At 47.5% G+C, this 281,599-nt stretch overlaps 2 protein-coding genes and 1 long non-coding RNA gene across 3 annotated transcripts; 1 reads left to right on the top strand and 2 right to left on the bottom strand.

Annotated features, from left to right (window-relative positions):
• Positions 1-80,665: 80,665 nt before the first annotated feature.
• LOC125757692 (uncharacterized) lies at positions 80,666-83,633 on the bottom strand. The gene is made up of 4 exons (XR_007415440.1): positions 83,386-83,633; positions 83,248-83,319; positions 81,194-81,258; positions 80,666-80,824 (listed from the first exon to the last, which is right to left on the bottom strand). It is a non-coding gene; the product is annotated as an uncharacterized LOC125757692 (long non-coding RNA).
• Positions 83,634-113,057: 29,424 nt separating this feature from the next.
• LOC119379633 (uncharacterized) lies at positions 113,058-270,788 on the top strand. Its single transcript, XM_049412052.1, is given in 11 exon segments — positions 113,058-113,303; positions 113,376-113,518; positions 121,236-121,288; positions 121,291-121,403; positions 121,980-122,216; positions 147,486-147,636; positions 263,530-263,746; positions 264,291-264,402; positions 264,740-264,803; positions 265,007-265,305; positions 270,479-270,788. Coding segments are annotated over 11 exon segments (1,851 nt in total). The 3' UTR covers positions 270,695-270,788.
• A 2,709-nt stretch (positions 270,789-273,497) lies between these two features.
• Positions 273,498-276,038, bottom strand: LOC119389502 (putative nuclease HARBI1). The gene is made up of 3 exons (XM_037656799.1): positions 275,741-276,038; positions 275,491-275,632; positions 273,498-275,204 (listed from the first exon to the last, which is right to left on the bottom strand). Exons 1-3 carry the CDS (start codon positions 275,999-276,001, stop codon positions 274,696-274,698), a joined length of 912 nt encoding a protein of 303 aa, XP_037512727.1. The 5' UTR covers positions 276,002-276,038; the 3' UTR covers positions 273,498-274,695.
• Positions 276,039-281,599: the final 5,561 nt, after the last annotated feature.

Raw genomic sequence — 281,599 nt, 5'->3', positions numbered from 1 at the left:
GATTGTACCCGTGACCTCACGCTAACCGTGCAGTGCAGGATTCTGTCCATGCCTCTCATTAGATAATGTACACCATTCCGCACAAAAAACAAATGGCAATTAAGTTCCTCAATGTTTGCTCCTTAACCTCCTGGGCATTCGTCGGTGAACACTGCCGGTGAGGCCACGCGACTACAACGCCGAATTGTGCTTTACGTGAACGTGGATGAAATACAGCAACGCAGTGGTGCAATAGCCACGGCTAAATAATAAACAAGAACAAAGAGATCGAACCGCTCCAGCATAATGGTCGATCTAGCGCTAGCACCCTCCACGTGTTACAGCCTATTGCCCTCTGTGAGCGGGGTCGTAAATGAACGAGCATGGAGCGAGAGCTCCATTGTTCCAGTAGGCTAAAAACAACACGCAAATTTTACGTCGTAAATTGTAGCGAATAAAAATGTAATTGAAAAATGTAATGGATTGAGAATTCTCAATAATAATATCAACTATGTACTCCGAGAACACATAGCAAATAAAAATCCTAATTCATTGTAACGAAACAAATTTTCTATGTATAAATCAATCACAAATTGCCACTGGCTAGTTTAGAATCAAGTAGCAGCAACAAAGCACCGTTCTAGAACATGGTAAATAAACCTGCAGCCCAACTGTAGTTCCCAGAATACGCTTCATGCGCATAGGGTACACGTTGTCGATATCATTCCAGATTTCATTAAGGTACTGGTGGAAAAGGTCAAGAATATTGAAACATTTCCCAACTTGCAGCACATTAACCTGTCCCAGCACTTCTAATAGCAGGAAATTAACCGTAGCGGAAGCGATGGCATCCGGATGTGGCAGTAACTCAGAGATATGACACCGAGTGGAAGAGGAAAAACATCTCATGCCGCAAATATTACACAAACAAATAAAAGCAGTAGGTAACTGGCGTAACAAATAAGCGAAGAAGACCGAACCCAAATCCGGTATCACAGCCTTCATAGCTTCTAGCGATAGACGTCATGTGTGTGGCATGGCTCAGTTCCATCCGTCAGGGGTAATAGTTGTAATAAAACTTCACTTATCAACTGATCACAAGAGACTCCATCTTGTTCTATCGAACTTCTCTTTATTGTCCTCTCCCCCCTGCCCCTTTGTCTTGTTGTCTTGTTTCGACTTTTCTCTTCTTCTAGGTGTAGGCCGCTCGGCTTGCTTCATTCCCCCCAGCATGGTTTACATCCCTTCTGGGATAATACTTGAATATATTTCCAATGGCAGCGGATTCCACAGTGTCATTAGGACCCATGTACCATATGGTCTTCTAGTGTCCTTGTTGACGTGCCGTCTTTATAACGCGAAATGGGCCCTTGTAGGCTGCGTTGAGACTAGGTCCTCTTCTCACCAGCACTAAGTCACCGACGGCGAGTTCTGGTAATGCTGTATTTTGTCGCTTGTCGAAATTTTGCTTCATTCTTTCACGGTACCTTAATACACTTTCTTTTGATCTTGCCGCTTCTTGGAGATTAATGTTCCTGTCAATGCCAAGGCTTCGTCCGCAGGCAGATATGTTGGTCGCCCAGTTGCCGCAAACAGAGAAGTACATCCCAGTCCGGTTGTGTATGAACGTTGTGGTGAGCTACTGCCGCTTCCAAACAACATTTCCAACCACCTTTAAATTCTAGATACATACTGATATACTGTTAGGGGCGAAGCTCCTTAAGGCAGCACCCGTTCGTCCCTCGTAGTCGTAGTATAGTAGTGCGTAACCATCGTAACGCTAGTACCAGATCTTGGCCTCCAGGTGGTGCCGGTGGGAGATTTTCCTGTGCGTTGTTGAACAATAAAAAATTCGCAGCGTGCGCGTTAACAAAAGCAGAATTCTTCTGTCTCGCATTCCCATTAGCAGCCATTGGCATGTTCCAGTAGGAAACGTTAGTAGAAGTCGAAGTGTAAGTTTAGCTAAAAGCCGACTTCTTCTGTCTCTCATTCCCATTAGCAGCCATTGTTTACCTCCAAGGTAGTGCCTGGTGACTTCTCCTGTGCGTGATTAACATAAAATTTTGTTCAAAACGCCGTTGATTGAAATAAACCAACGAAAGACGCCAGATGTTTTCTAAAAGCAAACGAAAGAACGCCAGATGTTTCTAAAGCAAAACGAAAAGACGCCAGCTGCTTAACGAAAGACGCCAGATGTTTGCTAAAGCAATGGTTTTCTAAACAATGAAAATTCACAGCGTACATGTAAAATTAAAGTGAGCTGCAAGTCGTCATAACTCATCGAACCTTTAGTATAAACCGCCCGATCTCACGTCGGTGATGATGTACTGGGCAGAATTCACGGAAGATTCACGGTTTACCGATGAACCTCCGCAGCTCGCCCACTCATCATCATTTACTCCGTGGATATGCTGTTTTTTAACGTCCCTGATCGCCCGCTCAGCTAACCCAATTGCGGCAGGATATAGGGCGCAGTGAACCGCAACTTGATGTTACGCTTTTCAGCCCATTCCTGCAGCCGACGACTTTGGAAGGCAGGTCCATTGTCTGAGACGATTACCTTTACGTTGTCGAACATCTTCCTACTCACAAAAAGAAATCATGCTGTTAGCGTCTTCTTTGCCCGGTATTGCTGCGATCATCCTGGTGCACTGATCAATGCACAAGAGGAAAGCTTGTGTCCTGTGAACTCCTTCAGACTTTTTCCGTAGTTCCGCACAGTCCAGATAACTTCTTCAAATGGCGTGTTAGAATATGTTGGCATAGACATTTTCTGCGTTGGTGCTTGAATTTCACTTTGTTATTCTGGCATTTGTGACAAGACGATGCATAGGTCTTTGCGTCTTGCTGCATGCGAGGCCATGTGAACCTCTTTGTCAATTTCATGTAGGTTCTTCAAAAGCCATCGTGTCCGCCTGATTCGGGGCTGTCATAATACAATTCCAGTATTTTTGGAACTAAGAAAGTATGCACGGCAACTCTTACATGTTCAGTTTGCTGCAAAACCTCAGTTCCTTCCCATATCTTCACTGCATTAACTTCTTCGTCAGGGAGCACGATCGCTAATTGCGACATTGCATCCGCGTCCTTCATGGAGGCTCCAGGGCGATGAGTTACCTCAAAGTCATATTGCTGACGTTCACCCACTCAACGGGCAATCTTTCCTTTCAATTCAGCCATCTTTATATACGTTAGGGCTTCGTGGTCTGTATAAAGCTTGAACTTCACGCCTTCCAAATATGACCGGAAGTAGCGGACGGAACGGCAAGAGCTTCTTTTTCTGTTGTCGTGTAGTTTAATTCGGTCTTGTTGAATGTATAGCTGTAGTATCCAACTACATGAGCTGTTGGTTTTGTGGTCGTGAGGAATCTCGCTGATACAAGACGGCCCCCGTTCCATAGTGAGACGCATCGGTGTTGAATTCGAAGGGCAGCGAAAAGTCTGGTAAGCACAGCACTGGATCAGAAATGCGAACTATTCTCTGTAGGCGTCGTCACATTCTTTTGTCCAACAAAAGGGAACATCCTTCTGGGTCAGTCTCGTGAGGCAGCGACTTTTCACGGCATAATCCTAGAAATACACGAAGGGAGTGTACATCGCACGGCTTTGCTATTTTTGTAATGCGAGCCACCGATTCCTCCCTTGTGTTCTTCGTTGTTCCATCTAAAACTCTGCCCAAAAAGGTGACCTTGGTTTTGAAGAACTCACGCTTTTTGAAATGAACTTTTAACCTAGCATCAGATAATGCTGCCAGGATATGAGCTAGGTGTTCTTCATGAGCTTTTTACTTTTAGAGTAAATGATGATGTCGTCTACATAGACGTTGCAAAAGCGTCTAATGTAGGGGTCCAATACTGCGTTCATCATTATCTGATACCAACTCGGCGAGTTTTTCCATCCAAAAGGAAGGTGGTTATATTCATATGCCAAATAATGTTGTAAATGCGGTGTATTGCTTGGTGTCTTCTGCAGAGGCACCTGCCAGAAGCCCTTGCACAGGTCTATGCGAGAAAAGCAGGTACAGCCTCCCGTTTCATCGACGATGGTGTCGATCCACGGCATTCGAAAGGAATCAACAGTGTCTGGCTATTTACTGCTCTGTCCGTGCACAGGCGCCAGCTACCGTCTTCCTTTGGAGCAATGGTAATAGGTGAGGCAAATGGAGCCACCGACGGGCGAATTACATTGGCATCTAACATCTTTTGAAGTTCTTCCTTTAGCCATGCTTTCTTCCTCGCGTCAGGTTATATGGGTTTTTCTTCACAACTGTTTTGTCGTGAAGCTGAAAGGGAACCTCGAAATTTGTAGTCGCCGGTGGATACCCTCCCAAGCAACCAGTTCGGGGTACAGTTGTGGAATTACACTGCTTTTGTTCGGCATCCGTAGGTGGTCCTCTTTGTGTCCCGGTTCCGCTTTGTCAGCTTCTTTATCACAGACACTTCATCGTTCCAATAAATATTCAATCTCAACCGCTTCATATCTGGACGAGAAAGGAGAAAGTCGTACCCACTGCGTCTAAAACTAGTGCAACAACTTCTGCAGTCTTAGACTGGTACGTCACTTTCAGACGTACCCACTCACAATACTCTTTCTCGCTTCCATCGTATCCACGCACAAGAACAGACCTTCCACAGAATACATCTTGATTATTAGCCTTGCTTTTCTTAAGGATAGATACAGACGCCCCACTGTCTATCAGTGCGGGTATGCGTTGTCCATTGACCTCCAGGTCTATATGCAAGAAGCTTGAAGAAGTCAAACAAACAGTCTCGTTTTGTGTCTTAGGGTCAGACTGAGAACCCTCATTTATTAGTTTTTTTCTAATATCTGCGAAATGCGTCCTTCAGTCACAGACTCCATCTCGGTGGTGTGCAACGACTCGCGGTGACTTGCCGCTTGCGAAGACTTTGGTGGCTGCGCACGAAACTCCCTGTTTCCTGACGATCCTGTCCCTTGAACATCTCGATGCGACTTTTCTCTCCTCTCCGTCCAATCAGGCCATATCTTGGAGTGATTGCCGCAATGTCTCCAGAGTTTTCGGCGCTCTAGCTTGAACCTGTCGCTGCAATTCCTGAGGTGACCGTGTATGACGAGCGTTTAACATAAGTCAGTGGAAGGTCCGGCTCTGCAAGTAGTAGCAATCGACGCTTTTCAAAGAATACTCGATCACCGGTCCAGACCTGTAGCGATAGAAATTGGCTTGATCCCATCGCTCAAGCGGGCTCCCATGGAATTATGAGATGAAGCTCTCCTTCCATGTGCTCCATGCATCACATTCATATCCTATGATACGCAACTCGTACCATTTTCGTGTGATGCCACTTAAAACGGGAGCATATGTTTCACTCGTTGTTCGTCGGTGTCCCAGCCGTTCTGTTTACAGGCGTATTCAAGAAAGTAATCCACGTACGCCTTTGGATTGCCCGACGAACTATCAAAAGGTTCACGTTTCACAAGCTCAGTAGGACGGCTGCTCTCAGGCTCAACGCCGATAAAAGAGTTTGAATAATTTCATTTTGTTGGAAAAATTGTTTCTGCTGAGCTTGAATCGCCTGCAGAACAACGGGGAGGTCTGCATGAGAAGTTGCTCCGATGCAGCTCCTCTAGTTTCGATGTCACAAGGCGGTTGAAAAGGGAGACTTTAAGGTTTATCTTCACAGACTCTTTTTCCAAGAGTTCGTCGAGTGACATAGACGCCTTCTCGAGAACTATTGGATGAGCTCACCTGTCGTCACGTCGACGGGAAGATCGACTGGCGGATCTCCAGAGCGCGTACTTCGTGAAGACCACGCTGTCTGTGGCTGGCTGAACGAAGAAGGTAACCCACATCATGGATCGTCAAAGCCGGCTGCGCCAAAATATGTAATAAAACTTCCCTTATCAACGGATCACAGAGACTCCATCTTGTTCTATCGAACTTTTTCTTTATTGTCCTCTCCCCCTGCCCCTTTGTCTTGTTGTCTTGTTTCGACTTCGTCTTCTTCTAGGTGTAGGCCATCGGCTTGCTTCAATAGTATGGTGGCAGCCAATCAATGTTGATTTCCTAGGATGTCTCGAAATGGTCAGCATGTTTCATGGTTTGGCTCCGTCTTCTCTGCGAGTTCATTACTGGCTAAACTCTCTTTCGAGTGGCGAGAGACTCCTTGTTAGCCTCGTATCAAATAACGTCAGCATAATTCCAGATTGTCTTCTCTTTTCCATCAACATATCTCCTCTTTTTGTGTTTTCTCTATCGGGGGAATTGGGGATATCAATGTTCTTTTCCTGCGAAGGTTGAGCACTGCAGTCAATTATTATAAAAATGTCACAATGTTTAAAACACAGGGCGAAATTCTAGAAAAAGGTGAATTTTGTAGCTGAGTGCTTCTTTAATTATTTTGGAACATCCAACTACTACTAATTAAGAAGAGAGAATTTCACCTGGGTCAGAGAATGTGATAAATTTTGCCTGATGTGCAAAGGCAGTTGCCTTTTTCTGCCTAAAGGCAAAAGCGAATGTACCTGTATAGTTATGTGTTTTATCTCTAACTAAGATATCGTACACTTACGCACATGCCCGAAAGTTCCGTCACTGATATTTATTGGTTTGTTATGAAACTAATTATTATAACATGGGCAGGTGAGGTACGTTAACCCTATATACGCATTGCAAGTAACCTCCATCACTATATCATTAATGCTAAGCAAGGTCTACAGCCACTTCTAAGCACCATACCTAAGCAGTAGTGCGAAGCACGAGCATATATTAGTGGCTTGGTTAACGTGCGCTATATTTTCGCCTTCCTGTACAGCAGTCTTGATGTGGCATCTGTAACGTGCGTCGTGATGTTGTAAGTAGAAAGGTGGTTTCACGCCACTTTCCTACTTCGATTCTTATCCGAGTGCTTTCTTAAAGTGCACCTGTTTTCCGCCAAGGTTATAAACATAAAAGTAGGATGGCTAGGGCTAGTTGGTAGTTGTTCATTTTGACAGAATAAGGCGCTCACAGAAACACGGCCACTGTAAAAAAGACGCGAACAACACAGACGCCGTGTTCTTTCTAGTGTCCTCTAAACGTCTTTCTTCTAGTGTCCGTGTTTGTGTGCGCGCCTGATCATGTTAGAAACATAAATTACATGGCATAATTAACTCCTAACATTGTGACACACCTATGCCGGTCAGACGTTTCTCCTCTTGTTGCAGAACCTAACGCCACTGAACCAGCGTCTTCGGCCGAAAACAGCGTAAAAAAACTTTCCTAACTAGTTTTTGTTCTCAGTAACAGTCCTTCACTGAACTACTGCGTCGAAGACGCAGTGCATTATTTTTAACGAAGTCTGGATATTTAAAGTCAATAGCTTCAATGCACTCGAGTCTTCTTCAGTAGCCTTTTGTAACAGTGCACTACCCCGGGCTTAGCTCACTGCTTGACTTATAATGTGCTTTAACTTTTAGTTGTTGCTAGGAGCCCTTGTTCTGAGCCCTCCACGTTGTTTGTTCCATATAGTAGCGCCGTTAATGAGCAGCCCACATGAATAGTCATCTCATCATTAGGGCCTAGAACCAGAGTTTGAAATTGTCCTCCCTCGGCTTTTCTTGTACGCGACAGGACTTGCCAACAGATGAGCTGGGTTCATGTTATGCGCTTTCACATCTGTTTTTTTTAGGCGTTGCTCAGAAGAAGCATTCACACTAAGACGAGGCCTAAGTGGGGGCGCTAGTGATGTAAAAAAGAAATCAGATGCTGAAGTTTTATCACCATGACTCATTACGCTCATTCACGATTTTTTTGTCTACGTACATCTTAACTTTAGCTAAATTATGAGGACAGGATAGGACGTCACAGTCTGAATCAGTCACTTTGTTTCTCATGTTTTTTTTTCGCCGGAACGCCTTATGTCACCGTGACTTCGCCTTGCACACTTAGCGTTGCGTTCAAACAAGTTTTTTTTTTGCAGCGGCATATTTTCCGGTTGCGTGAGCGTACTCTCGATCTATCGCTTGCTGGACGCTGCTCCGCTTTGTAATTTTTTTTTTCGCATTTTCATATGTGATGACTGCAAATTTAACTCCAATCAAAGTGAATTGCTTTACAGCGAAGTGCCCGTTGCTAGGCAGGTGAACGCGTATATATAGGGGTTGTTCTATCACGGTAAATGATGGGGACAGCAGAGTGGGAATTTCGAAATTTTGATTGATGAGGTGCAAAAATCTATCGCAATAAAAGTTTTTTTTTTATAGCAACCATAAAAAGAAAACGGCTGCTTTCGTGGGCTCCCACAGTTAGAAGCTTCGACGTTCAAAGAATTTTCTTTTCCTTCTTTACATTCGAGAATTTCAAGGCTACATTCATTCCGCTAAATTTGCTTTGATGCAAAGCACGTCAAACGGAAAATGCACGATGCATAACTTCGGCTAGCTACGTAGTGCCAGCAAAAGGTGGAGTTTCCGGAACCTGCGGAATGTTCACAACAGCAGCTGTGAGGGATCCCCAGCGACATTGACGAAAAAGCACTGTGGGCAATACAGTAGATGGAACGAGGCCACGTCAGGCATAGATTTTTTGTGCACACCTCTTGGGTGAATCGCGTGCCTAAGCGCTGGAGATTGTGTCATGTAATGCACTAGCTGTTCATGCTTAGTGTGTTCTTATAGGCGAATCGTAAACTATATTCATATTAAAGCCATGTATTAGACCTTGGACATGCGCACGATATAAGACACGAAGAGCACAATACTCAAACTTAGACTCGATCTAAAAGAAACAGTAAATGGGACAAAGACAATAAATTTCGCAGTTAACAAATTCCAGGTAAATTACACCACGGAATGAACACTCTAATATCGAACGACTGCGCACACTCTTATTTTTCTGCCTTGCCGGGAGGAGAGCAAGGGTTTAATATAGTGAGCAGTTTCCCGTTAACCCCGTAAGCACTGCGATTGTGAAAACTATAGATAGAGAGTGTGAAAGGTAGACAAAAGACAGGGACGTTATTGTGAAACCTAACTTGTCACAAAATGGGGTGGGGGAAGTGAACTTGGAAGAATATTGCAGAAGGCGCAATGGTGAAAAATAACACAAATTCTGCGGAGTTCATTATTACTACGTGTTTGGTTTTTTGCAATGATAACGTTGAAAAAATTATCGATGAAATTATAAGAGTCGGTCACTCCAGTTTATTTCAATATGATGCCATTAAGTTGATAACGAGCGCCGAGGTAGTGTCGTAGAGTATACTGTAATGAAATGAAGAATATTTTTAGCACAATCATTCGGTCCCTTGGCACGGGTTAGAAAAGATGCCTAACCATTCGCGAATATGTGAAGCTTTTTTCTTTAAGTGTGCAAGAAATCGTTAAGGGACAGTTGTTAGGAAACTGCACCTCCTGAGCCGGTTATCCTAGCGTTATTGCTTCGGAAATTGTAGTTACAGAAATTCAGTCCTTAACCTGTAATCCTTTAGAACTTCCCTGCCTCGGTAAAGTATATAGATCAAGTGTTCTCTGATAAAAGAATATGTAAATAGGGAACCTTTCGTATTCTCTATATTCTCACATAGCTATTGTGTATGTAAGTTTTAAATTCGACGAAATATATAGCTGCTCTCTATTCCTATAGCACCAGGAATATTAAGGCCGAAAGCCTTGTACGGCTCATGAGAAAAAATCCGGTGTACGGCGCCGGCGGCGTGAATACGAATGTTACTTAAAGTGAGTAATTTCATGAGAGAGAGAGATAAAAGCGAAGGAAAGGTAGGGAGGTTAACCAGGTTGCACCCGGTTTGCTACCCTACACGGGGGAGGGAGAATGGGAGAAAAAAGAATAGCGAGAGCAAGGAGGAAAGAAGGAACAAGTAATACGCGCACGGTGTTCACCGCACACCACACAGAGAGTCACAACCGAGAAATATTTGACATCGCTTCCTCTGCGGTTGTCTAGAAGTAGGCGTTAAAAAAGGCTTGCAAGGACTGGCTCCAAGGAATCCAGAACTTGCAGAGCACACTGAGCTGACGGAGTTGTCATTCCGTTGAGGAGAGTGCGCATCGTGGTCATGAGAGACCTCAACACAGCGAGGACTTGTAGGTTTTTGTCGTGGCAATCATCTGTGGACGATGATGTACATTGCGGGCCATTCTGCATCGGCTCTTTATGACTGCGCAGTGGTGGTAGTGAGGGCCACGCGACATCCGCCGCCGCTTTCAAAGCCTCTGCGTCTTTTCGGCTCTCCGACTGTGATGCAGTGGGCGGTGGTGGTGGCGGCAGTGGTGGTAGCTGTCGCTTCGGAGAAGTCTGACGGTCTGTCGGAGTAGGAGATCGCGTTGTCCGTCCAGATCGCGCCGCAGTAGCCTTAGACGGTCGTCGCCGTCGCGAGCGTCGTTGTCTATTTCTCACCACATCAGCGGTCTCTTTGTGCGTTGAGCCGTCCCGTACCATCTGCCTCATGACGCTCCATTCCTTTTTCACCAATGGACAGTCCCTTGATGAGGCTTCGTGTGATCCATGGCAGTTGGTACATTTCAGGACAGTTGCTCGGCAGAATTCCGCATTGTGTGGCTCTGCACAGCGGGGGCAAATCGCCACGTTCCTGCAAACTCCGCTCACATGACCCATTTTTTGACATTTACGGCACTGGAGTGGTCGTGGTGTAAATGGACGGACCACGTGACGAAAGTGTCCGACCTTCACGTGGGATGGCAATATGTCGCCTTTGAAGACAATCTTTACGCAACGCGAGTTGCCCAGACGTGAGACTAGGACTATGTTGCTATGATCACTAACTTCCTTGATGAGCATTGGAAGGTCGCCACAAGGAATGGAGATGTCGACATCGTATATGACGCCTACCACCATGTCCTTGTTAATTGGAAGGTGAGCTCGTACCTTTATACCGTCGAAGTCTGTGACCCTGGTCAGAGCAAGCAGAGATGCCTGGTGTATAACATCGATGGCCAAGACATTCTTGCGGGGGTTGACTCGAACATCCTTGATTTCGTTTGGAGCCAGAGACTCGAGTTTCCTCGAGATGGTCTGCCGATTCAGGTGTCTCAGAGTGTCCGATGGCGTAACAGGCACAAATAAGACGGTGTAGTTCGTTGAATCCACCTTCGGCTTCACAGTAGATGCGGTTGAAGCTGATGAAGCACCCATAGATCTTCGTTTTGGTTTACGACTGTAAACAGGCGTGAATCCATCGTCGGAATCGTCACTGCTCGCCGAATACAGTTCGGTGGACTCACTGTCGGCGTCGCTGAGTTCGCTGTTCCGTTTCCTCGAGGGGCCCGCCGACGGCGGAGGCATGCCTGGAGGGTGTGGAAGCCAGTCTACTTCCAGTGTAGCCGAATAAAATACCGATGGCTACGCGAGGAACATGACAAATCACCAAAAACTGTCACCCGGTAAACAAAGCGCTGTGCAAGAGGCACACTTCGTCGTCGTCCCCCGAGTAATTTCATAGTAAGGTAAAGCCTATGCTCTTACGAAATAGTAATTTAATGAGTATTTCGTAAGAGCATAGGCTTTACCTTTAATTCTCATTACCCCTAGCTAAAAGGAATGTGTTTTTTTTAGTAGTCTTGCCATGCTGTAAACGAAATATTTCACGGCATTTCTCAATGTCAAATTCCACGTATACTAAGAAAATTATGCGCTTTTGTTAACAACGAGAATCGGCGCCTGAAAGCTTTACGAGCAACAGTACGGCACGGATTTTAACATACAAGTGGTAGCTTTAGTGCTCATTAGAAAGAAACAAAAAGCCAGAATATCGCCGTGGTGGAAGCACCGACGCTTTAAGAGAAAGAATAATTTCGAACGCTAATTGCCATTCATTCATTACGTCGCTGCAATTAGGTACGCTCGATTCGATTCTTTTTGTGACAAGTGGATGGACCCACGGACAGATTTACTGCACAATTACGCTTCACAAATTCTTTACGGGACCACGCAGACTCACGGTGCAGTAATGATTTCTTAAATTTAATAATGTCGGACATCTATTAGAGAGTTTCAGAAATGGGTCCCCAAGGAGCATGGGGACCCGAGAAGATGGCGAGCCGCCAGAGCGCATGTGCGAAACCCAAGCAAATCTTGGGCTCTTGCGGTCGCGTTGACCCAAGACCCAAAAATCGAAAACTAGCGTAGGTGTCAACGCGTCTTGGGTCGCCAGCGAGACGACGCAGGTGCAGCGCGGGCCACGGCACAGTATGGCCTGCTTCTCGCCTAATTTTAATTTCGCCACGCGTGGAGGCCCGTGCGTTTGACCCAACGCAGCTTGCGTTTGACTCAATTCTCAAACTATACTGATCCTCCGAACGCAAGAGTAGCCTACCCAACGCAGCTTGGAGACCCAGTGTCTTGGGTCCCAAATTCTCAAACTCTCTAATAATTATGTTCATGCTTTCTGCACAAAACAAATGTATCCAGTTGTTCCCAACATGAAAGCTGTAGGAAGTGCGCAGCTGTGATGTGCCTGCCCTTCAGCGACGCTCGCGCTCACGGCCAAGCGCACGCTGGTGTTCCAAACGTGCAGCCTTCGGTGTCTATCATGTGAAAGGGAACCGTGATTTTGTCATGCAATGGCGCCCTCTCCCATCCACCATGCCCTCCGCTTATGGTTTCCCTCTTCCCTCTTCCTTTCCTTCCTCCTCACCTTTACTTCCGTTTGCCGCACTCATACTACACCGTGCTATACATGGCTGTGATGTATGTATCATGGTTTTGCCTACGTGACGTCACAGATGGGTGTGCCACGCTTTACCCTCTCCCAATCCTCCCTTTCCTTTCTCCTCACCCTAACATCACTCCTTCTCACCTTCACTTTCCCGCCGCTTGCTATACATGGCTATGCTATACATAGTTTTGCGTGCGCGGCGCCAAGCGACGACATGAGATGACAACGTACGGTGAAAGCATACTTCCTTTCTTCATCTTCCTCACTCTCACATCACACCTTCTCACCGTCACTTCCCTTTTCCGCCCCGTTGCTATGCATGGATTCTCTATGCATGCCTACACATAGTTTTGCCTGCGTGACGCCAAGCGACATGGGACGACACCGACAGCATACGACAGCATGACAGCACGGGCCCTTACATTGCTCCGCACTTAAGTAACAGCTACCGCATACACCTACGCATGCATCACTTGCATACCGCTTACAACAGCTACCGCATACATCACTTATGGGTAAGTAAAGATCAATTAGCGATTTCATGAACTCCAACACAACTAGAGCTCCCATGAGCGTGTAGTGTTACCATCCAATTAATTTTGTCGCTTCATCCAGCCGTACACATGGCTCCGTGGTCTTTGAAGTTATTGTTACATCATTGTATTTCAATCCGCCTTTATACACGGCAAGGCCTTCATGCACGGCTAGTTCTGTTATGGCTTTCAATTGTATTTCACTCACACATAACTACTTAGGGAACTCAGAGCCGCCTTCACATACATCATAAAAATAAGCGCTTGAAACATGACATTTGATGCTATTTTTATTAGTACTGCTGTAATACATATTTTCTAACCACCGAAAAATTTACTTATTGCTTTCTTCGTGATATCGCTGTCCAGGCATGGATTAGGTCCCGTAAAAAACTGGATGCGACGCAAAAACACTTATTAACCACCATGCAAAACTGAGTTTCAAATGCTTCCTAGCGCTTTCTGCAACCGCATTGCAGTGTTATAAATTCGTTCAACACGTTTAGAATTGCATGTTTATTATCTTCGCCTCAACCTTCATTATACATTGTTCACGACTTATCATATCACAGTCTCAATCGTAGATGACTGAAATTTCAGAACAAAAAGCGACGTGGGGCGGGTGGGGAGAGGGGGACATGGTAACAGCTTTATACTCTTGCATAGATTTTACTATTAAAATATATTCCTGCTAGTTGTGATTAACGGGTGCCTATTGTGTACAACACAGAAACTGCCACGGTTGCGCGCCATTCGTGCAGCGCCTCTTTTCAATGTCCGGGCTAATTGTTTCTCGCTACGCTGCACATTAGAGATAGGCGACCATCAGGAATTCTAAGCCTGCATAGCATCAGCACCTTGCACATAGAAAGCATATGCACGACGTGATAAGGAATGCCGTAATTAGTTGCAGTCTAGTAAGGAGCGCTTATATAAACGTTTTGGGCAGCTACGGTCAACCCAAATCTGTGTGTTTTGTTTCGTTGCCACAAATACTTCTCTCTCCGTATCTCTCCCCTATATTATTCTGTATTTCGCCTTGACTTACACATTCTCACACGCACGCTATAAAATCCCTTAGATTAAAACAAAATTCTGCAAATACTCCTCCAATTATCTGCATCAGGGGTGCAGGAATATGTATTTGTTCGCCATAGTACCTCGCTGTGTTTGTCTTTTACTTTTAACAACCTTACATAATAGCTACGCGAGCGTAAAGTGAAATAAAGAAAGCCACAACCACCGCAATGCTTGAAGTTATGAAGATCACATTTCATACTGTAAATTTTCAGAACTGTCGTTACAACCACTTTCGGTCCCGCATCTCTTTTGCGCACTTTTCTTGTGTTCTTCAATAAGGCCAGCATTGTGTTCATAATATATGGAGGTAAAATAAGTGATACCTGGTTAACCAAGCCTCTTTCTTTTACATTTTCTTCATTTTTGTAGCGTTAGCTACACTGGCCAAGGCGGAGCAGTTTCGCGTGGCAGTCTGAGAGCCGTGCTGCACATGCGCTCGGAGAAGTGACGTCACACGAAGCACAGCTGGCGCACCGCAACCGCCACCACCGCGCGCGCCTCGCTGGTCCGCGCATGCGCATTTGAGCGCACTCCGCGTCCCTTCTTCACGAAGAGGCGCAGACGCAGTGCAGCCTGGGTAACGTCGTCGGCGCGGAATGCAGCATGTCGCATCTCGCGCGGGCTGCAGCCGAGGCGCGTCGGACTATAGAGTGCTGCACGTTTGTTAGCGTAGCGTCGCTGTGCCGAGCGTGCGTTGCACGTCGACGCTACGCTGTAATATATCAGCCCCTTAAATTTGCGCGGATCAGTGGGGGGGGGTACATATATAGCGGGGATGACGAGGAGGAAAAGAAGAATGGAAGGACACGGAAGTTAACCATTTGTCAGACCGGCTGGCTGGCGTTTGGCAGTGTGGTATAGCCATGAAGACAGAGAGGGCAAATGCTGCTAAGCGGCGCAGAAAAGCGGAGAAGCTTGACAACCAAGAAAGCTAATAATCAGCTGAACCTTAGCTAACGCTGCGTATATCCTGGCATACCGGAGCTAAGCCACTGCAAACGTTTCTCTTTCGTTCCTTCACAGAATTCATCTTTGCGTTTCTGTGAGCTCGTATATTTCATGCGACAGCGGCTACATTGCCGAGTTTGACCACGTGACTTTAATGCACGCCAATAACACGATACACGAGTACTTTCACTATATTTTATCCAAGCTGCACGCCGCGGCCTAGCCAGGAGAGTGCTTCCAAGATACATTTAGTAGTAGATAATCTATGGTAGTTAATATATGTTCAGTATGTCATCAGTAGTAACGCTTCGTGTAGCACTTCCAGCTCCCCACGGATTATTACATTCTGTAGACTCTTCAATTACTTTGGCAGAAGTCATGAACGCTACCGACTTTGAACAAGTGGACAAAAAGCTATATATATATATATATATATATATATATATATATATATATATATATATATCTATATATATATATATATATATATATATATATATATATATAGGTACGTCCTCTCAACGCGTCACATAGCATTTTGGATTTTCGATGGGAAAGTGGCGAGCGCTGATTGTTCAAGAAGACGATACGCAAGCACGTCACATGGCATAGTTGTGAAACAAACAGACTCTCCAAGTGTGCAAACTGTTCTGTGAACGAGAGTACACAGTATTCTGGATATATAGCCGCAACAAAACTATGCCGTCGTTTTTACGGGGCCCTATACGTGAGCACCTCGTTCAAGAGGAACACGTGAATGGAAATTCATTACAAAAAAGCCTAACAGACACCACACCTAGCGCCTTCCTTATCGCATGAGCTTATAAAATCTGTCGTGGCAGCAACTTTATTCCCAGCTCTTGCATGCTGTTGTTCTGGATAATATTCAGCCTTGCGTAGTGTTTACGCGACAAATAATGAAGCACCTTGTATAGAGGCTCCTTAAGTACGCTCAGGAATAAGCGAGATACGCAAAGGGTTGTATCTGACGCAGCAATATGGGATAAAATCCCAACCCTCGAGCATTGAACGTAATTTGTGTAACACGAAAAAAAAATACGCATTTGCGTTGTTTTCGCGTGGTTGGGGCGTGTTTTGAAAAACAAAATTGAATGCAAATGAACAAGCAAAATTGCACGTATGACCCCATTCTGGCGTCGCGGCTACCTTAGTACCGCGAGTACTAAGTGTATCTTTCGTACACGTTATATTAGTTAAGCGTTAGATGTCACGAAGCTTTACCAGTGCGCTGTTTTCAGAAGGTAAGGATCTGTCGGATGTCTTTTCTGGTAAAGGTAACAAAAAACAGATCAGAGGTATGAGTCGCAATTTTTTGTTTAATTCATTGCGCCTTTTTTTTGTAATAGGTCGAGCTGATAAACTACATATAGCATAAGATGTTACTGGTATCAAACATGCGACTATATCATAATCATCCTTTAGCACACCGTAGAAAACAGTACGTCACATTGAACGCCCCTACAAACTTGAACACGCTACATAAAGCCAACCATACTAATCAAGCAAAATAATAATAATAATAATAATAATAATAATATCTGGGTATTACGCGCCAAAACAACGATATGATTATGAATTAATCAAGTGACATATGACCAAATGAATAATTTGAAAAAAATTGGCAGATCCCACGCCATGTGGGAATCGGCTTCATGCGAAGCAAATGTTACGAAGCAAAAGCAAATGTTTCATCCAAATGTTACGAGGTGCATCGACGTGTTTTTGTAAGCGTAGTAGTTGTGTGGTAGTAGTTGCAGCAGTGACGCCTCCGGCGACATGACGTTGCACGAGCGGCCGATGGCCGCCTCTGCTTCTGTGGCTCTAGACGCTCGTGCTCTCCTTCCCTCGCTGAAGAGTCCCACGACGACACCAATGGCATGGACTGCACAGAGGCAGACGCACATGATCTTGCGACTTTGCGGGAGTCGAATACCTCGGACGCCGGCAGTTCCACGCAGCGGGAGCTGGATGGAGACTGGAAGACAGTGCTGATTCTACGCCAGAGGAAGGCACAGGCTCGAGAACGCAAGAAAAAAAAATTACACCATCTCTCACTCAAGCGAACCATCTCCCCGCCGCTTCGCAACCTCACATGGTTCCCTTTAGCGGGAGATGGAACCACAACTGGAACCACAACTGGAACCACACTGGAACCACAACTTCCGTTAATCCGTCACGACGCCTGTATCATAGGAGAACATATGTAGTATTAGACAGCCAGCACGGCAAGCACAATTGACGTTGCACCGACATTACGCCTAGATAGGGTCTTTTTCCAAACAGTTTCAAGACGTGGCGTGGCTCTATGGTACAATACCAGACTGCCATACAGAATGCTTGGGTTAGATTCCTGCTGGGATCCTGATTTTTATTCTTTGCATTCGTCAGGTCAGCGCTAACGATGTCCGTTTTCTTTAGACTCTCCCATTTAAATTATGAATGCGTGTTCTCGCAGTTCCTGGGAAGATATAAACTGTCAGTCACCTGTGGCTCATACCCGCTTATACCGTGGCCAGTTGTATACAGGTATGTGCCACACGTGTCTGGAGGAAAGCGTTTGACGTCGTACGCGACAGGATTTTCGCGTTATTCATGTCATGACGAGACAGTCATATTCAACAAACCCTCCCACCCTCCCATGCCAATTTTGGTCTACACCAAGCTGAAGAGGCGATCACGAGAACATCCAGACGTTGGCAGCAAGATAGATAGATAGATAGATAGATAGATAGATAGATAGATAGATAGATAGATAGATAGATAGATAGATAGATAGATAGATAGATAGATAGATAGATAGATAGATAGATAGATAGATAGATAGATAGATAGATAGATAGATAGATAGATAGATAGATAGATAGATAGATAGATAGATAGATAGATAGAGAAAGCGCTCAATGTGCCTGGGGTTCGCTAAGAAATGCTTCGCATTTAATAAGGACACCTGAACGGAGTACAGCGAACATTATTAATTCACGTGGGTCAGTCACTTCTGTTTGTTTATCCTCGATTTAACACCATAGTCCCCACAGAGGCGCAATCCAGTCTGACACTAATTAAACCGGCCGCCACGGAAGCCTTGGTGGACATGCTTCTCGATCTTGATGGAAGAGTCGAAAGTCACAGAGGTGTGACTATAATGCCGTACATGACATGGGAGCTGGCGCGTACGCGTTCAGCCGAAATGGTGACGAGGTATCTTAGGCTTCACCGTTGGTCTCCCAGGCCTGGGAGCCAAATGCATGATTTCTCGTAATGCTGGCAGCTCATCGACCATCCGTTAAACCTGAATTCTGCCGTGTTGACAAGACCGCAGCGTGCGTTGACGAATTTCCCAAGCGTTAATCGACATTCTCTGCACACGAGTGTGCTTGATTGTTTGAATATGCATGCCGATTCAATATTCCGTTTTCCCTATACGACCGCACAGCTTGAATTGTGGAACTTTGTAGCTGAAACGCTCGCAAAAGTGAGCTTTCGGTTTCTAAAATATTTCCTTGGTGCGATGCGGAGCTATTATTTAGAGAAGTATTTCTCTGGAGGTTATACGTAATTTTTAATATATTACATAAATAGCAGGAGTCTAGCAACTGTGAATGAATCAAGTCAGGCAGTGCTGCAGCAGAACGTACCTACAATCTGCTGAATCCGTGGCCCCTACTTCTGGTGTTCGCATTACGAGGATGCTATGAAAAAAGTAACGTAAACAGGCGAGTAGAGACGGCCGTTTGAAGCTTTCAGAAATTTGAGGAGAGTATTTGTCAAAACTGCTTTGTAGCGGAAGCTGTGCAAGATTTAACATTGTAGTAAGCAATTATTACTAAGTATGCGATCGAAGTGCAGGCAAGGCTGGGCCTCAGTTGAGGTGGACATAACTTTCAGTTTGATCCTGCCCTAAAAGATGTAGGTGAATATTTTCTAATTAACTTTTAAAATCCTCACAGCAACAGCACTGGAAAGAATGCCGAAGCTCGCATTAACTCGCTCAAGGCTTCAAACAGCGAAGCTGGACGATTCTGAAGTCTATTCTGGTTTCTTCTAGGTTGTTCTAGCTAGGTCAAGCGAGATTGTTTCTAGATGGCTTCTCAGCGTAGAAAGGTTCGACTTAAACGACAGGAAGTCACAGACACGACACTGGCGTCCAAACTCCAGATACAGAATCTCGCACTGAAACCGAGCGTTCGCACCTCCCATAGATCTCCCGGCACGTCGTCGTTCGCGTAGGGCTTCCATCGCTATGGGGTCTTCTCGCAGCTGTCCGCTACCTGTCCCGTTCCTTAGTATTCTCTCGTTGTACGTACCGCTGAAGCACCCCGTACAGATGCTTTAGCGAAGCTTAAACGTGCGGCCGTGGTGTTTATCATTGGGTTTGTCTCGAAGGTTGATTAAAACTTTTCTCAATTACTGGTTACGTCTGTCTAGAATTCTCAATTGATGTTTGACGCCCGTCTGTTGCCTTCTTTACTTTTAGGGGAGCAGGGGTGAGTAGTGTGATTTTCCAATTTCTGGGGCACATGACGTGCATTCATGATGAAGACAGTTGTTCGTACACACTTGTACACATCAAAGTTTTGACAGCTGGCTTAAACACTTCCGCTGATAAAAATATTTTATCACTGGCGACGGACACAGTTTGGGACACCAATTGTCACTGGCGACAAAGAGGTGACTCGCGGTGACCACGGGTTCCCATAGGTTCGCGTAACCCACCAGTCGCACCACTGATATGCCTGGAGATTTGAGACAGTCTGATCGCACTGCTAATCCCATAGGTGATGCCATAGAGGTGGTGCAGTGGGAGGGGGGGTAACCCCTTTCCCTTAATCACCGAATGGGGGCGCCATGACTACCTCATCTCTACTTAGTCGTGCCCGTCTCTTCATTGCTTATATTACAGAGTTGTGGGCTATGCAGGTTTTCGAGGATAGTGGCCGTGTTCCTGCGCATCAAATTGCTTCACAGGTGACTGCAGTCACCTGACTGATAATTAGCCTCTTGAGTAACTGACCCAAAACAATATCTTTTCCTCCAACGGCCGATTGGGCATGGGGAACTATTTGCCGTCAATCGCTTTGCGATAAACTTGAGCGAAAAAGTATAAAACTTACGTTCATGAACCGACACCGTTTGCATGGCAGCAGCGTTTATGTAATCCTATTGGCCCACGGTTTCGTGCATGCATAAGGCCACGAATGTCCTACTGAGCTACCTGAAGCTGACCGGACTTCACGAGCGTCTGTGAACTACCAGCGTGAGTTCTTGTGCGTGTTATCACTTACTGTTGATCTTTTTTTCTGCCTTTTTTTGTTTTCTCTCTATCCTGTCTAGTATTACCCTTTCCCGCCACCGCGCGTTTAGGGTAACCAACCGAGCCGAAGCTTGGTTAACCTCACTGCCTTTCTCCTTCGTTTTTCTCTATCTCTTTATTGGAAGCAATATCCTCTGAATTTTATAAAACAGGAAAAAATCGGGGGGGGGGGGGGAATCTTTATTGAAGACAAGATTACACAGAAAGAAGACACTGTAAGGATTAATCACGTGCTCGAGATCTTAAGTATGAACGACGGATATATTTTCTCCGAAGACAAAGAGTTCCCGTATACTACTGCGATATCAAGCGGCGTCTATTGTTCGCTTGAAGGGAAGCCAGCGACTCCAACCAAAATTCGGGATAAGGAGACCGGAAAGAGAAAACATTCGATATAAATCTAATAACGAAGATCAACATAACGTATTGACCTGAAGACAGCACAGCAGAAGGGCCGCGTTTTTTCAGTTGGCAGATTGAGACGCGTAGACCGATCGGTGGAAGAAGCTCTCTCGGGCATGGCGTAAACGGCAGAAACCATTCTGTGACTTCCACTTTTTCTGTAACAGTGTGAGATTGGATTCGTTGCCCCAAACCATCAGTTGGAGTATGGATAGTTCTTCGTATGTTGGAAGGATGTCAGAGGAAAGCAAGACACTGCAAATAATGTGCCAGCGGACGTGCTTCGGTGCTTTTCTAGCAGTAACCTACAAAGCTCAGCCTTGTGCTGCTTTTTCTCTTTCGTTTCTTTTCATATCCGCACAATGCGTCGCTAAAATCAACTTCATTGCTTCTATTATACACGAACAGCATTGAGTAGCCCCAATCCCTCTCGCTATGCCAACACCCTCCCACCCCCTCCCCCCCACCCGCCAGTTTCCTCTTTGCCATGTTGTTGGTCAGAAAGGGCACAAGCAGACGGCTTATCTAATCAGCTGTCTACCACAACTGTCTATTACGCGTCTACTACAGGAACCTACAGGACAAACCTTCCCAGCGTGAGGTAACTATCCATACTCGAGACATTGCAGTTCACTTTTCAATACACCCCACCATTCTTGCAACTAAAAAAAGCTTGTGGCGGTGTACCTGCACTTGCACTTTATTCGGAGTATCTCGGCGATGGCGATGGCTAAAAGTTTCCTTTAGTGTCTTTGTTTTACACTTTTAGTTTCTGTGTGTTGTGTACTTATCGTTACCAAAAGTTGTACTCATTCCATGTAATACAATAATAATATCTGGGGTTTAACGTCCCAAAACCACGATATGATTATGAGAGACGCCGTAGTGGAGGGCTCCGAAAATTTCGACCACCTGGGTTCTTTAACGTGCACCTAAATCTAAGTACACGGGCCTCAAACATTTTCGCCTCCATAGAAAATGCAGCCGCCGCGGCCGGGATTCGATCCCGCGACATTCGGGTCAGCCGTCGAGCGCCATAACCACTAGACAACCGTGGCGGGGCTCATTCCATGTATACACAGGTATATGTTAGTTTGGAAAATGCTTATTTCTTTCCCCAACTTTATGCCATGTAGCAGGGACCCGTTAACACTCTCGCGTTAAAAGAATGTTTCTCATCCGCCGCCTTGACTGCAAGCCGAGTTGACTAACATTGCTAGGGTTAAATCTTCTGTACATGCAAAAATATACAATAAATGGATGGAGGATCCGCGGCTACCTTAGCTAAACTGGTTCTGCAACGTGCGCGTAATGCTGGGGTTCCGAAGTGAAATCCGACCGACAGCATGTTGTTTTGTCGTCTATTTTCATTAACGTTTAACAGAAAATAGCTACACCATTTTAAATGCACAAATATTGTCCCCCTTTACTTACGCTGTTCTCGTTGCCTGTGGTTCTTACTGAACTCTGACTAACCATTCTTAGGCCCCTCGACTAGTTCGTCTAGTCTTGTTCACAGTGCATACATATACATATATATTGAGAGAAAGAGATTAAGACAGCAATTTTTCATTAGCAGTTGGCTCGAGGTTTAGTAAACTCTGCAATATTCCCATACTCTGGAGCTTACACAATGCCTAAAAGAAAAATATGTGAGCCATAATAAAGCTTACGCAGTTTTTTTTCTCTGTAATTTCCTCAGTAACCACAGTGCCTCTCCCGAGTGCGCGTTATACACACACGCTAAATAGCCTCTCGCGAGCACGTCATACCGAATCCTTGCCGATCCGGTTAAGATAGAGAATGAAGCAGGAGGACCGTTTTCAGAATAGGCAGTACTGTCTTTGCAAACTGCTTTGTTCTCGGACGGCCGCAACCCAAAATGACTGGGTAGGTCATTGACCACACCGCTTCGCCGAATTTGCAGGCTGAGTTTTAATGCGCTCCCAGACAGCACATCAAGCGCTTCCAAGCAACTAGAGTGCGCAGCCTACTCACTTTAATGACTCTTATTTGTTATTACGTTACACGGATGTCTAAATGGGCGTTCACTGAAGAGCAGTCGTTCCAACCCGAAGCTCTTTCTAAGGAAATCACCGAACGCGCCTGTAGACGACCACCACAAATGTGTGCGATCTACGCATTTGTCGAAATGCCGAAAGTGGTAGCCGAAACTATTGCGTTATGTGCCATTCACGTTAATGCAACAAGCTTGTTTCGAGCTATTAAAAACGTCGTGATGTCGCCTTGCAGTTCCGGAAGAAGCCAGAATTGCACATATAAGATCAAGAGTAGTTGCCGAAAAAGGAGGAACAATGCCCTTAACGTTCTTCTTTGGAGCTTCCATAGAGTACTCGTATGCTTTGATAATGATTGCGGCTTGCAGTGCATGTACTTCGCTTTTAGTTCTCCGTAGTTTCTCGAGCAAAACTACGTAATGGTAGTTGGTGACACGCCTACGCAAGCATTCTTGCAAGCGGTACAAGCAGGCTGCGGATCTGGGAAAGCTAAATGTGCATCACGAAAGAAGCGTTTCTTCCTTCAGTTGGCAGGCTTTTAAATGCGAAGCATTTCTCAGCGAACCTATGCAACTTTGAGAGTATCTATCTATCTATCTATCTATCTATCTATCTATCTATCTATCTATCTATCTATCTATCTATCTATCTATCTATCTATCTATCTATCTATCATCTATCTATCTATCTATCTATCTATCTATCCTATCTATCTATCTATCTATCTATCTATCTATCTATCTATCTATCTATCTATCTCTATCTATCTATCATCTATCTATCTATCTATCTATCTATCTATCTATCTATCTATCTATCTATCCGCCTACGACTTGTGCTCTACTGGCCGTTTCGTTAATGGGATGTATACCAAAATCGGTAAGGCACAACATGACTGTATGACAAACGTAAATCACAAGTCATAACATGAAAATCATGATATGTGTGTCATATACAGCATGATCTACGTGACATGGTCTCGGGAAGCTCGCGGCATGTTCGCTAGCTTGTCCATACACCAAACACTGATATTTGCGTGACGTTACTGTATGGTGAACATAAATGACAGGTTGGTAACATGACAATCATGACATGCATGTCATGTAGGGCATGGCTTTCATCCTACACTCATAGTGCGCCCGCGGCTGTTCGCTAGCTTGACATACACCAAAACTGGTATGCGTGATGTGCTGTGTGACGAATATAAATGACAGGCAGTAACATCACAATCATGACATGCATGTTCGTAGGGCCATGATCCATATGCGGAATTTATGGTGCGCTCGCAGCCGGTTCGCTAGCTTGACATACACCAAAACTGGTATCGCGTGACGTGACTGTATGACGAACATATATGACAGGTGGTAACATGAAATTCATGATATGAGTGTCATGTAGGACATGATTTACATGTCAAAATCATGGTGAGCTTGTGGCCGGTTCGCTAGCTTGACATACATCAAAACTGGTATTGAGTGACGTGACTGTATGACGAACATATGTGACAGGTGGTAACATGAAATCTGTTATGAGTGTCATGTGGGGCATGATTTACATGCCAAACTCATGGTGAGCTTGTGACAGTTCGCTAGCTTGACATGCATCAAAAGTGGTATTGCGTGACGTGACTGTATGACGAACGTAAATGGCAGGTGGTAAGATGAAAGCATTATATGTATGTCATGTAGGGCATGATTCACATGCTAAACTCATGGTGCGCTCGTTAGCTTCACATACACTAAAACTGGTATTGCATGACGCGAGTGTATGACGAACATAAATGGCAGGTGGTAACATGACAATCATGACGTGCATGTCATGATTTACATGTCACACTCATGGTGAGCTCTTTGCCGGTTCCCTAGCTTGACATACACTGAAACTGATATTGCGCGAACCGTGACTGTATGGACGAACATAAATGACAGGTGGGATACATCAAAATCATCACATGCATGTCATGTGCGGCATGATTTACATGCCACTGTCTTGGTGCGCTTCGGGCTGTTTTTGTTGACTGGCTATATATCAAAATTGGTATAGCATGAAATCAGTGCGTGACGAATATAATTGGCAGGTTATGCATTATATGTACTAGAATATACGTTTCATTAGCATGTATATACCATATTGTAAATACCCGCATGCATGCATGTCAAAACATGCGATATATAGTGACTAGATGTCATGACATGAATTACCTTCATTTGCCTCAAAGACAAAACATTGGCGATGTTTGCAGCTCTGTTGCTGGCTGCTTCGCATTACATCGATCTCAGAGTGCGTGTTTTGTTACGGCATAATTTGTGTCAGACTGAACGTCGGTAGAGTACTATGTGCAACACCAGTACGTATCCCCAGCAAACCTATAGTCTCCATTTCCTCCTCGTAACTTTTAATTCTAGCGTGCCAACGCTGCGGATGGCACGAAATGGAAGAATTTTATTGTTTTGTCCGCAGATTAGTGGCCTGGGCTCATGTCTTCCATGTCGAGACGTCAGGCCTTGCCTCTCCGCTAGCAGACTTATTGCAGCGGCTTGCGCCTTTGCAACGAGAATTTCAGCATTCGCATCAACAAATGCTACAATTGTCTATGTTTTTCTTTAGGCCCAGTAATAAGTGAAAACGATTCCAGCGTTTAAAAAAACAGTGAGATTGCAGTTTATGCTACATTGCTTTTTTAATCGTATTTCGTTCTGTTTTCTTCTTGTTCAGGCTTTCCATTTGCTGCGTCTACCACACAGGCTCGTGCTCTGCCCGCAAGCATTTATAACCACGAAAGCTGACCACGAAACAAGCGGCGTTACGCATTTTCATCACCGAGCTTTTTTTTTTATACGTATAGCTTCAACAACGTTGCACGCTATGTATGAAACAAAGCAAAAAATTCAAGCACGATTACTTAAACAGTTTCAACGGGGCTTACGGACAAAGCACACATGTAGAAGAAAGGTAAGACTACTGCGATTCGTAAAAGACGTCACGAGGATTGCTACTTTACTTCTAATGCGAAATATATAACTATAACAAGGTTCGCAGAATCCAAAATTATAGGACGAAGCTAGCACTAAGCCGCGGAAGGCTTGAAACAGCGAAACTGGACGGTTCTGAAGACTAATCTGGTTGCTTCTAGGTTTTTCTAGGCCTTAGCTAGGTACTGCAGGTTGTTTCTAGATTGCTTCTAGGCCGTAGCTAAGCTTTATCTAGCTGATTCTAGGTTGTTTCTACGTTGATTCAAAGCGCAGAAAGGTTCGAGGTAAATCAGTCAGGCCCAGACAGGACACGGATGTCCAAACTCCAGAGATGGAACCTCACGCTGAAATCAAATGTTCGCACCTATCATAGATCTAAGGGCACGTCGCCGTTGGCGCAGGTATTCCATCGCTTCGGGGGTCTTCTCGCAGTCATCGTTACCATTCCCGTTCCCTAGTATTTTCTCTTCGTACATACTCGGGGTCTTCAGCTCGCCGCCGACGCTTCGCAGCCATTTATTAAGCTAACTGTTGCCTTTTTCCTTTTTATTGAAAGTTGTTTACAGTGGGATTTACCGGTTTCTGTGTCACATACCCTCTAAGATTATGATAGTTTTCTCATAGGCCGCACAGTGGCACATACCCGTTTGATGAAGATAGTTTTTTTCTTAATTTTGTGGACCAGTGGCGAGTAGTGGCATGTAACCAGTTTCTGTGGGTCATCGCCGTTTATGGTGACAGTTTTTTTTGGTACGGGGTGAACAAGGAGCGATTTGCTAAGCAGATTCGCTGTTAAAGGAAGTTCGGACGTGCGAGGCTCTTGTACTAATGTTTCAAATTTCGAGTGTGGCCCGGTGTTCTCACGAAGCGCTCTGACAAAGGGCGGGCCTTGGTCAGTAAAAAAAAAATTGACAATTATTCGTACGCGCCGGCTCGTCTTCTCTGTGATTATGTATACTATTTCTTGCGCTCAGTTTTGTCATTTCTTTGTAATGAGTAAAAGAAATGTCGTTGCTGGGAGTGAAAAAATATCCTGGCTTGCTACACGCATGTCCAAATTGTTCCCGATAAGAGCCCGGCATAATTAGTTTCCATTTCCCCGTGAAACAATTGAATTGCGTCTCATGGTACGGTTTGCGTTATAAGCCCGAAGGGTGGATGAATGGGTGCAAAATTTTATTGAAAGCCCTGAGGTGCGCGACGTAGCGCGCAGCTCCCTTTCCCAGGCCAAGCCCGACCGCCGCTTCGTGGGCCCTCCAGACAGCCCGTATGATCCTCAGCATCGGGGTTCTTGATAGCGGATAGCCCCTTCTCCTGATTTATTTGGTCTATGCCTCGTCACGAGGGGCAACGCCAGAACATATGGTCTAGGCTAGTGAAGTCATTGCAGTGCCTGCAAGAGCTACCGGGATATGTGTCGGGATAAATCTTATGCAATAAAGCCGGGCTGGGATACGAACCCGTCTGCAATAATCTGAGAGTCGTTGGCTGCGCTCTATTTAACTTCTTGTGAGAAATCGGAAAGTGTCTAATGCCGAGATAAAAGTGCTGCGAAATTTTGCCTTATATGGTCAGTTGATTTCTGTTCTCGACCACTGCCGGCCGGCGGGGGAGTTTTCTATAGTTATGGAAAGCGAGACCTCGCGCCTTGGAGTGGGCCGCCGCTTGAGGTTTGTGGGACCTCCCATGATTGACCCAATCTGAGCAGAGAACCACGTGAGAGTGTGGGTGGCGATGCTTTAACCGTCGAGGATGCGACAGGCTTCCTTACACACGTCGCCAACGCTGAAGGCGGGGATGTCTGCCCTGGAGTCGCTGAAGATATTGGCATGTTTGTCGTCCAGGAGGCCGAGGCAATGGCCACTTGCTCGGCCCCGACGAAGAGCTTCGTACCGAACCAGCGTTAACGGTCGAACCCCTTCGGTTGATCGACACTACTGAAAAAAGTCACAGTTTCGCCGCAAGGGCGAAGCAATGAATGGGATAGCAAGGAACTAATGCTATACGAAGTGAGGCTCGCCAATGGATACTCTCAGTTTGAACAGCGCTTCTGTTGCAAAGGCGAAGCAACGAAGGAAACTAGCGTGCTTCAAGTGTCGAGCTGTGACACTTGATAGTTCGCGCTCATCTTCTGTTTGTTCGTTTAGCGCGTCCCTGAGCTCGAGTGACATTCGTACGCCGTAACATGAGCGCGGACATCATGGTGAAAGCGTGAAACATTCCTCTACCCCTCGCCACGAGAAAACCGCGCGAGCAGACAGCGGAAGGGCAAGCTTCTCCCATGCGCAAATATAAGAAGAAGCGAGCGAGCTCGCCGACGACTTTTAAATGCGCCCGTCGGCTCCTAGCGCCACCTCGCTGGTAATGAAGAAACGCTTATTATCGCCTGCTGTCTCCGAGTCCGTCCAGCGCTAAATGGTGTGTATATAAAGCTCGCCGTTAGCTACGTCGAGGATATGCCTTTCGTGGCGTAGTGGATAGCGCCGCTCGCTTCGGAGCAAGAGGTCCCTGGTTCGATTCCGCGCTTCGGAAGCATTTTTCTGCGGGGCCTTCATATATATACATACTGTCACGTAAGTATGCTGGTGCCTGGTTCGCTCGTCGGGCTGTGCGAATGATCCCGAGGCCGATGGTTCAAACAAAACTCCCATTTCATTCCCCGAAAAACTCTACAAGCACTCCCACAACACAACACGCACACTTGAGAAACAAAGAAAAGGCATGTCTAAATGTCTCGCGTTTCGACGTCCGCTCCCGTTCGCGTGTCACTAGTCGTCGCGCTTACGTTTCCGGCGTGCCTCCGTCCGTTGCGAGTCCTCTCACGCTGGATGCCGACACGCCGTATCCATTCTCCCCAGTGGCGCAAGCATTGAAGGCACCACTGCAGCCGTTGTCCCGGTAGTTCCTCGCCGAGGCAGGTGCTCGGGCGGGAAACTGCAGCCCAGGGTCAGCGGTAGTTCCGAGACTGCTCGCCGAGGACGGTACTCGGCGGGAAACTGCAGCCCAAGGCCAACTGCAATTCCGTAATGCTCGCCGAGGCAGGTGCTCGGGCGGTAGCCTGCAGTCCCAGGGTCAGCGGTAGTTCCTGGCGCTGCTCGCCGAGTCAGGTGCTCGGGGCCGGTCGCCTGGGGCAAGACCCAGCCAGAACTTCCGCGCTGTCGGCCTCTCGACGCTGTCCCCTGGCTCTCTCGTTCTTCCTTGCGCGCGCTCTCTTCTTCCAATCTCGCCACCCCTCGCCCGCTCTTTTTCTCTTCTTTCCTTTTTCTCTTTTCACTGCAGCTTTGAAATTATTCGTTCCAAAATACCTTCTTCTCTTCTTTTCCTGACCTTGTCATTCTTGACAATGGCCCCAATATTTTGAGTTTTCGCTCCACGAAAACTTTCATCCCACCACCACCAGACACTTCACTGTACCGCACAAACACGTCACTGCAACCACGCACATCACTCCATGGCACGGCTCGGCACTTCACTTCACAGCATAACACTTTACCTCACGGCACATCACTTCAACCTCACGGCACGTCACCTCACTGCACGCCACACTTCACTTCACTGTTGCACCACTGCAATTGTACGGAGCTCACTTGCCCACTAACGCGCACATCACTATGTATCGGTGAGTCAGTTACACTTCACTGTCATCTCACAACATCAATAAAACTGTCCTACTCTCGGTATGTGTCCGTACGGATTTTCCTATTTCATCGTTCTACTCATAAAATCTGCGCCAACATTGCCCCTCCCTTTTATGTACTGGACTGAAAAACTGTACTCCTGTAAGATAAGGCTCCACCGCATGACTTTGGCGTTATTATGCTTCACCCGGTTGAGGTACTCCAGCGGCTGGTGATCCGTTTGCACCACAAACTGGGTGCCATACAAATAAATGTGAAATCGTTTCACCGCCCATATTAAAGCATAACATTCCTTCTCCACAGTAGCATAGTTTCTTTCCCGGTCATTCAGCTTCCGACTTGCGTACAAGACCGGATGCAAGATCCCATCAGCTTCCTGCAAAAGCACCGCTCCTATACACCTTTCTGATGCATCCGTTCGCAAAACAAACGTCCTACTGAGATCTGGTGCCATAAGGACCGGGGGTTCAGCCATACACCTCTTCAGTTGCTCAAATGCTTGCTCATGACATTCCAGCCAAGGTAATATGTTAGGCGCGTTCTTTTTGGTGAGATCGGTAAGGGGGCTCACTATATCCGCATAATGAGGGATAAATTCTCTATAGTACCCTGTAAGGCCCAAGAAAGACCTCAACTGCTTCTTGTTCAGTGGCCTTGGCGCACACTGTATCTTCTCAATTGTGTCAGGATGAGCTGCGACGTGTCCCATTAACAGGGTGTGTCCAAGGAAGGTAATCGCTTGAAAGCCAATTTGGCATTTGGTCGGTTTCACTGTGATCGCCGCCTATCTAAGTCTACGAAACACCTCCTGTAATGTTTTCAAAATGCTCCTGCCAAGAATCTGTGGCCACTAGGATATCGTCGATGTAATGTCCACGTTTTGAAGTCCGTGCAGTACTATTTGCATAAGCTTAGTACAAGTCTGCGGCCGCAGTTTTCCAGTCCGAAGGGCATGAATCTGAACTGAATAACCCTCGTGCACATGAAAAGGCCGTTTCCCCTCTTTTGACGCTTCATCCAAGGGTATCTGCCAGTACCCTTTAGTTAGATCCAGCTTAGAAAAATACTTCCTTCCTGCACCCTTCGCAAAGGACTGCGTCAACCCGTGGTATCGGCTCCGAGTCATCCACCAGAACCTTATTTAGACGCCGAAAGTCCACACAGACTCTGTTAGAACCCGTCAGACTTCTTACCCACCACTAGAGGTGAATTGTACGCCGATGTGGAACGCTCAATATCCCCAAGTCTAACATCTGTTTGACTTCCGTATCTATGTCTTTTCTGTACAGCTAGTGGCAGAGGATACTGTTTCACATGAACTGGCCTCTCCCGTGGTAAGTCGCATACTGCACTTGAGCAACGTAGTCTTGCCTGGGAGGTCTGAGAAGATTTCGTCGAACTCTTCTAACCGTTTTCCGCCTCTTTCTTCTGCACATCATTTAGATCGGGGTTTTATGACCACCTTCTCTCGACCCATTGTTTTGCTGGTACTGTATGTGGGTATTTCTTCTTCGTATGAATCTCCCAACTCCGTCTCTGTAACAACCATGCTTGCGACGTCCTTCTGCTTTTTCGGGTTGCCTGTCCTCGTATTTTTCAGCATGTTGACATGCAGTACCTTTCGCCTTTCTCCAATTTCAAGCTCGTAGTCGACATCAGTCACTTTCTTCTTGACCAAAAAGGTCCCTTCCAACTCATTGTGAGCTTGTTGTTGTCACTTGGTAGGAGTACCAATGCCTTGTCCCCAACCTGCAGAACCCTTTTTTTCTTCTCCTATCATAATACTTCTTATACGATGCCTGGGCCTCGGCGAGGCTCTCCCGTGCGAATGCGACATGTTTCTTCGAGCTTGTCCCGCAGTTCCAATAAATATACATACGAAGACTTTTGCTCTTCCTTCAATTCAGTGCTCGACCACACTTCCCTAAGAACCATTAATGGTCCTCTAATCGCTCTTCCATAAATCAACTCGAAAGGCGAAAAGCCAGTGCTAGCCTGCGGCACTTCTCTATATGCAAACAAGAGTGCAGGAAGGTATCGATCCCATTCCTTGGGTTTCTCCTGGCACACCTTGCGTAGCATGCTCTTGAGCGTGCCATTGAACCTTTCCACCAGGCCGTTACACATGGGGTGATAACGGTGTCGTCAGGAGGTGTCGCATAGACAGCAGTCTACAAATCTCCCTCATCAATTCCGAGGTGAAATAGGTTCCCCTATCCGTTAATATCTCTCTCGGAACCCCATACCTTGTAAACATTTCCACCAAGGGCCTCTGCTATTGTTACCGTATCCGTGGTTTTCATTGGAACCGCATCCGGGTACCGAGTAGCCACATCCCCATTGTGAGTATGTACTTATTTCCTCTGTGGATACTGGCTTCATAGGCCCAACATGTCTACTGCGACTCTTTGAAAAGGTTGCTCAATGATAGGCATAGTCTTCAAAGGTACCTTCGAAACCAAACCTTTGGTGTGGTTCTCTGACATGTGTCACACGAACGTACAAACCGTTTAATGTCGCTTTGCATACACGGCCAAAAAAATTCTTCAGCGACTCTGCTAGCCGTCTTTCTTACTCCCTGATGACCAGCCATAATAGTGTCATGTGCCAAGTCGAGGACAGCCCTTCGTAAACTCACCGGCACTGCTAACTGTCTCTTTTCTCCTCCATCCTGGGTCTTGACTATTCTGTACAGCAGCCCTGCCACCTTCTCAAACTTATGCACGGCCCGACTCCTCTTAGAATGAGTCCATTTGCCCTGAATCTCAAAACACCGTCGCAGCGTACTGTCCGCTTCCTGCATTTTCCCCATTTCTGCTGCAGTTATGTCCATGACTGCCACCGATTCGTTCTGCTTGGTGTCACCCTTTTCCTTTTCGCCCTTGTTCCTTGTGGCTCTCTCCACTGCATAGGTTGACTCTTCCCTGGTGTGCTGAACGACGCATCTCTCGTCACGTTTACCCACAACCTTAGGGGGTTGAAACTCCGTACCCTCGGCACGTGTTGCAGTAGGCAAGCTCCAGAGGGGATCCGGATCGTCGACTCTTCTGACCCCTGGCACATTACCGAGAATTACGTCGTAAAGGGGGTCTTTGACACATCGGGCTTCAATCCATCCGCAGTAATACGGCGACAAAATCAGTACCCTAGCAACTGGCATCCGCCGTACTGTTCCATCAGCCAAACGAACCTGCGTTTCGGTACCCGTGATATCCGTTTCTGGCACCATGGATTGTCTTACAATGACAATGTTGGAGCCTGTATCTCGGAGTACCGATACTTTACGTCCTTGTAACATCCCCACGACCACTGGCATATCAGCTTCGACGTCTCCCGCCTTGGAAGATGTCGTAACCGCACTTGTCTTATCCCTGTACTCCTGGTTATGTTGTTTTTCCCTGTCAGCATCAGCAGGGCTTTTGTCTGCAATCATGCAGGCCGTTTTATTTCCTGCCCTTTCACGGCAGGCTTCTGCTGTGTGCCCACGCCTTCCGCACCGGTCGCATTTCGACGATGAACTTTGAGTGCGACCCGCGACACAATTCGCTGCTCTATGCCCAGTCTTGTCACAGAGGTAGCATTTGATTGCACTCCGGGTTTGCTCTTTCTTTTCCAAAGCTCTTTCATCTTGGCATTTCCCTAAATTCCTTTGCCCTTGAGCTTCCATATAACGGTCAGCGTGTTCGGACAACTCAGCGACTGTCTTCAAGTTCCGCTCCTTCAGGAATATTGCCACTCCCTTGTGACACGATGTCAGGAATTGTTCAGCAATCATGCTATCCCTCAGGTCCTCGAATGTTCTCTCTATGTTAGCCATCTCCAACCACCGATCAAAGTAATTGAGATTCGAGCAGCGAACTGCTGTCCTGTCTCATTTTCCTGTGGTTTAGAGCTCCGGAATTTCTCTCGGAAACCCTCAGCAGTTAATCTGAAGCGCTGGAGCAGGGCCTTTTTCACCTTGTCATAATCTAGTGCGTCCGCTGCTGGCATCCGGCTAAAAACGGCCAATGCCCCTCCCGCAAGGCACATGCTCAATCCAGTCGCCCAGTCACTCCTCTGCCAACCTTGTCCTATCGCTATTCTCTCGAACCGCTCTATATAAGCGTCGAGGTCATCTCGCCTTTCGTCAAAAGGTGCGATTAACTTACGCGGACTCACTTTTGGAGGCTGGGGTACCATCTCTGACCTATCTGGTACTCCCACACTAGTGCTTGCGCGCAACTGCAGTTTTTCTCTGTGATCTCCTTTTCCAACATTAAGTTTCTATACGTGCGCTCGTCTGCAGCTTTCGCTCTCTCTTCATCTTCTTTCGCAGCCTCTCGCGCCTCTGCACGCTCTTCTCGTAATCTTTTCTGTTCCTCATGATAGAGCGACATTATGGCCTCAGCCGACAATCCCGCGGCACTACCGGCTGCCATCAAGCGTTCCAGATCCATTTCGCAGCTTCAGACAGACCTAGGCGTGTGACAAAGTTACATGGATCCTGGCAGGCTCGCCATTGTCACGTAAGTATGCTGGTGCCTGGTTCGCTCGTCGGGCTGTGCGAAATGAATCACGGAGGCCGATGGTTTCAAAACAAAAACTCCCATTTCATTCCCCGAAAAACTCTACAAGACAATCCCACAACACAAACACGCACACTTGAAGAAACAAAGAAAAGGCAATGTCTAAATGTCTCGCGTTTCGACGTCCGCTCCCGTTCGCGTGTCACTAGTCGTCGCGCTTACGTTTCCGGCGTGCCCTCCGGTCCGTTGCGAGTCCCTCTCACGCTGGATGCCGACACGCCGTATCCATTCTCCACAGTGGCGCAAGCATTGAAGGCACCACTGCAGCCGTTGTCCCGGTAGTTCCTCGCCGAGGCAGGTGCTCGGGCGGGAAACTGCAGCCCAGGGTCAGCGGTAGTTCCGAGACTGCTCGCCGAGGACGGTACTCGGGCGGGAAACTGCAGCCCAAGGCCAACTGCAATTCCGTAAGCTGCTCGCCGAGGCAGGTGCTCGGGCGGTAGCCTGCAGTCCAGGGTCAGCGGTAGTTCCTGGCGCTGCTCGCCGAGTCAGGTGCTCGGGCGGTCGCCTGGGGCAAGACCCAGCCAGAACTTCCGCAGCTGTCGGCCTCTCGAACGCTGTGTCCTGGCTCTCTCGTTCTTCCTTGCGCGCGCTCTCTTCTTCCAATCTCGCCACCCCTCGCCCGCTCTTTTTCTCTTCTTCCTTTTTCTCTTTTCACTGCAGCTTTGAAATTATTCGTTCCAAAATACCTTCTTCCTCTTCTTCTTTTCCTGACCTTGTCATTCTTGACAGAACGGTACTTGAAGCAATCAGGACGTCTGGCCTAACACTTAAACTGGAGAAGTGCAGATTCAATAAAGAAGAGCTCCTGTTTTCAGGACATGTCATCAGCAAGTCCAGAGTTCGCCCTGACTCGCAGAAGACAGCCGTCATGGCTACATTCCCGCCACCCACCGACAAGAACGCCATGCGTCCATTTCTCGGCCTGGGTGCCTATTACAGGCGTTTTGTCCAAAGCTTTGCCCGCATCGCCGAACCACTTACTAAACTGACCAAGACAGACGTCGAGTTTAAATGGGAAACGCCGCAAGAAGAAGCATTCCGAGAACCGAAAGGACGCTTGATTCTCGCACACTTCGACAAAACGCACATACACACCGCCGTAAGCTGTGTAGAAATGGGCGCCGTACTTGTGCAACGGACGGCAGGTCGAGAGAGAGTCGTTGCTGACGCTAACGTCGCTGTCAAAGGCCGAATCACATTAGTCGGCGACAGGAAAAGAGCGCCTTGCCATCATTTCGGCTACATCAAAGTTTCGCCCCTACTTATACGGCAGGCATTTCAAGGTCGTGAGTGACGACCTTGCCTTGAGTTGGCTAGCAAGCTTGAAAGACCCTTCTGGGAGTCTGAGAGTTCGAGAATTTGACGTTAGCGTCGTTTACAATTCCGGATGAGAGCACTATGACGCCAACTGCTTGTCGCGCTCGCCGGTTGGTCCACCGCCCCATGACAATCTCGACGAAGAGAGCTTTTGTGGCCGACGACTTCGCCGAACAACCGCGAAGGGACCGGGAACTGAGAAGCCTGGCAGAGTACTTGGAAGGAAAGGCCGCTGTTGTATCCAAATTATTCAGGCGAGGATTGGTTCATTTTTTATGCAAACAGACGTCCTCCTAAAGAAGGGGTTCTCTCCGGCCAGGCCAAGTGCCTTATTGTTGTACCTTCGGCACTGCGAACAGAAGTTCTGCAGGCCCAGCACGACGACCCGACGGCTGGCACCTCGGTTTTTCCCACACGCTTGCCAGGATAGAAGAAATGTGGTACTGGCCATGCATTACCGCCGACGTCGCTTGTTACGTGAATATATGCCGCGGCTGTCAGCGACGCCAGACACCGCCAACAAGGCCAGCAGGACTTCCGCAGCCCATCGAACCACCTCGCCGACCGTTCCAGCAAATCGGTCGTCGTGGCTACCGAGTAGCTCGCCCGCAAAGGCTGTTGGCAACACTAGGCGCAGAATGCACCGCAATGTTTTAGCAGCTTCGCGATTGTTCGAGCTAATTCTTTTGAAATTACACGCAGGACGCGAATAGTCAACATTATTCGAAAGATCACGACAGCACCAATGATAAAGCTCGAATCTTCGATGCCGCCTATGCCTACGCACCTCACCGCAGATCAGATTACTGACGGCCGACGCTTTGTTCGCGGCTATCAGTGTACAGCGTGCATTGCTTGTAGTGTGACTTTTCGTTTCCCGGGCACAGGTTCCCCCAAATAAAACATTTCGTCTTGAACACGTCGACTGCTGCCTACGCCAACGTCACGACCACGTGACCATAGTGTGGGCACTCTACTGCCATGCACGGTCACTTGGAATATCTAGGTAAGCAAATTATTTCTTAATGTCTTTGCACATTATATGTGTTAAAGCCATTTCCCAATCAAAAACGTTTCAAGTGTATTGTGTAGACCTTCCTACTGACCTCTGAGCTTCGCATTAGTGTCAGAACAAGTTCTCTTGCAGAGTACTCACGGGCTGAAACTCGAAAATTTTGGGCTAATTAATGCACGCGCTTCCGTTTCCAGCGTCTCCAGTTCGCGTCATACTGGCGTAATTATGACTCGAACAGTTACATCAGAGCCAACATTACCTTTCTGAGCAATTATTTCCAGCAAATGCTCATATAAGTCGTTATAGTAAAGAAAGTGATCTCGCTTTTCAATCCGTGGGTATATACTGTAGCTTCTATTTTAGTCGGCACGTGCGGTCGACCGGGAAAAATGACGAAGGCGGAAGGCGTCTTGCTATCGCTGCCGTGACTGTGAGTCATGTCTCTCGTTCGCCGTCGGGTTTGCGCCGGTCTCCGCGTCTTGTGCTCGTTAGCTTTTTTCACAGGTGCGTCGCATATAACGTCGGTGGCCATTTTCGGCCGAGGAGGCGCAACACCCCTTGTGAAGTGGTCGCCTGGCCCCTCGCGCGAGGGGTTATGCAGCGCCTGCTACCTTCCGCAGGGCACCTCAAAAAAGACGAGCAATATTGTAGGCTGCAAATTCACACAGTCGTCGCGGTTATTACGAAGCCTTGGAAATTGTGACATATTCTACAAAACCACGGCGTTAACGTCACAATAAAAATTTGCGTGTTTGTGGTGTACATCGCGGCGGAAGTTCACAAGTTTGAGATTACGCAGCGCATCAGTACTTTAACTATTATGCTGAAGCCGCTATTGCCGAGACACCTCTGTGGGTACAGGTCAATTAATTCAGGGCGGTGCCACAACCTTACCAATATAAGATACTGCCGCGAGTCTTATTTGCCGCGCGATTGTTTTAGAACATTCCGTTAAGATTGCGCGCCGCACGCGAATGTTCTAGCTTTGTCGAGAGATAAAGCCGTCACCAGGGATATCGCTGGAAAGTTCGATAGCGCCTGTATAAAAGCTGACGCGCTTGACCGCTTGTCAGTTGATCGACGGTCGAAGCTCTGGTCGCCGCTATAAGTGCATACCGTGTGTATTGCAGTAAATTGACTTTCCGTTTCCCGGCCACAAGTTCGGCCAAATAAACAGTTTCATCTTGAAAACGCCGACTGCTGTCTTCGTCGACGTCACGACCACGTGACATCTGGTGGATGTGCTGCTCGCTCATGTACCGGACGCCCCCGTCAAGTCGTGAACCCGGCCCACGTCGCGAAAAACACACCGACATCGTCAGCGACAGTCGAACCAGCCGCAGACTGAAAGTACTACCCCCCCCCCCCCCAATACGGACCCCTACCGGACAAGCCAAGGACCACGGCGACGAAGACAACAAGCACAATGACGGCCGCAGTGTCTCCTGCAGTAATAATGATGCAGCCGCCCAAGGAGCCGCTGAGATTCCGTGGTTCACCAAGTGAAGTCCCTGAGACCTGGCTGGAGACGTTTGAAAGGGTCTCGACATTTAACAACTGGAACTCCGACGACAACCTGCGGCACGTGTACTTTTACTTGGAAGACGCAGCAAGGACCTGGTACGAGAATCGAGAGTCCTCACTCCGTACCTGGGACCTCTTTCGCGCCAACTGTTTGGCGACGTTCGCGGGCGTCGTCCGAAAAGAAAGGGTCGCGGCCTTGTTTGAGACACGGGCACAACACCCGAACGAAAACCTGGCCATCTTCACGGAAGAAATGAACCGACTGTTTCGCAACGCAGACCCTGACATGATCGAGGAGAAGAAAGTCCGCTTCTTCATGCGAGGGTTCAAGCAAGAACTCTTCGCTGGGCTGATGCGTAACCCACATAAAACCGTCCAGGAATTCCTGACGGAAGCAACAGCGATCGAGGAGACGCTAGAAATGCGTACGAGACAGTAGAACCGCCGCATTCCTACCACGAACCACGGGGTACTTCACGCACTGCAATCAATGACCTGCGTGACACCATCAGAGCTATCGTGCGGGAGGAGCTGCGTAAATTGTTGCCCTCTTCCCAGCCTGAAGTGGACCCGATCGCCGACGTCGTACGCCAGGAAATCCAGCAATTTCTGGGAGCACCTGAACCAGCGCAGCCTGAGCCATAAGCAATGAGCTACGCTGCTGCAGCCCGACGCAACGCCCCCGCTCCTCGTCCACGTGAATTCGCCGCGCCGCCGCAGCAGTTCCGCTGCCAGACGCCACCGCCGCCTTCACCACCGACGCCCTACCGTCCTCCTGTCGCCCAGCGATATACCCCGCGCTACGCGCCAAGGAAGACCGACGTTTGGCGCGCCCCTGACAACAGCCCGCTCTACTACCACTGCAAGGAGGCCGGCCACACGTATCGCCGCTGCCAGTACCGCCAGATGGGGCTACGCGGATTCGCCGTCAACGCGCCGCGCTCGCAGCCAGGCGAACGGCCTCGCGGCATCGACGACTACCTCACCGGAACACATTGGCAAGAAGGACGACCTTCCCGCTTGCCGTCGCCCTGCCGCTACATGTCACCGCACCGCGGGCAGCACACTGGCCCAAACCGGGGCCGGTCGCCTAGCCCGTATCCGGGAAACTAAGGGGAGCAACCAATGGAGGTACGTTTGTTGTACAACGGTTGTTGTACGACGAAATGCCGAAGATCCTCCGCGGCCGCCGACGACGACAACGCGACGAGACCTGCAGAACACGACGCGAAGCAGGCGGAGCCCTGCCGACGAAACCTCGCGGACCGAAGAAGACCTGACGACGCCACGCGGAAGCAGCGGTGCAAACCAGCGTAGCCGTCACCCGACGCCGCTATGTAACCGCAACGCAAGACGGCGGACTAGCGACCTCGACGTACTATTCGACGGACACAACGTCACCGCTCTCGTCGGCACTGGAGCCGATCACTCGTCGTCAGTGGACCGTTTGCCACAAAGTTGAAGAATATCAGGACTGCTTGGCAAGGCCCCGAAATCCGGACCACTGGAGGCCACCTAATTACGCCGGCTGGAGTCTGCACCGCAAGTCACCATCAATAACCCGAGTTATCCTGCGAGCTTCCTTATCCTGCAGCACTGTCCAGGGACGTGATACTTGGGATGGACTTCCTAAGTGCACAAGGTGCCGTAATAGACCTGAGATCTGAGTCCATAATGCTATACCCAGAAGAAGCTCTGCCGCCCTCCACGACGCTAAGAAACCACGCCTTAAGTGTGCTCGACGAGCAGAACACCATACCACCTCTCTCCAGCGTCATTATTTCCGTCTGCACCGAAGAGCCAGCGACTTGGAAGGCGTCATCGAGGGTAACCAGCGCAGGTTGGTCAGTCAGGACGTTTGCGTCGCAAGAGGAATAGCCGAGCTTCGTGGAGGGCAGAACAAAGGTGATGCTCACGAATTTCGGCTACGAATACAAGCACGTGAACAAGGGTATGACAGTCACCTTCAGTGAAGAAATTGTGGAAGCCAGCAATGCCTTCACCCTCACAGATTTAACCGAAGCTTCCACGAAAACGCCAGGGCCGGAACCTGCTTTTGACGTGAACCCAAGTCCTCTCCAGTGCAAGCAAGAACATATCAGATCCCTGCTCCAACGATACAAGGACTGCTTCTCGTCGTCATCACGAATTCGACAAAGTCTGGTGGCGAAACACCGAATCATAACGGAGGAAAGTGCGAGGCCCCTCCGTCAGAGCCCCTACAGTTTCGACTCGACAGCACGGCGCGATGAAGAAACAAGTCGACGAGATGCTACGCGACATCAGCTGTCCAAGAGTCCGTGGGCGTCACCCGTGGTGTTAGTGAATAAGAAGGACGGGACACTGCGCTTCTGCGTTGATTATCGGCGCCTGAAGAAAATCACGAAGAAGGACGTGCACCCCCTCCCACGAATAGACGACACCCTGGATCGACATCACAGCGCGACGTACTTTTTGTCGATGGACCTCAAGACCGGCTATTGGCAGATCGAAGTAGACGAGAGAGACCGAGAAAAGACCGCTTTTATAACACCCGACGGCCTCTTTTAGTTCAAGGTCATGCCTTTCGGTCTTTGCTCGGCACCTGCGACGTTCCAGCGCGTCATGGACGCCGTGCTGGCCGGATCGAAGTGGCAGACGTGTCTTGTATTTGTACGACGTCGTAGTGTTTCCCGTGACCTTCGACGAGCATCTCCGGCGGCTTGAGGCAGTACTTCAAGCAGTCAAGACCCCTGCACTGACCCTGAAGCCAGAAAAGTACCGATTCGCGTACGACGAGCTCTTGTTTTCTGGATCAAGTGATTAGCAAGTCTGGAGTGCGCCCAGACCCGCGGAAAACAGATGCCACCGCCGACTTCGCGCCACCCACCGAGAAGAAGGCCGTGCGCCGATTTCTTGGCTTTCGCCTATTAAAGACGCTTGGTCAAAAGCTTTTCACGGATCGCCGAACCACTGACGCTTCGCACGAAGACTAACGTGGAATTCAGGTGGTAAACGGCGCAAGTGCAAGCATTTCAAGAACTTAAACGACGCCCGCAGACGCCACCCATACTTGCGCAGTTCGCCGTATGCGCTGATACGGAAATACACACCGACGCAAGCAGCGTAGGACTCGGTGCCGTCCTTGTGCAAAACACTGACGGGCTTGAAAGCATTATCAGTGATGCTAGCCGGTCACTATCCAAGGCAGAAGCCAACTATTCCACAACAGAAAAGGAATGCCTTGCTATCATCTGGGCTACGTCAAAGTTTCGCCCCTACCTCTATGGCAGGCCCTACAAAATTGTCTGTGACCATCACGCCTTATGTTGGCTAGCTAACTTGAAGGACCCTTCAGGTCGTCTCGCACGATGGAGCCTGAGGCTTCAAGAATTCGACATTACCGCCGTGTCTAAGGCCGGACCAAAATACTCTGACGCCCACTGCCTGTCTCGTGCCCCCGTCGACGCGCCGCCGCAAGACGACGACGATGACTGCTTCCTCGGAACTATAAGTGCCGACGACTTCGCCGAAAGGCAACGAGCCGACGTGGAACTGGGGGGCCTTATGGATAATAATAATAATAATATCTGGGGTTTAACGTCCCAAAACCGGGGGGCCTTATGGAGTACCTCGAGTGCAAGACCGCCGTTGTTCCGAAAGTATTCAAGCGAGGACTGCCGTCGTTTTTCATACGGAACGGCGTTCTCCTGAAGAACTTCTGGCCACTTCGAACCCACTACCTTCTTGTCGTACCCTCATCATTGCGACCAGAAGTCATCCAGGCCCTACACGACGACCCGACGGCTGGACACCTCGGTGTTTCCCGTACGCTCGCCAGAGTACAGGAAAAATACTACTGGGCACGCCTTGTTGCCGACGTCGCCCACTACGTTAAGACTTGCCGAGATTGCCAGCCACGGAAGACACCGCCGACTAGGCTAGCGGGACTTCTGCGGCCATTCGAACCACCTCACCGGCCGTTCCAGCAAATCTAGATGGATATACTGGGGCCGTTGCCGACGTCGACTTCCGGGAACAAGTGGATCGTCGTAGCAGCGGACTACCTCACCCGCTACGCCGAGACAAAGGCCTTGCTCACAGGCAGTGCCGCCGAGGTAGCCAAGTTCTTCGTGGAGAACATCGTCTTGCGTCATGGCGCCACAGAGGTCCTCATCACAGACAGAGGTACCGCCTTTACTGCGGACCTAACTCAGGCGATCTTCAAATACAGCGAGACGAGCCACCGCCGCAACACCGCCTACCACCCTCAGACCAATGGCCTCACCGATCGTTTAAATAAGACCATCGCCGACATGCTGGCCATGTTCGTCGACGTTGAGTACAAGACGTGGGACGGCTTCCTTCCGTACGTGACCTTCGCTTACAACACGGCCGTCCATGAAACAACGCAGATGACGCCGGACACGTTGGTCTACGGAAGGAGCCCGGTGACGATGCTCGACGCCATGCTACCCAACGTCACTAAGAAAATCTCGACGCCGCCGCTTGCTTACAACTTCCCGAAGAAGCTCGACAGCTCGCCCGCCTGCGCATCAAGGTCCAGCAGCACACCGACAGCCGTCGCTGCAATCTTCGACGACGCTTCGTGGAGTAGCAGCCCGGCAACCGTGTCTGGGTCTGGACGCCAATACGACGACGCGGACTGAGCGAGAGCTTCTTCGACGATACTTCCGTACAGGGTACTTTGACGTCTCGGCGCACTCGACTACGAGGTTGTCCCCGACGGCATCACGAACTCTCAGAGGCGCCAAGATCGACCCGAGGTCGTGCATGTGGTGCGCCTTAAACCGTACTATGCTCCTTAACGCACCTGACGACTGTAATGTTTGCTTGCTTCATTAGTTTTGTTTAGTATTGCATGTATTCATGTTCTGTTTTTAACCATCGGGACGATGCTTTTTCTGAGGGGGGCATTGGCGCGCGTGTTATTTTTCATGAGTTGAAGCTTCACCCACAAAGGCAGTGGGCAACGCGCTGCGCGGGACGCACCGCGATGTGTGGGAAGCTTCGCGATTGTTTTAGAACGTTCCGTTAGGATTGTGCGCCACCCGCGAATATTCCAGCTTTGTCGAGAAATAACGCCGCCACTAGCGATATCGCTGGAAAGTTCGATAGCGCCTGTATAAAAGCCGACGCGCTTGACCGCTTGTCAGTTGATCGACGGTCGACGCACTGTTCACCGCTATCAGTGCATACCGTGTGTATTGCTGTAAATTAACTTTCCGTTTCGTGGCCACAAGTTCGGCCAGATAATAGTTTCATCTTGAAAACGGCGACTGCTGTCTTCGTCGACGTCACGACCACGTGACAATACGATTGCGTCACTTTTAGGCATTTCAGGCCTGCTGCGTGAAGTCGCAGTCGTGTTCAATTGATGTTGGAGTTGATGTGAGATAGCGGAAATAGTTTTACTCTACGGTCGAGTACGTGGAACCGATGCTTCTTACGGGCGTAAGTGTTCGATGTCGCGGCAGCAAAGATAAGTGGTTATCCCGTTTTCTTACAACAAAATTGTACGGAATTACAGAAAATCTGCCTTTTCTAAGCGCCTTTAGAACAACATACGTGTGAAAACCGTAAGTTTGAGCTTTCACCTTTCACTGCAAAAGCGCAAAAATGTTGTCAGTGCACGTGTTTCTTATGGCGCTCAGTGGTGTACCTAACACCTTTTCTCTCGAATACCGTTCCTGAAAGTCGCGACGAATGCTTTATTGATACAGCGAAATGTCGTAACTGCGAACGTTCCTGTTCTTCTTTTTAATGGACGAAGATTTCTGAGAGACCGCGCTCAGTACCTATTCTGTCGATATGTGTGCAGCTAAGTACTGCGCCTACATGAATCAGCGTTTGTCCTTTCAGAAGCAACAGCGACGTTTAGTCCCCGTAGGAGACGTTTGCTCAGCGGAGCGTCTAACTGCGGGATGGCAGCCTTCTACAGGTTTTAAGGACTAGGTGCTAAGCCGTCGGTAGCAAGAAGACGATGGGAAGGGCGAACGTCATTTTCATTCGCCATTTTCATGCTTTGCTCCGTAAATAACCAACTTTAATATCATCTTTGTGGCTGTATGCCCTTTTGCAATCGATCGAATTCCGCTGGACCACGCAAGGAATAGTAAAAGCAAATAATGACGATATGTTGTTCATGCTTAAGAGTGCTTTCACTGTCCGTGTGGAGGCCAAGGCTGCTGCTTCGAGAAATGCTTTGTTGCTTCCGTGCGATCATCCGCTCAGAATACATGACGCCTTCCTAAACGTGCATGAGGGCGACTCGTGCGGTGCGCGTAAAAGTCCTCTTCAGTTCCACTTGCACAAACTCTATAGTTTCAGGACAGTGTCTAGCTCGCGCGGCTCCCAACCGACGAAACAGAGGTCCCACCGCCGGCACAATTTGCCTTCAGAAGTTCGTCTGTGTGCATGAACGGTTGCACCCCAACGTCCCTCGCTTGTGGCTAACAGTTGCGTCCTAAGCGATGTTAGACTGACGGTTAACCTCTCTCTGTTTATTATCGAGCAGACCTAATGGTTATGCCAACGCAGTTCTTGTCTGAAAGGAACAACTTTTGATCCAAAATGGTCGCAAAATCGCTTGAATGTAGGGTTCGAAAAGAGGCACTCGTCTGATTTGAGCAATCGCGTTATCACTGTGAAAAACTCTCACCTCTTTGAAAGTTTTTCATCTCTGCAGACAATAGAAGCACACTATGAAAATCGAATAGATGTACCCTCCATGAAGAAGGCACCCTTGAAAGCGTCGCTGAGGAGCACGTCTCCTGTTACCCGCTGATCTGCTCAACTCGTGAGACAGGACTGCAAGCTCAATAGGTCGCTTTTTATTTCTTCACATTGAAATATTTGCGGAGATGTCATCAGTATATTCTGCGCATTGTTTTTTTTTAGTTTCTACCAAATAAAAAAGGAACAGATCGCCAGTCTAAAAATGACACTTGAATTTATGACTAGGACACTCGTTTGCGCTGTTCTTGCTGTCCCACAATGCTTTTAAAATGAAACCAACAAATGACCACAGAGGTTTGCCTATTATGCGCCGTATTATGGGATTGTGAAATTTAGTTCTATGTTTTCTCTTTCAGCGTGACTTGGAAAGTGAGTTGAGATTTTCACACACTGTCTAGGATAATGTAAAACGCCCCAGGAATATTGTATCAACAGCGGTGACACTACCATTCCTGGCGCAGCCATTCTACACAGGCGTCGACACATGCCTGCGGCAAAGGCTCTAAAAGTCGCCCTAATTTCAGGGGTGATTAAAATGTTTTGTTACAGCCAAAGATTGCTTTTCTCAGGTTCCACCCGCGGACATTGTTGACCCGTGGGTTCTATGGGGCGACGTGAAGCAGATGGTATGCGGCAAAGAGCGCAGCGAAATCGTGCATGCACTGCCACCGGAAACTACACTGGAAAAAGTCTGGGTGCTTAGTTGGCGTGTATAGGCCTACTACGCGAATGACGTTACGTATACGGCTGCTTTATGGCGCTTGCTAGGCTTCGTTTTAGCAATAGCAAGATGCTGCGCCATCGAGAAAATCTTATGGGCGGAAAAAAAAAGAGAGCAGAAAAGGCTACTCCATATGTGAACGAAAGTAAACTTCGTTTGAGTGAAGTCTACAGTATGCTGCTTTAAAGCGACATCATGTGTTCACCTGTTTTTTTCTCAGGTCAATGTTCTTCTATGTATAAAAAGCGTCAGTTATTGTGAATAAAGTTTCGCTCAAATTTACACTTGGTTAAAATTTTTCGTTCTGTTTTGCTTCTTAGCTTTGAAATCGCGAAGCCTCAGAGCAATGCTGACAGAATTCATTTCTTACTTTTCTTGACAAAGCTCAAGTGCCGAAAGAATGTGCGTCAGAAGCCTAATTGTAGGATTTGCTAAGTGGACTCGTGCAAGGTGCTTTATGAACATTTGTCTTGCACTGTTTTCTACGGCGCTTGGGTTTGTCACTACCGAAGTTCCAGAGACAATCCAAAATGCCTTCATTCTGCTAACACTACTCACTTTTCAGCCGTGTATAACAAACAACTAACGCCGCAATCTCAATGTGAGGCCTTCTAATGCTTAGCTAAGGTGTAATAGAGATTTTTTTGTTACTTGATGCTGCATTTTCTTGCTCTATAAGATGCGCTTCTGGCCGTCAAAAAATGTTCTAAACTAAAGCGGAAAGAAGACGTTTGTTGCGGCTCGGCGGCTGCCTGGAGGTTATATATACTGATGCCCGCCATTGAACACTAATTACAAAAATCAACTTTCAGTTTTCGCCTGTGTGAACCATAGAACAGCGCAACACGAGCTTGCTAGCTGTACGCGGCACGCATCGCCGAGCTGTGCGTAGGCACGTGCCGCGAGTACAGCAGGCAGATAGTAGCCAGTTAATTATTGAAATCTTATTTCTTACTTACTAGCTGCACTGTAAACCGTATTGGGTATTTATATTACATTTAGGAAGCTGATTTTGCCCTGTCGCAGTGTATACTTCTATAGTTTGCACACGTGCAAGAAGACAAGTGAAAGATTTTTGTAATTAGCTAATTAATGCCGGCATCAGTATATATAACTTCAAAGCAACCGCCAAGCCCATACAGTACAGCAATTATTAGGCTTCTTTCAGATTTCTTTTTAGATGATGTCTGACCGTAAGAAAGGCATATCAAGGAGCACTAAAAATGAAAATTCTTTTCTTACACTTTCAGTACGCGTTAGGAAGGTTGCCAGTCACGAATGCCTAGCGTGAACGCGCACCACGCATAAAACATGCGTGCAAAAAATCGCCTCCACTCATGCTTGCAAGCGCTATGCATCCCGTGATGCATGCCATGTTGAAGTTTGCGCTCCGTCCTCTCTGCCACCTCTACCTTGTCTGTGGTTTCTATTGCGCTATTCAGTCATGTCTGCGGTTAATACGCACCAACTAGCCCAACTCACGTCTCTCATTATGCCTAAGAAGCGTGATTTTTCAGCGTGAAAGCACACCACGAAGCGTCCAAAAGTTGTCCACACTCGCGCGTACTACGTGTGAAAACATTAGTGTACTGCACGTACCACGAAGGGCTGCAACATACACCGGCGAAGTATGATTGTTGATCCGGCGATGGGCTGCTGAGCTGGATGACACGACCTCCAGCGGTGGCCCCCATTCGGTGTAGGCAGAATTTAAGAAGGCTGCTGCTAACTAGAATTCCACGTTAGACAACCCATCGATGATACAATTAGTGCTGAGTTCCTGATAAGGCGCGCCTAATTGTATGATCGGTGTTTTGCGCACGAAATTGCCGCATTTATTTTATAACGACCGCTATACAATGAAGGAAACAGCGTCTCGAGCACACATTTCGAGAGGCGCCCAGCCAGCGGACGGGAGAGTGGGGCGCAGGGAGGAGAGAGAGCGAACGGCGAGAGAAGGAGCGGCGAAGCACTGCACCCAATGCCACCTAGAAGAGCGGTGCGGAGCCGGCGCGCGCCCGCGCAAACCGCGGTGAGGAGGTGGAGCGCGCGCAGTCACGTGGGGTGTGACGTCGCTGCGCCGTTGCTACAGACGCTCCTCTCCTTTCCTCGCGCCGTTGCTATGGGACGGCGGATTCAGGGTCCCTTATAAAGTGCATTCGCACTTAAAAACAGCACCGCTGCACTGACTCTGTCAGTGTAACAGTCAGTGCAGCACCGTGAACGTGTTCTAACCAGACGCTCACACAGTTACCCTATATACACACCGTGTGGAGTTCAGTTACTCTAGCCATCCGTGTTAAGTGATGCCTACGTTGTGCCGCTGAGCTCTAGCTTGCGTTTTCCGACAAGGCACGGCGGTCTCATTTCGTGGAGGAGATGTGTAAAAACCACTCGAGTACGTTTATATGTATTGCATACGTCCAGGTGCTTCCATTCAATCCGGAGTCCGCCACAATAATGCCACACACTCTAAACAAAGGGTCTGTTTGGGGCATCTTCCTGTCATTCAACAATAATTGCCATCTGGCTTGCTTGTGTCTCCTTTCTCGAACCTCTACGCGGGCTACTGAATTACCGTGTCACGCAGACAGTGCGCACGCCGTTCGGGACCGAGGAGCACGCGAGGTGAATGACCATTTTCGTTGCATTAGACGACTCCCGTCACTGGAATGAACTTTCACATGCAGGTGGCTGCGCTAAGTGTTTGCTCTAAAACTCGTAGCGACGGTGGACCTACTGATCTGCCATTGACACACACAACCATTCGCTCGAAATCTCGCATCACGCAACAAATGTGGCACACGACGCGCCAGGTAACACGGTGAGTCATAGGGAACCCAAAGAAAAATGCAAATTTGGCGAACTAGCTTAGCGAAAAATATTGTTGGCCGCCCCACTCTAAGTGAATGCGGGGGAAGTGCAATGCACGCCCTGTCCCCTGTGTTTATCTCTTCGCAGCATTTTTTCGCGCCGCACCTCGGGATCGGCTCGACACCCGCGTTTCGCTTGTGTTGATGTCACCTGCGGATTTTGCTTACATTGTTGCCGTTTGGCTGTCGTGCCCTGTTTTACTATAGTAGGGCTGAGCTATTGAAGTGGTCGTGCTTCCGATGCTCGCTTAGCCCCGACGGCGGGATCGGCACTTCGTCGGCATTGCCCTTCTCGGGCGAGCCTCCTCAGCGGCCTCCATGGCGGGAAAGATCCTCCGGTGCCTTCCTATCATAAAACTAAGGACATTCTGTCGTAAGGGGCAGACAACTGGGTTGTGAATCTGTTTTTTTTTCTATAGTAGGTTTGATTTATTCGAAGCAGACAAGGCATCAGGCCAACATGAAAAAGATGTTTTTTTTTTTCTTTTTTGTCTAGCCTACTGGCACACATGCCACTGCCCCGTTGAAAAAGGGACGCTCATAGCATCCACCCATCCATCCGATGGATGGATGCTATGAGTGTCCCCTGTATATAGGGGCAATGACATGTGCGCCACCAGGCTCGAGAAAAAGAAAGGGAAAAATTTCGGCACATCCCACGCATTGTGGGAACCGGTTTCATGCGAAGCAGTCAGCGAGTACTTCTATGCTGTATTTTATGGCTTTCGGCCAAGCGTTACGAGGTGGATTGGCGTGTTTTTGTAAGTGTGGTACTTGTGTGCACATCGTGGGCTCACGAGGCACGTCGAGAACACAGGCGTTTAAAGGGTTACTTATGGTGCGACGCAATGTCAGCCCTCACGTTAGAGTACATACATTAGTATTATCGAAACTAAGTGCACTTTAAGGTGCAATCATGAGAATATCACACGTAACTTCCGTTAATGTATTCTACCGGGATTTAGCAATGAAATAGCTTGCTGAATGATAGGAATACAAAGGTAATGTTTATTAGACTGCTATAAAAGCGGAGCCAACACTGGAACCACAGACGTTAATCTGATATGACGCCTGCATCGTAGGAGTACATATCTAGAGTTTATTGCTTTCTTCTAAAATTAGATAGCCAGCACCACAACCACAATTGACGTTGTACCGATTTTACGCCTGTATAGGCTGTTTTTTTCATACTAGTTTATAGACCTGGCGTGGCTCTGTGTTAGAACACCTGATTGCCATGCAGAATGCTTGGGTTCCATTCTTACTGGGATCATAGTTCTTATTCTTTCCATTCGTCGGGCCACCGCTGCCGATGTCGGTTTTTCCTAAGGCTCTCTCATTTGAATTAGCAATGTTTGTTCTCGCCGATCCTGGGTAAATATGAACTGTCAATCACCTGTGGCGCATACCCGTACACCGCGGCCCGTGGCAAACGGGTATGTGCCACACGCGTCTGGAGGAAAGGGTTTGACGACGTACGCGACAGGATTTTCACGTTATTCATGTCATGATCCCACAGTCATATTCGTCAAATCATCTTACCCCCCCATGCCAATTTTGGTCTACACCAACCTAAGGAGAGGATCATGAGAGCACGCAGACGTAGGCGGCTAGATAGATAGATAGAGAGATAGATAGATACAAACGCTCAAAGTGCCAAAGGTTCGCTAAGAAACGCTTCGCATTTAAAACACCTTTTTCTAAGTTGGGCTAATGTCTTGTCTACTTCGACTAAATCGATCTTACTTTAGAAAAAAAAAATTCACGTCCGGTTCCCTGCCCTTACGGCAGAATGTGCTTATTTTAACCGCTATCTATTTTCGTCCTTTCTCTACACTTTTTTCCGCCAATACTCTAACCGTTTCTTACTTATTTATATCGCAGACGCGTTCAGCTTTCCATTGTTGGCCCTAAAACCCAAGGCTTCATGTAGGCTTGTGACAAACATATGCCCGGGTGCATATCTCTACATTCAGTCAGGACCTGCTCCGTCGATTCATTAGCTTCACACAGACAGCATGCACATTTTTCTTGTTTACTGAATTTCGGTTTATAAGTACGCGTCCTAAGGCAACCCGATCTTGCTTCAAACAGCAAAGCGCTTCCCCTTAAATTGTCATAAAATGCATTCCTCCTTACTTCGTTTTTGCCCTTTCGGTAGTTACTCAGAGCTGTTCTTTTTTCTCCATCGCTGCCATCCAATAAATCCGCTCCGCCGTTCCGACTTTTCGATTAACGCTCTTTGTTGCCATATCGCTTACACTGCCAGCCGTATACTTACTGGTGAGTCTCCTAATTCTTTTTCACCACTGTGACTCCACGCACCTCCTATTTAAATACCGTAACGCCTTCTCTGCCCATCTACTCTCTTTGATATTCCTTAGCTTCTCATCGAACCTCATATTGCTTGGAACTACCTTCGCCTCAAACCTTGTCTACCCATTTGGCTCATTATAGCCTTATTTGTCGTTATCCCGTGAGCGCCCAGCGCGAGGCGTCCCATAGTCCTTTGATATACATCCATTCCCGATTGCACCTCTGAATTCATGCATACCATTGAGTTCCCAAAAGTAAGTCTCGGAACCGTTACACCTTTTCACAGGCCTCGAAGCACCTTGTACCTATTGCACCCATCACAACGCTCTGTGCTTCATTACTGCAGCATTCCTCTTTCCTTTTGCTGCCGAGGCTTTTACCTGTACTTCCATTTATCTATCACTCTCATTTACCCATACTCCGAGGTACTTATATTCGCTTACACTCGGTACTTCTTAGCCGTGTATTGACAGCGCCTGATCACAGGGATCGTTGAATACCATCAATCCACACATCGTTACACTAAATCATATTCCAAGAGCTTCACCTTCCCTTCCGCTGTCCGCAAATAAGACAATATCGTCAGCATAAAATAAACCTCGAAGCTGCTGTTAAATTATTACACCGGCCTGTTTGTGTGGCAGACCGACGTCCCTACCTTCCAGCGATTTTCCATCCTAACCATGTACAGCATGAATAACAGCGGGGACAAAGCACATCCCTACCTCAGCCTCTTGCTAATGTTAACGTTCTCCTTGCATACTTATTCATTCCCATTATACGCGAACTATATTTTTGGTAAATCTCCCTCAAAAGCTGTATACAGTCGTCGCCTCTGTCCACTTCTTTCAATATATCCTACGTACAAGGGCCTGCAGATTCGAGTTCTCCCGCAGTATCGCTATGTTCTGCCCACGTTTCGATTTATAATTGTACTGCCTGCATCGCCAACCTGCATAGTGCCGGTGTAATAGTTAGCGGTCTACACAAGCTAATGTTACCCTTTTTTTCCTTGCCTTAATACAGTAAGTTCATTATACTTTTTCGCCAACTGTCCGGTGTTTTTCTGTCATGTAAGCATTTTTCTACGGCTTTCAACAGTGCTTCTTTAGTGTTATGTCCTAGTTCGTTAATGAGGCTGACAGGAACCAATCTAAACCCGGGACAGTGCGCTTTAGAATTTTCCTTCAGCATTCTTCCAGGTGAAATTCCGAAGTACTAGATCTTCCTCTTCATATCTGAAGTGTTTAGCGCAGAATTATCAAGACGGGACAACAAGGGAGAACACGTACTCAGGCGCTAACTTTCAACAAATGATTTATTTGAATCCGGATCACACATATTTATACACTTAAGAACCAAAATTCACGCATGCGCAGGTACAGCGTCGTCGATGAAAAGCAGTTCTTTGTTAGTCAAGGATACTGACGGGGTACTAACACAGTCTTTGCCAAGCCTATGAATAGTTGCTGATTCGATGATTAAACGAGTAGTTTCGTCAAGGTGCCTACGGACAATGAAACACTTATCAAAAAGCGGAACGTAATCACACGCCCTGCAGTGTGTTGATAAGCAGCCATCCAGTGGCGTACCAACTCGTTCGCCAGTGGGGGGGCTGGCGTCGCTCACTCTGTCTGCCATATATATATATATATATATATATATATATATATATATATATATATATATATAAAGAAAACACACGTCGAAAACCAGAATGGTTGCTTTACGTTTCGGCCGTCGGACCGGCCTTCGTCAGAATCATGAAAGCCCAGTTCCAATCATGAAATATCACCCTAATGTTTAAGATATCAAACATCGCCTCAAATAGCCTCAAATCAAACATATGTCTTATAGAGACGTTTATTAGCGAGCACTCGGCGACGATACACGACTGCGACAGTCAAGGCGGGGTGCCGACTCTGAGCGCGAGGAGCGTGCTGTCCGAGAAGAGCGGAAGAGGACGACCCACTTGTAAGCGCTCGAGAGGGCGACCCATTACAGGCTTCCAACGCTTCGCTACAATTACCCCGGGTACGAAAAGGGAGCCGCCTGGCGACTTACCGCTTGTCACTATGAGCGGGTCATGGTAGGGTTTCAGGCGCTCCACGTTGACAATGTCGCGCCCTCGACGGCGCATGTCCGAAGATGGTTCAAGGGGTTCGATCACGTAGTTGACCGGGGACGTGCGTTCGACGACACGGTAGGGGCCGTCGTATTTCGGCAGTAGTTTTGAAGAGAGGCCAGGCGCAGTGGTAGGGACCGAGAGCCATACGAGTGCTCCAGGGAGGAACGTGGGCGCAGAAGTGGTGGTGTCATCGCGAATGCTCTTCTGCCGCTCTTGGTCATGCGTAGTAAATGTCTTGGCAAGCTCCCGACACTCCTCAGCAAGTCTTGCTGTGGCAGAAATAGGCGCACACTCAGACGGGTCCGGCTTGTATGGAAGGATTGTGTCGATTGTGTGCGACGGGTGCCTGCCGTACAATAAGAAAAAGGGCGAGAAACCAGTAGTGCTCTGCGGGGCAGTATTATAGGCGTAGGTGACGAAAGGCAGAATGGCATCCCAATTTGTGTGATCGGCGGCGACGTACATCGAGAGCATGTCGCCGAGCGTGCGGTTAAAGCGTTCGGTGAGGCCATTCGTCTGCGGGTGGTAAGCAGTAGTTTTCCGGTGAACAACGTTGCACTCTTTGAGAATGGCTTCCACGACTTCGGACAAGAAGACACGACCTCGATCGCTGAGCAGCTCCTGGGGTGGACCGTGGCGCAGCATGAATCGGTGCAGCAGGAAGGAGGCAACATCGCGCGCTGTAGCCGCTGGGAGGGCGGCAGTTTCGGCGTGTCGCGTAAGGTGGTCAACAGCGACGATGGCCCAGCGGTTACCAGCCGACGTTAGAGGAAGTGGTCCATACAAATCGATGCCAACGCGCCCAAACGGCCGCTCAGGGCAAGGTAGAGGTTGCAGACCTGCCGGCGACAGGTGCGTTGAAGTTTTGCGGCGCTGACAATCGATGCAGGAGCGAACGAACTTCTGCACGTAGCGGTACGTCCCTCGCCAAAAGTACCGTTGGCGAATGCGGTGGTAGGTTTTCGATACACCAGAGTGTGCACACTGCGGATCAGAGTGGAACGACTCGCATATGTCAGAACGCAGACTGTGGGGTATTACGAGTAGCCACTGGCGGCCGTCGCCGTAATTGCGTCGGTGGAGGAGGTCGTCGCGAACGGCGAAATGGTGCGCTTGACGACGCAACGCGCGAGTGGATGGTGTCGCCGATGGATCAGTCAGTGATCCTTGCGCTGTTCAGTGGCGATGGTGTGAATGTCGATAGACGAAACGGCATTGTGAGACACTGAGCTGGAAGTATTGTCGTCAGGCAAGGGGGAGCGCGAGAGTGCGTCGGCGTCAGCATGCTGGCGTCCGTTGCGGTACAGCACGCGGATATCGTAGTCCTCTGGCGAAGTGCCCAGCGGGCGAGGCGGCCTGAGGGATCCTTCAATGACGACAACCAGCATAGTGCATGATGGTCGGTGATGACATCAAATGGGCGACCATACAAATAAGGTCGGAATTTCGTAAGGGCCCAGATGATCGCCAGGCATTCCTTTTCGGTGACGGTGTAATTGGTCTCGGCTTTAGTAAGCGTACGACTTGCATATGCCACGACATATTCAGGGAACCCTGGTTTGCGCTGCGCAAGGACAGCGCCAAGGCCAACACCGCTAGCGTCTGTGTGTACCTCTGTACGGGCCGCAGGGTCGTAGTGGCGTAGTATGGGAGGCGACGTCAACAAACGACGGAGCTTTGCGAAAGCGTCGTCGCACTCTGACGACCATGAATGGAGGGGCCCGTTACTTCCGAGAAGCTTCGTCAGTGGCGATATGATAGTCGCGAAATTTCGAATGAAGCGCCGAAAGTAGGAACACAGTCCTACGAAACTGCGCAGTTCTTTGACGGACGCAGGTTTGGGGAACTCGGTCACGGCCCGAAGCTTGGCTGGATCAGGAAGAATTCCGTCCTTGGACACGACGTAGCCGAGGATTGTCAGCTGCCGTGCTGCAAATCGGAACTTCTTTAGATTCAGTTGCAGACCGGCGTCGCTCAAACGCGTCAAAACATGCCGTAGGCGTTGAAGATGCGTGGAGAAGTCCGGAGCAAACACGACGACGTCGTCGAGGTAGCACAAGCACGTGTGCCATTTCAGGTTGCGCAGAACGGTATCCATCACGGTGGCGGGCGCATTACACAGCGGGCGCATTACACAGCCCAAACGGCATGACGTTGAATTCGTACAGGCCGTCGGGCGTGACAAAGGCGGTCTTCGGTCGAGCGTCATCAGCCATAGGTACTTGCCAGTACCCTGAGCGCAAATCGAGAGATGAAAAGAATTCGGCGCCTTGCAGGCTGTCAATCGCGTCGTCTATTCGCGGCAGTGGATACACGTCCTTACGAGTGATCTTGTTGAGTCGTCTGTAGTCCACACAGAACCGCACAGAACCGTCCTTCTTCGCAACAAGAACGACAGGAGACGCCCAGGGGCTGTTAGAGGGTCGAATGACATCACGTCGAAGCATGTCGTCGACTTGCTCGGTGATTACACGGCGTTCGGCGGGAGATACGCGATATGGACGTGGCCGCAGTGGCAGGTGGTCGCCAGTGTCGATGCCATGCGTAACGGCCGACGTGCGGTCGAGAGAAGTTTGAGCGACATCGAAAGAAGGGCGAAATTCTTCCAACAGGTCCAGAAGTTGGGAACGCTGGACCTGCGTAAGGTTGTCAGCTATGGAGGAACCAACTATGTCAGCGTGTGATGAACCAGACGTCGAAACAGCACTGAGCGTACTCGAACTTCGGCCGTGCGAATCATCGGGCTCGTCCATAACTTGTGCGTCTTCGAGGGGTTCTACGCTGCCCAGACATTCCCCTCGCACCAATGTAACACTGTACGGGGAGGGGTTGATTACAAAAATAGAGGTGCTGCCCTGGGTGACTTGAACGGTCGCGAAAGGCACCAGCAAGCCTTTCCTCGTGCAAACACGGTCATATGGCGAGAGGAGGGCAGCGGTGTCGGATAGGCTGGCGCAGTAGACTGAAACCGCCGTTGACGAGTTTGCAGGCACTTTTATGTCGTCTTTGACGAGTACCTTGCTCGCAGCCGATGGACTGTCTGCCGGCGTCAAAGTAGAGAATAGTGAGAGCTCTATTTCGGCGGGTGTGCAATGAATTACGGCGTCATGGCGGGAGAGAAAATCCCATCCGAGGATGACGTCGTGAGAGCATGCAGGAATTATGATCAATTCGACGGCGTACATAGCGTCCTTAATCATGGCGCGGGCTGTGCATACCGCTGTAGGGTGAATGCTTTGGGCGCTGGCTGTACGGAGGGAGAGCCCGGAAAGTGGCGTCGTCACTTTTCGCAGTATTCGGCTAAGCTTTGCGTCCATAACGGATACGGCGGCTCCAGTGTCGATAAGGGCAGATGCACGAACACCGTCCATAAACACGTCTATCACGTTCGATGGGCTTTGCTGAGGGCTTTCGCAGTTCGACAGCATCGCAGCCCTTGCCTCGTGGACTGCGACGACTAGTTTTCCTGGTCTCGTGGGACCCGACGTGGCCGCATCGGTGACAGCGAGCGGCGTCGTGGTGACGGTGAACGGCGGGTAGATGGAGCGGGGCGAGACGTCGGCGACAGAGGCGCAGGTGGGTCGTAATATGGGCGGTTCGCCGGGCTGGTGGCAGGCGACGCGACTCTAGGCGGCTGCACGCGATTGCAATAGCGCGCCACGTGGCCGGCGTAACCGCATGCGAAGCATATGGGGCGGTTGTCAGGTGTGCGCCATCGGTTCGCTGGGGCAGGGCCCGCCCATGGTGCAGGACGGGATTGACGGGGCAGCAACTGATAGGACTGGACGGTGGGCTACAGTCGTGGCCTGTGCGTGACGTCGGCGCAGGTTACCGGTACATCCGCTTCGAAAGAGTGAGGTCGAGCGGAGGCTTCGGCGTAAATGTGTGGGGCAGCCGTAGGGATTGCTGGGGGCGTTCTTGCGACCACTTGGGCGTAACTCAAGGGTGCAGGAGCCGTGTGGTGCTGGTGGTACTCGGGCATGACCTCTGCGATTATTTGCTCAATTGCTCGACGGAGCGGAGGCAGAAGTGTGGTCGACGGCTGTTGAACGTACTGCGGGCGAGCAAAGTCCAGCAGAGAGAATTGGCGCGCGATTTCCTCGCGCACGAATGTCTTCATCTCTGCGAGCAACGCGGAGTGGTCGAATATGGTCGACAAGCCAGCGAGCTCGGCGTCGCGTGATGGAGAGCGACGGGTCATCGATCGCTGCCGGTGCAGTTCCTCATAGCTTTGGCAGAGCGTTATGACCTCAGCCACTGTGCTGGGGTTCTTGGCGAGCAACATGGTGAAGGCGTCGTCGTCGATGCCTTTCATGATGTGCCGGATCTTGTCAGATTCGGACATGATGGCGTCGGTTTTCTTACAGAAATCGAGGACGTCTTCAATGTAACTGGTGAATGATTCATCGGCCTGCTGAGCGCGTTCACGTGAGCGCTGTTCGGCCTGCAGCTTACGAACGGCAGGGCGGCCAAACACATTGATAATGGCGGTCTTGAAGTCGGACCACGTTGTAAAATCTAATGCGTGGTTGTTGTACCACAAGCCCGCCACACCCGCGACGTAGAAAACCACGTTAGTCAGTTTTCCTGCCTCGTCCCATTTATTGGGGACACTCACGCGCTCGTAAATCGCGAGCCAGTCCTCCACGTCGGTGCCATCTGCGCCAGTGAAGACCGGAGGGTCGCGGATACGAGGCACACCTGGGCATGAGGTCGGTGTAGGCCGGGCCGTTTGCTGGGAGGCGTCTTGAGGCATCGTAGGCGGCAGAGTACGGGATCGAAGAGCCAGGGGCATCGAATGAGGGCCGAAGTTGTTGTGAAAGCCCAGCACCCTCCACCAAATTATAGAGACGTTTATTAGCAAGCACTCGGCGACGATACACGACTGCGACAGTCAAGGCAGGGTGCTGATTCTGAGCGCGAGGAGCGTGCTGTCCGAGAAGAGCGGAAGAGGACGACCCCATTACCGGCTTCCAACGCTTCGCTACAGTATATATATATATATATATATATATATATATATATATATATATATATATATTCATATGTTTGATTTGAGGCGATTTTTTATATTCATTGAGCTGATCAGATGACTTGCTTTTCAAGATTGTTTGTTTTAAATAAGGAAGAAGCTGCACAAACAGATTGTTCAGGCTGGGCCGCACTATACCGCCACAACACAGCAGTGTTTAATAACATTTTCGAAATAATACCGCCAACCTTTAAAAAGTACACCCAAATTTAACCTGATCATCATAGCATTCCATCAGCAAACTTCCCAGTCTTAGTTTGGCGTTGTAGATACGATGAGTATGAAGAACCTGCTATGACTCTAGTACCTTAAATTCTCACTTATTAATGCGACAGCGTTAAAGAGCTCGTTTCGCAGAAATTCCGGTGTCGGCGTCGGTGACGCCGTCGTTGGTTGTGAGCGAAAAATCATCTTGTCCGTTACCGAAAAACTGAGAAAGACGCAAATAAAATAAATAAAACTTTTTGGGTTGATGTGAGAATCGAAACCCCCGCCGTCTGTGTGGCAAGCAGGTGTTCTACCGCAGAGCAACGTTTTTTTTCTTGAAACTGCTTCGCAAAAAAACGCTATATGGATGTTACGTAGTGGAAGGTGTGTCTAACGTATGCAATACTGCGTGGCAGAAGCGTAGAATCGCTCTAGGCGGCAAAACATGTGAATCGCGCAACGAGTGGGTGTTTTAAAGGCCCACTCATCACAAAGCGATCAGACATTTGTAATAATCATAATGAACAGCAAAAACATCAGCAAAGTGAACAGCTGCGTACGTTCGCTTGTTGGTTTACGGACGGACGCGTAGTGGGCCCTTCACTGATTAGCAAAATGAATAATTATGGTGTAGTGGGCACTTCAACAACTGTACTTGCAGTAGGCATTAGAGGATACTTTGAAACGGCCAATGTTACGCGCACACTCGTTCGTTTCCTCACGGCATGGTTGAGGCATACAGCAAGAGCCGAAGCCAGGCGAGCAATTGAGAAGGCGATGCGCACGAGGCCCGATTACGCTGTCGCGTTCTACTCTTGAAGGCGAAGCTCAAGCGCCCTGCAAGTAGCTCAAGCGTCCTGCAAGTTTTTAAACACAACATGTGGCTGACAAATCAAGGTACTTGGCAGAAGTCTTCAAGATAAGCCGAGTGCCAATTTCTTTACAGTTAGAACCCTCTAATATAAAGTCTTTCTTCAGAAGAAGACCAAGCTCAGTCGATTAATACTTAAGCAAACCACATCGAGCTGGTTGTGTATAGTTATAAGATTATAAAAGACTACGAATTTATATACTAGGTGTCGTTTCTTGCCCTCCTACTTTTCCCAGCTTGGGTGGGGGGTGGACAGAAAAGCGGTGAAGTGGTCCTTTACTCCTCCCCTGCGGTTCCTCCAAGTAAATAGCCTACGTTAACTGTGTAAGCTCAAATTTTGCAGTTAAAAAATGTGGGTGAATATAACGTTAAACTACCCCGCATCGTTTCCTTTCTTATAGGTCGTTACCTGTTAATGATTGGTCGAACTTTTCTGGGCTATGCTCACAACGCCTGCTCGTAAAACGACGCAACAAATGACGCGTAAGTGATCCACCGCGTAATTACCACGTACGCATGACTGCGTAAAAAATAATAATAATGAACTATTTTCAATACAGTGCGGTTCTTCGCTCTTCGTCAAAAATTTTCATTCTGCCATAAAATTGCCTCCAATTGTTACGTGACGTCACAAGTCTGCGAAAACTCGCAGCGTTAAAATGAAGTGTTCACAATAAGCAGCATATCAGTTTGCTGAACAATCTCTTTTTTTTTGGAATAGCCACACAGTGTCTCTCGCTAAACGTAATTTAAAAAGGCTGCCCGCATATATCACATTCGCAGCGGCTGCTTATACCAGCGGGCGAGATGGATTCATATGTGTATGAAAGATACTTTAAGTTATCGTATAACGATGCTGAGCTGTTTTTGCGCGGGTACAACTCTCTGTGAATTCATCGTTGCTGACAAAGAGGTAGAGAGAGAAATAAACATTATTAGGAACAGACACAATCCTTTGCAGGTAGGCAGCCTTCTTGGTCCAGAAAACCGGGGACACTGATCATCTCCCTGGTGAGGTAGAACAAGTAGCAGGGCAAACAAGAAAGCTGGGCTTCTCAATTTACTCGAGTCCACTGCCTTCTTAGAAGCCGCTACGACCGCTGTAGGCTACCATATCATACGCCGAGTGAAGCAGGCTAATCGGAGGCTAAAATGGGAATCTATTTTATCTGCCCTGGCTAGGCACAACTAAAATAATGTACACTTCTGCACACTCAACTCACAGCAGCTTGAATATGGAGCAGTGACGATGCTGTTCGTTTTCAAAGAACTGAATTTTCTGAAAAAGGAGAGCGCTTGATCGGGCTACAAAACGTTTACTGTTTGCCGCCCATATTTGCGACGCGGATTACTTAAATTTCAGGCCAGGCAGGACAAAATAAAATCATGACAGACTGCTGTAATGTTATTGAGCTCCTGCTGAGCGAGAGGCTCCTCTGCAATGCTCGAGCGCAAGAGGCGCAAGCGTGGAATATGCAGCCCGCACCGCAGGTAGCCTACAGTGCGTTATCATGACACACGGAAGATAGTCGTCACAGCGGAATAGTAGGACAAATTTTATTACAAAATTACGTTGCTGCTGCGTTCAAGTAAAACTTTGCCTGACTTGTTAGTTTCCCACTCTGCAGCCGACAATAACCACTGTCGAAAGTGGGGGGGCTCCGCCCCCCCAACATTTCTCGGTGGGGGGGCTAGCGCCCCCTTGCCCCCCCCCCCGGTAGATACGCCTATGCAGCCATCGCTGTCTTCCCTGCAATTGTAGCAGTACTCCCTGAGCCTGTCATTAGGACAACGCCCCGTTTGTCCTACATAATGCTTACCACACGATAAGGGGATCTGGTACACAACCACTTCCTTGCAGGGCACGCAACGTGCACTGTGGTTCTTACTGCAGTCAAACCTTCCTTGAGCAACTGGGTTGCTGCTTCTGCGAAGTTTAGCCAACTTATTTGAGGCCGTGAGCACAACGCCAACCTTTTTTATGTTGCGGAATATCCTATGCAGATACTGTATAGCGGCAAACTTTTTTCGGCTATCAAAATTAGCTGTTCTTCCGGCCTGACAATTGGAAGGTGGTTTTTTGAGCAAGCATTCCGCAACCGATACAACAAGGTGATCGGTATAACCGGCTTGCATCAGGCGAGTTCTCTGGCAATGAAGGCTTGTCCCCAATGGAATGTCAGGAAAAGCAGCGATGGCCGGTTAGCCACACACTGCAGGCCTTGTGGTTGCGTTCCACTTTTTGATAAGTGTTTCATTGTCCGTAGGCACCTTGATGAAACTACTCGTTTGATCATCGAATCAGCATTGTCTTAGTACCCCGTCACTATCTTTGACTAACAAAGAACTGGTTTTCCTCGACGGCGCTGTACCTGTGCATGCGTGAGTTTTCGTCCTTAAGTGTATAAATGTGTGTGATCCGGTTTCAAAAAAATCATTTGCTGAAAGTTAGCGCCTGTGTACGTGTTCTCCTTTCTGGTCCCGTCTTGATAATTCTGCGCTAAACACTTCAGATATGTCCTACCAAGAAGGCCAGAAGTCAGCCCTTCCTCTTCATACTTTCACTCACCGGGGAAATCTCCTCGACGATCTTTTTAAAGGAATCGGCCCTTTGGATGTAACCTGAAGCTTCGTACCCTTCCAATTGATTTCCTGTTTCATCTACAATGTGTCGTTGCATAGTGACAGACTTCCTATCTAGCGTCTTTATGTTGGTTGGTTGGTTGGTTCCTCAGTGCCTTGGCACAACCCACTCCGGGGGATAGGCCATGAATCGAACGGTGCCTTGATTAGGAAACTAGTGCACTTACTGAAGGAAAAAGTTGAAAATGAAACGTTTAGCCACTACAGACTGGTAATATAAACTCGCGAGAAAAAAAAACCTATAGGGAAATAACAACAACACCAACAATAATAAAAACAAATATATATAGTTGTAGCTAAGACAACTTAATTCAGCTACATTTATCATTCAATTCTTTTAGGTTCTAGGAAAAATTTGATAGAGCGTTGAAAACGCTCCTGTGACTAAAACCAAATATGGTTTCCCCAAATGAAAGCATCACCGGAAGTGACAAATTGAAGCCCAACTCTCGTAGCTCCAAAGTAACTTAGCCGCGGCCTTCTTTTTTTCTTCAATCTCTGTCACCCAGCGTTAACTTTCACCTTTAATTTTTGCCTCGGCCATTATCTGTACAATAGATTTTTCCTCTAATTATATTTCCCCATTTTGTTGACTTCGTCCTGCCGCCGCTTTTCCTTTTTTGCCTGTCTATGCTCCGGTGATGCTATTTTATTTGTTATCTTACTTGCTTGTCATTTAGATACAAGCTGTCAAACTTTCATTCTGTGCTCTTATTTCTGGTTTCGTATCCGATTTGTGTCATGCGTATTTGATCACTGAATGAAGGCCCAGTCAGGCCACTACAAAGCCAATGTTTGCAAAGCCAACGTATGAGGATGCAAACAATGGTTCAATTTAGCCAGCCAAAATTTATAAGACTGCTGCCTAAGACAGTGGTATGACTCGGCGCAATTTCCAAATGAGCGGTCAGTTATGTTTGCCGTTCGCAGCGCCTCATGTAAGCAGACGTGATCGCTTCCAATAAATGTTCTCGGTGTTCGGGAAGGCCGTAGAAACAAGCGCGACGTCATGTTTTGCTCAGGAATTGCGTTTCTCTCCTCCCGGCAGTGGGGTAGCGGGGCAGTGGCTAGTCATAAAACACTTGTCACTTGACGGCTGATCCGCGCACGACGATTCAACACCGGTTCCGTGCTTTCAGTGCCTTTGAAGAGGAGGGGTGGGGAATATGGATAGCGGAAGACGACGAGACCTTGGAAGACGGGTACTCGCGTATACTATTCGGAGTCTTCTAGCTGGCTGCAATCCTTTCATAGTCAGCCAGTGGTTTCTTCCCCTCGTTCGTGCTCTCGGCATCGGCGGGCGCGCGCCCTTCAGCAGTCGGGATACGATTCTACGGCAATATCAGAGTGAGAAAGCAGCTGCCCTGTGTATCTTCGGACATGATCCGCTCATCTGCGGATGGCCCTTTTGACGGGCCATCCGCAGATGAGCGCTGATGTGTTCTGACAACTTGGAAACTTTTCGGCGTATATTTGTGCTCGTATCGCGTTCAGTAAGTCGTTTATGTCATTCATCACATGTTGCTTTCCGTGTTTTTAGTGTGTGAAAAATGTGCTGCGTTTATTAATGTCTGCATCAGAACGTGGTTTCTTTAGATGTTTAATTCGTTAACCCTTTGTCTCCCTCATACAGTCTACGCAGTGCTCACAACCGAAAATGATATTTTCACTCACTTTTCGTTCAAAGTAATATATGGAAAAAAATTACAACAATACATATACATTTCACAAGCATTTTATTACTGCCACGTTTGTTGCAGTCACCAATGAGGAGTTGAAAATAGGGGACCATGCATCGAACTCTCAAGGGCTTTCAAGAGGCATGAAAATTTGAAAACTGTTGATTTTTTTGTGTATCAACGCATAGGTAAGATGTGTGCTTCTCGACAGTTGATCTTGAGATCCTTCTTCACCCAGTGCCATAATCTCTTGCTCATCTGAGTCGATGTAAGTTCAACTTCTTCATCCTAACTGTCTGTGGAGCTTTCGACATCCGTGCGTGGCATTCTCTCTGGCGAAATATAGTCTCCTCTGCAGTTCTGAGCCTTCCATGTCTTCATCTTCGCTTCCGCTTGCATATTCTTTTTGAAAGAGAACTTGTATTTGCTCGTCTGTCAATTGTTGCCTCCATAAAGAAGAACCTTTCTGAAACTTTGAGGTGCTCTAAAACTTATTTTGCAGTGAAATAATGAAAAAGAAAGAACTGCGACGCACTGCAAACTTCTGTACAGTTTTTTGGCCTATCCGGAAGCTGGACTTCGTAGTCCTGAGTTCCACAAACGTGTATGGAAGCATAAACTGCACATACAGTTGACAATAAACAATGATACAAAAATACTACAATCTAGGCTTGTTCCGTAGTCTTCGCGAAAAGTCTATAGGCATTTATAACTAGATGTTACAAGTAATAAGCAAGCATGAACGAGCATGAACAAGCCAGGAGCTCGGCGTCTTTGCCGGCCGTACGTGGTGTCCATGTTTGCAGTGGAAGAGGCACTCAAGTGCAGTACCTTTAGCGCCATTTATGAAGCGTAATTTAAAGCTTGGACATACACGTTTGTGGCAGCAAGGAATCAGTGGTCCCTTAACGAAATCTTGAGGCAAACAAAATCAAACAAAACTACCACAAATATGGCACAGGGGATATAAAGGGTTAATACCCATGTCATGGGCTTTGCTTGTTCGCGGCGAAGTACGGTCAGTCAAGTGCTCGTCCCTTGCATAGTTTTGAGCACTTGCGTGTCTTTCTCCTTTTATCGCGTTGTCGTGTGTCAGTTAAACAAACGTTTTTTGTTTGGCCTTCGCTGATTGTTTCGCTCAAAGAAATGCTGGATTTGCAACACTCAGTTTTCAATAGTTGTGAAGTTATCGCATTCTCTCAAGCTCTAGCCGTAGTCACCATTTAGTAAATGAATAGGACATATACTCTCCGGTAGTTCAATAGTAGATATAGAGTTGAGCTGTATCGATTGCCTGTTCAAGTGTAGACGTCCATTTATTTCATTTTGTATCACGCTTCGCTTTTCACACACTTTCTTTTGAACCTTCAGTTATTAACAGCTCAAATAAGCGCTAAAAGAGAGACATTTTGGCTGTGTGTGCTTGTGTGTGGTGACGTTTCCGCGGTTTCTAATATAGGAGCATTGAAAATAATTAGTGTCTGTTAAATACAGTTATCTGCAACAACTGCTCAACACACCAAAGCGCGAGACTCTTTCCAAAACTTGCGGTTTCTTTACCATATGCATACATGCGGAAAAAACTTGTGTTTACTCTGAGCCTTTCTACTGTCATTATCCTTACTGCTTGCCTAAAGGCAAATGCGTCGGCAACATGTATTTAATTACACGCACAAAAATATACCTCACGTTAAATCACACAGTCAATGGAAAACGTCGGAAAGAAGTAAACATAGTCAACGAAAAGGGTAGCAAGAGCTGGCGTTAAACGCTGGAAAAAAGAGAACGATGGCGCAGCTAATGAAGAAGGCTGGCAAGAAATATTGGAGCTGCCACTATTTATACGATGTTGGCGATGCCTACGACGGACAATGTTGGCTAAAGCCATCGTTGCCAATAATAGAGATGTGCTGGACGGACAATGTTGGCTAGAGCCATCTTTGCAACCATTGGGCCATTATTGGCTGTCAATATTGGACCAATGTACATTTACGTGCAGCCACTTACTAAAAGCCAAAGTGGTACCACTATTTCTGCCGACGTTTGCCGACCTTGGGCCAAGATTCGTCCATTGCCGATGCGCTGCCTGAGTGCTTATTTTTCCCACTATTTATTTGTTTCCCTTTCGCTCTAGTTTTCTGCCTCGGATACTGAAACCGTCCCTTACATGTTTCCATCGCGGACGTGTTCAGCTTTCCATTGTTGTCCCTAAAACCCAAAGCTTCATGTAGGCTCGTCCTCAAACATACACCTGAGTATAAATCATCTCCACATTCAATCAGAACATGCTCCGTCGTTTCAGCAGCTCACACACAGCATGCACATAGTTGTTCTTATTTAGCGAATCTCACTTTATAACTACGCGTTCTAAGGCCACCAGACCTTGCTTCAGAAAGTAAAGCGCTTCCCCTTGGATTGTTATAAAATGCTTCCCTCCTCATTTCGTTTTTGCCCTTTCGGGGCTTACTGAGTGCCGCCTTTTTTACCAACGCAGCCATCCAATAAATCATCTCCGCCTCTCTGACTTTTCGCTTAATGCACTTTGTTGCCATATCGCTTACACTACCAGCCGTATACTTGCTGGTGAGTCTCCTGGTTCTTTTTCTCCGCCATGTGTCAACGCTCTTCCTATACAAATACCGGAACACCTTCTCTGCCCATCTACTCTCTTTCATATTCCTTAGCCTCCCTTCAAATTTCATTTTGTTCTGCGCTTCCCTCACCTCATGACTCGTCCATCCCATATCGCGCTTTAGCGTCTCATTTTTCATCTTCCTGTGAGCGCCCAACGCGAGGCGTCCCAGAGTCCTTTGATTCACATCCATTTCTTGTTGCACTTGCATCCATTCCTGTGGCGGGATAGATGGATGGATGCTATGAGCGTCCCCTTTATAACAGGGCAGTGACGTGCGCCACCAGGCTCCACTGTCTCACTGCGTAGGAGCGCCGCTAGCGGCAAAACCCGCAGAAACTTTCAGATGACGGGATGATGGTGCCCTCTCCCGGCCCAGCAGCGAAGCTCCGCGGCTGTTTCGTTTGGAACTGTAGGGCTATTTTGTACGCGTTCTAGCATAGAACGGGGAGGAGGATCGAACAAAAGGACGAGAGGGAGCACACAGCCAATAGGCGAGCTGGGGAATTCAGGAATGTATCCAATGCATAAATAAATGTATAATTATTATACCTGAACATCAATATTCAGAGGCGTTGTTTTTCGCAGCTTGAAGTTGAAGAGCTCAGCGACTTTAACATTTAACTTGTGTTAATGTCTTGACATAGCGCCAGGGGGTGTCGCAGTTTCACGAGACGTTCGGTGGTGGCGCTGGCCACCACGCTGTTTCATCCAGTGTTTCTATTATTAGTGTACTTGTAAAATTCAAACGGCGCAACGATTGGAACCGTTATTCAGTTGTCGAAATGGCGCAGCACACGCACTTACGAGGTCCGCGCGTTCCCGACAATCAGATAGAGTTGCTGCTCTCGTTTATGGAACAGCATCGAGAGTTGGCCGTACGAGCTAGCGAGTTTACGCACGAATTTACGGCAGCGGACAGGCGTCGGCTGTGGGGCGAGCTGTCCGACGCGCTGAACAGCGAGGGCCCCTTCACTAAGTCCGCCTCTTCAGTCATCATGTCAAACGCATCTTCCACCTCGGGGCTTCGTTTCTGCGTGACTGCAGCAGCCACGCAGGCGACACGAAGTGGCATAAACGAGAGACGCCATTTTCGCAAACTGTCAGCGCGGTAGAGATATGCGCGGGAAGCCCACTCCTCCGCTTTCGTTTCCATCCAATCCAAGTCATTTGCGGAGACTGTTTTGTATCCGTTCTATCGATAGAACGGGGCCGGAGACTGTTCCAACGCTTCCTCTCCGTTCTATGCAGATTTTGTGGCTATTCTCACGTCTTGACCGTCAGTATAGCCTCGACCAATCCCGTGTGGCTTCCTCTCCTCCTTTTGTTCGATCCTCCTCCCCGTTCTATGCTAGAACGCGTACAAAATAGCCCCCCTGCTTGACCATGGGGGCGATCGGAGATCTCTGTTCTGGCACCGTTCGTTCGCGTTCGTTCTGATGGCGTACGCGATTGGCTGAAGCCGGAGAATCCACGCCACTCTAAGGGGCGTGGTCATTTCTTTTTTCTTTTTTGCTTGACGTTTTCTTTTTGGGTGACGTCATGCCGCGTCATAACGAGCATGTCGTCTGCTACAAACCAACGGAGCGTGAGACCGTTCGCGCGCGTTCTTTCGAGGAAACAAGCGGCTTCGCACGGCATGGATTTGGATTGATGCGGCGGTTGCGGCTGCCGCGACAGCTGATTTTGAGAAAATGGCGCTTGCAACGGGTGCTTCTCTTGTTACGTTGGAGTTTCCCCAAGCAGATGCAGAACAGTAGGAGGTGCGAAATACGCTTGAAGAGATGAGCGAGTGTGAATTCCGGCGTCGCTTTCGTTTCTCGAAACGTACTGTACGTTGGCTGTGCGACGAATTCGACTCCGTCATCGGGTGGCAACGAGCCAGTGGGATTTAAACAGTGCGGAAGGTGTTGTGCGCGCTGAGATTTTTTAAAGACGATAGTCTTTCTTGGGGAACTTAAACGCAGAAATTTTGGTCTGTCTGTCTGTCTGTCTGCCACCCGATTCAGCCACCCGGCCAAAGTTTAACCACTTGCGGAACGCCCAGCCATCTTGAACTGGTACCGCCATTCATACTTGTGAACATTGTCGATCAAAAAGCAAATGTTACGCATATCCGAGGCGGAACACCAATATATAAGTATTAGGTGTTGTGTTCCTTTGCTAGAAAATACGTAAGTACGTATTTCTAAAAACCCTAGTGTTTCTTAGACTGCGTGGAAATGCTAGTGTTTTTTGGGCTGCGCTGCAAATGCGACGCTATGAGTCAGATGCAGTGATTCAACATAGAGGAGGAGGACTCATGTAGTACGGCCGGCAGACGACTATCGTCTTTCGACGACATTTGCAGCGAAGCACGCAGATACGCGGCCATTTTTTTTATTTGAAAGTACCTTACATGGCCACCTGGGCATTGGGTAAGGTGGGTGTAACAGAAATTGCATACACAAAAGGTATCAACCAATTTACATGAGGCAAGCAAAACAGATATACAAGAACAAAGCATGTAAAACATAGAAGTAGTACAATAAAAATGCTCTAAAAGGTCGATGATACAGGAACCAGGCACAAAAGGTAACATCACAAGTGAAATACAAGTTACATAGAGTAATTTTGTGCACAATAAATACATAGACAAATACATGTGATACAGCGGACACCATGGAATAAGGGGGGGGGGGGACTACAACATGAAAGCATCGCACATGCAACTACTGCAATCAACTGAATGACCCCTGAAAACACTAATCATTCCCTATGATAAGTTGGGCAGAACATGGTTTGCTGGTGATATGCGCGTTAAGCGACTGCCGAAATTTCACTGAGTCAGCTTCCACGACTGTAGTATCAGGCAAGCTATTCCATAGTCGTATGGCACGTGGAAGAGCCGAATAGTTGAAGGCGTCAGTGTTACCGTAAAGTCGCGTGAAACTTAGATTATTTTGTATTCTACAAGATGTGTGAGGTGATGTATGCAGGCCTAAGACATGATGGCCGAACTGGTACACATACTTATGAAATAGCGACAACAGGGCAATAATTGCGACGATCACTTAACAACTTGAGGGAAAGAGATAGTTTTATTTGTGTCACACTTGAACGATAGTTATAGTTTTGAGCAATGAAACGAGCGGCCCTGTTTTGGATTGATTCTAATGAGGTAATCCTCATTATTGATGGGGAGATCAGTTAGAAGAGGAAAACTCAAGTTGTGGGCGGACGAATGTTTGGAAAGCAAGTTTGCTTCCAGCGAGCTGTCGGCAGCGAGGAATTCATCGACCTGTCGCAGTCGTCCGTCAGGAACACGCCATTACTGTCGTTCGCGGGCAAAAACGGTGGGTTGCCTTTTCCGGAGATCACAGACGCGAAGAGCGAACAAAGGCGGCGTTCGCGCGGCTCGGGCGGATTCCCGTTGTGGTCGGGTGCGTGGATGGTACGTTTATCGCCATCCAGAAGCCCCATGGCCTGAGCTCTGCGGACACGATGCATTACATGTCGCGGAAGGGATTCTACGCATTGGACACCATGACCGTGAGTATTATTGATGCATTTTATGCGTAGCGAATTGTTTCATTTATATTGCTTAAACTTTCCGCTTTACTGAGGCTGTTGCAACTGAGTATAGCGGGAGCGGTATTTTCGATATATTCAGAATGGGAACTGGTTCGTTTCAGAGCACTTCGCTTGGCATAAGCGATGAAATCATGCGACGCGGGGTACACTTTGGTTCAGCGGCCTGCACAGTGCATAATATTACCGTCGCTCGTTGGCCATGTGTACCCTGAAGCTTGATTCTCAATTTGTATTTGTTGAGAGTAGCGCTCCCAGAATGTGCCGTAGTATGTGTTTATTGTTGTCGTGATGGACCTTACATGGATCAATACATGTACAGTACGGTCCACTCTTAGAGGGAACACGCGAGCAGGCGGCCAGCGGTCCGCGGAGCGCTAACTGCTGGCGAGATTTGGAAACGCGGAGCATGCGCGTAGAATCACAAGGGCGGTTCGTGTCCCGCGTCGTCTACTACTTCTTCGCCTCAGCGATCGGCGTGCGCTAGCGAAATTCTATATTTCTACGGTTGGAAGGACAAGCTTGCTATGATCTCTGCATCGGGCATATATTTCCTTGTCTGTTATAAAAAGCAGCCGGCTGGTGCGAGCAGCATGTTCAAAGCTTACGACTAACTTATCGCTGAGCACTTGGGCTAGTTGGTAATTCATTATGAGGTAAACTGCGCCAAAAAAAAAAAACGTCGACAAAGGGAGAACAGAACAGCACAAGCGCATGTGCTTTTGCTGTTCTCCCTTTGCCGACGTTGTTTTTTTTTTTTTCGCTGTTTCCCTCATAATGAGCACTTACACTAGGTTACGCAAGTGACAGGCTTCGTTATCACTTTCACAGAATTCCACGACTGGGGGCCCCAGTCGAAATTTGGCCGCTGGGGCCGCGAATCGCATCGCATCAAAACTTGCGAGAAAACAGAGCAACAAACAAACAACACATTTTTTTGCCTGCTTATTACCCGACGAGGCGCAGAAAGAGAGGCGGCTACATGAATCGCACTGCTGAAAAACGGAAGCGCTGTCCAGCGCTCGCCAAGCGCAGGGGTGGCAATTGTAGCAGACGAACAGCGGCAAACGCGGCCCTTACGCCCTTATGCGCGTGCGCAGCGTTAACAAATCTCGCCGCCACGTTTGCGCCACGCGGGCCGGCGGCTACGTGATCGCGTGTTCCCTCTAACAGTGGACCGCACTGTACATTAAATACGCATTGTTTCATAACCCTTTTTTGCAGTCGCAATGTTTTTCATGTTGTAGGTATTTTGTGATACATTGCCTTAAACATACAGCAGTAATTTGTTTAAAAGGCTTTGGTGGCTGGAAGAGAGGGTTATTCCAAGCAGTAAACATGCAGACTACCCTATGACACTGCATTGTCCACGTGTTAGAACTTATGGTACAATTCCTACCCTGTCGATGATTTGTTCATAGCTATGTTTTAACAGTCAGTAACAGTGCTACCAGATGTAGCTACATTAACATAATACCCAACGATGTACCCAAGGTCTTTTATGGGTACAATTTTGACTGAACTGAATTCTACAGACATGTGATGGCGACCTCTGGATTCTGATGTCAGTCCATGTTTTCCGGGGTCATGTTATGACTCGTGGGTAGGGCGGAGGAGCCCTCTCCCTCAGCACCTGAAAGCAAAACTGCGCCTTGCTTGGTATGTGCTGTCAATGCTTGCTACATTCAAGACGTTATCACTATAGCTGTCATGTCGCCCTCGTGCACGAGACTCCGGCTATCCATTGGAACCGTGGCTCCTGACACCAGTGCCCGGACGACCAGCTCGTGGCCCCCCTGAGAACCACTACAACAAGGCCCACACCGCCATGCGCAACGTTGGGGATAGGCGTGTCGGGGTCCTAAAGAGCAGGTTCCAAAGCTTACAGCGTTACCGGACCCTGCTCTACAAGCCCGATCGAGCAGCCATCATCATTGCTCCTTGTGCAGCTCTGCACGACATTGCGTTGGCGCCTCATGAGCCTGTTCTCGAAGGGGACGATGACGACTCCGACGATGCTGAGCTGCTGCCAGCAGCAGCTGAGCTACCACCACAACGGGAGCCAGCTGCAGCGCAACCGTGTAGTGAACCTATTTCGAGGACCACGGGGCCTACATGCTGAGCACCTGCGTAGAGTACGCCGCCGCCTGCAACGACCTCGGCAGCATTGTGTGGTGCGTGTTTATCTTTGTTCACTGTGTTCGTCGCTGGCATGCACAAGAGGTTGTTTTTTTACTAAACTTCAAATGTTTGCTAGCCCCGCGACGGTAGTCTAGTGGTTATGGCGCTCGGCGGCTGATCCGAAGGTCGCGGGATCGAATCCTGCCCACGGCGGCTGCATTTTCGATGGAGGCGAAAATGTTTGAGGCCCCTGTACTTAGATTTAGGTGCACGTTAAAGAACCCCAGGTGGTCGAAATTTCCGGAGCCCTCCACTATGGCGTCTCTCATAATCATATCGTGGTTTTCGGACGTGAAACCCCAGATATCATTATTAAATGTTTGCTACACATATTAATGAAACAGGGTTCTCCTATCAATGAATAACCCCCTTGCATAGGGGGGCAAAAAATGTGGAGCTCACCCTGACTCACTCATGAAATACATTTTGCCCTTGGAGCTCACTCGAACTCACTCACCAAAATTGTCCTCAAGCGGATTCACTCGGACTCAGGCTCACTAAAATGTTTGCAACCGGACTCAAACTCACCAAAGTATTACTCACCTGGACTCACTCAGACTCACAGCTCGATCTGAATCTGGGTGAGTCGACTCATGAGTGAGTTTGCCAACCTATGACCCCTTGTCACACAATCTCATGCTGATGAAACACTTCGACCAGGTTGTAAATATGGTGCTTCACACTAAGTGCAAGTGAGAGCTCAACTGTGAATGGCACAAGGTGCCATTCACAGCCAAAGTGGTAAATTGAAAAGGCTCTTTGAATCAGGACAGCAACATGCGCTAGCTTTAGTGCAACAAGGATCGTGCTTTTAAATGAAGTGAACAACATGGGTCGTGTCAGAAGTGAAATTTTATTACAAGTATCGCTAGCAATGCACATAAAAGCAAAATAAATAAATATCCTTTAAATTTAATGCCAAGGAAAACAACATAAAAGTAGCTTCCTTTTATAATATACAAATCGAGTTGTTACAAAGTGCCTGCTGCTCGTCTGCATCAACACACGCGTCTCGCAGCACAAAAGTCATTGTAGTACATGAAAACAATGCACAGTCGAACCGGTATTAATCGAACTCGTTAAAAAATGCAAGTTGTTGGTTGCTGATATGTCTTCCTCTATTATTCACTTCTGTTTGTACCCAATCATGTTGTCTAAACACTGCTAAGCAACAGAATACGCGTTCGTCAACTATTTTTTGGTCTTGCAATATTTAAAAATTGTCGTGCAACCTAGACCATTCACAAACGCTCTTTTTTTCTAGGGTATGTAAAAATCGATAGAAAACATACAGTGCGCCACAATGTTCCACACGTATACACTATCAACATAAAGATACACTACAGTGCACTATGTGCACTATAATACAGAATTGCTGAATGCATTACTTTGTATAATGAGATTTTAAAAAAATGACATGGCAAAACATGATTTATAAATGAAACCACACTGTGCTATGCACATGTACTACAAAACTGCTGAATGCATCACCTTGCACGATGAGATTAAAAAGACAATGACATCGCAGGACACGATTTACCAATGAGCTACACTTTGCTATGTACAATGAAAAGCACATCAGTGCTTGTGATATGCAGAAAAAGAAAATTAACTGCAAAAAAAATGCAGCGCACAATTGAAGCAAACCAGCATATCACAACTCGTGATGCGAACAAAAATAAATCTACATATATGTACAACTAGCCTTTACAAATCCCTCTGCAGGTGGCTTCCGCTGCAATGAGAGCCCGGGCGAGGGTACCAACGCCTTGTAGTTCGTGGACCACATCACCGAGAGGTGGAACCTGGCAGTCGGCAGCTCTTGAATGATGCCTGGCCCTGCCGCCTGGTGTTCGCGGCTAGTAACTCCAGCGCCTCGTCTTGCCGGTTGCGCACATCTCGCAGCTGCGGCATGAGCTGGAAACCAAGAAATGTGTTGCCATTATCATCTATGAATTTCCTGCTATCGACTCTTCGCTGAAAGCTTCTGTTCGTGAAGAGTTTCAGTGTGTACAATTTCCTCTCTGTTGAAGATCCACTGACCCAACAGCATCCATGAATAGTGCTTAGTTCACCGCAAACCAATGCACTTCGTTTGGACAGAACAAAGCGGTACCGGAATTCATTTTCGCTCATCTCATCAAACGCATCTCACACCTCTAATCACCTCTGCACGAGAAGCAACCAAGCAGCCCTTTTCAGGGCCACAAAATCGTTTGCCCGGCTTTACACGATGAGTGACACAATCTCCTTCCGAAACCCTAGCTGCTGCAGTATGCAAAACATACAGCAAGCAGGTGTAACACAGGTGCAAGCATGTGCATTTGTGTATGATGGCTATGTTAAGATGTTATATAACGAGCTTGCTTTTTGAACAGTATATTTAGCAATAGCACATTTTCAGTTTCACTTTTGAAGCAAGTGACAATAAAGGGAAACATTTCAAGATGTTGAACATTCTTCCAATGCAACGTTTTGCTACATTTCACCATAACTGCAAGGCAGGACACCTGTTTATTCCATCTGACAATTATGCAAACCACTTGCTCCTGCAACCGTTTGCCAAATTTTTTTTGTGCAACTTTTTGTCTTTATGCCCACAGATCTCATCTCTTCACAAACATATACCTGCACACATGAGCATCACCTGTGAGCATGTAATACCATCTACAGTTAATCAAGAACATCAGCGAAACTTACGAGTTGGGGCACGGGGAAGACCTGGGCCACATCGTCTTTAGCCACACCAGCAGCAGCTGGAGCAGGGCTCGCGAATACCTGTTATAGTAAGAAGTTTCTTGATTGACACACTGAGTGCAATAAGAAGTATAGAGTGCAAGATGTGAAAGTTCACCTGCAAGCCGCGGAAGTTGTTCCCGACCAAGAACCTTGGCGGTGCAGGCGACGGAAGTCCCCAGATAGTACTCATGCTTGCAGGCTCTGATCTGGGGGAACCAGCTGTAAGCATACGTTAAAAAAGACTATATCCCAGTCTGGTGCCTACTAATGATAACTGTGCAGCTACCCAGAGCTACAAACAATAATTCGTAGGGATTCTTGTGGCGAATGTGCATTAATGCTGGATGTGGAATAGCGATGTTTTTTAGAGATGTTTCAACGGGGGCATGCTATGACACACAGACTTCGGAGAGTGGGGTGGAGGGAGACAAACCTAATGGCTACACACCTCACTCAACTCGATTGTCTGAGAAATGGCTTGGAACACGTAGGGTGCTCTAATCAGCTTCAAAATATAGTTCGCGGCTGTTCTTTCGTCATCACCGCAAATGTGGCTGTTTCGCATTCTCTTCTGGGCGGCGCAACGTGCTAGCACCTCAGCCAACGTGGCGGCCCGGTGATCCACTCGATACTGTTTAAAAAAGTAAAACTAACAGTGCGTAATGGCTCGAAGTAAATGAGCACACTAGTTCGCAGAATACGAGTAGCAACAATGATATTCTAAGCCAGTGCTTAGCGATTCAGACCACCCGAACTCTGGGCCTCGCGCACTGTCGACCGGCCCGGTCCCTGTCAAACACGACGCAGCCGCGGTAACCAGAAATCTGGCCGCCTCCGGTGCCGCTGTAAAGCACAAGCGGGACGTGTAAGATGACCGACCACAATACAATAGTGCTCGCACTCACCTCTGCTGCTCTCTGAGTTTGGCAAGACCTTGCTGCGAATAGTAGCGCTCATTCCTCAATCGGGCCTACCACTGGGCTGTGGTGTTATGCGCAGGAACTTCGTTCAAAAGCACTACCAGCTCCTACCACATGTCGTCCCGGTCCTCCCTCGTGAACGACGGCTCCAGCGGGCACGACAGCGTCGCGATCTGTGGGTGCTCTTTCACAAAAGCCAGCAGAAGCTCCTTTTGAGGATCCGACACCCGAGAACCAAGGCAGACGTTGCGGTGGGACGACATTTTTAAACACTGCGCCACCCGCTACTTTCTCTTTTGTAGCGTTAGCTGCACTTGCGTAGCCGGAGCCGATTTCGCGTGGAGGGTCATGAGCCGTGCTGCGCATGCGCGAGGATCAGTGATGTGACACAGCTGGGTCACCGGAGCTGGCAACTCACACGCTCTCCGAGACCGCCGCTGCTGGTCTGCGCGTTCGGGAGGAGTGGCGTCGTAAGCGCGGCAGGCACGCTGGCGCCGGCGCGCGCGCAGCTATTCGCCTTCGCTGCGCAGTCGCCGTCTGACACTGCGCTGGGGCCGCTTGATAGCGCCTCTGACTGGCGTTTGCAGGTGGGTAACGCCTTGGAGAAGGAGAGCGCAAATGCTGCTCGACAGCACGGAAGAACCGAGTAGCTTATCTCATCCGATCCCCAAGTTGTTGCCTGGCAATTAGCAGTTCAGCGTACGACGAATGAACAGAAGAAGCCTAATAATCCTTGACCACCTGGAAAGCTAAGAATGATCAGCTGAACCTTTGCTAACGCTACGTATATACTGGCATAGCCGAGCTAAACAACTGCAATTTTTTTTTCGCGTGCGCGACACCATCTAGCGACGGCGTCAAAAAAACTTACATTAATAAATATCATTACTCAAAGCTGTTGCTGTTTGAGAGAGTGTTTGAGCTTGAGCAGAAAAACAATATTTTTCTTTAAAGCAATATTTATAAAAGGCGAGGAACGCTTCGTTTTGGAGTATACGGTCCCCGAGCCGACGACGCAGGATGCGCGTCTACTTCCCGAAAGCTCTCTGCTTCCCGATTGGCTGTCCTCTTCCTCTCGGCGGTTCTCGGTGGGAGAGCTGGACCCTCCTCTCACTTTTGTGGCGTAGGCACTGCACAACGAACGCGAACGAACAGAGAACTCCGATCGCCCGCCATGCCGCGTTTCGCATTCGCTCTGTAAGTGCACTGCACTTAAAAATACCCCTGCAACAGGTAAGTCAGACTGACGTCACCATGAACTCTATTGTTGACCGGACACAACCAGACTGCGGCGAGACGCACGTGTTAGGCAAACCGCCTGGAAACGGCAACATGGTGGCCATAGCAATGGCGCCGAGCTTCGTTTCCCATGTAGGCCATCTTTCTCCCTCCCGGGACTGAGACTCGAAATATTAGGCGCGAAGTGGACACGGACGGAAAGGGAGATACACACACAGCGGACTGAAACGGCGTGGTGCCAGACGCAGCGCGCGTAGAGAACACCTAAATAAAGTCTAGACAAGGGAAACTGCACATTTAACAGTGCAACGAAAATAAGTGGAGCGGTGGCGTTGTGAAGTAAGTTTTACGACCGAGAGAAGGCGCTGCTACAACTATCATCGTGATTACGCTGTGGCAATATGGCTGCTGCATTGCCGGTGGGCGCGAGTGCTCGCCCGCTGGTTCGGGGCATTTATTAGACAGCTATAGTTTAGCGGAATAGCGGGATAGAAATTCACATGCGCAGTACCCTAAACGACCTGTAGGGTTTACCGCACGCACGCTATTTTTCAGATTTAGCGTTACCGCGTTTGCCTGGTTAACGTAGTGTACGTAAAACATGGCGGCGGTTGTAGACGCCAGCTTCGAACTGAATTTAGCGTTGATATGGACGGATCCACTTCTTTCGTAGCAAACGACTGTGTAAAATGGCTTCGTTTGCGTTCAGGTAGCTTCGACGTTCGAGTAGTTAGCTTAAATAAGTTAGCTTAGTTGTTGAGATCGCTTCCCACTTTGAACGTCCCTAGGCCTAAGTAGAAGATCGGTGTAAACAAATCTGCAACATAAAATGTTTGGCTTTTGGTGCGTGGTTCACATTTATTTACTTTTATTGTTACTAAAAAAAGTAGCAATATTGCTGCGTGCGGGCATACAGGCGAGCATTCTCAGTATTTTTTCTTTTCATTTTTTTAACGCATTCAACCTCCGCCAGATGACGCCAACGTTCCAGCTTCCAAATCTAATCAAACCTTTATTTGTCGCAAAATATATAAACGCATTGGGGTTAATATATACAGAAGGAGGTCCCATAGCACAAGGCTGAAAGGGGACCTCCTGTCAGAAAATTAAATGTTGATAAGTACATCAAATATTGAGGGACCCTTAATCTTCGCCTTTAAGAGTTGAACGCGATAGCGAAATCCGGCCCCTAGTGCGCACTTCAACCACTAGTACATACTTATTAATGTGTATTGTTACACACACACGCACACAGTCACGCACGCGCGCGCGCAATGTATCTATAGTAATGGTACAGGTTTTCGATTTAAAGCACTTCCCTGTGCAAGAGTCGCATGGCATCCGAGATACACGCCCCGCGCCCGCCACCTCGGAGGCCATGAAGAGTCGAGACATATTTCTCACAATGCCTCGCAGTTGGCAGCACATTATCTAGCGTTTGCTGTTTGCTTGATCAACGCCTCCTCTAGAAAGCAGGCGTTGGCTTGATATGTTTTCCGCTAGATGGACATAGTTGTCCATTTTTAGAGCTGTTTGAAAGTTCGTGTGTGTTTTTAGCGACGATGGCTGCACTATCCCGGCCTTTTTCGAAGCATGGCGTCGCGCAAAAAAAAGCGTAGTTTGATGGCCTCACCAATGCGCCTACAAATCGCCGAATGGGCTCATTTTCGTCGTGACACCTGCCGAACAAAATGCGTTAAGGAGACTCCTTCCACTACATGGCATTTATGCAGTGCTTCCTTCCGAAGCAGCTGCAAGTAACATCGTGGATTTGTGGTAGGGCATCTCCTTGTCACGCAAACGGCCCGGGTTCGATGCTTAGTGGGACCGAAGGTTTTTATTGTTTATTTTGTTTTCATCTTAGTCGATTTTTCGCTCACAAGCGTCGGTAGCAACGCCGACACCGTCGCTGACGCCGACACCGGAATTTCTGCGACACGAGCTCTCTAACGCTACCGCGTTAAAATGACAACTAAAAAGCGTTAACTAATTATTTATAGTAATAAAAACAACGCAAACCTGCAATAAAAAACGCCAGTAAAAACGGTAACAAAACAACGTTCAGAAATTATACACAGCTATGAAAAGAACGCAACCATACAATAAAAATGGCAGTAGAATCGGGAACAAAATGACGTTATTTAAGGACACCCAGCTATTGAAACAACTCCAACGTGCATGAGTATAAATGTAAAAATCACGCACAGAGTAATACCTCGAAATCTAAGAGAACGCCGATATAGAAATACAGATGAGTTATGATTGCGAAAGAAGATGTTGAAGTTCTTTTTTAAAAGCAGCTAATGACAATTGGTTAGTGTTTCGTGGTATTTAATTCCAAAATTGAATAGCTGGAATTATGGTAGTATGTTTGCCATAGTCAGTGCGTGCATGCGGTAGTAAAAAGTTGTTGTTTGAGGCAAACCTGGTAGGATTACAGTTTAACAGTTGAAATTTTTCCAGAACATTGGCAGTTATGGTACCGTTGAGACACTTAAGTACAAGAATCTCCAGTTTATATTTGAATAAATTACACACTGTTAGTACACTATGTTGCTGATAAAGTGGGGACGCGCAGGTGATCGGTGAACTGAATGTTAGGATGCGAATGGCTTGGTTTTGGAGACGTTGAAGTGGAAGGATACGATATGGATAGGTATTCGCCCATGACGTGATACAGTACCTGATATGACTGTGGATGAAGGAGTAGTACAGGTTAAGCAAAGTCTGCAAGTTGAAGAATGATCGTGCTTTAAATTATGTTCCGATACCATAAGCAATCATCTGCCTTATAAGTGAAATGTGATGATGGTACTTAAGATGAGCATCTAGGACTACTCCAAAAAATGTGCACTTAGTAGTACTAAGATGGCTGTGACCGTTGATAGTAATAGCGGGTGCAGGCGAAAGAGCGTTATGACTAGAATGGAAGAGAATGAACTGTCTTTTATTGGTATTAATTGTTGAACCGTTAGCTGTGCACCAGTTCTGAATGGCATAGAAGTCAGAGGACAATTTATTAGTTATCGCATCGTTGCACTTGTCTTTAGTAACTATAGTTGTATCATCTGCGTATCATCGGTATCATGTGCGGGCACGTAAATGCTATCCCGCTAAACTTAAACGCGCTGTCGGCCACGAACGTTTGCGGCACGGTAACGCTATTCCCTTAACCTCCACTCTAAACTATAACTGTCTATTGACTGCTGGCCCGAGATAGTAGTCGTGCGCACGGCAGCCTTCCATCATGACAAATATTTCTGCGATATCGCGAGGTGGCCGAGAGGTCTCAATTGAAAAGAAAACGCCAAGCAAGTAAGCCTTCATGGTAATTGCATGGCAGTCGCGAATGTATCCGCTGTGATTAAGAAGAACGACGTGGGTTCGCGTGCGCGGGCAGCTGGCGCGAAGTGAAAGAAGACAAAGCACAGAATAACAACAGCTGGCCCAGTGGTCGTGCGTTGTGTCTGTTCTTTCTTCCTTAGAATGACGCACTCTATGGAAACTGAACCTTAAGGCTTAAACCACCTGTCCTCGTGGGTCGTCGGCATTGCGCCCTTATGAAAATGTGAGACGAGTTCAAAAAGAAAGTCTAATGACTTCTGACATTTCAGTCATTTGACGCTCTAATGTGTCCCTTTAGAATTTTGTAATGTATTTGAAATGCCATTCAAAAACATATTGGCCGATCATTCTGATGCGTATTAACATGTGATAGTCTGATGCGGATTAACATGTGATAGTCCGATGCGTATTAACATGTGATAGTCTAGTGAGCATGAAACGACCTTTGACATCAACACTCATTTGATTCTCTAATGTATTTCTTCAGAATTGTTTTAATGTACTCATAATGTCATTCAAAAACATATTGGCCACCGTCATTCTAATGTGGCCTTATGAGTGACTTTCTTGTGAGTATGAAACATCCTGTTTGCAATGACCCTCGGCCAAGCTTGTGCTTCGTGGCCAATGACATTCATAACATTCCTGAAACAGAACTATTACAGTGCATGATAAGATTTATGATATGTCCGGATGATAGTACGGAATCACATATTAGTTGTGCCTGACAATGTGTTTGCTGGTTGATACACATGCAGCCAAGCATCATACAAAAGTGCATGTATGCACCTTCTACGACACTTGTGCTGTACAAAGACATTTCTCAACAAAGAAAATGGATAAAAACATTTATTGACTGGGAAACATGCAGAGGTTAAATGAAAGAAAAATATGGTGTACACCTGTCATATCTTCGTTTCGTTTAATCTGTCTACTTAACATTGATGACAGATTGCTTTTGATGCGCAGGGTCCTTGTAGGGAATCCATGTATGTGTATCCATGCATGTGTATCCTGCACGAAAGATCGCAGTAAATATATAAGAGTTGCAAAGAAAACTTTATCCAACACATCGTGCACCTTAGAACACTTAGATGTACTGCCAAGGCCCCGTGCAGGTAGTTGACAAAAAGCACTTTTGTGAAGTTAGAGTTAGTCAAAATTGCATCTTATATCGCATTTCCAATAGAAACTTTCAGCAAATCATGTAAGAAAACAGGAAAACAACACAGAAGGTCAAGTCCAGCATCAAGTATACATTAATGGAGTTACGTCTAGGGTCTTGTTTCTTTGATCTTAGAATTCCCTCAAAAAAGTTGCAATAGGTTCATGAGCAGGCGCAACATGTCGAAGCTCTTTGTAAAGATTGAAACAAATGCCTACCATAAAATATAAGCTCGACCAGGCTCACAGGTAGAACGCTCCCATCTTCGTCTGCAAGCTGTCGTCTGCTTCAGTTCCACGAACAGGTGAGATCACCGGGTACATATGTTAAGGATACCAGAAAACATTCATGAGTTGGCGCACCACACAGACCTTACAGCTCACACACAATACATACAATGTATTCAGGCAAGTCTATGTTTATATACCAGCAAGGGCCTTGAATGATGGACTCAGATTGCGCTATAAGAACAAGTATAACCTGAGCAACGGCTCATGGCAGACAACTGTAATGGTGCCATTGCAAGCCGAACTTTCAGAAACTTATGTACTTAGTAAACACTATGTGGTTGGAGAACGTAGATTACGATATAGGTCATTTAAATGACGAAAATTACATCAGCTCTGCTACACAATATAAAATGCATAAATTGATAAAATAAGAGTATGTGTGGCCCATGTGCACACTCCATAATGCCGAGCTTTACATATTGTATTATATGATGAATTTGAGCCGTTTAGGAAAGTAATTCTAGTCGTGTTAAAGCCAATCAATGCCTGGAATATCGGTTTGAATTTGTAGTGCTGCAAGCCATAAAAAAAAAATCGTTAACCACTTTTGTCAGCCTTCTCTAAACTTCTGCACACATAGTTACATATGAGAATTTAGATTTGTTTCCCATAATAATTACTTCATAAATTAAAGTAGCACTCTCACAATGAATGCTACGTCTTAGTCGCACAACCTGCAAATAAGAGCGCTTTTTCAGTTTCATGCTGCCTTAAGAAAAGCTCACAAAAGAAACATGAACTTTAGATAAGCACATAATTGAGGTGTGCTTTTGCCACCCCCAGCACAGTGGATAAAAAGCTCTTGGAACAGTGCTGCTTAACCATTACAACAACTTCTGTTAATATAAACCAGTATGCTTCAGGAAACAATATAACGACGGGAAAAATATTTCACATCATTTTTCTCAAACACAAATATTGCAACAAAGGGCACCTTGCCAAACGCAACTGACATATTTGTCTAGAATTGATAATTATATACATCTTGTGCTCTTTCAAATTACTGTACACATGGTGTTAGTACCAGAATATAACGTAATTCACTGACTTGTATTATCTTCAAGTGGGTTCACCCAACGCAAGTTCGTTTCTCGTAGCAACGACCTTGCACAGTCAGATTAAAATCCTAACCATAGTGCAACTAACTTCTAACAAAAACAAGCGCGGTGCAGTAGTCGCGGAGAAAGCCACAAACACACGCCACTGAAGAGCACCGCGCGCGCATGTGCAGCCGCAGCGTGTTTTTATATCTTCCCCCCCGCGTACTACATGCCAATTATTACTGAGTTTCCTGAAAAGTTACTTCATTTGTACCTGCATCATGAGAAGGCTAGGCGATGAACGTTATGTTTAAAGCAGTTCTATTTCCGAAGTGATAAGCCATCGTACAAGTAGCTTCAGGCGATGATCTCGTGCAGTATACAGCTGTAGTCGATCTCAATAACTTTCGACGACGCTAAGAAGTTTATTTACAGAATCACAACTCGGATACAAAAAATCTTGCAAATTATTCTTCCTTCGGTTTACGATCGCTTCTGAGCGGCGGAATGCCAAGAGCGGGCCACTTTCTCTCTCTCCTCGGTCGCGACCCGTCCCCCCTCTCCGGGAAAGAGCCATGCTCTCAGTCCTTCCCTCCTACCTCACCTCCCCCCTCCGGTCCCCTACGCCCAAAAGGGCGAGTGTTGCCCTCCCTGCGACACATACATCGCGCAGGCGTCCCCAAGGTCAACCAGTTCCCGAGTAGAGAAGCAGCAGCGGGAAGCGGGCGGGCCGAGCGACAGGCATTCTTGGAATCGAAAAACAGCCAAGGAAGAAGAGCGCCATGACAAGAAACGCTTGCGTTACAGAAGCGAGCGGAGTATCGCGCAAAGCAACGCGCCTTCATCCACCCGTTGCAGTTGTAGGTAGTGAACGCACATGGTGAGTGCTTCATACAACCGTATAAAGTGCACAGAAAGCATTGAGCATAGCGTAAAACATACCTGTCTATCATCCTTCCTCTGGCCATCATCCCCGCAGAGTGAACACACCGCCCAGACGATCACACTCGGTTCCTGCGTAAAAGACGTCATGTAATGAAGTAACCTAGCTGTGTAATTCAGAAATATTCTAGAACTTACCAAAATCAGGCATCCACTGTGCACTCTTCAGCTTTACAGTCCACAATGTACCGTACACTCGGCGACAGTCTTGTCAAAAGGCTGCTGTACGTCCGCACTCGCCTTCAGTCACGAGACTAGGACCTAGATCGTCTTGGAAGGTACACTTGACATTGAATCAAGTAACCAACGTGCATAATCGATAAACGTGGTAACGAAGCATTGCAGAACACAGCATGGCACACACACACACAAACCGCGCGCATCGTGCACCCGCCAAACAACTAAAGCGCCCCTAAGGACAACTTTTCTTGGCAATGAAGGGAAGGCTACGGGGGCGGAGCTACTGCACATGTACTGCTCCGCGAAATAGTCCGGTTCGGCGCGCGTTTCGAATTTAGTTTTGGTTTGTGAACCTTCCGTACCTCATGTGACGGCCATTTCATTGTTCGAGCGGCCGTCTCAGGCTTATACAGCCATTTGCTAGTGAAATTCGTCAGAAGCTCCCAAGGCGAGTCGTCGGGAAAGGTGGAGGGTGACGAGCGCTCACTTGAAGACGAAGGCGCTATTTTGACTGTGAGGTGCACGTAAAAGGTGCGACGTTTTCACTAGTGCAAAAACGCGAAATGACGCTGCATAAATCAAAACAAATATAAATATCTCCTTGGTGCGCGCTGACCCTCTCTTCAAACAGCGATCCGTAGAAAATAAAGCAATGTTGTTGTTTTTATTTGTCACTGTACATAAAAAAAGTGTATTTATGGCTTTTTTAAACCCGTGTGTGCATGTTGGGAATGTGTTATGGCTGTTCGATTTTGTTATACAACTATACATTTTGTTTTGTCAAAAGAAACGCTTTTTTGTTTCAAGTTACTGCCCTCTCCCGTGGATAGAAAGAGGTAGGGATTATGATAGGAGGAGGGAATGGGTAGGGTGTGATAGGCGACACCCAACGTTGCACACAGAGGAGGTGAATGGGACAAGGAAGGAGTGAAGGGAGAGAGGAGTTGACGCCGTGGAGAACGGAAGAGAGTCGCGTGAAGACGACATTACGAGGAGGCGGGGCGGGAGAAGGATGTACGCGACGTTGGGCCAAATCGAACTTTGGTTGTCGGCTGCTTCTGACCAGCGTTGCAACAGCGAGGAGAGATAGAGACAGTAGTTTGAGGTTGGGAAAAACGCTTGTCCGCGTATCTTTGCAACCAACAACATTCTGTTTTGGACATATATGTAAGTGCACCATGCATAAGAACAGTCCCTAATTTTTATCACAACAATAACGAACTTTTTTTCTGTACGTCACCCATTGTCCACAGTTCCAATTCTTCTCCGCCCCCCAAAATCCTTCGCGACGCCGTGCGGGTAATCCCCACTCTCCTCCGTTAATTTCTACTGGACAAATGGGCAACACGGGCCCCTGAGCGAGTGTTCGCAGTGTCACTTGATCATATCTGTTCATATTTGCATATGTGATCGACTCATGCCTTTTAAAAATAAGGAAATGCTTACTTCTATTATACGGCAGGTAATATAATGAACATTGCTGCGGTCGTCAGCAATTCTTCGATCGCCGGTGCATGGGCGATATATGTAAAATATTTACGCATTCTACTGAAACACGATATTTGTGTACATTGCAACACAAATTGTTTATTGCTTGTAGTCTCTGAAAGACGAACTTGTCTATTGTGATAAACTGATTTTACGGTGGCGATTAAGGCTATTTAACTTCTTTGTTGTGATGCCCGTTTTGACATTAGGAACGGCAACTGAAAGTCTGAACACTTCAGTCACCAGAAATTAAAGTGCACATGGTCATTTGACTCTCCGATGTACACTTAATGTTAAACGACATTAGGCTTTGCGTGTCTAATGTCTGTCTAGTGACTCATTAGGAGCGCACCCAGTCGACACTAGACACTCAAGACTCATTTTCATAAGGGCGGGTCTTTCCATCCAAGAAACGCCGTTCACGATCATGGACACCAGGACTCTTCTACTGCCGGAAGCACCAGTTCATGATTCCAGGATGTCGTCCAGGCGTCTTCGGTGGCCTAAGGGCGGGCTTATGCCGGCGTGGCAAAGACAGCGCTATGCCTACTGTTGTCCGGGAACGCCGGGTACCCTTCCCTTTGCGACATCCTCTCGCTCAGGACTACATCGGCACCTGAGAGGCTTATGGTGCATCCAGACGACGGGCCAAACCGCTCTTTTCGCCCGCGGCCTCGCCGTCACGTGACCCTCCACTTCCGGTTGGGAGAGGCCGCGGGCGGCCCCGGCAGGAAGGGCGCGAGAAATCCCGAAAACATTTTCACGGGCCGCCCGTACCGGCCCTCGACGGCGGCCCGCGCGCTCGCGGAGGTGGTGTGTCAACAAAACCGGGTTTTTTTATTATCTTTTTTTGGCAGCTGGGCACGCCGGCGGCTATTCAAACATGTGTTTCTGTTTGAAAACAAGCGCGCGGGATCATTCGCGTCGTTTTTGCGGCCCAGTACTCGTTCTACCATGCTTGTGTAAAGATGGCTACGTGGAGCGACGATGCTACGTTATACTTTCTCTCATTGGTGGATCAGTTCCCGACACTTTTGAACGAATATATCTGCAGATCCTCGTCGTCCTCAACCGATAGCGCGAGCCATAGCCGCCAGGGATTTCTTTCGCGCAACCTTCATGTTCAAACTGAGAACTTCCATAGCGGTACGTTCTTTCCTCTTAGCTTTCGTGTTGTCACCTGGTATCAATTAGGTCTTTCGCGCGTCTCGCGCGGTTCTTCTCAGTGCATTTCTGTCCGTCACGGCATTTTTTAAAGACGATAGTCTTTCTTGGGGAACTTAAACGCAGAAATTTTGGTCTGTCTTTCTGTCTGTCTGTCTGTCTTTCTGTTTGTCGGCACGTCCCTCGATTCAGCCACTCGGCCAAAGTTGAACCACTTGCACAAGGGCCAGCCATCGTGAACGGCTCACTAGGTTCATACTTGTCTACATGGTTGATCAAAAAGCAAACATTACGCATATCTGAGGCGCAACATCACTATGTAAGTATTAGGTGGTGTGTTCCTTTAATAGAAAATACATAGATACCTAATTCTAGACACCCTAGTTTCTTAAGCTGCGCTGAAAATGCGACTACGCCGAAACTTGGCTTCCTCCGTGCCCTCTGCGCGAGCTCATTGTTGTGTTTCGGTTTCAGTTCAGTATTGCACTGTACGAGTGCCATGGGGCGCCGCTCTGGCATTCCTGCTTTACCCACGCGACGTGAATATAAAAGAGTGTGTGGAGAGTACTCGTTGAGTGCGGACGTTTCTTCTGCTTCGGCGCTTCGCGCCAAACCGCGTGTTCGGGCTGGCTGGCGTCCCCGCCGGTCGCGTTGGTCACCGCCGGTCTTGCCTGCTGCTGCGCCGGGACTACCAGCCCGCAACACAGCATTCACGTTTCCCGACGTACTGCCAGATGGCGTTCATATCTCACGCAGCGCCTCTTCTATCGTCTTTACACGACATTTGCAGCGAAGCACGCAGATACGCGGCCAATTTTTTTTCTTGTTCGCATGCGAAGCGCTCCCGACTTTCGCCTGTGGGCAGTGCCTTTTCCAATTTTCCGGCGCTTCCTATCCTGTTTTGTCTATACTCGGCGACAACTTTTCTTGGCACCACTGTGGAAGCTACAGAGCCAAAGTGCCTGCATGCGCGTGCGCCAAGAAATAGTACCTATATTTATTTTCTAATTCGAAAAGTTACCTAGCTCGAATAAATAAAGACTTCTTCATTATAAAAAGAGAACGAGTATGGGAAGCCATTCGTGAAAAAATGTTATTGTAAACTTCAAGTTTGTTTCTGTCTTTTTTATTTCTTGGACAGCACCACGTTTTCATCACGCCTGCACCACATTTTCCTAACGCCTGCTCTCTCAGAGTCTCAGTAAACATGGCGTCCGCGATGCCGCCTGAACCGTTGGACTGAACCGTGTGCGGCCGCAAACTCGCAGTTTCGTTCTCCGAAGAAGCTGTACTCTAAATGTGACAGAAAGTGGCTATCAAACCAGACCACGCAAGTTATCTGCAATGTCATCGCTGGAGTGAGGCGCCGTCAGCGTGACTTCTCTGCAAATGCAGTGTGCCGGACTGTCGCCGAGCTCACCGGAGTGAGTAAGCGAACAGTTAAGCGTATCAAGGCTGAAGCTCTGCGTGCCCCACTTGCCTCCCCAAAGCGCAAGAAATTGAATTTCTCGGGCCAAACTGAGAAGCGCATCACCGGCAAGACGCGGCGGCTGCGCTATTACACGTTTGCGTTCGCAGCATTGCGGCGCTAAGTGCACAGCTACTTCATGCGCAATGAAATACCTACGGCCGAGAAACTACGCTCTGTGAAGGTGTGTGACCAGCGAAGCTTGATAAAATAATGTGCGTCAGTCTCTTTTTAATTAAGCGTGAGCTCTCTTTAAATCTAAACCCAATTCAGCGGCATCATGGTGCTTGCATTCCGTATTTATTCGAATACTATGCGAGCTTTATCTCCAAATTTTTGCTACTAAAGTCGCCCCTCGCGTTACAATCGTGATCGCGTTACAATCGAGCAAACGCCGTATTCAGGTTGCGGTGTGCGCTTGCGATGTTCCGTTAAGCTTGCGCGCGGTACGCGAATAGTCAGAGATTACGTGGCCACCAGCGATAACTCTGGAACATTCGATAGAACATGTATAAAAGCCGAAACGCTTTACGACTTGTCAGAATTATTGACAAACGACGCTCTGACTGACTCGTTTCCCGCCCACAAGTTTGGCCAAATAAAGAGTTTCATCTTCGACACACCCACTGCTGCCTTCGTCAACGTAACAACCCTGTGACAATATACAGTACAGTAGGTAGATGCATCTACGCACACTGATGTTCCCATTCTGCATGTGTACGTGGTGCTAAACGCTCTAGCGATGCGAGCAAGCGAAACCGAAACTGGAACTGAAGTCGGCTGCAAGATGCCGAACTACTTGCGTAGTAACACAAATGTGCGGATGCCCCGCCTCCGCAGCCTTCGCTCCAATGCCAAGATAAGTTGTCGCCGAGTATAGCTCCGTAGCCTTCGCTGCTCTCCCCTCCCCATATTGTGACCTCTGTCAGCGACTACCACACGCCAACCCTTTGACTGAAGCCACCAACCTCTTGGGAGGCCACACACCATGCTCTGCTCGCTTTTACACGCGTTTGTTGATGTTCTTCGTTTCCTTAGTTTGTGAATTTTTTTTGTACCATCACTCCTGGCTTTATTTGTTTGTTTCTTTCGCAAAATAGGCTTTCTGTTTCTGCCAGCTCTGTGTTACTGCGCGAATAGACAGACGGCTGAGCGGAGCCTGTGGTTTTGAGGCGTGTGAGAGGCTTGAACTAGCCTGGCCCACGCTTCTCCCTCTCGTTTTGGTCCTCGCGTGTGTACGGCGCAAGCGGCCAGGCCCCTCGCGGCCCCGGCGTCACGTGACTCAGCCGCCCACGGCGGGCGGCAGTTTGGCCCGTCGTCTGGATGCACCTTTAGGGGTGCTCTCCAAGCCCCCTCGGACAAAGATCACGCCACCGTGAGCTTAGAGACCACCTCCTACTTCTCGGACGTCGCCACTGGCTCCGCGTGCGGATCACCAGAGAGCGCCGTGGAGCTGTTGCGTACCATCCCGCAACTCCGCGTCGAGATCCGAGCTACTTCCTGCGGCCTTGCCAGCATTTCGCGCATTCACTGTCATGTTAGCTGCAGCCGCCTCACTAGACTTTGAGGGCAGCCCGCGTGAGAACCGGGGAGAGTTCTTGTGTGGCCTTAAGCAGATCTCAGATTAACTTGGCTGCTTGGCGCCGGCACGCTCCTAATTCTCGAGGAAAAACTGTAATGACGCAAAGAAGACGGGGACGAAGCGAAGACACGAACAGACAGACACGGGCGCCAACTTCCAACCAAGTTGGCGCCCAAGTTACCAAGTTGGCGCCCGTGTCTGTCTGTTCGTGTCTTCGCTTCGTCCCCGTCTTCTTTGCGTCATTACAGTTTTTCCTCAAGTTATGAACCAACTAGCTCAGCAACAAGCCCTGTTGTCCTAATTCTCGCCTGCCACCCCACCATCGCCGGCTGTCTGTGAATTAGAGGAGTGCCATGGCTTTCCGAACGGCGCTGACAATTGGGTGGTGACCCTGAATGCTTTCGGAATTCGTGAGGCCTGGGCGGAACATCAGAAATGGTGGCCATATACTCTCTTCGAAATGGTGCGGTGGCGTGGCGCAGATACGAAAGCGTGAGGCAGCAGTCTTGGGCGGAATGGAGTGAGGGGCTCATTGCCGCTTTCGGCCAGATTCCTTGCGCCATCAGTGAGTCCCAGCAGAATACTACCGAGGGAGGAACTCCGGAGGGGCACCACCTCAGGACTGCTACTTAGCAGTGCAGCTCATCGGCTGGCAGCTGCGCAGCGTGCCCTAGTAAATACACCACCGTCGGAATGTGCTAGGACTATGCGTCGGTATCCGACGTCATAATATCACAGCCAATGACCGAAAGTACTCTCCACTCACATCTGCCGGAAAAGCTGCCGCCACGCCCACCATCACTTGGGCACTTGGAGCCACTCGCACGTGTCACACCAGACGACCTAAGAAGGCAACCATCCCTGTCCACAGATGCCGGTAATATGATGGATGCCCTAGCACTCCACGAGCCAGGCGTGTCTGGTGATGTTGACAAGATGGGCCTTGACGACGCCGACCCATATCCCTGGGCGTCACGAAAGTTATTGAAAGCCGAACGCTTGCTACGTGCTAAGTGCCACCTCCATGCGAGAAGCCGACGTGCCTGTCGCGGTTGTCGTCAGTGCCATCGAGGACCTTACGGTGAACTCCCACTTTCCTGTTGGCGACATGAATTCTGCCCGTTATGGCCCAAATGCTTTTGGCACTTTGTCAAGGGCCGCCACCTCGACCACCTTGGGGGACACGACGGCAGTACTGCCGCGAGAGCATAAGCTGCATCTAAAATCAGCTCAGAAACTCACCCCCACTTCGTCACACAAGGGTGAGACAGCACACCGACGCAGCTCGACCCACCGCGAAGAGCGCGGCTCACTCCACACGGTGCGATGTTCAACAGTTGTAAACGCGCACTGTGTCGCCCTGTTTTTTGGAACTGCGGCGGGACAAGCGTCAACTGCACCTGCGGCAATCAGGAAACAGTCGGGTCCACCTTTTCATGGTCTACGCCTCGAGACCGTCACAAGGATCCTGCTACCAATCCCTCGGCACCAGCACTGTTTCACAGCAGACCTACTCCGTTTCTTGCCTTCACTCACTCTCCCTGATGGACGAATAAACGGCAGACCGGCTCATCATCCAGGCATCAAGTACCATTTCCCCCAAACAAGATCGCTACTGCTCTCCTGAAAAACATTAAAAAACACAGCCACCATTTTATTTTCCTTCCTCGGAGAACGCAGGCGGCGCCGCATCTTTCAGTATCACTATCAATTACACCTTCACTAACGCCCTGTCCACACTACACAAGAATCCCACTACCCCTGCGAATGTCTTTCTTTTTCTAAACAATTATATTTCAATTAAAAACCATTCTTTTGGGACTTTACCCTATTCATTTATGTTCTATTGGATTAAACCCGTCATACCTCTTGGTGGTACGGATCACCCCGTCTTTCTTTTACATTATGTTTATTACCGGGGGACAACACTAGCCCGAGATATCGCCTACAAATTTTCACGAGACGTCACACTATGAATGAGACCGATCACAGCGACAGAGCCAACCGTCCGCCAGACAACACAAAGGCACTTCCTTAAACGTAAACATTTCGACAGAAATCTGTCTGGCTGGGTGGAATATTTAGGAGGTTAATATGTCTCCAGCCAAGTTTAAGAGAGCCCGACTTTTCGGGACCGATTCGGTCCCTTCCTCAGGGGTGACTGGTTTGGTCACGGAAGCTTCTCCCCGACTTGTTCCACTGCGGCTCCGGATTGCCCTTTCCCTCACGTTTCGGAGGCCGTGAACGTAAACCGAGGGCATTGTTCCCAGGGACCGGTTCCCATTTGCCGGCGTGTTTTGAATGTGCCACGACTCGAGCAAGAGCCTCCTTCCCAAATTCCTTTCTGTTTCCAGAACAGAAGCGCCGTCGAAGTCGATCTTATGGTCGTGCTTTTCACAGTGCTCTGCAAGAGCGCTGCGTTGCATTTCCATCTTCCTGACGTCGTTCTTATGTTGACGTAATCTTTCTGGGAAGCACTTGCTCTCGCCTATGTACTATCAAAAATAGGAAAGCGCCGTGAGCACAACAAGTCGAGGGAGGAGAATAATGCGATCCGTTCACTCCGTAATGATGAGAACATTGTCATCCTCCCAGCCGACAAGGGCAACGCAATGGTCGTGCTCGATAGGGAGGCGTACAGCGACAAAGTGCGTGATCTCCTTCACAGCCCGGCCTATGAAACGCTGGCGAAAGACCCCATACCAAGAGTCCAAAGGGAACTGAACAAGCTCCTGGCGGATATCTTTAAGAAGCACCCGGAGGCAAGAACCACCTACCTCCAGCTTATCTACCGGAACGGCTCTGCACCAGGATTTTACGGGCTTCCCAAGATCCACAAGCCCACTGTCCCACTCCGTCCTATCGTGGATTTTACATCTTCTCCACTCCGTGCGCTGTCCAAGTATCTCCACCGGACTCTGGCGCCGCTCGTGGGAAAACACCAACCCACATACGCAACGCCAGCCACTTCGTGGAGCGCATGAAAGATGTGACAGTGAGCAGTGATGAGTGCATCGTTTCGTTCGACGTCGTGTCTCTCTTCACCAGTGTGCCTGTAGCACTGGCAGTGTCCTGCGCACGAGCAGCTTTGGAGGAAGATAAACTCTTGAGGGAAAGAAGCTGCCTAAGCATCGACGAACTTTGTCGTCTACTGGAGTATTGCCTCAAGGGGACATACTTCAGCGTCGACGGGATCTTCTACAGACAAGCCAGCGGGACCGCGATGGGGGCGGCGATCTCCGCTACAGCTGCGTACCTCACAATGGAGCACATTGAAGAAACGGCACTAGGCTCCTTTATTGACAAGCCGCAAGTGTTTGTGAGGTACGTGGAGGACTGCTTCTGCGTCATAAAGAAGTCAGCCGTAAACAGCTTCCTCCAACATCTGAATTCCGTCGACCAGGCGATACAGTTCACGATGGAGCGAGAGCGAGACGGGACGCTTCCGTTTCTCTATGTGGAAGTCGGGCGACAGGGCAAGCGCATGACCTTCTCGGTGTACAGAAAGCCAACGAACACCGGCAGGTATTTGCATTTCACGTCCTGTCGTCCGACTGCCCACAAAGCTTCGGTAGTTTCGGCGCTCCTTTCACGTGCAAGAACAATCTGCACCTCGGGGGGGGGGGAGAGAAAGAGAGAAGAGGAGAGGGTCGTCGCCGAGCTGCTAAAGAACGGATACACCAAAGCTTTCATTCGCCGAGTGTCGCGCCGTGTGCCGAAAGACACGCTACGCGACCCCCCTCCCCCCTCCCCGGCCACCCCACCGGCCAAAACGGAATCCAAGAAGCCAGCCCAGCGCATTGTCATACCATATGTGCCGGGCATCAGCGAAGAGCTCGCCAGGATTCTCAGAAAAGAGGGGGTCACGGTGATACACAAGCCAGCGTCGACGCTCACCCGCCTGCTACCGCGGCCGAAGGATCGACCCCCGAGGGAACAACACCAGGGCGTAGTTTACAAGGTGCCGTGTTCACAATGCCCAGCTAGCTACATAGGCGAGAGCAAGTGCTTCCCAGAAAGATTACGTCAACATAAGAACGACGTCAGGAACATGGAAGTGCAACGCAGCGCTCTTGCAGAGCACTGAGAAAAGCACGACCATAAGATCGACTTCGACGGCGCTTCTGTTCTGGAAACAGAAAGGAATCTGGGAAGGAGGCTCTTGCTCGAGTCGTGGCACATTCGAAACACGCCGGCAAATGTGAACCGGTCTCTGGGAACAATGCCCTCGGTTTGCGTTCACGGCCTTCGAAACGTGAGGGAAAGGGAAATCCGGAGCCGCGGTGGAACAAATCGGGGAGAAGCTTCCGTGACCAAACCAGTCACCCCTGAGGAAGGGACCGAATCGGTCCCGAAACGTCGGGCTCTCTTAAACTTGGCTGAAGCCATATTAACCTCCTAAAAGGCACATCCCCGAGCAGAATCGCAGCGCGGTGCAGCCAGTGCCGCCCGCCGGAGGCCTTGTCGGCAGCTCCGCGCGTTCGCAGTCATGGCCGAGTGTGAGGACGAAGAACGACGCTGGAGTTCGGGCGCGCGGGCAGCTGGCACGAAGCGAAACAAGACAAAGCAGAGAATAATACAGCCGTCCCTGCGATCGGGCGTTGTCTCTGTTCTCTCTTCCTTACACCATATACATGCAAGCAATCAGCGCTGTCATTCACTGATTTTAGCACGTGCAAAAAATGAAAATAACCATCCGGTTAATAAAATTTGCAGCTGAATAAGAGAAAATTGATCTCTCTTGGCTCATTCATCATACTTCTCATAGTACTCAGCATGAAGTGTCAGACAACGATATTGATTATGGGCCACTCTCGCACTGTACTTGCATATGGTGCTGACCGTAGTCTTTCTCGCTACACATGCGTGTATGACGATTTGAACTTCATTTAAGCAAACAGCATCAGAGCTGCTCGCAAATGATGCACTGTCAGTAAAATTACCCTGACCCGCTATGTACTATTTTGATAAAACATTGGCGAGAGCCACAAGTCGTTGAAACAAACAAGTGAAACCACAACGCTATGCTATATTTCCTGTTTCATAATATGTTGTCGAGATTCTACTCGCTTTCCTTGCCGTGTGTTCGTGTCTGCACGCCGATCTTTTTACGATGAATTCCTACCAACTAGGTCAACCCTCAGTCGTTCTAAGCTCATGTATCCCGGGCAAACGCAATTTGTTGCATCACGTTGAAAAGAAACTTGGCTTATGTTGCAAAAGATGTTGCAAAAACACCTGATGTTGCAAAAACGCCTCAATTGAGTAACAGTTTTTGCGAAGGATGTCAGAGAAGACAAGTTCCGAGTACTGAGCTATCCTTGCAAGCCCCACTGTTGATCAGCTGACACATGTGATAGGGAATGACTGTTTTAAAAGCATTATTTGTAAAAAAAAAGTGATGTGCCCATGCCACAGCATGCACAATACACTGCACATGATGTGTGCGCGTACCACAGGGACATTTGGAACAGCAGTGCACTAGAGAGCTAGGAAGTGCTGGACTTCATGGTAGCATTGCTGCAAAAATAGAACATGAATAATCACTTTTGAGAAATCCGTATAATTCGTATTTTAAAAACAATATGCTTTGTGTTGATAAATAAATAAATGAGAAAATTTCTTCTGATGCAAAGGGTCGCTGCTGAAACAATGAACGGTTGCGGTAGCTGAATTGAAATTTTCATTCTTGGCTACCTCCTAACTGTCTGCCTCACTCTCGCATGGGTGTTAGACAGCTCTATCATTTTTTTGCTACATAGCTCCACAGCAATACCGCAAGAATGACAACACCTAAAGTGTGCCGTTTTTGACCACTCTGCACAGTCTTGCTCGTACCCGTTAAACGACAACAATTATTACTAATTATTGCCTGCACCTGGAGCGAGGTAATGGAAGAAACAATTGGCAATAGTTTCTTCACCGTATTTTTTGTACCCCGATCACAGAGTCTAGTGAATTTTAATACATCATGTTTCAGTTTCAGTTTATTTAGCAATTTTTTTTTTCGGCAATCGTGTTAAAGCACAATGTTAAGGCACAATGAATTCAATATTTTCATACAATGGTAGCGGTCAACACAAAACAAAATGCAAATCAGATTAAAAAGAGTAAAAAAAAAGATGCAAAGACAGGAATTAAAAGCTGCTGAAATGCAGCTTGACGGGATTCCTCACCCTAAGCAGAGTGGCAGCAGACACGTGGTCATGTATAAAAAAAAGAAATAAAATACAAGCAGGTAAACAGGAAAAGTACAAGAAAGCATAACACAAGCAAGCAAAATATCAGCAAAATTAGCAGCAAATTTCAACTGCAGAGATAATGTAAAAAATCGGCAAACACTGAAGAATACGGTATAAATATGGGAGAACAATGTGAGAAAAAATGGAAATGAACATAACTATATATATACAAGAAACATTACCTTGAAATGGTATGCATAACGAAAACACAAATACATGAAACAGCTCATGTTTGTAGATGTACATATGAAAAGGAAAAAATGCACTTCTAATCAAACAAAATATCAAATTGAATATGGTACTATCAAATAATACATAGTGAAAATGAACTCGAGATTACTTGATAACATTCAGAGACGCTGTCTGGGGCTGCTACATAAATATTCTTCCACTGCTTGTTTGTCAGCGTATCAGGCGTAATGCCTTTGTTGTTCAGGTATTCAAAAAGTTTGGCATGATATGCTTAACAGTTTTCAGGCCATAATTCGTTCGTGAAAACGGTATGTGCCGCGTGTCTCTTTTCCTTATGTAGTAAGGTGTTGCGGATGGCTCTTTTAGCTGACACAGTGTCAGAAAATCGTTTTTACTTTTCAACCATGTTTGTATTTAGCAAAGAGATTGAAATTGTACAGTTAATCTACCTGGAGCACGTTAAATGTTAAATGTGCTTGACAATACAGATTTTGGCGAGTATGACAAGGTGGACAACTGTGCAATGTCCTGCGCCAGCGAAACACAAAAAGTCATCATCGCCCAAGTAGTCGGCGAATATGAAAACCACGCCAGGGGGGATGACAACTATGCGAATGCCAAAATACTTATGGCACCGATGTGCCCTTCGTTTACCAGGCAATAGAGAGACTGATTCACACACGGACGTTCTAGAGTCACGGGTATGGCTTCTGCCACATTTGTGCTCTCAAGGACACGGCGATGGCGACTGTGTCCAGAGGCAGGAAGCACAAGGAAATCCCTCATTTTCGTCAAAAAGAGAATGTAGTACGTTCCCAGACGTGTTCTCACCTTCTTTATCGCGAAATATTGCATTTTGCTTATAACTTGGGTTAATTCAATTTAGTTTAAGTCAAAGTCATTCTGCGTACCCGTCAAAATGGAATAATGAAGTTTAACAGTATTAGCTCAATAACTGCCTTTGCACACTCAAAAATACAGAACAAAAGTTGCACGGTGCACTTGAAGTAACAGTTGACGAGGCCACCAAATGAAATCATTCTAACAGAAACGTCAGTGAATGGAGCTTAACCCAACCAACGGATGATAATCTACAAGCACAGAATGTATGACAGCAGTACGAAAGTTCTAGACATTACAGTCTAGCAACAATTGGCAATTTATACCATACTTCCGTAAATAAATACCTTGTGCCCCTGGTCACGCATTCAGACTTCCTTTATAGCCGCCACCGATTTGTGCATTCCTTCTGCAGTGCATTAGAAAGTGGAACAAATTTAACGACATAAAATCAGTTTCTAGTTGAATGAAAGGAGTATAATGCATAGTTTCCATTTGGAACAAAGTGAAGCATATGACACACAAACCAGTTTCTAGGTTTCTAGGTGACACGCAAACCAGTTTCTAGACTGTTTCTAGTAACCAGTTTCTAGTTGAGCGTGCGGTCAAAATTTATCATTGACGTCCTTTACCCCTCCTTTAGGCGAAATGCACCTCACATATCTCGAAAGCTCGCCACGATTACCGCTTTGTCAACAAAAAGCGGCAAACACCTACCTACATTAATGTGACGCATCATGCGGGCAGTGAATCATACATAAGCGGTGCGCACTATAGGCGACGACTACGGGGGGGAGAAGGGGGGGGGGGGGGCAATAGGTGCCGTGCTGCCGCTACTACACCCGGTTTTTGCTGGCGTCGGCGAAAACCGGCCCGGCAAAAAATATCCCGAGCTGGCTCCAGCCCTGGATATTTTTCAAAAGCTTCGATTGAATCCCCGTGGATTGACAATTATAGATGGTTCGGCGCCTTGTGTGGCAGTTATTCAACGGGGACTTCTTTATTCCCGCTTCAATTTCCATTCTGGCTTTTAAAATTTGGTTCTCGGGCAAGTCACAAGTCAAGCATTCAGTGGAACATTCCCCTCATATGCATTTTTATCTGCAGAATATTTTTGTCTTGATTAACAACTGAAGTGACCCCTGCAGCCATCACAAGCCAAAGGACAAACAAGAGTTTTGAACCACGTAGCGACTGCTTTTCAGACAACAACAATGCCTTTCAGAACAGAAAGCGTCCCCTTCACAGTCACTCAGTGAATGCTTTCGCACAGACGTGCTCGCAAATAAAAAAAGTAATTTCTTGGATATCTACAAATGGCAAGCCTTTCGACCTTCCTGCCTAGAGAAGTGCCGAGAGAAGATGGTACGCATTTTCGATTTATCAGTGCAGGGTCTTAGTACCAGTTCGGTCACTGAAGAGCAACTCAAATACTCGTCCAGAAAAAATTGGCGGAAAGACTCCTAGCCCCAACTTTGCGCAAGGTGTAGTGGTACCAAATGGTATTTGCTACCATCTGATAATTATTTTGACCATCGTAAATTGAACTCAGTGCTATAAATAAACCTTTCTGCCCTAGCATTACCCCACTCCCTCCTGTCTGATGCATATTCTACCAAGTAAGCAAAACATTACAATAAAAACACCCAAGAACCCACATAGTAGCATCCCAAAGGCAGCAAAATCAAAAGGACAGACAAAAGCCTGTGGGGAAGAGAGCGATTGTGCCTCCGGATGTGCTACTCCTCTGTGTTAGCCTTCGGACATCATTACAGTAAAAGCTAGTTAATTAGGATTGCAAGGGACCGGAAAAAATGTCTGCATTTACCGAATGCCGAATTGTCGAAAGTACCAAGAAAAGAATTAACAGGCGTCTGCGACATCAGTGCATTTTCATTTTCTTGATGAATACGAAAATCCATTACTTAGTTTGCATAAGAGCAGTTTAAAAGCTGCGATTTTCGTCATTCGCGACCTAATTCACAACCTGACCGCGGCTCAAGATCTCCGCATATTAGGGCAAAACGTGCTCTGAACGCGTCTCTTATTGCGTACTGCCGCCACCAACACCAGCACGCACGCGTGACGATAATACTTTCCGGAAAAATGCCCGGCAACTGATCCTTCGCCCATCATAATGCAGCAGGCGAGATTTATGAAAGCATGTAGATCGCGGCTGAAGCTGTTGGTCTCCGCTGAAAACTAAAATAAATATTTTTATCGCTTTGACCACTTCTAAACATTAAAATATTACCTTCTGGTTATACTACCTTGTGGTGGGCATCATAGCATTGGTATCCCTTGTGTCATGAAACCCTGCGTAACTTTCTTATCGCCGTAACCGCCCTTAATAATAAGCGTCACCCCTTGAATATCACGCTATCTTCTAGATAAAAGGAATAAATGCTATGGCGTGTTTAACAAAAAAGATGGCTGATCCCTCGTCATAGGAATCTGCGTTCGGCAGACATAGCACCGCTTTATGTGGGCGCACTCACGTTGACGCCTAGTGGTACATCTCCGTACCGACAAGTAACGCCCGTGATCGTGATTTAACCCTTCCGGTAGATGAAGTTCTTAACATAAATGTGGACACCGCATATGGTGAATCCCTCACAAAGATGGCATCAAAAAGCACATAATAAACACTGATACTCGATATGCACTCCTTCAAAGCGTCGTGAAACGCGAAGAGAAACGCTACGGGCGTCGTGTCTTCCCTCTAACTTGGTTGTTAATTCTCACAGGGTGAGCGGGGAACCAGGTGCCACAGCCAGCCGAGCATCGGAGAGCTATTCTTCGATATGGATGGATGCTATGGGCGAGGCTTGGGCTAAAGCCACCACCTCACGGTTTGTTGAGGGTTGACAAAATTACGCGCCGTCGACAAACGCGCCGAATGGGACGGTCGTAGCAACGGCGCGTTTTTCATTTTCTTTCTTCGAGCCTGGTGGCACACATGTCACCGCCTCTTTATAAAGGGGAAGCTCATAGCATCTATCCATCCAATCAAGGGCACTGTAAGAGGCAAGAGTGAAAGATAAAAGGCGCGTTCAGGCAGCCTCCGTTATGTGTTAGGCGGTAGCTCAGTCGGCTAAACGCCCGCCAGCCATCGTCGCGCACTGAGAGGCCATGGGTTCTACTCCTGTCAACAGAACGTTTTCTTAAGTTTTTTTTTCTTTGCCATCTGATGGCGTTCATTTTGCTGACGTATTTCCGCGACGGAAATACATCATCAAAGTCTTCGTGGACCCCGGCATGAAACACTTCCGTGTTAAAACGCAGTCATAATTATACATTGCGTGCACATGCATATTTGACACTGCATAGCCGGACCGTGTTCACGCAGGTGACCACTCGTGGAGATGACATCGACCTGCTGTTCGGTGTGCCGTTCGAAGACGCCCACTCTGGTCCGGAAGTGAAGCTGAGCGAAGTCGTGATGAACTACTGGAGCTCTTTCGCACGGAATGGGTACGCTCATGTGAGAAGAGTTCATTAGCTGAATGTCTTGCGTATCGGGACAAAACCACGTGCAATGGATATAGGAACGTCTGCATGTGTGCAGGCATTCGCAGTATTCATACCGCTCAAGTTAAATGAAATATGCGTACAAATCATTTGTCTGTAATGCAGTAACCTTTGTTTCCAACCATTAACGCAGTTAGTGGATTCTAGGAAGTCTCATCAGACAATTCCTTTATATCGAACGAACGTTATCAGTCATGCGAGAGATGGAGTAGCGGTCACCTTTTCACCTGGTCACATGATAACGCAGTATCTAGAGAAAGTTGTCTCGATGCAGTGGCCTACGTCAGGCCACCAGAAACGCACTTCTAAAGACCAAGAAAATATTCCAACAAGCAAATGTCTTTGAATTGTCGCAGGAAGAACGCAGATTCATGATCAGTCCGCATAAGTTCATAAAAAAAAACAAAAGAAATGCTATGATCACTGAACCACTGGTGCAATTGTTAGCACAGTAGTATTCCAAATATCAGTAGAACTTATAAGTAGGGTAGACAAGCGAAATCCGATATCCGACGTATAAAATTCAATAACAGCATAAATGCACAGTAGGTACAAGTGGGGCATCCTATAGTAAAGCACAATTTAATATAACTAAAAAGACAGGTTACTGCAAAGCCTATAGCTTTGCAAATGCGAGGGTTATTCAAGAAGTAAGGGCCGTTTGGTCCCAAGAAAATAAATATTCCTGAGTAAAACTTTTTATTGACGGGTTTAGTTCAGTACAAGCCTACTTCACTTTTCTGCGTAATTGCTGCACCAGTTTTCATCTGCATAGAAATTCGCCGCCTGGGAATTGTTTGCTGGTAGAGTTGGTCGGCAAGCATTTTTCGTACCCACCATGGACACACTGTGATATCCGAGCTCTTCAGTTGCAACCGTGCAAATGGTAGTGCGGCCGACAAGAGGAAATTCATCCGGCAGACCACTAACTGGCAGTCGTCGATCTAATCGCCATTCCCAGTCCACTTGTTGAACAGCTTCATTGGTCTGGATTCTGAGCCTGCCACTCCGCTCTACGTCGTGCACATTTGTGCGGCCATTTGTGAAGTCTCGGCGAAATTTTCTGACCTTTACTTCACTCATCACTTGAGGTACATAAACTAGGCACAACCCCCCCCCCCCCCCCCAAATACGAGCAGCTGATGATCCTTTTGCCAGCAAAAACCGAATTGCCGCTCGCACTTCACAACAGGTGGGAGCAACGATTTTCGCAGACATTGTCGTTTGCAATATCTGAAAAGCAGACGACTACTGAGTCAGAACAATAACTTCAGTACCTTCGCAAAAAATTACCAGTTGGCGCTGCACAACTAAATCTATATTCTGACATGTAAATATTTAAATATTAACAAACGGTCCTTACTTTATGAATGCTCCTCGTATATTTTAACTACACGACATACAATGACATTGTAGTGAGCATAATGTCGCCAAATATAAATTCAGTGAAAACGAGGATAAGTAACTCAGGAACAACTGGAAGGTAAGCAGTCCTATTTTGAAGCTTATCGGCTAGAAAGGTTCACCTGGTGCTTCTCGGTCAGAAAAATGGATTCGATGCACCGCGAGGCGGCGTTGTGGTGCGGCCAGCGCCAGCGGAACGATGCCACAGTGAGCACCTTACGCAGGAGCTACCCGAAATTTTTATTTTCGCAGGAGATTTCAATACTGATTTTTATTCTTCGGTAATTTATTTATTTCATTTTTTCTAACAGAATTTTTCCTTAAGTTAACAAAGGTACTTTTCAGCGTGTTCACGTAATTCATGACTTATCTTTTTCTGTCCGCCGCGGTGGTATAGCGGTTACGGTGCTCGGCTGCTGACCCGAAGGTCGCGGGTTCGATCCCGGCCGTGGCGGTCGCATTTCGATGGAGGCGAAATGGTAGAGGCCCGTGTACTTAGATTTAGGTGCACGTTTAAGAACACCAGATGGTCGAAATTTCCGGAGCCCTCCACTACGGCGTCTCTCATAATCATATCGTGGTTTTGGGACGTTAAACCCCAGATATTATTATTGACTTATCTTTTTCTGCTTACGGATTCTTTGTTTCACGTTTCTTCCTCTCAAAAAAGGGGGAACGTTCTTGGACAGAAACAAAACCTAGATCAAAGTCGCTTGACGAGGTTACTGCACAAGTCCTGGCGTAGAGGATAGCAAGCGAAATCATGTAATTATACAATGAACATAGCAAATGCACGCGAGCAACATATATAAGAATGCAGGTACATTTCTACAAATGATGCACATTAAAATAATAAATTTATAACACCATTATTTCTCATAGCCTACATAGAAAAGGCGTATATAGTGGAACGCATCAATAACGGAAAAGTTGAATATAGTGAATGCCACAAAATGCTTTACTAACGCAAGTGAGGTAGATGAGAGTCAAACATGAAGTGATTTTACCTAATAGGAATAATGATTGACCCTTTCCAGCCACACGAGCACCACCAATGGAAGTGCAAGCACTAATGAGAAAAGTGTGTACTTGCGTAACGGCAGAGCTCGGTCATGAGGGTGTCTTGATTGGTCGCCCCTGCTGATCTGAAATAGGTAACGAAGAAACAGCATTGACTTCAAATTGGTCCGTTTCATCCACCAGGTCCTCCGTTGTGCAAGGAAAACGTGAAAGTGCGTCGGCCAAAGATAGTCCCTTTCCCGGTTAGTATACCACGGTGATAGGGAATCTTTGAAGAACGAGGTGCATGTTGATGACGAAAAGGGCAATCAAAAACCGGTTTCTTGAAAATTGATTCAGGGGGCCGATGGTCGAATTCTACTGGTTCTCCGAGTATGTAGTCCTTGGACTTCATTCGGCCATGAACTATGGTTAGGGTTTCTTTTTCAATTTATGCGTACCGCTACTCCGCGGCAATTAAGGAGCGGGACCAATAGGCTCTAAGATGGTCATCCTCCAAGATGACGGCGCGGACGCCGTATTGGCTGGCGTCCACGGACAGTTTCACTGTTTTGGACGGGGTGAAAATAGCCTAGGATTGGCGCTGTAACAAGAATAGCCATAATATTTGGAAGCTGTTTTCCTGCCCTTCCGTCCACGTCTAAGCGATGTCCTTCTTATGAAGCTCCCGAATAGGTGCGGATGCAACGGATAAGTTTAGGATAAGAGGAGCTACAAAGTTTACTATTCCTAGGAATACGTGAAGCTCCTTACGCTTTTTTATCGCAGGCACTTGCATGAACTCTGTCTGGATCCAGTGACAGTCCTTCTGCAGTGAGGAGGTGGCCCATGGAAATATTGTAACTTTTTACTATTGAGCTTTAGATTGCATTTCCGCAGCCTTCAAGCAAGGCGATCAGGTTTCTGTCGTGCTTCTGCCATGTCTTTCCCCAGACTAATATATCGTCTATCACGACCGCTACGCCAGCCTAGCTTCCGACCACTTCATACAGGGCGCATTGAAAAACCTCCGGTGACGATGTGATGCCGAATGGCATGCGCAGAAACCCGTACTTTCCGAACGGTGTGTTCATGGTGCAAACAGGCGAACTTTGTTGGTCAAGGGCTACTTGCCAAAACCCTCAAGCAGCATCGAGGGTGGAAAAATATTTGGTTTCTTGCAGCCGCGACAGTAAGTCTTCCGAAGTAGATATATGGCAATGCTCTCTCAAAATCGCCTCGTTTAAATCTGAGGGATCCAAAGATATGTGTAGCTTACCATTCTTTAGTACTACCACCACATGGCTGGACCACAAGCACGGCTGTTTCACTCTCGCGATGACGCCGTTGCGTTACATTTTGTCCAGATTTCATTTGACGGGCTCTTGAAAAGCGACGGCAATTCTGCATTTTGCTTTGATGGTTGGTCGTACATCGGCATTTAGCTGCAGGCGATAGGTGAGGCCTTAAAGTTGTCGTAGGCCCTGGAATATGTATTTAAAGCCAGATACCATGATTCCAGACGCTACGGCGTTGACCGTATCTATGCGTTGTAGTCTCTCAGCCACGTGGCCACTTAATGTAACTGGCACAACTTGAACGACAACGAAGAACGTCACCTCGGTGCTCCTAGTCCTATTAGAGGCAACAAGATTTATCTTTCCGTTGTTTTTTTCTGTGTGGCCGAAAAACGTTCGCAAGGTGGCGGAACTGTTTTGGGCTAGAGTCTCTGATAACTTTCGAAAGACTGTTTCTGGTATAACGAAACAGTTCGCTCCTGTGTTTATTTTCCATCTGATGACGATGCCGGCCACATTTAACATTGCCACCCACTGCCCGTCGCTCTCGATCGCACGAACCCCCAACGCTTCCACGAAATATTCTTCGCCGTCGGTGATTGCTACTTGTATGTGTCGTCCTTCTGGCCGTGTTTTATGTAAGACTCAAAGGCGGGTGACTTGGAACCTACCAATTGTTAGGTAGCGCACAAAGAAGACGGGACAAGTACTGGTCCGTCTTCTTCCTTCGTGTTTCGTCCGTTTGTGCACTACCAAACAATGTATGTGTTTTCATGCTTTGTGCCTGACGCACACTTGAAACATAGTTTCGGACATTGCAATTCTTGTAATATTTCCCCGTTGCCGTGCATCCTGTAGCTCTGCGATGTTGTAAGCCGCGTTTCTGGCAGGCGGCGGTTTTGCTTCTAACACGTCAATGCTTCTTTCAGATTCAAAAGGAGCGCTGCAGTTGAATTCAGCTAACTGTTCTTTGCTCTCTTCTTTAGAGTCACAAATCTCAATTGTTGTGGCTGAAGCCCCACCATCACGTCTGTTGCCGCTTTTTTACGTAGCACTATCTATTTTTTCGTCGCCGCCGTCCATTATTGGTTCCGGAGGTTCCGGAAAGGAGTTCTTCAGCCACTTCTTTCCGCTTTTTTCTACCATCTTGTTCCTGCACCCGCATGTGCACACGTGAGAAAACAAATATTTCTTTCTCCGTTTCGCAAGTGTTGACGTGTTGAGGTTCGTCCTGCACTGCCTGCCGTCGAGTGAGTTTTCGCTCGGTGTTTCTGCGTCCCGAGGGCATGGGCGGGCATGGGGCGGGTGCATCAACCGAAAAAGCAGCAGAAACCTCATGGTGGCACTTCGGCTTCCGCGAGGCGGGGTGTAAAGGGAGAGGGACAGGATGAGTTGGCGCTACTTAACTTAGCCGGCGGAAGACACAAGAAGGGGCTTTAGTTCTGGCATAGGAGGGGTGTTGAGTAAATGAAACCCTGACGCAGCATCAAGGGTGGAAAAATATTCGGCTACTTGCAGCCGCGGCAGTACGTCTTCAAAGTAGGCATATGGCAATGCTCTCGCAAAATCGCCTTGTTTTATTCGGAGGGATCCAAACATATGCCGAAGTTCTTTCTCTCGTACCCCAAGGATTATTCTACTGCGTAGATGACTATTTTCAAGCTCTCCAAGTTCACACTGCGAGGCTAGTATCCTGAGCTCTGCGAGTCAATTGTTATATGACTCGCCTTCTCGCTGGTTCCAGGAACGAAACCGAATTTCGTTCAAGGTGAGGTTTGTAACTGCATGGTTTCGAAACAGCGCGTAAAGTAAGAGGACACAGAAAGTAAGACAGGACCAGGCGCTGAACTGCCAACAATGCTTTTTATTTGTGCGAACACGAATAAATAGGCTTTTCACATGAGAGGAGGGGGAGAGATATTGCAAAAACGCATGTGCCCTACCCTATACAACGCATGAAAATTAACGGTGCAGATAACTAATCTCTTTGTCTGTTAACGCTATCGAAGGTGAACTGACACATGCTGACCCGACGTTATGCATTTCGTAGGCTTCATAGATTTCTCGGGCTCGGGAATCTCGGTAACTGCGAACGATGCGCGTCTGCTGGAAATCGGGGCTACAGCCGCACCTAGCGCAGTGGATTGCCAAGTTGCTGCCGGTCTTCGCTCCAAGATTGCTGGCGTGTTCTCGTAGGCGGTCATTGACACACCGGCCGGTCTGACCGATGTACATTCCTCCACAGGACGTCGGGATCTCCTACACCACTCCTGTTTTGCAGGGAACAAACTGAGTTGCATGTTTCTTCTGGCACGCGGGTTTCTCAGAGCTTGCCGCATTCACTCGCTTGCAGAGAGAGCTTAGTTTTATAGGCGCCGAGTAAACCACTCTTACACCCGCTCGCACAGCCGCTTTTATCACCCGGTGGGATACGCCATGCAGGTAGGGGATGACGGAAACTTTGGCCTTGTCAACTTGCTGTGGGTCTTGTTTTCCTTGCGACCTAGGTTCGCGTAGCACTACTTCAGCCAGTCCTGCCAGGAACGGTTCTGGAAAGCCAGCCCTTGCCAACCTTTCCATTTGAAGGGCGAAACTTGAAGCGACTTGATGGGGACAGGAACGACCTAAGGCATTCCTCATGGCGGTCAAGGCGATGGCGCGTTTTACGAGCTTCGAATGATGAGATGGAAATGGCAGTAGGTCTTTCTTCGATCGCGGGGTATAAATCCAGCAGGTATGCCGGTCGTCCAGGTGAATCGTGAGGTCAAGGAAGCGCAGTTTTTTGCCTTCAGGCAGCTCCTTAGTGAAGGAAAGTCCAGGGAAGTTAGTGCACAAGTTGCTGTAAATCTTGTCTGCCGTGATGCTGGCTTCGTCCGGCTTCGCGTCGAATAAAACAAGGAAGTCATCAACAAAGCGAAAAATCTTCACCCACCGGATCGTCGTTAGGTGCATAGGATCGTGTATTGCCCCCATCCTAAGCGACTTGCTCTTGGCAAGGTACGACAGACGCTTGGAGGAGAGCCTAACGACGATCTTCACCCACCGGATCGTCGTTAGGCTCTCCTCCAAGCGTCTGTCGTACCTTGCCAAGAGCAAGTCGCTTAGGATGGGGGCAATACACGATCCTATGCACCTAACGACGATCCGGTGGGTGAAGATTTTTCGCTTTGTTGATGACTTCCTTGTTTTATTCGACGCGAAGCCGGACGAAGCCAGCATCACGGCAGACAAGATTTACAGCAACTTGTGCACTAACTTCCCTGGACTTTCCTTCACTAAGGAGCTGCCTGAAGGCAAAAAACTGCGCTTCCTTGACCTCACGATTCACCTGGACGACCGGCATACCTGCTGGATTTATACCCCGCGATCGAAGAAAGACCTACTGCCATTTCCATCTCATCATTCGAAGCTCGTAAAACGCGCCATCGCCTTGACCGCCATGAGGAATGCTTTAGGTCGTTCCTGTCCCCATCAAGTCGCTTCAAGTTTCGCCCTTCAAATGGAAAGGTTGGCAAGGGCTGGCTTTCCAGAACCGTTCCTGGCAGGACTGGCTGAAGTAGTGCTACGCGAACCTAGGTCGCAAGGAAAACAAGACCCACAGCAAGTTGACAAGGCCAAAGTTTCCGTTATCCCCTACCTGCATGGCGTATCCCACCGGGTGATAAAAGCGGCTGTGCGAGCGGGTGTAAGAGTGGTTTACTCGGCGCCTATAAAACTAAGCTCTCTCTGCAAGCGAGTGAATGCGGCAAGCTCTGAGAAACCCGCGTGCCAGAAGAAACATGCAACTCAGTTTGTTCCCTGCAAAACAGGAGTGGTGTACGAGATCCCGACGTCCTGTGGAGGAATGTACATCGGTCAGACCGGCCGGTGTGTGAATGACCGCCTACGAGAACACGCCAGCAATCTTGGAGCGAAGACCGGCAGCAACTTGGCAATCCACTGCGCTAGGTGCGGCTGTAGCCCCGATTTCCAGCAGACGCGCATCGTTCGCAGTTACCGAGATTCCCGAGCCCCGAGAAATCTATGAAGCCTACGAAATGCATAACGTCGGGTCAGCATGTGTCAGTTCACCTTCGATAGCGTTAACAGACAAAGAGATTAGTTATCTGCACCGTTAATTTTCATGCGTTGTATAGGGTAGGGCGCATGCGTTTTTGCAATATCTCTCCCCCTCCTCTCATGTGAAAAGCCTATTTATTCGTGTTCGCACAAATAAAAAGCATTGTTGGCAGTTCAGCGCCTGGTCCTGTCTTACTTTCTGTGTCCTCGTACTTTACGCGCTGTTTCGAAACCATGAAGCCTTACTAACAAGCTCAAGCCCATACCCTTTTAATGTTTGTAACTGGTTTGTAGTTCCTCTTCGAAATTCTGTATTAAAGCCTTCAGATTAATTCTTCTGCCACTCGTTCTCAAATTTAAAGGTGTGGAATACACGCCTTGCTTCTTCACCGATGGTCATTAAAAATGTAGCGTCCTGGACATCCTCTGGCTCTAACTTCAGCTTCGTGAAGCTAGAGCCAGAGCACTCAAATTACCTTTTAAAGACCATAGCGGTTTAGCGCAGTTAGCAACCGCAGAATTGTTCATGACCCTACATGCTCTGGCAATGCAATACGTCACATTCATATCAGTACTTTACAAGTACTCGTTGGATAAGCATGGATTCGGTCTTCCAGCTCATGTTACACACGCACAGTGCGTCTTGCCGGTATCGGCATTCGATAAAGCGCGGCCGACATCCACTATATATACACCCTGTAATAACTACACTAACTGCGTTATTCCTTTCATATTGCAAGCGTGGCGATACGTGCAAATGCGTTCAGGTATGTTTAGTATTTACAATATAAGGATAGTCGAGCAGTGGCGACGTGTTCTTTTGCGTCATGCTTCCGCGGTGCCAACGAACAGCGGGCGGCCGAACAGGCGCCTTGGTCCAATGACACACTTTTTCCTTAGTGGTCTGCGCGCCCGCACGGTACTCTGGGATTGCTTGAACAAGGTCCTATTGAACCACAAATAGCACATAAAATTTAGTAATTGCGGTAGTTGAAAATATAGGCAATGGGAAAACTGGGCGTAGTCAGTTAATATTCAAAATAGAAACCTTTTAAACCCTTTCCTGGTAACGGAGTACAAATCGATTCCCTCGTAATGTAAATGTTTTATGGGAATTGTCATACAGTTTTCTAGTCTATTTATTCCATGGTGCATGCGTGATAATTATATTGACTATTATTCTATTTCTGTGGCGTACAACAGGTTTGCTGAGGCTAAATAACAAAGGAAAAAGCTTGTTATTAGCTTTGAGACTGCTTATATTTCATAATAAGATTAAAGTGGTCATGAAGCACCCCTTGGCCATGTTGAAAAACCATATCATGCGGAAAGCTGACTCGGCTATGAACTACTCAGCGAAATATTGCAGTAGTTCGCGCCGCGTAAAGGCTACAAGCGGAGCGTGAAGTTGCTGTTTTCTCAGGCGCCCTCTCTTCAAATAGAGGCCGGTTCTCACTCTCGTCGGTGGGCGGGGTGTCTGTCAGTTGACGTGACGGAACTGTTTTTCCGTGTCGCAATCCTTATTGGCCAATAGCCGACATGACTCAAGAGCGGTGTTTGGATCACATGTGCTTGTTCCCGTTGACACTGTGTACAATAGCTGTTGTAGTTAAATAAACAGGCTGAAATATGGAAAAAACACGGTTGATCCCTCCGTCATAGGAATCGGAATAACACGAAAGTAAATCGTGTCCTTACAGAAGTAACTGAATGTTTACTGTACATTGATATAAGAGAGTTTGCACAATGTATATTGATGTCTGGCAGCTAATGGCGCCGCTTAACGTGTACGCACCCACTTTGATGATTGGTGGTACATCTCCATCCCGACGACTAACGTCCATGTTAAATGATTAAACAAACCCTTGTGGTAGCTGTAGTAGTTAACGGTGAAAGCGTAATCAGTGATCGATGTGTGATAGCCAGAAGAGCGTCGCATATTAGACGCAGAACTTGGTCGCCATCCCGCGGCATGTTAAAATGTGATTGAACACCACGGCCGGACTAGAGGGAAACGCAAAGCGCGTCGTGCCGCCCCGTTAGCCCGGCCGCGATTTTTCTCGGGGCGAGCGCGTGAGCATGTAACGCGGTGTTACAGCGAGAGCTATTTTTGGTTTGTATTAGCGTGATGCTGAGCGAGGCCGACGCTTTTACGACGCTTGGGCAAAGGTCGCCACCTCGCGGTGTGTTAAGGCAGTGACAAAATTCAACTTCTATTGAAAACGAGCCGAATGGGTTCGGACGCGTAAACGCGTTGCAGGTGCTAGTCGCGGAGGCCACAGCAATGACGAATTACTTTACCTTACCACTCCCAGAGGTCAACACCACCCAGCTGACCGGGAGAGTGGTAGATATAAAAGGCGCGTTCGTAAAGCCTGCAGAGTCTGTGACCGTGGCGCAGTGGATAGCGTGCCCGGCATCTGTTGTTGCGGACCGAGCGGTCGTGGGTTCGATGCCCGTTGAGGGTACCTTTTTTTCTTTGCCATCTGATTGTGTATATTTTTTCGACGTCATTTCCGTGACGGAAATACGTCACTGGAGTCTTGGTGGACCCCGGCATAAAACACTTTCGTGTTAAAAACTTTGTTACATGTTTTCAAGGAGATGACTCACTTCCGGTAGAGGCCAACTGTCGTCTGCTGAACTCAGCGCGCCTGCGCACTTTCGAGCGTAACATTAGATTTGGCCACACTGCCTTTTCGGTATCACAGCCTCTCGTGCCTCGCTTGTTTCGATTACTTTTGAATGTCATAAATGGCCTCAAATCTTACAAAACTTGTGTGTGGCGATGAGCTCTAACGCCAAGAATCTCGTACTAACTTGATCAGTGCGTGCACAGATCGAGTTACAAGCAGGTTCTTAATTAACAGGCCGGAGAGCGGCCCCTCATGAACCATGAGGGTTGGATTATAGCTGATGATTTTAACACTATTATTCTTTTGACAGACAATGCACACGATAATTTAACGTGGGATAATACAGTTAACGTCAAAGATATCCCGAAGATGGATTCAGCAGTAAGGTCGAAATAATACAACCTGAATTCCACTGACAAATCACTGAGAGTACTTTTGCTTCCAGCCGTCTTCAAAGAGCAACCATCGGCGTGTGCTTAAGCTTACGTAAGGCCACTACATTATTTTGGGGCGTCATGCAGGCCGAAGTGATCACCTTCGGCTCCGAATTCTTCGGTTCGTCGTGTCGTGCCGTTATAAATATGGTAAACGTATAAACGTGTTCCCTCTTGAGTTTAATGAGAGCAGAGTTTTGGCTAGTTGGTGATCCATGACATCAAAGAAATTGCGCGACGACAACACGGACAGAAGAATGCATGCACAGTGTGCGCTGTATTTCTACTTGTCTTCTTTGATGGCCTCTCGAGTGTTTCTCCGCTTCGCTCGCCCGAAATTCGTGGATACCAGTCGGACAAAGGTATCTTCAATTGGCCGAACGCATGTGCATTCCATGGGCGTATGCTGTGGGGCAATTTTAGTGATTTCTTCCGCGAGCTGCACGCGTCCAGTGGCAGCAGCGTGTTCTGAGCTGTTCTAAGACCGCCTGTGTTTGCATTGTAGGGATCTGGGCCAGCCGCCACGCAGAACCCCTCAGAGACGAGGACGAGACACTGAGCAACACCTCTTTATCATTCCAAGACTCGGCCGCGACTCACTGTCAACGGCCACTGAGCGCGAGCGGCGAGCGTGCCCGTGTCCATCGTTCTCTTCTGCCGTCGGCGCGCTCGCGGCTGCCCTCCCATAGCATATAAAAGTTACACAAGCAGACGCCACAGTTATAAGGATATTCTAACGCGCCTACATTAGGTGCATTTAAAGCGCGCCTACTGTCGTGGCTGCACGCAGGAGCAACAGCGCCTTCTGAGCAGCTGAACGATAATCTATTTCCGCACTTAGCACTTATTTGCAATTCGCGCTTTTGCGTGGCATACAGTGGTTCTCTATAACTGATATTTTGCATTTAGTTGCTTTCATACTCGGAGACTACCTACTATCTTACTAATTGTTTTTTTCAAGGCGCACTCCCGCATCGATTGGCTGGCCGTGCGAAGCTTGTGCGATATTCACAGGAGTTTGTAAACACGCATTACACATCGTCGCTATGTGCGCTTAATGACCTTTCTTTCTTTTTTTCGATTTTTCATTGCACGTTTCACGCGACGCAATGTGCAGAACGACACCTACAGCTGCCCGACCGACGATAAGGACGCACGAACAGAGGAAACATAAGTATTACTTTCCATTGTGTTCCCGATGGCACCGCGAACGCGGCGTGCCCATCATCGCCTGGACTTTGCCACACCATATCCCACCCAAAATAAGACCCGCGGTAAGGCATATTGCACTGTCGTCAAACCACGCAATTCACATCCAGCTTCAGAATGGGGCATAGCGCTAACACACACGGACGAGGAAGAGACAACAGGACAAGCGCTAACTTTCAACTGATTGTTCATTTTCGAAAGCAACGGTATAAATAGATCCGTACGCAAAAAGCACCACTCATCGCCCATGAAAATCTGCAGCGTCAAGAAAGGCCAATTCATTAGCAGTCAGCGCCACCGACGGGCAGCTGACAGAGCTATCACCGGCCCTCGCGATCATGGCGGCTTCCACAATGTCTCTGGTAGTCTTATCTGCACATCCGGCGGCGAGAGCAGGCATGAAACGCGCACAAACGGCCGACACAGCTAGGCATTTCAGTAGCGGCGTTCAGAAAGCCAAGGTAATCCCATGACGGCTTTGCTTGGGCATCCCGCACGCTGCTAGGGTCAGCCTAAAACTACCCTCTTCTCGCGTTTCTTTATTGCTTTTTCTTCTTCGCGCGCGCATACGTCGCGACGCTTTCTCGCATCTGGCTTGAATTCCGACGCGTCCGAATGTCTGATTTCCTCGCTCTTGCCGACGAGCAGGCGGGCTGCAGCCGTCCGAAGGTCGAAGGGCATTTTATCTTGTTTCCTGCTGTTCACAGCGGCCGCTTGAAGAGAATCGCTTTTTTTCTTTTCGCTCTCGTTTTCTTCACGGGATTTTGTTTCGTGCTTTGAGGCACGCCGCCTTGGCCACTTCGTTATCTAAAAGTGTATAGTGACAGCGCTTTCCATTGGGCGAGCAGGAGCACTTCTAACTGCACTCAAAGTTCTCTCGTGAGTTGCGGCGCCTTCCAGTGGTCGGGCAGGAGCGGGGGCGTTGCGTTTCATTGGTCGAGGAGGAAAACTTTTTCGGCGCCGAGGGCAGCCAAGAGCAGTTCTTGGTGCTGCGCCGCCACCGGCGGAGTAAAGAGAGCCGGAGGAAGTCACATGACCTTTCTCACGTCACTTCTGCTTTTCTCCCCGGGGAGGCGATGACAAAATGGCGGAAGGTAGCAGGGATCTTCGCCCAGTGCTGACGGCAGTAGCTAAGCGACGCCGGCTGAACGAGGAATTGTTGCTGCTTTTAGATGAAGAGAGCAACGCAGATTCAAGCACCAGCTGCTCTTCGGACAGCGGCAGCAATGGCGACCTGGCGTTGTATGAGCAGCTGTTTACCCCTCCTGAGAAGCGAGCGAAGGTAGAGACGTATGTGGAAAAGACGGTTGCCGCGTATTCTGACGAAGAGGTGAGGTGCTACATCCTACTTCAAACGCGCAATAAATAACTGACCTGCTTTTTTTCTTTTTCACCTCGCCAGTTTCGCCAAAACTTTCGACTGTCACGGTCGGTTGCAAGTTCCCTTGCGGATGAGTTCGCGAAATCGCCGTACTATCCTTCAAGAACTGATCGCGGAGGCCTACCCCCCAAGTCGCCTGAAGAGCATGCGCTGTACTTTCTGTGGTGAGATATTGCAATTATTTAGCAGTGAAGAGATGAGCTGTGATGTAAGATGAGTGCTTGGAGAAATCTTACGTGAATGAAAGTCACGGCACATCTAACCGGCGCGACGGCTGAAATAATACACAGCGTGAGCGTTTACAAACGAATTTTTCGCTAAAAGTTTATGCTGCCTGGAAATTGCTTTTACGTGCCGCTGATCTTGCTTAGCGCAAAGCTCACTTTCATACAGCCAGCGAATTTCAATTTTTCTAATTACACTTCATTTCTTGAGGTCCATTTTAAATGCGAAGCATTTCTTACCGAACTTCCTGGGGCTTTGAGCGTATCTATCTATCTACAGTGAAACCTCGTTGATACGAATCTCACAGGACCATCAAATTTCTTCGTATCATCCGAAATTCGTATCACCAGAAAGCGTGGAAAGTTAGCATGCGACAAAAGAAAGCTGGCGTACATTTTCATTTATTGTTTTTCAGGACCGCAGCAACGTCAGGAAGAACCCTGAACGATTGTCAGTCAAGTTATTGAATGTCGGCAAGCATACCAGCATTCGTAAATATACGGCCCGTACGCGCGTATTTATTTATTGAGCCAGGTGCGTTGTGACCCTTGACAGCTGTAGCCCCTTCCAAATTTTAGTATGCTCTTTTGAATGACACCGGAGTACTGAAGCGAAAGTAACGAAAGAAGCGCTTTGACGCGATGGATCAAGGCCACAAAATTGCAGAACCACGGTCCTGTGTTATGATTTTGTTATCGCGGAGGCGTTGGGGATGTTGTTTTGGAGATTTACGGCCGTGCCCGCACAGTGTGAACTCAACGCTCGCGCATGTTGACGTTGTGAGGCCTGACTCCTTCGCCAAGACCGTCCTCATCTTCTTTCGGTGCTCGTCTAGATTTCATAGGATGTATGATGCACGAGGCAGGTACGTGTAAACACACTACAACGACAGCAGCCCGCGTCGACGCGTTAGAAAAAAAAGCATGGCGCTAATGTCCTCTGTAATCTAAACGCGAAGGCGCACGGAGATACATAAAAGCCTCAAAAATTCGCGCACACAATCTTTGAGGCCGTGACGCGTTTGTGAAGGCTTATTCAGGCCATAAGAAAAGAGTTTGCTTGCGATAGCAATGATATAGACAGTCTAGGCTGATTTTTGCCGTCGCCGCCGTCATGCACCGTATATATATATATATATATATATATATATATATATATATATATATATATATATATATATATACAAAAGCCAGAAAGAAAAATAATTCAGAAAAGTTTCCGACGCGCGGAATCGAACGGGCGGCCTCTCGCTTCGCAGCGCGCGGGGTTTGACGGTTAGGCCACGAACAGTACCGTCTTTCGGCCTGCTAACGGTGAGCTATTTATATACACAATTTACTTCAGCATGCTTTCTTAGTCACCACATACATGGCGCGAAGTGCGCGCGTGGTGCGCTTTAAAGATCGTCGCCCCGCTCCTGCGAACGCCGTTGCTCTTCGCCCTACAGGGCGTGGTCGCCTTCGTGCGCTTGTCTCGAGGAAAGAAGGGGGCGGCCAGGGGGGTGGAGCGGGGGGTTGTATGTATTGTGCTTTCCCCGCGATGTCCGCGCTGAATTCACAGAGCGTACGAAGGTCACTTGGCTCGCTGCAGTGCCCCGTTTGCGAAAGGAGCGCGCTGTTCAAACAGAAATAAATAACAAATGTGACAGTTCGCGCTCGTCCTGGGTGTACCTGTTCGCTCGTTTCGTGCGTCCTGCCTTTATGTATGAGCAGTGTGCTTCAAGTGTCGAGTTGTGACGCTTGATAGTTCGCGCTCGTCCTGTGGGCGTTCTTTTCGTGCGTCCTTTGGGCTCGAGCGACGCGCTGGAAATTTCGAGCTGCTTTCCGTTCTTCGCGTTACATTCCAATTTATTGTTATCGCATTCATTGCTTCGCTGTTGCGGCGAAACTGTTACTTTTTTTCTTACACCGTGATTCTGACGATTTGGCGGTGCGGCGCGCATGTCCACGCTTGCGTTCCCGCACTCGCACGTGCTTAGCGCGTCTTCCGCGACAGCGCGGACAGCACCTCTTCGTACCTGCGTGGTAGCTTACGTTCGTATCAAACATCGCTGGGTGAAAATCGGTTCAGATCAACCGTACTCCATTACATTGCAGGTCAACCGGCCTTGGCCAGGACCAACGAAAAATTCTTATCACCTCGAAATTCGTATGAGCTGTTATCGTATCACCGATGTTTCAATAAATCTATCTATCTATCTATCTATCTATCTATCTATCTATCTATCTATCTATCTATCTATCTATCTATCTATCTATCTATCTATCTATCTATCTATCTATCTCGCCTACAACGTTGTGCTCTCCTGGCCGTTTCGTTAATGGGACGTACACCAAAATTGGTATGGCACAACATGACTGTATGACGAGCATAAATGATAGGTTACAACATGAAAATCATAACATGCATTTCATGAACGGCATGACTTACATGCCACGGCCGTAGTGCTCATGCGGCCGTTTCGTTAACTTGATATATTGCTACGCCCGCTTCATGTTTTATTTTGATATATTCGGGTTTGACCAGCAAGGACGGTTACAAACGCTCGGCGCTGACCGTGCCGCAGTGTTCGAGAAGCTTCGCGATTGTTGTAGATCATTTTGTTAAGATTGCCCTCAGGACGCGAGTAGCTCTAGATTATTCCGGGGCTTGCGCTACCACCAGGGAATAAGACTGGAAAGTTCGATGCGTGATGTATAAAAGACGGCGCGTCCCAGCTATGAGCAATTGATCGACGGTCGACGCTCTTTTCGCTGCTATCAGTGTACTGCTGTAGTTTGACTTTCAGTTTCCCGGCCTGAGTTTCATTTCTGACGTCCTGACTGCTGCCTTCGTCGACGTCACGACCACGTGACAATATACCAAAATTGGTATGGCGTGACAACATTGCCTGGCAAACATAATTGACAGGTCCTATCGTGCAAATCATGACACACGTGCCATGTACAGCATGAATACATGATATGGCCTCGGGGCGCTCGCGACCTTTTAATTATATGGATATATATCTGGTACGACGAAGCATTTCTGTGTGGGAACATAAATGATAGGTGGTTACACGAAGTCATGACATGCATGTCATAGTAACAACTTGATTGTGGGCTAGTTGGTTGATAATTAGAACAAATAAAGTAACCGCGCGAATGAAACAAGGACGAAAGGAACGAAGACCGCGGGACAAGCGCTGACTGCCAACTGAATGTTTATTTCAAGAAAAACGAGCATTTTATACATTCTCAGAATGAACATGCGCACAACAAACACTCGCTAATCACACTCTCAATCTTTCTTTTAAGAAGTTTATTTCTCTCTCCGAGAGTAGAAGAGAGGGCGAACTGATACACTTATCACCTTCGTTATGGATCCAAAAGGCCTCTAAAATTTCCCTTTCCTTCTTAGATTTTCCATTTCCTATAAATTTCGTTTTTTCAAACATGGGAACACATGCGCACTTCTTACAATGGTCAACTAAATGACTGCCATATCCATTTTTTACATTATTGCAGTGCTGACGCGCGCGATCGTTGAAACATTGTCCAATCTGACCTATATAAACTTTTCCACAACTCATGGGAATCAGATAAAACACATCACTCTTGCATTCACTGAAGCGGGTTCTTGTTTAGTGGAGCATGCTGGAGGCTTGTTTCTTGGTTTCATGCGTGCACACATCGAGGACAGCTTGCAAGGCGCACTGAAAAGCAAGTTAACATTATGCCTATTTGATACTCTCTTAAGATTGTGTGACAACTTGTGCAAGTATGGAACTACGTGCACTGGTCTCTTGTGTTGCCCTTTTTTTTTGCCTGGCTTCTGTTTTTGCTCTCTGCAGGATTGTTTCGCACACGGACGTGATGACAGAATGGGGAAAGCCTGCGTCTCGTAACCGTCCTAGCTGAATCCTCAGGCTGCGCTCGCATTCGTGCTCACATGACTTATTCAATGCCGCCTTAATACGAGGTCGTGGCTATGCCCCTCTTAATCAATTTGGTCTGTGCGCTGTCATAAGGCATCAATGTTTTCTTAGATCTAGGCTGATAGGCCCAGCATACATGGTTACACGATGAAAAACACAGGTTGATGTCAAGAAATTGAATTCGGTTACTGATCGGCAATTCGTGCGTGAACTTGAGTCCTCCCGATGACTTGATGAAAATGTCTAATATGTTATCGACTTGGTGACGTACATGAAAGCAATCGCTGTTCTTCATAACAATTAAGTAATCATCTACGTACCTGAACACTTGTGTTACCGGCGTGTCTACTAACTTATCTGCGATAACATTGTCAAGAGATGATAAAAATATGTCGCATAAAACAGGAGCTATGGCTGAACCTATGCAGATTCCAGTTCGCTGGATGTAAAAATGGCTGTCAAACTCAATGGCCGTTGAATGAAGATAAAATTCTAAATGCGTTAAAAAGTTGTTGCTGCTAAGACCCACAGAATTCTGAAAATTCACTTCTCCCGAAATCCTCCATTTTTTCACGCACAGCTCCCATAAGACCGACATGCGGCACAGAATAATACAAGTCCTCGATATCTATTGAAAATGCAGTTTGATCAGTTCCTTGAGCTTCGTAAATAGCCAAAATAACTTCTTCAGAGCTTCTTACCAGGAAAGGGTCCTTTATCGGCAGCTTTTTGAGATGAGTCTGCAGAAAATTCCCTAGATGGCACTGCCAAGACGTCTTCTCGGAGACAATTACCCTAAGAGGGTAATCAGGCTAGTGGGTCTTGCATGTGAAGAAAACTTCCAGGAACTCTGCATCGGCGGTGTTGACGAGCTGCCTCGACGAGTTCAGGTCCATGTCCTTAAGTCAGCTTCAGGGCGGCTTTCTTTTGTTTCTTCGGTTCGAAAGAAACTTCCTTGAAATTCTTGGAAACGGCGTTCCTAGATTTTTCTTTCATTAATGTTTCGGGCAAAACGACGAATCCGCCTTCTTTGTCTGCCTGTATCACTTTTTTTTTGTATAAAAGGCTGGTTTTTCTTGAAATAAACATTCAGTTGGCAGTCAGCGCTTGTCCCGTGGTCTTCGTTCCTTTGTCGTCCTTGTTTCATTCGCGCTGTTACTCTATTTGTTCTAATGCATGTCATGTACGCTATGACATAGCATGCCCCGCTCATGGTGCGCTTGCGGCCTTTTCGCTATCTTGACATGTACCAAATTTGGTATTGCGTGACGTGACTGTATCAAGAACATAAATCACAGGTGGTAACATGAAAATTGTGGCATGCATGTCATATAGAACATGATTTACATGCCACGCGCATGGTGCACTCGCGGTCGTTTCGCTAGCTTGATAAAAACGAAAATTGGTATTGCATGACGTGACTATACGACGAGCATAAACGACAGGTGGTGACGTGACAATCATGACATGCATTTCATGTGCATCATGATTTGCAGCATGCAGCCACGCTCATGGTGCGCTCGCGGCCGGTTCGCCAGCTTGGTATACCCCAAAAGTGGTATGTGGTGACGTGACTGTATGACGAACATAAATGAAAGGTCCTAACAGGCAAATCATGCACGCCATGTACGGCACGATTTACATGACACCGCCTTGGTGCGCTTCAGGCCGTTTCGTTAAATTGATATGCACCAGGATTGGCATGGCATGACATGAGTGCGTGACGAACATAAACGACAGGGCACGTACTGCATGTACCAAAATATACGTTTCAATACATTAAAGTTTGTACATGCATGAATGCAAGAAAAGCATGCCATATACAGTGAACTAGATGCCATGACATGAATGACTTCATTTGCCTCAAAGGCAAACAAGGCGTTGTATGCAGCTCTTTGCTGGCTGCTTCGCATTACATCGATTCCCAGTGTGTGGAATCTGCCAGATTTTTTAAATGCGAAGCATTTCTTAGCGAACCTCTGGCACTTTGAGCGTTTCTATCTACGTATCTATCTATCTATCTATCTATCTAGCCGCCTACATCTGGGTGCTCTCATGATCGCCTCCTTAACTCGGTGTAGACCAAAATTTGCATGGGAGGGTAAGAGGATTTGACGAATATGATTGCCGGGTCATGACATGAATATTGTGAAAATCTTGTCGCGTACGTCGTCAAACCCTTTCCACTAGACACGTGTGGCACATACCCGTTTACCACGGGCCGCGGTGTACGGGTATGCGCCACAGGTGATTGACAGTTTATATCTACCCAGAAACGGCGAGAACAGACATTGGTAACTTAAATGCTAGAGCGTTAAGGAAAACCAATATCGGCAGCGTTGACTCAACGAATGGAAAGAATGAAAATTAGGATCCCAGCAGGAATCGAACCCAAGCATTCTGCGTGGCAATCAGGTATTCTGCCATTGAGCCACGCCATGTCTATTAACTGGTTTGGAAAAACAGCCTACGCAGGCGAAATGTCGGTGCAACGTCAATTGTGGTTGTGGTGCTGGCTATCTAATATTACAAGAAAGCAATAAACACTACATGATACTCCGACGATCTGTACTCCTACGATACAGGCGTCATATCAGATTAACGTCTGTAGTTCCAGAGTTGGCTCCGCTTTTATAGCAGTTTAATAAATATTACGTTTGTATTCCTACGATTTAGCAAGCTATATTGAAGCATTTCTCGACCCCGGAGGAATACATTAACGAAAGTTACATATGATATCCACATCACCGCACCGTAAAGTGCGCTTCGTCCACCAGAACGACGCAGTGTCATCATTTCTTACGAGGCTGGGCGATGGCCTCATGCTGACAGAGAATGATGCCAGATTGATTGACAGCCGATTTGTAGACTAGGCTACTTAGGCCACATACGCTCAGGTAGTCTACGAATATGACAAACACCATCCACTGATGTTGGTCTACGTAGCACTATCCAGGCCTACCAGCCCCGACGGTCTATGCCTCGCCAACGCTAAGGGTGGCTTCAGGTTCTGACATGTCGCCGGCTCTGTCGACAGACAATTTGTCGACGAAATGACCGAGGCCTCCAGGACTTCCAACAGCTCTGCTATACCACATATTTCACTACACATGGACCCCTCATCACCACGATCAGGACCGGATCCTATAAGAAGTCACGACCAGCTGCTGGTGCTCACTGATCACGGTGATGATGCCCTGTTCAAGAACTGTCAGGAACTTCTTGCACACATGCACACGGGTTCGTGAAACGTGCGCGCGTTCTCGGGACACGTATAAGCACTACATATCAGCTTACCGCTTCTGGTGTAGGTAATACCCACGTTGCCATTGGCAGCGTTACCCAACCGGTTATATAACACATATGCCGCTCTTCAACATATATATGTGTGCGTATAAAATATATACAAATATTTAGCGTCATTTTGTAGCGTGTCGCTCAGTAAAAAAAGTTCCGCCACAGTCACCTACTCGCCGCATGCTTCGCATAACATCGACTCCCACGGTACGTGGGATCTGCCGAATATTTTTTCGTTCCGTTTTTGCGTGTGCTGTTTTAAGACATGTAACAGATAAAATACTGCACAACTGTACGAAACGTGCGTGATGAACACGTCTGAAGCTTGTCAGGCAACTGGGCAGATGTGAATGCTTTCGATACTTCGCTGCTACGCATAATGGTAACATAACAGGCTAGTTTAGCCATCTTGGATCATTACAGAATTATCACATTTTTTGCAGGTATGCTGCCAACAAAGCCTGCATACGTGATGTCGCAGGCCGGTTCGAGATTGGGACAGCACACACCACATGATGACGTACCGCGTCATGGATTTCCTTCTTCACATTGCCTCCCGCATCGTGACCTTCCCAGATGACTTGAAAAATCTTGCCAGTGAGGTCAAGCAGGTGAAAAAAAAAGCTGTATTTTGCATTCGTACTGTAATGTACTGTTCAATCAAACCTGCATGTCAGTCACTTGCCATCTGTATGACTTTTCAAAGCTGTGTTTTTCTTCACGAAGCTATATAACGTGTGGTAAACATTGAATATACAGGACACTCTTGAATGAAGTTTGTTACCGTAAGCTTAGGACAAGCTGTGGCTTATGACTTTCGCTGTGAGCTGCATGGGGATGTTGAAGAGCTCGCCAAAGCACTGTTTTCAGTTTCATCTATTCAAATAATTGTACGTTATTCACACTTGTGCGTAGTAACGTTGGCGGAAACATGTGCAGCTGAAGCTCTCAACTGCCACTCGTAAATATTCGCCGCTAGAACTGTCGGTGCTTTTATACCTTATTGTGCTCATACAGTACCAATGGATTTACGTTTATACAGTACAAAAGCAACAGCCATAAAAATCATACGAAAATCAGCTGTGTTTGAAGCTTGAAAAATTTCGGCACGACTTCGCTTGCCACTTTGTTGGATCGTTTGCACTTTCTGTGAAACTCTTGACATTTTTTTTTCTCCCGTCTTTTAGGTTTCAGGGTTTCCAGACACTATTGGCTGTATTGACGGGAGCTATATTCCAGTTAGGTGCCCTGCCGGTAAGGTGCGGTCATTGTATGTAAACAGGCACCATTACCCTTCCCTCACGCTGCAGGGAATATGCGATAAGCCGAAGGGGTTCCTTGAGGCCATCACTGGTGCACTCAGTAAAATTCACAATGCCAGGATCTTCCGCCTTTCAACCTTTCAACCGCAGAATATCCATCTCGTGAGTTTCTCATGACTCCCGTTCGAGACTATGGAAGCTTCGATGCCTCTGACAAGGCATTTAACACCAAACATTCGTCTACCCGAGTGCTAATTGAAATGCGTTTGGGGAGTAAAAGACATGTTTCGACAGATACAGCGTTTGGACCTCACGACATTAGACAACATGAGAAAAATTATTCTCGCATGTTGTGTCCTCCACAACATCTGCATTAACAGTGGTGACTCACGTGATAGCATAGTTCAGGACATGCGCCTGAGCTGTCAGGCTAATGATCACAACCCTACTGCAGCCACAGTCCGCAGCGGAGCATCTAGGGAAGAGAGCCTCTTAGGGACACTTGGAGAAGTAAAACGAGAGAAATTTAAGTGCAAGATGGGGCTAAAAAGGAGGCAGCCACAAAAACTGTCACAAGGTAAGCAAAGTGCTCAAACATGAAATGTAAGCTTGAACCAATGATTAAGGCGAACCTGTTTATGGCCATGTACGGGTGCATTTTTGTGGTGTAATAAATAAACACTCATGAAAAACGTATGTTCATCCAAAGTGCACTTCTTTATTGCTTGAACCCCAGGACCTCCCGGATGAGCCCTTCGTGCACTTTGCGGCGCTCCTGAATGCGCTCTGCTCATGTTGAAACTTTTTTAGCGCGCACAAAAGACGGAGGACACAGAAAGAAGGTACAAAACGAGCGCTTACTCACAATTGATTTATTTTTTTTTGAAAAGGGACTAAACATATAAGCACAACTAATCATCACAAAGCATGCGCGGAGCAAGTCATGAGGCATATTAGCAGATTACAACAAGTTAACCACAGTTCAAAAAAGACATTTCTTTATCAGTAAGCGTCACCGATGCTTGACTGATACACTTTATCCCACACCTATTTGTATGGAAAGCTTCCGTGACTTCACGTGTAAGTTTATCATTATGAGCAAACAAAATGTCCGTCTCACTGAAAACAGGATTACAGTGGCATGATTTGCAGCGATTGGACAAGTGCGAAAAAGTCTCTTTTCCCAAAGAACTTTTATGTTCTTTTAGACGTGTATTGATGCAGCGACCCGTTTGTCCGATATACATATTTCCACAAGTTAACGGTATCCGATAAACAACCCCTTTTCTGCACCTAATGAACTTAGAGCCTTCCTTCAGCCCACAACTACATTTTTTCTCTCTTACGTCAAACTTTTGGCAACTGCCTGGCATAACTGTTGCACTTTTATAGGAGCGCTGAAAACAACATCAACGTCATACCTGCTGCCAACATTCTTCAAGGCATGAGAAAAATGATGAACGTAGGGCACAACTGCACAGCGCTTTTTGACCTTGTTTATGCTGTTTCTTGAAGATGAATGCACACCCTTACTATGCGTATCAGTTTATCAACCGCTCTGGTGATGACCAGTTCAGGGAAACCCGCTGACGTTAACCTACCTACTTGTTTAGAGAAGCTATCTTTCATTAGGTGACCGCAGGACTTCACTATAGCCCCTTTTAGGCACGACACTGCTATTTCCGTTTTTTACGATTTTGAATGCCCGGACTTGTAGTAGAGTAACGGTTTTTCTGATCTAGGGCTGTACATCCAGCACATGTGGTTAGGTGAAATTCGCAGTGATAGGTCTAGAAACTGTAGTTGGTTTTCTTTTGCTATCTCATGGGTGAACTTGAGACCCAAGCCACATTCACGAAACATTTTTAATACATTCACCGTGTTAGGCCCATAGTCAGCCGCATCAAATATAACCAAGAAATCATCAACAAACGGAAGATTCTTTTTGCCAGACCGTGTACAGCACGATGGATTTTCTGGTCCACTCGTGCAAGAAAAATATTACTTAGTAAAGGTGCTACCTTCGAACCTATACATATGCCAGATTTTTGCACAAACATTTCTCCTTTCCACCCGACAAAAGTAGAATTCAGGTAAAACAGTAGTATTTCCATAAAACTTTTCCACCGAAATTCCGCATTCGTTCCTAAAATTGATTTCATCATTATCTTCACAAATGCAAAGTTTTACACTTTTCAGCAACTCTGGGTGCGGAATGGAGTAAAATAAGTCTTCTACATCAATACTAAACGCCCCGCATCTCTTTGGGTTGTCTTCTCTCAAGTATTGAACAACCGCTTCGGAATTATCTATAAGTAGCGGGTCAGAGATTTTCAAAGGGGAAAGCTGTTGCTGGATAAAGCATGCGACCTGCTTCTGCCAAGTGTCCCTTTCAGTGACAATCGCTCGGAAAGGCGCTCCAGGCTTATGCGTTTTACATGAAAAAAACACTTCAAGATGAAGGCCCTTGGCTTTCTTGACTGAAGTGCAAAGGCTTTCCAAATTAAGGGAAGACAATAGCTCAATGGCACGCTGTTTTTTGGCACGCTGTTTATAAAAGTGCAACAGTTGCGCCAGGCAGTTGCCAAAAAGTTTGACGTAAGAGAGAAAAAATGTAGTTGTGGGCTGAAGGAAGGCTCTAAGTTCATTAGGTGCAGAAAAGGGGTTGTTTATCGGATACCGTTAACTTGTGGAAATATGTATATCGGACAAACGGGTCGCTGCATCAATACACGTCTAAAAGAACACAAAAGTTCTTTGCGAAAAGAGACTTTTTCGCACTTGTCCAATCACTGCAAATCATGCCACTGTAATCCTGTTTTCAGTGAGACGGACATTTTGTTTGCTCAAAATGATAAACTTACACGTGAAGTCACGGAAGCTTTCCATATAAGTAGGTGTGGGATAAAGTGTATCAGTTAAGTATCGGTGGCGCTTACTGATAAAGAAATGTCTTTTTTGAACTGTGGTTAACTTGTTGTAATCTGCTAATATGCCTCATGACTTGCTCCGCGCATGCTTTGTGATGATTAGTTGTGCTTATATGTTTAGTCCCTTTCAAAAAAAAAAGATAAATCAGTTGTGAGTAAGCGCTCGTTTTGTACCTTCTTTCTGTGTCCTCCGTCTTTTGTGCGCGCTAAAAAAGTTTCAACATGAATTCATACCAACTCGCCCAGCTTTCAGTTTTACTGCGCTCTGCTCGTCTCTCGGCACGAAAAAAAAATATTGCATCCGCTGCACACGGCTAGCACTAGCGCGACCTCCCTTCTCTTATCCTCTGCTGGCCCTTTCGTGCTTTCGCCACTTCCTGAACCACTCGCCAGAGTACTGGAGCTTTCAGATGAAGCTGAGGGCACGTCAGCTGGGCTGTCGGAGCGTGATGAAGTTGCCTTGTAAGTCACTCCAAGAGTCCCTTTGGACTTCGGGCTCCAGACTGTCATCAATGCTTTCAATTGTTCTCATTTCATCGTCAAACGAGACCGGGCAAGGTGGAGCACCTCATTTGTTGTTATCACACAGCTTTTTTTTCTGCCTCCTTACACTTTTTACGCGATTTTCGCATTGCTGTGGCGTTTTGCTGCATCCAAGCACATCAGCCAGATCCTGGGAAACCTGCTTACAAAGCATCTCCTTGTTCTTCAACTTTTACAGCGAAAGCTGTTATGAGATCATTTCACCGGCCGTTTTTGGCGCCGTAGTTTTCCGCCGCCGCCGCCGCCGCCGGTGTCCGTAACCAGTATCGCTTGAAATAAAAAAAAACGAATAAGAAAAAAATTCCAGCATGGAACGAGGTTCGAACCTGGGCCTTCTGCGTGGGGTCCCAGTATTCAACCTCTGAGCCATGCCGGTGCTTGGAACTGCTCTGCAAAACGGTCCTATACAGGCTTCATGTCGAGAAGGAACCACATTAGCATATGCAATATGGCGTGGTAGAAGAGTAAAATAAGCACCAAGCGTCGCACAACGCGAATTCCTTAATCAGGCGTCACACAATGCGAATTGTGCAACGAGTAGGTTGTTTAATGCTTCCAACCCATAACAAAGGGCTCTGCCATAATTGTTCGTGGTAATCAGGCACAGCATCAACAAAGTGCGCATATTGCCTTATATGCGTTTAGCAGGTACTACGGCTCTCCGTAAAATGACGAAAAATGGCGCAGTGCCTGCTGCCCTACTTCTGAAAAATTACAATGATTTATAGCGTAGTGGGTTCCTTGCAAGTGCATTTGTATTGGTTGCCAAGGAAGCCCGTAAGCGCATGATCCATTTCCTCGGTGTCTCAGTAAAATTACAATGATTTAGAGCGTAGTGGGTTCCTCGCAAGTGCACTTGTATTGGTTGCCAAGGAAGCCCATAAGCGCATGATCCATTTTCTCGGGGTCTCAGTAAAATTACCATGATTTATAGCGTAGTGGGTTCCTCGCAAGTGCACTTGTATTGGTTGCCAAAGAAGCCCATAAGCGCATGATCCATTTCCTCGGGGTCTCAGTAAAGTTCTTGGCCCCCCCTCCCCCCGTCTTTCTCTCACGTCATGTATGTTATAAAGCATGACGGGAGAGGGAAATAGCAAGCGGGCGTCCCCCAATGCAAATTACATAACTGGTGGGCCCTTTAAAGCTTCCAACCCATTACAAAGGGCTGAGCCATAATTCTTCATCATCATCAGTCGTCGCGTCAACGAAGCGCACATAATGCCTTAGAGACGTGTAGCTGGTGCATCGCTTCTCCGCAGAATGACGAATAATGGCTGAGTAGGTGCTTCCCAACTTCAAAAAAATGTGATTTATGGCGTAGTGGGTACCTTTCTGGTGACTTGTATTGTAGCCCCAAGACAGCTTACAACGGGCTCTAGAAACGCCGCTCTTCCAGCTTTCGCTGTGACTGTGCTGCGGTTTCAGCGCAGGCCTGGCGTTTTTTGAAAGGCCCAACCTGAGGAAACTACTTATAATTAAAGAGCAGCTTAGTTTCTCCTGGTGTCCACTCGGGAGCTGAAATAGAAACAAGGTTATACTTAATTTATCGAATCGGGCAGCAGGTAGAAGCTCACCTCTTTTCACTCGCGGCGCTGGGCCCTCTCGCCGACGTTTGGCGGAGTAAGGGAGGTGCCTGCACGTGAAAAATAAGCTGCGACTGTAAGAACTCTGCCGAGGTGCCTATTTTGTGCAACGTGAAATGGTAAGGCTTTTTATTCGCGTAAGTAGACGCCTACTGTCGCGACGGATGGAAGGCGAAAACAGAGGCTTGCATTGCATAGCCAAACAGACATACAAAGTAATTTCAAAGCATCGACTGGTACAAGTGACGAAAGACCGGACATGAAAGTTTGACAGGAAAGGAACAGAGAACGGCACCGTGACGCATACATACGCATATTACGCGACCAAAACACGTTCTTAGGCTAGTTGGTGCATGGTCTCTCAAAATGTGGAGGCACAATGCAACGAGGACATGCAATGACGGGACTGGCGCCATGGATGACACCCACCTTGTTGCCGGGACGGGTGCCAGTAGTACCGCCATTTCTTGTCCTCGTTACTTTGTGCCTCCAAATTTTTGTCAGAGCATATTACGCGCTCACTTCTCGTCCGTCGTTGCCTCACACGCCTCGACGCTCCCGTTACCCGAGAAGGTCCATTCAGCACGAGAAATGCCAAGAAGCAGGCAAAAAGTATCGCGAAATATGCCCCCATGCTTAGTAGTTATTGGCGCTTACCGTCGGGATTCTGGCGAGGGCTCTCCCGCGTGGCCAAGGCGTCGGCAACTGTAGTGAACACAAAAAAATTCGTGAGACTGTTGCTATTATTTCTTGCACATAATTTTTGGAGACACAATGCTTACCTAGTGTAGCGTGCGGCGTTGACTCCTTCATCATGGCCATGATGATGAGAATCCGCTGAGCTTCATCATTCATCATCATGCGGAAGGCAGACACAAAATCAACAAAACCACCGACACGTAAACAAACCAGCGCGTGAAAACAGCGCGCGGACAGTGCGGATTTGTGGTATGTCTGAACATATCGGCGAAGCGAGCGCGCAAGCGCGGGAGAAGTTTGGTGGTTTGGTCACATGACACCTGACATCACGCGCGCCCCCTATTTGCTCTGCTCTCGCGGCAGCATGATTGTTCAAATCGGGAGACGAGAGCACCCGTCTCCGCTACCCCCCGTGTGCTGCTCTGTCTGCTCGTTCCCCTTGCTCCTGTTCGCCCAATGGAATGCGCTGTGAGTGTAACATGCCGTGCCAAACTGCCACATCGAGGGCTTGCCGGCTTTTCCTGTTAGTTTAATTTTGACTTCATGAAAAAACGGACATTTAGGAAGTCAATGCGAAGTATCAGTACCAATGAAACATAAGCTCAGTAACGACAGTATCAATGCAAATAGATCGCGTCAGCGCTTACACCCCAGACGCGATAGACCGCGCCGCGCAGCGAGATGCAGCCGACCGGAACTATTAGCTGCCAGCAGGAGCCGTCAACACCGCCAAGTTACGCTGAAAGGAAACCACACAACATTGAACCGAGGTGACGTAATGCAGTGGGCGAGGCACCTCGAACGGCACTGACGTCTCCTCCGGAATGAAGTGAGTTGAGAGGGTAAATATAGCGATCGCTATATCTAAGGTCCTACTTTAGCTTTTCGCAAAATTCTTTAGGCTAAATATTTCTGGGACTGGTCCGACTCATTCCAGGGTGTTTTTCACGCCAAGTGCGAGGGGTGGTTCACGACCCCTTTAAACTGCGAAACGGCTTGCAGTGCAAAAGAGAAAGGCGAGCTAGTTGGTACTGAGTCATAATGGTGTAATGGTAGCGCACAAAAAGACGCAGCCAAGAAAGTGAACACCACAAGCGCTTACTTACAACTACAACTGAAAGCTTTATTGCTTGAACATGCATGCGCAGGAGTCGAGCGTGAAGTTTGGATATATTTTCTGTTCAAGCAATAAAGCTTCAGTTGTGAGTAAGCGCTTGTGGTTTTCACTTTCTTGTCTGCGTCTTTTTTGCGCTACTATTACACCATTATGGCTTGCAGAGGAAGCACGTAGAGCGCGGCGAATAGCCTGGCCGTCTGGGCGCCAAAAGGAGCACTTGCAAAGCCCTTATATTGTATGAAGATGGCGGCGAAATGCTAGAGGCCCATGTCTGTGCGATGTCAGTGCACGTTAAAAAACACCCCATTGTCGAAATTTCCGGAGCTCTCCACTACGGCGTCCCTCTTATTCATACCTTAGTTTTGGGACGTAAAACCCCCGATATTATTATTATGTTGTATGAAAAGTAGTTTGTTAATCTTGCTTTTCCATATGTTTCCCTATAGCATGTTACAATTGTTTATGTGAGGGTCGAACATTTAATTATAAAGCAACAGTTTAACCGTGGGACGGTGTGTGACCGGGCTAGTTGGTGTTCCATGGCGACGTGAGCAGCGCGTGCAACACACAAGAACGAGTAACCGACGTGAACTAGCGCTGACTTTCAAGTGAAATTTATTAACGCGAGCATGGGAAACAAGATGGCACACGTGATCACCGCTCATTCAATTGCGCGTAACAGCAGATATGGAAAAGAAACCGAGAGACACAAAGAATTAAATAGGAAAAAACATAAACCGCGAAAAGACACCAGGAAAAGCAACCGGAGTATCTCTAGGTTATCTGCCCGGATGAACTAAGGTAATTCATTTCTTTGTGAGTAAGAGCGATTGAAGGTTTGCTGATGCAATTGCCTTTAGCTATAGTTGCAGCTTCAATGATGATGCGCTTGCTATCCTAACGACACCTAGCTAAATCTGTGTGTTATCAAATCCTGGAGCGCACCCGCATTCTGAAGAGTGGATTGCAAGAAAACCTTCTGTCCCTCTGCGTGCCTTTTGCTTCTGCCCATCTCGTCGATGTAAGCCTGTCGGCATGAACGTGGTATGCTATACACAACGCTACTAGAGCAGTCAAAGAATGTATTCTTGTGGTGAATTTTGCGTGAGCTTTCATCCTGTTTTATAGGGTTGGTCCTGACACTCAGCTCAGACAGCTTGTGCGGTGCAGAAAAAAGGGCTGAGATGCACGCCTTCTCACACATCGTTTTGAGCTTGTGAGAAATGCCATGTTTATGCGGGATAACCGCCACTTTATTTCTCGCTGTTTCCTGAGGATCAGGATCACTGCTCTAGTAGCGTTGTGTATAGCATACCACTTTCATGCAGACAGACGTATATCAGCCAGACGGGCCTTAATGTACGTTTGCAGGAGCATAACGAAAAGGTAGGCAGAGGGACAGAAGGTTTTCTTCCAATCCACTGTTCACAATGCGGGTGTGCTCCAGCATTTGATAACACACAGATTTTAGCTAAGCATCCTCAGGATAGCACGCGCATCATCATTGAAGCTGCAGCTACCGCTAAAGGCAACTGCATCAGTATTGGAGGGAAACAGCGCGAAAGACGAAGGACCAGGCAGAGAAGGACACAGACAACAGCGCTGACTTACAACAAAGTTTTATTCGTCAAACCACGCAATATATACCTGCGCAGTGAAAACGAAAAAGAAGAAACAAAACATGACAAATCGAAGATACAAAAACTAACAGAAATATCACCAAAAGCAAGCTCATTGCGCATGCAGTCACTCTGACAGATAAACAACCTCCTTTTCTGACAAGGCAACTGAAGGTCTGCTCACGCATGCGTCACCCAGCTTAGCTATTTCCAAGGCCTCCAGTATTTCACGTGTAAGTATTTCACGCGGTTGTGAAGAGTCATAGGGACCAGCTTACACGTGAAATACTGGAGGCCTTGGAAATAGCTAAGCTGGGTGACGCATGCGTGAGCAGACCTTCAGTTGCCTTGTCAGAAAAGGAGGTTGTTTATCTGTCAGAGTGACTGCATGCGCAATGAGCTTGCTTTTGGTGATATTTCTGTTAGTTTTTGTATCTTCGATTTGTCATGTTTTGTTTCTTCTTTTTCGTTTTCACTGCGCAGGTATATATTGCGTGGTTTGACGAATAAAACTTTGTTGTAAGTCAGCGCTGTTGTCTGTGTCCTTCTCTGCCTGGTCCTTCGTCTTTCGCGCTGTTTCCCTCCAATAATGTCGTACCAACTCGCCCAAGCAACCACTTTAACTGCATCAGCAAACCTTCAATCGCTCTTACTGACAAAGAAATGGATTGCCTTAGTTCATCCGGTCAGATAACCTAGAGGTACTCCGGTTGCTTTTCCTGACATCTTTTCGCGGTTTGTTGTGCTTTTTGCTATTGTACTTCTTTGTGTCTCTCGGTTCCCTTTCCACGTCTGCCGTCACGTGCAATTGAATGAGCGGTGATCACGCGTGCCATCTTGTTTTCACGTTCGTGTTAATAAATTTCATTTGAAAGTCAGCGCTAGTCCTCGTCGGTTACTCGTACTTGTGTGTTTCACGTGCTATACCATAGGCATTTGCCAAACATTTTGTCACACGATGGACATGTGTGTTCATGTGCTGTATAAAACCCACACCCAACGTCTTCGCCTCCTGCACAAGGTGTACCTTTTCTTATCGTAAGTATACACTGTGCTTACCATTTACTTGGTTTTGCACAGTTGTAAACAAAACAGCTTTAGTTTTAGAGGCATCCATTTTTATTCAATTTACGCTAGTTCATTCTAATTTTGATTGTAACGTAGTATTCGCCAAGTAAGTTAGTCCATGAACGTTAGTAGGTCGTAAAAAAGGGCAGTGTCATGTGCATACATGACACACTCTGCACGCTTATTCAGCCTTGTTATGGAATTTACGTAAATATTGCTTGAGCGGCCGCAACATGCTTTCGCACGAAACTCTAGACGTTATGCCTCCCAAAGGGGAACGCTGTTCATTAATTACTGCACACTGTTTTCTATACCTTAAGTACGAGTTCAAAAGGTCAAGTGAAACACCACGGAATACTAATTGTTCAGGCTAAACGGCTGTTGTTTGATGATTTATTCTAAGGAATGCCTTCTGAATATCAATACAGGGTGTTTCAACAAATGTGTCCAACCTTCTAAAAAAATCAGGAAAATGCGATACTTGATTGCTGCCTTCAGAATTGGTTTTTCTGTAGTGGCAAGAATTTTAAGATGGTTAAAGAAATTATTTGGGACTGTAATTAAAAATTCAATTATTTAGCTTTTTAACTAGTGGAGTCAGGTGGTTTTGTCAAATAGGAGAATTGAAGTTCTTTATGCCAGAAACCCAACGCAACTTCGAGATTTCGAAAAAGTGGCATCTAGTAATAATTACGAAGTTATGAAATTCAACCAAATTCAATGGCGAAACCTAAACAGAAACATGGAAGAACGCAACTGCCATATTCTTCTGAGACGTCCAAAATGAGTGAATGACTTTTTCTGTAGCGCTAGGCATCCTAAGATGGTTAGAGACATGACTTGAGACAGTAATTAAGAAAGATAAATTAATTAACGTTTTAATTACTGGAATTAGGTGACTCTGTCAAATTGGGGAATTGAAGTTCTTCGTGCCAGAAACCCATCCCAACATTGAGATTTCCAAAAAGCGGCCTCTCGTAATAATTACGAAGTAATGAAATTCAACCAAATTCGATGGCTTTCGCTGTTGAAAGCCGTTGCATTTCACTGAATTTCATTACGCCACAACAATTACTAGAGGACGCTTTCTCAAAATCTGAAAGCTCGGATGGGTTCCTCGCATGAAGAACTTCAATTCTCCCATTTGACACAATCACCTAGCTCCACTAATTAAAAAGTTAATTAATAAATTTCTTAATTACTGTCCAAAATGATGTCCTTAACTACCTTAAGATTCCTGCCGCTACACAAAAAGCAATTCTGAAAGCCCCGAGCAACTATCGCATTTTCTTGATTTTTGAGAAGGTTGGACACATTTCTTGAAACACCCTGTATATATGCTTAGGGTGAGAAATTTATTGACGAAAACGTTAGGAATAATTTATTTCTGTGTTAATAACGCTGGATCGGTTGGCATACCGCGCCGTAAACCAAACAGATTTAGATGCAGTAACATAATTTTCTAAAGCCTTCGGAGATACAGGTAATGTAGATACCGGCCTTGAGAAGCTATTCCTATCCCCGGATCTAATGTTACGTTTACTCTGGCGCGTTGTCTATAGCGTTGTCTATCCACCGAATGTACCGGTGAAGAGACACTGGTGACAAGATGTCAAGGATATGCTTAATGGCCTCATTTTTATTTCATCTATATCGCGAGTCGTGCTGTTTCTTTAGCGATGCGAAAGTTGAGTATATTTTTTCGCGAGTTGTTTCTCCCGGGAAAGCCGTTTTCCAGTTTGGAGCGTCTAAGGAGGGTATTACTGCATTGCCGTCTACATTAGGTTTTGATTGGACAAGCGTTGTAAGATATGTATTAAACTTATGCGCTCATTATTCACCCTTTATTCTTGTATTATCGACTGCCGATTCAAGCTCATCATTTAAAGCACCAGCGTTGCTCACGAATTTATTCATTTCTCGCCAGACTGATTCAATATGGCGACGTTTTTCATTAAAGATGCTTTCGAAGGCGGTTATTTCAATTCCGCTTAGAAATTTCGTTGCACTGTTTCAGAATTTTTAAGAATCAGAATGAGCGTTCTGCATCTTTTTTTAGAATCTGGCGAATAAAATGTCTTTTAGATGTGAAGCATCTTATAGCGGAGTTCAATCCGGTGGTGGTGGTGGTGGTGTGCGGCGTGACCACCCTTACTGCGCCTGCGCAAACCTTCTCCACTTCCCCTTTCAACTCCCTCTCTCCCCTTTCCCTCGCCGCTCCTCCTCTCCCCTTCCCTCTCCCCTCTCATTTCCCTTTCCCATCCTCCTCTCCACTCCTCCACACCCCTCCCCTTTCCCCTCTCCCATTTCCATTTCCCCTCTCCCCTTTCCCTTTCCCATCCTCATCTACATTCCTCCTTTCCCCTCCCCTTTTCCTTTCTCATCCCTCTCCACTCCTCCTCTCCCCTTTCCCCCTCACCATTCCACCTCTGAAACGCGGGATCTACATGCCGAAACACTGCTTCGCATCGCCTCATGGTCCCCTTTAGCGGGAGATGGTGTGATTTTTTTCTTAGCCAGCCTATAACTCAATAGTCACGAAGATATTCGCAGTTTTCTCGACCTTCTTATTTGTTTGAGCTTAAAACAGTTGTAATAGGCCTTCTTAAGTAAACTCATAAAAACATGTTTTTTATGAGTTTACTAATTATCTCGTATAGTATACGATTCGGGTTTTCTGGCGCCTGTATTTGGAACTCGAATTGTACTTGTAAAGCATATAAATAGGAATGTGGTCACTGATTCCTCATATAATTGTCCCAGACCGAACGCTGTCGTCAGCATTGTTCGTGATAAATAAGTGCAAAGGCTTCTTGTCCTCGTCTTCTCTTGCGCTGTTTCCCCTCCGATGTCTAACCAATACGCCCAAGCTTCGATACTAAGTTCATTATCGTACAATGTTATGAAGGTATCACTGACGCAAATGTCTCTTTTTTTCTTGATGAAGTGTACGATAATGTGTACGATAATGAAAGCAGGTTCCTCGCATGCGCAATATGATTTCGCGGTTTGTGTCGCATAAATATATATTTTGTTTTCAATAAATTTCAGTCGCGAGTCTTCGCCCGTCCTTGTTCACTTCCTTGTCCGTGTTTACCTTAAGCAGCACCTTGTTTCATGATGCACGACCGACTCGCCCAGCAACATGCATTATTAATCATATAGCCTCCACCTGTGATTATGCTGAGTAATCTGTGTCAACAAAATTCAACAGTGTTCTCAGGAAATCAAATAAATCTCTAACGCGCCCATTAGGTAGCCGGTACACAACTACAAGCAAATATTTGCATGTTCCAGCGTTAGAACCTCGTATTCAGGTGTGATTTGTGTTAATTGTGGAGACAGGGTGCATGAAATATCTTTATCGATTAGTTGTGATACACCTCTGCTACGTAGGGAGCGTCTGTTAAGGTAAAAACTTTGGGATCCTCGTAAGCGGAGTCAGTGGCGTACGAACTCGTTCGCGAGTGGGGGGGCTGGGGTCGCTCGCTAGGTCCTCCGTATATATATCCGATTTTTTATATTCATAGAGCTGATGACATGACTTGCTTCGCAAAGCTGTTTGTTTAAAATCATGGAAGAATCTGCACAAACAGATTGTGTAGGCGACAACACAGTAGTGTTTAGTAACATTTTGGAAATATTACCCTGAAGTTTAAAAAGTAAACCCAAATTTAACCTGATCATCTGAGCATTCCATCAGCAAACTTCCCACTCTTAGTTTGGCGTTGTAGATACGATGAGTATGAAGAACCTGCTATGACTGTAGTACCTTAATTTCTCACTTATTAAACAAAACATGTGGCTGACAAAGCAAGGTACTTCGCAGAAGTCTTCAGAATAAGCCTAGTGCCAATATATTTACTGTTAGAGCCCTCTAATATGAAGTCTTTCTTAAGAAGACCAAGTTCAGTCGATGAATACTTAAGCGAACCACATTGAGCTGGTTGTGTATAATTATAACATTTTAAATGACTACGAATTTATATACTAGATGTCGTTCCTTGCCCTCCTACTTTTCCCAGCTTAGGGTTGGGGTGGACAGAAAAGCGGTGAAGTGGCCCTTTGCTCCTCCCCTCCGGTTCCACCCAAGTAAATAGCCCACGTAAACTGTGTAAGCTAAAACTTTCTTTGAAAACATTTGGGCGATTCTAACGTCAAGGTAGGTCACCACCTTTAAAAACGCATTTTTCTAAAATGATTTTTTTGTATTTCACATTTTCAAGCTCCTTGTCTCTTCAACAATATTTAGCAAAAAGACTTATGTAGTTGTCTTGAGCCGTTCGAAAGTTATGACCATTTTTCTAACCCCTCTTATACGCATTCGAAACCGAAACTGAAGGTTGTTTCTGATTCCACAACACCTGCCATGTCGTCATAAATGTTTTTCCTTATACATATTCCGTAACGCTAAGTTGTCTAAGTACATTCTAAAGCTTGTGGGGCATGATGTTTAAGATTTATCTGAAATTTTTCACTACACGGCTTCGGCACTTCTGTTGTTGCGCGCGTTTTCGCTCGGCTGTCAATGCTTTTTCGTACACCACTTCGAGCTCTTGGACTTAGTTCTAGCCTTTCATGGAATACGTTATTGTGCTCCATGAAATATGGCAAAGTATAGGACGAAAAAGAAGCATCGACGCAAGTTATGGAGTCCATAAACCAAGCGTGGAGCTTCCGTGGCGAACGTAGATGAGAGTCAGCTGGAGACTCAAAACGAGCTAGAAAAAGTATATGTGCGTCAGCTCGCCCAAAAGGAGAATGCACCACTTCAGAAGAGGTCCCTAGCTATGAACCTAGAGAAATTCTGATGTATGGAGTGTTTATTATATGGACATTCAATTCAACTCTTTAAAGCCATTTTTCTTAAAGGGACCGACAACTGATTTTTCTCGACCCAGTTTTTTACGGCGCGACAGGAAGCTCACCCTTCGTAGCGTTTGTAACTGCAGTGGTTTATTCCGAAAAGCGCGTACTTATTTTATAAGCAGTATTTTTCGACCAGAACGGCTCCAGACACACATGGAGGCTTCCTCCAGCAACGCTGAGAATTGATAGCGAGGCCGCTAGCCCTTGTGAAAGCTGTCGTTGTTCTGCTTTCGCAGGAGTTCCTGTAACTATGCTTAACCACCTTTATTTAGAGCTTTTTAACTATTTTTGAAAATAACAAGCTGTTACAATGAGAAGATGTGGCATTATGCATCATCCCTGTATTTGTACCGCGTGGTGTGCGCATGCGTCCAAGGTTGCCTGCGCTTGTGTCATGGGTGGCTTGTCCCAGCGTCGTTACTCTCTCGATGCGCGAGCCAAGCCAAGTAATCGAAAACGTAACTGTGCATATGCACGGCCGCACCGAGTAGCAGCGCGCGTCATTTCCGAGACGAAGTGTAGGTAGCAAACTATGTCGCTCCAAAATCTTAGCGACCTGGAAACTGCGTGCATGGTTGCATGATCACGCTGAAAAGTTGCTCAAGACGCGCTGACGAGCATGGGATCATTACGTCACGCGAAGGCAGCGCCACTTTAATGCATACTACTAACGCAGGACCTATATGTACATTATTATAGGAGTAATACGTTTTCATATGAAGAAACGAACAATATTTCAATACTAACAAAAAAATCGTCGAACGCGTACCGCAATCAACGGTCACGTGGCCGTCTTCATCGGATCATTCATGTTTTTGCCGCCAGAGGCGCCACAGGTCATTTTTTGCGACTTTCAATTAAGAAGTAAAATATAAATCCATCTCTCACGAAAAAAACAGGGTTGGTTTGAGTCAGTGCGACGGACAATCTTTACATCAGTGGAGTCAACTCATTTCATATACTGGGCAGTTGTCGGTCCCTTTAGAACATAATTTTTTTGTATCCTACACTTACGCAAACAGTGATAACGTTCCTTCTGATAAAGATTTTCACATATAATTTTGCGCACTAATTCTTTGCTATCCTTAACTGTGCATTCGAGCAGAATTATTGGAAATGATCAGTAACTCTTTGTACTATGACCAATTTTGTGCAAAACAAAGCTGTCGAAATATAAACTTTTTCAGTCTTTTTACGATAACGCGCCTTAGCTTAGAGCTGGGTTGATCATGGAGATTAGATACACAGGATAGTGTCCTCACTACGTACCTGCCAAGTCTTGTTTCCATCGCACCAACCATGTTGTAGTTATGACTGTTGGCGCCACATGCATATTTTGGCACATTTTCATTTTTATAAATTTTATTTTTTACATTTTTAGCAGTTCCATCATTTCAAAGTTTAAATTAACATCAGCCCTAGCAAGCCAAAATTATAATTATAACTTTTCGACTGCAACTGTAATATTTTTTCTCGAAGGTGGTGACCTACCTTAAACTACCCCGCATTAATTTCTTCCTATAGGTCGTTAGCTGTTAATGATTGGTCGAAATTTTCTGGGTCACGCTCACAGCACCTGCTCGTAAAACGACGCAACAAATGACGCGTAAGTGATCCACCACGTAATTACCACGTACGCATGACTGCGTAAAAAAATAATATTGAACTATTTTCAAAACGGCGCATTGTTTGTCATTTGTTCTTCGCTATTCGTGAAAATTTTTAATGTGCCATAAAATCGCCTGCAATTGTTACGCAACGTCACAAGTCTGCGAAATCTCGCGGCGTTAAAATGAAGTGTGCACAATAAGCAGCACATTACTGTGCTGAACAATAACTCATTTTTTTCGGAATAGCCAGACAGTGCCTCTTTCTGAACGTAATTTAAGAAGGCTGCCCGTCATCACATTGGCAGCGACTGGCTGTAGCAGCGGGCGATATGGATTCATATGTGTATGATAGATACTTTCATTTGTAGTATGACGATGCTGAGCTGTTTTTGCGCGTGTACGACTCTCTGTGAACTCATCGTTGCTGACAACGAGGTAGAGAGAGAACTAAACATTATTAGGAACAGACACAATCCTTTGCAGGTAGGCAGCCTTCTTAGTCCACAAAACCGTGGACGCTGGTCACCTCCCTAGTGAGGTAGGTCAAGTAACGGGGCAAACTTGAAAGCTGGGACTCTCAATGTACTCGAGTCCACTGCCTTGTTACAAGCCGCCGCGATCGCTGCAGGCTATCCATATGATAAGCCGATTGAAGCAGGCTAATCAGAGACTAAAGTGGGAATCTATTTTAGATGTCCTGGCTAGGCACAAGCTGAAATACTTGGCACTTCTGCATACTCATCAACTCACAGCAGCTTGAATGTGGAGCAGTCACGATGCTATTCATTTTCAAGGAAACTGAATTTCCTAAAAATGAGAGCATTTGATCGGGCTATAAAACGTTTACTGGTTGCCGCTTATATTTGCGTCGCGGATTACATAAATTTCAGGCCAGGCAGGACAAAGTGAAATCATGACAGATTGCTCTAATGTTATAGAACCCCTGCTGAGCGATGGCGTCCTCTGCAATGCTCGAGCGCAAGACGCACACACGTGGAATAGGCAGCCCGCACCCCAGGTAGCCTAAAGTGCGTGGTCATGACACACGGAGGATAGTCGTCACCGCAGGTTCGTAGGACAAATTTTATGACAGCATTACGTTATTGCTGCGTTCAAGTAAAACTTTGCATGACTTGTTAGTTTCCCTGTCTGCAGCCGAAAATAAACACTGTCGAAAGTAGGGGGGGGGGCATTTCTCAGTGGGGGGGCTAGCGCCCCCCTTGCGCCCCGGTAGATACGTCTATGAGCGGAGTACACCTGGGCCCGTATTCACAAAAAAACGTATTAGGCTAAGAAAAGTTGCCAGAGACCATATCATCTAATCCTGTTGTGGGATGCCGTGTCGATGGAAGGACGCATCCCAACATAAAACATAACGACTGTTTATTAGCGTAGAAGCAGCAGCGGGGCGAGCATACCGACGCTGCGCTCAGTCGGGTGGCCAAGGAATGGTCACTTCCGAGCTTGGCAGCTTGGTTTTATAGCCACCGTCGGTGACGTAAGCCTCCGGTGGCAGTGTCCCTTATCGGATACGCCGGGCTAGCTAGTGATGAGGCGGAGGCTGCGCGCAGTGGCCACATTGTTACCGGACATATTAGTGAATACAACACATAGGAACGAGACGGTTTGTCAAGTCGGCCCTTGACTGAAAGGAATACCGCGTTTCTCTGAGCATGAAATCTAACCAGAATTTCACTGAGAAACACGCGCAAGTCATCGCACTTCATGTGCGCAGTCTTAGCAGGACAATCTGAAACAATCGCTAAACTTCCCAAACACTGCGGCGCGGCCTGCGCCGAGTGGTGCTCACAGGTTTTGTTCGTAAAACTCATCACATCACAACAAAGAAATAAAGGCGCACGGAAACATTGTCACGTCACCGTGAAAAATGCGGTTGTCAAACGGCAGGGATGACTTTTACTGGGCGAACTTGGGCTCAGAAAACAACGTATCTCGACGTACAAGCAATACACCTTGTGCGCTGATAGGCGCGATCACAGTCGTGGGTTGTCGGTAATCCGCTCGTCTGTGAAATGTGTCGGATTCCATACGTGCCTTATCGAACCTCCCAACGTAATGGGCGGTGCTAGTGTTAGCTCTAGAATGAACTCGGCTTAGGGCCACGGAATGCGCGAACAATGACGAGCGAACTACTACCGCGGCCGTCGTTTGTTAGCGCCGAAGAAATTGAAGGTAAGTCACCACCTCCGAGAAAAAATTTTACAGTTGCAGTCCAAAACTTAAAATTATGATTTTGGCTTGTAGGGCTGATGTAAATGTAAACTTTAAAATGATGAAACTGCTAAAAATGAAAAAAAAAACAAGATTTGTAAAAATCAAAATGTGCCAAAATATGCCTGTTGCGCCAACAGTCATCACTACAAAATGGTTGGTGCGATTGAAACCCAACTTGGCAGGTACGTAGTTAGGACACTATCCTGTGCATCTAACCTCCACAATCAACCCATCTCTAAGCTAATACCCCTGTCACAGTGGACGTTTTAATGTCATACGAATGGAATGATATTCACATCTAATGACATTATGCGGCTGCTACACAGTGATATTTAATGTCATTACAAACGAATGACCTAAGCAATCGAATGAGTTCGAAAAACACATTCGCCGTCGAATTCAAACCGAATCCACAAAATGTCGAAAATCGGAAAACAGCAGAGCGGCAGAAAACAGAGACAGAGCGCAGAGACGTGGCCACGTCTCTGCGCTCTGTCTCTGTTTTCTGCCGCTCTGCTGTTTTCCGATTTTCGACGTTTTGTGGCTTCTTTTGTAGTTAACTAAGTATGTACCAACTTGCCAAACAAGCAACTCTCCTCAAACCGAATGTATAGTCTACACCAGAGACTACTTAAAATGTGTCATTCAGTATTCTCAATTCGGCACGCATTTGTGCAAACACGCTATTAATGTTGCTTTTTTTAAAGGCGTCTGTGATTGTAACGAGCACAGGTGTACGGAAGGCTGTCGCAAAATGTTTTTGTTCTCCACCTCAGTGGCGTCTGGCCGCTGGCACTGGCGGTCATAATGTAAACAAACAGACGCCTGTGTGCATGTGTATCTGCAGCGATGGAATGAACTCCGCGAGCGCACTCGACCGAGGTGCACATGTTTCTCTCATGAGGCTATGAGAAGACAATTGTGCGCAGTTTCGTTGAAAGCTGTTTTCCCGCATGGACGCGTGCGAGACCGCGTTTTGAAAGCGAAAAAACGCGGAACGCTCTGAGTTTCCATCAAATCGCTTCTTCTGGCTTATGCGCGTTCCTTGCAAGGCTAAGTACAAAGCAACTAAATGTTTTACTTGCTGCAGCTTAGCGTCGTCGTTCAGCGGTACTACAGTGCCTAGAATAGCGGTACTGCCATGTCAGCCATTCTATCGGCTGTGGCTACTGGCTAAGCGTCGTCTTGGCTTATGGTGGCCAGATATCCTGCGATATGAAATTTTTATCCCTGTTGATCTAGCGATGTGGCTTGCCACTCTACATTTACCTTCCTCAACTTTTCCGGACATTTTTTTTCTGAATTACCGACATTGATATCATGAACGAATGACATTACTTTGTCCTGTGTAGCACCGCCACGGATCGAATGGCATTCGTTGCGCCGAATGGCATTCGAACCTCATGACATTAACACCTCCAGTATGACAGGGGTATAAGTCGCGTTATCGTAAAAAGACTGAAATAGTTTATATTTGACAGCTTTGTTTTGCACAAAATTGGCTATAGTAGAAAAAGTTACTGCTCGGTTTTAATAACTCTGCTTGAATGCACAGCTCAACCTATAGAAAAATAGTACGCAAAATTATATGTGAAAATGTTTATCACAAGGAAAGTTATCACTGTTTGCGTAAGTGTAGGATGCAAAAAATTATGTTTTGAAAAAAAAATGGCTTAAAGATTTCAATTGACTGTTCTATATAATAAAGAAACATTCAATATGTCTGAAATTCTCTAGGTTCATAGCTAGGGGACCTCTTCTGAAGCGCCGTATTCTCCTTTTGAGCGAGCTGAAACATATTTTTTCTAGCTCGTTTTGAGTCTCCAGCTGACTCATAGACGTGCGCCACAACAGCTTCACGCTTGTTATATTGATTCCATAACTTCTATTGATGCTTCTTTTTCGTCCTATACTTTTACATATTCATGGAGCACAATAACTTATTCCATGAAAGGCCAGAACTAAGTCCAAGAGCTCGAAGTGGTGTACGAAATAGCACTGACAGCCGAGTGCAAAACGCGCGCAACTTAAACAGAGTGCCGATGCCGTGTAGTGGAAATTTTCAAATAAATCGTAAACATCATGCCTCACAAACTTTAGAATGTGCTTAGACAACGTAGCATTACGTAATATGTATAAGGAAAAACATTTATGCTGACATGGCAGGTGTTGTGGAATCGGAAACGTTCAGTTTCGGTTTCGAATGCATCTAATAGGGGTTGGAAAAATGGTCATAACTTTCTAACGGCTCAAGGTAACTACATAATTCTTTTCGCTAAATATTTTTGAATAGAGAAGAAGCTTGAAAATGTGGAATTGAGCAAAATCATTTAAAATGCTTTTTTGAAGGTGGTGACCTACCTTAAGGAAGAGATTCACGCATCATGAATGTCAAGCAGCCACTATACCACCGTGGCGGCCTGCGTCAACCATCACAGTCCCGAAGTAGACGAGCAGCGCTTCAGCGGCACTTGTGAAAGACACGCCAGGGGGAACGGAGACATGTCCGATAGTGAAGTTGGACACGCATGCGCACAGCGCCCCAGGCGCGGAAGCTTCGACACCATGCTGCGCGACGGCAGGTGGCGTAGCAATGCTGTTTTCCATCGCGCCGCCGCCGCGCTGCACAAACTTTTCTGGTCGACAGTCCAAGGCTGATGTCTCTCAAGCTAGCGCGCGTGAGCCCGCCACTTTGTTCAAAGTTCGCTGGCCAAGCGACTCAGCCCAACCGGCGCCCTTCATGCTCCGTCGGCACGAAAGGCAGGCGGGCTGTTTCCTCTGTGCTTGTGGAACCAACCACGTCAGGTCTCCTAAACGGCGCGATGTAATCGCCTTTCGTGCGACGGAGCTGGCCGGCTCGTTTCATCTCTGCTTCAGCCGCGATCGTCGGCAGCGCTCACGCGCTTTTACTCGCAGACAACGCCCAGGGCGATGTTATCAGTTTGGACTTTATACAAAACATGACGCGACGGCGATAGCAAAACCCCGCCAAACATTTAGAGGGCGCTTGAGCTTCGCCTTCAAGAGTAGAAAGCGATAGCGTATCGGTCTCCGCTCGCATCGCCTTCTCAGTCGCTAGTCTGCCTTCGTTTCTCGGTTGGCACCTCAAACTTGCCACAAGGAAGGGACGTGTGTGCGCCTAACATTGGCCCTTCAAAAGATCGTAGAATGCATTCCTACTGCAAGAATGTTGCGATGTGTACACTAGCCATGTAATTCTTCCTTTTCCGAATGGACCTCTGCCTGTTTGCAAACAGTGTGACGTCACTGGGGGTGCTCCACGCACAAGTCCCGCCCTCGGAGCATACGCTGGTTGGCAGAAAGTTCCGCCGGAGGGATCGCTCTGCATAGCAGCGCTGCGTGTGTCTGTGTTCCTTAAGTTTCTGCAAATTGCGATTTTCAGAACTCACAGCTGTTAAAAGGAAGAATCACTGCCTATAATGCACGATTCTGTTAGATCAACATACTTCACGGAGTCGTGATGTGGACGAAAGCAGCAGTCGGCTTGCTAAAGACTAAACGTTTTATTTGAGCGAAACATTGCCGGGTAAACCATGGGTCAAATTACAAGCGATACACACTTGCACTGATAATGGCGAACAGAGCGTCGGCCCTCGATAATTTGACCTGCAGTAAGGCGCGTCGGCATTTATACATGCGCCATGGAACATTCGAGCCTTAGAATAACAGAGATCTGAGCTAGTCGGTAAGTATTCATTCTAAAAAGACAGGACGTGCAAACACGGACGCAAGAAAGAAGTCACGACACCACAAACATCAACTAACAACTAAGGAGACGCACAACGGCGGAAAAGAAAAGTCACGAAAACGTATCTGCGCATGCCCATGCGATAGGCGAACCTATCAATCCGGCACGCGTGGGGGCCTACGCGAAAGATAACTGTTAAGGCATTTGATTTCATCTTTATGCAAGTTAATCGCCGGTTGCCTCACGCATCGCGCTTACCACTATTCTCGCTATGCCATGCCTCAATCATCAGGCTCGTTAATTTATTCCTACGCCGGTACAAAACTGCACATTCACCGACTTTCAGCGTTCAGTTACACTCTCGAAAATGTAAAGATAGATTAGAAGGTAGTGTAAGCGTGCGGTGAAGATGGGAGGAAACACGTCTGCGTCCCTCAAAAGGCACATAGGGGGTCCCCGAAGGGGGACTGCGTGGCTTCGCCAGGCAGTGCGTACTTTCACCGACCGAGCGCCGCACCCTGTGTTGATGGGGATTTTCAGATACCGGTCCTGCGATCTCTTCGGTGTTTGCATTGAAGCGATAGAGAGCAAGAAGGTCACCTCGCTGGCAGACGCCAGGTCGGAAGGTAGCTTCGTTCCCGTTTGTTGCTACCGCAGTCCTTGTTTTCTCCTTGTGGCGATATTGCGAATGTTGGCTTTTTAAATATTTTTTATCTGGGCGTTTATTCATCGGTAGCGTTAGAGGCCACCTTCAGGGCACGAGCGGCGCTCCCGAGCCAAGCGTTTCAGATTTTGACCAACTAGCGTTGCTTGTTTATTTACTAATTCAAACATTTATTTATTGATTAGTGCTCGCCTGAACTGCAGGCCTTAAGCAGAGGCTCGGTAACATGCACTTGAAAAACAAGAGAGCACGCATGTAAACAAATGGAATTGGAGAAATGCGATTGGTGTTTCAAGTATAGAAATAAATGCAGTAACATTATTACAGATGTTGAGCATTCGATATGTCAATAATACATGTGGTGACGCTTCAGACAACGCGCTGTTCAAGAACGTGTAATGACAAAGAGAAAAAATTCTGTTAAATGCGTCAACTATGCCGACGCACATTACCAAGGAAACATAACTGACAGATCATCAAATAATGAACGGTAATGAACGCGACGCCTGACATGACACATTGCGTGAACATTGGCGATAACTCTAAAATCATTCATATTTTGAAATGCGGAAGAAAAAACGGGAACGGAAGTACAGTCGCGCTCACTATGACTGCAACATGGGGCCTCGTGTGTTCAAAGATTGCGCATGGCCTCAACTTGTTTTCATTTCAGCAACTAAATGATATTTGATTATTTGGAATCATCCCCGACTGCGAGAACAGCGTTTAGTTATGGAAATAAGAGCTAATAGATGCCATGAGCAGTCTTTCAACTCGTGAGGCCACGCGCACCCGTGCTTGCAAGTCATATGGAGCGCGACTGTACTTACTCATGGACGGTACGGGGGAGAAATTCATGTAAGTCATAGGTCTGCACGAAATTTCGCAATTTTTTTAAGCTAGCGAATTTCTGGCATGCAAATGCTTCATTACTGAAATGAGCATTTTAAGGCTTCTTCATGACAAGTATGCAAAATTCACCGGGGTGTCCCAGTGGAGAGTCGCATAGTTTAGGTTCATTATGCTGGCAACAAGGAATGTGGTGCATGAATGCGGACTCCGAGAATGCGTATTCTCTTACGCAATACAAAAACTTTGTTTAATACATTTTACCTCGTACGTCGAATGAGTCGAACAGACTTCCCGGACACATTGTTACTTGATAACCAAATGTTCTGTGATGCATTAGCTAATATTATATAATTAGGTTCTGTGAAATATTAGCTAGCATTGTATTATACGAGTTTTATTTCTACGAATTAACTATACTGACCAGGCCTTGTTCAACTTATTTTTCTGTAACAACCTACTCCCCGTTGTAATGTCATTTGGCCCTGAGAATAAATAAACAAGTCCACAAGTGGAGGCAGACGGGAGGTTTATCGCCAGCTCTTCGGAACACATCGGTTTTCCCTCCGGAACATTTCTGCTTACTGTACTCGCCGTCTGTTTGGCAGGCAGCTGCAGCCTGTGTACAAGTCCAAGTCATGGCCTAGGTTCCGGGAAGGCTCGGAGGTGAAAGTGGTGGTCACCTCAGGAGCGTTCCGTCCCGTCGCTTCCTGGGGGTCCGACATTTGTGAAAAGCTCCGGCCGGCACTCTTCCGGCCCCCCGATGGAAGTGCCGGTCCTCGACTCGGCATATGACATCTCTCATCTGCGCTGTTTTCTTCGTTTAATGAAGGAGCACTATTGTCTGTGATTTCAACAAAATATACTTATTCAAAGGTCACAGTTGAGCATTCAAGCCGGTCGAATTTACGCAATATGTTAAAAAAAACCGCCAGGCCTGCGCAGAACACGCAGCACTGTCACAGCGAAAGCAGGAAGCGTTGCCCGCGTAGGGACCATTGTAAAGTGTTTTGGGGCGACTACTACAGGTACAGTTGCGAGGTACCCACTACGCCATAAATAATCATATTTTTAAAGGTAGCGGAGAACCAACTATGCAGTCATTTATTTTTTCTTTCCGGAGGAGCGACGTACCCACTACGCTTCTCTAAGGTCCTATGCGCACTTTGTTGATGCTGGAGTGATGAGGACGAATAGTTATGGTTATGGGTGGCAAGCTTGAAAGCACCTACTCGTTACGGGATTGTGCTTCGCCTGCTTGTTATTCTAGCGTACCTTGCTCGACATATGCAAGAACACCTAGCCTTCAAAGAGAGCGTGAGAGATTTTGTGGAGGAATGAAAGTTGCTGGCATATGAGTGGTTTCCCAGAGTGGTGGGCAAGTGTGGAATTATTACACGATGAAAACATTTCAGCATATGCGTGACCGTACAACTAAGCGGTCGTTTTTAACGAAAGTTTGATTGCGCTGTGTGATTTTCTGTGAATACGTATAGTCTTTTGTGGGCCTAAGATCGGCAATAAAAAAAATAAAAAATTCCTCGCTCGACGTGACGCCTTCATAGAATCTTTTTGCGAACGAGTTTCAAGCACCGGCGTGGCTCTGCGTTAGATTACTTGGGTGCCACGCAAAGGGCCCAGTTTCAAACCCTGCTCGATCCCGGATATTTTTTTTTTTTGCCACGAAAGTGTGTTATGCTGGGGTCCACCAAGACTTGACTGAAGTTTTTTCCGTCATGATTATGACGTGGGTACAAGGTACTTTAATGGATGACAAATAAAAGAAAAAGTTTCATTGACGCGAATTACCTGGGAATCGAACCTCTCGGTGGGCGACGGTAAGTGCTATGTGCTCTACCTACCGCGCACAAGTCTCCACAAACGCGCGTTATATCTCTCACATATCCTCTCTCGCACGGCGCTGTTGGTTTGCTAGGTGGTGTCGCCGCCTGTGAGCGGCGAAGTCAAGGACTGTGTCATGACCGTGACCACCACGACTGGCATCGGCAGCGCGTCCGGTGCCAATCGCGGAGGCTGCGCCATGACGCTAACGAGTGGCGATAGGGAGCGATTCGGTGACGAGGCAGGTCGGACGCCTCGATGACAGCAAGGAACAATGGCCGCGCTCACATCGAGGATGCGCCCTAGACATTAAAAGGACCCTGCAACACTTTTCCATGTAACCATGGAATAGCTTCATTAAAGGAGTTGATTGCCTCACGAATCGATTGCCGCAAAAAAAAAATTGAGAATATCTCAAGTACGAGCGGAAGCCGACGAGCGCACTGGAAGCTAAGCAGGGAGGGATGGCATGGGGGAAAGAAGTTACGTCACGCGCGTGTCATGACCTGCAGCACTTTTTCTTTTTTCTTATAACATATGGCTTAATTTCAGTGTGATCGCGAGCGCGCGAGCGGACCCCCGCGACGGCGTCAGTAACTCTATGCAGCACAATGCATAGAGTTACTGCATAGAGTTCATGCAATGCATAGAATCAGCCAATGGGCGCTGATTTCGGTCGATGGCATCATTGCTAGAAAGAAGGGGAAACAATTCTTAACTGACTTTGAAATTTCATTGTAAATTGCAGTCCGCGTGCTGCGCTACCGCTCGCGTGTTCTCAGGTGCCTCGACTACCGATCGGCAGCGTTTTCTGGCCATGCAGAAAAAGTGTTGCAGGGCCCCTTTAAGTTACTTGCTTTGCCTTTCGCTACGTGGTATCGTGTGACGCCTCGATGTGCGAGTAGTGCAGCTTCGTCATACACCAACGGAGTTTCTCCGCCGTGTACTGTTTCGTGTGAAACAGCACCCACTAATAAAACTGCTTCTATAAGCGTCGTAGTAAGGCAACGCCATCCGCGGGCGAATGTCGGGCATTTGTGGAGCGCATTGCTGCAGCTCATTATGGTAGTGTATGCGTGAGCACAGGCGCAGGTTACTCAATTACTGGGGAATGCACACCTTGCCGTTTCTCTCCTAATTGGACTCGCTTTGAAGGAGTGAATATCGAGTACCAGTGTTTATTATGTGCTTGTTGATGCCATCTTGGCAGCAGCGAGGGCAGCCCGACAACCTTCTGAAACTACATTGTATATTTGCAGCTTGGACCACTCTTTCAACAGCTACTTGCGGCACGCTGCAATATCAGCAAGTGCCAGGCTCACCTGCAGTGACTACGTGTTGCTGCCAGTGACGTCACGCCCACAAGGTGGAAGAACAAGCTACATAAAGGCCTGCATCTTCGATCTGCGATCACTTGGCAGCAGCGAGGGCAGCCCGACAACCTTCTGAAGCTACATTGTATATTTGCAGCTTGGACCACTGTTTCAACAGCTACTTGCGGCACGCTGCAATATCAGCAAGTGCCAGGCTCACCTGCAGTGACTACGTGTTGCTGCCAGTGACGTCACGCCCACCAGGTGGAAGAACAAGCTACATAAAGGCCTGCACCTTCGATCTGCGATCACTTGGCAGCAGCGAGGGCAGCCCGACAACCTTCTGAAGCTACATTGTATATTTGCAGGTTAGAATTATTTTTCAATCAATGCAGAAAACACTTTGATTTCTGCCTTAGCTGCTGCCGATACCAGGGCTTGTGTGCTCTCTTGTATTGTGCATGTTATGGCTGATTCCGCCAAGTTCGTGAGGAGCTTAGGAAGGAAATGTCAGATTTCAAATCTAAGCTGGAACGCGAAGTCAGAAACGAGCTCAGAGAGCTGAGGGCAAGCCTTGACTTGTGTCATGACGAACTTGAAAAGGTCCGGCGTGAAAAAGATGAAGTCGCGAAAGAAAACAAGGAGCTCAAGGCAATTAACGCACAACTTGCAAGCGATTGCTCAACGCTATCAAAGCAGATTTTTCAACTCGAGAACCGTGTCACTGTGTCTGAGCAGTACTCAAGAAACCGCAATCTCGAGATAAAAGGTGTACCATTGACTGAAGGTGAAAGCCTCCCTAAGGTTTTGCACAAAATCGGTGCGGCTTTGAGTGAACCTATCATAGAAACAGACATTGAAGTGTGCCATCGTGTGCCAATAAGGAATGCTGATGCTACTCCAAACATAATCGTGCAGTTTAAGAGCCGCACCAAGCGGGATTCAGTCCTGCAGAAAGCAAAAAAGTCACGCCTGTCCAACTCAGGAACTGGGTTTTTCCCCCGGTTCACCGCTGTTTGTTAACGAGCATCTTTGCCCAACGCTGAAGCATCTTCTTGGCATGGCGCTTGCGCAAAAGAGAGTGAAAAACTGGCGATTTGTTTGGTCAAGCAGCGGCAAGATTCTGGCCAGGAAAGATGAAACGTCACCGATTGTGCACTACTCGCAGCGAGCGTGATCTAGGAAAGGATTAACTAGGTCGCGTCGACTGCACATGTTTTTTTTTTGTTACTTAGTGTTTCTGCAATGGCTCTGTCCCCAGAATATGTTAACAATGCATTTCACCTTTCTAAAAACCCTTTCACCTGTTTTCACTTGAATGTGCGTTCCCTCAGAAACAAGGAGGATGAACTGTCGGTTTTCTTAGATGAATTTGTTTTCAATTTCGACGTGATAATGTTTACGGAGACATGGTGTTCTGCAACTACTGAAATTTTCAACCGTGGTGATTATCAAAGCTTCTTCCTTAATAGGCAACATAAGCAAGGTGGGGGTTTAGAAGTTCTCGTGAAGCGTGAGTTAGAATGTGAAATTGATACCCAGTTTTCCATTATATCCCAGGACATAGAGTGTTTGACGCTATTATCCCGCGAATTTTTTTTCACTGTCGTGTATCGGCCACCGAAGGGACAAATGCAAAATTTCATTGAATACCTTGAAAAGCTTTTCAATCATGTGAATTCGAAAAAAAGCGAAACTAATTCTTGGCGGAGACCTAAATATTGATATCTTAAAATGTAGCCACAATACAGAAGCACTTTTTTCCGCAGTAGAGTCATCTGGTCACGCCATCATAACAGATACGGCAACGCGCGATACATCCCACACAGAGACACTCATCGACCTTTTTATTACAAATATAAATACAGAAAGCTTGACAACCGGTGTCCTGAATTGTGATATCAGCGACCACTTACCGATTTATTTGCTTATCAGGGGTGAAGGTCAACTTACACGCGAATGAATGATGTAAAGACGGTACGAAATATCGTACCAACAACTTTAAGTGCCTTCTACGCATGCCTTGAAAAAGAAACTTGGAATGACGTTTACCATTCTTTAACGGCCGACGCTGCCTACGAGGTTTTCATTCGTGCTTTCAAACGTATATATTTCGAGCATTTTAAAGAAAAAATATTGCCAAAGTGTAACAAAAGCCGGAAACCGTGGATCAACCGCGAGTGTCTACGCAGAATAAAAAAGAAAGCAAGATAGTTCCAAAAATTTCTTAAGACCAGGTCGCCAGAGGATCTCGATATTTACAAAAATACCGCAATAAGCTTAACACTTTTCTAAAAAATGAAAAGCGTTGTTTTCTGCATGATCAATTTAGTAAAGAGAAGTGTAAGGACAGTGCGCAGATGTGGAATAAGCTCAACAGTTTGCTAAATCGCACACTCTCGCCAGCAGTCACTGAGCTAACCCATCAAAGACATCATATTGTTCAGCAGTTTAATAAGTTTCTCAGAGATGTTGTGTCCGGTCCGCGAAGGTCAAGTCGGACAAATCATGCTATAAACAGGAACCCTTCGAGCATGTATCTCGAACCAACCAATGAGGCCGAAATATGTGCTATATTTTACTCATTTAAAAACAGCAAAGCACGTGATATTGATGGCATAGAGATAATTCCGGTTAAACACGTGGTTAAACTAATAGCACCAGTATTGGCTTATGTATATAACTGATCGATTACTTCAGGTTGCTTTCCAAAACTGATGCAAGTAGCCAAAGTCAGTATGCTTTTTAAAAGTGGTGACAGAAATAACATGGCCAACTATAGGCCAATTTCGATTCTGCCAATTTTTTCCAAGGGCTTGGAGAAGATAATTTATAAACGGCTAATGAAATTCTGCATGAAATTTAACTTGATTACTTCTTCACAGTATGGCTTCCTACCTAAAAGGTCCACAGAAACAGGTCTCCTAAAGCAAAAAGAATTAATTCTTGAGTCCATTGAAAACAAAGAATGGTGCATCGGAGTATTTGTAGACTACTCGAAGGCGTTCGATCGAATCAATCATGAAATACTTTTGGAAAAACTCGAATTATATGGTATTCGTGGAATCACAGCTCTTCTCCTAAAAACTTACCTACAATATCGATGCCAGCGTGTGGCGATAAGAAACCACGTGTCTAATTGCCAGAATATCACCATAGGAGTCCCTCAGGGTAGTATCCTGGGCCCATTATTGTTTTTATTATATGTTAATGATATAACAACTATTAGCGACGCTCCAAGTTATATTTTGTATGCGGATGACACAAGCCTCCTATTTAAAAGCAACGACATGCAGCAACTCACCTTGGTGATCAACGAAACAATGGAAAAGCTTAATATATGGAGCACTGCAAACAGTTTGTTAATAAATTCCAAAAAACAAAAGCTGTGCTATTCCATGCGCGTCAAAGCCCGCTTATTTTAGAACCAATGATAAAGTTCGACAACGGTAACATTGAAATAGTGGATACTGTAAAAACGCTTTTCAATAAAAACATGAGCTGGGATACCCATGTTAGCTCAGTTATGTCTCGCCTAAATAGGTGTGTAGGTGTTCTAGCGAAATTTCGCTCATACTTTCCCGTATCCATAAAAATTTTAATCTATAACACAATCTTCTTATCGCACCTTAACTATATTGTTTTCTGGTTTGGGGAAATACCACATCCTCTAACATTAGCAAACTGCATGTACTACAAAAGAAGGCGTTGCGTTATATCGCTAATGCTGATTACAATGCACACACTGCTGAACTCTTTCGCCAGTTTAACATTGTTCCCGTACCCCAACTTTACGAGTTCTTTTTATGTATGCGCTACAAAAAATCTGTGTATAACTGCGAGCATGCATTTCTTAGCATATCATCGCTGAAAACGAATACCTCTGTATATGCATTTCGCACCAAAGAGTATTGGTTCGTTCCATTTTGTCGTACTAAGCATGGACAGCAAATGTTACGTCATGCACTTGCAGTTCTGTTGGACAAACTGATTCTCCAAGATATTCATGTGGAACAGTGCAGCATACGCAATATACGAGAGTGTTTCATTCCGTGATGTGAGTGCTTTGTTCTTCAAGTGGTGTTAGTGTTTCTGTGTATTTGTAATTATTATCAAGCTGTTCGCATTATATTATATAACATGTTTGAGGCCCGTGTATTTAGATTTAGGTGCACGTTAAAGAACCCCAGGTGGTCGAAATTTCCGGAGCCCTCTACTACGGCGTCTCTCATAATCATATGGTGGTTTTGGGACGTTAAACCCCAGATATTATTATTATTATTATTATATTATATAACATTAGAGGTTGACCTGCAATGTGAAACGGTTAAAATTTCTTGTTAGTGTATATTGTAGCCTTTTTTGTGTGCCGTGTATATGGGGGCTCGGGCGCTTCTCAAGTGAATTGACTTTCACTTTTTGCCCGAGCATTCTCGCATTATGATGATGCAAATAAATTTCAACTTCAACTTCAATCTTTGCGCAGGATTCACTATAAGATGTGCCCAGCTTTAGGTTGACAACTTCAGCTTCCACAAAGATTAAATCATGATTATTGGCGTAAGTCGTCGGGATGGAGATGTGCCACCAGGCGTCAGCGCGGGCGCATCGTCTTTAAACGGTGCTATAGTTGCCAGACACCAATACACATTGTACAAGCTCTCATATGTCAATGCACAATAAACGATCACCTTCTCGAAAGAGAGGTTTCACTTTCGTCCTATACCGATTCCTATAAAGGAGTGATCCGCCATGGTATTTTTTATCATCGTGCGCAATAGCTGTCAGAGACACCGGCGGCGGCGGCAGTGGACAGCTACGCCACCAAAATCCGCTGTTATTGTGGTCTCACATCAGCTTTCGCAGTAAAATGCATTGCGTTGCATTTTTTCATGTGTTTAAGCATCAGCAGCTGCGACCACTTAAACGAATAGCTCAACCACACACTATAGAGCAGGGGCCTCAAACACGTGGCCTGGCCCCGCCACGGTGGTCTAGTGGTTATGGCGCTCGACTGCTGATCCGAAAGCCGCGGGATCGAATCCCGGCCGCGGCGGCTGCATTTTCGATGGAGGCGAAAACGTTTGAGGCCCGTGTACTTAGATTTAGGTGCACGTTAAAGAACCCTAGGTGATCGAAATTTCCGGAGCCCTCCATTACGGCGTCTCTCATAATCATATCGTGGTTTTGGGACGTTAAACCCCAGATATTATTATTATTAACACGTGGCCTGCGAACCGCATGCGGCCCGCGGACCTCTTACTAGCGGCCCGCGGCCCGCATATGACTATGTGTTCGTCCCTTTTTTAAAACTTTCTGTATATGTATCTTCTTGAGCTATCAAGGCGATGGACTGGGCTAGATCGTACATGTCGAATTGGATAAAAAAAAACCAGCGGAAACACGAACCACAGAGAGAGAACACGATGGGACAGGCTGGCATTTACGATTGATCAAGGGATGCTTGAAACGCGCCCTTATAGCCCCCGGTAACCACCCTGTGCGCATGCGTGAAACAGCCATGCGTCATACAAAACGTCATGCAAAAGTCTTAACGATTTATCACGGAGTCTAGAAAAGTCATCTCCTTAGCAGACAGGGGCACTGACGTGTCGCTGATGCAATTGCTTCCCCCTTTCTTAATGTAGAAGGCTTCCAAAATTTCCCTTTGGGCTTTTGTCTTTTCCTGACCTAAGATTCTAGTGTTGTCACGCACAGGATTGCACGCGCACTACCTGCAATGGCTTGGAAAATGAGCACCGTATTTCATAGGAAGAGCGGCCCTGTGTTCCCTGAGGCGATCATTGAGACATCGGCAAGTTTGGCCGATTTATGCTTTGCCATACGATAAAGGAATATGATAGACAACATGAGTAGCACAAGGCACAAATTGCGAGACATGATTCGTGCCGCACGTTGTCCTTCTCTGCGCATGCCGATTGATGCGGCTGCATAGACCACTCAACTTTCGCGGAGCCGAGAAAACCATGAGCATGCCATGTTTCATCGCCACCTTCTTGATATTGTGCGATAGCGTGTGCACATATCGCATGACCACGAAATTGCCTTGGTCCCGCGAAGCAGAGGCGTTGACTGCTTCCCCCCTGCGCGACCTTTTCTGCTCTTACAGCAGCTCCTCGGCAACCGCTCGCGTTTACATGGTGCGGGAACCCAGCCGACTCCAGTATGCTTGCTAGTTTCGACACTCGCCTGTATCGTGTGAAAGCAGCTCTTTCGCAATGCGTTCTTGAAACAAAGCATTGCTATGCTTAAGAGAACGGAAATTTGGGCAAGTTGGTTTGCATTCATTCATTGGTTTGCAGCGCCCGTCCAGTTGTTTCTTTCTGTCCTCGTGTTAGTGCGCTGTTTTTATAATGAATCACTGCTATGCCTCTTTTTGTTAGCTTTGAGTGGCAAAGAGCTGTATGGCAGGACGTCTTTCGTAGAGCGCGGTGCACATGACCAGCATACATACAATTCTTGAGCTTCACAAGCATGACAGATCTAAAGCTTTTTTTTGTGGTCACCATGTGTGGACACATAACCGTGAAACAAAACTCTATATTTCAGAATCGGCATCGGGATTTCAGTGATTTTGGAGATAGGTATCGACATGCTGTTGCAATCTTGCCCCCTAGTCGCCTTCGGAAATGGTCCATATATGAAATATGGGAACGGTCTTTTTTCAAATGATAACGTTAGCAGACATTCTGTACAACCTATCCCCCCAGAGCTGCCACCCCGTAAAATTGTCACGTGCTAGGTGGCACCAGCTGGCAAAATAAGTGTTCTGCACTCGGCTCCTTGGTGACGATGGGCGCTGGCTAACACTACCAGGCTTCACGCACAGAAATTCTCAACAATGTGGACGAGCAACGCCCGCCCTAGTAGCTCAGTTGGCAAAGTATCGGACGCGTAATTCGGATGTTGTGGGTTTGGAGGGATGCGTTGCGGGCTTGTTGGTAGCACATCTTCAGCAAGTTTCCTTGTAGCGCACCTAAGAAAGAGGACGAAAAAAAAATTCGGCAGATCCCACGCCTTTTGGTACTCGGCATCATGCGAAGCAGTTAGCGAGTAGTTCTATGCTGCATTTTTTGGCTTTGAACAAAGCGCTACGTGGTGTATCGACGTGTTTTTGTAATTGTTGTAGTCGTGTGAACATCGTGGGCTTACTAGGCACGTCGACAACACTGGCGTTTAAAGGATGACTCTGACGTAACGTAAGCACTCACGTTAGAGCGCATATGTCAGTATTCTTGAAACGAAGTGCACTTTGCGATGCGGTGATGTGAATGTCATCTGTAACTTTCGTTAGCCTATTCATCCGGGGTCGAGCGACGCTTAAATTTAGCTTGCTGAATCATAGGAATCTAAATGTAACGTTTATTAGACGTATATGAAAGCGGAGCTGGCACTGGAACCACACACGTTAACCTGACATGACGCCTGTATTGTCGGAGTGCATATGCAGTGTTTATTGCTTTGCTATAAAATTATATAACCAGCACCAAAGCCACAAGTGACGTTGCACCGACATAACCTGCATAGGGTGCTTTTACAAAGCAGTTCAATGACTTTGCGTGGCTCTGTGGCAAAATACCTCACTGCCACGCAGAGTGCTTGGGTTCGATTCCTCCCGGGATCGCATTTTAAATGCGAAGCATTTCGTAGCGAACCTCAGGCACTTTGGGCGTTTCTATCTATCTATCTATCTATCTATCTATCTATCTATCTATCTATCTATCTATCTATCTATCTATCTATCTATCTATCTATCTATCTATCTATCCGCCTACGTATGGGCACTCTCCTGGGCGTCTCCATAACTTCTATTATACCAAAATTGGCATAGCAGGGGATCGGTGTATGGTGAACACGATGCACTGGTCATGGCATGAATAACGCAAAATATCTGTCGCGTACGTCATGAAACCCTTTCTCTCAGTCACGTGTGGCACATACCCGTAAACCAGAGTTTATGTTATGCGGGTATGTGCCACAGGTGATACAAAGTCTCACCCAACACAGTAAAGGCGAACACACACAATGACACGCAAGGAAATAATAATAATAATTGTTAGGGTCTTAATTTTGACCATCTGGTATTCCTTTACGTGCACCGAGATCGCACAGTACATGGGCATCTAGCATTTTGCATCCATCGAAATGCGACCGCCGCGGCCGGGATCGAACCACGACCATCGGGTCAGCAGCCGAGCACCGTAACCGCTACACCACCGTGGCGGACACAAGGAAAGTGAGGAAGCTGAAGACAGAACACCCCTGGAAGACGCTCAACTACCATGCACTCGTTCACGTGGTCCGCACCGTGGACCACGTCGATTGCGCAAAAACCGGGGTCAATGCTTACTACAATAAACCTGCCGAGAGAACCAGGCCTCTCATCATTACCGGTGACTTCAACATTGATTTATCAAAACCCAACAACGCCTGGTCTTTACACTGCGTGAAAGACGGCTTGAATGTGGACAGGTCATCAAAAGACCTCGCTGCCACGTGCAGGACAGGAGGCGTCATAGATCATTTCATCGTAGGAGTCATCCAGGATTTCCACCAGCTGTGCTATACCTCGCACTTCACTACACTTAGACACCTCGTAGCCGCGATCACGAACCGGTCCCATTAACAAGCCCGGTCCAGCTGCTGGTGCTCGCTGATCACGGTGAGGACGACCTTGTTCAAGAACTGTCAAGAATCGCTTCTACACATACACACGGATTCGTGAAACGTTCGTCCGTTCCTGTCATAACAGATAAGAATAAGCATAACAATTGTAACACAGCTGTAACAGACAGACAGACAGACAATGAACGTTATTTGATCCTGAGGAGCTTTCGCGGGAACCCCTATCGGGGACCCGCGGAGGCCGCTGGCCACGTCCAAGTCGGGGCTGGGAGACCATGATGTTCCGCCCTTTCTTGGGCCCCCTGGATTGCCTGGATTTGTGCCTGGAGCGATGGGCTCCGGAGTGCCTACTGCAACTGTGACTGTAACGTACGCGCAGTGCGCCTGCGTGTGCCGCTCGGTTGGGTGTATATCCAGGGAAACTTTGCTGAATGAAGCTTAGTTGCGAGTAACGCCTGTCCTGTGCATTTGTGTTTCTTCTTTGTGCTGTTCGGATTTGCGCTATCCAGTATTGAAGAATATAAGCACTACATATCAGCTTACCGCGTCTGGTGATGGTAACACTCATGTTGCTGTTGGTATCGTTACGCAACTGTAAAGAACTGGTTAAATAATACATATGCGACTCTTCAGCATATGAGTGTGTTTATACCACTTCCACATTTCTCTAGCGTCATTCCGTAACGTTTCGCTCAACATGAAAAACTATGCCACAGTCACCATCCCGCGCATGCTTCGCAAAACATCGATTCCCACGGTAAGTGGGATCTGCCGAATTTTTTAAATGCGAAGCATTTCTTAGCGAACCTTTGGCACTTTGAGCGTTTCTATTTACGTATCTATCTATCTATCTATCTAGCCGCCTACGTCTGGGTGCTCTCATGATCGCCTCCTTAACTTTGGGTAGACGAAAATTGGCATGGTAGGGCAAGAAGATTTGAAGAATATGACTGTAGGATCATGACATGAATAACGTGAAAATCCTGTCGCGTACGTCGTCAAACCCTTTCCTCCAGACACGTTTGGCACATAACCGTTTACCACGGGCCGCGGTGTACGGGTATGCGCCACAGGTGATTGACGGTTTATATCTACCCAGGAACGGCGAGAACAGACATTGGTAACTTAAATGCGAGAGCTTTAAGAAAAAGCGACATCGGCAGCGTTGACCCGACGAAAGAAAGCAATGAAAATTAGGATCCCAGCAGGAATCGAACCCAAGCATTCTGCGTGGCAATCAGGTATTCTACCACAGAGCCACGCCACACTCTAAGGCAAAATTACCCCGAACGAGGAGTAACGGAGCCCAATAGGCCCGCAGATGAACGGTTAGACCGTCGTAGGAGCAAGCGGAGAGGGATGCGTGCCGTGTGCAATTCAGTTAGTCTGCAAAGGGATGAACGGCGCGGGAGATGCAGGCCGTGTGCATGGATACGTTCCGTGTGCAAACCGTTGTCAAGGGAGCTAATCGTCCTCCTCGCTCGGGTCAGTCTTCCATCTTGTGTTTGAGCTGGTGTGTTGCCGGTTAAGTCGCGCTCGGAGTTCGCCGATCTAGGACCTACGGCTCGCTGCCTTTGATACAGACGTATGCGTGGATGAGTGTGTCGTGCTGCTTTTACGTTTCGCCACACCCACGAAGTCTGGAGCTGCTCTCGACACGTCGCGACGCCGCGCTGTATATCTCCGGCGCAGTCACGGCACTGCGTCGCCACCGGCTAGGAATGGCGGCCGAGAAGACTGTAGGCCTATCGGACTTCAGTCTGACTCGGGGCACAAATCTGCGCTGGATTCTTTCACAAGTAAGTGATCGCTTTTTATTCTGCCGTACCTATCGCGTGCGATGCAGTAAACTGATCGCGTGCGCGAAACTGATCGCGATTATCGGTAACGGACTCGATCGTGTTGTATATCGCGCGCACGAAATGTACCGCGAGGGCCGGCTTGGGCGTGAGCTCGCCTGTGCTTTGTGACCGCCTGGATATTGGCCGCCGTTGTCGTCGCCTGGCCGGATGTTCGCTCACCGATGATTCACCGTGGTGATGAGCTGCAAGCTCGCGATATTAGCCATATTAGGCAGAGGCCTCGCCGCTGTTTTGCGACTCGCCCGAAACGCTGTGCGGTAGCAACGAGCTCGATTGTATGCCGCGCGCTTGAAATGCACCGGCATGGGTTGGCGGGTGCTTCAGCTAGCCGACATTAGCTGCGATTCGGAACTCTGCGGAAATTGGTCGCCGTGACCTTCGGCTTCCTCGACGCTCGCTCGTAAGCAGTCCGCCGCCGTTCGAGGCGTCGACCCCGCTTTCGCTCGCTGCACATTACTAGTGCGCGCTCGAAGAATTTGATGGAAATTGGACGCCGTTATCGTCGACGTCCCCTTCGCTCGCTCGCTAGCAGCCTGGCGCCTTTCGTGGCGTCGGCTTCGCGTTGCGGCTGACGGGCTTGCTCGAGTTATACGACGCCGCTCGCAAAAAACTCGCCGGCTGGTTGGGGCACGGTGGTTGGCGGCGCCTCGGCGTGATGGCTGCGGCCGCCGCACTTGAAGTGTTTGTTGCGCTGTGTGGCTTGAAATGCGTCTTTGATGACGTATGACATCACGGTGAAATTATTTACATGCCATAGTTTAGACGTGTGTTTTTATTTAAGCATTCGAACTATCAACCACCACATTCTTTTTACGCAGTTTCAAGCAATATGCGTAACTGGTCCTGCACTATTATTAATAAAAAACTACCTACTCAATAGAAGCCAAGTTGTCAGTATGTTAGGTCATAAATCTATACTTAAAGTAACAAATATAGGAGCACCTCAAGGTTCTATTCTCGGCCCACTTCTTTTCATTATTTACATAAATGATTTGCCATCTTGCCTTACCAGTTCAGAATGCTTACTGTATGCAGACGACACAACAATTGTTAACACTGATAAATGCCTCCAATCTCTGACACAGAAGCTAAATGATGACCTTTCAGGCTTGGCTGCTTGGTGTATCCATAATAAATTACAAATAAATCCCACTAAAACGAAATTCGTTGTTTTCCACTCTCACCAACGTGAACATAATTATATCCCGCCAATATTTCTAAATCAATTCGCAATTGAAGCAGACGATGAGGCGACCTTCTTGGGAATTAAACTGGACCGTCATTTGAAATTTCATTCGTATGTTGCAGACCTGCGAAAAAAAATGGCTTACGGCATACGTGTTCTAATTAAATCCCGCGATATATTTTCCAAACCCACATTACTTTCATTGTACTACGCTTTTATTCATTCTCATATTAATTACTGTATCACATCTTGGGGCAATACCTACAGCAGTCATCTCGTCTCCCTTCAAACTATGCAAAATCACTCTATAGAATACTTACCCACAGTCATTATCGCAGTGATGCTAAAGCTCTCCTGCATGCCAACAACATCCTAACAATCGAGAACACTTTCAAATATAATCCAGGAATACTATTTTTCAAGCAAATAATAAATCAGCTTCCTTTGTTTATAATCCCTCCATCAAGTCTAGAGAATACAAACTTGACAAGGTTTGCACAAAATCACAATTTTATCTTACCTATAGTTAATACTAACTATGGCAAACAAACAGCCCACTTCACTGGAATCTATTTCTGTAATACTATACCTTCAGGAATAAAAACCTCGGAATCAATCGGCATATTCAAAAGAGATATGAAAACTTTCCTCTCATCCATTCCATAATCTGGATAGTTTTGGTCACTTCTATTACTCCCGCTCCCTTTCGTGCCTTCTCACAACCTAATGTTAACGCAGCATCGCATCATCATCCTACATTGCTGATATCAGATGTCTCTGTTTAGTTTTCTTTTTCGTAGTTTATTTTTTAAGATTTTTCACCATGGTAATTATCTGAAAACTGTTTAGGAGAGTTGAATTACCTCTATTTTTTATGTAGTCTAATTTCAGTTTTTGTTGCTACTTTCTGCTAATGATTTTCTTCAGTAGAACTCCTTTTTTCTTTTTTACCTGCAATGTATTTTATTACCTGTTTTCTGCACCACTGTTTGCTGCACCAATTAATTGTTTCTATATTCACTACTATAGGAGGTCCCGATTCAGTCTCTGACTATGGGACCTGCTTCTGTATACACAAATTTTGTAATTGATTCGATAACTAAATAAAAGGATTTCTGATTCTGATTTCACCTTGCACATATTTGTCATGTACGTGCGTCTTCATCCCTTCTGTGACGTGTCGCAGAATATTTGGAATATTTTTGTGCTTCGCAGGGGTGAAATTATTTGCGTGCCATGTTTTAGACGTGTTTTTGTTCACATTGCACGTATTTGCACAGTTCGTGCGTCTTCACCCTCGCTGTCACGTGACTAAATATTTGCAATATTTTTGTGCTTTGCAGGATGCAGCCGTTGCCCACGACGAGCAGAATGCTGTGTGCCCTGGCGCGTACAACGCCTGCCATCTATCGCTTCCGTTGGAGCAGCTTCACAGAAAGGACTGTACGACATATGACAACGCGGCTGAACACGTATTGGACATTTTGTAAGGAATTCAATGGAAGAAAGCAGAAACTTCATATGTATAGAAAAAATAAAACGTTTCATTGTCTCACTTTTGTCTTTCGTTGTCGCATTGAATGCGAAAGCAGTGACATACGCATGACTAAATATTCTTTTGCGTGTTTTTTTCCGCGGCATTTGTTGGTCACCGCGGAAAGAAACACGCGAAAAAAGTATTAAGTCTTGCGGAGAGTAACTGTAGAAAATCATCCCTGGGATAAAAAGTTCATCCGAATGGAGCGTTTGAGTGGACAGACCGTTGGTCCTTGCGAGGTGCAACTGCGAGGACTAACGGTTGCCCGGTAAGGTGTAAATGTGAGGACCAAATGTTAGTCCATTGAGGTGATCTGTGGGGACTAACAGTTGCCCGGTAAGGCGTAAATGTGAGGACTAAATGTTAGTCTATTGTGGGGACTAACTGTTAGACCCGGTGCCGTTAGTCCTTAAAGGGATTAATGGTTGTGGCAGCCCCATTAGTCCCCAAAAGGACGAACCACACACCCTTTTAACACCCTTTTGCCTTAGAGTGCAGGTCTATAAACTGGTTTGGAAAAACAGCCTATGCAGGCGTAATTTCGGTGCAACGTCAATGTGGTTGTGGTGCTGGCCATTTATTTGGCAAGAAAGCGATAAATACTACACGATACTCCTACGATACAGGCGTCATATTAGATTAACGTCGATGGTTCCAGTGTTGGCTCCGCTTTTATAGCAGTCTAATAAACATTGCATTTGTATTCTTATGATTCAGCAAGCTATATTGAAGCATTGCTCGAACCCGGAGGAACAGATTAACGAAAGTTACGTATGCTATTCACATCATCGCACCGTAAAGTGCACTTAGTCCACAAGAACGACGCAGCGTCCTCTTCATTTCTTACGAGGCTGGGCGATGGCCTCATGCTGACCGAGAATGATGCGAGATTGATTGACATCCGCTTTGTAGACTAGGCTACGTAGCACATACGCGCAGGTAGTCTACGAATACAACAAGCGCCATCCACTGATTTCAGTCTACGTAGCACTATCCAGACCTACCAGCCTCGACGGCCTATATCGACAGACAATTTGTCGACGAAATGACCGAGGCATTCACAATTTCCAACACCTGTACTATACCTCATACTTCACTACACGTGGACTCCTCGTCACTGCTATCACGACCGGATCCGATAACAAGTCATGACCAGCTGCTGGTGCTAACTGATCACGGTGATGTTGACCTTGTTCAAGAACTGTTAAAAACCTCTTCCACACATGCACACGGGTTCGTGAAACAGGCGTGCGTTCTCCATCATAAGGGACAAGTATAAGCACTATACATATCAGCTTACCTCTTCGGGTGTTGGTAATACGCACGTTGCCGTTGGCAGCGTCACCCAACTGTAAACAACTGGTTATATAACACATATTCGGCTCATCAACATATATGTGTGCGTTTAAAATTTATAAAAAAATCTTTAGCGTCATTTTGTAACGTTTCGCTCAGTAAAAAAATTCCGGCACAGTAACCTTCCTGCCGCATGCTTCGCATAACATCGACTCCCACGGTACGCGGGATCGGGCGATGTTTTATTCTTAGCATTCTTCGGCTCAACGCTGCCGATTTTAGTTTGTCTTAACGCTCTAGAAATTAATTAACAATGTCTTTTCTCGCCATTCCTGGGTAAATATGAACTGTCAATCACCTGTACGGCATACCCGCGCACCGCGGCCCGTGGTAAACGGGTATGTGCCACACGTGTCTGGAGGAAAGGGTTTGACGACGTAAGCGACAGAATTTTCACGTTATTCATGTCATGAGGAGACAGTGATATTCTTCAAATCCTCTTGCCCTCCCATGCCGATATTGGTCTACACCAAGTTAACGAGGCGATCACGAGAGCACCCAGACGTAGGCGGCTAGATAGATAGATAGATAGATAGATAGATAGATAGATAGATAGATAGATAGATAGATAGATAGATAGATAGATAGATAGATAGATAGATAGATAGATAGATAGATAGATAGATAGATAGATAGATAGATAGAAACGCTCAATGTGCATAAGGTTCGCTAAGAAATGCTTCGCATTTAGAAATATATAGGCACACGTACACACACAGAGTGCTATGAGTGGTTTTCCTGTCTTTTACGTGCGCTACAAGGAAGCTTACTGAAGATGTGGGTTTGGGCCCCACCACCGAAAAATCTTTCAAATGCCAAGCATTTCTTAGCGAACTTCTGCGACTTTGAGCGTATCTATCTATCTATCTATCTATCTATCTATCTATCTATCTATCTATCTATCTATCTATCTATCTATCTATCTATCTATCTATCTATCTATCTATCTATCTATCTATCTATCTGTCTGTCTATCTATCTATCCGCCAACGACTTTGTGCTCTAGTGCCCATTCCGTTAATGGGATGTATGCGAAAATTGGTATGGCGCGACATGACTGTATGACGAACATAAATGGCAGGTCATAGTATGAAAACCATAGCATGCATGTGTTGAACGGCACGATGTAGTACATGTCACGCTCTTGGCGTTCTTACGGCCTTTTCGTTAATTTATTATATACCAAAATTGGCGCGCCGTGAAGAGAGAATCACATAAGGGTGATTCCACGAGAGATCGAACATGCCTGTCCGGTCGCAATTTTTGTTTTGCCTGGGTTTTTTATATGTTATGTGGGCACATTGAAAGCGCACGGAATTGAAAATTTGATTTCCAAGAAACGCTCCCAGCGCGCCAAAAAAATATTTGAAGGTGGCGGCGCGGGCCTCCTGTTTTTGCTCACTACAATGCTTTCGGATTTCACGGCCAAATTTAGCGCGAATGTAAATGATGTCGAAAATTTTTTTTGCTGGTTTTAATACGCATTACTGTGAATTACATCCATGTTTTTTATGCCGTCCTCCAAAAGAAGATGTGAAAAAAATGGCAAACACGGAAGAAATTAAAAAAGGGTCCTAAGTTTGAGGCGCCTTAGCGCATTTGCTATTTCAAACAGAAACTTAAAAACAATGTCAACTATAGAAAAGAGCCTTTGCAGCATTTATACGGCAGATGATTTTCCTACGGGCAGCGCAAAAAATTGTTAAAGAAGCGAGTTTTTTCAAAAAAGTAAGTTTTCAAAAAATAAAATAAAAAAACTCCGGTCTAAATTTTGACGAAAATTTTTTATCAAAGAGCGCTTATGTCAGTGAACACACGGTTTTAATATCATATGTCCTCATTTGCTTTGTTTACGAGATATAACTGGCCAAAATGACCCTTGCTGTGTGTGCACACTTCAGTGCGACTGATGGTTATTAGCTTGCATTTTGCGTAAATCGCAGTTTTAATTATTCTGCTGCAGCAAAACCTTGCTCTGGTGGCTTTTCGTCAAGAAAAATGTCTTCTCAGATTTTATTTGTGTCTAGCGTGTGCACAAGTGGGCTGCTGCCACCCTCTAAATGGCTAACGTGTAAACAGTTTGCAGCCTACAGCCTCGCCTACAATCATCAGAGGAAAGATGGGCGCGCCTGTTCAAGATATCAATCGCTTCTTCTTCCTGAAGGAATGCCTGGTCTACCTCATCGCGGTTAGATGTAGACAGGTTTTCCTTGAGGAGCGTAAAGCAAAGCGGGTGTCGCGAAGATCCTCAGCCTATGACAGTAGCTTCTGGAGGTAGGCAACAACAAAAAAAGCAAGGAAAAGAAATTGCGCAATGAAAACGTTTTCCGCAGCAATCTTCTTTTTGTGAACGCGTAAATTCTTTATTCTTTATTCAAAAATACCCTGCTTTGCCCAAAGGCGTGTAAGCCGGGGGGGGGGGGGGGTTACAGCTTGGAAAAAAAAACAAGTCTTCGTTATAACAGCACACTTGGTCACAAGACAATTGGTTCCACTCTTGTACAGTACGAACAAAAAAAGAATTAGCATATAGGTTCGTTCCAGTCCGGTATTCTTGAATTTTGAGGTCATGATGGAATCTTCTGGACAGATAATGCGGTGGTTTAAGGTAAGTGTCTTTATTTATGCCACTCATTTTATGGTATATCTGAAATAACAATTTCAAACGCAGTTTTCTTCTGCGAGATGAGAGCGCCTCCCATCCCAGTTCATTTTTCATTTCAGTACAGCTGTCACCTCGCTTATACCGACTCAGAACGAACCTTGCTGCCCTGTTCTGTATTTTCTCGATCAGATCAATCGAGGACTTTTGGCGCGGATCCCACACACAACACGCATATTCCAAAATCGGGCGGACAAACGAAATATATGCAGTACTTTTCAGGACAGCAGGGGAGGATCTGAGATTTCGTTGAATGAAATTTAGTGCTCTGGCGGCTTTTGCAACTACCACATGCACATGCCCATTCCATGAACAGTCGCTCGTAAAGGTTACACCCAAGTATTTATACATACATTGATGATCAATGACGCCACCATTAAAAAGTAACGCGTTTCATCCTTTTTCTTTTTTAGTAAAATGCACATGCACACATTTTTTAACATTAAGTTGCATTTTCCACTTCTCACACCATTGCACAACTCGGGTAAGGTCAGCCTGTAATTCAATGCGATCCTGCTCATTTTTTTTATTTTTCTGTACACGACGGAGTCATCAGCGAATAGACGTACTCGAGAAGAAATGCCATCAGGAATATCATTATTGTAAACTAAAAACAGTAGCGGCCCTAAAACGGACCCCTAAGGGACACCCGATGTTACTTCAACCGTAGAAGAAGTGGTGCCATTGAGAATGACACATTGTCGACGCTGTGATAGATAACTGGCTATCGAATTCAATACTTTCTTATCAATATTTGCCCTTTCAAGCTTGCGAAGAAGCAAGGGATGACACACGGTGTCAAACGCCTTTCTGAAATCTAAGAAAACGCAGTCTGTTTGACTGTTATCATCAATCTCGGACACTAAATCATGGTAGAACTCAATCAGTTGTGTTGTGCAAGACAGGCCCCTGCGGAAACCATGTTGAACATCAACTAATAATTTATGTTGAAGTAAGTGTTTCATTATGTCTTTATATAAAATGTGCTCTAGTAATTTGCAGGGAATCGATGTTAATGAAATAGGTCTATAATTGTTGGCCTCTTTTTTGGAACCACCCTTGTGAATGGGAACCACAAAGGCCATTTTCCAGTCCTCAGGCAGAATTCCGGTAGAGAGAGATGTTTTGTATATTAGGTAAAGATAAGATGCTATTGGCCAGGCACAGCGCTTCAACACGCCTGGGGAAGTACCATCTGGACTCGTCTATATTTTTTAAAAGGGATTCCATACCAATCGCGCAGAGTTCAACCGGTGGCATTAATGGTTGAGTTCCCAGAGGTGGCTCCGCCAGCGTGGATAATTTCTCAAAATTCGTTTGAGGTAAAAATACGGAATGAAAGAAATCATTAAGACAAGCAGCTTTATCAAGATCGCTGGACAAGATCTGATCATCGTGGACAATTTCGTTCACTCCGGTTGAATCAGCTCCACAGTTCCTTACGTATCTCCAAAAAAGCTTTGGTTTCGTTTTTATGCTTTCGTTTAGTCGATTGAAGTATCGATCCTTTGCGCTACAACCTTTAGATTTATAGTCCTTAGTTATCTCGACTAGCCTGTTGTACTGATAACTACTATGGGTTCTTTTAAATGCCTTGTATACTCGTCGTCTTTTCCTTATTAATCTAAAAATCGCTGGTGTCACCCATGGCTTCTTGCACTTTTTGAGTTTAACCGCGTTTGTACTTGGCACACACTTTTCTGTTAGTTCTATAACTTTAGCTTTAAATAGTGACCACAGTTGTAAAACATCGGCGTTCTCGCAATGACAATCGAAAACAGGCAAATGAGCAAATAATTCCTGAGAAATGGCAGAGTAATCACCCTTATCATAAAAATATACCTTCCTCAATTGACGGGGCTTGGGTCTCTTGATCTCATGTTTAATAGTTGATACAACAGCGAGATGGTCACTGATACCGGGAATACATGTCACAGAGTCTACAATATTTGGCGAATTACAAAAAAGCAAATCTAAAATCTTATTTCTTGTGGCCACTGTAACGTATTGAGTAAGACTGAACGTATCAACGATCTTTTTCATGGTGATGTTCTCACGACAGCCAGTCAAGGCGATACATGTTCCATTAGACCACGTCAAATCCGGTAGGTTGAAATCACCGGCAAGAATAAACTGTTCTGATGTTTTCGAAATTATGTCGTACAGTTGCTGCAACGTATCCGGGTCAGAATTTGGCGGTCGATAAAATGTTCCGGCAACAAATTTCGTATTATCAGCAAGGGTCACCGTGCACCAGACCGATTCTACGTCATCGTATCCGATATCAAGTTCCGATGACTGTAAGGAAGAGTGAACTAACAAGAATACCCCTCCAGCTGTTCTTGTCCTATCATTTCGGTAGACGTTGAAGCGGCTAGGAAACAGCTCGCTATCATTGATTGACGGTATCAGCCACGATTCTGTCCCAAACACTATTTCTGCCTTCGTCGATTCAATTAAGCCCGCGAATTTATCTATTTTATTCACAATACTTCTACAGTTTACGACAACAGCTGTTAGGTTGCGTGAGGATGAGGCAGTCTTACGAGCAGGGTGTCACTTCTTTTGAGCGGGAACTACCTTTTCTTTGACTTTGTCCCACGTGAAGACCTTACCATCAACAATTAGTTTGTCAAAACTTAGTTTAACCTTGCTACTGCTGTCTGCTAGTTCTGTTTTAGCGTGGTTCCACAATCGTTTTCGGATTTCTCGTGTTTCTGGTGCATAGTCCTGGCCTACACTGTACTCAGACCCTTTGAATTTTTTCGCGTTTTTAAGGACATCCATTTTTTCCTTGTCGGAGGAAAAATTAACAATTGGCCGGTTGAACTTCTTGCTGAATCGACCGACACGGTGTGCTCTTTGTACTGACGTCAGTTCTATTGGAAGGCGAGTTAGACAGATGCCCTTAATCAGTTCCTCAGACTGCTGCCACGTTTCTCCCTTGTCATCTTTAACGCCGTAAAAGACCAGGTTGGCCCTTCGGCTTCTATTTTCAAGGTCAACGTCTTTTGTTTGCAGTTCCTGAACTTTCTTTTCGAGCTGTTTGACCACATTTCCCTGCTGTTCTACTTTCTCGTTAAGAACTTCAATCTGTCCTTCAGTTTTACCCAATTTATGGTTTATTTCAGATAGCATAGCTTCATGTTTTGCAAGTTTTTCCTGGATAGTATCCAGTTTCTTCATGATGCTGTTCTGACCTGCCTGCAAACCCTTGAGCAAGTCTAGTTCAGTTTCACCGCGGGGGCCTGGATTCATCTCTACATCACCGGAAAGCAACAATAATAAAATCAAATACAGTACCCGATTAGTAAACAAACGGAGCTTTCTATGGCAAGCACGTTCTTTCGCTCGCTTGCTACAACTACAAACAGAGCACGTCGTCGTCGGAGGAGCCGGCAATGCACAAAGTAATCTACGTACATGAAACGAGCAGTGTTCACTAACCTGCAATACCAACATAGGTATTAACTGCATGTCGGCCAGCGTGCCGGCTCCAAATCCCACGAAGGCATGTAGTCGTGCGCTTAAATAAGGTTGCACATGGTCACGTGGATCCTGATACTGGTGAGTCTCTGCCATATCACTTTCGATGCCGACGGTATCGCTGGCGTTCCTGTCGTAGAAGATGGCTGGCGATTCATTGAGGCAGTCCCTTGCAGCCAAATGGCACAATGTCGTTTCCGCAAGCGCCTTTGGAAATAAAGCGATCACCGCCCCTTGACCGATTGCGTCGGAATCCGGTGCGGCTTGAAGAGCGGCAAGAACCTGCAATACCAACATAGGTATTAACTGCATGTCGGCCAGCGCGCCGGCTCCAAATCCCAAATCGGCACAGAACAATCCGAGGTAGCCATGGGCCGCGCGCATCGCTTGTAGTGAACAGCTAGACCTAGAGCAAGTCGATACGTTTATACTGAACGGCGCCGCACAAATTATCTCACATCTGCGCACCTGTCATGAATGCCTTTCCAGAACTGCTCACGGTTTAACATTTTATGACTAAGTGTGTCTAAGCGCTTTGGGCTGTAATAATTAATTTGTAAGCCGCACTCTTTGTCAAAATGAAGGGTAATGTCCGTCTGGCGCCACCAATGACCTCTGCTGTCCTTGACGTGGGAAAGCACTTTAGTAAAGTGGCAACAAAACATTATAAATTGGGCAGCTTCGGCCACTCATGGCTTAATCATGCCGCACCGCACGTTTTCTGGCTGTTCAAACGCTGAGGTAAAGGTCGAGATGATACAGGAAGACGTTATCTGCGACGCCGAAAACATGTGATAGCGGGAAGTGAAATAAACGGCTCGGAAATCATTGAGCTAAGTTTTTACAAATGTTGTTTAGGCACAGTGTGCGTCGAATGGGGAAGATGGTTAGGGTGTACAATGCACGTAATGGAAGGGAAGCAAGCAGGCAGTGAGAAAACAACTGCATAACAACGCGCCTGCTGATTGTGTTAGTTACAGATTAAGTTGGCCTTCGCTGCATACAGATGCTTTATTTTGTGTGCAAGGAGAGTTTTGACAAAGTGACCTAAACCATGTGTTGGCGGTGTGTCGCGTGCTTCTGATTAGCGAATACTGGCGGGGTAAGTTGAGATTATAAGCTGCAAACAGCGTACGCGTTAGGCCGTTAGAGAGCGACAGCAGCCCACCCCCGCACACGCTAGACACAATTAAAGTTTGAGAATACATTTTTATTGACGACAAGACACCAGAGCAAAGTTTTACTGCAGGAAAATAATTAAAACTAGATTTACATGCAATGCAAGCTGATGACAACCATCAATCGCACTGGAGTGAGCACACACAGCAAGGGTCATTTTGGCCAGTTATATCTCGTAAACAAAGCAAATGAGGACATATGACATTAAAACCGTGTGTTCACTGACATAAGCGCTCTTCGACAAAAAATTGTCGTCAAAATGGAGAACAGTTTTTTTTATTTTATTTTTGAAAATGTACTTTTTTGAAAAAACTCGCTCCTTTAACTATTTTTTTCTTTTTTTCCGCTGGTTGTAGGAAAATGATCTTCTGCATAAATCTTGCAAAGGCTCTTTTCTATATTTGACATTGTTTTAAAGTGTCTGTTTATAATAGCAAAGGCGCCAAGGCGCCTCAATCTTAGGACTCTTTTTTGGCTTCGGCCGTGTTTGCCATTTTTTCACATTTTCTTCTTTTTGAGGACGGCATAAAAAAAGCATGGATGTAAATCACAGTAATGCGCATTAAAACCAGCAAACAAATTTTCGACACATCATTTATAGTTCGCGCAAAATTCGGCCGTGAAATCCGAAAACATTGCAGTGAGCAAAGACAGCAGGCCAGCGCCGCCACCTTCAAGTATTTTTTTGGCACGCTGGGAGCGTTTCCTGGAAATAAAATTTTCAGTTCCGTGCACTCTGAATGTGCCCCCATAACATACAAAAAAACCCAGGCAAAACAAAAATTGCGACCGGACAGGCATGTTCGATCTCTCGTGGAATCACCCAAAAGTGACAGGTCGTAATCTGCAAATCTTGACATGCATGCCGTGTACGCATGATGTACATGACGTGGTCTTGGGGCGCTCGCGGATGTTTATTTGAATGGATATGTACCAAAATTGGTATCGCGGGACGTTTCTGTATGACGATCATAAATGACAGGCGGTAACACAAAAATTATGGCATGTATGTCATGTACAGTATGATTTACGTATCACGCTCATGGTGCGCTCGCGGCCGTTTCGCTAGCTTGATATACACTAAAATTGGTAATGCGTGACGTGACTGTATCGCGAATATAAGTGGCAGGAGGTAACATGAATATCATTTTATACATGTCGTGTTCGGCATGATTTACATGCCACGTTCACAATGTGCTCGCGGCCGTTTCGCTAGCTTGATCTACAACAATTTTGGAATTGCGTGACACGACTATATGAGAAACATAAACGGCAGGTTGTAACACGAGAATGATGACATGCATGTCATGCGTGGCATCTTTCAAACGCCACACTCATGATAGACTGGCGGCCGTTTCGCTAGCTTGACATATACGAAAATTAGTATGGAGTGACATGACTATATGAAGAACAAAAAGGACAGGTCGTAACATTAAAATGAAATGCATGTCATGTACGGAATGATTTACATGCCACGTTCATGGTGCTTTCGCGACCGTTTAGCTAGTATGATATGTAGCAACATTGGTATGGCGTGATGTAAGTATTTCACGAACTCACATGAAGATCACGACATCAAAATTATAATATGCATGCCATGTACGGCATGAAATACATGCCGCGCTCATGCGCTCGCGGCCATTTCACTGGTTTGATATAAACCAATAATTCTATGGCTTGATATGAGTCTATGACAAAAATTATTGCAGGTGGTATCAAAATTGACATGCAAGTCATATACGGCATCATTTACATGCCACGCTGATGGTGTGCTCGCGGCCGTTTTGTTATGTGATATGTATCAAAAATTGGTATGGCGTGACGTGAGTGTACACAGAACATAAATGGCAGGTCGTAACATGAAAATTATGGTATGCTTACTATATATGGTGTGATTGATATGCCACGCTCTTGGTTCTCTCGCGGCCATTTCAGTTAGTTTGGTATGTACCAAATTGGTATGGATGGGACAAGAGTGTATGACGTAGATTAGTGACAGGTTGTAAGACGGAAATCATGGTATGTATGCCATGTACGGCATGATTTACATGAAAGGGTCTTGGGGCGCTCGCGGCTGTTTCGTTAAATCGATAGATACTAAAATTGGTATGGCTTGGGATGACTGTATGACGAACACAAATTGCAGGTCGTAACATAAAAACCATGACATACATGTCATAAACGGGAAGATTTACTTGCGACGCTCATGGTGCGCTCGTGTCATGAATGCCTTTATTTGCCTCAAAGACATCTCGTCACTGATTGCTTCGCATCACATCGATTCCCACAATGCGTGGGATCTGCCAAATATTTTTTGTACACGTAAAATAATGATCATTAATTTCCTAGTTACACTACCAAACTTAAGAATAACAAATATTGTCGTGTTTATCACAGCCAGGCTGCTCTCGTTTTCGCATACGAAATCTACATTGAGGCGAAAGGATTTAGGGCTATTGAAATGTCTAATTAACAAGTACTCCTTAATTACCCGTTTTCATTGTGGTTGTTTTAAAACCATGGTAGATTTAAAACGGCTACGTACAAGCGATGCAAAAAGCATTCCGAAGTCGTGACTTCGGAATGCTTCGGAAAATTCGTGTTTTAACCGTATATTTGTCTGTGCTCAAATATTCGGCAAAAACCGACATGAATTTCCGAAATCAATTATGATTCGAGCAAGAAAAAAATAATTAATTTTGGAAATGTTGAATATTTCAACAGCCGTAACTATGACCTGTCAATTATTTTCGTCACACTCATATCATATGCCATGTCGATTTTTCTAAATATGAAGTTATTGAAGCGGCCACGAGAGCATCACGACCATTTCAGGCAAACCATGACGTTCGTGACCGGCATCACACGATTTCGACGGGTCATTTATGTTCGTCTTACCGTACACTAATATCATGCCGCCCCAAATTTGCTATATATATGAAGTTAATGAAACGGCCGAGAGACCACGAAGACGAAGGCGGCGAGATAGATAGATAGATAGATAGATAGATAGATAGATAGATAGATAGATAGATAGATAGATAGATAGATAGATAGATAGATAGATAGATAGATAGATAGATAGATAGATAGATAGATAGATAGATAGATAGATACGCTCATAGCGGCTTTGATTTGCCAAAAAATGCTTCGAATTTAAAATGATAGGATATACTTAGCGCACAATGGTCGCATATTATCACGATGGATCATCAGCCAGACTGCGCCCACTGCATGTAAGAAAGGTGAATACGTACCTGTGAGGAGAGAGCCTCTCCCATGTTCCTCCAATTAACTCGGTCCTCTGCTTGCAGCGGCCACGTGTTATCCCCGCAAACCTCGGAATCCTATCTGCCCATATTTCTCACTCCCACTCGCGCGTTTGCCTTCTCTTGCAACCTAGTCTGTTACTCTTAATATTAAGCGGTTATTTTGCCTACTCGCTGCATGGCATGCCCATTTCTTTTTTATTTCTACTGAGATGTCCTTAAAATGCGCTTGTTCCGACCTCCCAGCTTTCCGCCATGATAAATCTCTCACCCTCTCAGCTCTTTTCTTGCCCCTTGATGTATTTTTAGTTACATGGCCGGCTGTGTTATCGTGTATTTAACTTGAACGAGTAACTTTAACCGGTAAGATTATGTGCCTTTTTCTTGAGGGATACTGGCAAACTACCGTTCTGAGAGTGCGCTCCGCCTCATCCTTCGAGTGTCTCCTGTTTCGGATCTACGGACCCATGATCGATTCCAGTGCATCGCTACTTATCGTAAAGCGTTCTTTTCTCCCTGGACTATTGAACATTAGCACGCTGGAGGGGCTCTGCTTTCCTTGTCCAATTCAGCAGTCATACTTTGCACTTTGGCCCTTGAGTTACTCAGCAAGGTCTGGTGTAGATTGGGACAAAAAGAACATTACGCGCGACTTGGATTGTCGAGCCAAGCGGAATACAAGCCCATTACAGTCACCGTCCCAAATCGCCCTTTCTGGCTGGAGCAGAAAGTGGTTTCTCCGCCCAAAATATTTACTTCCTTTTCGGCGTTGATGCGTTGATACTTGCATGGCGATCACTTTATCGAACAGTCCTACTACGCTGCAATGGGAGTACACACTACCTGCCGAAACTGCACTTTATATATATATATATATATATATATATATATATATATATATATATATATATATATATATATATATATATATATATACGTAGATTATGAAGAGTCTGTATTCGGTTGCCGTAAAATAATTAGGAAAAAAGTATACGCTTCAAAAATACTGGTTCTTCTTTGTCGACGTTTCGATCGAAACGTCGACAAATAAACAGTTTTTTAGAAGCGTATACCTTTTTCCTATATATATGATATATATATATATATATATATATATATATATATATATATATATATATATAGATATATATCTATATATATTATATATATATATATAGGCAAACATCGTAACACCTGATGACGAATAGAGACGTCAATTACGGCAGTATTGGTTGTCTGAACCTCTCGGAAGGGCATTTCACTTGCGGTCTCTCGCTTTTCCGTTTGGGTTTCGTAAGCAACATTCGTCGAAATTCATTGCTTCGCAATAATTATCAGCGTCCGTTTCAAGGAAATGTCAAAGCGGCAATTGACGGCCCGCAGCGAATGCTCCAATTCTTTGATTTCACCCCACCATATGTATACACTAAACAAATGTTAATGTAATATCTTTAGTTACTGCGGTAAGTGATGTCTCCAGTCTTGGCGAGATGGCTGCCGCTACAGAAAAAGTAATGATGCAGGCAACACGCAAAGAAGGCATTTCCCTTGTCTCTTAGGATGCTGGGAACGTTTATCTATATATATCTATATATATATATATATATATATATATATATATATATATACACATACTATATATATGCTATCACGCTGCACGATTTCAAGTAAAACGAACGGCGTTACGCAAAGCATACCTAGTTTATATTGTTCCTAGTACACTGGAGCAGCCACTACTCTCTTTCGGTAATGAGAGTTAATTATGGTGGCATATGTATATTTGTAACTCGAGCAGTGCTCACCAAATCACCAAATGTTAATGAGCCATATGTAGGCATGTTTAGGTGACCTCTAACTGCGCTATTGTGAACAACGTACTAATTGCGCGCTTATTTTTCCCGGCTGATAAAGAAAAACCGCGAAATCTCAAAAGTGACACGTCACGTGGCTACACTGTCGCGCACGTCAACATGCTGCGCCCTCAACAGGCTCACCGTAGGGTAGCTAGTATAAAGGAAAGGAAATCGCCCTATCTGCCATTCCCCGGCCGAAGAAACGCACCGCTTTGGTCTTGAGAGTAATGTATGAGGCCCGTGTACATAGATTTAGGTGCACGTTAAAGAACCCCTGGTGGTCGAAATTTCCGGAGCCCTCCACTACGGCGTCTCTAATAATCATATCGTTGTTTTGGGACGTTAAACACCAGATATTATTATTATTATTATTATTATTATTATTATTATTATTATTATTATTATTATTATTATTATTATTATTGGTGTTGCAGGGCAAGGCCGTAATCATGACAGCACTCCTGCCACATTATTAATGAGAACAGCGAACGTGAGATCTGTATATTGACTGTGGCATACGATCGAGTGGAATGAATCCCAGCAAGATTACGACGCATGTTGGCGCCCGACCTGTAGCCTTGCCAAAGTGCAAAACGCTATCTCTGACAACGAACAACAGGCAAAGCGGTTGCTTGTAGTAACCTTTTTTGAGGGTGCTGCTTTCTTTTGCCGGCGGGAGCGTAGTCACATGTTATTTTTCATATTTCGCGGGCTTCTTAATCAGCCGGAAAAAATGAGTACGCAATTAGTACCCTGTTGAAAATAGCGCAGTTAGATGTCATTTGATAACGCCTACATATGTCTCATTGACATTTTGATAATTACGTTAGTACTTGTCGAGTTAAAGATGCAATTAATTATTTATACCTCATTAACCCTTTCGGCCCTGGCGGTGTCAATTGACACCATCACACAAAATTTCCCCTAGCACCTCGGAAATGAAACCAAAACTGGCCATTCTTGGGGGAATACTTCTTCAATGATCCCCACTGCGATTGACACCAAAAATTGTGCCGCGCTTGCGGAGCTGAAAGCCGCAAAGAAGAAGAGGCGTGACCGAAGTCATGGGTGACGCTGAGGCGGGTCAGCTGAGGCGGGGAAGCGCCATTTTTGAGTCGACGTACTGAAGCTGTTTCAATGAATATCACACGGAAAAAGGAGACGTGGTTCACATTTTGTGTACTCTAGTGAATAGCAGGAAAAAAGATGTCATTTTTTTTCATTTAACAACCGCTGAGCCCTCATCACCTAATTTGGTGTCTGTAAATCCATTAATACTTGCACCACTGGCCCAATTTTTCGTTTGTGGTCTTCTGACGTATAACTATTAGGAAAACGTGGACAAAAAATGTCCCCGACAAAATAAAAAATCCAGGGCTGAAAGGGTTAACAAAAAAATCGTGGTGGTTACTCCACTCTACTGTGTACAATATGTACTAGGTTTGCTTCGTGTAACGGCGTTCCTCTTCTTTTTATTGCGATACAAATTATATGGCAAGTCTCGGCTGATTTTTGCCGTCGCAGTCGCCGCCGTCATGCACCGTATATATATATATATCAGCCACAAAGAAAAATAATTCAGAAGGACTTCCCGACGCGCGGAATCGAACGGGCGAACTCTCGCTTTGCAGCACGCGCCGTTAGACGGTTAGGCCACCTACAGTACCGTCTTTCAGCCTGCTCATGGCGAGCTATTTATATACATCATTTACTTCAGCATGCTTTCTTAGTCACCACATAGATGGCGCGATGTGCGCGCGTGGCGCGCTTTAAATATCGTCACCGCGCTCCTGCGAACGCCGTTGCTCTTCGCCCTACAGGGCGTGGTCGCCTTCGTGCGCTTATCTCGAGGAAGGAAGGGGGCGGCCGGGGGGAGAGCTGGGTGCTGTATGTCTTGTGCTTTCCACGCGATGTTCGCGCTGAAGTCACAGAGCGTGCGAAGGTCACTTCGCTCGCTGCAGCGGCCGCGTTTGCGAAAAGAGCGCGCTGTTCAAACAGAAATAAGTAACAACTGTAACAGATAGTTCGCGCTCGTCCTGTGTGTACCTGTTGGTTCGTTTCGTTCGTCCTGCTTTATGTTTGAGCAGTGCGCTTCTAGTGTCGAGCTCTGACGCATGATAGTTCGCATTCGTCCTGTATGCGTTCTTTTCGTGCGTCCTTTGGGCTCGAGCGACGCGCTAGCAATTACGAGCTGCTTTCCGTTCTTCGCGTTACATTCCACTTTATTCTATCGCGTTCATTGCTTCGCCGTTGCGGCGAAACTGTGACTTTTTTAGATCATGCTGCGTGACAGTTGGCACGCCGTATATTGTCACGGGGTTGTAACAGTGGAGAAGGCAGCAGTCGGCGTGTTCAAGATGAAACTCGTTATTTATCCGAAATTGTGGCCGGGAAATGAAATCTCAAACTACAGCAATACACGCGGTATACTGATAGCGGCGAACAGGGCGTCGGTTGTCGATAAAATTGAACCGCGGCAAGGCACGCCGGCATTCCATACATGCGGCATCGAACATTCGAACCTGCTTCGAGCGTTCCTAACCGTCCTTGCGCGTCAAACCCGAATGCATTAAAATAAAAGAAGAAGCGGGAGTGGCAATTCCCCCTCTGAAAAAGCATCGTCCGATGCTTGTAACAATACATGGAAGGGGAAAAAAGTGCATACACAATAAAATACAGTTATAAAGGAAAAAGAGAAAAAAGCAGAATCCTTAGGTTCACTAACCTGTATAAAACGGCTTAAGGCGCACGACATGGATGACTTCAGGTTGTGCGCGGCGCCGCTGAGAGTTCGTGATGCCGTCCGGGATGATCTCCGGAGCGCCGAGTCGTCGAAGCACCTTGTATGGCCCGAAGTATCGCCGATGAAGTTTTTCATTAAGTCGACGTCGGCGTATCGCCGTCCAGACCCAAACACGGTCACCGGAGTGGTACTCCATGTGGCGTCGTCGAATACTCTAGTGACGGCTGTCGACCCTCTGCTGGTTCTTGATGCGCAGGCCGGCGAGTTGTCGGGCTGCTTCGGCGCGTTGCAAATAAGCGGCAACGTCGAGATTGTCTTCGTCGATGGCATTTGGCAGCATTGAGTCGAGCGCCGTAGCTGGGCTCCTTTCGTAGACCAACATGTAGGGCGTCATCTGCGTCGTTTCTTGCACGGCTGTGTTGTATGCGAAGGTCACGTGCGAAAGGATAGTATCCCACGTCTTGTGCTCGGCATCGACGTACAAGGCCAGCATGTCGGCCGATGGTCTTATTTAGACGCCCGGTGAGCCCATTGGTCTGTGGGTGGTAGGCGGTGGTCCAGCGGTGGCTTGTGTTACTGTATCCCAAGATCGCCTGAGTTAGGTCAGCAGAAAAGGCCGTACCTCTGGGGTGATAGGGACCTCTGGGGCTCCTTGACAAATGACGATGTTCTAAACGAAGAACTTGGCTACGTCGGCGGCACTGCCTTTCGGCATAGGCCTTGTTTCGGCGTAGCGGGTGACCTAGTCAATAGCCACGACGATCCATTTATTTCCGGAAGTCGGCGTTTGGACGGCCCCAGTAGGTGCCAGTAGGTGCCAGACGATGGCAGTCCTCGCTTGAATACCTTCAGAACAATGGCGGTCGTGTCCTCGAGGTATTCCACAAGGACCCTGTGTTCATGATCGGCTCTCTGTCGTTCAGCGAAGTGGTCAGGGCTTATGGTTCATAAGAAGCAGTCATCATCCTGCTCGTCCTGCGGCGATGGGTCGATGGGGGCACGAGATAGGCAGCCTGCGTCGGAGTGTTTTCTTCCGGACTCGTAAATGACGGCAATGTCGAATTCTTGAAGTATTAGGCTCCACCGTTCGAGGCGACCTGAAGGGTCTTTCAAGTTAGCCAGCCAACACCAGGTGTGGTGGGCGCTCACAACTTTCAAGGGCCTGCCATTAGTGATGCAGAACTATCGGTGAATTGACTATCGATAGCATCGATAGTGCAGACAAACTATCGATAGTGCTACTATCGACAGGCTATACAAAGTGAAATCGGTAGTACCAAGGTTAATATTACTGGCAATATAACTGCCCCGCGTATTTATTGTTTTGTTTTGATGTATTTGCGGTTTCACCCACAAAGACTGTTAGCTTAACATTTGACGCAGACCATACCGTAATGCTCAAGGCGCTTTGTTGGGCTAGTTGGTTATGATCCATGAGACTGTTTTGGCGTAGCGCACACCCACAAGGACACACCCCTTGCATCCTTGTGGGTGTGCGCTACGCCAAAACAGTCTCAAGGCATACCGTAATGTTTGAGAAACTTCACGACTGTTTGAGATCATTCTGTTAAGATTACGCGCCGGATGCGAATAGTCAAGTTTATTCTAGAGCTTACGCGAGCACTAGCAATAACGCTGGAAGGTTCGATGACTGATGTATAAAATACAAGTTCCACCGATGATCAGGTTACTCGACGGCCGGCGACTGTGCTCGCCGTTATCAGTGCGCAGCGTGTACCGCTTGTATTTTGGCTTTTAGTTTTGGGTTTTTATTTTCTGGGCAGAAGTTCGCCCAAATAAAGAGCTCCGTATTTACCAGTCTTTCTGCAGCCTTCCCCCCCATCACATCCACGTGACAACACTATCGATAGCGGTGTGGATAATGATACTGTTGCGGGCCGGCCATATTGCCAAAATATTTGTGATAGCCTACTATCAGCTTCGGTTAATTTATGAGCAATTCTTGGCGAAAGAAATAAGTTATTTCCGCAGTGAAAATGGCGGAATATGTCCATCAATAAATTCACATCCAAAAGCAATCAGTTACACCTTACGACTAACAAACTTAGTTCATAATATTTTTTTATCTTGAAATCATAAAATGCAATATAAATTTGAAGCCGCCCAGTTCCACCACATGTAATGGCTTGCTTTCCACTACATCTGAACTGTTTGACTTTATCATTATGTGTCAGCAAAGCACTCTGGTGAAGAACTCAAGCATGTCAACTTTCTTGCCCTTGAGCCTGCTCCTACGGCTCCACTATGTACTACGCGCGCGGGAAACCAAGTTTATTCTGCAATGAGTTCGTGCTGTTGATTTTATACTATCGATAGTACCATCGAATTTTTTCGATGGTACAAGAAAAGCCCTGGATGGAAAAGCTTGTCTCAGGGTCCAGGATGCGGCTACGCCGCATGTCCATGACGAGGTTGTAGTGCCATAGGAAGTCGGCTCCGATTATTGGTTGGCGCACGTCTGCGATGACAAAGAGCCAGCGAAAGGTACGTCTGAGGCCCATGTGAAGAGTCACCGAGATTTGGCCGAAAGTCTGTATAGTCGATCCGTTGACCGCGGTGAGAGGAGGGGAGTCAGGAGGATGGCGTCTTTCAGCCAATGTAGGAGGAAGGACGCAGATTTCAGAGCCAGTATAGAGCAGGTAGCGGACCTTAGTGCGACGGTCAGTAATGTAGAAGAGGCGACCGTTCCTGGGGCCGGCAACAACGGTCGCCGTCACTGTTCGATGGGCGGAACGATTAGGACTTGGGCGGCGAGTTCGTGATGAAGTTAGCGGCTGGTTTGTGCGGAAGGCGGCGACTTGAGCTGTTAGTTCTTCCACCTTTCGGATGAGCTCCTCATTAGGAGCAAGCAGACGCACATAATTGTCGCCACTATCTGTGCTGTTGGGCGAAGGGTTTGGAGGGTGACGAAGCGTGGCCACGGAGGGAACATCAACATACATAATCTTGTCAGCCAACTGAGCCAGAGATTCCAGTGTGGATACTCAAGACGCTGTCAGAATCATGCGGATATGTGTTGGAAGGCGCTGCAGGAATATTTCCCGAAGAAAAGCGGTGTTCGGAGACACAGAGATCGGGCGCCAAGGTCTGCATGCGACGCAGTAGGTTTACGATCGCCGAGCTCCTCTAATGTAAGTAGTTGCTGCAGTCGATGTTGTTCGCTGTCGGTAGCACGCCTGATGAGTGTCTCCGTAAGATGATCATAAGGATGATCGGCTGGAGGAGAGAGTAGAACGTCGCGAACGACCGCAGCAGTATGAGGCGAAAGTGCTCCAACGACATGGTCATACATGGTCAACTGCGAGGTGAGCTGATGACGACGCAGCAATGACCTCACGGTGATGAACTGAAGTTTCGAGTCCTACGACCAGAACTCGGGGAGCTTGAGAGCGGAACCATCGAGCTCGCGGGGCTGCGGGAATGACAACGGTACCTGCTCAGAGGTCATGACTGTCGGCTTCGGGAAGGGCTGCGGTGCTCGCGTTCATGGCAGCTGTGGGCCAAGCGAAGTGGCTGGGGCGAGCGCAAAGCAGGGAGCGAGAGCGGTCAGGCCAAGTCCGGGTCACCAATTTGTGGGAACAGGCAGGCAGATGTCGATGCTATGAGACCACAAATTGTATATTTCGTCTGGAACCATTTTACGCAGACACAAAGCACAGACCCGAAGAAGAACACGCGCGACCGTCTCGTGCTGGTGGCTTCGTCGTTGTCCTCGCTTCCTGTTGAGATTCTTGTAGCCCGCGCTAGTGCGCTACAGGTTCATATCCGGCGGTGTCGCTTTGCCCGACGACAGAAGAACAGACTGTTGGGCGAGTTGGTAATGCATTCTGTAAAAACTGCGCGAAAAACGTGGACAAAGGGACAAACGGACGACACAAGCGCTTGTGTCGTCCGTTTCTCCCTTTGTCCACGTTTTTCGCGCAGCTTTTACAGAAAACCGACGACAGAGTTACCGACTTGGTTCTTAAGTCGATTACGGCGCCGTGGCAGTTTAAGAAGTCCATGCCAAGTACGCATTCCTGGAGAAATGTTGCAAGATCGCGAAGCTCGCAGGATAAGTGCGATTAGCGATGGTGACTCTTGCTGCACAAATTAGATGGCCTCCACCGATCCGGATTGCGGGGCCTTCCCAGGCGGCCTCGACTTTCTTCAACTTCGTGGCGAACGGTCCGCTGATGACAGAATCGTCGGCTCCGGTGTCGACGAGAGCTCTGTCGCTGTGGCCGTCGATAAGAACGTCGAGGTCGCCAGTTTGTCGTCTTGCGCTGCGGTTAGGTCGTGGCGTCGGATCAGGGCTTCGTCGGTTTGTCCGGCTCTTTCGACGTTTCGTCGTCACGTTTTCTTCGGGCCGCGAAATTTTGATGTCAAGGCTCCGTTTGGCTTGCGCCGTGTTCTTTAGATTTTGTCGCGGCGGCGTCGTCGTTGTCGGCGGCAAAGAATCTTCGGTAATTCGTAGTACAGCAACCGCGCCTTCATCGGTTGCTGCCCTTAGTTTTCCGGATACGAGCTAGGTGACCGGCCCTGGGTTCGGCCAGTATATGGTCGGCGTTGGGGAGAGACGTAGTGGTCTGGCAACGGCGATCGGAAAGGTACTCGGGGTGTCCTCTGCGCTTCGGCGATATCGCGTGGTCGTTCACCCAGCTGTGGGCGCGGCGCGTCGATGTCGAACCCACGCAGTCCCATCTGTCGGTACTAGCAGCAGCGGTAGGTGTGGCCAGCCTCTCCGCAGTGGAGCAGAGTGGGTGGGTTGTAGAAGCGTCGCTCATAGCTTTTGCCTGCGGCGGTACCGGCTGAGGAACACCCAGTGACTGTTTGATTTCCTCGCGTACAACGTCAGCAATCGACGTCACTTCAAACTGTGGAAAAGGTGCAAGCTTTTGCAGCTCCTCCCGTACGTTGGCTCGGATCGTTTCGCGCAATTCGTTGGAGCCGAGGGCATGAACACCTGTGTTGTCTTGAAATGAGCGGCGATTGTACTGCCGGGAGCGCATCTCGAGCGTCTTCTCGATGGTTGTTGTCTCCGTGAGGAACTCCTCGATGATCTTGGGTCGGCTTCTCATCAGTCCCGCGACCAGCTCCTGCTTGACTCCTCGCATGAAGGAGCGAACTTACTTCTCCTCGGGCATGTCAGGCTCAGCATATCGGAACAGTCGGTTCATCTTTCCGTCTAGAGTACCACGTTTTCGCTTGGGAGCTCGACACGGGTTTTCAGCAGAGCTTCGGCCCTCTCCTTGCGGACGACGTTCGTGAATGTGGCGAGGAACCTGGTGCGAAAAGTGTCCCACGTTGTCAGGTTTCGTTCTTGCTTCTCGAACCCGGCCCGAGCGGCATCGTCCAAGGCGAAGTAGACGTGCCGTAGCTTTTCCTCACTGGTCCAGGTAGTGAAGACGGCGGCGCAGTCGTACACTTCGAGCCAGCTTTCCGGGTCTCAAATGATGTTCCGCGGAACGTTGGCGTCTCCCTGCGTTGTTGTTGCACGAGTGTCGCGGGCGGTGGCACAGGGGCTGCCATCACCGTCGTGGTCATGGCCTTTGTGTTCCGGGTCTTATCGGGTAGAAGCCCGTACTATGGTGCTAGGTCTCGTTGTCTGCAGCTGGCTAGCTGGTCAGGGTTGGCGTCGATGTCTTCTTCGCGACTTGGACTGGGTTCACGGCTTTACAGGGGCGTCCGGAACATGCAGGAACAGCACCTTCGCCAGATGTCACGTGGTCGTGACGGCGACGAAGGCAGCAGTCGGCGTGTTCAAGATGAATCTCTTCATTTGGCCGAACTTGTAGCTGAGAAAAGAAAACTCAAACTACAGCAGCACACGCTGTACACTGATAGCGGCGAACAGGGCGTCGGCCGTCGATAAAACTGAACCGCGGCAAGGCGCGCCAGCATTTTATACATATGGTATCGAACATTCGAGCCTTATCGCTGGTGGCCGCGTTAGTTCCAGAATAATATCAGCTGTTGGCGTTTGCGCGCTCAAGCCTATAGGAAGATTCTAACATAATCTGGAATGTTCACAGACATTAAAGCGCGGCTTGCGCAAGGAAGCGTCTATGCGTGCAATGGACTTGTTAGATAAAAATGCGCGCGTGGCAATTCATACAATGTGTGTGCGTGTGTGTGCAAGTGAGTGAACGCGCGTAGGATTTATTGACGTTTCGACCGAAGTCTAGGCTTCAGGAAAATACAATGCATTGTGTGAGTGCAGTTAGTAGATCAGCGTATACGTGCCTGTTGGCAGCGCTAGCTCCTTACTCTTGCGTGTTGCCAGGACTTCTACACAAGGTACACCTGTCATGTTTATCGAGAGGCACGCAAACACCAACCGCATTGAGGCATTGACGGCAACAGCCACCAAAGAACTGGAAGCGGGGACCTTGGAGTGTCGCGGGGCTAAACTTTGAGATGGCGGTTAAAACATCCGCGATACAGAACTCCCTACATTTTAAACTTAGATTGTGACATTATTAACACGAAAGTGTTTTATGCCGGGGTCCACCACGGACCCACTGACGCATTTCCGTCACGGATATGACGTTGTAAAATATAAAGACTAACATGGCAAAGAAAAAAACAAGAAGAAAAAGTTCCGCCACCTGGAATCGAACTTGCGACCTCGCGATCCCCAACGCGCAGCGCGAAAAGACTCCGCCACAAACGGCACGTTTTTCGTTGTACTAACGGCGTGCTATTTATATACACCATTTGCCAGTGGCGGTACTCAGAGATCAGGGTACATCAGCGTGTTTTCGTTATTACTAGCGAGATGGCGCGAAGGGCTCGAAGAGCGCGCTTTAAATGTCGTCGCCCCCCGCGTTGAGATGAGCGTGTGTCTCTACATGGCGTGGTCGCTCCTGCGCGCGCGCTTATCTTGTACGTCTAGCGCTCTCACCGCAAGTTTGCGTTCAAGTTACAGAGAGCACGAAGGTCATTTCGCTCACTGCAGCGGCCGCTTTTGCCAAAGGAGCGCGCTGCTCACCAACAAATAAGTTACAACTGTGACAGTTCGCGCTCATCCTGTGTATACTTGTGCGTTCGTTACGTGCTTCCTCATTTGTATTTGACCAGCGCGCTTTAACTGTCGAGCTGCGACAGTTGTTAGTTCGTGCTCATCCTGTGTATGTTAGTTCCGTGCGTCCTTTCTGCTTGAGCAACGCGTTGGAAGTTTCGAGCTGCTTGCCGTTCTTCGCGTGACATTACAACTTGTTGTTATAGCATTCATTCCTTCGCCCTCGGGGCAAAACAATGCACAACAAACGTTCAACTACGTCTGTGAAGACACGTTTTACTTTCGTGTTATACCGATTCCTATGACAGAGGGAGGAACTATGTTTTTTTTTACTACGTTTCTCAGAGGTGGTGTCATGTCCTATGCCGCCTTTTGCTTTAGCACGATGTAGCAATCTTATGAAGCCAATAGTTCTCAGAAGTCATGAGCAGTAAACAGGGTTAAACAAGCAGTAACCGTTGCGTGGGTTTGAAAAGGAGCCAGTACTTAAGGTAAAAGTAGCCAAAGTAGCCATTCCGTTTAATTTTCTCGCCAATATTGTATCCATATAGAACAGAATAGAACAGAAATAGAGGTATGCTGAGTAGTGTTTTTATTATTGAGCAACAAGCAATAGTATTTCGAATCAGCGGGACCATATCAATAACAGCACATTTTTTCCCCTCTTGCTTGCCCTTCAAGCCACAGATAACTTGCAAGAGGAATGCATAAATTTTAATAAACTGAATTTGCCTGCGTATAGTTTATGTAGAATCGATAGAGTTCTTCCCATATACCGATAAGTTTTGGAACATGCCACTCAACAAGTCAGTAAGAACATGAAATGCTGAAGCAGCTTTTCCTTGAAGCTGCACGCCGAATTTTATTAGTGGAATTTACATAATGCCAGCGGAGCTTCAGACAGCTTCCTGAAGATGAACAAGCCAGCTTCACTTTGTGGCAGATCTCTGTTAAGTTCGCCTGTTCATCAGAATTATAAACTATAGCGCGTAGCATCAGGATAAATAGTCGGTAGCGTGAAAAGCGTGCGTGCCTCGCGCACGCACGCAACATCGCCACTCCGTACTTCCAGGTGTGCAGCGCGTACCGTTGTGTTGACTCGATGCGCAACCGTCATCCTGGTGAGGGCTTAGAAACAGTGTATTCTATCTCAAAATAAGAAGAAAAATGGCTTCCTGATGCACCAAAAGAGAAGTTCAGAGAAGCCAGAAAAGAGCCATGGAGACAAGTTAAATTTTTCACCGCCAAATGGGGTCGTAAAGTAGCCAATTTGGCGCAAAAAAGCCACAAACGGGAACCCTCGCCGTTATAACCCTAATCTCTCATAACGTTTGCCTCATGTGCAGAGCTGCACCCGTTTGTAGATACGGAAAGGTTTATGGGGTTTCGCACGGAAAGTGAACACTGTATGCGTGATATAACTTGATCAAGGAACGTAATAAAGGAACACACAGAAATGAGAATGTTAGTTTATGCTTTCCATAGTACTTTTCAAGAGTTCACTGACTTCAAATGTAAGCTGATTATTGTCGTAAGCAATAAACAAAATTTTTGCGCGCCACGGTTTCCACACGAGTGTCCCGGCTTCCGCAAAAAATTGAAATAGAATGTAAAAGGTAAATCTAAAAAACCTAAACTGTAGGCAATGCAGTGGTGGAACAAGAGATTATAATATCGAGGACGCAAAAATGAAGCACGCTGATACGAATGCGTCATGCAGACACACCACGTGTACGAAAATCAGAGGGCGCCTTCACTAGATATCTCCAGTGATGCGCTTTCTTAAATGAGCGCGCATGAAACATCATTGATGGCCACGTCTGACTGGCCAAATGTTAGTCACTTGCTCTTGGTGAATGAAATTGCCGAACGGCTGGCCTTGACAATCTTTCATGATTGAGGAAGGCCAGAATTCGGCTCTCTTGATGCGTCCGCAGCTCCATTTTTGGGAACAATAACATCCGGTTTTCGTGGAGACATCTCATGCTTAGAGGAACGTGCTACAGCGTTAGGAGGCAGCACTTCCGACTTTGAAGCGGCTAGGTTGACCCAGGACTTGCTAGTCTCCAATCGGCTGAACGCTGTGGCCTTCCCCGTGGGTGTGTTGCTTATTTTTGTGCCTACGATGTCCCCGTCGGTACCTTCATGGCCTGCTTCTAAATTCTTGAAGCCCTGCGCATAAACACAAGGGAACAAAATTGTGTTCCATGGCCGTAGAAATAAGAGCCGCAGACGCATTGCTGCAGAATGCTTGATTTTCTCGCTGACCTAACTACGTGACTGTGAAGGACTGCGAAACTTCAAGTGAATGCCACAGTTTTCGAATGTTAAAAAAGCGCAAATAAATTCTCAGACGTTATAGGCCAAACAATCATCTAATTAAACGGTGTGGCGGGTGCGCAATACCAAAGATTAATTTTGAAAAACCAAAATAATTTTGAAAACCTGGCGTATGCACGCATGCACCAGTTCATGAACGTTTTGCACTTAAACCCTATCGAAGTGTGGCCGCTGTGGTAAAAGACATACACTGGAGAAAAGCAACATCGTGGCTTCTAATATCCCGATATATCTGCGAAGCTTTATAAAACTGCGTGCGAGATTACTCGCACTGGACAGTTGAATTAATTTTTCTGTACCTCACAAGTTTGTTTAAACTATTCCTGAAGCGCTTTTCGGATGGACTTATCACCTGCTGATGACATTCATGGCGTTTCTAAATAAAAGTAAAGTAACGTGTCTACTCATTCGAACTTGATTTTTCTCTTAGGTAGCGCAATTCTCTTCTCTTCATCGGTAGCGCAGTTGTTACCAAGCCTTCCCGGTTGATGTCCAACAATTTACGATTACTCAGACGCCAATATTCAACTTTGAAACACCAATATCCAACTAGATGCGCTGCTCTAGAGGAGTTAGTGAACGCTAAATCTCTGGAACGGTCGCATTGCGATGCTGGAGGAATAAAAAGCGGTCCATTCACCATGCATCGAGATCTCTCAAACAATCCGAGACAGTCGAAATTATTAAGGCGTCTCCCACTATAACTTCCCTCAAAATCCACTGCTGGGTATTGGTACTTCAAACGCAAGACATTGATAAAATTTTTCAAACGCGTTTGAGTTTTCCTGAACCGCCCAACTGTAATTATGGCGTGTCATTGCATTTGGCAATGCTTTTATGGGACACTTTTGTACCATGAATAGCACTCTCGCCTGCTCGGAGAAGTCACAACGCCACCTCGCGAACCTGTTTGCCTGAGAAACGTGGGGCCCCAGTGGCAACCACGGAAGCAGTTGACACTCGACTGGGCAAGAAGCTGCTAGCCAGCCGCTTTTCTTCAATGAGGCTGGCATCCGTGCCGAAGGCGTCAGCCGTGTGTGCAGCGTCCGTCGCTGCGCCGTTGGCTTGTGTGCCAGTTCTCTTCAAGCTTGATAAGTAGGCGAATTCATAGCTTGTATGCGTAGCTTTGCTTACGTTGGCTGTATTTGTATCGGCCCTACTTGTAAATGGTTGAGCAGTGTCCGTTGGCGTTGTTTCTTCTCTAACTGCATCGCCTCAAGTCCTGTCGCCTTCTCGAAGCACCTGCAGCGTATGTATAGAGCCATTTGGTTAACTGATACTCCATTCCTGCCACCGTAAGAATCCTATAAATAGCGCGTTTCATCTCCTGTGGTCGAAGCGTGTACACAAAACCAATTTGTCAAGGCCAAAATGAGATACGTGCACTGTAGGGCAATGTAATGACGAATCTCATGAATCAATAATTTCAGTGTTCATAACCATTTCGTATCAAGCGGTAATGGATTTCATTTTTTGCTTCTGGAATGTAACAGCAAAAAAAGAATATGGCTATTTCATCGTGAAGGCCACAGTTTACGAATCCTTGCGTCCACGCATTGCCTGCACCTGGGGCTCAATTGTAAATAGACTATTTGTTATTAGCTCGCTGCCGTGTAAGAGTACGGCCACGCTAGCCGTAAAACGCGCGCGGCATGCGGATGCGGCAGAAATCAGGAGTTCCGCGGTGGCCAGTTGGAACTCACTCGATACTCCATTTTGCGGCAAATGCTTCGTGCCGCGTGGCTAATGAACAATCCGGAGCGACGGGGTTGACGTCAAGGAGCCATATCAATCGAACCGCCACTACTACGTGCCAAGTTCTCAATCGAGACAGCCTGCAGTTCAACGAAAGCGCAACTACACAAAGAGAAAAGAATGCTTCTCCGTATTTCTCGCTCATTGAACGGTATGGGTGTCGTAGTTCCTGAATGGCAACCAGGCCTCTTAATGGAAGAGTTACATGAGAGGCACTCAGCAATTGTGAGAAGCAAATGACTTGCACGGATGGCCAGCGATCGATGCTGACATCGAAAAGCGTGCCAAAATGGTCAAGCTTGCGAGGAGCAACGTTTGGAACCCAGCGCTGCAGGGCTGCAGCCGTGGCCGTCGATGATATTGCCTTATAGAAGTTCATTTGGATTCTGCGGGTCCCAAGGGCAACGAGATACTTTTGGTTCCAGTTGACGGCCATCCAAAATAGCCTTACGTCTTTGTTGTGAATCAAACCTCAGCAGATAAAACTATTCAGTGCTTCAGAGAATTCTTTGCTAATTGTAACGTACTTAAGCCATCTCGGAGCAAAGCCTGATACCTGCGCGTCGGACCACTCCCGCACGAACGGTAGAGCAGAACATTTTTTGCAGTCACTGAAGTCAGCCATAGGAAAAGGAGAACAAAAGGAGCGTAGAGACATCACGTTATAAAAATTCCTGTTCCAATAACGAAACACCCCTCACGCAACAACAAAGGAAACACCTGCCGAACTGCTTTGGGAAGAAACCTCTGGAGACGCCTGGATGCGGTAAAGCCTGTGGCAGAGGGAAGCGTTCGCAAAGAACATTTCAAGCAGATGGCTCGACGACCGAGTCAACTCTGTGTTAGCCGGTAGTGACCCTGTTTTCGTTCACAATTATTGAGGCTCTACACGCTGGGTCTAAGATATCATAGCAAGATTCACTAGACCGGTTCCCCACAACTTGTATGCAACTATATCGCTGGGATTTTAACACGACCGTGTTTTATGCCGGTGTCCACCAAGACTTTCATGACGTATTTCCGTCACGGAAATAGGTCAGCAAGATGAACACCATCAACTGGCACAGAACAAAATCTATAAGAAAAAGTTCCGCTGACAGGAGTCGAACCCATACCCTCTCGGTCCGCGACGATGGCTGGTGGGCGTTTCGTTTAACCCACTGAGCTACCGCTAAACACATAACGGAGGCTACATGAACGCGCCTTCTATCTCTCACACTTTCCTCTCACAGTGCTGGATGAATGGATGCTATGGGCGTCCCTTTTATAACGGGTTGTTGGCATGTGTGCCAACAGGCTCGAAAAAAAAAACGCGCTGTTGCTGCGACAGTCCTATTCGGCGTGTTTCCAACAGAAGCGTGGTTTCGTTTAACACAGCGCGAGGTGGTGGCTTTAGCGCAAGCCTCGCACATAGCATCCATCCATATGGAAACATAGCTCTCTGACGCTTGCGTGGCTGTCGCACCGCGTTCCCACTCACCCTGTGAGAACTAACTGCCAGGATAGAGGGAATACACGACGCGAGTAGCGTTTCAATTCGCGTTTCACGACGCTTTTAAGGAGTGCATATCGAGTATCAGTGCTCATTATGTACTTGTTTATGCCATATTTGCGCGGGATTCACCATGTGCGGTGTCCACGTATTGTTAGGAACTTCGGCTACCGCAAGAGGAAATCATTATCATGGGCGTTAGCCTTCGGTACGGAGATGTACCACTAGGCGTCAACGTGAGTGTGTCCACATCAGGCAGTGATACATCTGCCCAACAACAATATAGAATATACAAGCTCTGATATACCAAAGCAATCAACTACTGTGACGACACGTTTCACTTTCGTGTTATACCGATTCCTATGACAGAGGGATCAACCATCTTTTTATCCAAATGGCGAAGGCGCCACAGTCAGCTACTTCCTCGTGAAACAGACATCGGTTGAGAGTTCGCTGACCGTTTGTGTGAACGAGCAGTCCCCGTCACCTCTAGCATTCAAGAGACGCCTCAACAGCAGAGAGAGGCACAGCCAGCACCACCATAGAACACTCGAGAAGTGCGACCATATCCACAGCGAAGGCCCCAGCCTCTGTAGAGGTACCAGTGTGACTAAGTGCAAGGACTGCGTTGTTATTTCTCCACAAGGCGGGAAAGATACATCCAGCTGCACTTACAGTAATCGAAAAGCATCAACGAGCAACTATGACAGATCACAAGGACAACTGTAGAGTGGTGGAAAAGAAGCAGAAGGACCCTCATGTCGCTTAGCGGGGAAATCCACAGCATATGGTCGTCCTGCTGCCTTAGGCTAATTTCTTTGTTGGTTACCTCAAGTACTAGCCAGCCTTCTTTTCCGGAGCGCAACTGTTAAGTAAACAAGAACATTTATGTTAAAATATCATGAACTCCTCTTCATCAAAGCACTCACAAAATGTTCGGAATATTTATTAACTTGTGAGACTAATAATACTACCTAAGTAATTAATGAGACATCGGCTAATTACCCCGATAAAACGGGATCTGCCTATAACTGGTATTCTCTATTCGCTTTTACTTATGATAATCTCCACCTAGCGCGCAGGGCGGTCCCTCTCCATCTTCCGCGCAGGGCAGTCTGCGCAAGCCGGCTTTCGGCGAGTGGCGTCACCACGGACTCGGGCCAGCGGGGCGGGAGGCGTTTAAACACCCCCCGCCCCCCCACGCCTAGCCCTTTCTGGTTTACTCGTGTTCGGGAAAAAGGGGATCCTGGGGGTTCGGTGCTTCAACATTTAGGGCCCCCGGCGGAGGCAACACGCCGGGGGGCCGGCGTGTTGCCTCCCCTTTGCCCACAGCCTAACGTAGACGGCACCTGACCCACCCAGGGGAAATCGGCAGTCGCCTTTTGCTGCCTCTTTCTCTCCCCGCATTTTTGTCTTTCTGACTCACTTTTCATCTTTCCTGTCTTATGCTCACTTCTTTTACTTCCACGTTTCTGGGCGGCAAGGGTTACAACTTGTCGGAATAGCCAAGCTTGGCCGAGGAGCATTAGGTTATAGCAACGATGTACAGCTGGCGTGTGCAAGCCATGCAAACTCGTACTGTCCCCTTGTTGGCGTCCCTGGTGGGTGGGTGCCATCATTGCCAAAAAAACTACATGTGTTATGCATAGAGCATTCTCACCTCTTCCTGATGGTACCGCCTTAAAGCATGTGCGCACCGAAGCTTCCTTGAACTTTGTCCCTGAGCACACAGAATGATTCCGTAGATACCATTTAGTGCATAGTCTGAAGCCTGAGAAACTAGTCTGAGCAATTTTTCCTTTCCTTGTGGCCAAATCCCTGACTGATACCATTTGACCATGATACAAAGCAACCAAAATGGCAAGCGGCGACCTCCTCCTTGAGGTTCATGACGAGCTACGACACGACAAACTAGCTGCACTAAAAGTGTTTGGTGGTACCCCTATCACCGCTCTTTGAATACTGTCCGTGGCGTGGTCTCAAAAATCGACTTCATTGAGCTTAGCGAGGCGGAACTATTAGAGGGTTGGCAACAGGAAAATGTCATTGAAGTACGAAGAATCAAAACCAGAAGAGAAAACAATAAAATCCCCAAAAACACTTGATAGTCACGCTTGCCTTCAGCACGTTACCAGAGTTTCTCGAAAGTGGGTACACCAAAACTGGTGTCAAACCGTACATCCCAGACCCGCGTAGCTGATTCAAGTGCCAGAAATACGGCCACGGCTCGTAGACCTGTCGGAGTCAGCTTACTTGCGTCAAATGTGAAGACAAGGATCACTCCTCTGAAAACTGTACCGGTAAAATATAGTGCATCAATATAAAGGAGACCACCCTGCATATTCTCGATCATGCACCACTTGGAAAAAGGAACAAGAAGTCGTCACATTGAAAGCAAAGGAAATATTGCCTATCGCAAAGCTAGGAAACGATTCTCGATTTTTCAGAGCAGATCCTATGCTAATGCGGCACGTCAGTGGGAGCGTCGCACCGGCCATCGCCAGTTAGCAGCCCCCGCGGTGGTGGCAGTCAAGACTACGCACCCAACCAGCAAATAAGCCCGGCGACTCCAGGGTCATCGGGCCTGAAGACTTCGTCTCATGAGGTGAGTTCTGAAACACGAAATTCGTGCTCGCTCATGTGGGCATCCAGTGCCTCCCGCGAGGCAACGGCCACAACGCCTGCGCCTCTAGCGCATAAAGAGAGACGCGGCTTGCTGGAACAAAAGAAAAAGAAAAAAATTGTGGGTCCGGTTAAGGGCCCTTGAACATCACCCGCATTCCTCGATCCCACATACAACACCGTTCTGCTGACATGGCGACCATAATAATATACTGAAACGTTAGAGGACAAATGCATAATCTCGACGATATAACGGAGCTACTACCTGAATACCAGCTAAAGGTGTTCTTTGTGCAGCAGGGGCATTTAAATCAGACGCACACAAACTTCCTAAAGCGATGCACCAATTTCAGTAAAGACCATGGCGGCGCTGACGCGTCGTCTGGTGGAGTAGCGATAATATTAGGTCCCCAGGCAGCACACAATGTCAGGCCGATATTAGTTTTACGGCGGCTAGCGATGCACAATCTCGACCCGATTGCCGGAAGTGAGCCATTATTGGCTGAGCCGTTGAATTTGGCCGGCAATATTGGGCCGGCTTTGCCACCCTTCATCCAAAATTGGGTTTTCACCGGCAATATTGGACCAGGTTTGCCCAGACAAGTGAAAGAAACCCGCATGACTGGTATGGCAAATTGAGGCGCCATCCATGAACTGGGATCAGAATTAAAATCTGCGTTCCGTCTCTTTTCTCCCAACTCTCTTCAACCCCCTCTCTGGTGGGATCAACTCCCTCTCCTACGGGAGGCGCGCTTTGCGCCGTCTTGCTGGCGCCGCCGACTTTGAAAACCGTTAGAAAATTTCGTGTCTGGCGTTGGTAAGGCGTGCGTTAGCCGTCGTCGCTCGTCCGTTTCATGGTGTTCGCTCGCTGTGTGCTTGTGCGACGCGATGTTTTACGACTCGTGCTGTTCGTGCATAGCACTTTGTTGCTCGAATACTTCCAGAGCAAGTCCCGCAATATATGTGCCGGCCCCCAAAAAACGACAGGTGAGCGTGCCCTTTGAGTCGCGGTTTTCATTGTGTCAATTTGAATTCACGTCCATACCGAGTAGCTGTTCTCTGCAGTGGAGATACAGTTAATGTTTTCAAAAATGACTGATTTGAAAAGGCCACGATGCTGTGTTTCAATCGTTATACGAACAATCAGCGGACATGAAGCCCATGCGACGTAACTATAGTTAGAGGTTTACAACTCTCACAACCGCGTGCTTGAGTGTGTGCTTTGCACTTGTCTCCGGTTAATTACTCGCCATCGCCTATAACCACGTTTGTGAGACACTAGGTAGATGTATGAAAACTTGTGCTGCTCTCAGACGAACAAACGAGTTCACTTTTGCACGAGTCGACGGCGCTCTTTATCTGATTGGAACTTGTCACTTTCCATCAGTATGGAAGCGTTTTTAAAGTATTCCGGAAGGCGCCACAGCTGATTGGTGCACCCAAAGAAAAGTTGATGAATTGCACAATCGTCGCATTTCAAGAAGAGATGTCATGAATCCTCCAATATCATCCGTTCATTTTATCCGTGTTCATCATCACTAGTTACACGAAAATCGACGTTTTTGGAAACGTAGTCAATAAAGTGCGGCCAATATTAGTTGTGTTATATGTGGAGTTCATTTTGACATCTTCAAAATGATCTTTACATTATTTTATTTTTAGATATTCCAACTGCTTTCATTGTTTTTGCATTGCAGTGAATGTTCAGTTTTGTTGTGATAATTTTGTGCAATATCGTGCGCATATATCAGGAGCTCTTCTGAACTTTTGTCAATATAAAAATTGTGTTTTTAATATGTGCCCTAGTGTTATGTTCTGTTTTTTATTCCACTGTACTTGTCCTTAACTTTTCCGAGAACTTTCGTGCTGTTTAGTGATCATGAACACGTGTATGTTAATCTCCTGTTAATCACTTCTGTTAATCTCCTGAGCATGTATCGCAACTCATTTGATGAAAATGTTGATTTTCGGAAACGAGGGCAATAAAACGAGGCCAAAGATATTTTGTGTTGTGCAATTCCTTCTTTTGCGTTCTGGCACATGCTGCACCGCTGCAGTGTTTGCAGAATGCCTGATTGCAAATTGCGCACATTCAAACGCGCAACGAGCGCGCGGCGCAGCGGCTGCAAAAAAAAAAACGGCGCCCGGCGCGCTGCACGGCGCTGCGCGCCATGGAGGAAGGAAAAACTAAGGAGAGGCCCTATCGTATCCCAATGCATTGCGAAAAGTGTGGCGGAAGTGACGTCAGATTTATGGGGCAAACAAGCCGATATGGGGCAAACAAAACAGCAGACGCCCCGCGGCGTGCTCTCCGCGGTGGTTCGCTTCTGTTCGGATTTGTAGTCCCGGCGTAAACTTAGCGCGTATTGTGCGGTTCGCACGCAGTAAAATGTTGCAAGCAGACGTTTACCTGGCTGTTCGTGCGCGGCAGGCCCGAGCGTTGCGTGCTGAAGTTCTTCGAGGAGCGTTTTTGTGCAACAGTACAGAAATTACCGGTACGTGCCGTAATCAAAAACATTCTGCCCCTGCCTCATCGTATTCGAACTCACCTAGCAGTGACTTACGCGTTCTGCTGGGCGTTAGGCCTTTCTTTTCCTTTCTTGTAGCCCGATTTCCAGATCTATTGCCCGATTAGCGGTTCTTTGCTCGTGTATATGGAGTGAGCGTAGTAGCTATTCGGCGCAACGCCAACCTATAGTTGACGTAACTTCACGTCGAAAAGAAGACACCGCCTTATTGTATACGCGATCGTGCACGTAAAGTTTGTAATTCCAGTGCGCACACTACACAAGCACGCAGCGAGCGCACACCGCACACCGCACGATACATACATCACGTAGTCCGATAACAACAACAAAAGTTTATTGCCCTTTCGTTTGAACGACACAGCCTCTAAAACGTACGATGTCTTCAGCGCATGGTATGTACGGACGCGAAAAACAAAATTTCACGTGTGTTCCGAGTTGACACAACGAGTAAGAAGCAACAGAGCGCACATCCGAGTGCTCCGCATGCAAATACCATGCCTTAGTGATCAGTAATGAAACGAACGTATACGTACACATGAAAAGTGACACCCGGTACTGCTCGCAGTATACACGCGATCTGCACAGGGTATACGCAACAGCTGGGCATTGCGTAGCTTTCCTAAAGAACACACACAAAGAGCAGCATGCGTGAATCGACTACACCGCTGGCACGGCGAAAAACAAACAAAAAAAAAAGGCTGCAAGGTTTCGCGATGCGCGCATGCGCTTGCGAACGTCGCAACGGAAGTCGCGAAAAGTTTCGCTGCGCCTTCGCTAGGAGGCGATGCGGGTGTTTGCGATGTGGCGGCTTCACGAGTGTGACGTCAGGGCCTCTCCTTAGTATTCCTTCCTCCATGCTGCGCGCGGCCGAGGGGGTCATAAAAAAAGGAGTGGGAGAGGGAGGACGCGCACGCAAACAAAACAAAAAGAATAGAAAAACGGCGCGCGCGCGAGAGAGAGAGGTAGGAGAGGAGGCGCGGCTGGTGTTAGTGTTGCCATGACGACGCATACCGTGTGCGCCGCCATTCTTCAGTTTGAGTCTCAGAATTCCAGCCGCCAGGATAGTAACTAAAGGGACGTTTGGCGCTGCCAGCGCTGACGTCATGAATTAAGGCGTCCTATGGGAGGTATACGGAGTAACCTCCCCCTGGTTGGCCGCCGTCCCGCCAATATCGGCTGAGCCAATGGCATACATAGGCAAATATTGGGCCGGTCATGCGTGCGCGCTTCTGAAAAGTTTTGTTCATGTGCCTTTTTTCCCTAAACACAGGATATACTTCCAATACAATAGAGCATTAGGCGCTTGAATGTTTGTCGCCTAAGCTGCAGAAAGCCGCTACATGAATTGGTGTACTAGCAGAAATAAGAAAGTGCATATATTGTATTGTGCTCATGCGGCACGTACAATTCGTTATGCGAAGCATCGCCGACTAAATAGCCTGCATTTTCTTGTTAGTTTCTGCTACCACAATGACTGACTGCTTTCGGTAGCACACTTACTTTTCAACCCAAAAATGTGGCCTTCAGAAGAAAGACTGGCTCACATTAGATGGCCAGTTCGTTGACCAGTTCTTCAACACTATCAAAATGATGAGACATTGAAACACATACCATAAACTTCATGGGCCAAATTCAAAGAACATTTCATTCGGAAATAGTTTTGCATTGATCAGCCGACTTCACTAATACATCCAGCATCAGAATGCGCCCAATATTTCCCGCACTAATGCTTTAGTGGACGCATTACGTGAAGACTATTTCTACGCATAAACTAAGCCTGTCATCATATTTATAGCGCTATATCCTTTACATCCTCTCAGCCGCTGACTGTGTGGCGCGAGTGTTCATAAACTACCCGGATGGCTTCCTATCTGTGTGTGTACACGCACTTACACCCGCGCGTCTTGTGGTCAAGCGTAACAGGCACATTTGCTTCAGTGATGTCACATAATTTTACCTTGTGAAAGTAATAAAAAGCTCAACAAGGCGTGTTGCTGAGCAAGTTGGTTCCTTACTTGAGAAAAATAGGTATGGCGCAAAAAACACCGGGACGAAGTGAAGACACGTTTTTTTCGTTAGAATACTTCCAAACCAACAAGCCTACCGACAATCTGTAACGACCTTACAAACAGGTAGGAAAAATTTGCGCTAAACTAGAAAAGGACAACACAAAGAAGGAACACTTGAACAGATCAACAAATTTTTCCTGCATAGTATGAACCAACTAGCCCCTCAAGACGTCCTGATCAATTACAAACAGGTGTTCACCACGTGTTTGTCACTTCGTGTTTGCACTTGGTCGCCGTCCTTTTTGTGCCATACCTATTTTTCTCAAGTAAAAATCTCGTTCAACGATTGCTTCCCATGTGCCTTTAGAAACAGTCGCATTTATTATTATCATTGTTAAACGTGAAATACGATAAAAAATCCGGCTCCAACGTGGTGTACGCAACGTTTTTATGTAGCGACACGTTGCAACATGCGATGCATTGGAAAATCGACGAACGCGCTTCTCAAGCGGCGTGCTCATAGACGACATGCTGGGGGGACCGCACACCATCGTTGGTGTCTGAGGCGAGCTCCCACGAAGGGAGAATTGAATTTTTTTTTCTTGTTCAAACTCTACCTCCGCCTCCTTGCCCTTGTTAGGCGTCGCTTGCTTCACCAGGCAGGGCAGGGTAGCCGTCCTGCCGAAGGGATAACCATTGTTGCGGGAGCAGTTTTTTCGCCCCGGCCAGCAGAAATCTTTAAGAACTTGTAATTTTTGTATTAATATTGATCGTATATTTATCATATAGTTGATTACTGTAATACACTTTCCTGTTAGATTATTTATATGTATGCTTGGGCACTAGAAGTTTCGTATTGTTTATTATTGTTCGTATACGTACGCTTTGATTGATTACTATAATACACTTTTCGTGTTACATTATTGATATCCTTGTATGTGTATTTATGCACGTTGCCTTGATGCTGCTAGTGCTTGCTACCACACTGAATGCTTTGAACTCCCCCGCCCCCTCACTCTAATGTCACGAGGCGCTGTGGGTATGACATAAATAAATAAATAAATAAATAAATAAATAAATAAATAAATAAATAAAAAAGAAGTGCTGACATGTGGACATGTGTGGCGGAAAGTCAGAATCATGGTCGTAGGGACGGATGCACGGCAGGATTCGTGCACTGTTTTCGGCAGAGATCACCTCATCAAGCAACCGGTGGCCCCGTGCTTCCATATTGGACTCGCTCGCCTCATATAAGGCCACGTGGTGACTGTTTTTACATCTCTTTCAGATTTTTGTTCTCTTCTGATCGCGTATTTGCTATTCACCATCTTTTTTTGAGTATTCTGTTACTATGGTGCGCTTGCATTTTTTACTCTCTCGTGTTTTTACCGATCCAACGGGCACACGTGAGAGGTTTTCATGCACGATTTCTTTCCGTTAGCAACTTACCTTGAGATGAGAAGTACGTGCGTGTCTACCTTGTTTAGACGCAGAGTTCATGGGATATTGTGGTACCACTCGAAATGTTCTACATGTCACGTGTAGTAGTTTATTCATGTTTCTGGCCCGTAAGGTAACATGGAAAAATCGTAATTTTTTCAGTGATAACTTACGGGCCAGTGGCTATGGCGCTCGAATGCTGATATTAAGGTAGCGGGAGAGAATTTCGGCCCTGGCGTCCGCATTTAGGTGCTCGTTAAAGATTTAGGTGCACGCTCAGATTTAGGTGCACGTTAACAACACCAGGTGGTCAAAATTTCCGGAGCCCCCTACTGTGTTTTCTTCGTCTACGTCTTTAATCTTACTTTAAAGCTGCTTTTCTTTATATCTCCAGTATTTTTTTCCGTGATTCGTCACTGTCATTGCTGAAAAGTGCGATATCGACCGCAAAACGCAAGTAGCTAAGCTATTCTCCGTTAATTCTTATTCCTGTTTTGTTCCCCTTCTTTAAATATTTGCAGTGAATGTGCCGTGAATAACATTGAATAGATTGCAACTCTCCGCCTGACCCCATTCTAGATCAGGATTTTCCTGCTTTTTTTAAGTAATACTGTGAATGTGGGATCGTTTGAGATATAGGCTATGGTATCTGCAGATGTTTAGGTATTCCTTTATAGCATAAATATTCCAGAACGGCTGGCGTGTGTTCGCATGTATAAATAAACAAGTGTTTATCACCTTGCAATTGTGTTGCTCCTTCATTACCCCGATGCATGCGTAGTTGGTGCAGAAGGAGTTTCATCCTTTTTGTTGTGTTGGAGACTGTATTACCTTTCCTTCTCGGCCTTGCACAGTTCCACAGTATTCTGGGTCTCAATGGCACACTAAGACACCAGTAGAGCAGTCATTGTAATGAACAAGCATTTTCCGAATACGGCGCCAGTGGTAGTCGATGAATGTCGTTGGGCCGCGAATAGGCTATTTGAGCAATGCTGACTTAGAATACACTAACTACAGCAGTACCGAACTACCGTGGTCGGTACGCAGCTATTTTATTTTCTAATCAAGTTACGGTACGCATCGAGCAACTACCGCCGGTGTCCCCATATAAACTAGTGTTCAGCGTTTATTGGACGGCACTGAGCGACAATATGCAATGGCGACAGTCAGGCCCAAGCACGGGCTCTCAGCGCGAGCGGCGTTCTTTCAGGAGGTGTCGAAGAGGACGAACCACTAGAAGACACTAGAGAGCGCAACCCATTGCTCAGTTCCAGGGCTTCGCTACAATTACGCTGGGTGCGAAAAGGGAGCCGCCCGGTGACCTAACAGCTTGTCACTATGAGCGGGTCATAGTAGGCCTTGAGGCGCTCCACACTGACAATGTCGTGCCCTCTACGGTGCATGTCCGAAGATGCTTCAATGGGTTCGATCAGGTAGTTGACCAAAGATGTGCGCTCTACCACCCGGAAGGCCCTTCGTATTTCGGCAGTAGTTTTGAAAAGAGGCCAGCTGCACTGGTAGAAACCGAGAGTCATACGAGTGCTCCAGGGAGGAACGTGGACACAGAAGTGGTGGTGCCACCGCGAATGCTCTTCTGTCGCTCTTGTTCATGCGTTGTAAAGGTCTTGGCAAGTTCGCGGCACTCTTCAGCAAGTCTGGCTGTGTCAGAAATAGGCGCCCACTCAGATGGATAGAGTTTGTATAGCACTATCGTGTCGGTGGTGTGCGACGGGTGCCTTCCGTACAATACGAAGAATGGTGAAAAACCAGTAGTGCTCTGAGCGGCGGCATTGTGGGCGTAAGTGACGAAGCGCAGAATGGCACCCCAATTTGTGTGATCGGCGGCGACGTACATTGAGAACATGTCGCCGAGCTGTGGCCGCTGGGAGGCGGTGGTTTCAACGTATCGCGCGTGAGATTGTGAACAGCGACGACGGCCAAGCGGTTACCAGCTGACGTCAGAGGAAGTGTTCCATACAAAGCGATGCGCACGCGCCCAAACGGACAGTTAGGGCAAGGTAGTGGTTGTAGACCGCCTGGCGACACGGACGTCGAAGGTTTTAGGTGTTCGCAATCGATACAGGAGCGAACTTCTGCACGTAGTGGTAGATCCCTCGCTAGAAGTGTCGTTGTCGAATGCGGCGGTAAGTTTTGGATACGCCAGAGTGCGCGCATTGCGGATCAGAGTGGAAGGACTCGCATATTTCAGACCGCAGGCTGCCGTGTATAACTAGCAGCCACTAGAGGCCGTCGACGTTGTAATTGAGTCGTGCAGGAGGTCGACACGAATGGCGAAATGGTGGGCTTGACGACACAACGCGCTAGAGGATGGTGTTGGCGACGGATCAGTGAGCATGTCTATCAGCAAGGTGTTCCATTTATCGTTGCGCTGTTCGGTAGCGATGGTGTGAACGTCGATGAAAGAAACGGCAATATAAGATACTGAGCAGGGGGTGTTGTCGTCAGGCAAGGGTGGGCGCGAGAGGGCGTCGGCGTCAGCATGCTGGCGTCCATTGCGGTACAATACGCGGATGTCGTAGTCTTCCAGGCGATGTGTCCAGCGGGCGAGACAGCCCCAGGGATCCTTTAATGACGACAACCAGCATACCACATGATGGTCGGTGACATCAAATGGGCGACCATTCAAATAAGGTCGGAAGTTTGTAAGGGCCCAGATGATCGCCAGGCACTCTTTTTCCGTGGCGATGTAATTAGTCTCGGCTCTAGTAAGCGTACGACTTGCATATGTCACGACATATTCCGGGAAGCCATTTTGCGCTGCGCAAGGACAGCGCAGAGGCCTACACCGCTGGCGTCCGTGCGTACTCCGTTAGGGCCATAAGGTCGTAGGAGTGTAGTATGGGAGGAGACGTCAAGAGACGACAGACGTTTGCGAACGCCTCGTCGTACTTGGACTACCACGAATTTAGGGGCCCGTTATTTCCAAGAAGCTTCGTCAGTGGCAATTCCATGGTGGCAAATGTCCTGTATGAACCGTCGAAAGTATAAACACAGTCCTACGAAACGAAACAGGTCTTTGACGGACGTAGTTTTGGGAAATTCAGCCATGGCCCGAAGCTTGGCCGGATCGAGAAGGATTCCGTCCTTGGACACGACGTAGCCTAGGATTGTCAGCTGCCGGGCTTCAAATCGGCACTTCTTCAGATTCAGTTGGAGGCCGGCGTTGCTCAAACGCGTCAAAACAAGTCCGCAGACGTTGGAGATGGGTGGAGAAGTCCGGAGCGAAAACGATGAAATCATTCAGGTAGCAGAAGCACGTGCGCCATTTCAAGTTGCGCAGAACGGTGTCCATCATGCGCTCGAAGGTTGCGGGCACATTGCACTGATGAATTGACCAAACGGCATTGCGTTGAACTCGCACAAGCCGTCGGGCGTGCCAAAGGCTGTCTGCGGTCGAGCGTCATGAGCCATCTGTACTTGCCAGTACCGCGAGCGTACATCGAGAGATGAAAATAATTATGCTCATTGGAGGCTGTCAATCGCGTCGTCGATTCGCGGCAGTGGATAAACGTCCCTGTGAGGGATCTTTTTGAGCCGTCGGTAGTCGAAGCAGAACAGCACAGAACACTCCTTCGCAACGAGAACGACAGAAGACGCCCATGGGCTGTCCGAGGCTCGAATGGCATCGCGTCGAAGCATGTCGTCAACTTGCTAATTAATTACCCGACGTTGTGCGGAAGACACACGATATGGACGTTGCCGCAGTGGTTGTTGAGCGCCAGTTTCGACGCGATGCGTAACAGTGGACGTGCGGCCGAGAGAAAGTTGCCCGACATCGATAGGAGAACGGAATTCTTCAAACAGGCACAGAAGCTGGGAACGCTGGACTGACATATGGTTTTCAGCAATGGAGGAACAAAGTACATCAGCACGCAATGAATCGGACGTGGAAACAGCACTGAGCGTACGGGAACTGGTGCAGTGCGTCTCATCGGGTGCGTCCAGAACTTTTGCGTCTTCGAGGGGTTCCACTGTGCCGATACGTCCTCCTCGCGCCATCGTAACAATGGTCAGAGATGGGTTGGTAACAAAAATGGCGGTGTTGCCCTTCATGACTTGCACGGTCGCCAAAGGTACCAGCTACCCTTTCCTAGTGCAAACGTGCTCAGATGGCGAAAAGAGTGCAATGGTATTTGAGATATCGGCGCAGTAGACTGACAAAGCCGTTCACGAGTTTGGAGGCACTTTGGTATCGTCTTTGACGAGGATCTTGCTCAGTGCCAATGGACTGTCTGCCGGCGTCAAATCTGAACACTGACAGTTCGATTTCGGCTGGTGCGCTATGAATTACGGCGTCGCGGCGGGAGAACATCTCATCCCATGATGACGTCGGGAGAGCATGCAGCTATTATGATGAACTCGACGTCGTACAGAACGTCCTGAATGAGAGAGTGCATACTGCTCTAGGATGAATACACTGGGAGCTGGTGGTACGGAGGGACATCCCAAAAAGTGGCGTCGTCAATTGTCAGAGCAAGCGCCTAAGTTTTGCGTCCATAACGGAGACGGCGGCTCTAGTGTCGATACGGGTAGATGCTTGAACACCGTCTACAAGCACGTCGATCACGTTCGATGGGATTTGTCGGCGTATATAGGCGGCACAGTCACGTAGAAGGCCTGGCGTTTGGCGACAGCTCCGGCACAACTAAGCAGGCCAGCCACACGAATCGCTGGGGGCGGCCTGGCTACATCTTGTGCGTAGCTTCGCGGCGCAGGCACTGGAGGCGGCTGGTGGTATTCAGTTATGACCTCTGCGATTTCCTGCTGAATCGCTCGGCTGAGGGGAGGCAGAAGTGTAGTTAAAGGCTGTTCAAAATTTTTCGGTGGAGCGAAAGCTAGTAGAGGGACCTGGCGGGCAATTTCCTCACGCACGAACGACTTGACTTCGGCGAGCAAGATCGCGTAGTGAGAAATCGCCGGCATGCCCACCAGATCAACGTCCCTTGATGGCGGTCGACGGGTCATCAAGCGCTGCCGGCGCAGCTCCTCGTAGATATGGGTAACCAGTTAAAGTGAACTGGTGTTCAACTAGTTAACCGGCTGAACGCATATGGTCATCCAATTAAAGCGATTTGGTGCTCAACACGAAGAGCCTTTATTACACACCAGTAGCTCGATGAAAACATCTCATACAGAGGGGGCTCCATAGTACAGCTCTCCAATTCCTGCTACCAAGGGTATTCTTTGGCAAACTGTTGCCCGTTCTGCTTCAGCTTCAGGAAACGAGGTCGCAGATATATTCTCGTTGCTTAGGGTTCTTTGTTCCGCGTTGCGTCAGCAATCAGACAGGCTGTGTGAAAGAAAAATATGAGAACATGGCCATGTACGTCCTCCTGAGGCATGTCAGAAGTTTGATGAGCTCTTGGCTCGGATACATGAGCCCGCCGCGATATCGGTGGGCAATAAGGCCAAGGAGGGGAGTATTTGCTTTGGTTCTTTGCAGCAATGCAATGCATTCGGCACAGGGGACCTTTTCGGTTGCCGCTGTCACAATAAATCCTCCGACCATCGCAACGCTGGTTCAACTGGATTTGACGCGCATGGCGTGTCTGAGGGGCATTGTTCCTTTAGCCTATATAGCATAGCATTCAAAACCCTTTCAGCAGTGCTTGTGATCTTGGGGGCAGTCTGATGAGCTGGCAGAAGCTGGGCCGATGAAAACGATGCTTCTCACGTTGCTTTGGGCGGAGGAAGCGATGATCCCGCTCTTGAGCATCTTTTCTATTCTGCAAACTGCGATTTTCACATCCAAATTCTCGTTGCATCCTGACCTACGCCTCAGGAATCCAGACATGGACTCGATAGGGTCACTTGAGAATTCGCGCGTGAGGAAAATTCAAATTTCTTCTCATAGAGAAGGAACCGAATGCATTCCACATTTGACGCTGTTGTAAAAAGTAGCGCATGGTGCGTTTCCTTACTGAGACAGCTTTCCGCTCGGCTTTTAGTTTTCAGCCGCTCAATGTAGAAAAGAAACTCGCCCTCAAGCCATTCCAGCCTTGGGCCATCACAGTCGCAAAACTGCCGGGCATCTTCGTCATTGCGATGGATGTGCTGCTGAAGATTGCTGACGTCCATGTACATGAACCATTTGTGAATGGCTTTCATAAACATTACAGTGGGCCCCATCTGCAAACTCTTATGTCGCAGCTATGACCTACCTGATCTCTCAGGTACTTGAGCGCCGCGATTACTGCAAATTAAAACAGCTGCACGGCCGTCATCGCATTCATCTTCTCAATATTGGAAGGGAAAACGTGAATCCCCTTGAGAAACCTGATTGGCCGCACTGTTCAGTGCCTTTGCATTTTGTATAACATTTTCATGTACTTCGAGGAAATTTCCTTGTTTTCACCAAATTCTTTGGCCAGAAATTGAGACTGCATGTTTTTCATCAAATGGCTGTGATCGAATGCGAAAAAGATACCTTTTGAAGAATCTGCCGGATGTGGCGCCCGTATTTTTGCTTCTTCTCCACCCAGGATTTCCACTGCGTTTATATTGATTTTGTCGTTGTCGGTTACCACTCCGACGACATCAAAACCAATGCTGGCTGTTTTGGCGATGATGTGGCGAATTACCTCGGCGAGCTGTTCCCCAGTGCATCCTTTCGTAAAGAAGTAGCCGACAGGTATTTTATACCTGGAGTACAAGCCACAAAGGCGAAGACAGAGCAGTGGATTCACGAGATTTTCACCATCAGATGCAGGAGCGAGGAGCTCAAGGCCATGGCCTAGGTCAGCGTCACCAGCAAACGCGTCCATTTGCTTGTTGTAGAGAAGCTTCTGCTTCATTCGCATCTCGTCGATAACCATACTGCACACTTTTGATTGTGGCTTGTCGAGAGTCTCAAGCTCCGCTTACAGGCCGGAGCGCACCAACTGGCTGAAGCCGACATCACCGTATGTATTGCTAAAATATTTTTGCAACGTTGTTCTGCAAGGCAGCTCGAGGAGCTCATCACATCTCAAGTATTATTACGCTTTAGTCGATAGGTGTCTCATTACGATGCCATGCCTGATTGTGATCTCGGGCCAGCGTGTTTTTTTCTCTTGTAGTTTTTTTTACTTGATGCAGAAGTAGCACCGCGTTTGCCGGGCCCTCCTTGGCGTCATCCACAACTTCTAAAAATGCCGAGACGTGGCATTCCTCTTTAGCTTTCGGAGCTCCTCTTTGTAGGAGTCCACGGCTCTGCGGAGATTTCCATTTTCTGCTCGCAACGCACGTTCCTTTCATTACCACCGTTTTCTTTCTGCTAACATTGTTGACGTGTTTGCATTCAGTTTCGTTGCCAGCGTCTTGTACGAGCGAAAAACCTTTGTCACTTGCTTTTTCTTTTGTTTATGCGCAGACTTCACCGCATCTGTCAGCGCATTACTCTGATCTTCGTACACATGCACGTTAACGTTCTCCTCTGTAGCAGTCTGTGAAAAATGCGCGCCATAGCTTTCTGAAGCTTGCACAATAATCGACATCAAAGAACCAACTTGGGTTGTGCATCTGGGGCTCTCACTAGGAGGTCGGATGCCGCCAAATGAAAAATTGACCGCAGCGGACATTTGTTGTTTCCTCTGGGCCAATTCTAGGCTGCAGCCTGGAACAGCTATTTCATCAAGATCTGTGCCAGTTCCACTAGGGTTCTCACTGACGTTTTCCTCGGCGCAGTTTTCGTCGCGCAGTTCCGATCAATGATCTTCGCTTTGAGAAAGGCAGCCCGTGCGCGATCAATCTCGCTTGCGCTATGCTGCTCTGGCGCTCTCGGCTTCCTGCTTTTGTGAAACTCCAAGCATGCTGGGCACCGCTCCGGTCTTTAGTCGCCGTCGTATCTGGCAGCTTCCTTTCAAGTCGCATTTTTGGAAGTGCAACCTACACACCAGACACAACCGAGCAGTGAGCGTCGGCACCCAGTTGTCCCTAGCAATAGCCCAAAGCCATTTATCGCGCAAATTGATGTGCACTGGAATTTCATGAAAGGATACGCCGCATTGGCGGTGCTTAGAGCTCGACTTGAGCTCGATTTCGGCACGCAGCAAGGAGGCATGATCAGTGTAGTCTTTGCTGGACACAGCTGCGGATGGTTCACGTTTAGTAGTGGAAGAACTGCTAGCGTAAAGCACCGGCATTCAAGACTCAAAATGCTGCAATGAAGTACGTCTGCCAACTCAAAATGATGCAAAGCAACACGTCTGCGTTCAGTTTATTGCAGTATCGGCAAGACGCAATGAACAGTTATTGAAAAAAACATGGTGGATCCCTCCGTCATAGGAATCGGAATAACACGAAAGTAAAACGTGCCCTTATGGAAGTAGCTGAACATTTACTGTACATTGATATAACAGAGTTTGCACAATGTATATTGATGTCTGGCAGCTATAGCACCGTTTAACGTGGATGCACCCACTTTGGTGCTTGGTGGTACATCTCCATGCCGAAGACCAACGTCCATGTTCAATTATTAAACAAACCATTGTGGTAGCTGCAGTAGTTAACGGTGAAAGCGTAATCAGAGAACGAGGTGTGATAGCCTGAAGAGCGTCGCATATTGGGCGCAGAACTTGGTCGCAATCCCGCGGCATGTCAAAATGTGATTGAATACCACGGCCAGACTAGAGGGAAATGCAAAGCGCGTCGTGCCGCCCCGGTAGCCCGGCCGCATTTTTCTAGGGGCGAGCGCGTAGGCGGGGAACGCGGTGTTACAGCCAGGTGAGGCAGGCGCGCGTCGCAGAGCTATTTTTGGTTTGATAAGCGGGATGCTATGAGCGAGGCCGATGTTTTTACGACGCTTGCATTAAGGTCGCCACCTCGCGGTGTGTTAAGGCATTGACAAAACTGCACTTCTATTAAAAACGCGCCGAATGGGACGAACGTGTAACGCCTTGCAGGTACTAATCGCGGAAGCCACAGTAATGCTTTGCCGCTCACAGAGGGCAACACCACCGCCGACCGCGAGAGTGGTAGATATAAAAGGCGCGTTTGTAAAGCCTCTAGAGTTAGAAATCTATAGAGGATGCTTTCCATGAGTACCACAGCCAGCTATTCGATAAGAGTGAAGTAAATGTAGATGGTTTTAAAAAAGAATTTCTAAAGTTAATGCCGAAGGTTGAATACTGCAAGAAAGATAACTTAGAACTCCATTTTTCTGAAGCACAAGTGGCAAAAGCAATCACTGACCTTCATTTGGGAAAGTCCCCAGGTCCTGACGGATTAACGGCTGCCTTTTATAAACAGTTGAAACACGAAATAGTCCCATGTCTAGTAGCGGTATTTAACGAAGCATTAGATATAAAAGTACTGCCGCCGTCATTTCTGTTATCTCATACTATATTAATTCCGAAAACTGAAGACGCAGTTAAATTACGTGACGTAAAGTCATACAGGCCAATTAGTCTATCGAATATTGACTACAAGATTTTGATGAAAGTCCTAGCAAGGAGACTTCAGACAGTTGTTCATGATATTGTAGGCGACCATCAGACATGCGGAATTAAAGGGCGTACTATATTTACAAACATTCATAAGGCACGAAGTGTACTGGAATGCTGTGATGCCACAAATGACCACATTGCAGTTATTGGGAAACGAATCAATGTTGAACGTTCTGTGCGGCAAGGCTGTCCTTTGTCTTCTCTTCTTTTTTCAATTTATATAGAGTCATTTTGCCGGAAGGTCATGGAAAGTAGTACCATAAAAGGGTACAAACTACAAGAAGCTGAAGTACGGTTACTGGCTTACGCCGATGATATAGCTGTGTTTTGTAAAGATTACGATAGCGTCACTGAAACCGCTAAAATTGTGAACCTTTATTGCAATGCGAGTGGAAGTCTGGTCAACTGGAGCAAATGCGTGGGTTACTGGCACGGTGAATGGCCTGGGACTCCTGACTTCTTTGCCGATATTTCATGGACTACTACCCCTGTGCGGTACTTAGGTGTTCCACTGGAGTATTATTGTGACAGTGAACCGTACTGGCGGCGTCAAGCCGCTAAACTGCGAGAAAAAACTCAGCAATTCAAGGGTTTTCAACTATCAATTTTCGCCAGAGCAACCTTTTGTAACGTATTTTTCGTTAGTAAGCTCTGGTACGTGCGTCAAGTACTGCATTGTTCGCGTGTGAATGTACAAAAGCTTCACCGAAAATTTGCTGTTTTCTTATGGGGTTCTTCTTGGGAGCGAACAAGTAGAACTAACCTTTTCAGACGGGTTTGCTCTGGTGGCCTTAGTCTGTGTCATTTGTATCTGCGTCAGTTAGTTAACCGGTTCATGTTCTTCCGAAAAATTCGGCAGATCCCACGTACCGTGGGAATCGATGTTATGCGAAGCATGCGCGAGGTGGTGACTATGGCGTAATTTTTCATATTGAGCGAAACGTTACGGAATGAAGCTAGAGAAATATGGAAGTGGTATACGCACATTCGTATGTTGAAGAGTGGCATATGTATTATATAACCGATTGTTTACAGTTGCGTAAGGATGGCAAGAGCAACATGGGTGTTACCAGCACCAGACGCGGTATACTGATATGTAGTGCTTATATTTTTCAATACCGGATAGCGCGAATCCGAACAGCACAAAGAAGGAACACAGATGCACAGGACAGGCATTACTCGCAACTAAGCTTCATTCAGGAAAGCTTCCCTAGATAAATACATGGCCGAGTGGTACGCGCAGGCGCACTGCTCGTACGTTACAGTCACAGTTACAGTTGTTATGCTTTTATTTTTCCTTTATGACGGAGAACGCACACACGTTTCACGAACCCGTGTATATCTGTAGAAGGGGTTCTGGCAGTTGTCGAACAAGGTCATTATCACCGTGATCAGTCAGGACCAGCAGCTGAACGGGACTTGTTAATCGGATCCGTTCGTGATAGCGGCTATGAGGAGTCTAAGGGTAGTGAGGTGCGAGGTATAGTACATCTGGTGGAAATCCTGGATGCCTCTTACGATGAAATGATCTATGATGCCTCCTGTCGTGGACGTGACACCGAGGTCTTCTGATGCCCTCTGTATATCCAATCCGTCTTTCACGCAGTATAAGGACTAAGCGTTGTTGGGTCTTGATAAATCAATGTTGAAGTCACCGGTAGTGATGAGAGGCCTGGTACTCTCAGCATATTTATTGTAGGAAGTATTGACACGGTTTTTGCGTAATACACGTGGTGCACGTTGCGGGCCACGTGGACGATGGGTGGTAGTTCAGCGTCTTCCAGGGGTGTTCTGTCTTCATTTTCCTCACTTTTCTTGCGTGCGCCGCGGTGGTGTAGTGGTTAAGGCGCTCGGCTGCTGACCCGAAGGTCTCGGGTTCGATCCCGGCCGCGGCGGTCGCAATTCGATGGAGGCAAAATGCTGAATGCCCGTGTTGTGTGAGATCTCGGTGCACCTAAAGAACACCCGATGGTCAAAATTTGCGGAGCGCATCGCTACGGCGTCTCTCATACCATATCGTCGCTTTCGGACATAAAACCCCAACAATTATTATTATTATCACTTTCCCTGCGTGTCAATGTGTGTGTTCGCCGTTACTGTGTTGGTTGAGATTCTGTATCACCTGTGGCACATACCCGCATAATATTAACTCTGGTTTACGGGTATGTGCCACACGTGACTGAGAGAAAGGGTTTCATGACGTACGCGACAGGTATTTTGCGTTATTCATGTCACGACCAGTGAATCGTGTTCGTCATACACTGATCCCCTGCTGGGCCAGTTTTGGTATATTGCAAGTTATGGAGACGACCAGGAGAGCGCCCAGACGTAGGCGGCTAGATAGATAGATAGATAGATACGTAGATAGAAACGGCCAAAGTGCCTGAGGTTCGCTAAGAAATGCTTCGCATTTAATAATCGAGACCCGTTCATACGTACTGTTATACAGCTTAGGCTTGGGATTGTGTCGCCGGAACTCGTGGTGGCTTCTGACAACATGAAAACAAATGTTAGAGGTTACTTGAAAGAAGTAGCTAATTCGTGCCTCTTTTTAAAAACACGTTTTTCTCATTGATTTGACAATAAAGTTTCCGTTCATCTTTGGAATATCTCTGTTCTGTTTCCCGTAAAAAGTTATACAAAGATCTAGTAGATACAGTTCTTCCTGTTCCCCTTTATAGAGCAACATGCCGTGTAGGCCCAGGTCAGAATGTCTTAAGCCGAGTAAAAAAATGGAGGTAACACCTGGAGTAAAATCATTTTTCTTCAAATTACACAGTGCAGCACTGCCTGTCAAAACATGGATGCAAGAAAAGTGCTTATTTGTTCCTTGGGGAGACCTTTGTTTACTCTGCAGGAAGCCGGAGACAATCGAACATGTTTTTCTTGACTGCTGGGATGCGGTCTTTTTTTTGGGACGTTCTTCAACGCACTTTAAAAAAGGATTTGCCCCTAGACGCCTACGGCATCAGATTTCTCCCGGTTGAAAATGAGGAAGGGGTACCATTCGATGTAGTCATGTTACTGGGCCTGCACAGTATATGGCAGTCAAGAATGGCGGTGCGCCATGCTGATATTAATGCACGTCCGGTTCGACAATACTTTTTCGAGTCTATATGTTCATTTGCGGAAACACAAAAGGTCCAGGAAGATGTACCGGATTGGCTTCATCAAGTAGAAAGCCTTCTACAGATGAAGCAATTTTAAGAAGCTTGCAAACTGTACTTTTTTATTATTATATTTTATTTCTATTTTCTTTTGTTCTTTGTATGGTATATAATTGTTTTCACTGCTGTATGTATGTACATAGGCAATAAAGAAAGAAAAAAAAAGACCGTAGCGCAGTGGATAGCGCGCCCGGCATATGTTGTTGAGGACCGAGCGTTCGTGGGTTCGATGCCCGTTGACGGAACTTTTTTTCTTTGCCATCTGATAGTGTACATTTTTTCGACGTCATTTCCGTGACAGAAATACGTCACTGAAGTCTTGGTGGACCCCGGCATAAAACAATTTCGTGTTAAAAGCTGAATAACGTGTTTCGCAGCGTTCCTTCCCACGAGTTGGTGTTTTTATTTATTTATTTGCAAATACTGTGAGCGCTGACTATGCACTTCATCTTCATCTGTACAGAAACCATTGTAATCATCATCTTCCTTTGTCTCGCGGGCTGCGCCGCTTTGGGCTCACGCCGTTCTACATTGAAATATAACCTTTCGATTACCGTACTGGACGTCTTCTCATAAGTGGTGGAGCGTGCTGTGGTTCTCACGTACTCCTGCTCTACCGGTCACCCCTGGAGCTCCGGTCTGGTCGACGGTTGTGCTCGCAAACGACCGTGATGGCGCAAAACGACGCGTCCGCTGCCGCAACGGCTTCTGCTCAGCCAGTTGGGCCTAACTACACAGAGAGCACATCGCAACGAGACCCTCCGGTATTTTCCGGCCTTCGCGGTGAAGACGTCTAGGACTGGCTCGACAATTATGACAGAAGCAGTGTTTGTAATTATTGGGACGAGGCCCACAAACTACGTCACGTTCCTTTTTACCGGACGAAAGTGGCTAAAACCTGGTTCTACAACCATGAAAACGACTTTCCTGATTGGAGAGCCTTCACGGCACAACTCCGTCAGATATTTGGCACATCTGCAGGACGCTCTGAGGTACCAAAACAGAAGCTCGCAACCCGTATCCAAGGGCCCGACGAATCATATACGTCGTATATTCAAGATGTTCTAGCTCTCTGTCGCCGTGCCCAAAGTGACACGACGGAGGCCGATCGCATCCGTGACATACTGAAAGGCTTGAACTCTGTGGCCTTCAATGCTCTTGTCATTCAGAGCCCAAATACAGTTCAGTACATCATCACCACATGCCAACGCCTGGACGTGCTCTATTCCATGCGCCTTCCACACGCCTCCTATGACGCTCGCTTTGCAGGAGAACATGAATTGCGAGCCCTGATCCGCACCATTGTCAGAGAGGAACTTCACGGCTTTGTTCCGGGCAACACAGCCACTTCGTCTGTCCGATCTCCTCCTCCCAACCTGCGTGAAATTATCAAGGACGAACTGGCATCGATGACAAGCGTCGCACGTGCCCCGTCTCCTGTGCCCTTTCGTGTGCCTTTGTACGCAGAAGTTGCGTCACGGGCCCCTGCACCAACTTCATCTGCGCCTGCGGACGTTGGATGCGACCATTTGACGTCGATGGCAGCACAGGTACCAGTGCAACCACACTACTCTACCTGGCGTCCTTTGCGCCCCGTCTGTTTCTACTGTGGCATACGGCACCATATATCCCGTTTCTGTCGCCGCCGTTAGCAGGATGAACGACGTGGCTATTCTGCTTATGAAAGAGACTTTGCCCCAATATCTGATGCCCACGTTCCAGCACCGTATCCATCCTCCTCACGTCGGTCGCCCTCACCTGCACTGTCCCAAGCCATGCCTCGTCCTTCTCGTTCACCTCGCCGCTGTTCTCCATCACCATTTAGGCGTACGACATCACCCTTGCGTCCTGCCCCGATCTCTCTGGACAGCCACTCGGAAAACTAGAAGCTGCCGTTTTTGGAGGGGAAACTGCTCGTTATCGAAACGTCACAATTCCTCCGTCTCGCCCAGCAAATGTACTGCCTGTTTGTGTGGAAGGTGTTTGTGTTGACGCCCTTATAGACACTGGAGCTGCCGTTTCGGTCATTAACCGCGAATTGTGTTTTCGTCTACGGAAAGTGCAAACCCCTTATGTCGGTCCCATGTTATGCGGCGCTAATGACAATCCGATTTGCCCGACCGGACAGTGTACTGCTCGCGTTCTCATCGACGGAGTCCGCCATCATGTACAGCTGGCTGTGCTTTCTTCATGCGCTCATCAGATCATCTTAGGCTGGGACTTCCTATCAGCTTCGTCGGCTATCATTTCGCCTCTCATTCGTATTACGGACACTGAGCTTTCTTCTGCTGCCGATTTTTCGCCGCCCAACCTTGTCACAGCTACGGATTTACGATCAGGTCACGAGACGTTTATTAGCCCCGAGAACGAACACTGGCGGCGCGGCAGTCGCGGCGATGTGACGTCACGGCAAGGACTCGCTTGCTCCGCTGCCGAGGCTCGCCTTTTTCTGCGCCCGCTGCGTACCCGCTCTTTTGCGATACGGTGGTTATTACAGCTCATTCTTGCGATGCAAATTTCCGAAGGTAGAAGGTGGAAGTTTACACTATTAGCGAAAGTTTAATAAGCTGTAGAATGTTTGGATAATATAGCTTATAATGGGCGAATTCCCGTCCGAACGGAAGATTCACCGTGAAAAATGGTGATGCACGAGAGCAAGACGTTCGTTGTTTTCACCGCGTACTCCAAGACATCGGTGCTAAATAATTTACGCTAATGGTTCTAACTTCATTGCAACTTGGCGTAGACTCCACGGTTAAAACACGCGTCCCGAAGATTACAAATTAAATTAGGACGTTTCCAATTCCCAAACTACATTGTGGATTATCGTACAAGTTATGTCTGCCTTTGCAGATTATCTAGGTGATTGACAGAATTGCGCTTTCTGCTACAGGAGACTTTAGATAAATCTGTCTGTCTGAATAATCACTTAATACATCCGGAAAATTAAACAAAATAATACGACCACGCACACAATGGTTTCGGAAATTCTGAGGTGTTAGTACACTTGGATTATGTAAACATTTCTTCTCAGAACTCGTCTGGGATTATGTGGCCGTAAACCCTGATTTGCTGAACTGCTTGTCCGATCAACCGCCAGGTCACAAGCGGTAATGTTAAATTCACGGGAGCACTGTTGATAGCAATCGCCTGCAAAACGAACGCCTGAAAGTCGAAATGAGCGTTTTGAACTGTTTCGATGGCACTCTCAGTGACGTGGCCCACGTATTAATTAAACGTCATTCACCTTAATGAGTGAATTAATGGTCTCGCACGTCATGTCCACATAAAGGTTGATGATGCTCAGGGGTATATCAAATGCAAAGAAAATTAATTTACGAGCTGGCTATCTAAACTAGTACTTATAAGAGTGTAACAGCGCCGTTGCTACGATGCTGCATGAAGACAGAATCTGACAGCAATAAGGAGTTTCCGCAATTAACTCAACTTTTTTATGTTGTGAAATGAAGTCGCGAAATTATTGCGAAAAAAACGTGAAACTAAACAACATGATGAGTGAGCGAGTACACAAGAAAAACAAACACAACAACTGCGGCGGTATTCTCGGGCGAGCGCTTTCGAGATATTTTGCGAGGCTCAATCGCTCTCGTAATCATGCGCGGGGCTTGGCACACGGGAAAGAACGCTGTCCGCCGATTCCAGATGCGTCCGATGCAAATAACACTTGTGGAGGCGAAGCCATCATATTTTTTTAAAGGAATCGCCCGTGAACAACGCAACCTAATAATGTCTTGCGTGTCAAGACCATGACACAAGTGTGAGACACGCTGCAGATTAATTTTGACCACCTCTAATTCTTTAACGTGCTTCCCTATCTAAGCAGAGAAATGTTGCTTTTCACACCCGTCGAAATGCGGCTTCTGTGGTCGGGAATAAGACCCATCCCCGAAGTTAGCAGTGGACACAACGACAAGTCTGATCACCCCTTTCAAAGTGTGCACGACGGCGCGCGGGTACCGCTGGGGACTGGAAAAAACTATGCATAAAACTTTTTGTCGTTTTACTAGGGACATTATCGATGCTGTTTTCGTCATTCATCTGAAGTTGAGACAGGCAAAAAGCGAACGTAAACAGCGGAACAGCGCACGAAGCAAGCGCGCGATATGCCGGCGCGTCACGGCGGGCATCGAAGAGTCCTTGCCGTGACGTCATCCACGCCTCTCGCCAGGCGGCGCCACCCCAACTTCTCAGGGCTAATAGATGGCGACGCATTGGTTATAGCTTGCCGGCGCTGTCTTTCTCGAGGCATCGCCATCGCATCTTGTCCAGTGCGGTTCTCACGTGGTTATGCAAGCATCACCGCCTACAACACGACGCCAGAAGCCCTACTGCTGCCCGAGGGGACTACTGTTGCCAGTATTACCGAAGAAGCACCGGTATGTGTCGTCACTGTTTCAACTGCCTCGTCATTTCCACAGTGTACACCCGCGGAACGTTCATCGTATGCTCTCAAGGCCACTTTGAGTACAGATCTCAATCCGACCCAGACTGATGCCTTGCTGACCATAATAATGAAACACAACATTTGCTTTGACGTTTGTTCCGATGGTCTGGGTCAAACAACAGTGGCCGCTCATCGCATCGACACAGACAGATCACGGTAAGGGCGTCGCCGCCCATACCGTGTATCAACTTCTGAACGCAAGGTTATATAAGAACAAGTCAACGACATGCTCGCACGCAACGTTATCAGGCCTTCGGCAAGCCCGTGGTCTTCTGCTGTAGTGCTCGTTAAAAAAAAGGATGGCTCGGTGCGATTTTGCGTTGATTATAGAGCACTGGACAAAATTACTCGGAAGGACGTCTATCCTATGCCTCGGATCGACGATGCTCTTGATACTTTACAAGGTGCCAAGTACTTTTCGAGTCTTGACTTGCGCTCTGGTTATTGGCAGATCCCTATGCACGAGTCCGATAAAGAGAAGACTGCATTTGCCACGCCTGATGGACTCTCTGAATTCAATGTAATGCCTTTTGGCCTAAGCAATGCCCCAGCCACATTCGAACGAATGATAGATACGGTAACGGTACTGCGTGGATTAAAATGGAAGACCTGCCTTTGCTACCTGGACGACATCGTCATCTTTTCATCCAGCTTCTCACAGCACTTGGAACGGCTAGATGAAGTTCTAACCTGTCTATCTAAGGCGGGTCTCCAGCTAAACACTAAGAAGTGTCGGTTTGCCAGCCGCAGCATCAAGGTATTAGGTCACGTTGTCAGCAGGCATGGCATTGAGCCCGATCCCGACAATGTTGCCGCAGAACTTTCCTACAGCAACCACACCTAAAGACCTTCGCAGCTTCCTCGGCTTAGCGTCGTACTTCCGCCGCTTTGTGCGTCATTTCGCCACTATTGCAGCTCCTTTGCACAAACTACTGACCGCGAGCGCACCCTTTGTCTGGTCGGATGAATGCGAAGCGGCTTTTCACACTCTCAAGCGATGCCTAACATCGCGGCCAGTGCTTCGCCATTTCGACCCTGCAGCGTCTACTGTCCTGCACACTGACGCAAGTGGACATGGCATCGGTGATGTCCTGCTGCAGCGGAACCTCGCTTCCGAAGAACAAGTCGTGGCCTACGCGAGCCGTACTCTTTCTCCTGCTGAGCGAAATTACAGCATCAGCGAACAAGAATGCCTCGCCATCGTGTGGTCAGTACAAAGCTTTCGCCCTTATTTATACGGCCGGCATTTCACAATCGTCACCGACCATCATGCTCTGTGTTGGTTATCGTCTCTGAAGAATCTGTCGGGACGCCTTGGCCGTTGGGTGCTGCGTTTGCAAGAATATGACTACAGTGTCACATATAGGTCGGGTCAGCAACACCAAGATGCCGACGCTTTGTCGCGATGCCCGCTCTCGCCAAGCGCCCAAGTGACGCCTCCAATCTGTTCATCACAGACCAGCCAAGTGACCAAGCAGACGGCCGTTAGTCCGAAAGAGTCCGTTGCCTCAGTGGACATTCTTTCATCCGCAGATCTCACCTCGCTCGAACATGCAGATACATACTGCCGCACAATCATCGATCGGCTCACTGGCTTATCCCGTGCTCCCAACAGCCGCTTAAGACGACCAGCTTGCACGTTTTAAACTTCAAGATGGCACCTGGCCTCTCAGCAAGTGTGGCCAAGTACGTCGGTTCCTGCGCGTCATGCCAACACCGAAAACGTACCACATCTCTTCCCGCAGGCCCTCTACAACCTCTGCCGTGCCCGTCCGCTCCCTTTGAATATGTGGGCATAGACTTCCGCTTACGCCAGCCGGTCACCGCTGGATTGTTACTGCCGTTGATCACCTGACTCGCTACGCGGAAACGGCAGCTCTTCCATCTGGTGCTACCTCGGAAGTCGCCGATTTTGTCCTGCGCGCCATTATTTTGCGCCACGGTGCCCCTCGTGTTCTCCTTAGTGACCGTGGCAAGACATTTCTTTCCCATGTCCTTGCTGAAGTCCTCCAGGCCTCTAACACCATCCATAAGACCACATCAGCATATCATCCGCAAACAAATGGTCTTACAGAGCGTTTTCACCGAACATTGTCCGACATGATATCCATGTATGTTCAACCAGATCACAAAAAACTGGGACACTGTACTCCCTTTCGTCACGTTTCCATATAATACTGGCATAGAACGCATGACGAATTACAGCCCGTTTTTCCTCGTGTATGGCCGTGAACCGACTTTTGTCCTGGACACCACATTTTTATCCACGCCCTCTGTTCCATCTTCGTCCCTTCCAGAAGAGTTCGCTGCTCACGTCGCCAGCTGCCGTGAAATTGCCCACGCCAACACTGCTACCATTCAGGACAAGAGGAAAGTCGGTTTTGACGCGGAACGTCGAGTTGTTTCGTTCTGGCCAGGTGACGAAGTCCTCCTGTGGACACCTGTCCGTACACCTGGTCTCTGTGAAAAAATTCTTCATAGATATCTCGGTCCATACACCGTGCTGGAAAGGACATCTGCAGTGAACTATCGCGTCGCTCCTGTAAGTGCGGCTACTGACAGGAGCGACGCAGCACCGAGATCGCTCATGTCTCTCGCCTGAAACCACATATTTGGCGTTCCTACCCTTGTTAACTTGCTGCCCGCATTCGTGACGGGGGAAAATAGTGTGAGCGCTGACTATGCACTTCATCTTCATCTGTACAGAAACCATTGTAATCATCATCCTCGTTTGTGTCGCGGGCTGCGCCGCTTTGGGCTCACGCCGTTCTACATTGAAATATAACCTTTCGATTACCGTACTGGATGTCGTCTCATAATACTGCTATCTTGATAGAACGAGACATAGCAGGAGTGGGTACATGAGTTAGTAAATCAAACTACAAGCATACAAAACATTGAATCATACAAAGCAGAAGGAGGGACACGAGTTACATTGCATGATACACGGCATACAAGGCATGATAAAAGCATCACAAAATGTGATTCGGCAATTCTTCCACAAGAAGAAGATGTTTTAATGAGAAGAAGGAGGAGAGGTCAGCCTGGAAAGCGGGTTTCTAGCCTGCTACTCCTCACGGGGTAAGGAGGAAGGGGAAAGAATTCTTTCACAAACTGTTCATTTGGCCTTTCCCGCAAGGAGCCGTCTAAGCTGTTTCAAATTTCTACAACGCTTGGAAAGAAAGAGTGCTTAAAGCAATTTACAAATGACAGAAAAGGAATAATATTAAGTGGGTGGGATCGGCGCGTGGCCGCCTATTGGAATGACTGAAAGATATCGGCGCTTGGATGCGACTGTGGCCGTGTACAATCTGATGCAGCAGTGCGATACGCTCAAGCGTGCGTCAATGAGCCAAAGGTTCTAACGACAAAGCGCATGCGTGAACAGAAGGAGAAAAATCGCGGGCACATCTGCGAAAAATGAACCATATATAGCGAAGCCTTTGAGATGAGTAATGGGTTGCGCTCTCTATAGCCTTCTAGTGGGTCGTCCTCTTTGGCTCTTCCCGCTCGTGCTCTGAGCTCGTGTTCTTGCTTGACTGTCGCCATTGAGCATCGTCGCCGACTGCCGTCTAATAAACACCTTAACACATATTACTTTCTTTTGTATGGCCTCAAGCTTATTTATGTCAACTGCAGTGTAGGGCGACTAACCACTGAGGCGTACTCTAGTAGCGGCCTGACGAGGGATTTGTAAGCAGTTAATTTGCAGTCCCTGGTAGAGTGCTTGAGGGTTCGTTTCAGGTATCCCAGTTTCCTAAGTGCCCTAGCACAAATGGTTTAAATGTGCAGGTTCCGCTTTAGATTTTCGGTGAAGGTAATTCCAAGACATTTGAAGGTTTTCACAGAGTTATGGTAGTGCCCATGGTAACTGTAGCGGAAAACTAGCGGCTGCTTTTTGTTAGTAAAAGTCATTTATACAGCTTTTTGGTAAATAATACTCATTTGCCACGCGGTGCTCCATGAATAAAAAGATGAAAATACATTATTGAGACCCTCCTGATCACGTATGTTACTTACGAGAACGGATAACTGGGCTAGTTTGTGGGAACTCATGTTAAGGCAGGTAGCGCAAAGACACGGACACAAGCGAAGAATAAGTGCACAGGACAAGCGCCACCTGTCCTGTGCACTTATTCTTCGCTTGTGTCCGTGTCTCTTTGCGCTACCTGCCTTAACACGTATGTTAGTTACAAGGGTATACAGCACGCAGTCGTCAGCTTACAACCGCAGTTTCACCGGTGTGTCCTTAATGACCTGTGCCACATCATTAATGTAAATAATGATTAGCAGGGGCCCAAGAACCGAGCCCTGCCGTACACAGGAAGTAACCGCGGCCGACAGTGACTGTGCGTGATTGAAAGCGACAAATTGTGTCCTTAAAGGGATACTGAACAAAAATTTGAAAAAGCTACGAAAACACTTACATTCGACTCGGACGACACGACTGTCCCTGTACGCAGCGTTTATTTCACGTAATTTCGAGCAGCTGGCCGTATTTTTAGTGGATTGTGAGAGCGCGGCGGCTGCATGCCACTGCGCTTGTCGGCGGACGTGACGTCGAGTGCTCCAGCAAGAGGGGGGCAACCGGCACGCTCTCTCCTGTCCTGCCACTTCCCTTTCTCCACCTCTCCTCTCAAGAACCGAGGGTGGCTGGTGTAGCGCTGAGCCTTGTCCTCTTTTCCCCACATAGGAAACAAAATAGCGCTTATTCCTCAGAAACCGCTACAACTACCGAGCGTGTCGCGAGAGCGCAAAGATGCAAGGTGCGAGTGACAGTGGTTCCACGAGCGGTCATTGCGACTCCGAGTTCGACAGGCCTCCAAAACGGATGCGCCAAATACAACCATATGCGTGTGACCGTTCTGCTGTGTCAAGCGACAGCAAGGACGACGAGCCAGACGAGCCGCCGTAGCCCAACGTGGGTCGGCAGCCGGGACCAGCAATTTACACAGTAACTCATAGTCACTATCCTCGAAGTGTTCGGAGCACAAAAAGTCACGCTTTGAAGGCACCCACGTTGGCTGCGATGGGCGCGCAGCGCGAATCCATATCCTTCGAAGCTTCGGCTCTGTTGGAAAGGTATGACAGGGCACACCCTAGCGCAGAACAGCGTTGAGGCATTCTGCGTTGTGTCAGGTGCTTCATCGTTCACATTACGTAGCAGCACACAACACAGACGGCAAATTCGTAGACGTGGGCGCAAGCTCCACTTGAGAAAACAAATATACGGCCGAGAGCGCGGCAATGGCGTCGTTGGCTGCCGGTTGAGAACACGCACGGAGAACACCTTCCCGACCGTGAAAACACGTGTTGAGAGAGACGCGCGGCAGCGGGTGGCGGCTTGCGATGTCGATTGGTAAGCGATTTTGCTGCGAGCACGGTTGGCGAGTCACTATCCGCGGAGTTTCGCGTCACTTCCTCTCTAGTTCGCGGCGCGGCCGCTAGACGCGCCAATTCGCGAAAAATGCCTTAAATTCATTATTTTCTGCTAGTCTCTGGCTGAAATGAAGGTTGTTTCAACAAATTTCAGCACCCAATCTTTCAATTGAGTCATTTATCTCGGCGGCGAAAATTTTGTTCAGTATCCCTTTAAACGTAACCGATCAGCTATCGAACCTAGTATTTTCTCGTCACTAATAATTTTGCTGAGCCTAAAAACAAGTTTTCTGTGACACACCATATCAAATGCTTTTTTGTAATCTATAATATGGGATCAACTTGACCTCGATTATTCAGGGCTGAAGCGATGTCGTGGGTGAATTCAATGAGTTGGGTAGTTGTGGAAAGGCCAGGGCGGAAACCATGCTGATTCTGCTATAGTATGTCCTTTTCAGAGAGGTACCGAAGAATATGCTTATGAATTATGTGCTCTAAGAGCTTGCAAAAAGTACACGCTAAGGAAATAGGCCTGTAGTTGGAAATTTGTTGTTTATTACCCGATTTAAACACAGGAATTATATTGGCAATTTTCCAAATTGTCCGCACTGTACATGTGTATATTTATTTACAAAAAATCATCGCTAAATAACGAGCGTTCCATTCCGCATAACGCTTCAAGAACATATTTGGTATTCCATTCGGTCCGGCACTTTTATTAGTGTCGATGCTCAAGAGAATGTTATAAATGCCGCTATAACTAATTTCAAGTCCTGGAATCGGATATATTTCCGAGTTATCGTCAATATCAGGGGTAGTACCGCTGTCATCTCTAAATACAGATTTGAAATAGCCATTAAATGCTTCCGATATTGTCGAGGAGTCTGAACAGGACACTTCATTTGTTACGAAAGAACGGGCAGGAAGTAGTGGGATTGATGGTTTGCCAAAACTTACGCGGATTGTTTTTCATAAAAGAGGCTGATGTGGTATTGAAATATAACATTCTGGGTCATTCCACGCCAACTGTCCCAGTCGGGGCGCTCGACAAAAATGAATTTCGCTAAAGAAATCTGAGAAAAATACGCACATATATATACATTAGTTCTACAGTATTTTCCCAAAATATTTTGAGCGGCAAAAATTTTTCGGGCACGTGAGCGCCATTTGAACTTCTCGATATGGTGGAAAACCAGGTACGAAAGAAAAATACGCTATAAATGGACCGTTTCACGCATTCGTTCAAAATTTGCTTTTTTGTGGTTCTAGAGCATCGCGCTTTTATTATAGGACAGTTGCTTAGAATAGATTTATATTTTTCACTCCTTAGCCCTTAGGTAAAATTGAGTAAATTGACCCTCCTAGCTTTCAGTTTCAGTTTCAGTTTATTTAGCAATCTTTTTCAGCAATCGTGTTAAAGCACGATGTGAAGGTACAATGAATTCAATATTTTCATACAGTTTGGTAATGGTCAACACAAAACAAAATGTAAAGTCATTTTTGCTTCTAGTTCAGATTTGAGCAAGTTATTTAGGGGTTCTCCTTCCGTGTTTTGTACATTCCGTCGTTTCCGTAGGCGCTTAACGTGACGTTTGTGTTGTATGATGGGCCTGGTGTACCATGGGTGTGTAGCATGACGTTTTAGTTTTCTGAGGAAGAGTGTGCAATGCACTATCTAGCTATACTATAAAAATGGTCAGTTAATCTGCCGACACTACAGCGATCACTACAAGACATGAAATCAACAAAACCTGTTGCCAGCTTAGCAATAATAGAAATGTCGTCAGCACTCTCAAAATTAAGGACAGTTTTAAACGCATGTCTTACTGGTACGCAAGCAACATTTAACTGAACAATAACGGCCTTACAGTCAGAAATTCCATCAACGACATTGCACTACTACCCATTCTTTACCAACTGATCACTGACAAAAAGAAGATCTAAGATTGAATGTTCGCGCGTTGCATCATCAATCAGCTGCGATAAATCAAAGGCTACAGATATGTCAATTAGCGAATCACTAAGCGTCCTATCAGCCCCAGTTGATGTTAACAATTTCCAATCTATAGCGGGTGAATTAAAATCACCGGTTAGTACCAGTTTAGAACTGTTCAGCTTTTGACCGACAATATAATCACTGATGGCCGAGACAATGTCAGGGGCAGAGTTGGGGGGCGATAGATGGCAGCGATAAATATAGCGAGACCACCAAGCTTTAATTTGCACCTTATTGATTCAACATTCGGAAGTTCTTCTAGTAAAGAGAATTCAATACCACTTTTAATAGAGTGCCAATCCGCCACCACGGGTTGTTTCTTTATTCCAGCATTCAAACAAAGAAAAAAGAAAAAAATCACCACCATATCCACGAAGTGAATGATATGAGAGGAGCTTGCTCGGAGATGATCGGGTAACCCGCGAATCTTCCGTACATATTACCCTACCATCATATATAGACGTGACAACGTTGTTAAATATACATTAGCCCTCATCGCTTCGGCCTCCCGGGCTCTCACCACAGGGCCTTAGCGGTGAGCCCGAGCTGCTGCTGCGTTGCGAGCCCGTCGCGCTGCTGCCTTGGCTGGGGTGTTCATGCTGTGGAGCGGCAACGAAGAGTGTTCACTGAGTGAGCTCCAGGCGAAGAGAAAGGAAGCGCGCCAAACGCCAGCGCCAAACGAGAGGTGCGGCCCTCTAGCGGTCACCTATCTAACTAGCGCATGCGCCAAGCGTGGTGTGCGCCGCCTCGAGCGGCGGCGCGCCATTTAGTGAGCATTCTTGAAATCACTGGAGAGTGTACACGCCGCCGACTGACAAGGTGCGAGCATAGGAGTACAGTGTACTAGAATGGGGCAGTGGGCTCACTGCCGTATCCCTGCGCCGCGCCGCCATGGCCCTCTCCGCGTGACTGCTTGGTCACCCGCCAGGGGTGCTGCAGCCAGCTTCTCCTGAAAACTTCTCTTATGGGGCCTGAAGTGCGTCCCCTTGGTCGGGGTTACGCTGGTTACGCTGTAGTTCTGGGGGGGGGGGGTCAACAAACGCGGGGTTGGAGGCGGGGAGAGGGCTACCACATTGACATAACTAGGGATCACAAAAAATATAGGAGGAGGGGATCGAGTATTTTATTCTTCTTTAAAGCTGACCCAAGTATTAGAACCTACTGTTTCCATTCGTGTATGCCCTGCAGCGCATGTTCACGCCATTCATTCGTTTGAAGAACCTTTGTCGGCACCACGCGTGCATATTTGCTGTACTTATGTATACTTGTTTTTCTGAAGGATTGGCATCTGCGTCTATCCGCAAATTGCAACTGTCTCGAAGACGGCCCGCCGCTGGATCGGGACGGGAGGGACGCGCATTTTACAGCCTCCGGCGGTCGTACACATAGAGCATGCATAGTACGTGCACAGAAATTTCTGGGGCAGCGTTTGAGAAGAAAAAACAGCTGGACCCAACGAAGCTAAGAGTGACCAAAAAGTCACTCTTAGCCACTCCAAAAAAGTCACTCTATAAAAAAATGACAAAGAACTCTGGTACGCGGCTGCTTGTTTCGCTATCGAAGTCCTAAACACAGTACTACTGACAGATGAAACGGGCTGAATAGAGATGTACAGAAAAAGGAGATTTAGGGGGATGACTGAAGTAGTTGTCATTGCCACGCCCACTTCTTGTTTTATTTTGATATTTTTTAGGTTTGACCAGCAAGGACGGTTATCAACGCTCGAGCCTGTCCGCGAAGCATTGTTCGAGAAGCTTCTCTATTGTAGTAGATCGTTTTGTTAAGATTTCGCGCCGCACGCGAATGTTTCAGTTTTATCGAGAGATAAGGCCGCCACCAGCGATATCGCTGGAAAGTTCGATAGCACCTGTATAAAAGCCGACGCACTTGACCGCTTGTCAGTTGATCGACGGTCGACGCTCTGTTCGCGCCGCTATCAGTGTAGTGCTGTAGTTTGACTTTCAGTTTCTCGGCCACAAGTTCGGCCAAATAAAGAGTTTCATCTCGGACGTGCTGACTGCTGCCTTGTTCGACGTCACGACCACGTGACATCTGGTGGAGGTGCTGTTCGTCCATGTTCCGGACGCCCCCGTCAAGCCGTGAACCAAGCCCGAGTCGCAAAGACGTCGACGCCAAGGCCGAGCAGCGAGCAAGCCGCAGGCAACAAGGTCTACCGCCAGAGCACGGGCCTCTACCTGAAAAGACCAAGCAAACAAAGACCCTGACAGACGCTGTGCTGGCCGCACCGATTCTTCTTCAGACGCCAAGGAACCGCCAACCTTCCGCGGATCGTCATTCGAAGACCCGGAAAGCTGGCTCGAAGCCTACGACCGAGTCGCCGTTTACAATGACTGGACCAGCGAAGACAAGCTACGGCATGTATACTTCGCCTTGCAAGACGCCGCTCGCAGCTGGTTCGAGAACCAAGACCGAAGCCTGACAACGTGGGACACATTTCGCACCAGGTTCCTCGCTACATTCACGAGCGTCATCCGCAAGGAGAGGGCCGAGGCGCCGCTTGAAACCCGTTCGCAGCTGCCAAACGAAAACGTGGTGCTCTTCACAGAAGAGATAACCAGACTATTCCGCCACGCCGACCCCGAAATGCCGGAAGACAAGAATGTTCCCTTCCTCATGCTAGGAGTAAAGCAGGAGCTGTTCACGGGTCTGATACGGAATCCACCGAGTACTGTCCAGGTATTCATCTCCGAAGCGACGACGATTGAAAAGACGCTGGAGATGCGCACCCGACAGTTCAATCGCCGCTCGACGCCAGCTCACGCACAAGTTCAATCATTCTGCTCCGACGACCTGCGTGAAACGATTCGAGTGATCGTGCGGGAGGAACTGCGAAAGCTTTTACCCCCGCCCCAGCATGAAGTCGATTCAATCGCCGACGTTGTTCGCCAGGAACCCCGGCAATCGCTTGGAATTCCCGAAGCACCGCAGGCTCAGCCGGAAGCCATGAGCTATGCTGCTGCAGCCCGACGCAACGCCCCCCCTCCTCGCCCGCGTCAAGACGCCGCGCCGCCGCAGCAGTTCCGCGGTCAGGCACCGCCGCCACCACCACCGACGCCATACCGGCCGCCGACAGGGCAAGGATACGCGCCCCGAAAGACCGACGTTTGGCGTGCCCCTGACAACCGCCCGCTCTGCTACCATTGCGGGGAGGCCGGCCACACGTACCGCCGCTGCCAATACCGACAGATGGGGCTACGCGGATTCGCCATCAACGCGCCGCGCCCGCAGCCAGGCGAACGGCCTTGCGTCATTGACGACTACGTCCCCTGAACACAGTGGCAAGAACGACGACCTTCCCGCTCGCCGTCGCCCGGCCGCTACATGTCACCGCACCGCCGGCAGTACACTGGCCCACACCGGGGCCGGTCGCCTAGCCCGTATCCGGGAAACTAAGGGCAGTAACCGATGGAGGTGCGGTTGCTGCACGACGAAATGCCGAAGATCATCCGCGGCCGCCGGCGACGACAACGCGACGAGACCTTCAGAACACGACGCAAACCGGACGGAGCTCTCACGACGCAACTTCGCGCCCCGAAGAAAACCTGACGACGCAACGTCGAAAGAGCGGCACAAATCGACGAAGCCGCGATCCGACGCCACGACCTAACCGCAACGCAAGACGATGAACTAGCGACCTCGATGTTCTTATCGACGGCCACAGCGTCACAGCTCTCGTCGACACCGGAGCCGACTATTCCGTTGTCAGTGGGCCATTCGCCACCAAGCTGAAGAAAGTAAAGACCGCTTGGAGTGGACCCGAAATCCGGACAGCTGGAGGCCACCTGATAACGCCGATTGGTGTCTGCACGGCGAGAGTCACCATCAATAACTGGACTTATCCTGCGAGCTTTGTAATCCTACAAAACTGCTCCAGGGATGTGATACTCGGAATGGACTTCCTAAGTGACCACGGCGCCGCTATCGACCTGAGGTCTGAGTCGATAACACTAACCTCAGACAACGCGCTCCCGCCCCACGCGACGCCAGGCAACCATGCACTGAATGTGATATAAGAGCAGGTGACCGTTCCGCCGCGCTCCAGTGTCATTATTTCCGTCGGCACCGAAAAACCTGCGAACCTTGAAGGTGTAATCGACGGCGATCAGCAACTACTCCTGAACCGTCAAATTTGCGTCGCAAGAGGTATCGCCGAGCTGCATGACTGTAAAGCAAAGGTACTGGTGACAAACTTCAGCCACGAATATAGGCACCTCAACATGGGTACGACGGTTGCCTACATCCACGAATGTGTAGCCGCCAGCGATGCTTTCGCCCTCTTCGATGCTGCCGAACCTGCTTCGAAGAATAGAGGTCCCGAACCGGATTTTGACGTCAACCCGAGCCTTCCGAAGGTCAAGCAAGACCAGCTCAAAACCCTGCTCCTGCAATACAAGGACTGTTTCTCGTCGTCATCGCGGGTCCGACAGACGTCCCTTGCTAAGCACCGCATTATAACAGAAGAAAATTCTCGACCACTCCGACAGAGCCACTACAGAGTTTCGACGCGAGAACGTGAGGCCATAAGAAACAAGTCGACGAAATGCTACGCCACAACATCATCCAGCCTTCAAAGAGTCCGTGGGCGTCACGCGTGGTGTTAGTGAAGAAGAAGGACTGGACGCTGCGCTTCTGCGTCGATTATCGGCGCCTGAATAAAATCACGAAGAAGGACGCGTACGCCCTCCCACGGAGAGACGACACCCTGGATCGACTTCACAACGCGACGTACTTTTCGTCGATGGACCTCAATACCGGCTATTGGCAGATCGAAGTAGACGAAAGAGACCGAGAAAAGAGCGCTTTTATAACACCCGACGGCCTCCTTGAGTTCAAGTTCATGCTTTCGGTCTTTGCTCGGCACCTGCGACGTTCCAGCGCGTCATGGACACCGTACTGGCCGGATTGAAGTGGCAGACGTTCCTTTTGTATTTGGACGACGTCGTTGTGTTTTCCTCGACCTTCGACGAGCATCTCCGGCGGCTTGAGGCAGTACTTCAAGCAATCAAGACCTCTGGACTAACCCTGAAGCCAGAAAAGTGGCGATTCACATACGACGAGCTCCTGTTTCTGGGTCATGTGATCAGCAAGTCTGGAGTGCGCCCAGACCCGCGGAAAACAGCTGCCATCGCCGACTTCGCGCAACCCACCGACAAGAAGGCCGTGCGCCGCTTTCTCGGCTTATGCGCCCATTACAGACGCTTCGTCAAAAGCTTTTCACGAATCGCCGAACCACTGACGCTTCTCACGAAGACTAACGTGGAATTGAGGTGGGAAATGGCGCAAGTGCAAGCATTTCAAGAACTTAAACGACGCCTGCAGACGCCACCCATACTTGCGCATTTCGACGATTGCGCCGATACAGAAATACACACCGACGCAAGCAGCGTAGGACTCGGTGCCGTCCTGGTGCAAAAGACTGATAAACTTGAAAGGGTTATCAGTTATGCTAGCCGGTCACTATGCAAGGCAGAAGCGAACTATTCCACAACAGAAAAGGAATGCCTTGCCACCATCTGGGCTACGTCAAAGTTTCGCCCCTACCTCTATGGCAAGCCCTTCAACGTTGTCAGTGACCATCACGCCTTATGTTGGCTAGCTAACTTGAAGGACCCTTCAGGTCGTTTCGCACGATGAGCCTGAAGTGCCGACGACTTCGCCGAAAGTTAACGAGCCGACGCGGAACTGGGGGCCTTATGGAGTACCTCGAGTGCAAGACCGCCGTTGTTCCTAAGGCATTCAAGCGAGCACTGCCCTCGTTTTTCTTACGAAACGGTGTTCTCATGAAGAAGAACTTTTCGCCACTTCGAACTGACTACCTTCTTGTCGCTCCCACATCATTGCGACCAGAGGTCCTGCAGGCCCTACACGACGACCCGATGGCTGGGCACCTCGGTGTTTCCCGCACGCTCGCCAGAATACAGGAAAAATACTACTGGCCACGCCTTCCTGCCGACGTCGCCCACTACGTTAAGACTTGCCGAGATTGCCAGCATGAATACACCGCCGACTAGGCCCGCGGGACTTCTGCAGCCAATCGAACCACCTCACCGGCCGTTCCAGCTAATCGGGATGGACCTACTGGGGCCGTTGCCGACGTCGAGCTCCGGCGACAAGTGGATCGTCGTAGCAACTGACTACCTCACCCGCTACGCCGAGACAAAGGCCTTGCCCAAAGGCAGTGCCGCCGAGGTAGCCAAGTTCTTCGTGGAGAACATCGTCTTGCGCCATGGCGCCCCGGATGTCCTCATCACAGACAGAGGTACCGCCTTTACTGCGGACCTAACTCAGGCGATCTTAAAATACAGCGAGACGAGCCCCCGCCGCACCACCGCCTACCACCCGCAGACCAATGGCCTCACCGAGCGTCTAAATCAGACCATCTCCGACATGCTGGCCATGTACGTCGACGTTGAGCACAAGAGGTGGGACGCCGTCCTTCCGTACGTGACGTTCGCTTACAAGACGGCCGTCCAAGAAACGACGCAGATGACGCCGTACAAGTTGGTCTACGGAAGGAGCCCGGCAACGACGCTCGACGCCATGCTACCGAACGTCACCGACGAAGAAAACCTCGACGCCGCCGCTTACTTACAACGTGCCGAGGAAGCTCGACAGCTCGCCCGCCTGCGCATCAAGACGCAGCAGCACACCGACAGCCGTCGCTACAATCTTCGACGACGCTTCGTCGAGTACCAGCCCGGCGACCGTGTCTGGGTCTGGACGCCAATACGACGACGGGGACTGAGCGAGAAGCTTCTTCGACGATACTTCGGACCGTGCAGGGTACTTCGACGTCTCGGCACACTCGACTACGAAGTTGTCCCGGACGGCATTACGAATTCATTCTAAAAAGACAGGGCGTGCAAACACGGACACAAGAAGGAAGTCAGGACACCACAAACGCCGACTAACAACTGAAGAGACGCACAACGGCTGAAGAGAAAGAAGGCACGAAAGCTTATCTGCGCATGCCCATGCAACAGGCGAACCTATCAATCCGGCACGCGTGGCGGTCTACGTGGAAGATAACTGTGAAGGCATTTGATTTCATCTTTAGGCAAGTTAATCGACGGTTGGCTCACGCATGCGCTACCACTATTCTCGATATGCCATGCTTCAATCATCAGGCGCGTTTCTTCATTTCTGTGCCGGTACAACACTGCGCATTCGTCAAATTTTGGTGTGCACTTACAATCTCGACAATGTAAAGATAGATTAGAAGGTGAGCCTCCTGTTAGCGATCTCTTATGTTCCAACAATCTCTGGTTGATGCATCGGCCCGTCTGTCCTACATAGAAGCGGCCGCAGCTGAAAGGGATCTTATACACCACACTCGTACGGCAATCAGTGAATTTGTTGGTGTGTTTTACGAAACAAATATCGGTCCGCTTCCTGTCTTTTACTCCCTCATTCTTCCTCTGCACAGCGGCAGAAATCTTACCTAGCTTATTGGCAGCCGTGAAAACAACATTAACGCCGTATCTAGTTCCTACTTTCTTTAGCCTATGAGATACGCGATGAATGTACGGTATACCTACGACACGTTTCTTCCTATCGCTTTCTGCACCCATGCTCGGACTTGACACAACAGACTTCTTTAAACGTTCAGCGACCGTGGCCACTGCGTCACGAGGATACCCTACATCTAAAAGTCGTGTAACCTGTGCGTCACTCATTTTGTGCTCACAAGACTTGGTGAGGGCTGACTTAAGGCAAGACATGGCGATGCCGCTTTTTACAACTTTCGAGTGCTTTGACAAAAAAATTAACAGCGGTTTCGAAGATCTAGGAGAATACTGCCAGCACACGTGGTTCTTCTGGAACGTTAAGGAAATGTCTAGAAATTGTATTCCATTATTCTGAGGCACCTCTTTAGTAAAGCTCAGCCCTCCTCCATTTAATTCAAATTTTTCGCTCACGGAAGTTACCACCTTTTCAAAGTCCTCACCACTACAAAAAATCAAGTAATCGTCCACATAACGAAAAACCTTAATAACTGAATTACCTAAGGCGCCTTCCAAAAGATTTTCAATCTTGCTAAGGTATAAATCACTAAGAACCGGAGCAACTTTAGAACCAATACATATCCCTGCTTTCTGCACATAAACGCCTTCCTTCCAACCTGCCAGCGTCGACTTTAAATACATGGAAAGGATTTCTAGAAATGCCCCGCTATGAACACCACATTTTTCGGTGAAAACCGTCTGGTGCTCTTGTTCGTTAATACATTCATTGACACATTTTAACAAGTCCTCATGCGGCAAAGAATAATACAGGTTTTCAATATCCATACTAAAGGCCTTACAACAACCGGGGTTCTCCTCTGAGAGGAACTGAACTAGCGCCTGAGAATTACGCATACGAAAAGGGCCTGAAAAACTTAAAGAGGTTAAACAGTTCTGCAAATAACTAGATACAGCGACTTGCCAGGTGCCTTGCTCTGAAACGATTGCTCGAAACGGAATCTCGTTCTTATGTGTTTTGGCTGAAAAAAAAAACAATTCTCTGTTATTCTAGGCATTACGAACTCCCAGCGACGCCGCGCACGACCTGAAGTCGTCCACGTCGTGCGCCTTAAGCCGTTTTTTGCACGTTAGTGAACCTGGGGACTCTGCTTTTACCTTTTTTACTGTAATTTATTCGTGTATGCACTTGCTTTTTTTCTCTTCTTTGTTCTTTCACAAGCATCGGGACGATGCTTTTTCAGAGGGGGGCAATGCCACGCCCACTTCTTGTTTTATTTTGATGTTTTTGGGTTTGACCAGCAAGTACGGTTATCAACGCTCGAGGCTGTCCGCGAAGCAGTGTTCGAGAAGCTTCTCTATTGTAGTAGATCGTTTTGTTAAGATTTCGCGCCGCACGCGAATGTTCCAGCTTTATTGAGAGATAACGCCTCCACCAGCGATATCGCTGGAAAGTTCGATAGCGCCTGTATAAAAGCCGACGCACTTGCGACGCTCTGTTCGCGCCGCTATCAGTGTATTGCTGTAGTTTGACTTTCAGTTTCTCGGCCACACGTTCGGCCAAATAAAGAGTTTCATCTCGGACGTGCTCACTGCTGCCTTCTTCGACGTCACGACCACGTGACGTCGAACGAGCCATGTCATTATATAAGGAAGCGGGAGGTTCACAGGGATTGGGCTCCTTTTGGGATGCTCCAGTTAGATCGACGTTGTAATTAGCTGTTCATTGTTCGACAAGATGTGACCATGCATGCATTGTTAATCCATATTGTGATATGGCGAGCATTTGCGCATACATAGGCAGGGTTTTGTGTAAATGAAATCAGTTAACAGCACGTGACGCTGTCGAGTGTTGGCGGTGCAATTCTACGGTGTAATAAAAATGTACGCACGTAATGTATGTTACTTGTTATGTACTCATAATACCTATGTATAGATAATATTTTTCATTGGACCCGCATCTAGTGCCAATATATATCCTTCGAGTTCAACCCGTTTTGGTAACCTTGTATGATCTACATCTGCAAATAAAATAATTTAAGATTACGGTGCGGATAATTTATTACAAAGCCAAGTGATTCCGCCTATTATTGATTCGCGAAAAAAAGCATGAAGTAGGTTAGTCACACAGACCAGCTCATATATGCGAAAGCAAATAAATAAAAAAAAAATGAGGCGCTCTTTATATTTGGCATAGTGTGGCTCGAAAGGCGGGAGGAAAGTCGCTATGATCGCTACAGTGGCGAAAGGACATTAAAATCGTATCGATCAGCAGGACAAAAAAAACTTGAACGCAACTACGCGCAGGAGCATTCATATTCATCATAGCCACTTAAAACATCGCCCCCAACCTCTGTAAATTAATCACAACGACAGCAATTTATTTCACAACGCACAGAAAAGTTGCAAGAAAAGAAGTTTCGTGTGTTGCGTACCGTAACTCGACTTTTCTTGCGCGCAAAACAGCAACGCACGCTAGCGGCACCCTGCAACCCGCCGGAAAGTTTCAGGTGACGCGGCGAGCCGCGCCTCCTGTCGGCGGCGACATCAAGTGCGTCACGCTTCGCCTCTCAGTGAGCGCACTACAATCTTCTAGAGCACTGTAATAAGGAGCAAGCTCCTAAAAAGCGCGTCGCAGAGCCTGTCGTCTGCTCGGCTGCGCGCAACGCGCTTACCGCAGCAGACGACGTCGTCTGCTCCGCGACAGTTTTGCTTCGCGCCGCGCCTGGCACCTCCGAGACGGTACCAGGCGTGATGGCAATCTCGGAGGCAGCAGCACGTGACCTGCGTTGCAGGCGGCGCTCGTTGCCTCGTTGGAGGCGGCGCTCGGCGCTCCTTAACTTGGTGTAGATCATAATTGGCATGGGAGGGTAAGAAGATATCACGAATATGACGTTCGGCTCATGACACGAATAACGTGAAAATTCTGTCGTGTATGTCGTCAAACCCTTTCCTCCAGACGCGTGTGGCACATACCCGTTTACCACGGGCCGCGGTGTACGGGTATGCGCCACAGGTGACTAACAGTTTATATATACCCAGGAACAGCGAGAACAGACATTAGTAATTTAAATGCGAGAACGTTAGGAAAAACCGACATCGGCAGTGTTGACCCGACGAATGGAAGCAATAAAATTAGGATCCCAGCAGGAATCGTACCCAAGAATTCTGTGTGGCAATCAGGTATTCTACCACAGAGCCACGCCATGTCTATAAACTGGTTAAAAAACAGCCTATGCAGGCGTAATGACGGTGCAACGTCAATTGTGGTTGTGGTGCTGGATGTATAATTTTACAAGAAAGCAATAAACACTACATATGTACTCCTACGATACAGGCGTCATATTAGATTAACGTCTGTGGTTCCAATGTTGGTTCCGCTTTTATAGCAGTCTAATAAACATTACATTTGCATTCCTATGATTCAGCAAGCTATATTGAAGCATTGCTCGTCGACCCCGGAGAAATACATTAACGAAAGTTGCGTACGATATTTGCATGACTGCAGCATAAAGTGCACCTAGTTTCCGTAATACTGGTGTATGTGCTCTAACGCGAGGGCTACGTCGCACCATAAGTTACCCTTTAAACGCCAGTGTTGTCGACGTGCCTGGTAAGCCCACAATGTGCACACAGCTACTACACTTACAAAAATACGTTGATCCACCTCGTAACGCTTGGCTCAAAGCCATAAAATACAGCATAGAAATACTGGCTGACTGCTTCGCATGAAACCGATTCCCACAACGCATAGGATCTGTCAAATTTTCTTGCTTACTGTCTGTGAAACAGACCATGTTGCCTACACCATGTGGTACTTCTCAGATTCCACTCAGACTTCTTGCAAACCATAGTCAAAGGGCAGCGGCTCATGCCAACTAACTTCCCACCAGCTGGTTGCCACAAACGCAGCATTTTGATACCATGGTTACACAGGCACGCTAACCTCAGTTACGACAAACTTCAGTTCCCTTAAACCATAGTTACATCCAGTTAGACGGAAAGCCTAATCGCAGTTATTCCACTAAATGTGGCCACTACGAACCGAGATCGAACACCTCACTTAAGGAAGCTAACTAACAAAACAGTCGCACCCATGTCGGCAGTCGAACGTGGCTGCAACGGAGGCTGAAACGACTTCCTAAAAGCGAGTCAACTGGCCTTTTTCAACGACAGAAATGTTCACATGTGAAACAGACCGTCAAAGCAACACAAACCAAACATGATACCAAACCTATCAAGCAGCGGATTGTCTTGGCTTTCGCATCGACCTCAAGGTGTCTTCGCCTGTGGTTAGAGACCAACCTTTCCTCTTTCATGACCAGTCTGCTTTGGTCAATGCATGTTCTCTTCAGAGGTTGCACGTTTCTCTGCTATTTCAACTTGCTTTATGCCTACCACTGAACACGCTTTTCTCCTGCCTGCACAGTATGAATGATATTTTAGTTCCACTTACATACAGAAAAAAATATGTGGGGCAAACAGGCAGCAACTTAAGTGAACAGCTATGTGAGCACCACAATAATGCGCACAATGCCGTGCAGGGCCATCGTGGCGTCTGCTGTTGTGATTGTGGGTGTTCCCTTTTCCGTGATCAGTGTTGCGCTTTGGCCAACCATAGCTACTAATTGCAATATAACTGAGGCTGAAACATTCTGTAATCACACTTCCATAGTGCGAGCGTGATTAGCGCACATGCTTGTTTCTATATGATTGTGGTGCCTAACGAATGTGGTGCTGCATGATAAAAATTGTAAATACAGGATAAGTTCTCATTACAACAAACAGGCATACAACAGACTTTCAGATATAACCGACTGTACACTTCAACCTCAGTTTGGTCAGCCTACTTCATGCAAATTAATTCGCATGTAAAAAACCACGTTAGGATGAACTATCAACTACAGCGAACAAAATTAGATATTTTTTTGTCTTTAGGTTGTAAAACATACTTTTGCTGCAGCGACATGGGCTGTCAATAAACTTGACCGTGCCAATATCTGCTCGCTTTGCCCTTTGAGAGTCATTTTTTTTTGCCAGATGTGAAACCACAGTCACATTTTCTTTTATTGCAGGTTTACAATCTTCACAGTCCGACTTCTTTCGAAATAAACTAGCCTTAGTTTTGAAAATGACCATAAAGTGAGAACAAATATTTTTCATTGGTACAAATGTAATGTCTATTCACAAACATGTTCCACGGGCTTCGAAAAATGTGTGCACCAGATTACTGTCACCTATGGACTAGTCAGAATCGTCATGCCCTGCACAATTCTGAGAAGATGCTCCTCGGTCAGATTTCAATTTTGAACTGGTTAGCCAAATCTGGTCTCTACGGCTTACATCCAATGAATATGATTGCAATTTGGCAGTAGCCTGAATCAAACGAATTAGTGCTTGACTTGTTTGCAGCAGAGGAACCATTGTGACATAGACACTGTAATCGCAGGGTATGTGAGCGTACGCAAGCAAGCGCTATGGTCATGCGCCTCTCACAAAAACCAAATGAGTGAGGAAAGTCTGGTAACTATTCGCCTTGTTGCTACCGGGAGGCAATCAATTTTGATGAATCTTAAAGAAAATGCACAAGCATGGCTGCATTGTCTGTATGCATACCAGCGTTTGGCTGTGAGCTGCTGAAATGACAACCCGATGAACCAAAGTTCCGACAGATCCCTCACACTCTGGGAGTCGATGTCACGCGAAGCAGTAGGCGAGTTGCAGCCTATGCCACTTTTTTGTACTTTGAGCCAAATGTTGAGAGGTGGACGACGTCCTTGTGCACTTTCAGTAGTTATCAGTATATTGGGGGCTTACCAGTCACGTCGAATACGCTGGCACCCATAGGGTGCCAGTGTAGTTGTCATGTCGGTACTCATGTTAAAACACAGATGTCAATTTTATCGAAACGAACTTCATGCTATGGTACGGTGATGTGCTTATCATAAGCAGCAGTTGTTCGCGTAGATCTCCGGGGTCGCGCAACAGTTGACTATAGCCTCTAGAGTCATAGAACTTCGTATGTAATGGTTATTCCATTGTTATGAAAACGGATAGGCAACACTGCAACACGATTAATGCTGCCCCTAAATACGCCTGTAAATGGTTTTTTTCATGCAGTTCTAAACACTGGCATGGCTCCATGGTTGCATACTTGACTGCCACACAGAGTGCCAGGGGTCGATTCCGGTTTGAAGCATGATTTTATTTTTGTGTACATCTAATTTTCGCTCACTGGTTTAGCTGCCCACGCCGCCACCAGATTTTCTGCAACACAGGTTCTTCAACACCATCGCATTAAGATTTCCAGAATGTGTCATCGCCATTACTGGGTTGATGCAGACCGTGAATACCTTGTGACTCATAACCACATTCTATGGGTTATGGGCTATTCTATGCACCACACATGACCGAGGGAAAGGGTTTCATGACGCATGCAACAAGCATATCACGCTATTCATGTCATGACCTGTTAATAGTGTTCATCATGCACTGTCCTCTCATGCAAATTTTGGTTTGTTTCAAGCATAACTTGGCAAAAAAGTGGACCTCACTCAGACTCACTCAAGAAATATATCTTGCACTTAGGGCTCACTCGGACTCAAACTCACGAAAATTTTTCGCAACCGCACTCGCTCTGCCTCAGCCTTGCCAAAATATTACTCGCCTGTACTCAGTCAGACTCATGGCTTGATCGGAATATGAGCCAGTCTCAGTGATTCGGCTTATGGGTGAGTTCATATATAGATAGATACGGTCAAATAGCTTTTGGTTCGCTAAAAATGATCTCCATTTAAAAAGGAAGCAGCTACCGAGAGCTCAACCTTTGAGGGAACCATCACTTGGAAATATCAGTTTTCGTGCGCACGACGAATAGAAACTACCAAAGAGACAAAATAAAACTGGCCACTGTGCACTGGCGCGGACATCCGAGCGATAGCCGACACACTGGCCTAAGCAAGCCTACAAATGCAAACCAAAGGTAAACAGCACAAAAAAATTTCTTGTATCTTCACAAGATGACAGCACTTGCTGGGCTAAAAAAAAGTCACAGTTTCGCCGCAAGGGCGAAGCGATGAATGCGATAGCAAGAAACTAATGCTATACTAAGTGAGGCACGCCAATCGATACTCTCAGTTTGAACAGCGCTCCTGTTGCAAAGGCGGCCGAAGCAGCGAAGGAAACTAGCGTGCTTCAAGTGTCGAGCTGTGACACTTGATAGTTCGCGCTCATCGTCTGTTTGTTCGTTTAGCGGCGTCCCTTGAGCTGGAGTGACTTTCGTACGCTCCGTAACATGAGCGCGGACACCACGGTGAAAGCTTGAAAGAACCCTCTTCCTCTCACCACCAGAAAACCGCGCGAGCAGACAGCGGAAGGGCAAGGTTCTCCCTGCGCAAATATAAGAAGCGAGCGAGCTCGCCGACGACTTTTAAATACGCCCGTCGTGCTCCTAGCGCCATCTCGCTGGTAATGAAAAAAACGCTGCGCCGGCCGTCTCTGAGTCCGTCCAGCGGTAAAGGGTGTGTATATAACGCTCGCCGTTAGCTACGTGGAGGATCTGCGTTTCGTGGCGCAGCGGTTAGCGCCACTCGCTGCGGAGCAAGAGGTCCCTGGTTCGATTCCGCGCTTCGGAAGCATTTTTCTGAATTATTTTTCTTTGGGGCTTATATATATATATATATATATATATATATATATATATATATATATATATTGTAGCGAAGATTATGGGAACTCTGAAGCTCTCCGGCCCCTTCTAGTGGGTTGCCCTCTTCGGACAGAGCGCAGCTCGCGCAGAGTCGGCCCCGCCTTGACTGTCGCTGTCGTCCATCTTCGCCGAGTGTCCGCCAATAAACATCTTTATAATTTGGTGGAGGTGCTGTGCCCTTCAAACAACTACGGTCAGCATTCAATGCCCTTGGAGCTTCGATCCCGTGCCGTGCCCTCTACCATGACTCAAGATGCCGCCCAGCAAACGCCTCCGCCTGCACCGACATCCTGTCCCGGTGTCCCCCGCATCCGCGACCCTCCTGTTTTCACCGGCGCGGATGGCACCGACGTCGAGGACTGGCTCGCGATTTACGAGCGTGTCAGCGTACCCAATAAATGGGACGAGGCAGGAAAACTGAGCAACTTGGTTTTCTACCTCGCGGGTGTCGCAAGCCTATGGTACAACAACCACGCATCCGATTTCGCTACGTGGTCCGCTTTCAAGGCCGCCATCGTCGACGTGTTTGGCCGCCCTGCGGTTCGTAAGCTGCAAGCTGAACAGCGCTTACGGGAACGAGCCCAGCAGTCCGGCGAGTCTTTCACGAGTTACATCGAAGACGTCCTGAACTTGTGCAAGAAAGCCAACTCGACCATGTCTGAAGCTGAGAAGATCCGGAACATCATGAAAGGCATCGACGACGATGCCTTCACCATGCTACTCGCCAAAAACCCTTGCACTGTGGCTGAGGTCATCACACTGTGCCAAAGCTACGAGGAGCTGCGCCGGCAGCGGCTGATGACGCGTTGACCTCCATCGCGCGACGCCGACCTCGCTGGCATGTCGGCTATTTCGGACCACTCCGGCTTGCTCGCCGAAATCAAGTCCTTCGTGCGCGAGGAGATTGCACGCCAGTTCTCTCTACTGGCCTTCGCTCATCACCCGCAGCCTGTTGAACAGCCATCGACACCACTGCTGCCTCCCCTACGCCGGGCTATTGAGCATGAAATCGCGGAGGTCATGCCGGAATACTACCAACCTCCTCGGGCGACTGCGCCGCTCAGTTACGCGCAAGTTGTAGCCAGGCCGCCTCCAGCGATCCCTGTGGTTCCCCCACTTACTTACGCGGGAGCCGTCGCCAGGCCTCAGGCCTTCGAAGAGAGTGTGCCGGCTGCGTACGCCGACGTCATCCATACGCCACGACTGCAGCCCACCATGCAGTCATACCAGCAGCCATTTCGTCCCTCGCGTCCTGCGACATGGATGGGACCTAGCCCGGCAAGCCGATGGCGCACTTCCGACAACCGCCCCATCTGCTTTGCTTGCGGTTGCGCCGGTCACGTCGCCCGCTATTGCAATCGCATGCAGCCTCCTCGAGTCGGATCGACCGTCACCAGCCAGTACAGCCGTCCATATTACGAGCCGCCGCCGAATATGTCACCGACTTCACGCCCGTCTCCATCTACCCGCCGTTCGCCATCCCCAAGACGCCGCTCACTGTCACCGATGCGGCCTCGTCCGGTCGCCCGAGACCAGGAAAACTAGTCGTCGCAGTCCAAGAGGCAAGGGCTGCGACGCTATCGAACTGCCGAAGCCCTCAGCAAAGCCCATCGAACGTAGTAGACGTGTTTGTAGATGGCGTGCGCACATTGGCCCTTGTGGACACTGGAGCTGCCGTATCCGTTATGGACGCTAAATTTAGCCGACTACTACGAAAAGTGACGACGCCGCTTTCCGGGCTCTCCCTCCGTACAGCCAGCGCCCAAAGCATTCACCCGACAGCGGTGTGTACAGCCCGTGTCATCATTCAGGACGCTCTGTACGCCGTCGAATTCATCATAATTTCTTCATGCTCTCACGACGTCATCCTGGGTTGGGATTTTCTCGCTCGCCACGACGCCGTAATTCGTTGCGCACCAGCCGAAATAGAGCTCTCACCGTTCTCCAATTTGACGCCGGCGAACAGTCCATCGGCTGCGACCAAAGTACTCGTCAAAGACGACACCACAGTTCCTGCAAACTCGTCAACGGCTGTGTCCGTCTATTGCACCGGTCTCTCCGACACCGTTGCACTTCTTTCCCCCTCTGACCGCGTTTTCACCAGGAAAGGTTTGCTGGTGCCATTTGCGACCGTGCAAGTCACTCAGGGCGACACCGATATTTTCGTTACGAACCCATCCCCGTACATTGTTAGGTTGGTGCGAGGGGAATGTCTCGGCCGAGCGGAAGCCCTCGAAGACGCACAAGTTATAAACGCACCGGGTGACACGCACTGTGCCAGCTCCCGTACGCTCAGTGCTGTTTCCACATCTGACTCATCACCCGCTGATGTATTTGCTTCCTCAATTGCTGATAACCTTACGTCGGTCCAGCGTTCCCAGCTTCTCTGCCTGTTGGAAGAATTTCGTTCTTCGTTCGATGTCGCGCAAACTTCTCTCGGCCGCACGTCTGCTGTCACGCATCACATCGACACTGGCGCCCAACCACCGCTGCGGCAACGTCCATATCGCGTATCTCCAGCAGAGCGTCGTGTAATTAACGAGCAAGTCGAAGACATGCTTCGCCGCGATGTTATTCGACCCTCAAACAGCCCGTGGGCGTCCCCTGTCGTTCTCGTTGCGAAGAAGGACGGCTCTATGCGGTTCCGCGTGGACTACCGCCGACTTAATAAGATCACCCGTAAGGACGTTTATCCCCTCCCTCGAATAGACGACGCCATTGACAGCCTGCAAGGAGCAGAATTCTTTTCGTCGCTTGATTTGCGCTCAGGGTACTGGCAAGTCCCCATGGCTGATGACGCTCGACCGAAGACAGCGTTTGTCACACCCGACGGCTTGTACGAATTCAACGTCATGCCGTTTGGGTTGTGTAATGCGCCCGCAATCTTTGAGCGCATGATGGATTCCGTTCTGCGCAACTTGAAATGGCACACGTGCCTGTGCTACCTCGACGACGTCGTCGTTTTCGCCCCGGACTTCTCCACGCATCTTCAACGCCTCAGACTTGTTTTGACGCGTTTGAGCAACGCCGGGCTACAACTGAACCTAAAGAAGTGCCGATTTGCAGCACGGCAGCTGACAATACTAGGCTACGTCGTGTCCAAGGACGGAATTCTCCCCGATCCAGCCAAGCTTCGGGCCGTGACGGAGTACCCCAAACCTACGTCCGTCAAAGAACTGCGCAGTTTTGTAGGACTATGCTCCTACTTTCGACGCTTCATACGAAACTTCGCGACTATCATATCGCCGCTGACAAAGCTCCTTGGCAGCAACGGGCCTCTTAATACGTGGTCGTCAGAGTGCGACGCCGCTTTCGCGAAGCTCCGTCGTTTGTTGACGTCTCCTCCGATACTACGCCACTACGACCCTACGGCCCCTACAGAGGTACACACGGACGCCAGCGGTGTTGGCCTCGGCGCTGTCCTTGCACAGCGCAAACCTGGGTTCCCGGAATATGTCGTGGTATATGCAAGTCGCACGCTTACTAAAGCCGAGACCAATTACACCGTCACGGAGAAAGAATGCCTGGCCATCATCTGGGCCCTTACGAAGTTCCGACCTTATTTGTATGGTCGCCCGTTTGATGTCGTCACCGACCATCATGCGTTGTGCTGGTTGTCGTCATTGAAAGATCCCTCAGGCCGTCTCGCCCGTTGGGCACTTCGCCTGCAAGACTACGACATCCGCGTACTGTACCGCAACGGACGCCAGCATGCTGACGCCGACGCCCTGTCGCGCTCTCCCTTGCCTGACGACAATGCCCACGGCTCAGTGTCTCCCCTTGCCGTTTCTTCCATCGACATTCAGACAATCGCTACCGAACAGCGCAAGGATCGCTGGATTGCCTCACTGATGGACTTGCTGACTGATCCATCGGCAACACCATCCACTCGCGCGTTGCGTCGTCAAGCCCACCATTTCGCCGTTCGCGACGACCTCCTCCACCGACGCAATTACAGCGGCGACGGCCGCCAGTGGCTACTAGTAATACCCCGAAGTCTGCGTTCTGACATATGCGAATCCTTCCACGCTGATCCGCAGTGTGCGCATTCTGGGGTATCGAAAACTTACCACCGCATCCGCCAACGGTACTTTTGGCGAGGGATGTACCGCTACGTGCAGAAGTTCGTTCGCTCCTGCATCGATTGTCAGCGCCGCAAAACTTCACCGCACCTGTCGCCGGCAGGTCTGCAACCTCTACCTTGCCCTGACCGGCCGTTTGGGCGTGTTGGCATCGATTTGTATGGACCACTACCTCTGACGTCTGCTGGTAACCGCTGGGCCATCGTCGCTGTAGACCACCTCACGCGATACGCCGAAACTGCCGCCCTCCCAGCGGCTACAGCGCGCGATGTGGCCTCCTTCCTGCTCCACCGATTCATGCTACGTCACGGTCCACCTCAGGAGCTACTCAGCGATCGAGGCCGTGTCTTCTTGTCGGAAGTCGTCGAAGCCATTATAAAAGAGTGCAACGTTGTTCACCGCAAAACTACTGCTTACCACCCGCAGACAAATGGCCTCACCGAACGCTTTAACCGCACGCTCGGCGACATGCTCTCCATGTACGTAGCCGCCGATCACACCAACTGGGATGCCATTCTGCCCTTCGTCACCTACGCCTACAATACCGCCGCTCAGAGCACCACTGGTTTTTCTCCCTTTTTCTTATTGTATGGCAGGCACCCCTCGCACACAATCGACACAATCCTTCCATACAAGCCGGATCGGTCTGAGTGTGCGCCGATTTCTGCTACCGCCCGACTTGCTGAAGAATGTCGCGAACTTGCCAAGACCTTCACTACGCATGACCAAGAGCGGCAGAGGAGCATTAGCGGTGACAGAATCACTTCTGAGCCGACGTTCCTCCCTGGAGCGCTCGTATGGCTCTCGATCCCTACCACTGCACCTGGCCTCTCTTCAAAACTACTGCCGAAATACGAAGGCCCCTACCGTGTTGTTGAACGCACATCCCCTGTAAACTATCTGATCGAACCAATCGATCCATCCTCGGACATGCGCCGTCGAGGGCGCGATATTGTAAACGTGGAGCGCCTCAAGGCGTACCATGACCCGCTCATTGTGACAAGTTGTTAGGTCGCCAGGCGGCTCCCTTTTCGTCACCGGAGTAATTGTAGCGAAGCTTATGGGAACTCTGAAGCTCTCCGGCCCCTTCTAGTGGGTTGCCCTCTTCGGACAGAGCGCAGCTCGCGCAGAGTCGGCCCCGCCTTGACTGTCGCTGTCGTCCATCTTCGCCGAGTGTCCGCCAATAAACATCTTTATAATATATATATACATACTTATACATATACGGTGCATGACGGCGACGGCATAATTCAGCCGAGACTGTCCATATAATTGATATCGCAATACAAGAAAGAGTTGGAAAACTAACGTGTTTTTCAAACACACAACAGTGCTGTATATTTATGTCACCGATTCTGAAAGGGTTAAACCATGGCAAGGTTAAATCACTGCTGGCAACTGGGAAACTTTTAGCGGAGCCTTTAGCCAAGCCAGTTTTCATGTGATGTGTTGTAGCTTAACGCCATTTTGGCATTGTTTTCCTGTGCTGGTCAGCTGCAGCCCGCAACTGCTCAGACAGTGGCCTCCAGAAAATGAGCAAGTTTCACTGAGCGACAGGGTCAAGATCCTTAACAGAGCTGTGTGACAAGGAAAGCAGGCGGATGTCGCATGAACGATGGGACTGTCAAAGCAGGCCGAGAATTCAGCTGCGAAGAGCAAAGGAATTGCTACAGGCAAGTCTCGCAGAAAATTCGTCCAATGCGTTTCAGGCTCCGTGACGCAGCATACCTAAAGGTAGAGTCAGTACTTCTGGTGTGGCTCCAAGATGCATAAGCTTACAAGAATTGAATGAATGGAGAATTGTTGAGGAAGTAAGTGGAATAACTAGCTAAGTAAGGTCCCTGGAAACAATGGTGCGACAATCATCCAAAGATTGCAGTAACTTTGCGAGGCGAGGCATGAAGTGAAATTCTTGCAAACCTGAGGTGAATGTGACAACACCAGTGTGGATGCTGTGCCAGAGTGGAAAACAAATGAGCTTCTGATGCTTCTGTGATGCACAAGGATAAAGGAGTGCTTAATGCCGATGAAAGCGGACTTCTTTTTAGGTGAAACCTCGCACACTCCTTCAGGCAACCACTGTCAGAGAAGTGCTCCAAGAAGGGTTCGAACAGAAGGGTTTGTTGCCTTATGGACGGCACATGAAAAAAAAAACTGCTGTTTACTGGGAAGTACAAGCAGCCATAAAGCAGCCATGTTTACTGGGAACCTAGCAGCACATAAATGGCACAGTGGACAGCACTACCAACACAAAGGCGTGGATAAACAAAAACATTTTAACCACCTGGCTGCTGTACTTTGGCAGGCAAAAGATCAGGCAGAAGCTGGTGCTCTTCTTTTTGAACGGGTTCTCAAGTAACAGAAATCTAGCCTATATAGGAGCAATTAAGCTGGCTTACTTTCCCCCAAATACGACATCAGCACTCCTGCCAAATGATCAAGCTATCGCACCCTCTGTGAAAGCTGCCTACCGCATACAACTTGTTGAGTGTCTGTAGCCAAACTCTTCGACGTGCAGAGGAATCGGGAATCCAAAAGAATTCCTATCAAAGTGTTGGCGGGCATCTTGAAAAAGCTGAAAACAGGGACCCCTGACAGCGAAAGTTTTGTTTGAGACTTTTTTACAGCACTTTGTAGCTTTGTGTCTGGTAATCCTGATATTCAATCGTAAATGCTGCAACGTATCATATAAATAATGCTGGCATAGTTAATTCTGACCATTTTAGCATCAATTTGAAACGGCTGCCTAAAATCGTAAACAAATATAGCTGGATAAAACTTGAGAAGTCAGGAAAAACCCCACCCCGACGACTGAAGCGCGGCAGCCGATCGCCTCCGCGACTAAAGAAATAGTCCTGCTCATGCATGCGCAGATGTTCTCCGAAGGCGGAGCCACTGGTCGTCCCGCTCATGACGTCAGTCCCGTGTGTACGCCCACTGGTGCAGGCTTGTGTTCATCCACCTTTGAGGAGGAAATGCCACTGACTTTTAAAGTTGTATCCGACTTTAGTGCCTGACCGTGGGGAGCACCTAAGGTCACATGCACCCAAGCTGTGGTGACATTGAAAGTGCAGTTTTCAAATCGGGGCTTCGCACATGGTAAGGAATGAAACAATGTGGTTGCTTCGGTATGAGTTGTGAGTGTTAAGTGTGTGTCCCCTCACGAAAAAGAAAAGCATTCCCGGCCTAAGTAGCCATAACTGCCCTGAGAGCAGCCTGACAACAAAGCGACAGGGGTGAGTAAAAAAGGCCCATGCCGGCTGCCAGTCATGGTATTGTGTACGCCCCGCAAATATCTTGTGACATCGACTATACTCGCTTTACTCGTGGAACGTCACAAAGAGTGGCAATATCGCGAGGCGCTGCCAAGTAATATGAGCACTTACACTTACTCTAAAACCAAAATAAAGTATCTTAAAGGCAATGTACACCACTAATAATTGGTCACAAGTGCCCCTGTATATAGGACAATCAAACAACACAAACATGTCCAAGTTTCAGTTTTGATGTCAGGGGTTCTTTGATAAGAACTGCTTGAGAAGGCCGGTTTCAGGAAAGACAACAATCCTGACAGCGAGGAATTGTTAGACCTGAATGATGAGCCGTAGGACCAGTCAGTGTGGCTTTGATTCAAGGAGACATTCAAGCAGACAGCTTCCCTGACTTAGTCACAATTGACAATCGTGTTGTTGACACCGAGCAACAGACAGACAAGGAGGTGCGAGCCATGGCTGAAGATCGTGCTAACTTTCATTCGAGGACTATCAAGAAAATGAGCCGCCTGCAGTCAAGGTAACTTCACTGCAAGTGATAGACCATAATAAAGAAGTGAAGGAGTACTTTCAGCAGCAGGAAGACGGCTGTCACGTTTTCAGTGTTGCCACTGTGAAATACAGCGCAGCGACTGCATCTGCTCTGAAAGTGACCCGTAATCTCTTATCACCAAGTCCAGGACTTCAGGTCACTCACAGACCAATTATCTTTGGTCGTGTGTTGCCATTTAACGCTGAATCAATGCGACCTACACAGGTTATGACCCCGCAGAATTTATTGTGCCCATGATGGCGTGGGTACAAGCAGCAGCACACCACATGAACTTCTCCCACCAAACTTGGAAGTCACATGCATCACTGTGGACCTTTACTTTTTTTAAAGCACAAACTTTAGCAGTGTTCTGGTAAAACACAAATGCTCTTTGTGAATGGGGAACTGAGGGTCTTGGCTTCTGTTATTAAAGCCACATGAAGCTGACAGACAAAGCAAACATAAGCGTTCGGGAAAATCGTGACTGGCAATAATATATTTTATTCGTCACATTTGACACCAGTGAATTTTCGGAACGAACTGAAAAGAAATGTACTTGTAAAACAATGAAAAAAAGTGTAAGTCAGCCCAGCTTTCGTAGCAAATTGATACAAATGTTAGGCGCCACTTTTCGTTACTGGTATTGATGTAAGCCACTTCATTACTTGTCACAAAACTATTAAACGTCGCTGCACATTATATCTGATGCAGCTGGTAAGTCACGCAAACCCTGTCTAGCGTACTGACCTACCACACAGAACAAGACAGAACTGCCACACGCTGCAATGGGCCGTGCTGCACATAATTACCGCGCTCAGGTCACGGCAGATTCCAGTAGTTGGCCGAATTTTAGATGTACAGAAAAAATGTAGTTTTGCAAAATGGTGCTACACGTGCTCTGCTATGTGCATGCACCATTTTGCTCACACTGTCGATCCACTGCCCAAGTTTGACATGTGAGCAGATAAAATTAGCCTTAGTGACAAGCATGTATATTGTAGCACGTGGCTCATACTACTGGTCTCTTAGAGGGAAAACGTAGCACAAGGTGGTGAGCATGATCAGAATTGAAAATATTAAGGCAGGAGCACAAGGAAGATGGTGACAAAAGAATGAGTGCCAGCTTACTGCCGGAGAAGATGTGACTAAAGAAAGAAGAACAGCATAAAAAAGCATTCTCCTCATTCTTGTGTACTCAGGTTCACTGTGCTACCACAGTGTAGCGCAAAATTTTTAAAAGAATAAGTTGTTTCCTTGCTATTTGGAACGTGTATCCATTTGTGTACATATTGTGTACTCGTTCTTTTGCTGAGAAAGTCGCTTTTTCTGGCTGAAGAACATTTTTTAGAAAAATAGTACTTTTAGTCAGATTTCGATTAAACACACATTAAGGTGATACCTCTTTTATTTACTTAGAGAATGGTTCTTCAACTTGTTGAAAAATGCACACCAAATATAGAGCTTACCCTGCGCCCTTAATATGAGAACCCAGCCAGCCCATGAACTAGGCTGAAGAATACAAGGCTGAAGCGTGGTGGTGCATTGTAACACCACTTTCTCGCACCAATCACAAGGGACAAATTGTACCGTTTGACCACAGTGAACACCAAAAGAGTCTGTTACGTTTGTTTTTCAGGTTCTTTACTGGTCATATCGAATCCACGCGCCATTCTTTACTGCACTGTCGGAATTGTGACACCGAAATTTCTTGCGCGAGAGGCTCACTAATTTTGTGGCACTTTTGTAAACGATGCCCGAGACAGAGGCAGGCATATAGGCTGCTGTCATCTAACTGTGCGTTTACGCGGGTTGCAAGTTACGATTACGCAAGTTGCACATTAAATCCCTCAATAGAGCGCCCTACTGTGTACCCTCCGCTCGACATAACAAAGATCGATCACTCGGATCGCACGTACGCGACTGATGGCTTAGCCGCAACTGTTCGCCCTACTAACTAGCCGAACACTGGCACACGATGGTGACCAGTTCATTAAGATGCACGTGAACAACAAGAAAACACTCGTACGGAAGAGCAATAACTTATACTCACAAGTTAACGTCAGCTGACTTGCTGTTGCTGACGCGCCGGACGATTCCCGGATGACAAAAGCAGGGTTGCCAGGTCTTCGTGAGAAAGGTCGCCGAAATATGAGAAATATCCCGAAATGTAGCCAGAGGAGTATTCCCACATAACAAAAGCAAAGAGGCATTCAGGCCTCTCTAACAAAAGTGCTATTGAGCCGTATTTAGCAGTCAGAAGAAAGGCGATGATATAATCAACCAGCAAAAATTAAACCCGCTTGTCTTTCAGCTGAGCGAGTTGGTATGATGGCACAGGGCGGCAACAGAACGGCGCGCTGACTCTCAAATAGAACTTTATAAAAATATAACGAAATTGAAATGTTTCATACACCGCCAGTTGACAAAAGAAGCGAACCACGACTGTGCTAAGTACAGGTGTCACAGGGCTCTTTTGATAGCGGTGCACGATCAAGACGGTCGCGATCGGCGCGTCGGGACTGATTACCAGATCGTGATTTGTCTGCCGCCTGCACCAAACACAACCCGCATTATTTTGGACCGTGTAGCAGCGACCATTGTCGATCGCAATAAAGAAATTCGATCCGGATAGGCCCGATCACGATCAAAAGACACAGTTACAAAGAATGTTCAACAAAAAATAAAGGCAGGCGATCGACGCAGTCACGTGTAAATCAAGATCAGGTGGCGCGAGAATGCAGCATATATTTTGTTTCATCATGCTGAAGCTCCGGATGGTTGATTTATGCAGCTGCAGTCATCTTGAACTCGACGTATGTGTTAAAAGCCATGAAAGTCACTCTCGTCTAAAGATGCGAACAAGCGCACTTAATTGCAATGGTCTGCTAAGGCTTCGCCATCGTGGGGTTCAACCCTTCACCCCGAAATATTTCTGGCTGCGCCCTTGACAAAGCGACCTAGTTGGTCACATGGCGTGTGTACGTACTTTTCATATCACACTAATACCCTTCGCTTGCGTACAAATGATAAGGCAGCCTGGAAACAACAACGACCAAGAATCCACGGTTTAAGGAACGCACATATCCATAACAGCCCAACCACTCACGCCCGCAGCCTTCTCTGTTAGCTTAGCCTTAACAAGGTTACGTTTTTTTGACAGCTTAACCGATGAGGAAGACCCTGGATCTGGGCAAGACAGGCCCGTAGCCAGGAATTTTTTCCACGGGGGGGAGGGGGGCACTTGCTAAAAACCTTGACTATTTGAAAAAAACACCTACTTTGATTATTTCTTTTTGGTAAAAACACATACTTCACTAAAATCCCCCCCCCCCCCCCCCCCCGACTGCGGGCCTGGTGCAAGATATGCGAGATTGCTACTGTGTTTTTAGGCTTGGCAACCTGCTTCTTCTCGTTGCAAAGTTCCTGCGCACTGCATCATCACCGTTTTATCCATTTTACCGCGGAGTCAAATTGCCATTACCAAATCAAAACAGTATGAAATATGGTCCCTGAGAAAGAGAGAGAAAAATAAAAACTTGGACTGTTCGTCGGGACCACAGAACTGATAAATTGTATTGGAAGGAGGGTCTTGGCAGCAGTTCAAAAGAATTTTTGATGCAGCCATCTCAAATATATAGATTATCAGATTTTTCACTGATTTTCACCTGCAGCCCAATGTGTGTTGGTGTTGCTCTGCAAATGGTTCTGAAGTCTAAACCAGAAGGCTGACGGCCTGGCAGCAACTACCAATTGAGATAGTTCAAACAAGCAACCACGCCCGATCATTACTCATTGCACCTCACATTCTCGTGATCTCACAGCCAAACTACATGGTGCAACAATGTTCTCCCCAATTGGCCTCGTACGGTCCTACCATCAAATCCTTGTGGCTCCAGAAGACATCCTGAACAGGCTGATAGTGACACCCTTCTGTCTGTTTGAGTTCCTTCATGCCATTCGGCACGAGAAACTCCAGATGGACATTTCAGCGTTTTACACAGCCTCGACCTCTTTCATGCTTACCTCAACAACTTACTCGTCGCAAGCAGTTGATGAAATGAGTGCAAATCACATCTGCACTCTGTGATCCAGCACCTGACCAAGCCTGGAACATTTGTCCACATAGATCTGTATTTGGCACCCGCAAGCTCACCTTTCCTGGCCATTTCATCTCGTCTCCAGTATTAAACCACACCCAGACAGAGTCATGGCTGTTGAGAAGTTGCCATCTCTGAATACTAAATGTCAGCTCTGCGAGTCCCTTTGTCTTGTGAACTACTACCACCATTTTGTACCTTGGCACTGGGCCATTCTACATCCTCTCCACTTCCTGCTGTTGATACAGAGAAGTGCTGCCATTGAGCTCCCCTGGACCAAGAACGCCCGAGCAGCCTTTCGGGGATCGAGAGACGCCTTGGCGACACCATGGATCCCCTAACATCAAATGAGAGTTCCACGTACTATGCATCATCATTGACATACTGGATGCAGCTTTAGGTGCTATATGCCAACAACTCATCCAAGAAGTGCAGGCAGCCAATCGCTTCCTTTTCCTGAAAATTGACAACCACTGAAATTACAGCGCTTTTGGGTGAAGACTGAAGCCGCAGTACAATATTTTCATCATTACATGTAAGGAAGTGAGTTCTTTGTCATGAAATACGTGAGTCCACATCTCATGTATGCCTTAAAGTTCCTCAATTCTAACGGTGGTGTCCACACTACCCGCAAACTGCAGCAGATGTCGTACATATCAAAATTCAGTACAGACATTAGCCACATCAAGGGAGCTGACAACATTCTCACGGATGCCCTGACAGGTTGCCCAACTAATGCTGTCACCTGTCTCAGAGGAATAGACCTCAAAAAAGTGCTAACTGCTTGACATGATGACGGGGAATTCTGCCATGTACAAGAATTATAAGCTTCAACGTTGCTAGAATTTCAGCGGTTTCCTTTGCCAGGAACAGGAGACGCTTGTTGTGACACATGTTGTGACACAAGCCCTGACCATTTATGCCCACCTGCAATCATCATTAAGAATTCACACCACTAGATAATCTTTCACACCCAAGTGTCTAAATAATGTGTCTAAATAATGCACTTAAGAAATCATGCCCTCATCGTGTGCAGCAATCTTTGTTAGAACAAGTAAATCGTCTAAAGGCGTCAAGCTACCCTGACCACGTATTAGTGTCGGTATCCAAGGTGCTAGTGAGAAGATTAGTTAAGCAATCTGGTTGTGAACAGAACAGTGGTAAGTCTAACAGGAACAAAAAAGTAACGGTCATCCCATACATTCATCGCATATCACACAACCTCAAGAAAGCTGCTCAGAAGGCGGGTGTGGAGGTAGCATTTTCCGCTCCGCAGAAATTATCAAGACTATGCAGATTGACAGAGCCCTGTTCCAGTGCGCTTCTCATCTGCGACGTTAAACACAGGGTTAAATTCGTTCAGTGCCAGAAGGGTGTTGTGTACAACATTCCACTTTCACGTGGAAAGGCATATATAGGACAAACTGGGCGCTGCCTAAACGAGCGTCTAAGAGAACACAGCAATAATGTCAGGAACGGTAACAACGTTCATCTCGCAACTCACTGCCAAAAGTGCTCCTGCACCCCGAAATTTGAGCAGTGCACAGTCATATCTCGCAACCGTAATCAATCGGCGTTGCTCGTAGTTGAAGCAAAATATATTTTAGAATGCGCAGGATCGTGTGTCAGCATAGCTTCATTGACATTATCTAAAAAAAGAGATAGCATTTTTGAGTGCTCAGTAACGTGTAACGCGCAGGCCCTGTGTCACGTGCTTAAGTGTATATAAGTGACACAACCCCTTTTTTCCAATAAACAAGTTGTAAGTTGCGCACTGTGTGTCCCGTCTCTTCTTCGTCCTCGTCTTTCAAGCGCATCTACTTCATCGACATGCAGAACCAACTGGCCCAACTAAGTGCACTGACAGACTTGCCATTAAGGCATAATATTTGTTATGTATATTTGTGTTAAATGTGCGCCGTTAGGCCGGTGTCACTGATCCCGTTAATCGGGTTGGCAATCGCCGGGCGGATTCTAAGGACTGGCGTCACGGCCCTCCGAAAACGCACCACGAAAGCGCGGACAATTTAGAGTTGGTCCTTTGGTGCGCCAGCGAACGCCGGTTGTGGTCCAAAGACCGAGTCAGAGCCGAGAGTCGATAATACAAACGAAAACGAAATATATTCTCAGTTAAGGCAATACAAATAACACAAACATGTGCACACTCGGCTGGTACCCGTTACAGCTTCACAATATAATTCAGATGGTGTTTACACAACGGGAGCTAAACAAACAGATCACACGCTACGAATGCAATCGCATGCATTACAACTATTCAACGACAGTTAAAGTCCTGAATAAACAATGGCGTATCCAGTCCACAATACTTGGACGGTAATCGAATGCTTCTCTTCTAGGAAACACTCACGCCAGCTCCAGCGTTGATCGTCGTAGCTCAACCGTCGTCGTGACTTGTCACGGCTCACACGGCGTCGTCATCCAATTCTTCCAAACTGACGATCGGCTGACCGCACACCATCATAAACACGTCTTCTTGGCTATTGGAGCCACACTTAGCATAACTTCACCATCACCGGGCCGACTGTCTCACTCCTGTCTCCACTCTCTCACTGACTGTCGTCGATTGCACGCTTTTATCCCTTCTTCCCCGGTTTCCAGAAGCGTCGGGATGGTTCTTCGGCGTGCAATACAGCTAAGGCCAGAGAAAGGGTGAGAGCTTTCTCGTATGTTCGAATCGCGGCGGCATCGCTCGCGGATGCGTCACCCTTTCCTTCTAGAAAGATCCAGGCTTTGCTGGGCGTTTGATCGTGTTGACTGCGTCTGGCTCGAGTGGGTGAGGAGAATGCGGCGCGCCGGCGTCTTTTGATGCTTGTTTTTTTCGTCTTTTGCGCTTCTTGGGCGAGCGGTTCGCGCCGTTCTGTCTCGTAGCTGTTTGAAAGCGGCCGCGCGCGCGCTTTATAACACGCTCGTTTGTGACACTGCCCCCCACTTCAAGAATATTATCATATAATATTCAAACAACACAAACGAGCGCGCACATACACATCCAAAAATGTCCCACATACAGAGTTCATAACTCAGTCCACACACAATGCGCGTCACATGCATAATAGAAATATCAATACAATTCACAGGGCATTTCAATGTCGCTACATATGAAAGATAAACACAAGTACATAAGTACACCACAGCATCACACATTTCATATAAAACAATGCGAACGCACAAACGAAGTTCGGTAATTACAATACTCATACAATTATATCAATGGCACTGTACACATGATGTTACGCAAGCGACACTTGGCTCACTGGCCATACACACTTCCCGCAGGATATAATAACACAACTCATTCGAACTCAAAACACTTCAAACACTTTCAACTCCAACACCCCGTCCTGTTTAAATCGTGTCGCGCTTGCGCCCCTTCTTTCGGTGCTCGCTCGCTCTCTTTTTGTCCCTCTTCTTTTTCTTGCGAGCCGTTCCATTTGACGGTGCCGGAGGGGGCGTCTCTGCTGCCGTCGACACATTCGACACCGGCAAGGCGTGGTCGCGTTCGTTCGAACGTTCGCGGTGCTTCGCCGACTTCTGCGCGTCGTGGTGTTTTGACTGGACGACCACCTTCGTCATCATTCCACTCACGGGTGGTGGTGGCCGCTTGGTGGCAACATCACCTGCTCGGCGCGTCTTCACAGGCGGTACAGCGACCGTTGGTGCTCCCTCATTGATATTCCGTGATACCTCGGCCTCAATTCGAGCTCGGTCGGCATCCTTCATGGGATTCCCTTCCGCGTTTCCTTTTTGTCGCGGTTCCCGAACTGACGAGGGCTCCATCTTCGGGGCTTCTCCCAAACGTTCAGGATCGTATGGCCCTCGAGCTCCGTCGATGTTTCCCACGATTAGGTCGAACAGGGGGTTATTCCTGCTCAGGGCAGTAACTCTCTCGCTGAAGTAAGGGGTCTCAACCTCAATCTTGGCTTCGGGAAGCATTCGAATAGAACTATCAAGCAAGCGAACAGAGGTGGAATTGCCTGTGAAATCACTCTCTCGGACCAATTTTTTTCCTACGATCACAGTCGTGCATCCACTATCTCTTAGTACTGTGACTTCCTTTCCAGCAACTTTCCCCTTAACTGTCGGCATTCCTTTCGTTGTGTCGGTTGTCACCGCAGCACCAATGAAATGCATCTTCTTCCCGCTTTTCAGATCGGTCAATTCATCTTTGATCGCTTCTGTTTCCTCGTTTGGCAGGGCATACGCACAAGCTGCTTGGTGGACTTTACTCACATCGCTTCGACATGCGTCTGCTTTGTGCCCAGTCTGACCACATTTAAAACACTTCATCACACTGGGGCGTGAGAAGTTGGTCCGACAGCTGTTAGCGCGATGACCCACGCGGTTACACAGAAAGCATCGCGGAACACTCTCCGGTGCACGCTTGTTTTCTTCAGGTGCCGATTTCTTCGACTCATCGTGAACCTCCTTTTTTACTTTGGCTAGATTCGTGCCACCTTGTGCTTCCAAGAATTGATCGGCCAATTCAAGCATATCCTCGTGCGATTTAGCCCTCCTCTCTTTCAGATACAGCGACAGGCTCGGGTGGCAACTGGTGAGAAATTGCTCTCTGATTAAAAGCTCTCTAAGCTCCCCGTACTCCTGTGCCGTCTCTGAAAGTTCGATCCACCTGTCAAAATAATGGCTGAGCCGCGCGGCATACTGCGTTGCCGTCTCGCCATCAGCTGGCTTTCCCGTACGGAACCGATCACGGAAGCCTTCCATGGTGAATCGAAATCGCTTCAGCAAAGCAGCTTTTACTCTTCCGTAATTAGCTGCATCGGTAGGAGTCAGCCTACCGTACACACTGAGCGCTTCGCCACTCAAGCAAGTGCTCAAAGCCGTTGCCCATTGCTGCTCCGGCCAATTTTGGCTTCTAGCTATCGTCTCAAACCTGTGCAGGTATGCATCAAGGTCATCTTTCCTCTCATCAAACGCCACAAGCAGCTTGCTTGGGTTCAAACGGAATCTATGATCTTCCCTTTCGCTGCTCTCCACTCTAGCCTGGACGGGAGTTTCTGTGCGCTGCTGCAAACGGAGCCGTTCGAGTTCCAATTCGTGCTGCTGTTGCCTTTCTCTCTCAGCCATCTCAGCTTGCATCTGTCTCTCTTGCGCCTCTCTTTCTTCCTTCAACTGTCGCTCTCTCGCCTCTCTTTCTTCTTTCTCCCTCTCAGCTGCTAGCCTCTCTCTCTCAACCGTCTCCTTTTCCTTTTGGCTCACCCACTTTCGTAGTTCGGCCCCAGACAAACCCATCTTCTCACCAAGGGCAACTAACTTCTCGAGATCCATGATGCCAGTCAACTAAACCTAGCCGCGTGCACAAAATATCTGCCTAACTTCGAATGCCAAACACTTTCTGCACACAGGCTAGCGAGAATGCGGTGCCACACTCAAAAATCGTTCGCGAGCACTATCAACGTCTCAAGGCTCTTTCTCCCTACCTTGGACACACTTTTGCACAAAAAGGTCCTGTGTCGCGGACGCCAGAATAATTGTCACTGATCCCGTTATTCGGGTTGGCAATCGCCGGGCGGATTCTAAGGACTGGCGTCACGGCCCTCCGAAAACGCACCACGAAAGCGCGGACAATTTAGAGTTGGTCCTTTGGTGCGCCAGCGAACGCCGGTTGTGGTCCAAAGACCGAGTCAGAGCCGAGAGTCGATAATACAAACGAAAACGAAATATATTCTCAGTTAAGGCAATACAAATAACACAAACACGTGCACACTCGGCTGGTACCCGTTACAGCTTCACAATATAATTCAGGTGGTGTTTACACAACGGGAGCTAAACAAGCAGATCACACGCTACGAATGCAATCGCATGCATTACAACTATTCAACGACAGTTAAAGTCCTGAATAAACAATGGCGTATCCAGTCCACAATACTTGGACGGTAATCGAATGCTTCTCTTCTAGGAAACACTCACGCCAGCTCCAGCGTTGATCGTCGTAGCTCAACCGTCGTCGTGACTTGTCACGGCTCACATGGCGTCGTCATCCAATTCTTCCAAATTGACGATCGGCTGACCGCACACCATCATAAACACGTCTTCTTGGCTATTGGAGCCACACTTAGCATAACTTTACCGTCACCGGGCCGACTGTCTCACTCCTGTCTCGACTCTCACTGACTGTCGTCGATTGCACGCTTTTATCCCTTGTTCCCCGGTTTCCAGAAGCGTCGGGATGGTTCTTCGGCGTGCAATACAGCTAAGGCCAGAGAAAGGGCGAGAGCTTTCTCGTATGTTCGAATCGCGGCGGCATCGCTCGCGGATGCGTCACCCGTTCCTTCTAGAAAGATCCAGGCTTTGCCGGGCGTTTGATCGTGTTGACTGCGTCTGGCTCGAGTGGGTGAGGAGAATGCGGCGCGCCGGCGTCTTTTGATGCTTGTTTTTTCGTCTTTTGCGCTTCTTGGGCGAGCGGTTCGCGCCGTTCTGTCTCGTAGCTGTTTGAAAGCGGCCGCGCGCGCGCTTTATAACACGCTCGTTTGTGACAGCCGGTGTTGTGTATGAAGTGAAGAAGTGTCTTGTGGAATGTGTTGCCATGCATCCATTGGTCAGAACTGTTCGTGTCACTGTAGCGAAGACCAGCTTGCAGATGACGGGAGCGTTCCGACTGTAATCCTTGGCATGTCCATATAAGGTAGTATGCATCTGCTTGCATCACTGGAACAGAACAGTACGGGCACGTAGCACGAACTGGTAAATGCGACCAGTTCCATGTTGAGATAACAGCTGGTGTAAAGGCCACCCCTGCCCGAAGCCTCCTAAGCACGACTTCCTCCGCCCTGCATCTAGTTACGCGGTTGGAGGAAGAAAATATTGATACATCGAAAGGTACACTGTATGTAATGATATTACTGACGGTGACTGTTGTTTTATGTTGCCGTATATAATCAAAAGGTAGAATTTCCAACTTGTGAAACAAAGGAGCGCTGTGTTGATTATAGGCCGCATTATCTATTATTCTAAGTGCTGGCTTTTGTAATATGCGGATAGGTTCAAGGTAAGTTTTATAGGTCCATCCCCATGAGTCTACGCAGTATGACAGGTGACAATGAACAAATGCGAAATAAAGCATTCTGACAACATTACTATTAAAATAATTCTGAGCAGCTAGGAGCATGCTACAGCCGGATACTAGCTTAGCACATACAGAATTCATTTGCTTTTTTCTGTGTAATTGGCTGTCGAATAGTACACCAAGGTATTAAATTCTATTACCTGCTCAAGTTGGCAGTTGTTCATTGTAAGCCGAAAGGAATCATCGTTTACATTTTGGTGGCGGGAGTGAAAAATAGTATACTTAGTTTTCCGTGTATTAAGTGTAAATTTATTCACTGTAAACCACATAAAAGTAATATTTTCTAATTCTTCATTAGCTTTACATTCTTGGTCGGCTATGTTGTCCGCGGTAACTACTAAAGCTGTATCGTCAGCGTACATTAGCAACTCAGCCGATTTGAGTATGCATGGCAAGTCGTTTACGTATAGTGACAATAATAATGGCCCGAGGACCGACCCCTGCAGTACCCCTGTCTTTATGTTTAATAAGGAAGACGTAAGATTTTGCATTTCGACCATTTGATGACGTCCATCCATGTAGCTAGAGAATAAATTAAACACTTTTCCGCGAAATCCGTAGTGTTTTAATTTCATAAGTAGGATATCGTGGTCAACAGTATCAAACGCTTTTCTTAGGTCAATAAAAACAACTGCCACAAGAAGGTTGTTGTGTAATGCCGTGTTAATCTTCCGTGATAACGATAACACAGCGGTTGATGTGGAATGATGCGATCGAAATCTATGTTGCTCCGGGCAAAATGCACGATATTTTTCAAGGAATATGCGCATTCGTTTTCCAAGAATCTTCTCGAATATGGTATTCAATATGCTTAAAATGGATATAGGCCGATAGCTCGAAGGGACGGAGCGATCGCCATCTTTATATACCGGCACAACTTTAGCGTTTTTTAAACAAGATGGGTACGTTGATGTGCGCAAGCAATGGTTGAATAGTGACATAGGATGGGTCCCAGGATATGAATATTGTCAAGTGGTCGTGACGTCGACGAAGGCAGCAGTCAGCACGTCCGAGATGAAACTCTTTATTAGGCCGAATTTATGGCCGGGAAAATGAAACTCCAGCTACAGCAATAAACTGATAGCGGCGAACAGAGCGTCGACCGTCGAACAACTGACAAGCGGTCAAGTGCGTCGGCTTTTATACAGGCGCTATCGAACTTTCCAGTGATATCGCTCGACAATGCTGGAACATTATCGCTCGATAATGCTGGAACATTCGCGTGCGGCGCGAAATTTTAACAAAGCGATCTACTACAACCGAGAAGCTTCTCGAACACTGCTTCGCAGACAGCCTCGAGCGTTGATAACCGTCTTTGCTGGTCAAACCCAAAAACATCAAAATAATATAAGAAGTGGGCGCGGCATTGCCCCCCTCTGAAAAAGCATCGTCCCGATGCTTGTGAAAGAACAAAGAGAAAAAAAAACAAGTGCGTACATAAATAAATTACAATAACAAAGGAAAAAGTAGAGTCCCCACGTTCGCTAACGCGCAAAAAACGGCTTAAGGCGCTCGACATGGACGACTTCAGGTCGTGCGCGGCGTCGCTGGGAGTTCGTAATGCCGTCCGGGATGACCTCGTAGTCAAGAGCGCCGAGACGTCGAAGAACCTTGTATGGCCCGAAGTATCGCCGAAGGAGTTTTTCGCTAAGCCCATGTCAGCCTATCGGCGTCCAGACCCAAACACGGTCGCCGGGCTGTTATTCCACGAAGCGTCGTCGAAGATTGTAGCGACGGCTGTCGGTGTACTGCTGGGTCTTGATGCGCAGGCGGGCGAGCTGTCGAGCTTCTTCGGCACGTTGTAAGTGGGCGGCGGCGTCAAGGTTTTCTTCGTCGGTGACGTTCGGCAGCATGGCGTCGAGCGTCGTCGCCGGGCTCCTTCCGTAGACCAACTTGTACGGCGTCATCTGCGTTGTTTCTTGGACGGCCGTGTTGTAGGCGAAGGTCACGTACGGAAGGACGGCGTCCCACGTCTTGTGCTCAACGTCGACGTACATGGCCAGCATGTCGGCGATGGTCTTATTTAGACGCTCGGTGAGGCCATTGGTCTGCGGGTGGTAGGCGGTGGTGCGGCGGTGGCTCGTCTCGCTGTACTTGAAGATCGCCTGAGTTAGGTCCGCAGTAAACGTGGTACCTCTGTCTGTGATGAGGATCTCTGGGGCGCCATGACGCAAGACGATGTTCTCCACGAAGAACTTGGCTACCTCGGCGGCACTGCCTTTGGGCAAGGCCTTCGTCTCCGCGTAGCGCGTGAGGTAGTCAGTCGCTACGACGATCCACTTGTTGCCGGAAGTCGACGTCGGGAACGGCCCCAGTAGGTCCATCCCGATTTGCTGGAACGGCCGGTGAGGTGGTTCGATTGGCTGCAGAAGTCCCGCTGGCCTAGTCGGCGGTGTCTTCCGTTGCTGGCAATCTCGGCAAGTCTTGACGTAGTGGGCGACGTCGGCACCAAGGCGTGGCCAGTAGTACTTTTCCTGTATTCTGGCGAGCGTGCGGGAAACACCGAGGTGTCCAGCCGTCGGGTCGTCGTGTAGGGCCTGGAGGACTTCTGGTCGCAATGATGAGGGCACGACGAGAAGGTAGTCGGTTCGAAGGGGCGAGAAGTTCTTCAGGAGAACGCGGTTCCGTAAGAAAAACAACAGCACTCCTCGCCTGAATACCTTCGGAACAACACTGGTCTTGCACTCGAGGGACTCACTAAGGCCCCTCAGTTCCGCGTCGGCCCATTGCCCTTCGGCGAAGTCGTCGGCACTTATAGTTCCGAGGAAGCAGTCATCGTCGTCGTCTTGCGGCGGCGCATCGACAGGGGCACGAAACAGGCAGTCGGCGTCAGAGCGTTTTCGTCCGGACTTGTACACGACGGTAATATCGAATTCTTGAAGCCTCAGACTCCATCGTGCGAGACGACCTGAAGGGTCCTTCAAGTTAGCTAGCCAACATAAGGTGTGATGGTCACTGACAACTTTTAAGGGCCTGCCATAGACGTAGGGGCGAAACTTTGACGTAGCCCAGAGGATGGCAAGGCATTCCTTTTCTGTTGTGGAATAGTTTGCTTCTGCCTTGGATAGTGACCGGCTAGCATAACTGATAACCCTTTCAAGCGCGTCAGTCTTTTGCACAAGGACGGCACCGAGTCCTACGCTGCTTGCGTCGGTGTGTATTTCCGTATCGGCGCAATCGTCGAAATGCGCAAGTATGGGTGGCGTCTGCAGGCGTCGTTTAAGTTCTTGAAAGGCTTGCGCTTGCGCCGTTTCCCACCTGAATTCCACTTTATTCTTCGTGAGAAGCGTCAGTGGTTCGGCGATACGTGAAAAGTTTTTGACGAAGCGTCTGTAATAGGCACATAGGCCGAGAAATCGGCGCACGGCCTTCTTGTCGGTGGGTGGCGCGAAGTCGGCGATGGCAGCTGTTTCCAGCGGGTCTGGGCGCACTCCGGACTTGCTGATCACATGACCCAGAAACAAGAGCTCGTCGTACACGAATCGGCACTTTTCTGGCTTCAGGGTCAGTCCAGAGGCCTTGATTGCTTGAAGTACTGCCTCAAGCCGCCGGAGATTCTCGTCGAAGGTCGAGGAAAACACGACGACGTCGTCCAAATACACAAGGCACGTCTGCCACTTCAATCCGGCCAGTACGGTGTCCATGACACGCTGGAACGTCGCAGCTGCCGAGCAAAGACCGAAAGGCATGACCTTGAATTCAAACAGGCCCTCGGGTGTTATAAAGGCAGTCTTTTCTCGGTCTCTCTCGTCGACTTCGATTTGCCAGTAGCCGGTCTTGAGGTCCATCGACGAAAAGTACGTCGCGTTGTGAAGTCGATCCAGGGTGTCGTCTATTCGTGGGAGGGGGTACACGTCCTTCTTCGTGATTTTGTTCAGGCGCCGATAATCAGCGCAGAAGCGCAGTGTCCCGTCCTTCTTCTTCACTAACACCACGGGTGACGCCCACGGACTCTTGGACGGCTGGATGATGTTGTCGCGTAGCATCTCGTCGACTTGTTTCTTTATCGCGTCGCGCTCTCGATTAGAAACTATAGGGGCTCTGACGGAGTGGTCGAGAATTTTCCTCTGTTATAATGCGGTGCTTCGCAAGGGGTGTTTGTTGGACCCGCGATGACGACAAGAAACAGTCCTTGTATTGCAGGAGCAGGGTTTTGAGCTGGTCTTGCTTGGCCTTCGGAAGGCTCGGGTTGATGTCCAAATCCGGTTCGGGACCTCTATTCGTCGAAACAGGTTCGGCAGCATCGAAGAGGGCGAAAGCATCGCTGGCGCCTACACATTCGTCGATGTAGGCAACCGTCGTACCAATGTTGACGTGCCTATATTCGTGGCTGAAGTTTGTCAGCACTACCTTTGCTTTACCGTGGCGCAGCTCGGCTATACCTCGTGCGACGCAAATTTGACGGTTCAGGAGTAGGTGCTGATCGCCCTCGATGACGCCTTCAAAGTTCGCAGATTTTTCGGTGCCGACGAAAATAATGACGCTGGAGCGCGGCGGAATGGTCACCTGGGGTGCTATCGCGGAACGATTCTATTTTTTATTCCAATGCTTTTCCGCGTGACGTCTTCGCTTGCGTCAGCGCTGGGCGGGAACGCGCAACGTTTTTTGAAATTGTCCAATCACGAGCTCTCTGTGTTGCCCGGATGTTTCTTTTTCTTTTCTTCGCCCTTTCAGGGGCCGTATAGTTATTTTATTTAATAAGAAAGCGTGTAATGAAACTAATGTCGTATGCTTAATGAACTAAAATTGTTTTACAAATGGAACACATCAAAATGGTAGGTATTTAAATCAAAGAAAACACAAGTATCTCTATATTTTGAGTCGTAGCCGTATTTGCGCCATATGTGCAGCCAAGCCGTGTCATTCAGCGCAAAGAAAATGGCTGCCGATGTCAAAAGAACAGCTGTGTGTGTGTGGTCGCCCGTAATACGTCGCAATTAGTGCAAGGTGGGGATGGTTACTGTCGGCTAAGAAGAATATTAGACTCTGCGATCTTTCCGGAAGCCGCGCAATCTGCTGAACCGAGGTGAGTAGAAACGTGTCGTGCCGTGGTGTGTGTTCTCGGCTGCATGCATCCGTCTGACGAGTTTCTTTTTTTATCTGTAGCAACGCAACGGAGAAGAAATCCGAATGACTGTGAAGCGCTACATAGTCAACAAGATGCGATTGAGAACTCACGAAGCAGCGAGTACCGTTTGTTGGGGCACCGCCAGCGCAAAGCGTCACTTCATGAACGCGGTGCGCTGCATCGTACGTCGACAGTACTCCGTTGCTCAAGCTACCATGCCGATCTGCGAAAGCTGCTGCTGCTTCGATTTCGAAGGTAAGTGTAGCGCAAGGAGGTTTTTTTTTAAACCTTAGTGTAGCGCATTTATTATTTTTGTTAGGTTAAAAATATAATACGGAAAAGAATGAGAGTGCGAAAATGAGAACGATTTTTGCAAGGTAGAACGATCAGCGTAGAGGAAGGTTCTGCCTCTTAAATTTCCTCTGCGGGATGGCTGATGTGGGAAGTCGGTTGGGAAAAAAAATGTCGGCGAAAGGACCGCGCGTTTCGAAAGTTCAGAGGGACATGCTGATACAGTTCCTCGAGCAGCACCCGTACCTGGGGAGATCTTGCACGGAGGTCTCCCCGCGTATGACTGCTGCTCGAAAGAAGCAGCTGTGGCAAGAAATCGCCACGCTGCTGAATCAGCAGGGGCCCGCGGTTAAATCGCCACAACTATGGCGTAACCACTGGGCGAAGATGGTCTGCGGCGCGCGCAAGGAGCTCGCGAGATCGACAAGCGAGAGAAAGTGAGCTCTGTAATAATCTGCGCCTTCATTGTCGTTTCACGTTGTGGTTGTGTTTTCTTTTTATTTTGCAGCGCCACGGGTGGCGGCAGGGTTGGCGGCGTTGACGGCCGCGTCTTGGACATCCTTGAGAGGACCGGCGCAGTCGTCACCACCCCGCCAGAGTATTACCCCGTTCCCGACGTGGTGCGTACCTTTTCTCTCGCTAATCATGTCCGTGCCAGTCAGATAGCGATAAAAGTGGGAATTGTGATTGCCGAAATTTGTTCCATTGCCACAGTCCATACTTTTAAATGCAGAATACTGTGACTTGTTATGAGAGCACAAGCATGGTACTTTAACGTGCTTACGTGATCTTGAAAGATGAATCCTTTAGCGAGATTGTGAAGATGTTCATTGTTGTCATTTTTATGCATGAAGCTTGTGCGATGGTCGGCTATACATTCGAAACTAGCTTGCTTAAACGATGCTTGTTACACCCGATACGCAACATGTGTCATCAACGTATTATGCTCAAATGCAGGAGACTGAGGTCGAGGTGGGAACCTCCCGTGCAGCTACTAGCCGGGGGCCGAGCGACGTTGACCGTAAGGCAACCTATGTGTTTGTGCTGTGAGAACTTATGTTCTAGATATTCATGCTTTCATGACATGGAAGCATGTAGTCGTAATTATGTGTACGTGAAAATGAGGTTTCCAGGTTGAAGTTTTAGAATAGTAAAGTGGCATGTTTTCAGAGTGGTGTAACAGTAAATGAGTAATATTTCTTCTTGTTGTTTCACACACACCAGTGCAACCAATACCCCTCCAGCCACAAGTGCCGCAGCCCGGACCTTCGCAGCCGCAGCCCGGACCTTCGCAGCCGCAGCCCGGACCTTCGCAGCCGCAGCCCGGACCTTCGCAGCCGCAGCCTGGACCTTCGCAGCCGCAGCCCGGACCACAGCCTCAACCCCGCCGAAGACAGCCCAGGCAGCTGGAGGAAGCTGTGTGCCGGGCTACGGCTGAGTACGTGCGGCAGGGCCAGTGTGCTGATGCGAGGGCCGTGGCAGACCGCAAGTTCCACCACAAGATGTTGGAGCAAAACCGGCGTGTACGTATAACTACAGCCATGCACATTCACGGCATAACAAGAGTAGCACAAGTTGCCAATAGGCCTCCAACGCTCAAGTTTGCGCAGCGCCGTCCGCCGCCCCAGCGGAGAGAGGGGAAAACTCCGGTAGCTGGGACGGGTCGCTCTTGCTTGGTTTTCCCATCGCGCGCGCGGAGAACGTGCTCCCCGGGCGCATTTTTCACGCTATGGGTGCCGTTCCTTCGTCGTACTCGAAAGCAGGCACGCAGTCTTGCTGCATTGTGAACTGTCACAAAAGTTTAAAAATGTCGAAGAGCCGAAAACTTTCTGTCATGTTCTACGGTTTCCAATGCAAGCAGTCCGAGGAGCAGAGGCGTCAAGAGTGGATTATGGCAGTTCGCCGCGATGCTTTCGCGGTCTTGTCACCTTGAAGCAGTTTTTGTCGTACACAGTATTACGAACTATTAACGGGGAGAAACGCGATGATCGTGCTCATTTGAAAGGGAAGTGCGTTTGTGAACCGAAGTTACAACAAATAGACAGCCGCTGTACGTTTCGAGATTGCGCGCTGGCTTTCCGAGTCAACCATTTGTAATGTTACAGCAGCGGAGCATTTGGGCTTATTACACCACAGTTTAAATAACGTACCGTGAGTACTAAGTGTTTAATTCAGCTGATTGCGGTACATTTCCCGTCGCGGCTCCCTGTAAACAGAATTAAGCTGTATGTTTGCACTGAGCGTTTATATTGGCCTTGCATGCGACACGCCGTGATTGCTTAGAAGGCTGAAGTGTTGCGCTGCTAAAATCGTGGTCATGGGTTCGATTCACGCATACAGCAGCTGCATTTCGATGGGAGCGAAATGCACTAACACCGGCGTACTTAGATTTACGTACACGTTAAAGAAACCCAGGTGGCCGAAATTAATCCGAATTAATCCACCACGGCGTGCCTCGTATTAATGTCATGCGTTCGGCACGTAATAAAAAGCCTTGCATGCCGCTTTGGAAACGAGCGGAAAAAGAACCAAGGTGGCAATTAAATTTTCGATGGCTTCGCGAATTCAGATGCGCTTATTATTGGGCACAAATCTCGGTATAATCATAAACATGCGCGATCCCAGTGGGTATTGTATAGTATCAGGGGCGTAGCCAGAAATTTTTTCGGGGGGGGGGGGGGGGGGGTCCAACCATACTTTATGTATGTTTGTGCGTGCGTTTGTATGTGTGCGTGTACATATACGCAAGCAAAATTGAAAATTTTCGGGGAGGGTTTGAACCCCCCCCCCCTGGCTACGCCCCTGTATAGTATGATGCTGACCAAGCGAGCTGTCGAAACAACCAAAGCGACATTCGAATGACACGGTGCGTGATCAGGCGTCGATATTATTCGAAATGAAACACGCCTCTGCAAGAAACATGCATCGTCGAAGTGGGCATGAAATATTTATTTATTTTTTGTTTGCGTATATCATTATGCTGTCAAAGGGAGCTATAAAAAAATCCAAGGCGACATTAAACTTGCGATCCGACGTTATCATTCGATGCAAAACTCGGCAAAAGTGAAACTCCCACGAAACTGAACACTGCGCATTGCGATGCAGCCAGTGACTCAACAGGGCAGATGTAAATTTATGCTCTTCACATTGAGCTCATAATAAATTTAAAGCCGCACGACAAACTTGGCATCCAAGCAGTTGAAAAGTTATCAATAGAAAACGCACGCGAGAGCGTGCTGGGTGATTGCTGACAGCTCCGAGTATACACGACTGCCGCAACGAATGTGCGTTTTACCGGTAACATAATTACAGAACTCGCGCAGTCACCTCCCTACTCATGTCAAAGAAATGTGCCCGTTCAGCATCTGCACGCACGTAGCGCTCGCACAAACAGCATCGCCCTTGACGACCTGCTCGGTCCCGAAAAGGTGGTCGATCAACCGTCCTCCTCTGGTAAGATTCCCACCGTTAAAACGTTTTTTTCCATCTCTGGGATTTTTCTAAACCTTCAGAGCAAGCGACACGTGAAGCTGCACGTGCACGGCGAGCAGAGACAGGTGGCTTTGGCAGAGAACAGCGCGTGCAGGGTGCCTGAACGTGCGGAGACAGCGCAGTCAAAAGGCTGGTGTGGGGACAGGAGCGACCGGTTTTCGCAAGAAAGGCGGCGAAACGCGTGCGACGCAGCGCCCCCTGGCCGAGCTTGGGAGGCCTATATCGCATCAATACTGCTCATCTTGTTCGCCAGCATGACACGGAGAAAGCAGCAGGCACGGCTTGCCTGTTAAAGCACGAGTGGCCAGCTAAAATTGGCCCATGGTAACACCGACATTTCCATTGGTGTTTGCAATTTTGTTGCTCAAGTGTGTAGTCACTTGTGCTAATAATTTCTCCGTGGCGACTGTACCTGTTTGCACGTGTAAGTGGTGTAGGTGAAATTGTAGTATAGAATGTATAAATTGGTAAACGACCTTAAAACCTACATTTAAAGAGGTCATGAATCACATCTCGGGCATGGTGAAACAAGGCATTCTACAAACATTCACTACTGTGAACACATCAGCCACATTTTGTAGTTGTATGAGGCACGCTGAGGTTGCTAGCGAATCACGCTGTTGCCATTTTTTTCGGGCGCCCTTTTTTCGTCCAGAGGCAGGTACTCACTATGTTCAGTGGCGGGTGCTTGTTATTCAACATAGAAGATATGGCATTTCCATTGGCCAGTAGCTGACTTGAATAGAGCGGTGTTTCAATCAGATGCGCTTCTTGGTGCAGTATGCCACCATGTGCCGGCGTTGCAGCGTTGGAATCGCAGTGCAGGCACGTTTCTTGACGTGCATTCAAGGTCATGACGCACGATGACGTAGCTTCTGCCCTTGTGCCATCCCTCCCTGTTAATTTCTAACACTCATGGGTATGAGACGAGGGAGGAAGCGCTTAAAGCGTGCGACAGATCGCTACTTGAAGCGCAAGACAATAAACATCAGTGCTGAGGTCAATCAGTTATTACTTGAAAAGTGGTACAGTACTCCTCTAATGGTTTTATTACTTCTTGTACACCTTCGCATGATGCAATTAGTGGTATTGCTTAGGCCCTTACTTGCCTAAATGAGGCTACACAAGCAGTTCAAGAAAAGAAGGGCAAATAGCATTCTTACCCATCTTTATGGAAAGAAGGCAGCACCTACAGATGCCTGAACGTGATGTTAAATGGATTAAGTTTCCTTATTGCTTGAACTTGGGAAAATATTTTGGTGCATATGTAAAGCGCACACTACTGCCATATTTGGGAATGTCGTACGTGTTAGGTGAACCTGTTGTGCGCATGATCTATAGACTGTTGAAGATCATTCCATTATAGTGTTCTTGTCATTGTGCCGTTCTGCAGTGCTGTTTCACATCAGTGTGTAGCCATTCACTCGCTGGTCAAAACACTACTCTGTTGTTACATTGAAATGTGAGCACTTGAGAAATTGGACTGCACCTTAAACTGCGGCACCATGTATTGACATTGCACGCGTACACTTAGTTTTGGTAGTGCTCTGCACAATAACAAAATGTACAGTAAAACCTCGTTAATTCAAAGTCACTGGGACTGTGAAAAACTTTCGAATTAAGCGGGTTTTCGAATTAACGAAACATACAAAAAGCGGGATGCAAGGAACTTTGAATTACTGAAAGTAATCAGAGGTGGTCGTTTGGCCTTCTAGTTTGCGGCTCCAAGGGTGGTTTTCCAGCAATACCCGGTCCCATTTTTGCCGCAAACCCGCGAAAACGGCGGGCCTCGCTGCTGTCAGCGCAAGAAAAAAAGAAAGAAAGAAAAAAAAAAGTCTCGTGGTCAGCTGAAATGCGTGCCTGCGGAAAAAACGGCGTGCTTCACTGCAGCACAGTGGTGACACGCGGGCTCACCTGCTCCTCGCAGCGTCAGCGCGTCATGATGCGGCCATTCGCCCATTCTTTCTGGTAAAATAAAGAATATGATAATGGCCAGTGTGACGGAATCCGCGATCTGTTCTGGCTGGAAAACATGATCATTGAAGTTTTCGAACTGAGTTTTCGAAGGAGGCGTTACAGGCAAGAACTCCGCCAGCATTGCAAGTGCGCAAATTGCCGGAGCAACCGCCAGTCGGAGGTTTGCATACATCATGAATTCCGTCAGGTCGTCCTTTATTATCTTTTCTTTTCCAAAAAAGAAATGGGTAAATCATGACGCGCTGACGTTGTGAGAAGCATGCGACATGCTGCCCGCGTGTCACCGCTGTGTTGCAGTGAAGCACGTCATATTTTCCGCAGGCGCACGTTGTAGCTGACCACGAGACCGCGTTTTTTTTTTCTTTATTACTTTTTTTTGCGTTAGCACCAGCGAGGCTGGGTTGCTTCAACTGTCACACATTAATATCGCTGCACTGCATTGCCCTGTGGCTCCTAATGGCCGTCGCTTCCACGGAGTTGCGGCGAAATCGGGATCGGGAATTGGCACAAGGCACCCAAAGTTTTCGAATTAACCGGGCTGGCGCTGACCACCGCTTCAAAATATCCACTCAGATTTACATTGGAAAATACGGGACCGCAGAAACCCTTCGAATTAAGCGGGATTTCGAAATATCCGAGTTCAAATTAATGAGGTTTTACTGTACTTGCATCCAAACACTGAGGCGCTGAGGAAGTCAATCATTATGTTTACAAGTGCTACCACCCGCCACGGAGGTCTAGTGGGTACGTTGCTTCACTGCTTACCCACAGGTCACGGGATCAAATGCCGGACGTGGTGGCCGCTTTTTCGATGGAGGCGAAAGAAAATGCTACAGGCCCATGTACCTAGACTTAGGAGCATGTTAAAGAACCCCAGATGGTTGAAGTTTGCGGAGTCCTCCACTAAGGCATCTCCCATAGTGATGTCATGGTTTTGGGACAAAAAACACTAACATTTGTTATTACGAGTGCCACCACTAAGCGGTGCACTTGCTTATTCATGTTCACGTCACGTATGTTTATGCTAGCAATCTGTGGGCCTAATGTGTTGATGTTGTGAAACAAACAAGCATAGATGGTCACAGCGATTGTTATGCATGTTTGTTTGGTGCAATCAAAGTCAATAATAGTATGCACTGAAAATACTACTATTCAGGAACAATTCAATTATAATCTGAGGCCTTGGTACCATCTTCTTGTAAATACATGAATTTTTTTCTCAACCAGCATCACGAGGCCCAGATGGCCAGCCAAGAACGGCTGGAAAACCAGCTCTGCCGCCTGACCGAAGAGGTGGGCCGGCTGCGCCACGTTCAGCAGCAGCGCCTCGACCAAGAGCGCAGGGCGAATGACTGTACTCAGCGCCTGCTGCAGCAACTTTTGGAGGCCCTGGCCGGTGGGGCTGCACTAGTCACACGCCCACCTCAGCCTCCTAGCGCCTAAATTTTATTGATATATACTGAGTATGCACAGCGCAATGAAACGAAGGCAAGAGAAGCACGCAAACGACATAGACTGGCACTGACTTCCAACTGAATTATTGAAAAGCATGAAGCCCGCTTTTACGCATGTGCACATCTTATCAGCAACTGAAACGAGTCATGAGTGAGCATCCATCTCTCTGTCACTTAGATACACGCTTGGCGTAATTACACACTTGATACCGGATTTCCTAATGTGGGCTGCCTCGAAGTGCATTTACACTTGTTGCAGTGATATGCAAGATGTCCGCCTGAATTGTTTTTTTACAAAAAAAAAATACTCTTGTGCTCTGATGTTGAAACGTAGCCCGCCGGCCCAATGTACTCTTTTCCACAGCTGAGTGGCATCTTGTATAGCACGTGAGGCACACAGTCGGTGTAACGATGAGCATGCTTCTTCGTGCAGGATTTTTTCTATTCTTTGGTGAGCATAGGGCAAATCTGACCTAACTTACAAGGCGCAGAAAACACCACTTTGACGTCATACCTTTGGGTGATCTTCTTAAGATTGCGATGTGGTGTGAAAGTGGTGTTTTCTGCGCCTTGTAAGTTAGGTCAGATTTGCCCTATGCTCACCAAAGAATAGAAAAAATCCTGCACGAAGAAGCATGCTCATCGTTACACCGACTGTGTGCCTCACGTGCTATACAAGATGCCACTCAGCTGTGGAAAAGAGTACATTGGGCCGGCGGGCTACGTTTCAACATCAGAGCACAAGAGTATTTTTTTTTTGTAAAAAAACAATTCAGGCGGACATCTTGCATATCACTGCAACAAGTGTAAATGCACTTCGAGGCAGCCCACATTAGGAAATCCGGTATTGTGTGTGTAATTACGCCAAGCGTGTATCTAAGTGACAGAGAGATGTATGCTCACCCATGACTCGTTTCAGTTGCTGATAAGATGTGCACATGCGTAAAAGCGGGCTTCATGCTTTTCAATAATTCAGTTGGAAGTCAGTGCCAGTCTATGTTGTTTGTGTTTTTCTCTTGCCTTCGTTTCATTGCGCTGTGCATACTCAGTATATTCAACACATGTACCAACCATCAACGGATCCTTCTAGCATAAATTTTACGGAGGAAGGAATTTTTGTCACTTTTTTTTTCTTGGCACACTTGCCCATCTACCACTGATGGTATGAAGCCCCAGTATCTGTAACATACAACAGTTCTTTATGTCACCATTTCATTAAGGCACAACTGCAACATTTTAGTACAGTAGACTCTCAATAAACGAAAATCTCTTAAATGAAACTGCTGCTTAAATGGAACAGCTGCCTCTAACATGATTGGTTTTGTGCTTGAATTCTGCACCCCTTTTCATCTCTCAGTAAACGAAACTCCTGTTAAATGAAACATATTTTCCTGGTCCCTTCAGCTTTCGTTTAACAGGAGTCTACTGTAATGCCCAGCAGGAGTGTCCAAACTGCAATGCTGTACCACCAGCTGACAGTGGACGGCAAATTGAAAGGTGTCTCATTGTTCTAATTCTACATTACTTATGATGCCTCATGGCAAGTCTTTGCATTTTAATCCTGTCTCACGAAATGGCAACATTGCTTTCTCCAGTGCAATGTCTTCATAGGCTAAATGTGTAAGAAGCGTCGCACACACAAAAAAAAAATCTTGTGACAAAAATTCCTTCCTTGTGTTCCTTCCCTGCATTCATCTAGTCTCATCTATGTAATGTGTTGAGGCAGGAAAGTGAGATTGTTTTTTATATTTTGTTCATTCTGTGTAGTTTGACGACTTTATAGCTTGTCCCTTGCGTCACATTAACTCGGCACATGGTGAATGCATGTTTCCTTTGTTTTCATTGTATGCTTTTTTTATTTTTTGATTAACACAATGTTATGGGAGTTGCACATGCCTTCTCTTTTACTGTGACATGTGTATTTTTGGATACAGGCTGTGATCCCTTTAGTGTTTTTTTTGTGGTTCACTTTGAATGTAGCCTTTATGTGCAATATTGCTCATTTATAAAAATGTGCACTCAGTGCTTACTTTTGCATGTGGAGGCGCAATCATTCCTGCCAGTAAACAATAGTTTGTATGCATTTAAATACCAATTAAGGTGACTTCCAGATGAGCAACTTTCATGAAAATATGTACCTTACTAGTGGCAATACACAATAGACTAAAAAACATTGTTTGACGTTGTGTGATATCAACAAAGCATACCTTTGCACTTTGTCTTCGGGAGGGAAGTCATGGCAATGTGATATGCTGTATGCTTCCCTGCATTGCAGGAATGCGATGTTTCGAGTACTTTTACTGTTTGACGTAGGAGATACAGCCGTGACCACATACTGGTGGTAGGACACTGTTACGTAAAGTCAACTTAACAGTGTTTTTTTTAATGGATTACTGTCAATTACTCATGTAGTGTGATGCATGTAAACATTTGGATGTTTTTTTTTGTGTGTGCTCTGTCATCAGCTGCATGAAAGGAACAACCAGTGAAACGTTATCTGCCATTAGTGGTGCATTATTACAAGCAAACGCGGTTCATGGTATCGTGTTCTAAGCTACTGTTCTTACAAGATGTACCATACTGTGTGACATCCAATGCAGTTTCCATACAGTAGTTACATTATTGTATAACAGAATGTGTTGCTTGAATGAATTGTTCGAGGAAAAAAAGGAATGAATATTTATGCAAGAAATAAAACATCAACTTTGAGGGCTTTTATTTGCGCATATGATGCTGGCTTGCATTGTACAAACTGTGCAGACACATACACAGCTCTTTTTACAAGCACGGACAGGTTGTGTGCATTCATCAACAGTGAAATATTTCCTTTTGTCACGCGATTAGGGTGCACGTACCGGGGTTCCTCGTTTGCAGGGTTTGTACGGGAAGTATTGGAAGCAGCACAAGCATCAAAACGAAATTTAATATCTGGACACACCCTGTGTACATGCTATGACTGCTACTACACTTTGCATCTTGTACTTGTGCTGTAACTAGAAAATTCCAAGTTACTGAGTACCGTTCTTCCAGTACAGGCACTTTACGTTCACGTTATGCTCATTGGTAATTTCACTTTTCTGCATATGACTGCACTTCAAGTGAGGCATGTTCTCTGGCATGGCAGATAATGAATTTCAACAGCATTTCTGTCTCTTGAACACTGTGCGATGGTTGTGTGGTCAACTGACATAGGAACTGGAAGTGGAGTGAACGACGACACTTCTAAAGGAGCGGAAGGTGTTGTGTGCGTTGCATTTTTGTGCGATCGGAGGCTTCATTGCTTCCATAGGGAGTGAAAAGACAAACAGGAATGGATGTCAATGAGCACTGCGAAATGACAGCATACAGCTATCTCAGGCGGGACAAAAGAAATGCAGAACATACCTACAGGCAGAACAAGTTGTTCCCCATCTCATTCACAGCAGCAAAAATTCTAACAGCTACATCACAATCGCTCGTATGCCAAGACAAACGAGAGACCTTTCATATGTAAAAAAGACAGAACCATGGTTGCATTTCAGTGGATATTACAGGGCAATGGCACATACTCGACAGCAGCAGCAGCAGCAGCATCAAAGGGGCTACATTTCGTTACTAAGCAATGAAAACTTTCGAATGTAAAAAAAAAAGTAACATTGCAGTGCATGCTATGCAACACAATTCAGCCACATTGCTTCACCCATTACACAGTTGTGAAAAGAAGTCGCCAGACAAAATATTGGCGCGTAAAAAACAACACAGCTTTTATCCCACCCTCAGCAGCAAGCTTAACACATGAAATGTTGTATGGATATGACCACGCTCCAGTGCAGTGTATGTTCATACTTTTGTTTTACACTGGCTTTTCTGCAAGAATGCATATGTTCTCTTTTCATCACAATTCTTGTACCATGCCTGAAAGAGGTCACACATCAACGCAGTAATAATATGTGTAAATCAATTATTTGACATCTCTTAAATACACATTACTCCAACTGCTGCTTTACGCATCTACCAACGATGCTGTTGGCGTCGCAACCGCCGGCGCACCCTCCTCAAGTACTCGTAGTGCTGCGCACGGGTGGTGCCAAAGCGCGCAATGACACCGTCCCGTACTGCGCGCCCTCTTAAATAATAGCTTCTTGTGGCCCTGTTTCGGGTCAAACCCTGTTGGATGGGGGACCCGTTAGAATCTTCGCTGCTGGTGCTGCTGCTGCTGCTGCTGAAAAAGTCTTCAATGCCTTCAAACTCATCAACCGGCTCAGTGGCACCCTCACCTAAGCATAGATTATGAAGGGAAGCACATGCTGCAATAATGTCAGCAGCACGCTCTGGCTCGTGGTGGAGGGTGCGGTAACGCTGCAAGCACCGGAAGCGGGCTTTAAGCATGCCAATGCACCGCTCCACAATGGAGCGCATGGTGATGTGCTCAGCGTTGAACCTGCCTTCGGCACTGCGCTCGGAAGGATCACCAGAGACCGGGATGAGGAGCCACGGCTCCAATGGGTAGCCACTGTCACCTGCACAAAGACGGAAATAGTGTACTATGCTACGTATACCCATGTAGCATAACGTTAGTAGTCAACATCAGAGGCCATAATGTTACATCACTGCTGCAACAATTGTCGAGACCCTTAGTGCAGTGCTCTATTCATTTGTTCTGATCACTTGGGCCACATCCTTCTAAAAAGAAGTCGCACAGTGATTGCACTACTACTTTTTTTTTTTAAACCTTCGGGCAGGACCCAGGGGGTCTCAAAATTTTTTAACACAACTTCTCCCGTGAGGAAAACGTTTTAATCTCACCAAGCAGGTATTCGCCTGGCTCTGCAATGCGCCCCGCCAGGAACCGTCGGCGCAGCCAGGTCGTCTGCCAGACGAACGAGTCATGGTCTGACCCCGGTCGCATAGGGTCGATGGCCAGGATCCGCATCGCCGCATCGCAGATCTGGGAAAGCGTGCGCGGCGAAAGCCCATTGTTAGCAAGCAAACACAACAAAAGATGCCGGCGCGGGCGCAGTAAAACGAAAGGCAAACAAGTCGGAGGTTAACTCACGATCATAACGTTGAGGGCGTAGAAGTGCTTCCTGCACATGAACGAAGCCTTGCGGGGTCCCTTGGGCGCCTTGATGCCGATGAGGGTGCCGTCGATGCAGCCGATCACTCCCGGAATGGCGCCGAGCCGAAGGAAGCCTTCTTTCACGGCCGCCTTTTCTTCGGTCGTCGTCGGGAAGCGCACCCACCCATTTTGCGCGCCCACTTTCACTATAGCTTGAGCGACGCGTTTGACGCATTCGCTCACAGTCGATTGCGCCATGTGAATCGTCGTCTCGCTCCCGACGGAACCTTGGAAGCTCCCGGTCGCAAAGAAGCGCAGCGCACACAACACCTTTTGTTCCACTGAGAGCCGCGTCGCTCGCACCCCTTCCAGTTCCTCGGCCAGTTGACCACACAACCATCGCACAGTTTCCTTCGAGAGTCGAAATGCCGCCGAAATTCGTCATCCGTCATGTCAAACGCATCGTCGGGCTCGCGTTGTTGTCGCCGGCGTCGCATGAGCGCAACCGCCATCCCGATCAGCGGAGCCGCCATTTTCGATGCTTTTCCAAACGACCCGCTCTCTGGCGATGCTAAAAACTATGCCTTTTCTCTCTGCATAATGAGTGTGTAAACGTCATTTTGACGTCACGCTTTTTTATGGTTGTTTGATTGACAAATAACATGGCCTCCCTTCGACCAATCGGAGACGACTAATGGCGGCGAAAAGCATAGAAAAAGGAATAGAATCGTTCCGCGATAGCACCCCTGCTCTTCTATCACATTCAGTGCATGGTTGCCTGGCATCGCGTGGGGCGGGAGCGCTTTGTCTGAGGTCAGTGTTATCGACTCAGACCTCAGGTCGATGACGGCGCCGTGGTCACTTCGGAAGTCCATTCCAAGTATCACATCCCTGGAGCAGTTTTTTAGGATTACAAAGCTCGCAGGATAAGTCCGGTTATTGATAGTGACTCGCGCCGTGCAGACACCAATCGGCGTTATCAGATGACCTCCAGCGGTCCGGATCTCGGGGCCTTGCCAAGCAGTCCTAACTTTCTTCAACTGTGCTGCGAGCGGCCCACTGATGACGGAATAATCGGCTCCAGTATCGACGAGAGTGGTGACGTTGTCGCCGTCGATCAGAACGTCGAGGTCGCTAGTCCGCCGTCTTGCGTTGCGGTTACGTCGCGGCGTCGGGTCACGGCTACGTCGGTTTGCACCGCTGCTCCCGCGTTGCGTCGTCAGGTCTGCTTCCGGTCGCAAAGTTTCGTCTTCAGGACGTCGTTCGGCGTGCGGCGGGGGCTCGGAACTTCGTCGCGGCGTCGTCGTCGACGGCGGAGGATCTTCAGCATTTCGTCGTTCAGCAACCGCACCTCCATCGGTTGCTGCCCTTAGTTTTCCGGATATGGGCTAGGCGACCAGCCCTGGTTTGGGCCAGTGTACTGCCGGCGGTGCGGTGACATGTAACGGCCGGGCGATGGCGAGCGGGAAGGTCGTCGTTCTTGCCACTGTGTTCCGGCGAGGTAGTGGTCGATGTCGCGAGGCCGTTCGCCTGGCTACGGGCGCGGCGCGTTGACCGCGAATGCGCGTAGCCCCATCTGACGGTACTGGCAGCGGCGGTGCGTGTGGCCGGCCTCCGCGCAGTGGTAGCAGAGCGGGCGGTTGTCAGGGGTACGCCAAACGTCGGTCTGTCGGGGGGCGCATTGTTGTCCTGTCGGCGGGCGGTATGGCGTCGGTGGTGGTGGCGGCGGATGCCTGGCGGCGGAACTTGCTGCGGCGGCGCGGCGTCTTGACGCGGGCGAGGAGGGGGGCGTTGCGTCGGGCTGCAGCAGCATAGCTCATGGCTTCCGGCTGAGCCTGCAGTGCTTCGGGAATTCCAAGCGATTGCCGGACTTCCTCGCGTACAGCGTCGGCGATTGAATGCACTTGATGCTACGGCGGGGGTAAAAGCTTTCGCAGTTCCTCCCGCACGATCGCTCGAATCGTTTCACGGAGGTCGTCAGAGCAGAATGATTGAACTTCTGCGTAAGCTGGCGTCGAGCGGCGATTGAATTGTCGGGTGCGCATCTCCAGAGTCTTTTCAATCGTCGTCCCTTCGGAGATAAATTCCTAGACAGTACTCGTTGGGTTCCGCATTCAGACACGCGAACAGCTCCTGCTTTACTCCTCGCATGAGGAAGCGAACTTTCTTGTCTTCCGGCATTTCGGGGTCGGCGTGGCGGAAGAGTCTGGTCATCTCTTCTGTGAAGAGCACCACGTTTTCGTTTGGCAGCTGCGAACGGGTTTGAAGCAGCGCTTCGGCCCTCTCTTTGCGGATGACGCTCGTGAACGTAGAGAGGAATCCTCGTGCGAAATGTGTCCCACGTTGTCAGGGTTCGCTCTTGGTTTTCGAACCAGGTGCGAGCGGCATCTTGCAAGGCGAAGTAGACATGCCGTAGCTTGTCTTCGCTGGTCCAGGCATTGAAAACGGCGACTCGGTCGTAGGCTTCCAGCCAGCTTTCCGGGTCTTCGAATGACGATCCGCGGAAGGTTGGTGGCTCCTTGGGCGTCCGGAGAAGGATCGGTGCGGGCGGCACAGCGTCTGTCATCGTTGCCGCAGTCGTGGTCCTGGCCTTTCTGTTCCGAGTGTTGTCGGGTAGAGGCCCGTACTCCGGTGCTAGGCCTTGTTGCCTACGGCTAGCTCGCTGGTCAGTGGTTGGCGTCGATGTCTTCTCCGCACTGGGGGCTGGGTTCACGGCTTGACGGGGGCGTCCGGATCATGAAGGAACAGCACCTCCACCAGATGTCACGTGGTCGTGACGTCGACGAAGGCAGCAGTCAGCACGTCTGAGATGAAACTCTTTATTAGGCCGAACTTGTGGCCGGGAAAATGAAACTCCAGCTACAGCAATAAACTGATAGCGGCGAACAGAGCGTCGACCGTCGAACAATTGACAAGCCGTCAAGTGCGTCGGCTTTTTTACAGGCGCTATCGAACTGAAGTAATACTGAAAGACGAGGTAGTTGGTATGAGTGCATCGTAACTTATTTTAGCGCACACTGACACACGGACACACCCTTCTTTTCTGTGTCCGTGTGTCAGTGTGCGCTAAAATAAGTTACGATGCGCTATCGAACTTTCCAGCGATATCACTGGTGGCGGCGTTATCGCTCGGTAATGCTGGAAAATTCGCGTGCGGCGCGAAATCTTAACAAAGCGATCTACTACAATCGAGAAGCTTCTCGAACACTGCTTCGCAGACAGCCTCGAGCGTTGATAACCGTCTTTGCTGGTCAAACCCAAAAACAGCAAAATATAATATAAGAAGTGGGCGTGGCAATATTATCTTTTACTAACAGAGCTGGAATGCCATTTAGACCACTGGCTTTATTTGTGTTTATATTGGCAGCATTGTCATAAATTTCATCATAGGTAATGTTGGGAAGAGCAAACGAATTTGATAATGAGGGTGAAAAACATTTAATTTCGCTATGAGGGAACCTTGCTGCTAAAGTTGGACCAATTTCAGTAAAGAATAAATTAAATTTACCAAGTGTATGCGCATCAACGGCGTCAGGTAATACACGCTGTGATGGTTCATTACCGACAACTTCTTTTACAATTTTCCATGTTTTTTTTAGAATCGCCTTGCGCTTGAAAAATAAGACGAGAATAATAGGCCTTCTTTCGCTGCCTCATGAGAAGCACAGTCTTATTCTTCAACAGTTTAAACTGGCCTAAATAATATTTATTTTCCTTATGCTGTCTCCACTTGTGGTACCAGAAGTCCTTTTTCTTCAGTAGTGCAAGGATCTCTGTTGTCATCCAAGGAGTTAGCGGGGTTTTATATGAGCGTGCAGATACGTTTGAACAGCTATTTTCAATGGCACGGCAAAGGGCTTTTGTTATGTTTTCAAGTTCAATATTGAAATCATCGTCATACAAAGCTTCAAATTCAATGGCGAGAGTTCTATCTCGTAGTAAGTTGTAATCTACTACAGTGTAATTTTTCGTAGCGGTGGAAAATTTCGCGCTCTTGTTTGTTGTTTTCTTTATGGAAACAAGAGGTGGAAAGGTGATCTGCTATTGGTTCATCATAAACACCAGCGTTCACTTTCGATGTACGTTGGTTAAAATGTCATCAATCGTTGTTGCTGAAGTGCTAGTCACTCATGTAGGGGTGTCTATGAGATTATAAAAACTGAATGAATTAACCAATTGTGTGTAATGAATGTAACTAGAGTTATTGGTGTCGATATTCATATCCCCAACGATGACGGCTTGATTTTGGTACTTAGTCGATAGATAGAAGAGAGTTTCTTCCACCCTATCGAGGAAGTGCGTTGCATTAGAATTTGGTGGACGATAAAATACACCGATTCTGCCAAAACAGTGCAGTCTGGTAAAGAGGGCTTCTAGATATGGAGAACGGCAGTTCAGTGAGGGTATAACTGTATATGCGCAGCCTTTTTTAACAAAAAGCGCCACTCCGCCACCACGCGAACATGAGTCGCGTTGATGTGTTATGGTTTCGTATCCGGGAATTGTAACATTCTCTCCTTTTTAACCACGTTTCTGTGGTTGCTATCTCGTCGAAACTGTTTACATGTTTAAATAGCAAGGGAAGACGCGAGGTTTTTTTTCTTATGCTACGGATATTGTAGTGGTATATGCCAGTACATTTTTCATCGAGGAGTCGATTTACTTGAGCTATCGTGACAGCCATTTCTCTGAAAAGCCTTTCAGCAGGTAAACAAGTGGAGCACCTATACTATTTTTGCGAGATCATCCTCGCATGTAATGTGAATTACCTTTGAGTTCTCCGACTTCCTTGCCAGAATTTTACCTTCGGAAACCCTAGACAAATCTCCAGTTCTTGTCTTTCTTTCTCTGAATGGCCTTACCTAAAAGGATGGCCTTACCTAAAAGACACAAATGTTCGTTCACGAACACAGGTTGATTTGCATTGAACCCAAGCATCGACGCGTTAAGCCTGTTCTTCCTTGCTGACTTCAATATAAGATCACGTTTGGAGCGCGACAGAAACTTAACCACGACGTTTGGGACATTGTTTGCCTTCGCGGGAACTCTGTGGACAATATGACAATCTTAGCCGGTGACCTCAACACGTAAGCACTCAGCAATCTTTCCCACAATCTCCACTAGGTTTTCCTTCTCAGCATAGGGAATGACTTTCAGTTCAATGTTGTTACGTCTTGAGTATTGCTGTAGATCTATCAGTTGTTTCCTTGTGTCACTTAGATCTTTCTTCATTTGTGCGTTTTCTTTCTGACACTCGATGCTTCGAGTTCTTGCCTCAATCAATTTTACGCAGTGATTTTATTTCACTTTTCAGCTCGTCAAAGCTACCACTAGTGAAGTTTACTGATGCCCTGATGGATATAAAGTGCGCCTTGATAGCATTGTGCATAGAATCAGTAGTGTTCACATCTGTTTTGATAGCGGAGAGAACGTCGAGAAGCCTCGTGGTCATCTCGAGCATTGCCTTTCTTATTTCGTTTACGGTACTTGATGTTTTTTCACCCAAAGCACTGGCAAAGTCTGTCAGGGCATTTACGTTTTTTTTTCCATTTTTTGGGTCGGCTCACACTTCGTTCATAAATAATATCAACAACAACAATGGCAGTGTCAGGAAACTAAATTAAGGTTCAGAGCGGATCGGTAGGACTTGTGATAGATTAAACAAATGAACAGATTCCTACCTGCAATGTGCCGACTACACGGTTAGACAGTCCAACGAACGTCAGCTGCCCGATCCGCTCTGAATGATCTCTGTCGGCGGTTGCTTCTTTATATAGCCGATGGGGCGTGCCCAGTGGTCTGCGGTGTCACAGTCGATGCCACGTGGTGCGAAGCAGCCGGCAGTGCCGGAATCGA

The sequence above is a fragment of the Rhipicephalus sanguineus genome, chromosome 1 (assembly GCF_013339695.2).
Source record: "Rhipicephalus sanguineus isolate Rsan-2018 chromosome 1, BIME_Rsan_1.4, whole genome shotgun sequence".
Classification (NCBI taxonomy): Eukaryota; Metazoa; Arthropoda; class Arachnida; order Ixodida; family Ixodidae; genus Rhipicephalus; species Rhipicephalus sanguineus.
This window is presented reverse-complemented; position numbering and strand designations above follow the sequence as displayed.

Excerpts from the sequence above, each read along its gene's own strand:
- LOC119389502 (XM_037656799.1), bottom strand. The coding sequence starts at position 276,001 with ATGGCGCAATCGACTGTGAGCGAATGCGTCAAACGCGTCGCTCAAGCT. Across the intron at positions 275,633-275,740 it reads ACGCCCTCAACGTTATGATC|ATCTGCGATGCGGCGATGCG; the intron begins GTGAGTTAACCT and ends ACGCTTTCCCAG. Across the intron at positions 275,205-275,490 it reads GCCAGGCGAATACCTGCTTG|GTGACAGTGGCTACCCATTG; the intron begins GTGAGATTAAAA and ends GTCTTTGTGCAG.